General features: G+C 48.4%; 6 protein-coding genes across 22 annotated transcripts; 4 read left to right on the forward strand and 2 right to left on the reverse strand.

Moving 5' to 3' along the window:
• Positions 1-30567: 30567 nt before the first annotated feature.
• Positions 30568-66989, forward strand: ADGRG1 (adhesion G protein-coupled receptor G1). 3 transcript variants are annotated; one of them, XM_039503010.1, is made up of 15 exons: positions 30778-30995; positions 31774-31887; positions 53088-53177; positions 54014-54442; positions 56530-56638; positions 56906-57053; positions 59324-59452; positions 60531-60647; positions 61252-61297; positions 62138-62238; positions 62369-62487; positions 63225-63499; positions 64163-64271; positions 64656-64924; positions 65403-66989. In XM_039503010.1, the coding sequence occupies exons 3-15, from the start codon at positions 53135-53137 to the stop codon at positions 65534-65536; spliced, it is 2028 nt and encodes a 675-aa protein (XP_039358944.1). In that variant the 5' UTR covers positions 30778-30995; positions 31774-31887; positions 53088-53134; the 3' UTR covers positions 65537-66989. The 3 variants fall into 3 exon arrangements, with proteins under 3 accessions (XP_039358945.1, XP_039358943.1, XP_039358944.1); XM_039503011.1 differs by lacking the exons at positions 30778-30995; positions 31774-31887 and adding an exon at positions 30568-30724; XM_039503009.1 differs by lacking the exon at positions 31774-31887 and having other exon boundaries at positions 30731-30995.
• Positions 66990-72988: 5999 nt separating this feature from the next.
• Positions 72989-98042, forward strand: ADGRG3 (adhesion G protein-coupled receptor G3). Of its 2 annotated transcripts, none has more exons than XM_039503030.1 (14): positions 72989-73145; positions 82256-82285; positions 83456-83636; positions 84149-84290; positions 86299-86445; positions 87841-87963; positions 88041-88080; positions 89526-89626; positions 90319-90431; positions 91184-91464; positions 91918-92011; positions 93286-93575; positions 94538-94652; positions 97984-98042. In XM_039503030.1, exons 1-14 carry the CDS (start codon positions 73076-73078, stop codon positions 98006-98008), a joined length of 1752 nt encoding a protein of 583 aa, XP_039358964.1. In that variant the 5' UTR covers positions 72989-73075; the 3' UTR covers positions 98009-98042. The 2 variants fall into 2 exon arrangements, with proteins under 2 accessions (XP_039358964.1, XP_039358965.1); XM_039503031.1 differs by lacking the exon at positions 97984-98042 and adding an exon at positions 95584-95713.
• Positions 98043-99145: 1103 nt separating this feature from the next.
• On the reverse strand, positions 99146-114693 carry LOC120384366 (uromodulin-like). Of its 4 annotated transcripts, none has more exons than XM_039503032.1 (9): positions 114382-114693; positions 109448-109514; positions 108634-108801; positions 107077-107282; positions 105039-105196; positions 103861-104106; positions 101602-101761; positions 100638-100782; positions 99146-99289 (listed from the first exon to the last, which is right to left on the reverse strand). In XM_039503032.1, the coding sequence occupies exons 1-9, from the start codon at positions 114544-114546 to the stop codon at positions 99198-99200; spliced, it is 1407 nt and encodes a 468-aa protein (XP_039358966.1). In that variant the 5' UTR covers positions 114547-114693; the 3' UTR covers positions 99146-99197. The 4 variants fall into 4 exon arrangements, with proteins under 4 accessions (XP_039358966.1, XP_039358969.1, XP_039358967.1 ...); XM_039503035.1 differs by having other exon boundaries at positions 107077-107298; positions 114382-114663; XM_039503033.1 differs by lacking the exon at positions 114382-114693 and adding an exon at positions 111442-111557.
• Positions 113175-143873, forward strand: DRC7 (dynein regulatory complex subunit 7). 3 transcript variants are annotated; one of them, XM_039503002.1, is made up of 18 exons: positions 113175-113258; positions 115440-115586; positions 116179-116353; positions 117567-117692; positions 118991-119185; positions 119580-119738; positions 121088-121306; positions 122586-122711; positions 124198-124270; positions 125537-125665; positions 126646-126774; positions 135952-136178; positions 137540-137755; positions 139141-139251; positions 141075-141185; positions 142488-142682; positions 143175-143314; positions 143501-143873. In XM_039503002.1, the coding sequence occupies exons 2-18, from the start codon at positions 115459-115461 to the stop codon at positions 143592-143594; spliced, it is 2553 nt and encodes an 850-aa protein (XP_039358936.1). In that variant the 5' UTR covers positions 113175-113258; positions 115440-115458; the 3' UTR covers positions 143595-143873. The 3 variants fall into 3 exon arrangements, with proteins under 3 accessions (XP_039358936.1, XP_039358935.1, XP_039358934.1); XM_039503001.1 differs by having other exon boundaries at positions 113241-113366; XM_039503000.1 differs by having other exon boundaries at positions 113249-113366; positions 115443-115586.
• A 4091-nt stretch (positions 143874-147964) lies between these two features.
• KATNB1 (katanin regulatory subunit B1) lies at positions 147965-175526 on the forward strand. 4 transcript variants are annotated; one of them, XM_039503020.1, is made up of 20 exons: positions 147965-148081; positions 150202-150504; positions 153442-153572; positions 157676-157793; positions 160177-160277; positions 160898-160939; positions 163773-163856; positions 165100-165215; positions 165789-165860; positions 166113-166263; positions 167202-167389; positions 167516-167646; positions 168495-168545; positions 168754-168830; positions 169397-169516; positions 171149-171298; positions 171766-171842; positions 172338-172412; positions 173437-173553; positions 174243-175526. In XM_039503020.1, exons 2-20 carry the CDS (start codon positions 150465-150467, stop codon positions 174373-174375), a joined length of 1974 nt encoding a protein of 657 aa, XP_039358954.1. In that variant the 5' UTR covers positions 147965-148081; positions 150202-150464; the 3' UTR covers positions 174376-175526. The 4 variants fall into 4 exon arrangements, with proteins under 4 accessions (XP_039358954.1, XP_039358955.1, XP_039358952.1 ...); XM_039503021.1 differs by having other exon boundaries at positions 148073-148094; XM_039503018.1 differs by lacking the exon at positions 147965-148081 and adding an exon at positions 148106-148194.
• A 7963-nt stretch (positions 175527-183489) lies between these two features.
• KIFC3 (kinesin family member C3) lies at positions 183490-224392 on the reverse strand. Of its 6 annotated transcripts, none has more exons than XM_039502993.1 (22): positions 224247-224392; positions 220776-220893; positions 217572-217717; positions 213153-213333; positions 206238-206434; positions 199150-199215; positions 198384-198524; positions 198017-198256; positions 197280-197453; positions 196768-196915; positions 196303-196433; positions 195910-196021; positions 195158-195339; positions 194652-194756; positions 193964-194094; positions 191867-191987; positions 191189-191318; positions 190233-190462; positions 186875-187009; positions 186365-186464; positions 184493-184522; positions 183490-184150 (listed from the first exon to the last, which is right to left on the reverse strand). In XM_039502993.1, exons 2-21 carry the CDS (start codon positions 220855-220857, stop codon positions 184518-184520), a joined length of 2757 nt encoding a protein of 918 aa, XP_039358927.1. In that variant the 5' UTR covers positions 220858-220893; positions 224247-224392; the 3' UTR covers positions 183490-184150; positions 184493-184517. The 6 variants fall into 6 exon arrangements, with proteins under 6 accessions (XP_039358927.1, XP_039358928.1, XP_039358926.1 ...); XM_039502994.1 differs by having other exon boundaries at positions 184479-184522; XM_039502992.1 differs by lacking the exon at positions 184493-184522.
• Between the last annotated feature and the right edge of the window lie 60536 nt (positions 224393-284928).

Below are 284928 nucleotides of genomic sequence, written 5' to 3' on the forward strand. Positions count from 1 at the left end.
CAGCAAGCAGGAGGCTCCCGGAGGCAGCTCCAAGGCAGAGGGCTGGAGCAGCACATGGCAGTGGGGGGAGGGACAGCTGAACTGCCGGCAATTGATAGCCTGCTGGGCGGCTGCTGCACAGAGAACTTAGGGGAGTGGGGAGCTGATAGGAGGGCTGCCGGTCCACCCTAGTCCCAAGCCCCCACCAGCTCGCTCCAACAGGCTGCTCTTTCTGCAAGCAGTGGACAAAGCAGGCGGTTGCCAAACATTATAAGGGAGCATTGTGCAACTTTAAACAAGCATGTTTAACTGATCAGCAATGTAACAACGTTAACCGGGACGACTTTAAGGGAGGAGTTACTGTACCTTAAACACACCTCAGCCATACCAGGCATAGCATTAAAGGATCTTAGGATGAATAAATCTGTCGTGTATAAGCAAGCTCTGTGGCCAGTCTTGATTTGCTACAAGAATACATGACGCACTCTGCTATCCTGTTTCTGAGTCACTCTTAGCCAAATGCAGAGGGGAAGTTAACAATAGAAGGGGCTCCCCAGCTCTGATCTCTATCCCATTGTTATCTTTCAGGCTGCCACGTGCCTCCATCATTGCATTGGCTCATGCTCCCAGAGGTAGGATCTGATCACTACGATAAAGGCCAGTGAGTCACTGCACAAAAATGCCCAAAAGGTTCTATGAAGGGCAACAGGAAGCTAAAGGCCTGACTCCATCAAAACAAACAACCCTGCTGTGCAAATAAATCGCCCGATTCTCGTGTCGCTGGAGGCTGGGGCTTCACAAGTCTCTGTCTAAAGAGTTTCCCATGAATGTTCTGAGCAGGACTGTGAGACACCCGCAAAACCATGAGTGGCCATCCGCACCGTATCTATACCAGCGTTCCCACTGCTGTGGCTGCAAGTGTTGATACATCGCTCTGAGCAGCCCGGTTGGCAAGAAGCTTTTCAGCAGAAAGGCTCACAAACAATGTTACAATGTGTGAATGTGGTAGCTACATGTTGTGTGGTTACAGCTTCTAGGAAAGCAGCTACTCAGCTGTTGTCTCTCTAGACGCAGTCCACTTTGTGCTTGCTAGTGTGAACTCTCATGTCCCCAGAGTGTGCTCAAAGAGCAGGTGCTGTAAATGCGAGGAGGATACGCTCTATTCCTCGCATGTAACAAAGAGGCTGAATCTCTGCTTTGAGCGCACAACTTAAGCATAGGCGTAGCTAAGCCTAGGTCAACCTAGCTACATGACTCAGGGCTGTGGAAAATTTGTCCCCAGTGCAACGTAATTTGGTTGGCCTAGCCAACAGTATAGACACAGCTAGGTCTGTGGAAGAATTCTGACCTAGATTAACTACATCGATGAAAACCCCTTCTCCGTCAATGTAGGAAGCATCTACACGATGGCACTCCAGCACACAGCTCTGCCGCTGCCATGTAGACACGGTTACAGCTCTAGCGCACAGGCGAGCACCATGAGGAGGGTGTGGAAGACGAACATTTTTTAACATTCATAGTGCAGTTGCCTCTAGAAGCCTGCCAGGTTAGGCCCTTCTGTACAGCACCTAGCACAAAACACATAGCCCCCCCCTCCCCCGAGAGCTTTACCATTACTTAGATGGGGACATTCTATAGCATCTGTCATCTAAGGCTCTCAAAACTCTTTACAGAGATTAATTAAGCCTCTTGGAGTTGGTAAAAAGGGGGTTATTCTTTCCTAATAGGGAAACTGAGGCACAGAGCGGTTCAGACCAACATTTTAACTGGTTTGTCTAAAGCTAGATACCGAAACCCACTCCTAAATAGCTTGATTTGCAAAGGTGCTGAGCAGCTGCAGCTCCACTGTCTCGCTAGCATATTAGACCTGGGTATAGCACGGGGGCTCTTATGGTTCAGTGACCCTTCCTGGCCAGTTCCTCAAGGAGCAACACCTAGCCCTTCACAGCTGGATAGAGGGCAGCTTCTGGAGCCTACCAGGAGCGATACCTGGTTCTCCAGCCTCTGCTTAAGCTTTTCAGTGCCGCCAGTCAGAGTGAGTGATGGAGCCTCCGAGCCAGATCCTGCCCTCAGATACCTGCCGGGGGCTCACTATGGCCAAGCATTCTCCATGTCTTTAATAAGAAGATATACGATGCCCTCAGAGCACAGCATTTCCCAGGAAACCTCCCCTTTCAGTGCAGCCCAGTTATCTTCCAACAGGAGGAAGGCCCCTCAGCAGAGAAAAGCAACGCCCAACACAGACACTGTTATTCACTACTTGTACTGCAGAGCCTCTAGAGGCGCCGATCCGGACCCCATTGTGCTAGGTGCTGTACACACACAACAAAAGGATGGTCCCTGCCCCAAGAACTTACCATTCAGGTGACGGTTGCACACATTGATACACATCAGCCCTGGGTTAGTGTCCAGGCTCTACAAGGGAAATTTCACAAGCCAGATTTTGAGATTTAAGGAGAAATCCTCTCCCCTGACTTCCCCTGGACCTGGGAGACTGAGAATTGGGTCCTCCCCAACCCATATACCCGTTCGCTGGTCCCAGAGTGCTCCCCAAAATACAGTTCCTGTGATCGAAGTGCTTTCTCCTTCCAGCCCGCTCTGCTCCTTTTGTGCCCTCCTACATCCCCAAGAGAACGATTCCAGAGCGATTTGCTTCCCAGGGATCCAGGCAGGGATGAGCAGCTGTTGTCCAGGGCTGTGATGACCACTTAAGCACACCCTCTGGCATGGCTGGAGAAGAAGGTTAGCACCTCTGAGTGGTCCTGCGGAGAAGAGACACAGGCACTTCCCGTGTAGCAGGTGGCTCAAGGCAGACAGGTTAGATCCCCTGGCAGAGGCTGGTACTTCTGGACCAGATCCTCAACTGGTGAGAGTCAGGGTAGCACCACTGACTTTAATAGAGGTTATGCAAATTTATACCAGCTGAGCATCCGACCCTCTGAGAAGGCCAGCTGGTGCCTGTGGGCAGACAGGCTGACACCTTGCAGCTGCTTTCCTCCCTGCCAACCACAAGCTGCTTTCAAATGCATGCTGATTAGTCAGATAGGGATTGAACCAAGTATACCTTGTATCCTTGCACTTCACTGGGAGCATGGGGGGGCTCAGCCTCTCTCAGAGGTAGGCCCTTATTGCCCCCCATCCTCAGTACTGACCATCATGGGGTTGCTTTCTGGCTCTCCCCAAGCAGCGCAGTCTCAGGAGGCCTCTGTCTTGACTGGCTACCCATCAAAAAAGGTAACCACACGATTTTGCAGCGGCAGGTTGTGAGCAGTTGGGAGAGTTCCTCGGCCCTGCAAAAGCAGCCCAACAACCACCAAGCTTAGCTCTTATAGGCAATAAGTAACTGACCCTCCCACCACCCCCATGGGGCAACGTAGACAGGTCTCCAACCTGATTCTTTTAAAGCATTACAGCTTCTGTAGATTCTCCCTCCCCCCGAGTTCTGCTTCCATCTCATGCAGCAAAGAGACCAAAGCAATTTCAGGTTGCACACAGTAGTGCCCCATCTTCCGAGACAGCATAGAGCCATTCCCACACGGAGCCCCTCCTGGAGCACCCAAAGCACAGTAGTGTCCACTCGCTCTTCCCTCCGATGTGACTCCGTGTCCCACCTCAGGACTTGGGCTTTGTGCTCAGCAGGATGATATCCGGTCTCAGCTTGCTGCTGCCACATTAGTTTGTGTGCAGTGTCTGTCGTGCTGTCTGGAGTGGCTCACCACCCTGGGTGCCAACCTCAGGGCAGTCTGTCAAGAAATACAGTGCAAACTCCAAACTGGGTGTGTGTTCTGTACTTAGATTTCACCAACCAAGTAACATGCTTGTGTTGTCAGATGCTACCGGAGTGGTGCTCTGCTCTGTTCAATGTTGATATCACTCAGCTGCGTGCGTGTGTTCCCTCTGTGTGCTGCCCCAGCTCTTCGAAGATAGCTGACACAGCAGACCCCGAGAGAACCCCCCAATGACCACAGAGTCTAGTAAGGTACTAAGGCACTTCAGCCAGGTTTATTGTCAAACGAAGCACAATGATAGTTCCCTCTAGATTTTACTGTACAGGACATACTACGAGTATGTGCCCCCTGGCAATGGACTCAGCTCAGTCAGTGGTGGGACTTTCCACTGCCCCCTAGGCTGGACAAAGACACCGCCCCAGGGATGCATTCTTATACACAGGTACAAACAAGTTACACATCACTCCTGACGTATTGAGGTGCAACCCTTCTACGTAGTAAGGTGCCGCCTCTCACCTTGTACATGTTGGTTCGAACAAAACAACTCCATCCATCATATTACCCTTTTGGCCCTGTCATTGGGATGGGCCAGCCTGTTCCTTGTTATCTGTGTGGAGTGTCCAAGTAAGCGAATGTTCTGATATCTGGTGTCCAGTACCTTTTAGGTATGTCTCTTTTTGCAGCATCAGCCCTTTCCTTGCCAGCTTCTGTGAGCAGGGCCTGCCTCTGGCTCACAGCTTAACTTTGCTTTACGTTAGCAAAGTCTTGACCGTTACTTTAGTTCAGGTCTTAGGCCTCATACCAGGCCTCTGATACCAAGGTTTATATCTCAGGGCCTCCTCTTACTACAGCATGAACTTCTCAGGCACTATAACAATCTTAATAGGGGACCACAGACAGTCCCTTTGGGTACTCTGATCTATCTTGCCACCCAGGCAAGCCTGCCTCTGTGATAGATGGTCCCTTACAACAGCAACAACAAAATCACAACAATATTCAGGTTACTCCCAGTCCCAAAGGACCAATCACTCACCCCGGGTCAATTGCACCTTAGCTGTCTCAAAGACAATGCTAGTAGCCAATACTATAATGAACTAACTAAAGGGTTATTAACTAAGAAAAGAAACTTATCTACAAGGCTAAATCAGGTACATACTGTGATAGACCCAGGCCAGCTGGGTACAGCAGAATAGCAGAAGGCAGATATACTGGCCACTGGATTAACAGTTTTCTGTTCCCTGACTGACCAGAGCAGGGGCTGCTCCAGGCTAATGAGAACACCTGACTCTAATTAAGCTGTAAAGAGTCAGGTGAGGCCATCCAGATAATGTGACCACCTGACTAATTAAGGCCCTGCTGATACTATAAAAAGGGCTCACTCCAGTCAGGCAGAGGAGAGCCAGGGGAGAGGAAGTGTGGCTGAAGGCCTGGTTACTGAAGACACCCTCAAACCATTGTTAAAGGAGCCCTAAGGTAAGGGTGAAGAAGGGAGAAGCAGGAGAGCTGTGGGGAAGTGGCCCAGGGAAATGTAGCAACTCTGGCAGTGAAAGGTTGGCTGCCAACAGCTGCTACCATTAGGGTCCCTGGGCTGGAACCTGGCGTAGAGGGTGGGCCTGGGTTCCCCCACCCCAACCCACCACTACAGGAACATCTCCTGGAAGGGGAAGTCAGGTCCCTGTCAGGACAGGAGGCTGAACAGAGACTGTGGGAGTTCTCTCACCAACCTCCTTGCAGCCTATGATGAAAAGGGCTCAGTAGACTGTAACCCTGGCCCTAGAGAGAGAAGGGCTACGTGGAGGGTCACAGTGAGCCACTGAGGCTGGCATAAACCGCCTAGAAGCGCAGGACCCACGGGAGCAAGGTCAGAGCTCTGCCACAGTACGTGTACACACACACACACACACACACACACACGACACAGTCTTGGGTTTCAAAAGATGATAGTAGCTGCTATAATATTCAAGCTGTGTGTGTCCTTTGGGGTTAACCCATGCAGAGCAGCTGGGGATCCCTTGCTTATGCTCAGAAATCTTTGCCCTGCAGAGTGCAAGCAGCATAGGGATAAAAATTTCTCCTTAACAGGCATTTTTATTCCCTTCCCTTAGCATTTAAGCTGTGATGGGATGAGGGCAAGTGCACCTATCCTCTTCAGGGGTGTGGGAGAAGCAATCAACAAGTCTTTGATGTCTCTAGACGAGGGCCGGCTCTAGGTTTTTTGCCACCCCAAGCAAAAAAATTTTTTGGCTGCTCTCCACCCCAGCCCTGGGCTCCCGCTTCCCTCACCACTGCCCCCTCTCTCCCCGCTGCCCCAGCACTGGGCTCTCTCTTCACCCCCCCCCACCTGCACCCCCTGCTGACCCAGCACTGGGCTCCCCTGCCCAAGTGACCTTGTTCACCACAGCAATCCCCATTTACACTTGCAGTGGGGATCAAACCATTTCTCCTATTTTTATTTCACTTTCCTATAAATCTCGCCCACCTCCACCCCATCTTTAGTGCTCCAAATGCACATGGAAAGCGTAGGGACTAACCCTCAAACCTTGTACCCAGAAAGGGATGGGGATCTAGTAAAGAGGATTCAGGCAGAGGAGCAGGTGCGGGGGGGGGGCTCTACACTGGCAGAGAAGTGGGGTGTGATGTACTCGCGGAGGAAGGTGGAGGAGGAGAGGGGGTATCAGGAGGCTTGCGAGAGAAGAGGTGCAGGGGAAGGGGGAGGTGCGGGAGGAGACGGCTAGGGGAGGATACAAGGGGAGAGGTGCAGGGGAAGGGAGGCTACAAGGGGAAGGAGCGATGTGGGGAGGTAGAAGTGAAGAGGCTGCGAGAGGGATGTGGGGCTGCAAGGGCTGAGAGGGGCAGGCGCTGACAGCTGCTTCCCCAGCCCCGTGCAGGCAGAGCCGAGAGGAGGGACACTGACCCCCAGGTGCCCGAGCCGTGGGGGCCCCAGGCAGTGCAGTATCCCCGGCTGCCCCGCTCGGAGCCGGGCTCTGCCTCTCCCCACCCAGGGCAGGCAGCGTGGGGCTGAGGCGGGAGAGGTGTGCAGCAGGGGGCTGGAGGGGGCACACTGGACCCAGGGGCAGGAGGGGGCAGCTCCCTGGCAGCTCGGGCTACCCAGCCACTCGCCCTGTCAGCGGGCAATCCGGGATCTGTGCCCCCTGCCCAGCCCGGTGGGGAGGAGACCGATTGAGATCTGTGGGTGGAGCGGGGCATCCAGGGAGATACTCTGACTTGCTGCTACTCCAGCGGCAGCTCTGGCTCCATCCGATCCGCCGCCATCAGGGCTACTTTGGGAACAGCTCTCCGCTTGCTTTGGCGTGCCTGGCTCGGTCCTTCCTGGATTTATTCCCAAGTGCGGAGGAGGGGAGGGGAGGAGGAGGAGGCAGCAGGCGTGGGACTGTTGGAGGGGGGTGAGTTGTGGGAAGCAGCAGAGGCTGGGAGATTTCTCCTTTGCTTCTCTGCTAGGAGCAAGAAGAAAAGGGAGCTGGGGAAAGTCACAGCTGGGGAGGGTGTTGGACGAGTCTCGGTGAGCCCTATGGGGAGCCAATTCCATACATGGAATACCCAAAGTCAGCATCTGGTCTCCTGAGTTTGGGGTGGGGGGGCAGATGGTGCCTAGCTCCAGCCCGCAGCCAGCCACATGCTAGAAAGCCCTGCACAAGGCAGCCTCATAGGCCAGGCTCCAAACCGGTCCGGGTTTGCTCCGCAACACACTTTGTGTTTTGTTTTATTGACTGGTCCTGTGCTGGAGCCGAGGCAGCCTGGGAACTGGAGCGAGACTCCGGCTCGCCGCCTGGTTCAAAAGCCTCTCCGGGCTTGTTGCTAGCGGCCCCCTGGGCATGAGCGGCTGGATCTCTGCACCTCCCAGGCGGCCCCCTGGGTCTGATTCTCCCAGGCAGCCCCTGGAGCCGAGCCTGGGCTGCGGTAGCGAGAGGGGCTCCCTGAGTGTGTGAGGAGCCAGGGAGGGAGGGAAGCGGGGCCCGGGATGCAGGGAGGGAGGAGGGGTCCTGCTGCTGCTGCTGCTCCGAATCTGCCCAGGGCGGTGCCGCGTTTCCCCGCCGGAGTGGGCTGGGCAGGGGGCGCAGATCCGGGCTTGCGTGCTGACAGGGTGAGTGGCTCTGGCCAGGGCTGGCTCCAGCTTTTTGCCGACACAACCAAAGAAAAAGGGGGGGGGGAAGGGGATGCGGAGAGCCGCCCCTTTGAAAGTGCCGCCCCGAGCACCTGCTTGGAGGGCTGGTGCCTAGAGCCGGCCCTGCTCTAGACTCTCTTTTGTTGGAGAGGAAATAACATCTCTTCTGGTGAACTAGCATTTCACACTTGGCAATGCTTCTCCCCAGCTGTGGGGGCTTTATAGTCTTAGCAAACATTTTTAGAGTTACAGAGCTCCCTCGCTTTCCCCGCTGCAGCCCTGAGGCCAAAGGAGCTCTGTGACCCCGCCACAGCCAAGTACCTCGAGATACATTTATTCAGATGGTTCCAAGAGCATGGATTTTCCTTGAAATGGTGAGTGTACGGCAATTTTTTTTATGCATATGATGTATGTGCTTTTGTTGATATGGTTTAATGTGTAGAACGTGTTTAATGTACCCCTCCAAAATCAGTCAAATTTAATCTCCCGTGCACACCCCTGAAGTGAGGTTAGTACATACAGCATCCTACAAGCGTTCCATCAACTCTAAACACATTCTTATAACCAACATCTATTGTAACAATACTAATACACAGGTAAGCCAGACTCCTTTCCAGTCATGCATTTGTCAGTGAAGCCTGGGGCCTTGGCCAGGTGAATAAATATACAGCTGCTATTACCTCTGGGACATTACAAGTTAAAACCAATCAAGGACTAATCACGTTTTTAAAAAAAATGTATCCAACACTTTAAACAGGGGAAAGACAGAGTTACCTGTAACGGGGTTATAACGGGTAAAGGGCAAAGGCAGGGGAATCAAGAGGAACAGGGTAATCACCCCAACAATAGTCAGGGGCCACCAATGCCAGCAGTGACCAGGAGGCAGATGGCAAACCCATAGATAGCCAGCACAGAGCTACCAAGACCCACAACAGCCAGGATGAGGGTCATGACCAGCAGGAAGCCACTGAGCTGAGAAACAACTAGGAAAGGGCCAGCAATTCTAGCAACAACCAAAAGGGCACCATTGATCCCAGCAGTGGGCATCAGGGAACCAGTGAGATCAGGATTGGGCCATCCAGACCAATGATAAGAACATAAAAATGGCCCTACTGGGTCAGCCCAATGGTCCAATCAAGCCCAGCATCCTGTCTTTCGACAGTGGCCAGTGCCAGGTGCTTCAGAGAGAACAGGTAATCATCAAGTGGCCCATCCTGTGTCACCCATTCCCAGCTTCTGGCAATCACAGGCTAGGGACACCCAGAGCATGGAGTTGCATCCCTGACCATCTTAGCTAACAGCCTCCATGAACTTATCTAATTCTTTTTAGCAGATCCTCGGTGAGACATCCGACCTCCCCATTGGCCATAGCTCTCTGCTCATGAGTCCAGCTCATTCTGTCATCCTCATGGTCCTCCATCTCTAAGTTTTCTGTGGCCCCCATTGGTGCCCACCCTACCAAGTCAGGGTGCTAGCATGGGAGCCAAAGGTCCTTTCCTCAAATGTCCAAGGCCTCCCCTTACCACATTCCACACTTACCAGCTCTGCCAGGCTCTCCTGCCTCAATTCCCCATTCTCCCTTGGCCTGACCTGTCTCAGTTTCCAAATCTGAAACTAGTAATTAAATAGACCATGGTCTGCTGCAGGAAACATCTTGCCCCATGGCCCTTGTGGGATTTGGAGTCTTTTGCTTCCAGATAGAAGGGAAGCTGTTCAAAGAGTGCCTGGAACCACATGCCAGTCATGTCACTTATCACTGTGGTATTGAAGCGTATTAACGCAATACAAGAACTTAAGACACAGTCCAGTCCAACCCCACAGTTATCCAAGCAGCACTTGGGAGAAAAGCTTTCTGTTAAACTTTCAGTATCTCCACCACTTCAGTTAGAGAACAGAAGGCTCCCACTTGTGTTGGATCTTTAACAATCGAGAGAACCCCCCTAATCAAGTTAACGTAACCCACATTAAATCAGTGTTGGTCATCATCCCCCTCTGTAGGGGAGAGCAGATACAGTGTTTTTTGAGTCAGCTGCTGCCTCCAGTCTTGCAGACACCCAGGAGTGAGGTCAATACTTCACAAAGATTTTTCTTCCGACTGTTTGTCAGGTGTTAACACATAGCAAGGCAATGTTTAAACAGGCTGAAAAATAATCTGTTCCCTTCCCAACAAATCTGGTTCCTCTGACAACACAGATGCTACCAGCTTCCTACTAGCCCATAGAGTCTTCCCAGATAGACAAGATAAACTAAATAGAAGCATTTCAGGCTCTCTTTAGCCATGATAAAGAAGCAATAAAGGTACAAACGTAGTTAGTGTCTCCTGCAGGTCATCTTACAAGGATCTTTTTGCGAACAGGGGCTGCTAACAGGGAGTTTCGCAAGGGAGTTTAGAAGGGGAGTGGGAAGGGAGTGGGAGCCCCTCGCCAGCCATAACCCCTTCCCCGTGGCCCCCCCTAAAACCTATAAACCGAACCACATTCCAAAACCCCTTCCTGTAAACCACCCTTCCACTAACTAGGAGACAATGCAGGCAGAAACCCAGCAGCAGAGTGGGGGCTATCCAGTTTATTGCACTGACTGTTGCATGTATGATTACCTGCCCTGTGGGCGGGTGGTGTATGTGTGCAGTCGGTGCAAGGAGCTCCTGGCCCTCAGAGACCATGTACGGGCTTTGGAGGCCAGGGTGGCGGAACTGGAGGAGCTGAGAGAGGCAGAGAGGTATGTTGATGAGGCTTTCTGGGACACTGTAGAATTGTCCCACCTCCGCTTAGACAGCTCCTGTGCTGTTGAGGAAGAATGGCCCAGGGAAGTAGAGCAGTCAATGGGAGCAGAGGGAAACCTTCCGGTAGTTGGGACCCTCCTTCCAGATGGTGCTGGGGTTGCCTCTCGCACTGAGGTTGCCTCTCCGGGGGAGGGAACTCCAGTTTCTAGGAAAAGGCAAGTGTTAGTAATGGGAGATTCGATTATTAGAAATGTAGATAGCTGGGTCTGTGATGACCGGGAGAACCGTATGGTGACTTGCCTGCCTGGTGCAAAGGTTGCGGATCTCTCGAGGCATCTAGATAGACTTATGTGTAGTGCTGGGGAGGAGCCGGTGGTCGTGGTACATGTAGGTACCAATGACATAGGGAAGGGTAGGAGAGATGTCCTGGAAGCCAAATTTAGGCTGCTAGGGAAGAGACTGAAATACAGGACCTCTATGGTGGCATTTTCAGAAATGCTCCCAGTTCCACGCGCAGGGCCAGGTAGGCAGGCAGAGCTTCAGAGTCTCAATGCATGGATGAGACGATGGTGTAGAGAGGAGGGGTTCACATTCATTAGGAACTGGGGAAACTTCTGGGATGGGAGGAGCCTATACAGGAGAGATGGGCTCCACCTAAACCAAAGTGGAACCAGACTGCTGGCACTAAACATTAAAAAGGTTGTAGAGCAGTTATTAAACTAGGAGATAGGGGAAAGCTGACTGCTGCAGAGGAGCGTGTGGATCGGACACAGGACTTCTCTTAGGGGAGAGTCTGATGATAGAGAATCTCCAGGTTATAGTCAGGAGCAGAGGACTGAAAAGTATAATGTAAGGGCCGGATCAGATGATAAACAGTCACATAAAGAATCTGGCACATCAGAAAAAGGCAGGCTAATAAACAGGGACAAGTTTTTAAAGTGCTTGTACACAAATGCCAGAAGTCTAAATAATAAGATGGGTGAACTAGAGTGCCTTGTGCTAAAGGAGGATATAGATATAATAGGCATCACAGAAACCTGGTGGACTGAGACCAATCAATGGGACACAATCATTCCGGGGTACAAAATATATCGGAAGGACAGAACAGGCTGTGCAGGGGGAGGAGTGGCACTATATGTGAAAGAAAGTGTAGATTCAAATGAAGTAAAAATCTTAAGCGAATCCACATGTTCCATAGAGGCTCTATGGATAGAAATTTCATGCTCTAGTAAAAATATAACATTAGGGATCTATTATCCACCACCTGACCAGGACAGTAATAGTGATGATGAAATGCTAAGGGAAATTAGAGAGGCTATCAAAATTAAGAACCCAATAATAATGGGGGATTTCAATTATCCCCATATTGACTGGGAACATTTCACTTCAGGACGAAATGCAGAGATAAAATTTCTCGATACTTTAAATGACTGCTTCATGGAGCAGCTGGTACGGGAACCCACAAGGGGAGAGGCAACTCTAGATTTAATCCTGAGTGGAGCGCAGGAGCTGGTCCAAGAGGTAACTATAGCAGGACCGCTTGGAAATAGTGACCATAATACAATAGCATTCAACATCCCTGTGGTGGGAAGAACACCTCAACTGCCCAACACTGTGGCATTTAATTTCAAAAGGGGGAACTATACAAAAATGAGGGGGTTAGTTAGACAAAAGTTAAAAGGTACAGTGACTAAAGTGAAATCCCTGCAAGTTGCGTGGGCCCTTTTTAAAGACACCATAATAGAGGCCCAACTTCAATGTATACCCCAAATTAAGAAAAACAGTAAAAGAACTAAAAAAGAGCCACCGTGGCTCAACCATGTAAAAGAAGCAGTGAGAGATAAAAAGACTTCCTTTAAAAAGTGGAAGTCATATCCTAGTGAGGCAAATAGAAAGGAGCACAAACACTGCCAACTTAATTGCAAGAGTGTAATAAGAAAAGCCAAAGAGGAGTTTGAAGAACGGCTAGCCAAAAACTCCAAAGGTAATAACAAAATGTTTTTTAAGTACATCAGAAGCAGGAAGCCTGCTAAACAACCAGTGGGGCCCCTTGATGATCAAAATACAAAAGGAGCGCTTAAAGATGATAAAGTCATTGCAGAGAAACTAAATGGATTCTTTGCTTCAGTCTTCACGGCTGAGGATGTTAGGGAGATTCCCAAACCTGAGCTGGCTTTTGTAGGTGACAAATCTGAGGAACTGTCAGATTGAAGTGTCACTAGAGGAGGTTTTGGAATTAATTGATAAACTCAACATTAACAAGTCACCGGGACCAGATGGCATTCACCCAAGAGTTCTGAAAGAACTCAAATGTGAAGTTGCGGAACTATTAACTAAGGTTTGTAACCTGTCCTTTAAATCGGCTTCGGTACCCGATGACTGGAAGTTAGCTAATGTAACGCCAATATTTAAAAAGGGCTCTAGGGGTGATCCCGGCAATTACAGACCGGTAAGTCTAACGTCGATACCGGGCAAATTAGTTGAAACAATAGTAAAGAATAAAATTGTCAGACACATAGAAAAACAAACTCTTGAGCAATAGTCAACATGGTTTCTGTAAAGGGAAATCATGTCTTACTAATCTATTAGAGTTCTTTGAAGGGGTCAACAAACATGTGGACAAGGGGGATCCGGTGGACATAGTGTACTTAGATTTCCAGAAAGCCTTTGACAAGGTCCCTCACCAAAGGCTCTTATGTAAATTAAGCTGTCATGGGATAAAAGGGAAGGTCCTTTCATGGATTGAGAACTGGTTGAAGGACAGGGAACAAAGGGTAGGAATTAATGGTAAATTCTCAGAATGGAGAGGGGTAACTAGTGGTGTTCCCCAAGGGTCAGTCCTAGGACCAATCCTATTCAATTTATTCATAAATGATCTGGAGAAAGGGGTAAACAGTGAGGTGGCAAAATTAGCAGATGATACTAAACTACTCAAGATAGTTAAGACCAAAGCAGATTGTGAAGAACTTCAAAAAGATCTCAAAACTAAGTGATTGGGCAACAAAATGGCAAATGAAATTTAATGTGGATAAATGTAAAGTAATGCACACTGGAAAAAATAACCCCAACTGTACATACAACATAATGGGGGCTAATTTAGCTACAATGAGTCAGGAAAAAGATCTTGGCGTCATCATGGATAGTTCTCTAAAGATGTCCACGCAGTGTGCAGAGGCGGTCAAAAAAGCAAACAGGATGTTAGGAATCATTAAAAAGGGGATAGAGAATAAGACTGAGAATATATTATTGCCCTTATATAAATCCATGGTACGCCCACATCTCGAATACTGTGTACAGATGTGGTCTCCTCACCTCAAAAAAGATATTCTAGCACTAGAAAAGGTTCAGAAAAGAGCAACTAAAATGATTAGGGGTTTAGAGAGGGTCCCATACGAGGAAAGATTAAAGAGGCTAGGACTCTTCAGCTTGGAAAAGAGAAGACTAAGGGGGGACATGATCGAGGTATATAAAATCATGAGTGATGTTGAGAAAGTGGATAAGGAAAAGTTAATTACTTATTCCCATAATACAAGAACTAGGGGTCACCAAATGAAATTAATAGGCAGCAGGTTTAAAACAAATAAAAGGAAGTTCTTCTTCACGCAGCGCACAGTCAACTTGTGGAACTCCTTACCTGAGGAGGTTGTGAAGGCTAGGACTATAACAATGTTTAAAAGGGGACTGGATAAATTCATGGTGGCTAAGTCCATAAATGGCTATTAGCCAGGATGGGTAAGAATGGTGTCCCTAGCCTCTGTTTGTCAGAGGATGGAGATGGATGGCAGGAGAGAGATCACTTGATCATTGCCTGTTAGGTTCACTCCCTCTGGGGCACCTGGCATTGGCCACTGTTGGTAGACAGATACTGGGCTAGATGGACCTTTGGTCTGACCCGGTACGGCCTTTCTTATGTTCTTATGATAAAGGGAAAAATACCCTAAATTGCAATGATATCACCCAAGAGCCACTGGGCTTCAAAAATCTTACTGTCCTAAGTCACCAGAGCCCCAGTCCTCTGCTGGTCAGACTTATGGCTTCCAAGCTTAGCTGAGGCCATTAGTTTCCCTCTAAAAGTTCATGACTGGAAGAAAAAGAACCCTCAGGGAAGTCACCTTCAGGGCCCAGAGAAGAGGCAGGGTCCTCAGCTCCATCATATCACCCACTGGCAAAAGAATGCTTTCATCTGGGAGGGGCCAGTTCTAAGAAACATTTTTAACAGGTAACAACACAAAGTGAACAGATTTGAGGGATGGCTCTAGGTCCCTTAAACTTAACACACTCTGAGGTGCAGCCACTCTCATACGGTCCAGTCACTGTGGACTCACAACCAGATCCACCAAGTTATTTAGGGGCATAACACTCATTGATTTCAATGGGAGTTAGTTGTCTCGGTCAGGGTCGGCCCACAACATTTTGGCACCTGAGGCGAGGAGCTCAAATGATGCCCCCATGCCCCCTCGCTTGGGCCAAAACTTTGAAAGGTCTCAATTCTGCCTTCTTCCTGTTCTACTCCTCTCATGGTACTGCTCTGCTACCTACCCCAATAAAGGAGAACTAACAACTTAAAATGCCTTGTTCACAAATTTTAAGTAACATTTAACTTTCAAATGCCTGAACAGCAAATGTAAGTTTTCTTGTCTGCATAGTAAACACTGGCATTTTTATCTGTTTGATTATTCAAAGTGGTGCTTTCCGTGCCTTCTTGGTTGCAAAGATTTGAACTGCTTCCTGAAGGTCCACAGTCTGGGCCAGCTCATGTTCTATTGAGAAGGTTGCAAGGCCGACCAGCCTCTCCTGTGTCATTGTGGAGCGTAGATTTTTTTTATTAACTTCAGCTTGGAGAAGCTGCGTTCTCCACTGGCAACTGTTACAGGAAGTGCTAGAAGTATGCCCAGAGCAACAAAAGCATTTGGAAAGAGGGTGGTCATCTTATTTGTGCACATATATTCCAGAACAGCCTTTGGAGTTGATCCTGCTGAAATGTATCTTGAAAGGGCTTTTAGTTCATCACCTAAATCACTCACATCAATATCGCGTATGTCATCATGTGTCAACACTGTCTCTAGTGCCCTGCATTGCTGGTGTAGGTCTTCTTCAGGTATAGTGAGGAGTTTTGGAATATCATACAACATCCCAAATATACTGCTGCGTTCCTTGAGCTGCATAAAACGTTCTTCAACTGACTGTATTGCACAATCTAGCACCTGGATAAAGAATTCAACTTTGAATTGTTGTTTGGGGTGTCTTATGGGATTATCCCGTGCCTCGTAATCAAAATGTCTTCTTCTTCGGTGACTCTTGTATCCTTGAATGGATGGAAAAATAGCTTCAGTGTGAAGTTCCTCAGCCAACTTCTGTGCACTCTTCAGAATGTTTTTGAAATCCCTTATCCCTTGGATAAGACTATAGGTATGACTTTGCTTTGTGCAGTTGTTCCATTGCTCCAGATATATCAAGGTCAACACCTTGGAGTCTCTTGCTTACAACATTTATTTCAGTATGTCATGCCACAACACTAAGCCACACAGAAATTTGAATTTATGTATGTTTCCTGGTGATTCCATTTCCCACTGCCACTGTTCTCCCACGAACAGTTCCTGTCATAGCATTAGCCTCCAGAATGGCAACTATGGCATCATCTATCTTCCCAACTTGGTGTTTGATTGGCTTTATTGCCTCCACTCAACTTCCCCATCATGTAGCACTCAGTGGTTTCAGTGTCAGTCAGAGAGGATGTTCCCAGATGTTGCTTCAAAATTTTCCATTGAGTTGATAGAGAAAAATACATAGATGCTTTGAATTACATTAAAAAATTCAGCAGCCTCACTAGAAGCTGATGCTGCATCACTGACCACCAAGTTCAATGAATGAGAACTATATGGGACAAAAAAAGCTTGAGGGTTTAACTCTCGGATCAGTGTCTGCACTCCTCTGTTCTTTCCTCTCATGTTGGCACTAGTATCGTAGCCCTGACCTCTCATGTCAGCTATTGCAATTCCCATATCTTCCAGCTTTTTAGGAAGCACATTTGTCATACCAGCTCCTGTAATATCATCAATGTCAATAAATTCTAGAAAATGCTCTCTGACAGTTACCATTGCAGGGACATTTTCACTAGGTTCTGTTACAAAATGCACCATTAAAGTCAATCATTCTGTATGGCTGATGTCAGGCATGCAGTCCAGAATAACAGTCATATCTTGCTGACTTCAGATCTGCCACAATCTTCTGTTTGACTTTTGTTGCCAGTAACTGTATGATCTCATTTTGAATTGTTTTTCCAAGGTAGTGGTGTTTGTACATTTCTTGGGTGGTAACTCTTCTTAGATGCTCCTGGAGTACAGCATCAAACTCAGCCATCAGCTCCACAATTTTAAGGAAGTTTCCATTATTTGGCACATACAGCTGATCTGAAGTGCCACACAGTGCTAGGTTTTGAGAAGCAAGCATTCTCACAATGGCAATGAGCCTTTTCAGAACATTTTGCCAGTAAAGAGACTCTGATGCAATCTTCTCTTGATGCTGATCATCTATGGTGGCCTTTAACCTTAGTCTCATCTCAAGCTCTTTCCATCTATGGAATGCTCTCTGGTGACTTGCTTCCTTCTCATGGCATGCCAGATTTCTAGCCAGATTTTTCCAGTCCTTTGTTCCTGTAGAACCCAATATGGCTGTAACATTAGACTGGAAGAGTTTGCAACAAAAACAGTATGCAGCATTCTGAGTTTTTGAGTACATAAGCCATGGCCTCTCCACTTTGTCACCATTGGGAATTTCCAACAGTAATGTGTTGGATGGAAACTTCTATTTTCATTGTCTGTGGGGAACATGAAGTTTTTCACTTGCTGTGGCCCATGCAGTACAAGGAAGTCCCTCAGGCTACTGCTCAAGTGGGTCCACAGTCCTGGATCATCTAGACTTAAGGAACTAAACTCAGCAGCAGCTGTTTCTTGTGCCTCCACCACACTCTTCTCTGATCTACACTTTTCTTCAGGAATGTGTATGGTTACATCCATTTGAGATGGAGATATGGATGCTGCAGTAGCTGCCTGGTCACCTGCACTCTGACTAACTGGAAGATCAGGCATCTCCTCACCACTCACATCCTCACTGGGGCCAGAAGGCTCACCATGAACATTTGTGTCTATATCTCAGGAGAGCTCCTTTCTGCTTAGATAGAAAAACTTCCTTTGCTTTCTTTCTTTTTCTGAATGCTGCCCCAGAGGGGCGTTTTCTTCTTTCACTTATGACTGCTGTTCTGTGCCAGCTATAGTGGCTCTCAACATTCAGTTGAAGAGAACAAATAATCAGGCTGGTAGCAGGGCCTGAGTGAGGGAAGATATCAGCATCTTAAGGGCCTAACTGGCTCCTGCTACTTCAGTTGATTGCCTGTTCTCCTCAAGTGGGTTCAAGGAAGCAGCAGGAAACAGGAAGTTCCCTGAGAAGCTGGTGTGAATCAGTCCAGGCTCCTATGGGTGCTAGAGAAGTACATAAGAGGCTCCTCCTTCTCTCTCTCCCTGCAGCTCCAGCTGCATTCTGTTATTCCCTTTCACCTTTTTTCCTGCCTGCCTGTTATGCCTCTTGGGCACTCCTTCCTCCAGCACAGCACTCCACCATCTCTGTGCATCCAGGGCAGAGAAAATTCATATGCACCAGCAGCAGACACAATTTTCCTAGTGGTGCCCTCCCGCCCCTGTCTGGCACCTGAGACGGCCGCCTCAGTTCGCTTCATGGTAAGGCCAGCCCTGGTCTCGGTGCTCTTGAGCATCTGTAATCAGTGGCAGATATACCTTGACTTCAGATGAAGCAGGGTCATCCTCAGTCTATGGTTTCCTTTTGAGACAGCAGCCAACCCTACATGAGTGTTGCAAGACCTGATCATATCTATTACAAATAACTCACTCAACCTCAAGACGGTAAAATCAGATAGGGATCTGAAAGTCATTCTGTTCTTGACAGTGCCACAGGGCACACTTCATACCCATTCTTTCATATCCCTGAAACCACTCAGACTCTGTCCATTAAGTGGCAACTCCAGAAATTCATTTATATTCCGCACACCAATACGGTCTCATGCAGCAAGGTATTTACTGTGTCTCTTGCCCTTTCCCACGAGGCCAGAGAAGAACAATGCTCACCTTTCCCACACATACTAGACTCGGTTAGACCAGATCCTTCCTCCTCATTACCTTCCGGTGTCTTCTTTTATACCCCTCAGCTATGGCTAATTAGTTCATTAGCCCTCCTAGCCTGATCAGCTAATCAGTTGCACAGTCCCAATCAGCCTTCTCTAGGGAAACTGATTGGCGCCTAAGCGATCAGAGCCGGTTCCCCTGCTAGTTTCCAGCCTTCTGTCACAAACAGCAACAAAACAAGTGATTTGAAATGTTCTTTTCTCCTAGGCTGATTCTTACTCATACACACAATGGACGGAGCTGATTGCCTAATACATAGAATACAAGCCTTATCTTTGATCGGAGGACTGTATCCTGTACTAGCAAGGATGGAATCAGTGATTTCATAGGTCCTTTCCAACTCTGAGGACTAGGGAGCTATTTGAAGGCAGACAAGGGGAGCGGGGGTGTTATGATTTGTTTGGCTGGACTTTTTCATTGCTGTTGTTCTTTTAATGCACTGCAGATTTACAAAAACAACAAGGAGTCCGGTGGCACCATAAAGACTAACATTTATTTGGGCATAAGCTTTCGTGGGTAAAAAACCTCACTTCAGATGTATGGAGTGAAAATTACAGATAAAATGCCTGCATCTGTAATTCTCACTCCATAATTCTGAAGAAGTGAGGTTTTTTACCCACGAAAGCTTATGACCAAATAAATGTTAGTCTTTATGGTGCCACCGGACTCCTTGTTGTTTTTGTGGCTACAGACTAATATGGCTACCCCTTGATACTTGACACCATGCAGATTTACAGTGTTCCCTAACTAAGGGCAGCAAGTCAGTCATGGTGACCTGAAGATAAAGACTCAGCTGGAGGCTGTGACATTAAAAGGTAAATGCTGCATGGTGGAGCCCACACTGCGAGTCTCAGAGTCTTGTATCCATTCACTTTTAAGCATGACCTCTGGCCCCAGGACTCCTGCTGCTGCCTGGTGAGTCCCCGGCTGCGTCCTGCTGCTCCCAGCCCCCCCCCCCGTGAGTGTCTGCGCCCCTCCCCCTCCTTCCCTGCCCCCAGCCAGCCAGCCCCCCGCAGCCAGCCCCCTGCCCGCAGCCACCCACAGCCTGCCCGTCTGCATCACCTGCCCACAGCCAGCCCGTGTCACTCCCTGCCTCCAGCTAGCCCTGCCCCACGCCCCTATCTGCAGCCAGCCCCACATCCACTGGTGCCCTGCAGTTCCCAGGGCAGTAACCCTGCACACCTGCTTTAATGAGGGGGGGGGGGGCAGGGAGCAGCTGGGACCCACACATGTGCACACCCTAGAGTGACCAGACAGCAAGTGTGAAAAATCAGGACGGGGGTGAGGGGTAATAGGAGCCTATATAAGAAAGACCCAGAAATTGAGACTGTCCCTGATCACCACCCACACATGTGAAACGGAGCTCATTTCTAGTTCAGCCCCATCTTTTTAAAAAATAACTTTAGGTAGGGTTAAAATACATCTGTATTTTCCTGGACATGTCAGGCTTTTCGGTTCTTAATCACCTCCTGGGAAAATATGGACGTATGGTAACCCTATTGGTACAAAAAATACATGCTGTCGCACATCCCTTAAATCAGAACTTTTTATAGGGAACCCGTTAAGATTTTGGCAGCTCATCACTGCATGTAGGGATATTTAAAAAGGTTTATATTAAACATCATTTATATGAGAAATGATTTATTGATTTATTGTTAATTGATACTTTATAACTTAAGGTTTATGTTAGAAGTAAATTTGTGATTCCCAACATTTAGCCTCTAACCTGCAAGCCACCAGCTGTGTCTGTGTGAAGCCTGCTCAAAGAGATACTTGGTATAAAACTTGTTAAGCTCAAAGAAATACTTTGTATAAAACTTGCTAAACATTAATTAACTCTAAGTAAGCCAAAACAGTAGCTGTTATAGTGTATAGATAGAGACCCCCACCCTCTAAGTTTTCATCTCACTTTATCTTTGCTTGTTAAGACAGGGAGTCTCACATAAATTGGTAACACCCCAAAAGGTAAAGAGACAGTGAACTAAATGTGATTAAGATAGAGAATGTATGTGAATAAATGGTTAGGGAGTTACCAGCCTGAAGAATTCAGTGTCAGCTGAAGAAGGTGTCAAGTGGGATCAACCAGATGACCCCCACCCGCTCAAAGGAAGGAAAAACAAGCATCTGACAACATGGAGCCAGCCACCTGCTGATTGGTTTAGCAACAGCAAAATGAAGCAACTCTCATGAACTGACATAGGAATAAATTCCTATAAAACTGGATTCTAAAGACTGAGGACTTTGAGTCTATGGTTCTGCTGCCAGCCTCCAGGAGCATCAGATGCATCTGACACAGACTCAGCTCCATCCTCATGACCAAGATACCTGGCCAGTAACTTGGCATGAGCAACGTCTAGGCTGTTTAACTATAACATCTATACAGAACCTGAATGAATGATTGTGTGAATGAGTGTGTGTGTAAAAGGAATAAGTAGTGATAGAAATAAGTGGTAAAACAACGTTGTTTACTGTTGTCTTTTGTTTTGTTATGGTATTTACAATAAATGTGGCATCTTTGCCTTATCCCTCTAAATAAGGTCCTGCTAGTTTTTATTGGTATAACAAGCACACACCAGTACCTGCTTATATTTGGAATGAAGCTTACAGGAAACAAGCACTTGGAGCAGGAAGAACCCCCCTGGGGCACCTGCAGAAGGCGAAGTAGAGATATGATAGTATAAAATCCCTATGGAGAGAATGCCCAGGACCTTTGCTAGCAGCCTCTAGCCACCAGAAAGAAAAAAGTGATTACATTTATGACAATGTATGTCAAGACTAACTAATCAGAAGGGAGAGGAGGGGCTTATTGCTTAATAACATTCTTACCAAGAGCCAAGCAGGGGACATTTTAATAAGGGGGAGCAAGTCAGGATGGCTGAATCACTGGGATGCATTTAGGGAGGCAAGGGTATTTTCTTGCCCTTTGGGCGATCACTCTCTCTTGCATACACACCAAGCTTTACTGTAGCTGTGATGGAGGCACTTGACCATCTCCATGTCAACAGATAACAAGAAAAGCTTTTCTGTGATAACTAAAGAACAGGTGATGCTGGTGACTAAGCAGGAGCAGGTGCACCAGAGATTATCAATAACTGCAAAGATTACAAACATCTGTTGCTATATACATTTCTCCTCTGAGTTGGTGCTTGGTACCTTGGGGACAGGCTCCCTACAGATAAAGCCAAGCAGGACTCATCCTGACAGCATAACCAGCTTTTGGATTTTACCCCTGCCCTACAGTCTCCGACTCCCAAATTCATCCCCTTAGTCCTTCCCCCTCACCACCCCAATCCCTTTCCCAGGTCTCTGCAGTCTCTCTTTGGCCTCCTGCTCTCCTCAGGACTCTCAGACAGCAGTAGACTCCATAGCCCCACATGGGATTGAGAGTCATCCCACAAATTCAGGAGGTGTTAGGTCTACCCCTCTAGGTTTGTAGTTTTTGCAGTGCAGAACAGGAGCAAACAAGTCCCCAAACCTTCTCTCTGAGTCAATATATGCTTCCCCTCAACCACATTCTCCTTCCTGTTATCTCCAAGGCTGGCTTCTTGATTTCCTGCACTTTGATTGCATTGGCTTGTCTTGTGCCAATGGATCAGGTTTATTTAAATGTTGAGGATGTAGAGCTGGATGGGCCTGAATCAAGTCCTTGGATCTGAATGCTCCTCAGCTTGGGGCAATCTGGATCCGGAGCCACTCTCTGTGGCTCAGGCTCAAGTCGAGCTAAATGCAGGGCTGGGGCAAGGATATTTTGTGCACTAGGCAAAACTTCCACCTTACGCCCCACCTCCTGCTCCCCTCCCCCCAGAATATTACTTATTATAAACTTTCAGAAATGAATACTGCATAATGTGGCATTGTTCATTAAAATTAATACAAGGGGGTCAGAGGAGATGATCACAACGGTTCCTTCTGGCCTGGGGGAACCTATGAGCAAGGAGGAGGCTGAGAATGCCCCCAGCTCACAGTATCTCTAAACGTTCCCAGGCTCTGAGTACTTCACCCTCCAGGGGCAAGGAGGGCAGAGCCAGGCTCTCCCAGGGAGCAGGTGAGGATCTCCCTGGGGATCAGGGCCAGCTCCCTGCATTGGCACAGTGCCACTGGGGCAGGGGCGGTGTTTGGAAGCGGCACCTGCCCCAGCCCTTTCCCCTCCGTCGTGCTGCGAGGTTTAGTTTCACTTTCCCTCCCCAAGGAGGCAGCTACGACCGGCCCCAGGCGCGGTGCGTTGGAGGGCGAAGCTCACCTGAGCTCAGGACGGCGTCCTGCCTCTCCCAACGGCTCTGTCCCTCGGCCGCGCTGGTCGCTGTGCCCGGCCGGCTGTCTCCTCCTTGCTCCGCCGCAGGCTCCTGCTGACCATCCTGCGCGGCACCCCACACTGTTATGGAGGCCTCACTCCCTGCCCTGCCCCACTCAGCTGACTCCCGTGACGACGGACATTGCTTTTTGGTGCCCCCAAATCTTGGCGCCCTAGGCGGCTGCCTAGTTCACCTAGTGGTTACACCGGCCCTGGCTAAATGCCTGGTCCAGCTGAGTCTTCCTATTTCCATCCGCCATCTCCTCATTCCCTACCATCCTCCTGTCCACCTCCCCCGTCACAGCTGGCTTTGATCTCTGCCCACATGAATCTGCTCCAGGGCCACGTGCTGAGGCACAGAGAGACAACTGTGTGACTGACCATGATGAAAAACCATCTTGTTGCATCTGCTGCTCCCTCTCTGTGCAAGAATGGCTGTTCTTCAAAGGAGGATGTGTTAGCCATGGTCATGCATGGGCTGTGCGTTACCAGTCACACTGCAGGGACACTGGCAGCCAGTGTGTTTAGAATCCCCTTGGGAGATCTTGGTGTGCACAGTCTGAGGCAAGAAGTTCCTCTTTCCCGTGGGAATGAAAATGTATGTTTGTGTAATGAGAACAACACAAGCAGCTCCACCATAGATCAGCTCAGCCGTCTCTTTTCACACAACGATGTAACAACACCACCAGGGTAATGCACAGCAACACAGGAAAGACCAATTAGAAGAAGATGTGGTTACTTTTACCTGTATGACAACTGTTGTTCTTCAAGATGTGTTGTGCACATCTATGTTCCACTGTTGGTGTGTGCATGCCCAGTGCACTTGATCAGAAGACCTTTGGGCCAGCAGTACTTGTTGGGATGGTGCATGCATCCTTCCTGAGTGCTCTCGTGCTTCCAACTGAGGGCATGAGGTTCCTTTGCCACTGAAACTGTGATATTAATAGACTGGATGGTGAGTGAGTCATGGAGTATAGATGTGCACAACACATTTCGAACCACAGTCACTGTACAAGTAAGGAACTATTTCTTCTTTTTCAAGTAATCATGCACATATGTATTCCACTATTAGTGATTTCCAAGCAGTGCTCCTTTGATGGAGTCTACTTAAAGAATGAGTGTAGAACTACTTTTCCAAAGTTTGCATCAGCTCTGGATGCTTCAATGAGAACATAATGAGTGAACATTTGTACCAAAGACCAGACTTCTGCTTGCCAAATGTTTAGGACTGGAACATTGCTGAGAAAAGCCACTGAGGTACTTGAGCCCTGGAAGAATGATGCTGTCTCCTTTGCCAAGTCATTACATGTCCTGATGCAGGCAGATATCCAGTTGGAAATTCTCTCTCTCTGAGTAAGCTACAAAGAGACTTGCTGCTGATCTCAATTGTGTCATCCTGTCTATGTAAAATGAGATTGCCCTGGGGACACCAAGAAAACATAACCTCTCCTCATCCCCAGGAGCATGCAGTTTCAGCATCATAGAATATTAGGGTTGGAAGAGACCTCAGGAGGTCATCTATTCCAATCCCCTGCTCAAAGCAGGACCAACCCCAACTAAATCATCCCAGCCAGAGCTTTGTCAAGCCTGGCCTTAAAAACCTCTAAGGATGGAGATTCCACCACCTCCCTAGGTAACCCATTCCAGTGCTTCACCACCCTCCTAATGAAAGGATACTGGTAAATGTGAAATTCTGAGACCACTTTCAATAAAAACAATGGATGAGGCCTTAATGAGACCTGGCCCTTACAAAATACAGCATATAAGGGCCTTGCCATTAAAACTTGAAGCTCTCCTAGATGATGTTATTGCCATTAGAAAGACTGTCCTAGCTGACAAATGGAAGAAAGAACATGAAAGCCAGTGGCTCAAATGGTAGTCACATAAGTCTTGCCAATATTAAATTAAGGTCAGGGGAAGGCACTAGTTCCCTTACTGGAGGTTAATCCCTTTAGGCATTTTAGAAGCCTTCCCACCATAGAATGGGAAAAAACAGAACGCCTATAGAACAGAAGGTGACTGGAGAACTGGCTGCAAAGTGGACTTTTATTTAACTCGTAGAGAGATATGTTTGTTTTAAGTCTAGCAGGTATTCCACAATATCTTCCTTGGATGACGGCTAGCCCAAATCAAAAATCCCCCCCACGCCCTTTTAGCTAGGTGAGTTGCTCTGGTTGAGCTTTTCCTGCTGTTAAACAAGATGTTCTGGACACCATGTAGGCAGAACCTCTGATGATGTTAGCCAGTCAAAATCCGCGAGGAGCTGGGTGAGGACTTTGCCGAGATCTTAGGTGACTCAGTCTGGGAGAAGTGGCAGGCTTATGGGAGGCTGTACTAGTGGACTCTGAAGATCTGAAAAACAAAATTTCTTCAGCCATGCCAGAGCTATTGGAATCATTCTGACCATTCTGATGACTTTGGGAATCCTGGGGATGGAGGGGATGAATGCATAAGATCTGAGCCCCAAGGAAGCACGAACACATCTGTTATCAATCCTGGGCTGTGACTGCACCGGCATAGAAGTGGTGACACTTTCTATTCTCCTTGGTAGGGTATAGTTCAAAAGCAGGGATATCCCCTTTATTGAAAATCATCTTAACTATTTTGTACATCAGAGTCTGTTCATGGGCATGGATGGACTTCTGCACAGGTGACCTGCTAGAACACTCTGCACTCTGAGAAGACGAGATGCCCTGAGGGTGATGTCGTTCCAGATGCAGAAGTGCCAGAGGATAATGGGCTGGAACTCAGCCCACCTTGTTTCTTGAGGTAAAACATAGCAGTCATATGGTCTGTCATTACTTGAACTGGGAAGGCCTTTGATAGATGGTAGGAAAACTTCACAGGCATAAATAACGTCCTTCAGCTCAAAAATGTTTTTTTGAAGAGCTGATTCTTGGCTGGATCAGAGCCCCTGAGTCTGTATGCTATCTAGATGAGTTCCCAAGCCCAGAGTGGATGTGTCCATCACTCACATCTTTGATGGAAGAGAAGGGGAACCGCATACCCCGCTGTGCAGATGTTTTCCAGACTCCTCCACCAATGTAACAATGATACCATTTGTGCAGGTAAGGAGATCAGCATGTCCAGAAATGCTTGTTTGGCTGATATGCAGACATCACCCAGCTTTGCATGCACCTCAGGTGACATGTGACACACTGAGTCACATACATGCCAGATGCCATAGGCAGCAGCAACCTCAGACAAGAGCTCCCTGTGGTTCTCGGTTGAACTTATAGATTGGTGAAATCTTTCCAGTAGCTGCAGTTGTAGAATCGAGAATGGCCCCAATGAACTCAATTCTTCGCACAGGGAATAGTATCAGTTTGTCCTTGTTTATTTTCAGACCCACCTGTGCAAACAGGGACTGGCTCTGGTGGATGCTGTTCATCACTTGATGCAACCACAAATCAATCAATCGTCCAGAGGTGGGAATACCCGAGTCATCTGAGATGTGCTGCTACCTCTACCATGCACTTTGTAAGACTTCGTGGGACTGATGAGAGGTAGTGGTGGTCCCATACTAAAAACCTTAAGTACTTTTCTGTGGCTTGGGTGGATAACCGCATCAAAATAGGAATCCTGTTGGTCAATGTACCAATCGTTGGGATCTAAGGATGGGAAAATGGAGGCAGGGGACACCATCCTAAATTTTTGCTTATTGGTGAAGATGTTCAATTTCCTTAAGTCTAGGATAGCCACAACCCCCTTTCATTTGGGGTGAAAATATCAGGAGTAGAACTCACTTCCCTATGGTATAAACGGACTCCCCTCCTGTTACTCCAAGAGCTAGAAGAAACTGCAGCTCCTGAAGCAGTACAATTTTGTGAATCGGGACAGGAGAGGATGCTGTGGGTAGGGCAAGAATTGGATGGTGTATCCCTGTTCCATAGTCTCTAGAACCCACTGATCAGTGGTTATGGAGTTCCAGCAGCAGGGAAGTGGTACAACAAGTTCCCAAAGGGAGGGGATGGGTTGGGAAAATCCAGAATAACTGGTGTGCAGCTGTCAAATTGGCCGCCTTGAGACTGATGGGTCGAACATGTTCATGCCAAAGTGAAAGGCTTTCTTCATGGAAATCTGTGCCACTTTCTGGAGGAGTCTGGTTGAATGGAGGACTAACTACGGTGCTGTTGAGGCTTACCTTACCTCCTCTTGGGGGCTAGCTACTCACGTACGTAGCCAGGGTCCCAGGCAGGGTTATACAGCCCATGCTGCTGCCCAACTTGCTGGGGCTTTACTCGTGCTATTCGTCAACTAATTAGACCAATGCTCCATCTGCTGCACTCCCACCTCTGATTGCAGTGGAGCCATACCCTTGAGAAGGACTCGCAAACACTGCATTTGTCCCTACCATGCCCTTCACTTAAACAGATGAGTAAGGCTACATTTTTTATTCACAGAAAATTGTAATACATTTAATGCAGAGGTGTGGGAAAAGAAGGAAGGGTTGGATAGTGAGCACACGCCGCAGCAGCTGCCCCGTCCCACGGGGCTGGGCCTGGGTCCCCACTCCACGTGTTGCAAGCTGGCCCACATGGTTGCAGTGCCACTCCGCATTGGCAAATCCACCCCTCTGTGGACAGAGATGGGGGTGGATGACCAGATTTGTTTGGCATTGAGACCTAGCATGCTGTGTCTGACACATCCACCCCTCCATCTACAGCAGGGCAGATGCACAAAACCTGAGTGGTGCTGTGACCATGTGGGCCAGATCGCAATGCCCGGAGGGAGAGGCGTCGCCACTCTAGGGGTCATGGGTTCTATTCAAAGTCACGATTACCATGAGCACCACACCAAACTCACAGCTTGACAGAGGAGGCATCTTGTATGCCTGTCATTAACAGGCATGAATGCCTGGCAAGAGGGGCAGTTTTTAAAACCTGGGGACTTATGCATGACTAAGCTGGTACCAGAGTATCCACAAGGATTTCCTATAGAGGAGAACAAAGGAAACATTATACAACACAGACTAACGACTATGCTAACTACTATTTACACAAGGAGAAACTGCTGATAAGCAAGGAAAAGCAAGCGTTGCTGCCAGCTCCAACAGAGGGGGTGGGCACAAAGACATTCAGTGTGCATGCGCCAGCCAGACAGGTACTGCTGGTGAAGAGTCTCTGGCCAAGTGCACTAGGCATGCACACACCAACGGTGGAATGTGTATGTGCACAAGCACTTGCGGAAGAAAGAGCTGCTCAGCCAGCAGCCCCATACAGCTATTATAGTAAAACCACCACATTAGCTAAGGGTTGGCTGGGGCCATGGTTAACTCAGACAGTTAAATAGCTAATCATACCTCTCTCTCTGCCTCCCAGGACCAATAAAAGATATGATCTCACCCACCCTCTCTTCCCACACACCTGACTTTTTTCTCTTCTCTTTCTTTCCAAGAGAGTGGGTGAACGTACAGTAACCACTAAAGTCGGTGGCTACTGCCCTCTGCCCTGTGACAGGAAATGAAGTTAAGTCTCTTCCCACAGCTCCTGTGCATCACACCTGTATTATGTGGTGCTAGAAGAAAACAGAATCGTGGACAAAAATGGGGCAGATGAAGCCTGAAAGCTCAGTCTGGACAGGAACCCAGCAGAGAACTGGAGCTGGCAGCTGACATACTCTGACATGGAGTCAAGTGGCCTGGCACTAGTAGAGAAAGGGGGAAATCCTCCATGCTGCTCCATGTGGCAGGCCCAAAGGTGCTGGAGAGCTACAATACAGTCCCTTCTCCAGGATGTACAAGCCCAGGCTACAGCTGGGGGGTGCGGGGGGGAAGGGGGAGTGTCTTTTAACTTGGTTATAACACAGTTTACACAGGACCAAACTCACGGTTTGAACTCAGGCTCAAGCCTCACCCCCCTTCACTCTACACACAAATCATGCTACCCCAGTGCTTGGACCCAGGACCCGCAGGCCCCATGCAGGTGGAGGGTCTGAGCCTGAGTGAAGCTGGGACCAAGGGCTCAAGCCCTATTGCTTTGCAATGTAGACGCAGCCCCACTGGACTGGGAGTCTGCCAAAAGTATCCCATGATCCCACAGGCCAACTTTCTTTGCCCTCTGGAAAGTTGAGTTTTCCCTCACTGCACCACAAAGGGCCACATCTGGGGAGGGCATGAGGAAGCCTGGCATATGGGTGACTGGACTTGGGCCTGCATATATAGACATTGGAGCCCCAGGATTCAACCGTTCCTAACCTGTGGTTACAAATGAGCATAGACACTCAAGCCCTAGGTTAACAAACCCAGGGTCTATTAATTCAAGTTCTACTAATCCTGGGCTGACATTGCAGTGCAGACATACAGCAAATAGCCTTAAAAGTGGATGATTTCCAGCCAGAGCAGCTATGTTTTAACACCAGCAGGACCTTGGTGTGGACAAGGCCAATAAGGACACTGTGGGTTTTCTATTTTGTTCTAGCTGTTGCTTATCTGAGGCAGGTGGGAAGCTAGGCAAGAGCCAATCAATCTGTAATAATATCAGTAATTTGCATATTAATTCCCATCCTTTCTATACTTCTCACTGACTTGTTAACAGCAGTGGCAGGCGCAGGGCGGCGCGCCCGCGCAGGCGGCGCGGGCGGCGCTGGCGGGCGGCCGTGGAGCTCCCGCCGCATGCGGCTGCCGATGGGAGGAAGCGGAACGCCGGCGCGAAGCGGCGCGCGGGCAGGCATGGCTGCGCGCTCCCGGTCCCTTCCCGCGCCCGCTGAGCCGCTGACTGCGGCAGGCGTGCCCGTCCCCGGGGACCTCTCCCGGCACAGGCATGCCGGCGGGCTCAACCAACCAGGAGAAGACGAGAGACGACCGCCGCGGGAAGGCGGGGCGCGGCGGCGCGCCGCGCGCTGGGGGGGGCAGGATTTCTAGAGCCGCCCCTGGTTAACAGAGCCATCCTCTCCTTCCCCTCCTGCCTGGGCCTCACACCAGGGTGCAGTTATCAAGCCATCCATTTCAGTAATGATAAGCAGTGCATTAAACACTAGTGCATTAAACCTCAGGGGAGGTGAATACTGGGGAGGAAGAGAAATGAGATACCATCAGTCTCTCTCTGGCATGTGTGTAGGGGTCTGAGGGTGCCTGTGTGTGTAGGGGAGGTGTAAGGTGTGTGCATGTGTAGGGGTGCCTGTGTGTGTAGGGGTCTGAGGATGCCTCTATGTGTGCGTGTAGGGGTGTAAGGGTGCCAGTTGTGTGTCTGTGTGTAGGGTCAGCGGAGGGTGCCTGTGTGTGTGTAGGCAGCAAAGAGTCCTGTGGCACCTTATAGCCTAACAGACATACTGGAGCATGAGCTTTCGTGGGTGAATCCCTACTTCGTGTGTGTAGGACGTTGTGGTATGAGGGTGCCTGTGTGTGACAGTGCCTTTGTGTGTGACAGTCTCTCCGGGCGGTGGGAGCTGCTGAGGGCTCAGGGTGGAGGCAACCAGCCAGCTCCTTCAGACGTGCCAACCCTGTGAAATAAAACGCAGAAACTGGGCTTGTTTTTGGCGTATTCGGCTGGTGAGTTGCTCGTTGGCTGGGGGTTGGCTTGTGGCTTGTTGGGGTTCTCAGGGGCTGGCTTGTTTTGAAAGGGGAGTTTTGGCCCCTTGGGGCAGTCGGGCGCGTATTTCCCCGGCGCGTTCGGCCTGTCCAAGCCCCGCCCGGCCGCGAGGGGCGGGGGAGACTCGCACTCCCGGGCGGCTCCCAGGACAGCGCAGGTGAAGCCCGGACGCTCCGAGCTGCCGCAGGGCGGGACGCGGGAGCGCGCGGGGCTGGAGCGGCGCGGAGCCGGGCGGGAAACTCCCCTCAGGCGCGCGGCGCCCCCAGCCCGCCGCGGAGGCGTCGGTGCAGCCCCAGCGCCCGGCTCCCCGCGGGGGCTGCAGGCGGCTTCCTCCCCCGGCCGGGCGCCTAACGCGGTACCTCAGAGCCCGGCCTCGCTCGCCTCACCGGAGAGCTCTCCGCGCCGCAGCGCCCTTCGCCGGAGCACAGGTACCGGCTCGTCCGGCGGGGCCCGGGGGCGGGGGCCCCAGCGATCGGGGGGGGGGCGGAGCCCCTGTGTTACACCCGGGGGGGGGGGTAGCGATCAAAGCGCCAATCCCCGGGACTCTCCGTGTGAACGTGCTGGGCTCCGCTTGGGCAGCGCCGGGCTCCTGCAGCCCCCCCCCCGAGCTGTGTGGGGCTGCCCCGCTCACCTGGGACGAGGCGGGGCTGGTTCCTCCCTGAGGCAGAGGCAGGTGTGGCCGCAGGAGCGGGTTTGCCCGGCAGAGGGGGGCAGCGCGGGGCGAGGGAATTGCCCTTTAAATGCCCAGGTGCCCGCCTGGGGCCCCGCTGGCCCGCCCTGGATTTCAGCCGCCAGCTGAAGATCTGAGGCCAGTGGCCTCAGCCGCCTGCGCGGCTCTCTCATGAGGGGGCTGGCAGGGAAGGGGGCTAAAGGGTCCCACTTCTTTAAGCCGCGCTGCTGCGAAACTACAGAAGGGATTTTCATTCCCTTGTAGGGCTGAGTGCAGGGTCCTTGGGTTTCAACTCTGAACAGAGCCCACTAGACTCAGCTGGTATCTGTTCTCCCCAGAGCAGCTCCTGTCACCCCCAGTAACAAATGAACAGCATCAGCTGACGTTGGGCTAAATCTTGGTGCCTTACGCATGGGGACCAAATGGGGCTTCTCATGTAAAACGAACAGGCTGTGGCCAGGTGTGTCTTTGATCCCTCAGGAAGGATGTGAGTTTTAAGGCGCACCTGGCTATGTGGTTGTACAGGTATTTTTCAGTCTCTTGCTAATGAGGAAGTCTGGAGTGGGGTTTTGGACAGAATGTTTTGACGGCTCTGGGACTGGCAGGCTGCTGGTGAGCAACTCCAGAGATCACAGAGGAGTCTTCCCTGGGTATGTCTACACTGTCCTTGGGAGTGTGCCTGGCTCAGGCTAGCTGCCGGCGTCCAAGCTCCCCCTACCCCCCTTGTCCGAGCTCCCAGGGCTAGTTCCTGGAGCTTATCTTTAGCACACTAGCTAGAGTAAAGACTGTGTGCTCTGCTTTTCCAGTCAGCAGGAGCTAGAGGATAAGGGGTTCAAGCTGGGGGGTAACTTCCTTTGGGGGTTTGTATGAAAAAATCCAGAACTTTGCCAGCCCCAGGGTATATTACAATGTGCTATAAGTGGCTCAGGTTAGGATGCAAGGACAGTTTGGTGTGAGAGTGATTGTGTGTGTGTGTGTTTCCCATTTAAATCTGTTTGTTCCCCATGCCTGCTGGATTTGTCTAGCCAGCCCCAGGGACTAGGGAGTCCCCCAACTAAGGGTGGGATGAATTCCATTGCCATTAAACAGCAAATCCTCCAACTGCCCCCACACCTACAGCTGCTCAACACAGCTGAGCTAAAGGAGCCTCGAAAAACTTCTCACAGCAGCAGGGTAGGGCTCAGCTGTGTGAGCAACTGTTGGAGAGCACTAATGGTCTGACCACAAAGGCAGGCAGGTATGGATAAGCCTGGCCTGGGGGCTGTGAAGGAGCATTAGGCAGTAGCTTCATTCCAGCTAGGGCTTGGCAATCACTTTATCAACTGATCCAGCTGTACAAGTTCTGACTGCAGAGCCTAGTTCAGTGTTTTTCAACCTTTTTTCATTTGCAGCCCTCTAAAAAGTTTTGAGTGCAGGTGTGGATTCTTTGGAAATCTTAAACCACTGGCCTAGTCCCAGCAACTCAGTCTTTTCCCTTGCCAGGGGCCCTTCCATCACTTGTCCCTATGACCCTATAGCCAGTTAACCTCAGCAGACATAATCTTGTGGTGTTGGACCATATTGAACTGCCTGCAGTGCCAGCCCTGAAGAGATCTGAACACTGAGGAGTCTCTGAACTTTTTGTCTCACCCACCCCTGCATTTTAACAAGGAGGAGTGCATCGGCCCCTCCTAGTACCACCTCAAGTGAGGTCTACTCAGCCTTCCCTTGCAGAACTGTGGATAACTCTAGAGAACCCTTGTTCTCCCAAGGAATGCCTAGTGTGGATTTCAGATCATGCCAGCTGGCTCCTGCTGGTTCCAGCTAGCAGTTAGGATTTGTCCAGAGCAACAAGTGCATTGATCTGCTGCTGGTTGCTGATCTTCCAGCAGAAGCCACAAGAGACCAGTTAGAATCCTCTGAGAGGTTCCTGCAATGACCGCTAGGGATAGGTCTCTGCTCCAAATCTCTGCCTTTAAGGGACATAGCTGGAGTTTGCACTGTTGTAGCTGTGTTGATCCCAGGATATTAGAGACACAAGGTGGATGAGGTAATATCTTTTATTGGACCAACTTCTGTTGGTGAAAGAGAGCTGAAGAAGAGCTCTGTGTAAGCTCGAAAGCCTGTCTCTTTCGCCACTAGAAGATGGTCCAGTAAAAGATATCACCTTACTCACCTTGTCTCTCTAATAGCTGGAATATGTGTATTTCCTGTCCTGTACACACAGTGCCGTGCTAGAAACATCTTTAATGCAGTGAGAGCCACCTGCGTTTCTGTAGCCCCACAGACCGAGGAGAAGACAGAACACTCTGAGATGGGAGCTGGAACGCCTGCCTGGCTGATTTAGATTGCTTGGGGAAGCGTGCTGGGTGGGAATTTTGTGCTGACACTTTCTGCCCTGCACTGTCTATGCGGCTCTGATCTGTAGCACTCACACAGATCAGGCCATGATAAATGTTACATATTTGATTGCCATCCAAATCTTAATCCAGCGATTTGGAGAGAGCGGAGTGGGCAAAGGATGGGGAGGGAGGAAATCGGAAAGCGACAGGTTTGTAAACAGCAGCAGTAATGGTGGGAAAGGGGATATCTGCTGGTGCTTTAAAGCCATAGTGGTGTACGGGTGAGTGCAGTTCCCAAACCTTGCAGCAGCACAGCTGTGTTTTTGATGGAGGCAGTTTTCCTAGCTGTGTGGTAGCAGCCGTCCCTCTCAGTGAAACAGTCCAGGGAGCTGCTACAGGACTACTGAGTCCAACCTATGGGTAGGATGGGAGCTCGGACTCTGTGGCCCATTTAGTCCTTGGCTGTTCTGTTGAGACCACCAAGGGAACTAATTGGTGCCGGTATGGGTGGTGGTTTCATCATATGGACACCTGCTCACGCGTAACCAGACCGAGACCCACCAACTCATTTCCCAGCAGCTCCAAAGCAGCTGTTAAACGGCACCAACGTAGATGAAAGGCTCTGCAATCCCCTTTTTGAGGCTGGCATCTTAAAACCATGGTTTGGTGGAGGGAAAGAGTGCAAAAGGCATGCCAGTGAGAACAGGAAAGTCATGACACACAGTGCTGGAATGAATGCTGGGTTGTGTGTCATGGGACATGATGGGGAAAGCCAAATACAAACCCTTTATTTTAGAAAGGCTTACGGCTGTTTATTAACAGTTAATGAATAAGTCATGACCATCCCCCCCCCCCCCCGCTGTACTGCCCAGGACCTGTGCTGAGCCAGAGTACAAGACATTTTTGGAGGAGGCTGGTGAAGTGTGCAGGTGACAAAGCACTAACACAGCCCAACGAGTCATTCCCCTGGCACAAGGCAGCCGGAAAGCCGGTCAGAGGAAGATCACCCCATTGGAGGGGGAGCCCACAGAGCCAGCATAGCAACTCCTCTGCCACACCCATTCCTGGCTGTTGGCATAGGGAGTGTGGATGGGGCGTGGACCCCACCTATCCCCAGCTTCCATAACAGGCCCTTGGAGTCATTGGCACTGCAGCCAGTGTAAGCAACAGCAGGCATGAGACTGCTCTGATTGATGCTGGGGACTGGAGCGGCACACAGGCAAGGCAGCCCAGGATCAGGGGCTATCTCAAAGCCATCTTTGCCCTCACCCCAATGTGCACTGTGCACACCAGGGTTGAGATTGCGTGCACAGAAGGTGAAGCCCTGTGGAGCTTGGGGATGAAGCTGGCTTTAAGACACTTCAGTGACCTCAGGATTTGGGGCTACTTCAGGGACTTAAATGGCCTTCCAGGATAAACTAGAATATCAGTGGGGGTGCTCCAATCCACAGCAGCCTCCCGTGGGCGGTTCTGTAGTCCTGAATAGCCCAGAGCCTTCACAGGGGATGTGCTAAGGACGTGTTCCCTCCTGCTGCCCCAGGTCAGGGTGGGGGTGCACTGTGAGTGGGGCACTCTGGGGTGGACTGGCAGGGGGTGTAGATCAGGGTGAATTTTCTCCCTGCCCCTTGTAGCATAGTTTCTACCTCTATATATTGCTGGGAATCTGTCCCTGGGTCCCAGGCTGAGGATCAGGGCCCATGACTCATTGGAAAAAATCCCTAAGTGGCCTAGGTTTTGTCACTGAAGCCATAGTGTGACAGACACTCAGCCTCACCTGTTATGGATCCCAAGGGACAACCAATCCCCCACCCCTCAATGAAATCCCAAGAATGTATGCCCAGCGCTGCCTTTCCTTTTCCAGGGGAGAGCGCAAAGGCTTTTGTGAGGTCTGATGCATAGCCCCAGGTTGTGTGACTCACTCCAAGCTCCGCTCTGTGGGATTTGGCAGATTGCCGATTGCACTTGGGTGTCACATGAGTTTATGCCATCCCCAAGGAATTCTGCATTCATTGAAATGCCACAAACATTCAGGCAGCCGTGATCAGACTACAAAGGAGTCTATAAAGCACAGTGAGGCTGCTTTACCCAGCCCAGGAACATTTCCAAGGTCTGTCTTTGCACACAATGCTGCCAGCTTTCTCAGGACTTCCAAAGTCACAGACAAATCTTTGGGTCTGATTCTGCATTCCCATACCCTGCTTTTACCCCTGTATTGCGCCATGGACCTCCATGGCATTTTCCTTGATTGACATGCATTCAACTGAAAGCAGGATCAGGCCCTTTTTATGAGGCTGAGGCAGAGACTCAGATAACATTGCCCTGTGTTTGCCACACCTATGACACCCAGGATCAGAATAATGTGTCTTATGCCTAGCAGGAGGGGAGTGGGGAAGAGAGGCCCAGCCAGGAGTCAGCCCAGACAAAGAAGAGAGTAGGGTTTGTTCCATAATGAGTTTCACGCTTCTAAATTGTTAACCTATTCAGGCACTTGCAGAGGGATTGTCTGCAGGGATCTGGAGGCATGATGCTAATACTTAGCATCTCTCCTCCCAAGATCTCAAAGCCCTTTACATTATCCCTGTCTTATACATAACAAAAAAAAAACAGGAGTACTTGTGGCACCTTAAAGACTAACAAATTTATTTTAGCATGAGCTTTCGTGAGCTGCAGCTCACTTCTCACTTCTTCTTTGCATCCGAAGAAGTGAGCTGCAGCTCACGAAAGCTCATGCTAAAATAAATTTGTTAGTCTTTAAGGTGCCACAAGTACTCTTGTTTTTTTTTTGCAGATACAGACTAACACGGCTGCTACTCTGAAACCTGTCATTATACATAACAGTATCTGAGGCACAGAGAGATTAATGTGTTTTGCTGAACAGCACCCAACAAGTCAATGACCAAGCTGGGAATAGATCCCAGATCTCCGGACTCCCAGCACTAGCCACTGTACCATCCAGAACCTCTGTCTTTTTTGCTCTTTCCCGCATGTTCACTGGCACCCATAGGTGAATGTCACTCCACAGCTGTTGTAACACTCAGCAACTGGCATTTATCTTGCACCTTGTATCTGGAGATTCCAAAGCAGCCAACAAAGTGATTACAGTCCGTGTGTGTGTAGGAAAACATCGAGTGCACATGTGTGCATGTCTGGATCATTTTACCCCATCCTGCCCTCCCACCGCATCCCCCTACGGAAATGCGCCACTAGAGAGGAGGGCAGCAGCAGCAGTTTAAAAGCATGTTGTCACGCTGTCTGGCGTGGTTAATGCCGTGAGTGCCAACCTCAGGGCTGACACCACAAACTGGTGATATGTTCTATAATTAGATATCACCACCCCAGTAACCAATATGACCACCTAGATCACTGTAACAGTCTGGCTATGGAATCAGACAGTCCCCTTGGGCACTGCAGTCTGTCTTTGCCACCCAGGCAAGTTGGACTGTGTGATAAACGGTCACTTACTCAAAAGTCATAAAATATTCACATTGCTCCCAGTCCCGAGAGACCCCAGATCAGTTTGTACCTTACATTTCACACTGAAGACAATGCCGGTAGCCAAGTCTATAGTAAACTAACTAGGACAAAGAAATTAGTTATTTACAGGTTAGAGCAGGCAGCATATAAGCAGAGGTGAGCTACAGTCTGTGGTTCCAAAAGATGACAGATTTAGTCATCTGTCCACTGAATGTCTTTTAGGGCTAACCCAGGTCGACCCTGGGGAATCTCTGCTTTTGTGTCCTAGCTTCAGCCCTATGAGAGTTACAGACCTCAAAGAGAGACGTTTCTTCTTGTGAGCTTCGCTATATTCTCTTCCCCCAAAGCTCAAATCAATGGGATGAGAGCTCCAGCACGTAACTTCTTCATGGGTGGATGAGGCAATCAACAAAGTGTTTGTCCTACAATGGAACCTTTTAGTCTTGATGGTCCTTCTTGAGGGGCAGGGGGACCCACTCTTCCTGCCTAGGTTCATGAGTTCAGACCAGGCACTTTTACAATTATAAAGCAAAAACTACATATTACCTTATAGCACGGGACACAGACATTACAGGTAAGATTAATACATGCTACAATTTATTGTGTTTAATGTTTAGATTCATCTTTACAAATCTAATGCCTACCTTGAACAATACTAACATACAGGTGAGCTGGTCTGGTTTCCAGCTATGAATTTGTAAGTGCTCAGATGAAACTAGGCTGACCAGATAGCAAGTGTCAAAAATTGTAGGTCAGGGGTAATAAGTGCCTATGTGAGAAAAGACCCGAAAATCAGGACTGTCCCTATAAAATCAGGACATCTGGTCACCCTAGCTGAAACCTACAGCCTTGTCAAGAGCTGGCACCTGGTTTACCAGCATCATGCATGCATCAGCACTTCATGTCTGTCTAGGATAGGTGGAAGAGTATTGTAACTCGTTGACACCACAGGAGAATTTTAGGTCGAGAGAAGACACGAGCTGGAATGTGGACAATCCACCAAGGCAAAGCATCATGGTATCTTTCACAACCATGAGTGACCCAGATGAAGACAGCATCTGCCCCCAATGCTATATTATGGTCTCGTTTCAACACTGACTGTGAGAGTAGGGTGCCCTCTCAGCACTGCTGCCTACAGCACCTGGGTTTTCCACGGAAGTCTCCTATTTGGGTGGGTAGCTGGACCCTCTTGTCTTTTAGATCTCTTGACAGCAGCACCCAAGTTTCAAAGCAAAGTGAGGACTGGTCACCTTCTAGTCCCTTTAATGCTACAGTATTTTATGTCATAGACATGCCTCTTGGTTCTTTCTCTGCCCTGCTGGTTAGACCATGGACAGTCTAATCCTGTTGTTCAATTCTGAAAAGATAGCAGGAGAGTAGATGTCAGGCTGAGTGCTATGGAATGTCGAAGCAAGCTGAACTCAGCGGGACAGCTCTGTGTTTGGTGTGTAGGAGGCCAAAGGCGAGGGACATTGAGGCACTGACGATGCTTGTGCAGCCCCTAACCTCAGTGGATGGTTCTCAGAAATAGGATTGCAAAAGGCAACCAGGACAGTGTGGCGATCATTGCAAGCCACTGACTGGTCGGCCTTGTGACATTATTTCCAGCTACCCAAAATGAGTAAGGCAGTGTCCAGTGGGGAGATGTACCACTGAGTCAGCTCCCCAGGCCCAGTAGAAATATCACCAATGTGATTGATACTTCTTCTTTAATATCTTAGGAACATCTTGGCCATGGTCACTGCTGAATCCAACATTCAGCTCCAGATCCTGCAGTGCTGAAAATGTTTCTGTTGCTGTCTGTTAAACTCTTATCTGTTCATGTGGCCACAGCATCACAGGCACATAGCTTGCGTGTGTACTAAGCATATGGGGTGAGGCGCTATTATTATTTGTTTTGCAACTCTGAGAAGAAGATACAAATGGGCTTGCTGTGTGGTTTGGAAGCACTGCGTATCTGCAGGGAGCAATGTCCTGCTCTGGCTCAGAGAAAAACACACTTCATGAATGAGAAGATGGAAGAGTCAAAGACAGAATAAGTAGATTGTCCAGGCTTTCCCAACTACTATGTACTGCCTATTGAGTATCTAGTGAGGCAACATCACCACAGGATGATGTTAAACCCTGACAATTAATTAGCAATACTATATTATTGTGGGAGAGCTTAGAGCCCAGCACCCCATGGTGCCAGGCCCTGTACATATGCACAGTAGGAGGCAGCTCCAGGCCAAAGAGCATACAATCTGAGACTGACAGAGGGCGGCTGTACAATCATCCCCATTTTACAGATGGGGAATCTTGAAGCTCAGAGAAATCAAGGGACTTGCCTGTGGTTACACAGGGAGCTTGTGACAGAGCCAGGAACTAGACCCTAGTCTATTGCCTTAACCTAACCTCCTGCAAGCCACAGGATCACTCATCTGAAACAGCAATCGGTCCAGAAAGCTTGAGGATGGGTGGCCACGAACCCATCTCCTTTACAGTCCATTTACAGCTCTTGCAGAAGCTACAGCCTTTCCAGTTCATTGAGCAAAATGCTGCAAAGTCCCACATGCAAAGCTGATGCAACCAGTATCACATTTTTAGCCAACCCAGCTAGAACATTTTAGGAAATGAGCAGTGTAAATCTTCAGCACGCAGACAATAGCTCTTACCAAGTAATCTTCCTGAAAGCCACAAATGCTGATAACTGTCTGCACCTATAGTTCCCTCTTCCACTGTCCACAGCTCACAAGGTGAGGTTAGCAGTCAGTTATTTCCTCACCCTGCTTTCTCATTCCGAATCAGCTAATTTAATGGCCTGAGCCAGCTCCCAGCAAAGTCAGAGGGGGTCTTTGCATTGACTATAATGAGAGTTCAGCCTCCTGTGCAGTCATGTCTATTCTTTTCTTTTTTCCTTTTTCAGTAAAAATCAGACTGTAGGACTGATAGGTTCAGTTTGTATACCATTACCCATAATGCATCACGCTTGATGTTTATTTGAAGCCATTATTAGTGATATTGGGTATTTAATAAAAGATAGAGCTGGCTGAAGACTGGAAAAATGTTTGGCAAATCTTAGAGTTTCCATTCAGCTCGGCTGTATTCAAATCCTTTAGTGATGGCAAATACACAATGCTTCGAAACCGTTCTGCATGATTCAGATGAATGATTGTGCATTCAGCCCACTTGCAACTCAGACGGCCCATTCTGCAACTCAAATGCCAACATTATGAATAATGTGCGAGCTGCTATTCATCAGGGATGTTTCTGAGTTGTTTGCACATCCCAACTAGCTCTTAAAATGAGAGGCAAAAACACTTCGCAAAGGCAAAAATTCAGTAAGCGAAATCAGTAAAGAAACTCTGATCATAGACTCATAGACTTTAAGGTCAGAAGGGACCATTATGATCTTCTAGTCTGACCTCCTGCACAATGCAGGCCACAGAATCTCACCCACGCACCTCCTGTAACCAGGGCCGGCTTTAGGCCAATTCGCCTGATTTCCCGGAATCGGGCCCTGCGCCTTAGGCGCCTTTTTAATTTTTTTTCCTCACCCAGGTGGCAGTCTGCTCCGCCGGGGTCTTCGACGGCCCCGCTTTCCTGGCCAGAGCGCCGGCTGCAGTGTGGCAAGCCCCACAGCCCCGCTCTCCCAGCCAGAGTTCCAGCTGGAGCGTGGCAGCCCCACGACCCCGCGACCCCGGCCGGAGCACAGCAAGCCCCACAGCCCCGCTCTCCCGGCTGGAGCTTCGGCCGGAACGTGGCGGCCCCGAGGTCCCGCTCTCCCGATCAGCTCTACTAGCTTGTAGTATCTCAGACAAGAGGAAGCAATAGCAGGACTTGCCTCTCCCTCTTTTACAGGGTAAGCCAGGCTCTCAAAGGGCTTCAAACTCAAGTGAATATAGCTCCCCAGCCCCGTTATGGGGCAGGTCAGCAGATATTATCTCCATTTTACAGATAGGGAAATTGAGGCAAAGAACATTGGCATATTTTTCAAAAGGTTACGGAGCAGGCTAAGCAGGGAACAGAACCTAGGTCTTCTCACTACCAGTCATGCACTTAAGATATAAGACCATCCTTCTCCTTCATAAGGGAAAAAAAAATCAAATAGCAAGTGAAACACACCTTCCAACAGCATCGCTAACCCCAAGCATTTAAACAGCATGAGATTTTTTTTAAAAAGCTGCATTCTTTTTATATGTCTCCTGGTTTTTGAGCCTTTTGCATTCATGTTTCTGAGCTTTTCTTCATCACCACCAGGGTGCAACACTTCTATGTAGTTCACATTCTATGTAGTCAGCCTTACTCCAGGAGCTGGGGCTTTAAGAAAATTACTTAGTATCACAAGACTTGCGATAAAAATCACGAGAGTTGGTAACATGGTGCCAACATCCTGCTAACCATTGTGTGCCCAGCTCTTGGGTGTAAGTCCAATTTCACTGACACCAGTTTTATACCCGTGAGACTGACTCCTATTCTTACTCCTGATTTATACTGGTGTTAGTGAGGTCAGAATCAGGCCCACTTTGTTTCTGGTAGCTGGCACCCTGCATTTGCTGCAGCCATCTAGGACCGTTCCTCATGCTGAGTAGTCCCATACTCCATACCAATTTCAGGTACCCCTATGCAAAAGGCTGTATATTGAGGGCCAAAGTGGGCTCAGGGTGGGGCACAGACCCTGGGCTGGATGTCTCTCGGTGTGAGTTAGGGGACAGACTCATGAGCCTTGCACAAGTGACATCTGCCTCCGCCTGACCCCAGGATCCCAGCCTGTTACATGGCTGCTTTTGCAGTGCAGGGTTTCTGCCATTGGGGGCAGGAAGGCAGGGAGGGAGGTGCTCCATCCGACCCTGCATCCCCTTTGGTTACTTAATGCCCCTGAGACCCATCTGTACTCTGACTAAGCAGGAACTTCTATGTGCTATTGTTCTCAGTCCAGCCCATTGAAGTAACGGAATAGCAGGCCTTGAGGTGGGTTCTAAATATACCACAAGGCCCATTCCTAGCTGCAGCCTGGGGGAGATAAGGCTGTTTGTGCTGCCAGGGAGGAGGAAGAGGCTGCGGGTTGGCGTCTCAGGATACAAGGATACAGAAAACGGCCCAGTTTGGCCTTGCGGAGCCTGTGGGGAGGAAGGATCTGCCTGGCCCCGGGAGATAGTGGCAGGCTCGGGCGGGTTGTCAGATCTCAGGCTGATTAGACGCTGGGCGTCTGCGATGAATTTCTAAGAACAGGAAAGCTCCGAGGAGAGGGGAGTGCCAACAATCTGGTGTTCCCATGCAAGACCACACAGCCCACCCTCTGACTAATGTCTGTCTAGCTAATGCCAGCCTGTGCAGATGGTGCATCGGGGCCTTGTGAGTACACTGACCCAAAGGGAGAGCCTGGCACAGGAGCAGCCAGACAACCTTAAGCCTTGTCTCCACTAGCAAAACTCAGGCCTGCGGTAAATCTCCCTCATGCCCCACCAGGCTTAGACGCTGGCAAGACACCCGAGCTCTGTCTCTAGCAGTGCTTTGCGCCACTGCCACCTTCAGCGGAGCTGTGTGGGGCGCACTGCTGGGCCAGATTTTTTCTAGCACGGATGCATCATCTGAGAGCAGCAACCACCACACAACTCTAAGGCACACTGAGGTGCGAGCCAGCCCTGGGGAGCAGCGAGCTGGGGGACAGCCCAGTCCTAGGACAGCAGCCAGGCCTATTATTTTGTATTCCCATAGCGCCTAGGGGTCATGGACCAGGACCTGCAGAGCAGCGAGGGGAGAGCCCAGCCCTAGAGAGCTGGGGGAAAGGTGATAGCCCAGCGCCAGCCAGCTGTGGACAGCAGCAGCAATATGAGAAGAGCACAGCACCGAGGCAGCAGCTGCCTGCCAGCCCTAGAGAGCTGCTGCGGGATGACTCACAAAACTCCACGTGGGTTAGTTTTCAGCTTTAGTTGGTGTCCCCTGGGTTCTGGGCTGAGGGCTGTCACCACCCTGTGATGCTCTGCACCTCTCCTGTTCCACATGCCTGCCCTAGTCCCCTATTGCCCTGCACACCATGTCCTCATTTACACCTTTGCAAAGGAGGTGTGAATCGCCTCCATTCTGACCTGGGAGCCTTTGCAGCCCTGTTGTGTTGCTGTGAGCGATTACATGAGGTGCAGGGTGATGCCGAAGAGCCTGCTGAGCTGTGCGGCTGCACGGTCTGGTCAGAGGGATCCCAGCTGTGTTTCAGAGGCCAACGCTCCAGCCAAGCAAGCAAAATCTTGGTGCCTCTGTCCCCTCTGGGCTCTCCCTGGTGCGGAAGCCCAGAGCCACCCCACAAAAGCCCAGCGCTATCTGTTCTTGGGGAGCCCTGCAGGTCAGCATCCAGGTGGCCTGAGAGGTGCTGTTGGGTGAGCAGCACTCTATGGACCTGATTCATCATTGTCCCGGGGACCCTTTGTGCCAAGCAGCTGCCGGGCAGGCACAAGAACCCCCCCTTGCACAGAGCCCCTCAAGGTTCACAGAGTTGTGGGCAGGGAGAGGGATGGTCAGACCATTGCCATGCCTAGCATGTCTGCACCCCGCCGAAGCCCCATGGAGCAGGGCCAAACCCGCCCCTGGACAGAGGAGGTGCAAGCGCAGCACTGGCTCTGCCCCAGGTGAGGAACTGAGCTAGGAGAGAACATATGACACAGAGGGCAAGAGCGTGGAAGCAGAGGAGAGCAGACAGTCCATTTCTTTGGAAAGCGGAGCTGGGGTTTGCAAGCCCAGCAGCCATGAGCCAGGCATTCAGGGGGCTGCCAATCCAGAGCTGTTCCCACAAGGCCCGAGCCTTTGCTTTGATGTCACAGGGCAGCCTTGGCACCCCTACACGCTGGTGTCAGCAACCGTTCAATTTCAGGGATGCCCAGCAGGGTGAATTTAGTCCTCAGAGCCCCAGCACGGCATGCACGGTAGAGAGTGCACCGCCCCCCCTGTGCAGAGATGTCACTCTGCATCTCCAGTAGGTACGAGGGGAAGAAAGGGGTAACAACGTGCAGTCCCCTGCATTGGCTCAATGGGCCAAGACCCCTGCTGGGAGCTGGCACCAAGCAGCTGCTCCGGTGACGAATGGCCCTGTGCAGAAGCAGGGAGTCTCGTTATTCCCTTGAGAGTGCGTTACAGGGGCCTGTATCTGCCTCCCCCGGGGGCTTTACATCTCAGCCATTGTTCAGAGCAAGAAACTCCATTCTAAGTGTTGCGCTGCTTCTGGGCAGTGGGTGCAGCCCTCACGGAGGGAAATACCAGCTGCCCCGTGAGAAATTTTGCTTTCAGTCAGATTTTCTGTAATTAACATTTGTAGATAAGAGTCGATAAAACCTAAACCAACCAATGACATGTTTCCTGGAGGGTGGCAGCAGAGCCAGGTGAACATAGCATTGGATGAAGCCAACCCCCCCCCCCCCCCCCCACGACAGCCCCATCCAGGGTTGGGATCCTGCTGCATGGTGTCCTGCTACGACATAACTACATCAATACAGGCTAGCCCTGGACACACACACTGGCAATGCACCATTGGCCAGTCCCAGCGCAACTGTCTCCTGGTCTCCAATCCAAAATGCAGAGTTGGGCTTGACTGACCCACACACTAGAGCTTGGATTATCGTGCTGGTAGTCACCTGGCTTTAGTGTGAAGCAGGGGGAAGTCAGGCTCTGCCTGCATGGGGACTGGAGGTCTCCTTGTGAAGAAAGGCCCTGGGGAACCAGAGAGAAGTGCCAACCTAGGCTGTGGAACACAGCATGAGCGCCTCCTATGAGAGCAGCAGAGGTCTGGCTGCCCCTCCCTGCAGCTCCTCTATTTCAAGATGACCAGTGCTGGCAGGATGTAGGCTGCCTCCAAAAACACCATGGCGTATTCTTCCCCATCTGTCTTGTGACTCTATGGGCCTGCATGGGAAAAGCTCCCCAGGGGAAGCAAAGCTGCCCAGATCCACCACTGTCTTGCCAGTGCCCAGGAACAAGATCCATTTCCCACCCATTCCCATGTGGTGCTTTTTCAGTCGTCCGGCAGAGGTGAGCAGAGCGCAGGTGGCAGGAGAGAAGGGTTTGGAGATGGCATGAAGGAGTCAGTCTGTGCGCACAGGGCAGAGTGTGAACCTGGAGCACCCCTGCAAGTAGTTGCTTAAATAAGGAGTGAACTTAGTTTAAAAAGAAAGGAGCTCTCTCCTGATATGACCTAGCATGCAGTACATGAAACAAGGCAAAGCTAAAAGTAAACTCCTGTGTCCCCGGTAAATCAGATTTGATTGGTGCCTCAAAAAAGGAGTGGCGAAGGCACACACTCAAGGGAAATACACCCCTTCCCAGGGACTAAACACTACCTGTGCTTCCCACTGAGAATCCCCACTTGGGGCAGCAGCAGCAGAGCTCAGCGTGCAAATTCTCAAGGTTTTATTTATTATACAGAGCTGAGGGCAGCCCTTCGCCCTTCAGCCTGTAGGGGTGGCACCACCTGGCAGGGGAGCCCAGCACCGCCCTTTGCTCATCATTCTGGCAGGGAGTGAGGGCAAGGAGCTGCCATGCAGGGGCTAATGTCAAGCCCTGCCTTCAAGTGGCTTTGTCCTGGAGCACAGCCTGGCAGTGCCTTGTGTGTGTACACACCCACCCACACCCCCCATTCTGGAATCATCCCAGTGGTCTTTGGAGGGGATCACCCATATCTCTGCTGAAATACAGGGCCTCGGAGGGAGGGGAAGAGAAGCTCTGAAATGGACGGGTCTCTGAGGCACAGCTCATTTTCTGGGCGTTGACTTGCAGAACATCTCACCCACCACAGGGCGTGCTTCAACACCAGCCTCCCCACACTTCACACCCAGGCCACAATGCCAGCAGGGACCAGAAATCACCAGCTCACTGAGGCCAGGGATGTGGCTACAAACTACAACACTCCGAGCCCTGCTGCAGAGCTCGAGCCGCTTGAGTCCAAACCACATGTAAATACCAAGTACCAGCCATACACCAAGGGCCTCTTGGTGGTTACCTCCCCTCAGCTGGGGCCCTGCCCATTCTTATTTACACCTCACAGCCTCACTAATTAGCATCTGTAGCAAACTGTGTAATCTGCACCCTCAGGAGGAGGAAAGAGAGGACAATGAGTCCTAAAACCATAACTGCTCTGTGTAGTCACCAACCACCCCCTTCACAAAGCCAAGCGCTGGAGCCTGGAAGTCCTGGATCACCCAGGAAACCAAGTCTCCTGGATATCACTGCCAGGAGGTCAGGGCTGAGTATATCACGACAGAGCTCCTGTAACATGGCGTGCCCTCACCGCCGTGGCACCTCCTGTTGGTTACCTTGGGAATTAGCTCATCCCAGCCTTGTAGCGCCTCCTGCTGGCCGCTGCCTCCCTACCAGTACCTGCTTCCTTTCCTCCTTCTCCACTGTAGTTCAGGCCCCGCATCCCTCCCAGCCTGTGGTACCCCCTCTCTCGGGTACTCCCCCGCAGCAGTGTCCCCACTTGGGGTCTTCCCCTACATGGGGAACCCCAGTCCCCTAAGACCACCTCACCTCAGTGAGCCACTGCCAGTCTTCATCTAGTCCCTTCGCTCAGGGGCAAACTGCAGTCTGAAGTGGCCACTCATCATCGGCCAGGGGATTGGACCTGCTGCCTCTTCCTCCCCTGGCTGCTTCCTCACAGCCCTAGGACCTCCTCCGGCCCTGACAGCAAGGCCTCTGCCTGGGGGCTGGAGCTTCCCCAGTGCCTCCCGCCCTTCCCCAGCACTGTGCTGTCTAAAGTACCTTTTTTCTCTGTCTGGCAGCTACAGCCATTTCTCTCCACAATTGGAAAGAGACTGCCTGCTTTCTGGCCCTGCAGCCCTTTTATAGGGTCCAGCCTGGCCCTGATTGGCTGCCTCCCAGCCTTTTCTGATTGGCTTTCTGCCCCAGCCCATTCCAAGGGCTGGCTTTTAACCCTTTCAGGGCCGGAGCTGGGTGACCACCCCGCTACAGCTCCCTACTCCTGGATAACATCATGCATCTCTGGCTATAGCTGATTCCCTTGCAAAGAATCATAGATATGAAGGGCAGGCAGGGACCTTAAGTGGTTCTCAAGTGCAGCTCCCTGCACTGAGGCAGAACCAAGTCATGAGGTCTTGCAACAAACAGCTTTATGGGAAAGCAGTGTCAGCACAGCCTGAGTTGGAGAGAGGGTGGGCAGCCACCACCCTGGCTCCCTTTCCCAACATGGTTTCACTCAGTGAGGAGCACAAGTGCCTCAGAAACAGGCCAGGATGAAGCTGACTCAGGGCGCACCAGTGTGTGGAGAATGGGGAAATGGTGACCGTGCACTCTAGCCATCTCCCTCCCCAGCTTCAGGGTGTGACGCCTGATACATGGACGCTGCAGTGACCTGTGAGAGGGCAGCGTGTGAGGGCTCCTGGCTCGATGCATTTCCTGAGAGCAGAAACAGCAGTGAGGAAAGTATCTGGGGCAGGGAATGGCACGCTGGGGAAACCTGCGGTCAGTTGTAGAACTGACCAGGCTCCTAGCAAGAAAGCAGCTGTGGGGCTGGAGAACAGAGAAGAGCAACAAAACAGACGAAGAGGCTGGGGCCCTGAGAGCAAGCTGTGCCAAGTGAGGGGCCATGTAAGGGGCGGTTTTCAAAAGCCCGCCGAACTGGGCTAACTCTGCTCCCGCTGAAGCCAGTTGCAAGACTCCGATTGACGCCCTAAACAACTCTAAGGGAAAGGAGGAGGGTGGTGTTGAATCTTTAGCAAAATCTTCCTTTCTCCCAAACATTAATTAGGCGTTAGAATTAAATAGGCCTCAACAAATACAAAGCCTTTTAAACGGCCTAACTAAAACTTCTGGCCCCTTAACTTTCAGCCTCTTGTGTCATCATTTTACCAGTTTTCCAGCCACCATAGGCCACGTCTGAACTGGGGAAAATTATGCACATTTCCCACATTGCTTGAACCAGTCTGTCTGCACTAGATGTTAGCAATGTAGGGAGCCCTAGTGAAAATGACCACCCACGGAGACAGGATGAAAGACTGTGGGTATATCTACACAGCAAAGAAAAACCCACAGGTCTCGGCTGCAGGGCTGCTTCATTACTGTGTAGAATTCTAGGCTCGGGCTGGAGCCTGAGCTCTGGGATCCTCCCACCCTGCTGGGTCCTGGAGCCGGGGCTCCAGCAATGAAACAGCCCCACAGTCTGAGCCCCATGAGCCTGCGTCTGCTGGCCCAGCCCAGCTGTGGGGTTTTCTGTGCGTGTACGCATACCTGGACAGGCAAACGTATATCACCCAGGGAGGGAAAGGGAAATGGAGAGAGAGGAGACAGAGGGATGGGCTGATTATTAGGTGAGAGAGCAAGGATGAAAGAGGAGAGAGGGCTGAATCGGGTTTGGAGATGTAGAGTCGATGGAAAGGAGTGAAGATTGGGAACAGGCTGGAAGGGAAGATGTGAGAGGAGAGGAGGACAGAGAAGATTGACAAAGGGGGACACAGAAAGAAGGAGGGAATGTGAGAGGAATGGAGAGAAGGAAATGGGATTAATTCAGAGTGGAGCAGATCAGCTATTGCCTCCCCCATGACCCCTTCTACTTCCCCAGGAGACATGCAGGCCAGCATTCCCTCATCAGACGCTACTTCAGAGCAGCTGTTGGGCAGCCCTGTTGTCTCATTCCCTGGTGTGTCTGCCAGCTCCTTGGCCCACACGATGCCAGACAGCATTGGGCAAAGCGAAACTTGCGCTGCGAGCCAGAGTTTCTGAGCAGCAGCTGCACAGGGGCTCCAGTCACTTTGCTCTGCCGTGCTGATCAATACCCTACTTTCTGGTGTGGTTAGACAATGAAACTGCTCTAAAAATGAACACGCAGGGCCGTGCAGCCTGGAGGTGGAGGTAGCGTACAGGCAGTAAGCACCCACTCTGGCTTTCGAGCTGAGTGCTGGCCCATTGATGTAGCTGGGCTGGTGAAAAGGAGGCATGTGGCACTGTTAGCATCTTCTGTTTGCATCTGAAGCTGTGAAGACCACTCCTAGCACTGCATAATACCAGCCCCTGGCACATTGTTTGCACAGCAGCTGTGACAGATAGGGCTCCTAAACTAAGCTTGATCTGTGTTTGCGTTGGAAACCTCCAGCTTCAGTTCCCGCAGCAGCTGGGTGCGTCAGATCTTATTCAAATTGGGAATAGAACCACAAGAGCTGTGCAGTTGACCACACAAGCAAGAACAGGAGCTGCTGAGCTGTCTGTTGCTGAAGTCACTAAGGGATGGCCAAGAGCATGTCATGACTTCCCTACTCTGAGTTTTCTCTCTGGCCTAACCAAACTCTGTTACTCTTCCCTTTATTCCCCCTTATCTTTATGCTGGATCCCTGTTAACACACTGCAGCCACAGCACAATTGGCTCAGACAGAAACCAGCACCTGACTGCTGGGGTTAAAAACCCAAAGACTTGGTTCCCATGAGCGCAGGCAGCTCTCATGCTTGGAGGAGTAACAGCAGGTCTGTGCTGCCTGCCAGAGGGCTGACGGGCTCTGTGCAGGGTGGAGCACGTAGGTGCTGGCGATCAGGCTTTGGAAAGCTAGCGGCTGCATCCCAACAGCAGGGAATTCTCAGAGGTTTAAAATTCTGACTCAAGGGAGGTTTTTTCATTAATTTCACTGATGCCAAGATTTCATCCGGAGAGTCTGATTCTAATTTCACTTTCAGTGGCTTTCCCCCAGTTTAATTCAGCTGATTCCAAGGGAGTTTTGACTGATTTACACCTGCATATGCTAGATCAGAATCACCCCCAGACGTTCATAACGACAGTAAAGAAAAATACAAATAGGGCCTTGCCACAGAGTTTTATACTAGCTCGGCAGCAGCACCTGGAAAGGAGTAACCATGGAAGCATGACCTGGTGTCCTGGGAAAGGAGCAGGTAACAAGGACACCCCAGCTTTCCCATGCAGGCAGGAGTGGGGGAAGGAATGAGTTGACATCTGAGGGGTGGGGAGAGTTTTGACTAGACTGTTCAATTCTGGAGGCAGACAATGGAACGTGGCAAGAGAGATTGTGCAGACAAGCTAGTATTGTGGGCAGGGCCTGTCTCTGTACCTGGCACAGTGGGGCCCGGATTCCTGATTGGGGCTGTTAGGGCGACTGCAATATAAATAATGAACAAGAGCGTCACTTCCTTTGCGGGGGCCACGACCCCCAGCCCACACACTCAGCTGAGTTGTATGTTTCTCCTCTGGTGTCCTGCTTCTCACTGTTCTTTCTCTCCTCCCCACCCCTGCACTCACCCCCTTGTGAGCGACACACACAGAGCGTTGCATATTTCAGTGTGTTCGAATGTAAATGAGCCTGTGTTGGCTGGTTTTATTATCTGAGAGCAGTAGCGTGGGAAAGGCTGATATACAAGTGCAAAGAACGTGCTGCGAAATCCTCCAGCCTCGGAGAAGCAGTAGAGTAGAGGAAGAAATCATAACCTCCAAAGAGCAAACAGACTCCCCCTGTGCTCACAAGTGATTGACCAGCTAGTCCTGCTGGGAACTTTGGTTAGTTGCTTTAGTGCTGTGAAGGTGCTGGGTTGACAACCCTTGAGACTGGAATCGTCCCTTGTAGCCACAGAACAGGTACAACAGGGGCAGTAGCAAGCTTCCCTAACACTCTCCCACCAGTCTCCATGGCTTCGCTGCTGAGAGACCCTCCAAGGAAACACCACTTATGGGAAAACAGGAATCACCATCCTGGGTCAGATCAGTGATTCAACAAGGAACCTAAGAGCAGACCAGTGGAGAAGCCAGTCCAATATCCTATCTCTGGATATCTCTGCCCTGCAATAAGCTGAATGCAGCTCCTATAGCAGAGGTGGGCAAACTACGGCCCGCGAGCCACATCCGGCCTGCGGGACCCTCCTGCCCGGCCCTTGAGCTCCTGGCCCGGGAGGCTACCCCCGGCCCCTCTCCTGCTGCTCCCCCTCAGCCTCAGCTCACTCCACCACCCACGCAATGCTCTGGGTGGCAGGTCTGCGAGCTTCTGGGGCAGTGCAGCTGCAAAGCCCAGCCTGACCCCGTGCTCTGCTGCATGGTGGCGACGGCGTGGCTGGCTCCAGCCGGGCAGCGCGGCTATAGTGCCGCCAGCCACCAGTGCTCCAGGCAGCGCGGTAAGGGGGCAGGGAGAAGGGGGGGATAGATAGAGGACAGGGGAGTTTGGGGTGGTGGTCAGGGGGCAGGGATGTGGATAGGGCTTCGGGGCGGTCAGAGGGTGGGGAACGGGGGTTGGATGGGGCAGAGGTCCCGGGCCGGGACAGTCAGGAATGGGGGGGGTTGGATGGGGTGGCAGGGGGCAGTAAGGGCAAGGGTTCTGGGGTGGTCAGGAGAAGGGGTGGTTGGATGGGGCAGGGGTCCCAGGGGGCCGTCGGGAATGATAGGGGACGTTGGGGGACTGGCAGGGAGCAGTCAGGGGACTGGGAGAAGGGGTGGTTGGATGGGGCAGGGGTCCCGGGGTGTGTGTGTCAGGAATGAGAGGAGGGGTGGGAGGGGGCAGCAGGGGGCAGTCGGGGGAGGGGTTCGGGGTGGTCAGGGGACAGGGAGGGGTGGATGAGGATGAGGCAGGGGTCCCGGGGGAGAAGCAGGTGGATTGGGGTGGGGTGGGGTGGGGACCACGACCCCTTCCCCTAACCGGCCCTCCATACAATTTCTGAAACCCGATGTGGCCCTCCGGCCAAAAAGTTTGCCCGCCCCTGTCCTATAGGCGAACTCTCATATGCACACTTGCATGGCTAAAAATAGCAATGTAGATGCAGCAGCGTGGGCTGTACAAGCACAGCGGGGACCCTGGTTTCCTACTGACATTGCTGAAACCCTCTCTTCTATTTTTAGCCACGATAGCGTGGGTATATCTGCTGGAGCAGCCTCGCTGCTTTGATTTCATGATAGACTTACCCTCTGGCAATGGCCAGTCCCACTTGCTTCAGAGGAAGGAGCCTAAACCCGGTATTGGAATATTGTGGACTAGCCTGCGCAGAGGGGCAGCTACTCTCAGTTGTAGCAGTGGGTTTTGCGATGTGGACACCTGTCCTTTAGGAGCTGGATCCAGACCAGTAGCTCTTTTCACACATGCTACCGAACAGCTGTCAGAACATTCTGTTCTTTCCTCGTGCTTGATTTCACTTTGTTATAATTTCAGAAGCGCCACGAATCAAAATGGGAGGAAGGAAAAATAGGAGTGAGCCAGGAATCAGATGTAATGCAGTGAAATGGTTATAGAAAAACAGCTGGGGCAGCTATGCTGCCTGTAGAAGTAGGGGTTGAAGTAGAGCAGGGTTTCTCACCCTGTGAGGCGCGACCCAAAATGGGGTCGCTAGAATGTATCAAAACTTTGTGGGGCAGGCTGGGCTCAGTTCCCCACTCTGGACATTGTGACCTGGTGCATGGGGTCTCGGTGCCACTCCGGTTTGCCCCAGCTACCCGTCCATCATGATGACATGGGGACAGCTGGGCCAAATTGGAGTGAGTGGTGCTGCAACCCCAAGCACCAGGTCAAACCTGAGCAGCGCTGCGACCCCAGAGGTCACAACTCCCAGAGCAGGGAGCTGATCCCAGCCAGCCCTGGGGGCTAAGAGCTGGGAGGGAGCAGCTGGGGTCACATTCTCTGATAAATGCTTGCACTCCAGTGTACCCCCTGCCTGCAGGACCTCCCAATGTACCTGTCCCTGTGTCCTGCACTGCTTCCCACAGCTCCCATTGACTGGGAATGGTGAACCGCAGCCGCTGGGAGCTGTGGGCAGCCGTGTCTATGGGCGGTCAATGTAAACAAACCGTCTTGTGGCCCACCAGCAGATTACTCTGACGGGCCACAGGTTGCCCACCACTGCCCTAGTGGCAGATGACAATAGAACAGTTGTGACCAGCCTTCTTGCATGGATAGAGCTACCATTCTTTCTTCTCTCTGGTACTCACAGGAACACAATTCCTGGCATTTGCAGGTGTCCCACACCTAGTGTGGTAGCTCAGCTCAGCCCATGCCGATGCAAAAAGAACTACGGGCTTTTCTGTCTGTTCCAGGCCCTGAGATGTGCAAAATTCCTGCAGTTCTCTAGACAAACTCACTCTGCTGTTGTGTGCTTCTATCCCTCAGGGTCAAAGTGTCTCACTGAGGAACATCAAGAGCTGGGAAAGCCGCCCATGATGGATCGCCTCCTTCTGGCTCTGCTTTTCCTGTTGCAAGGTAATATTCTCCCTGTTTATTGTCTCACCTCTACGCTGGTCTATATGGCTTACAACAGCCGAGGTGGCAAAGATGTAGCATTATTAACCTTCTGCTCCACCACCAGTGCCAGGATAGTACCTGTTAGGAGGAAGCAGTGGTCCCAGTATGGGTGGAGTGAGGAGGGGGGCAGGAGGCATAGAGGGAAAGTCCCTCTAAGTTTCCTGAAAGACAGAGAGACCGTCATTGTGTTCCGAGGTGGAATTCCCCTCTCCTTCCAGGACAGACGGGAGGCATGTAGATGAATCAGGGCAGGAACAAGACTGGATGGATATGGAGAATGCATTATTGTTATCTGTGTTCCTCTTGCCCTACAGCACACCTGGGAGTGAACAGCCACCCGGGTGAGGTTAGAGTCCATTCAGAGGAAGGATGGGCCTGGCCTGAGCCTCAGGAGAGTTGGGTTCACATGCTTGCTCTGCAAACACCTCCCTGGGTGACCATGGGCAGTCACTTAGTCTCTCTGGGCCTCACTTCCCCATCCATACCATGGGGATAACAGGCCTGCCCTGCCTCACTGGGGAGTGTGTGGCTGAAGACATGAACGACTGGGAGGCACTCAGACACTATGGTAGTGGGTTCTTACATGGCTCCCAAGATTTTCAGAGCAGGGGCTCTCTCTCTCTCTTCTATATGTGCAGCACCTAGCACAGTGGAGCCCCTGAGCCTGTGATCCATGTAATAATTAGTAGACAGGTGTCATGTAGGGTCATTGAGGTGAATAACCTGGGGAACTCCTGGCATATGGAGCCCCTCTGGCTGAGCTACACCTTACAGTGCGGTTTTGTGTAACGCAGGGGTCAACGGAAGCAGCCGCCACACAGAAGACTTCAGATTTTGTGGCGAAAGAAAGCAAACGAAGAAAAGCCATATCACTTATCAGATGCGGCCAGAGAACATCATCATCATCGAGAACAGTGCTGAGGTGCTGAAGATAAGTGCGCCATTCGAACCAAACCTTGTAAGCTGCCCTTTACCGGACAAATTGGGGAACTACCGCTTCTGCCTCTACTGGTACCAAAGCGATGGGATTTTCAACCTCACGTATGGCAAAAGCAACCACACGCTGAGTACCAAGGCGCACCCTTCCTTCAACTCTTCAAACCCCAGCGCACCGCAGAACAAAAGTGGGGTTCCTGTGCTTTCCAACGTGTCCTATGCCTATGGCAGAGGCCTGCGGAACACCTCCCTCAGCAGCGCTGCTGTTTACTCCTTCTCCATCCATGGTACAGTTGAATCAACATGTTAAATGGGTTAGAGAACTTGCAGTGGTATCATTGCAGCCTCTGAGCATGTTCCATCTTGGAAGCTAAGCAGGGCTGGCTCTGTCTGCCCATGGATGGGAACGTTCTGGGAAAACCCCAGAGGTAGCTGAGGTACCATTAGAAGGTAGAGAAGGGCAGTTGGCTTCTCCACTGGTCACTAATTCCATCATTTTTCAAAAATGGCCACGAGTTTTGGGTTCCTCATTTTTTAGGCACCCACATGCAGCGCTCTGTGGCCGATTTCCCCATGGTGTCGAAATCCCACCTCTCCCACTGATGAGAACTGGAGTTGTGGGTTCTCAGCACCTCTGGAAATCCAGCCCAAAGTTTCTCTGTGTAAGCACACAAAATAAGTGACCACTTTTGAAGATGTGGCTGCAAAGGTCCTGCATTTCACCAGATAATCCCTCATCTAGTCACAAGGTCCCACCTTTAATGGCCAGTTGTGCTGCCTTCAGCAGTGCCGGGGTCCTCAGGTCACAGCTGTATGGGGGCCTTATAGGGATCCATCATGACACCAGCAACACTCCATCCTTTAGAACAGAGGTGGGCAAACTACAGCCCGTGAGCCACATCTGGCCCACGGGACCATCCGGCCCGGCCCCCGAGCTCCTGGCTAGCCCCCGGCCCCTCCCCTGCTGTTCCCCTCCCCCGCAGCCTCAGCTCACTCGCTCCACCTCCGGCGCAATGCTCTGGGTGGCGGGGCTGTGAGCTCCTGGGGCAGCACAGCTGTAGAGCCTGGCCTGACCTGCTCTGGTCTCTGAGCTGCGTGGTGGAGGTGGTGGCTGCGGCATGGCCTGGCTCCAGCCAGGCAGTGCAAATGTAGCACTGCCAGCCACCGGTGCTCCAGGCAGCGCGGTAAGGGGGCAGGGAGCAGGTGGGGTTGGATAGAGGGATGGGGAGTTTGGGGTGATGAGCAGGGGGCAGGGGTATGGATAGCAGTTGGGGTGGGAACAGGGGGTTGAATGGGGGCAGGGGTCCCGGGGGCAGCCGTCACGAATGAGAGGAGGGGTTGGATGGGGCGGCGGGGGTCCCAGAGGCGCTGTCAGGGAACAGGGGGTTGGATGGGGCAGGAGTCCCGGGGGAGCAGATAGGAGGTGGGGGCTGGGCCACGACCCCATCCCCTAACCGGCCCTCCATACAGTTTACGAAACCCGATGTGGCCCTCAGGCCAAAAAGTTTGCTCACCCCTGCTTTAGAACATCTGCACAGTTGGAAACTGCTGAGATCAGATGGAGCTCTGGCTGCTAGGACCTGCAGTCTCCATGGTTAGAGATGTGCAGAGCAAGAGACGGGAGAGCAGGAGCATGCATGCTGGAGATTGCACCTTGAGATTCTCAGCCTGTGCAGATAGGAATGACACAAGTTTACACCTATGCTAGAGCTGCTGTAACCTAATGGCCTGCCAGACAGTGTGGCAAAGCGATTGTCAAAGTATCCATTACCAGCCATTACCCTCCGCTAGCCCATTCCTTACAGTTTGGTGCAGCCAGCTGGCTGTTCAGGAGCCCTCTGCAAACTTCAGCAAGCCCATCTCCTGTGCAACTGAAGCCCAGGGGAATGAGACATGTGTCCTGATGGATGCAAGAGGCTCAGGGATCACCTCATGCGAATTCTTCCTTTTGCATGGCCAGCCCCAGCAGCTCAGCTCAAAAGGCCAGGTTTGTAAAGGTACTTAGGCACCAGAAGATGCCGAGAAGGGCTTTTGAGGATCCCATTAGGTGCCGAATAACTTTTAAAGTCTGGCCCCAAATGCCTTAAGCTCGACCCGTGCTCTGCTTGGCCATTCAGACCTACCCAGGCATAACCATTGCAAACAGCCTGCGTCTGGCTCCCTACCATGCTGATGTAAATCAGGAGTGGCTCCATTGAATTCAGACCAGTCCTCATCAGACCCATGATTGCCAATCAATTAAAAATGCAGTTGCCTGAGAACACAGTATAAAGCACTTGCTGCCGGTGGGAGGGATGCTACAGAAACCAGCATTGTCTCCTCTTCACAGAACTAATCACAGCATTCTCTTTTCTTTCCACATCGACTGCTGAAGACATCAGCAAGGTGCATGAGATTAAAGAAGAATTAAGGAATTTAGAAAACTACATGAAGAATCCCAATAAACCCACTGGAAGAATGACCAGTGCCAACGCACCATATAAGTGAGTAGTTACACAAACCATGTCCATCTCCTCCTCTCCCAGATCAGGTGCTTGCCATCACTGTCTATACAGCCGCACATGCCCGAGGAGTGTCTGTGGGGAGCTCTGGTTTTCGGGAGAGGTCGGTCAGATGTAGAGCCTCCCAGCCCCAGCAGCAGGTCCTCAAAACTCTCCTCCTGTCACTTGCTGGTGGTACAGCCCCTGCCTTGAGGCTCTCTTCCCTCCTACCCGCTCTAGACCCACGCTCTGTTCCTTCTTCCCCAAAAGGAAACTTCTGCGCTTAGAATCGAACCTGGGACAGGTGGTGTTTGAAGGGGAGAGCGAGACTTTTGGGACGAGTACAGTGCGTGCGACTGTTTTGAAGATAGGACCCAGCAACGCCTTTCAGGATCTTCCCTTCATGTCTGAATTGGAGGTGAGTGCAGGTGTGCCAGAGGTCCGGGCTCTTTTTCCCATAGTCACAGAGCCATGACCATAGAGTTTGAGGCCAGAAGGGACCACCAGATCATCTAGTCTGACCTCCTGTACAGTACAGGCCACCAACACCCGCACACTAAACCCAACAACTGAAACGAGACCCAAGTATTACAGCCTAAAGGAGACTGGCCTATTGTGTGCCACAGGCAGAGAACAGCAGGGACCGAGGTGCAGTAATACCTGGGGAGAGCAGGGAAATGATGAAGTGAGATACACTCAAATGATCCTGGCAAGCGACCCATGCCCTATACTGCAGAGACGGGCAAAAAGCTCTCCAGGTCACTGCCCATCTGAGCTGGGGGACAGCTCCTTCTCAACCCCCAATACGGCAGTGATCAGTTAGACCCTGAGTATGTGAGCAAGAACCAGCCAGCCAAGCACCTGAGAGAGAGAGAGAACACTCTGTGCCACCTCAGCACCCCCATTCAATGTCCCACTTCTATCTCTGAGGCTTCAGAGGAAGGAGACAAAAAAATTACCTGGGGGCAAGGGGAAACCCTCCCTTCCTGATGCCTGCCAGTGACCAGCTGAAGCCCTGAAGCATGAGGGCTTCAACTTTATTTTACATAAGAACAGACGGCACAGATTCCATCCCAGCCATCTCTTCTCCCAAATCCAGGGGGTATCTGTTCCCTACAGGTCTCTTACCTGAGAGTCATGCCCTGCTCCAGGGCTTCCCACAGGAGTTGATCTGCTTCTTGTAGCTCTTCCCGATGGTTCCACACCCAGCTGGCCTGCCTGCTGGCTTCTATAATTGCCTCATCCCTAGCTGATCAGTCACAGGCTGGGTCCTGCTCCCCTTAATGGCCCAGCCATCCAGGGACAGATCGAAATTACCTGCAGGGCCTAAAGCAGAGTCTGTGCTAGGAGCCTCGAGCAGGGACCCTAGACCAACCAGAGCATTTGATGCACTTGGCATGTTTCCAGGTTGTGCCTTGTTCCTTGTGGAATCTTTCCAGGTCATGGCGGTTACAGCGTGTAGGTAAAGGGATGCCCTCACCCCGAAAAATCAAACTTCTGCTCTTTATACCGATTGCAAAGGAAATCTCCTCTTCACTCTGGTTTCACTTTCTTCCCTTGCCTTCGGCAGGGCCGCCCAGAGGATTCCAGGGGCCCTGGGTCTTCGGCAGTGGGAGGCCCTTCCGTTCCGGGACCCGCCGCCGAAGTGCCCCGAAGACCCGTGGCAGGCCCCCCCCCCACCACCGAATTACCGCCGAAGACGGAGTGGGACCCGCCGCCGAAGTGCAGCCCAGTCTTCGGCGGTAATTTGGCGGAGGGGGGCCCCCGCCGCAGGTCTTCGGGGCACTTCGCCGGCGGGTCCCGGAAGGGAAGGGCCCCCCGCCGCTGAATTACCGCCGAAGACTGAGCTGAACTTCGGCGGCGGGTCCCGCTCCGTCTTCGGCGGTAATTCGCCAGTGGGGGTCCTTCCACCCGGCAAGAAGACCCCCGCCCCCGGGCGAGTGAGAGACCCTGCTCCTGGGCCCCGAAAAACTCTGGTGGGGGCCCCTGTGGGGCCCGGGGCAAATTGCCCCTCTTGCCCCCCCCTCTGGGCAGCCCTGGTCTTTGGCAGCACTAGGTGGAGGCCAATGCTCCAGCTAGTCGCACTTCCTGGCTCACGAGGGTGATCAGAGGAGCCCCCTGCCCTCACTCCCTAGGAGAGCTCGCTGGCAGGCTGTGCCGTGGGCTCTGCCAGAGGGCTGCGCACCCCTGCGAGGGCAGCCAGGAGGGAACCTCCTTTCCTTGAGACTCCTGCGTGGGGAGCCCGGCCCCGCCCTTCTGGCATGAGGCTGGGGAACAGCGAGAGGCAGGGTGGGCAGAGGACCCGCCTTTAGAGCCCAGGGAGGAGCGTCGAAGTTGTGAGACTTCATCTCAGTGCTGCTGCTGAAGGGAGGGAGCAGCAGGGAACAGCCAACCCGGCTAAACGACTGGAATAGAAACGTGCCGGCATCCCTTTAACACCCAGTCCGGTGCCGTCCACACTAGAAACCAGAGCAGTGATGCCTGTGGGTCCCTGGCCTGGGCTAGACAGCAGTCAGATCCTCAGCTGGGGTAAATCAGCGTAGCTCTGTTGATGCCGATTTACCCCAGCGGATGTTCTGGTGCGTGTGTAGCCAGAGCCTGAGGCTTTCCCTAGTGTCCTGAGCCTGCGCAGCCTCGCCGCGAGCTCCAGCCACTCTTCTGAGGGCTCTGCTGGGCTTTGTTTTGCAGGTGGGCAGAGAGGTCCATGGGTTTGCGGTGAATCTGCCGAGGATCCTCTTTGCACAGGCGAAGGGCAGGCGGGGGAACGCTGAGAGGAGAGTGCTCCTGATGGATATCAACAGCCAGGCCCTTTTCCAGGTAACGACCGGGCCCAGGGATGGGAGTGAATTTGGTGCATGTGTGTAGTAAGCGAGGGGCTGATAGTGCAGGGCAGCGCCGGGCCAAGTTTGGTTGGGAGCAGCTGCTGCGAATGCCGATGATACCGGCTGTGCACAGCTCTGCCAGGGCAGCTCGAGAGCATCCCCGCTGCCGGTCAGTGTGAAATCTAACCTGCCACGCAACTTCCTGCTCAGCTAGGTTTGGGCTGGCACCCAGCTCTGACCCCCGACTCACAGCACCCCCTGCTATGCCAGCCCTGGCCCCTGCCCAGCCCAGCCCTGCCAGTGCCCCTCCCCTGACTCTCCATACCTCCTGCTCTCCCAGCCCAGAGACTCCCTGAGCTGATGCTGCCTATCTGAACTGTACCCAGTGGCACAGTGTCCTGTGTGAACAGATTGAGTAGGATGAGACCCAACAGCTTCTTTTTGCTATGTGCCAGGCTCCCAGCTCCCATTTCTAGAGGAGCCAGGCCAGCGTACTCACGGTGCCTCCCTTCTGGAAAACACTTCAGACCCATCATAGACACACACCCGGACAGTGCTAGGAGAGTCCCCAAATTCAGGTTCTGGCCAAAGCTCTGCTGGTTGTGATCTCCCTTTGTGCCTAGCGACTGGAGCTCAAACCAGTCCCTGGCTGGGCTCCAGAAGAAATGCCTCCACCCCAGTCTCCTGGCAGGGTATTGTACAGCTAGGGGGGCAGTATGAAAGGTGGCACCTTATCCTGAAGTATCGGACTGCAGCTCCTCTCAGTGTCAGGACCCCAGAGCAGCTGGACCATTGGTGGTTGAGATCTGGCCTTTGCCACAGTAAATTTGAGGTCACCTGGTGTGGATATCTGTGCTACATCATCTGTGACAGCGGCGAGTCACAACCTGAGGAGAGACTGTGCTGGCTCCCGTAGCCTGTGTGCACAGACCCTTCTTGGGTCCGTATTGTCTGCTGAGGAAGGTGACAAGGAAGCTCTCTGGGTCTGAGATCTCTGAGGGTTATATAGCAACTTGGTGTCCAGCAGCTGTAACTCTCCCACGCTGGCATCACGGTCTTTCCATCTCTTTCAGGACCAGAACGGCAGCAGGGTGCTCGGTGAAAAGGTGATTGGCATCACCGTGGGGAACACCTCTGTATCAGGCCTCCCACAGGACGTGGTCCTCAAATTCTTTCATGACCAGCTACCGGTAGGAGTGAGAAACAGCCCCATTCAAATCAGTCTGCCCAGGGTGGGAGAGAGGGGGCGGAGGCTGGGACTCTACCAACACAGATTCTGCCCCAGCTCTGTCGCCCCATCCTCTCTAGGGGATGCTCTTCCAAAAAACGTAACTCAGGACAACTAGCCACTTCCAGGTGATCACCTCCAGAGATAGTATCGGGGGTAGCCGTGTTAGTCTGTATCCACAAAAACGACAAGGAGTCTGGTGGCACCTTAAAGACTAACAGATTTCTTTGAGCATAAGCTTTCATGGGTAAAAAACCCACTTCAGATGCATGGAGTGAAAATTACAGGTGCAGGCAGAGAGACAGCACAACCGGTGTCTTTGATCTTTCCCTGCCCCAATAGGCTGTTGCTGGGAGCAGCCTTCCTGTTGAAAAAGGAGGGGACAGGCTGCAGTGCTGGGGAGAGAATGATCTTTGTTTCCTAGCCCCTGTCACTTGACAAGAGCCAGAGTTTCTTTTCTCCTCCTGCCCCATCTTTCCCTTGATCTGCCCCTCAGCCAAACTCGCCTGCCCCCTGAATAACCCAGAGAGGCTCATGCATCACCAGCCATGTTCTTGTCCTTTCAGAGGAACGTGACTCCACGGTGCGTGTTCTGGGATGTGAACTCCAGCCGTGAGTATCTCAGAGAACAGGCTGTTTTGCAGTCCCCTGGGGCCTGGGTCTCCCCAGGACACTGACAGCTATGCAGTGGGGGAGTGCAGTGCTGCCCTCCCGATTTGACAGCGCCTTATGCTGGCTTTGCACAGATGTGAGGACTCAAGGTGCAGGGCAGGTGGGAACCAGACCCCTAGTCTAGCTGCCCAAGGAAGGGACTGTGTGTCAATCACTCTACAGCCTGAAGCATGACACTGGACTGTCCTTGGTATTTTAACTCTTGTAAAGACAAACTCTGGGCCACGTCCAGCTCCCATTGGAGTGGCTGGAAAGACTCCCGTTTACTAGTGGGATTGGCCCAGCGCATGGTCAGTGGCTGGATACATCCATCCATTTTCTGAGAGGAGACGCTGATCGGTTTTCACTCTGTCCTCCTCCAATCTGTGTCACGCACTCCAGCTCCCTGTGACTTCTCCTTTGCAGCCTCAATGGGGGATTGATTTGACGGACTCCCCTCATCTGTAAATCCTGCTATTCCTCTAATGCCAGGGATACAGTCCCTAGATCTCTGTGGATGGCTCGATCTCAGGCGGTTTCCCCATGGATATCCCAAAAAATCTGTCCCAGGCCCTGCTCCCTATGCAGATATGGGTGAGGGTGATTTTGGGTGCAAAGAGTTCCCAGTATAGCAGTGCTGCCATGTGATCTGTACAGGAGTCACTGGGCCCCATTGCAAAGCACTCTCTCATTCTCACCTGCTTGCAGACACCGTGAGTCAAACACTTTCTGTGAACATTGACTTGGGCTGAGTGTGTGAAACCTCCCACCTGCAACAGGAAACTGCTTTTCTCTTTGCAGATGCCCACGGCAGCTGGAAAAGTGATGGCTGTGAAACAGAGATGGGTAATAACCAGACAGTTTGCCATTGCAACCACCTCACCTATTTTGCTGTGCTGATGGTGGGTACCGGGTACCAGCTCCCACTCGAGCTCTCTGCATCCTCACTGCATGGTCTCCGCAGTGATGGGTAAAGCTCTCAGCTCTTGCCCAGCATGGCTCTAACAACTCCCCTGTCCTCTCCATTCTCAGATGTCGTCTCCAGAGATAGATTACATCCACAGGGAGTACCTGACGATTATCACCTACATTGGCTGCATTATCTCAGCTGTGGCTTCCCTCTTCACCATCATCTTCTTCTGCTGCTCCAGGTACAGTACTATGGTTCGGGGCAGGGGATTAGCGAGCAGCCTGTAACTCATGCTCATGCTGACCAGTTCGCTACCCCATGCAGGGAGCATCCCCCTCGGCTGCCATTACACACAGATTGGCCAAGATTTTCTAAAGGGACTAGTGATTCTGGGAGCCCAACGTGAGACACCTGAAAGGGGCCTGATATTCAGGAAGTGCTGAGCACCCACCCCTAGAATCCAGACCCCATTAGAGGGCCTCCAGATGGGCCCCCAGAACCACCTATCATTTTTAATCATCTTGACCACCATTTTGGTCTTTAGCACTAATGCAGTGAGCGTGGGCACGCACAGATCTTTAGCAGTGTGTTAACAAGCGGCTGACACAGACTAAAAGAGGCTTCCTTTGAGAAATTAGGCTGTGCACAATGGCCAAACCTGTCGCCTACACACACGGTTCAAAGGCCAGAAGAGATGTAGCTTCCCAGTGAAACAAGGAGACCAGGAATGCTCACCTGTTGCGGTTACCGGTGGCTCAACATGTTCACCCATCACAGCCATCAACTGGCCATGCACGTGTGGAATAGGCGCTGGGCTCACCATCTCCTGTTGTTAAGACACAGATCTCTTGTGTGTCTCTGGTTAGTGTGAGCTGCTTGAATCAAAGCACTGGAACCCTATTGTGGGGTTTTGTGGGTGCTGGGTCTGGGACTCCCAGACAGGAGCAGGAGTGAAATCTCTTCCTCTCCCTTTCCCAGGAGGAAGCACAGAGACGGCACCGTAAACATCTACATTCACATGAACCTGCTGGGGGCCATCTTCCTGCTGGACGTGAGCTTCCTCCTTACTGAGCACTTGGCCTCCATCGGCAGCGAGGCAGCCTGCAAAGCCAGCGGCATGTTCCTGCACCTCTCTCTGCTGGGCTGCCTGACCTGGATGGGCATTGAGGGCTACAATCTGTACAGGCTGGTGGTGGAGGTCTTCAACACCTACGTGGAGCACTTCATGCTCAAGCTGTGCCTGGTGGGCTGGGGTGAGTACAAAAGGAGGCCGAGATGGCCCTGAGAACTCCAGGCCTCAGGACTGTTCGCCCCTAGAAGACTTTCCTCTTGCAAGGATAAGAGGATGATTTGCTCACCGTCCATAAGTACCTACATGTGGAAGAGATTTCTGAGGGCAGAGGCTGTTTCATCTTGCAGGCAAAGGCATAAGATGAACCAATGTCTGGAAACTAAAGCTAGAGAAATTCAGGCTAGAGATCAGTCCCCTCACTGTTCAAAATTGTGCCTAAAGCATTGGCAGCTATGGTGTCTCCATCACTAAGGCTTTAAGTCAACATTGGCTGTCTCTGTAAAAAAAAAATACACTGTCGCTCAAACACCAGCTACGGGCAGGAGGCACTGGGTGAACTTCTCTGGCCTGTGCTGTGCAGCAGGTCACGCTAGATGATCACAGTGGTCCCTTCTGGCCTTAACACCCATGAACCTATGAGCAGTGTGGACATGAGGACCCAAATCTGTGCCGAACCATCCCTGTTCAATGCACTGTCCTCAGTCCACCGCTAGGGTGGCAAAGGGTGTGAGAGAACAACACGGTCAATTCCTTAGGAGTTGGAAGGATGGGCTCCTTTTTCAGGGACCTGCAAAGACAGGAACTGGGGCTAGGGAAACTATCTAATGCTGTTCTCTGCATCCAGGGCTTCCCATTTTTATCGTGAGTGTGATCTTCCTGGCGAATCAGACAAATTATGGACTATTCCACATTGAAGTATTTGAATCCCTTGAGAAATCCACCAATGCAACCATGTGAGTAATTGGAATGGCATCACCATGGTCCTGGTTATACCGTCGCTAGCAGTGCCCCCTCCCGTGAGTCAGTTGCACAGGGTTTGCACCCTGGATCATACCAACAGATTACATCCCCTCTGCTGGGGGTTTCCCTGACACCTTTTCTTCCTCCTGCCTCTCAATCCATCCAGCTCCCCAGCTGGAGTAAATCAGCAAAGCTCTTGTGACTTCAGTGGAGCTGCACTGCCTTACATCAGCTGGGAGACCGGCCTCCATGTTCAGCTCTGGGCTGGAGGCTGAATGTGCCAGGGGGTTCCCTCAAGCTCTATCAGATCAGACCTTCAGCCCCTCTTAACCCAGACGATTCCGGCCCTGAACTATCTGCCTTTCTCTTCCCTCCAGATGCTGGATCACAGTCCCCCTGATCCATAACATTGTGAACCTGGGCTTCTTCAGCCTGGTGTTCCTCTTCAACGCGGCCATGCTGGGAGCCATGGTGCGGGAGATCCTCAGGCAGAGAAACAGAGGCCACGAGCTTAAGCACGCCCTGGTGCTCCTGGGGCTGAGCCTCGTGCTGGGCATCCCCTGGGCACTGGCGTTCTTCTCCTTTTCCTCCGGATCGTTCAGGCTCGTCATCATCTACCTCTTCACCATCATCAACACTTTGCAAGGTGAGTGCGCAGTGCCGGGCGCACTCTCCTGGCAACATGGGACCTGGCGTATGTGCCGTCACCCCGGGGTGAATTTCGGGGGTAAATGGCAAAGGAGTCTGGAGTCTCTCCAAGGAGCAGCTGATGAGGCTCTGACACAACCCTGTGCCCTATTCCTCACCGTGGGGGGAGAGGCTCCCCTCCGTACTAGAGCGTGCCTCGCTGTAGGTAGGGATCTCTCCTGCAGGGCCCTGGGATTTTCTGTGCAATAGCACCCAATGGCCACACGAGGGTGCCACCAGCTAAGGCTCGAGACCGTGCTCTGCTCCGTTAGTACAGGGATAGATCCGAGACCCTGTTAGCTCAGTTCGTCTGACGTATAGTTTGTTCCTTTAAAGTGGCAGTAGTGATGGGATGAGCAGGCAGGGTGCCAGCCTCCCCCTGCATTCAGCTGACCCATTGTCCTGCTCTCTGCATTACCCCTGCCCTTTTCTCACAGGCTTCCTCATCTTCCTCTGGTACTGGACAATGGTGCTGCAGGTCAGAAAGTCAAAGTCAAAGTCCTACCCCTCACTGAACAACTCCGACAGCACCAGGTTGCAAGTCAGCACCAGCCGCACGAATGCAGACTGAATCACCCCCTTTCTCTGGTCACAGCTGGGACTGTCTCTGCCCCGTGAGTCAAGAACCAGGGATCGTGCTCCCGGAGGGGAGGTGGGGGCATCATATTTGTCTGATGCTCCTGCCTTGCTACACGCAGCCATGTATAATCGCAAGGAATGTCGAGAAATTCACACACACCCCCAGACACTCTGAATTGGGATCAAGTCGGGGGGAGGGATAGCTGAGTGGTTTGAGCATTGGCCTGCTAAACCCAGGGTTGTCAGTTTAATCCTTGAGGGGGCCATTTAGGGAACTGGGGAAAAATCTGTCTGGGGATTGGCCCTGAGTTGAGCAGGGGGTTGGACTAGATACCTCCTGAGGTCCCTTCCAACCCTGATATTCTATGATCAGCTAAGAGCACAGCAGTAGCTTGGTTTCTCTCTGCACATTCCCTCCTGGATCTCTCCAGTCCAGCCCTGCCTGGTTCCCAGCTGCATTAAACTCCATTCTTGTAGCACAGGTACACAGCTGGGCTCCCAGGTAGATCACCCCTTCAGTATAAACGTCACTGGAAAAGACAGAGGGTGTTATAAGCCAAGAGGGGCTGCAGCCTTCTCTGACAGGGGATCAGGGACCTAGTCTGTTTCATGCTCCTTTTAAAGCTCTTTCCACAGATCACAGCTTAGAGGAAGGGCAGGGGAGAGCCTGGTATCCACCTCTCCCAGGGCTCCAGTCACATCAGGCAGCTGCCAAGTGAAACCACAAGTGCAGAGGAGAGATTGGGCAACTGTAAACGTTTCATTTTCTTCAGAATGCAGCACAGGCCCATGAGCGGCTGTGTCAGGTCCAGACTGGACCAGGCAAAGAGATCCAGGCAAACACTATGGAGTAGGCAGGTGTGGGTTATGTGCACCTTAAATAACAAGGCCTGGGGGGTGCTGTCACCCCTCCTGCCCAAGGTGTGTGGGGTGCCATGGGGCTGTAGCAGACACCCTCAGGGTAGAGGTGCAACTCAGCGCTCTATCTCCCATTCATCAGACCTGCATGCTGCTCTGCCGGTGCTTCCCCGCCAGCTACCCAGCACTGGGCCTGGAAGATCAAGCCAGCCAGGACAGAGTTGATGCTAGAGAGTTGAGGGATGCTCCAGAGGCCATGGCAGAGCTGGAGATTGCTGATCCCATTCCTGAAGGGGGGTTGTCCTCCTGTTGCCCTGTAATTTGGTGATGTCCTTGGGTTCTTCACATGGGCCTAGAATCCCAGCTTGCTTCAATGATTGTGAAAGCCTCTTTTTATCAGCAGCTGGCCAGGAACTTTCACCCTTCTCTTGCACATCTGGCTTGCACTTACCCAGACTTGGGTTACTTCTGGTTTGGTCTAATCTAATGTGATCTTTTCGGGCCTATACTTGTAGTCCACTCAGAAGCTACAGCCGGTGGAAGATGTTTTGATAGATCAGTAAATATTAAACCAGTACTTACATAGATTCAGTGGCTGCTTCTTTGCTTCTGGGTGCAATTCAAGGTGTTGACTTTAAATCCCATAAGGTCGGGGTCCCAGCTACCTGAGTGGGACCCACATGATCCAGTGTGTGGCTGTTGAGATCATCTGGGGCACTGGATCTAGCCGTCCTAAAGAAAGATAATCCCAGAACTGGTTACTGTCCATCACTGACTTAGGAGCTTCTACTCTGGAGTTAACTCCCCACACGGAGTCCCAGAGAGGCCAAGTTTGCTAGGGCTCACTTCTCCTCTCACACTGATGTAATTCATGGGCTTTCAGTGGCATTAAAACAAGTGTAAGGCACCCGATTCTGATTGCAAATCAATGAGGGCTGGACAGCTCAGCCCATCTGTGTTGTAGGAAATCTCCCTCGTGTGTAGGTCGCAACGCAGGGTCACTTCCCCGAGGGGTGGGGGGTCACATCTGATTTCTGCTTATTAAAGTGTTACCACTCAACTGCAGTCTGTCAGTGGGACTTCATTCTCTACTTGATCCATTGTTGGGATTTTATTCTCTACTTGATCCCTGTTGTATTTTTAGAGAGAGATTTTCAAAGGTACACATGGCAGGTAGGCACTGAAAGTCGATGGGAATCAGGACCCAAGTTGTCAAAGAGATTTAGGCACCTAACACCCAAAGATTTCTATGGGGCACCCCTGTACCTTTGAGGATCAAGACCTAGGTGCCCAGCAGCTGTATGTGCTTTTAGAGATTTCCCCTGTATGTGCTGTGTAATCCCATCACACACAAGAGAACTGCCACGAACTCTTCCAGTTCCCACAGCGTGGCATGGTACCAGTGGGCTCCTTCTTCCTGGCTTTCCAGCCCTTGAACTAAGCTTCACAACACTCCGGGGAGACACGCTTGCACAAGAAGCTGGGGAAACTCAGGGGTTAAGCAACTTGTCTGTGTGGTAACAGAGCTTCTACCTTCCCAGCCCACGTCTTGGCCACAAAGTCGGTCTTCCTCTGAAGTGTCAGAGCCGCCTCTCAATCAGCTTTACGCAGCACTGCGAGAGACATTACTTGCCCAACTGCAAATGCCTGGTATAAAATACTGAGATCATCACAACGAACATGCTTCAGCATGGAACAGGCCAAGGGGTTCTCACTGAAAAAGAGGAACATACCACAGTGGAATAAAATGCACTCCGGGTGATGGGATGCGTTATAAACTTTCATATTGCCACTTCTTTGGAGAGAGTTGCTCAAGAGGCATCCCCATGAGTGGTCCTAGCTACGTAGCAATAAAGACATCTGCCCTTTCTGCCAGTACCGACGTGTGTAGGAGGAAGGATGCATAATGGGTGTATCTGGCCTATGCTTGGGCTCTTTTCATTCAATTCAATAAATTATGCAGGTGACCCCAGACTAGTGCCACAGTCTGCAGCATCACAAACGGCAGCAAAAAGTCACGTCCAAAAAAGTTTTTACATGATTTTGCATCTGCCTCCCACTGGAGAGACTCATTGTGCACAGTCCCATGCACAGGCCTCAGTGCAGATGAAAGACACACATGCATATGTGTGTGTTAATAGCCAGGGCCTAGTGGGGACATGCAGAAGGCTGCCATCCCATAAGAAATGATACATTGCAGAGAGGTAGTGTGGCCAAGCATCTAGTGTGCTGGGACTCAGAGGAGCTAGATTTGAGTCCCAGCTCTGCTGCTAAATGACCTTAGGCAAGTCACCCCTGTGCCTCAGTTTCCCCAGCTGTAACATGGGGACAATGATGCCGACCTCCTTTGTCATCCATGGATGAAAAGTGCGAGGTAAAATTATTGTTAGTGTGTGAGAAATTGAGAGTGATCATGTCCTTATGCACATACACACAGGGGTAGAGTTAAGGTGGTCCCATTACCATTTCCCAGCATCCGCGTGCTGAGCCCTGAAACTGTCGTGCTCTCTGGTGAGCATTTAGCAAAGGCTCCATTGCGAACACTAGCCCAGAAACACGGGGGGGAGGGGTCCTTTGCTGTTACAATCGTTGCCTTCTTGTGCCAGTCTCCCAGGTACCACCTCAGCTCATGCCCGAGGCTCATAAGTAGGATTCCCACCGGATCTCATGCCAGTCCCAGTACCAAGTGATTGTTAATTAATTTATTAGCTTCACACACAACCTACTTCGGAGGCTGAATTACAGCCCTGTGATTCAATGTGGACAAACTGAACTCAGTAAAAGGGCACGGATCATGCACAAGCCAATTACTAGTCTATATTGGTAGTGCCGAGGAGCCCTCGTTATGGGCCCGGACCACGCTGTACAGCAAACACTGAACAGGAGATCCTGCCCCACAGAGCTCACACGCTACGCTGAAGGTTGCACGCCCAGCTGCCTTTACTCACTTCTTTCACACGGGATCGTGTTGCTTTGGCTGGTGGGGAATGAGCCCCAGTAGGTTCCAGCACATTGTTCCATAGCTGCCCGGGCTCTGCCAGGGCTCACGAGCTTCTCCAGTCCAGCGAGGCACCATCACTGAGATGACACCCAGGGAGCAGAGCTGTTGTGCAGGGGTCATTTTTTCCCATTGCTACGTTTGTTTAGGGTTCTGGGTGCCAAAAACTTTGCGCTTACTCACACAAGGGGATATTTGTATGCATGCACTCATGGGGTCCTGGCATGGGCAAAAGGATGGTAAGAGGAGCAGCTCCTCCAGCTGATTTACACTGGCAGGCGTTCAGCCCTATGGTGACTTACACAGTACATAGCCCTGGAGAGCCGTGATACAAAAGGAGGAAGATGCGCATTGGTGTGGGTGTCTGCACTGGAGGAAGACGCGCATTTGTGTGGGTGTCTGCACTGCACGTTCAGAACGTGCCGCTACCAACCCACCAGCACTGGGGGGAAAGAGTTCCCAACCCTCGGTGTGGGGAGAGCTGCAGTGCAAAGTGTGCACATGCACACACACGCATACTAGCTTTCAACTTCATTAAGAGCAAACAGGAAGAACGGTCTATGCAAATCTGGCTCTGGGTGCTAGCGAGAGCTCTGTTGCTCAACCATTCTTGAGCAGTGAGGCAGAACTACGACTGCTGACAGTGTTGTTATGAAGGCGTGGAGCCATTGGCTGTCAAAGACATATGGAGGGGCTTTCCCCAGAGGGAGACGTATGTATCCAAGCAACACAGAGAAGCGACAATGCAGCAAGTTTCAAACTAGGTGGGAAAAAGTCTTTTAGCCTAAAAAGGGTTGTCTCATTCATGAGGGTGGGTCAAATTATTTGCATGCCAGTGTGTGTGGAATCTCTGATTGATCAATATGCCCCCCCTCCTGTAGAGAGCTGCACCCCCTTACCAGACCACCCCCTTCCAGCACGGTGCAGGGCAGCAGCCTCAGTTTCCTTATCTGCTGCTCCCTCCATTCTCCAACTTTTTTCTGGGGTGCTGCGACTTAGGCTCCCAGCAAAGTCACCTACAGATCCACCCCGTCCAGGCTCCTGGTTCAAAACAAGTCTTGAGCAACATACCCATAAACTCTTCCCTTTCCTCCAGGGAGCTCTGCTAGGGACCCACCCCTGGACTTAACCATCTTGATCGTTCACAGGGAGCCCTCTACACACCTGCTCTCTTTGCCTGTCCCCTTGCAACGGAGAAGGGCTCTTCCTTTTAAGCCTCTCCCTGAAAGCCTGTTTCCAGCTCCAGGTGCCTGCCTTTGGGCTAATTGGGCCCTCAATGTAGCCTATTAACCCCCTCCTGGTTTACACAGAAGCTTGTAGGTCCCATTATGCTAGGTCTCATAGACTCACAGACTTTAAGGTCAGAAGGGACGATTATGATCATCTAGTCTGACCTCCTGCACAACGCAGGCCACAGAATCTCATCCACCCACTCCTGGAACAAACCCCTAACCTATTTCTGAGCTATTGAAGTCCTCAAATTGTGGTTTGAAGACCTCAAGCTGCAGAGAATCCTCCAGCAAGTGACCCGTGCCCCATGCTGCAGAGGAAGGCGAAAAACCTCCAGGGCCTCTGCCGATCTGCCCCAGAGGAAAATTCCTTCCCGACCCCAAATATGGCAATCAGCTAAACCCTGAGCATGTGGGCAAGACTCACCAGCCAGCACCCAGGAAAGAATTCTCTGTAGTAACTCAGATCCCAACCCATCTAACATCCCATCACAGACCACTGGGCATACTTACCTGCTGATAATCAAAGATCAACTGACAAATTAATTCCAAAATTAGGCTATCCCATCATACCATCCCCTCCATAAACTTATCAAGCTTAGTCTTAAAGCCAGATATGTCTTTTGCCCCCACTACTCCCCTTGGAAGGCTGTTCCAGAACTTCACTCCTCTAATGGTTAGAAACCTTCATCTAATTTCAGGTCTAAACTTCCTAGTGTCCAGTTTATACCCATTTGTTCTTGTGTCCACATTGGTACTAAGCTTAAATAATTCCTCTCCCTCCCCAATATTTATCCCTCTGATATATTTATAAAGAGCCATCATATCCCCCCTCAGCCTTCTTTTGGTTAGGCTAAACAAGCCAAGCTCTTTGAGTCTCCGTTCATAAGACAGGTTTTCCATTCCTCGGATCATCCTAGTAGCCCGTCTCTGAACCTGTTCCAGTTTGAATTCATCCTTCTTAAACATGGGAGACCAGAACTGCACACAGTATTCCAGATGAGGGCTCACCAGTGCCTTGAATCTTGTTAGCAGCCTAAGCACTGAACCATATTTCCTCTCTAAAATTTGGCCTCATGTTTATTCCTAACCCCTCCCTGATGCCAGGGCCGCCCAGAAGGCGGGGGGCAAGTGGGGCAATTTGCCCCAGGCCCTGGGCCCCGCAGGGGCCCCCACGAGAATATAGTATTTTGTAGTATTGCAACTTTTTTCTATGGAAGGGGCCCCTGAAATTGCTTTGCCCCAGGCCCCCTGAATCCTCTGGGCAGCCCTGCCTGATGCTCCAGGGATGGGAAAGGGAGAATAGACTCCAGTCCCCAGAGTTCATTTGCCCATGCTGCTCAAGGAATGGAAACCCACTGAGTGCTTCCCCTGCTTTTAATTCTGAATCCCCCTCCAGTGGCCCATGAGCGGTCAGCTAGGCCAGTGGCTTCGCTCAGCTGACAAGGGGTTTGGGGCCTGACATCATTACACTGTGTTGTGGAGGAGCTGGGAACTTGGGACTGACAGCACATGCAGTGTTGCCAACTCTCATGGTGTTACAGCAAGTCTCAAGCTATCTGAGGTTTTTCTTAAAGCCCCAGCTCCTGGGGTCATGTGATTAGGTGAGACTCTCAGCTTTCAATTTTTATTTTTGTAAAAGTTCCTTTCTCATGCTTGGGGCTGGGGGAAAGAGCTTGTAAATGTGCCCCCTGATGACTGGGACACCCAAACACATAGGAAAGGACCCTGAATTTATTATTTTTCTTCGATTCTCATATGTTTTAAGCCAACCTTATGATTTGGGGGAACTGACTCTTGATTTCTGATGGACTGGAGATGATAATACTGCTTTCACGAAGGGCTGTTGGAAAGGTACCTACATTCAGGGCTCACATATGGTCTTTCCTGCAAGAAGCCAGGTGTGCTGGCAAGGAAATGTCGAACCTATCACTTTCCCGGGCCAGGGGACATAGGGGCATCATAGAGGTGACAGCATCTGGGTGCTTGCTGGGCTGGAATGCAAGGGGCACATCTTCCCTAGGCGCTTCTAGCCCTCTGACCCACTGAGCAGCATCAACCTTAGACCCAAAGCAGAGGGCACATTTATTGCCAGACACTTAGAAGAGAGGAGATCTAGGGGCTCAGATGGGATTGTGGCCCCACAACAACAGGAGAGGAACCCTCAGAACCACCCCGAGACGGGTCAGGACTCAAGGAAGGAGAACGCCAGCTCTGAGTTTTGAGGCGAGCTGTCTGTCACTCATCAGCCAGGAACCTTGTATCAGCAAGTTTGCTCTGCAAAGGTGCAGGAAGGATTGTGAAGTTTTCAGATAGGAAATGACACTTCCATTGCCTAATTTAAACCTCAGAGCACAGGGCTGGAAGCAGAGCCAGAGAGAGAGACGAAGCAGGAGGGTGCAGAGAACAGTGTGGATAGAAAGAGAAACTTACAAGAGAAAGGAGAATGGTGAATCTGCTGCACAGCATGAAATACTCCTTCATAGTGACAACCCTGAGCCTCCTGCCACTGCTGGGTGAGTAGAAGAGAAGGTGCTGGTGGCGGAAAGTCACCTGCTGTGTGTGTGTGTGTCGCCTGCAGATGCTTTGGGTGCTTTCTTGTGCTTTGGCCTAGTGGATCTGGGTCTTTGAGAAAGAAAAGGGAAAAGTGCCCCCCCTCTTAACGAACTGTTTAACCACTCAACTGCAGTGATGGTTTAACCAGTGGGACAGACACTTCCATTTGAAAGGCCAAAGTGATCAGCTGAGAGCTAGGAAGGGCAAGAGAGATTGTTGCCAGCACAGAGTGCCCGAGGACAGCAACAGCGGGGTTCGTTGCCCGGTGTGCTTTGCGCCAATGAACACACCAAGGTGGAGAAGCAGACAAAGTTTATTTGAGATCTCAAAGCGATGCCAGGAGACAGGCACGTCTCAGATCAAGCACACTGATACAAGCAGTTTCCCTTTTTTTTATACCCAAGCTGATTCCCCCCCCTTCTTCTCCCCCACCCTCCTTCCCCCTGTAGCAGTTACATCAATCTTGGCAGCTGCAGCTCGTTAGTGATCTTTCCTTCTGCAGTTATCTTGAGACCGCTTTGAGCTGTGTTGCAACTGATAACTGGCTGTTACACCTTCCATTCTCTGTTGCTGGCTTGTTAGGTCGATTAAAGTTCAAACATGGAAGGGCTTTGGTTCATTCAGGCCCAGTGCAAGAAGGCTTCATTGACACTCGTGGTCTTCCACCCTCCCAAGTTACCTAGGGTTATGCCTAGTGACACCAACAATTCCCTCCTTTGAGAATACTCAACAAACTTATGGCTGAGTTTTCTCATAATCTAGGGACAAAATGTGATTAAGCGACAAGGAGCTGGGGTCCTCAAGGAGTGGGTATGATCAAAAGATACAGTGTGGAAAACAACAGCTGCATTTTGTTTATACATAAGTCATCCTGATATCTTGCTTTTCTCACTTCTGAGAGACGCCAGTCTGGCTACACATTATGTACACAAGGTCAAAACAACTTCTTACACAGTTTTTTTTCTGCTTGCCTCACACCATCCTCACTTCTACAAATCTTGCGTTATTAGGGTTACAATTAGCCTAAGTTTGGCTAACAGAGACTGTCATGCATGAAGATCCCCTACAAATCCCTGTCAGTTCTTTCTGTATTTGTACACCCCCTCCTTTTGTACTTCTAGTACAACAAATGTTTTCAAACCTCTATTTGCATTAAGCCATGGATCTCAGATTTTACATCAGATGTTTCAATCTTAGAGGTTTTGATTGAATGTAATGACCATGCATGATTAGCATGGACACGAAAGGTATTACTTTTAGTACATCCTTTACAACAACAACAACATAATCCTAAGCTAACTAATAGCAATACAAGCAATAACATTCCCATAGCAATAATATGATGGGGTTGTTGTACAGTTTTGATCACAAAGCACAATACATCACACTTAGTACATAAAGTGGTGGTTTTAACATACACACAGCTATCATTAACTTGAAAAACGTAGGTGTTCTGTCAGGATAGTTCCTTGTCCTCTACCCTTCCAGCAAACGTTATTATGAACAGTGACAACTTCCCCTGGCTTCAGTTTATAGATACACTGAGGCTGTAGGGGTTCTAACAGCCAAAATGTCCATTGACTCCCTATTCCTATCCAAAATGTCAGGTGTTATTCTAGGGGCACTGACTATAAATAGGCTAGGCATACCAGGTGGTCTAATTTCCCAGATGTCTCAGTCAATAATTCAGTCCCACATTCATCCTCCCCATGGACCCGGCAGGATTCGGTATGTGGGAGCCCACACACCCCTAACCGGTCCAAATGCTTGGAAGGAGCACTGTGAATGTTCACACTTCCACCCAGAAAGTGTCCAAGTATGTCTCCATGACCACAGATCAGATGGTTCCTGATGTGTCTGTAAGGGCAGTGGGCCAAGTCTGGTGCTCAAGATCATTCCGAATGGCCATCAGCTGGTCATTCAGGAAATCCTGAATTTCTGAACATGCTAGATCCCACTGCAATGCCTTCCCAGCCTCAGTGATATTCAACACCATCTCTGTCAGTAACTTCTGGGTCATAGAACTAAGGGTGGAAATGACATGTAACTCACCAACTCCAGCCTGTACTTAGGATAGCTGAGCTCCAGAAATAAGGCTAGTGGCCTTTTCTAGTTGGCCCAATTTCTCATCATGTTCTTGGCTTTTAAGAATATTCCAAATGGCTGCTGCACTATTGGCCCCAACCCACATTGATCTGGTCAATTCCCTCTTCTTCCAGAGGAAATAACCCAGGCCCTCTGTTGTGCTAATCTAATGGCAGCCCCTTGTGAGCAATTTGGGTATGTAGAAGTGATCTGGAAACTGGATAAGGGCAATGTCATTTAAAATCCAATTAGGGAGCACAATACATGCTGAAGGATTTATCCAGAACACAGGGCGCAGCCTGTAGAATAAACCCCAAAATCCAATTAATATCACATTCCCAAGCAGGGGTCTCACAAATTTCTTCCTGCCAGTGTATAATTCTTTGTTTCTTCACCAGGATCAGTTCTTAATGTCCTTTCTGGTCAGGAATTCCTGGACTTTGGCAATGTCAGTGGAGTGAGTGTTTCTTTTTCTTTCCCGAAACAGTCGTGGTTCAGCATCCTACAGGGGAGAGGTTACCAGCACATCACCCTGTAATGGTTTTGCTTCTTCTAGAAAAATTCAAAGGCCCAGTAGATCTGTCAGTGGACAAGGGAGAGGTTACTAGCACTTCACCTTGTCCTTTTTCCCTGCTGTCCAGAAGGCACAGTAGAGCTAGAAGAAGGAATAGGCTAATCATCAGTAGGAGAATTCTCCTAATGTGGAGGGGTCTTTTTACAGTGAGAATCATGGGTCCAAGCAGTCAGTCTTTGGCACTTCACAGCGGTGTTGGTAGCCAGCAGGACTTAATAAGGGCCTTTCCAGCATGGAGCCAAAGCAGTCTTTCATTGGTGGACCTTTACATAGATCCAGGCTCCTGGTTCCAGGGAGTGGCAGGGCTGCTAGGGTCTTTGGGTAGCACTTCTTTACCTGTGAGAAAAGAAACCTAACACATTTCATTAGTCCTGGCAGTGTTTTGCAGATCTCATAGCTGCTTGGACACTTTCAAGCCCCTCCCCCCTTTTCTTGGTTGTCAGCCAAGTCTTAGCTGTGAGCGGTGTCCTTGACTGGAGCCAGTGTCTTATCTTTAGCCTGAACTTTCTAGCTATTTCTTTCCAGTTAATTCATTTTGTTCTTTTTTTTTCTTTCCTGCTTGGCTTCTTTTAATGTACAAAGGAAACTTCCACTTTTCACTCATACACTTTTTTTTTCCACTAATGAACACATAAACATTGCCATTATACAAGACATTAGTCTTATTATTTAATGTATGCCATATATGCCCTTTTACTAAAATAACCTTATTACAGAGCTTTGGAGCAACAAGCCAGGACAAGCACACCCACTTTGAGGAGTTCACTCAATATAACCTCTAGTCCACTAGCTTCCCACCATCCCCAGCCCTCTGGCTAGAAATCTGAGGTAGCCAGAAGGACCCCATGTACAATATGGGGAGTGGGTTAACTTTTCATGTCCTTGCTTCCAAAGACTGTTGGTATGCAAATTTTAACAACAATTTTCAATTAACAATCTGGCCACGAGACAAACACCACAAGACAAGACATAGAACACAAAACATAATTCATATTGTGCCAGTAAATGCATGGTACGTTAAATGCTGTTCAGCTAGCATCAGTTTCCTCTGATTATCTGAAAGACCAAAAAACAGAGGTCTACCCTCCTGGGCAATCAATCATTGCTTAAAATATACAAATACCCTTATTGACTTCAGGCAAAACAGAGGAATTACCCCATATTTTCTTGTATGTGTTTCATAGGCAGCCCAGGTTTCAGTGGCTTTTACCTTATCAGTTAGATAATTTGCATTAATACAGATGCTTTCTGGCTTGCTTTTTACTTTTAACTCCTGCTTTTAAATGCTGGAAGAAAACATCACCACTTACAGTGCTCTTAGAGCCTAATAAGATTTCAATTACATAGCACTCTATACATTCTTTAGCTAATTCAACTAAATTGTTCATAGCCAAATGATTGCAATCTAATAATTTCTTTGCCTGAATTTATTTACAAACATTTCAAAGACATCAAGAACTTTCCTCTTTAGCATGTTTACAAGGTTCAACTGCTGTTCCCTCCAGCAACTACAGAGTTAACTTCTCACTTTTCCTTAAATCACTTGCTTGTCTTCCAACAGCCACTTTTATTAACTCAAATCACCATTCCAAGTATCCTCCTGGGTATTTGAAATCCCCATGCTTACACTTACTTACTCCTTCCTTCCACTACACCCTTAAAATTTTCCAACCTGTTTTCCAATCTCTGTCTGTTGCCTGCCTGCTGAACCGTCGCTTCCATGGGCACCAACTTGTTCCACTACCAGTTTAGCTAGGAGGGTGGGCTTCTTAACTAGCCCCCACCCCTTCTGGTCTTTTCCCTTAAACATTTTTACTCACAAGACTACCCGAGTCTTCCCTTGTGAGGCTTGCCACCTGGGCAAAAATGCATGGCCCACTGGTGTTTAACTATTCAATTTCCTCTTGTAGCAAACACACTGCTGTTACGGCATATGCTGAGCACAAATGGTTAAATTTTAACAAGTCCCTGAAGGACCGGTACTTGCTTAGCCAGGGCTTCCTTTTCTAACTGGAAGTCCTGTCTTAAGGCCTGCAACTTGCCCTGGGCACAGGTTTGAGTTGCTGCCTGATTCATGATCTATGTTCTTAATTGCTCAATTCTAGTTATCAAGTACACATCTCTTCCCTTTTCTCCAACTACTTTATTGCCCAGTCCTGCTACAACTGGGGGTAGATCCACCTGCCACCCTTCCCTGTCAACCAGGGTGGAGAGAGGAATGCTAAACCCCTCTCCAGTTCTCAGACTTACTGCGGCTGAGAGTGAGCATACCTTTAATCATGCAATACTCAACATATAACACCAACAGTACCAAACAAAGCAAACATAAAATAACAAGGGTAAAACAAATAGATGGTGTAAATTCTGCAGGGCTCCCCCATTCTCAATTGCTCACCAAACAGTGACAAATTTCTGTTACCAATCTATCCCTCATGTCAGGTGATCAGGCTGACACTGCAGGACGTTGGGGGAAGATAAAGAAAACACACCATATAACCGAATTTTAAAGCTTCATTAAAAATAATAAAACAACAATGGAGAGTGTTGGGAACGCTCCCACATCACTCAGGAAAAACATGAATGCCCCAAGCCACTTTAATACTCACACATGTCCAGACTGGCCACATCTGTGTATAACGTTCAGAGAAGGGGAATAGGTGGACGGGGGATTATCCTGTATACTGCTTGTCCAGAATTTCCAACATGCTTCCGCTCTTGGGAGGGTTGTTCTTTTATACCCTGGAATCTCCTGCGGTGTCTCTTTCAGAGATTCCAGTCCAGGTCAGCTGCCTGTGGCTTCTCCAGTGTCACCAAGCCACACCGGCTCCGGGGTCGCAAAGGCACACTGTTGGATCTCACTGGACAGTTAAGCTTTGCAAATGTAATCTTAGTTCTGTAACTTGTATTGCCTTTGGTTTGCCTCTGTCTATATTTTTTTTCCACAGCCAGCTGGGGCCGAAAGCAGTTTTTCTTTGTACTTAGCATAGTCTGCGTTGATTCTTGACCTTGAACGCAGAGCAACTTTCTCTTTATCTCTGGGCCAAGCTGAATTTCAAATTAACCCATTCCTTTCCTCAATAGACAAATTGCTCACACTGTGTCAGAGGCTTTTTTGGTGATTAAAAGCTCCTCTGAGATGTATGATCTTATCTAGATTGAAGGTACCTTCTAATGGGCATTGTTTAGATGGATTTTCACACGTGCGAAGATTCCAATTCTCTAAATACCTGCAGGTTTTAGGACCATAATGTACGTACATGTAATATGCTGGGGTACCCTTAGGGGGTGAGGTGGAATGTTTAGACTGTCCCTCCCCCATTTTCCACTTACACACACAGGGAGGGTGCCCTGTCCACGCTAGCGACTCATAAACTAAGGATCTCTCCCTACAGGGTACTCACACAGGAGAGAGACTAACGAGGATGACCACGACTCTCCTACACCTCCCTTCAGCAAAGAGCGTTGGCTAGTCTCTGGGAGACGGCGCCACTTGCTCTGATTGCGTCCAGTTAGATGATCAGACTGTCAGTAGCTCACACGGAAAGGAGAGGGGAGGGAAGATGGGTTCACATGCTCCTAGACCCAGGTAGCTTCCTCGCTGGACGATGCCAGGCCGAGTCAGCCCACCGTGGGTCGGATCTCCTAAAGATCCACTAGTTACCGGGCTTGCGTTAGAGTAGTCCTGGTCACGAGCTTTCGCTTCACAGGGTACTCTGGGCGTCTTCCAGTAACAGTCACTCACACTGGTGTACACACACACACACACCAAGGCCTTTATTTCGTATTACCACGATGCATCTGATCTTGCTGCACAGTCAATAAGTTCAGATGACGTGAGCCCAACAGAGACACACGTCCCCATGGACAGTCCTCCTCCCAGTGCGGCTCTGGGGCATATGATGGGGGATTTTTACAAGAGCTCTCCATACAAACAGCTTCAGAAGCTACCCATTCACTGACAAAACAGGAGTAATTGAAGGATCGTGTTGTAATTAAGTGATCCTTCCGGTGGCCACCTTTCCTGGCTCGCTAGCTGATACTGAGGCCAGTCAACTGTACAGAACCTCTTTAGTTTACTCTTAGTCATTGGATCCGAACCAAACACCTTCCAATTTGCTAGAATGCATTCTAAGGGCGTACACCTTGCCCTGCCGGCCGTACTCTGTCCCTGCCCCATACTCTAGGGATACAGAGACACTGGGCGTCCCCACGTCCTAACAGGCAAAAGTCCACACGACTGGACTGTTCCTACCTTATCCACGGGACCGGTCCTCACCATCGCCCGCAACAGCTTCTACACTACTCGAGCGCGTTGCACCGTTGTGTCCTCCGAGGTCGGCCTGACGTGTCTCTGACGAGGCCCCCGGTAAAGGCGCCGGTGCGCGCTGGGCGTTGGCTGTGACCGTCGTCCGCCGGCCATTGGAGGAGTCCGGGCAAGGCACAATTTTGCCTCGAGCCCCACGTTGGGTGCCAAGATCTGTTGCCAGCACAGAGTGCCCGAGGACAGCAACAGCGGGGTTCGTTGCCCGGTGTGCTTCGCGCCAATGAGCACACCAGGGTGGAGAAGCAGACAAAGTTTATTTGAGATCTCAAAGCGATGCCAGGAGACAGGCACGTCTCAGATCAAGCACACTGATACAAGCAATTTCCCTTTTTTTATACCCAAGCTGATTCCCCTCCTTCTTCTCCCCCCGCCCTCCTTCCCCCTGTAGCAGTTACATCAACCTTGGCAGCTGCAGCTCGTTAGTGATCTTTCCTTCTGCAGTTATCTTGAGACCGCTTTGAGCTGTGTTGCAACTGATAACTGGCTGTTACACCTTCCATTCTCTGTTGCTGGCTTGTTAGGTCGATTACAGTTCAAACATGGAAGGTTCATTCAGGCCTAGTGCAAGAAGGCTTCATTGACACTCGTGGTCTTCCACCCTCCCGAGTTACCTAGGGTTATGCCTAGTGACACCAACAAGATGATTTTCCCTAAGCCTTTTGCTCTCTTTGGGCTAGACTGACTTGGGCATATGTTGCATTGCAGCCCGTCGGGGGCCTGCCCTCTGATTACGTGACCAAGTTTGGCGTGTTGTCTGGCTCTAGCACCAGTCCCCTGGTGTCTGACGGGGAGCAGCTGGTGGGGTGATTTTTGTGCTTCCTGCATCGTTGTGGGTAGGGCAGGTTGGGAACCAACATCATGAGCATTCATGCAAGCCCATGGAAAGGGGTCGCCTGCTGCAGCCTGCTGTATGCTGAGTGTACTGGCTACATCCCGGGAGGCCAGCTCTGCTTTTTGCCAAATGATGGCAGGTGTCTACAACATCTCTGCTGGGCTGGCAGATGTCCCTGGAACACCACACATTAACCAGAGCTGGGGAATCCTGCCAGAAGTATCTATGCAAATATGTTCCAAAGATAATCTGAGCATTCACTGTGGGTTGAGCCAGCACCCCCTGCAGTCACTGGGCATCTTTTCCAGGACTCCAAGTGGGGCAGGATGGAGCAAACACTTGCGCAACATACAAGCAACTGACATGAACATGAAAATCTGTTAACCCTTGGCACCCGGATTACCAGCCCAACTAGTGCAATGTACTAATGTAATGTATCATGATCTCTCGACATAGCTAGACTCACAGAAATGTGGGGCTGGAAGGGCCCTGGAGAGCTCCAGCCCCCTGCTAATCTTCTGAGGTTTCTTAGCTAGAAAACCCCCGGTTTGATGCAGTTGTATTGAAACTGAGCCCTGGTTTGAAAGGCACTAGAAATAACCGGCTACGCCAGGAGCTGCTACATCGCTTCCTACCAGTGGAGGATCTGGCCCTGTGTCAGTGGCATGACCATGTTAGCAGCCCCCTGCGGTATTAGTGACCGTGGTCTGCAATATGGATTATTACCTGTTCTGTGTAATAGTGTCCTGTGTATTGTTAGGGTGCTGGCGCACTGGGAGCTGTAGGTCTGGCTATTGGCATCTCTGCCATGCCGAAGATGTGCGTGAACTGGATGTGGACGAGGAAATTCAGTCACAATCTGCATGTGATGGGCTAGGGGCCGCACATGTGGCTGAGGCAAAGGAGTGATATTAAGGGGGCCCTCCACTGATGGTCTCGCCTCTCCTAGTCCTTCCTGTTTCCTTCCCTACAGATTCCTGATGTTCTTGCCCTAACCCCATTGCTCCAGTGGCTCTAAGCCAACGGGAGGGAACCGGTCGAGGGAGGGAGGGAGGTGGGGAAAGAAATGAAGGTGAGGAGGAGGAGAGAGAGGACAAGACAGACTGAGGCTGACTCCAGTGTCACAGGAGCGAGGAAGTGCTGAGTGATGCAACGGCTCTTCTGCTGGGTCACATGTGATGTGGTGATGATCTTTTCCCTCCTCTGACACCACTCACTGACCCTGGTGGTTTTGTCCATTTCCCTTTTGTTCCAGACTGCGTCAGAGGACAAGACAGCTGCCAGGGTGAGTCCCTTCCTCTGCTGAACTGGGCCGCGTGCTCTGGGGCTGCGCTGCAGGTGCAGATCCATGTGAGGCTTGCTAAGGATGAATCCCAGGGGACATCCTTCTGCCTCTGCTTTCCATTTTCCTTCCTCCAGCCACCCAACCCAGACATTCTCCTCAACCCTGCACCCTCAGCTCCCATGACCCAACCACCTCCTGTCTCTGCGCTGCCACTAGGCACTGCCAGGTCTGGGCTGATGCAGGAGGGTTACCACAGCCCGAAGGCAGAGTGGAGCTACCCCTGTTCATACAGACGCCGCTGCATCCTGTGGGAGACAGGGCCACAGCCTCATAGAGTGGGCTGAGGAAGAAGTCTCCTTAGGAGGCCCTCAGTCAATCTGGGCTGTGCTACTGATCTGCTGTGTGATGTGGGCAAGTCACTTCATCTCCGTTTCTCCATTTCCCCATCTGCCAATGGTGACGAGACTAGTGACCCACCTTCCTCTCCCGGGTGCTGTAGGATTAATCATCCAATGTCTGTACAGGGCTAGGCACAGGCACCAACTTTTCAAACTGCCGGTGGGTGCTCGACCCCCAGCTCTGCCCCAGGCCTGGCACCCACTCCACCCCCTCTCCCAGACCGAGCCGGATCCAGCCCTCCTTGAGAGCTGGCATGGGTGCCAAGGGGTAGAATAAAGAGGAAACTGGATGGCAGGATTCCAGAGGGAGGGAGAGAGACCAAAAGGAAGTAGGTGCCACTCCTTTGACATCAGGGGTGTTGCAGGTGTTTGCACCGGGGTGAATCCAGCTCAGAGCATCTGGGTAGGACAATCCAACACAGAGGACAGGCTCTGATCCACTGTCAGATTCCTCTGGCCATGCAATGGAAGCCAGGCAAAGGGCTGCCAAAGCTCACAGATCACATCCCGGCGCAACTAACCAACCTCCCGCTGCTCCCCTGTGAGGTGCCCAGCTGCAGCCCCACTGAGCCCCTGAAATAGCATTGGGGGGGGGGGGCTTGGGTCTTCTCTAGCCCATTCATTTCAGGCAGTCACAGCCCCCTGGACACTGTTCCTTGCTCAGTTTCCTTTGTTCCCGGTAACCTTGGGTTTCCAAATTGCTCCCCGCACGCTCCCTGATGGCCAGAGGGTGACCTGGGAACACCCCTGCCGCTGTGTTTGCCTCCCTCAGCTTTGCAGACAGAATCCAGGGGGGACACTGGCACCAGCTGCTGTGACATCGGCCTGACCGATGGAAGTTTACCAATACAACAGGAGTCAGCCAACAAAATCACAAGCATCCCTGCCCCATGTGATGAGCTGCAGCGGGAGGACAATGCCTTCTGCAAATGTGTGATGGACAAGATCTACAGGTACGAGGGCGCACACCCGGGGAATGAGAGTGTCACCCGGGCAGGGCTCTGTTGGAGAAGGTCCCTCATGGCTAAGGGCGAGGGGCAGGCCAGTGCCACAGCAGCTAACCCAGGATTCCCCCACATCCTGGCCCAGGAGGGAGGAACCTGGCCCAGCAGGAAAGGGCTCATCCTCTGGCCAGAGGAGATCTAGGCCAGAGTTTCCCCCAGCCCACACCAGGACAGAGGCGGCTGTCAGTCCCAGAGTTTGCCTTGTGCTGAGGTGAAGAGTTTGTGACCTCCCACACTGGGAAAGGTTATTCCCATAGTCCACACCAGCCAGGCTCTTTTCTGGCTCTCTTCCCTGCTCCCCATTAGCTTAAACATGCCTAGGAAGCACTTCCCTTGCCTCAGCTTCCTGGGGCATAGGACACTTAGTCCATGATGGCCATTTCCTGCCTGGCAGGAACAGCTGTGGGCCTCCGGCAGCTGCACCTCCACCAGTTCTCAGCATGTCCCTCCTCCCATTGCAGCTTTTGGCCTGCCTTCGAGGAGTACCTCACCAGGGAAGATGTGCATGAGAGCGTCATAGACATAAGCAGGGTGAAGGCGCAGGTCCAGAATGTGAGCACCTCCATCGCCCACAATCTCACCTTCACGCTCACGCTGAATGAGGTAGCAAACGCCTTCCTTCCAAAATGGCAGCATCTTCTCCTTCTGAGCAGGAGTGGAATAAATCATGGGGCCTCTAGCCTCAGTCAGACACCCCAGGGCCTGGCTGATAGCATGGGATGGCCGCACTGCCAGAGTGCTGCAGGCAACCCCCATGTTGAGTTAACCCCTGCTGGTGCACTGCAAGCCATGACGCAGCCAGGTGCTTCTTCAGAGCCCATGTTTCCAGCTGCAATAGAGCTGTAACCCTTCTGCCCCTCTGAGTTGGCAGCAACAAGGGCCGGGTTCAGTATCCAGGGGTTCTGTTTCAATAACACAATGCAAAACCAGTTCAAGCCCCCACCCAGTGACCTGGGACAATTACCTACCACCCCGGGCACCTCTAACAGGCAATAAATACTTCCCCTCTCGCAAGCACGGAGTCTGAGTGTAGCAAAATCCTTTTAATAAAGTAGGGAAACAATGTGGTGTTATGTTGGGGAAACACCACAGACAGGATTCATAGCACAAACCATGAGCAGAGTCTTAAGTCCAGCAAGCCAAAAAATCCCAACAACCCGAAGTCCCAACAGTCCAACACCCCAAAAGTCTCTTGAGTCCAGCAACCTGAAAATCACACAAAAGTCCAACAACCCAAAAGTCTCTGTCCCTGGTCAACGCAGCCCCAGAGTTCAAAAGTGTATCCGTAGAGTTTTACCCATGCCCAGCCTCTGTGGAAATGGGAGGGGGGCGTTAAGGGGCACCTTATGTGGTCCGAGGCTGACTGCCCTGCCTCTCCATGGGGTTCTGCTGCAGCCTTCACCGCGAGCCGCTCCCCTCCACTAGCCGTCCCACGAACTGCTCCACTCTGCCAGCCGCCCCACCCCGCCCCGCCCCACTCCACCAGCCGTCCTGTGAGCCGCTCCAGCTGTCCCGCAAACTGCTCAGCTCCGCTCCGCTCCACCAGCCATCCTGTGAGCCACTCCAACCGTCCCACAAACTGCTCCACTCTGCCAGCCACTTAGCAATAGATCTTCAGCCCCCCAGTTAACACAGCACTCCGTGATTTTAGCTCTTTAGGGATTTCGGCTTGTAGTAGGGGAGCCCCAGTGCAGGTGCACCACTGGCCCAAAATGAATTCAGCTCAGCAGCCTGTAACTAGACTCCTAATGGAATCAAAATTAGCTGTGATATTCAACAGTGGAGAAAGGAGGAGGTATAATTGGTGTTTTAGGCCCTCAAAAGGGGCCCATACCATCAAGTACATATACCTGTCCCCAACTTCTCTCCCTTCACTGGGTTTTGGAACCCATGTCCCTTGTCTAGTGAGTGCTACTTAGTTGATGGTGAGTCCCGCTGTCATAAAACAGTTTATTCTTCCTGCCTTAATAACAGAGACACTGGGGATCCCACAGCAGCCGAAGTGACCATTTGGGTGGCTGTGAGCTCAGGCCAGGCGGGGTGGGTTTGCCTATGCAAACAAGACCAGCCCCTGAAGTTCTTTTCCACAACTCGCCACAATTCACCACCAGATGTCAGGGTAGAGCTCATCCTGACTGCTTACAGAGCTGTGAAGAAAAGATCCTCTTGAAAACCCCACTAGAGAAGGTGGGGGATGCTGGCAGCTGTATCTCACTATCTGTAGCTCTCACATTCACCACCATGGCTGGTGTGTGCCAAGTTAGTTGAGCAAACGTAGAGCACTGGGGTCCTCCTTGTCTGGAAGAACTTCCTTCTTCTCACAGAGGTTACACCCAGCCTGTGTGGCAACAGCTAGGCTGCAATGTTCTCTAGTGGTTAGAGTGGAGAACTGAGCGTCAGGACTCCTGGGTTCTCGGTGCAGCTCTGCCACAGATGGTCTGAGTGACTTTGGATGAGTTGCTTCCTGTTTCTGTTTTCAGTTTCCCCATCTCTGTAGTGGGTAGAATAATATCCACCTCACGGGGGCTTCACTAGTGTTTGTGGATCCTGAGATGGAAGGTGCTCTAGAAGAACAAGGCATTTTGTTAGCAAATAATTATTGTTCCCCTAGGTCCCCAAGGAGCTAGACACAAGTGTGAAGGGGAACGTGAGCAACATAAAACTCCCCAGGGGACTATTTCAGTCCATTCACAATGAGACAGACTACGTCAAAGTGGCAGTGCTGGTGCTTGACGCTGGAAAAGTGGGCCTGTTTAAGGTAAGCATTGCCATAACGGTCAGAGCAAATACCTGAAGCAAATACTCACCAGCAACCACACACCACACAACAAAAACACTAACTCAGGAACCTATCCTTGCAACAAAGTCCGTTGCCAACTCTGTCCACATATCTATTCAGGGGACACCATCATAGGACCTAATCACATCAGCCACACTATGAGAGGCTCGTTCAGCTGCACATCTACCAATGTGATATATGCCATCATGTGCCAGCAATGCCCCTCTGCCATGTACATTGGCCAAACCAGACAGTCTCTACGTAAAAGAATAAATGGACACAAATCAGATGTCAAGAATTATAACATTCAAAAACCAGACGGAGAACACTTCAATCTCCCTGGTCACTCGACCTAAAAGTCGCACTATTACAACAAAAAAACTTCAAAAACAGACTCCAATGAGAGACTGCTGAATTGGAATTAATTTGCAAATTGTACACCATTAAATTAGGCTTGAATAAAGACTGGGAGTGGATGGGTCATTACACAAGGTAAAACTATTTCCCCATGTTTTTTCTCCCCCCCCCCCCCCCACTGTTCCTCACACCTTCTTGTCAACTGCTGGAAATGGGCCATTTTGATTACCACTACAAAAAGTTTTTTTTCTCTCCTGCTGGTAATAGCTCACCTTAACTGATTACTTTAATGTGTATGGTAACACCCATTGTTTCATGTTCTCTGTGTATATATATATATATCTTCCTACTGTATTTTCCACTGCATGCATCCGATGAAGTAGGTTTTAGCCCACGAAAGCTTATGCTCAAATAAATTTGTTAGTCTCTAAGGTGCCACAAGTGCTCCTGTTCTTTGAGTCAGAGAAGAGGTTCAGCTGATCTCTTAGCCATCCTGCCTCTGGCCCGAGCAATCCCGGATTCTCCAGAGGAAGGCGAATGCCCCCATCATGCACCTCACTGATCAGGCGGTGTTGAAAGGGAGGGGGAAATGGCAGGGAATCAGATTATGCCAGGCAGCATGAGGGTACATTCTCCTTATGAAATAGGCACTGATCCATGAGAGCCACAACTTGATTCCACAGCCGATGCTGAGAGGCATAAAGGCCAGGTGACTGAATTAACTCCTTTGTGGCCATGCAGAGTCTTATAGGACCCAAGGCAGAACAAGGGCTGCAATGTGTTGCTGCACCCCTCGGTGGGGCAGCAGCAGCCGCAGGGAAACAAGCCTAGGACTGCTGGATCTAAAGGCATGAACCTCGACTACCTGATCTCCAGCCCTGTTAGACAAGTGGGCTCATCAGCTGGGAGAGACAGAGCACTGTGCTAAGTGGGTACGGGTTCTACTGGCCTTGGGAGCTTGGGGTCCTCACGCGTTCAGACTAACTGTGGCCATGGAACTGTGCCAATGTCCCACAGGACCCGGACCAGACAGGCACCATGCTAGACAATGTCGTGGTCAGTGTGAAAGTGGGAGGCAGGCAAATCGCTGGACTCAGCGACTGTGTAGAACTCACCTTCTCCCACGGACAACTGCCCCAGGTAAGCCAGCATTCCCCTCCCCTCTCCGCCTCACCGAGGGGGGCCACCCTGCTCACTAACCCACTCTGTCTTTGCAGAACGTGTCCGGTCAGTGCGTCTTCTGGGACACCAAGAAAGGTATGTGAGGCAGAGGGCCTCGGAAGGACTGAGAATAGACACTAGCTCAGGGGTCGGTAACCTTTCAGAAGTGCTGTGCCGAGTCTTCATTTCTTCACTCTCATTTAAGGTTTCGCGTGCCAGGTCACACATTTTAACGTTTTTAGAAGGTCTCTTTCTCTAAGTCTATAATATAGAACTAAACTATTGTTGTATGTAAAGTAAATAAGGTTTTTAAAATGTTTAGAAACTTCATTTAAAATTAAATTAAAATGCAGAGCCCCCCCGGACCGGTGGCCAGGACCTGGGCAGTGCGAGTGCCACTGAAAATCAGCTTGCGTGCTGCCTTAGGCATGCGTGCCATAGGTTGCCTACCCCTGCACTAGCTTCATCCAGGGAGAGCAGGCAGCCCCAGGAGAGGCTCAATTTGAGAGCAGGAAAAGCCTTGCAGAGACAAGCCACGTGTCCAGACAGGACTGCGCCTCGGGCCTACCAGGGTGGGACTAGATCCGCGGGACCCTGCTGACCTGCCAACCCCTCTGTGCTGAGAGATAGCAGCAATGGGGCAGCGCCCGTCTGCCTCTTCACCTCTGTGGAACACTTGTGCCCTCCAGCGCCGAGGCCTTGGCTGGAAGGCGACATGGACACCCTTGTGTCCGGGAATGCTGTGGGCACCGGCGCTCACTCAGAATTGGTTGGGCTGCGGTTGCTTGGCTTATTTGGCTTTTTGTGTGTTTTAACTGCAATTGCTCACAAATTCAGAGTGTCCGGTCCTGTGTCCCTGCCTGTTCAACGGCTTGGGGGCAGGCCCGAGGGCAGGCAGGAACCACTAGAGCCAATCTATTGTTAGAATAATCTAGAGAGGCCTGTGGTGAGGCGACGTCAGAATTTACCTGTAGCCAGGTGAGTGATACAGGAACCCCCACAGAAATACCAGCCCGGGCACATAATATAATAATTGGAGATATACCAATCTCCTAGAACTGGAAGGGACCTCGAAAGGTCATCGAGTCCAGCCCCCTGCCTTCACTAGCAGGATGTATCTAATGAGGGGAGGAGCCCCTCATCTGTGCCTGAAGATGTATTTCACATTTAATAACAATGTCCAGGCTCTGGTTGTGCCAGAGGCTGTCACATGGTATAGGTCTTTTGTTCTCATAGGCTAGACAGACACCAACCTATATACGTATATGTCCCCCATCAGTGTCGCATCTGAGCCTATACCATGGTCTTTGCAAGCCATGGCAAACGAGACCTTCATCCCACCCCGTGTCCTTTCCTTCACCATCCCCTCCCCAAACCAGAGGCTTTACAATGTCTCCTCAAGCTGTGCTTTGACATCTCCAGGGCACTCACAGGGCCATTCAGCTGCTGTTTCGCATTGGTGGCTGTTACAATCAGTGTGCAGCGAGGATTGAGGATGTGCTTGGTTTCCACTCCGTAGCTTCTCCGTGTGAATTTTGCAGGCAAGCGTGGAGGATGGAACACATCTGGCTGCCTCACCACTACCACAGACACGGAGACCGTGTGCTGCTGTGATCACTTGACTTTCTTCACCCTTTTAATGGTATCACGTATACTCTGTACCTACTGCTTTTAGTTTGGCTTCTGCTGCCTGCTCCATCCTGAGCCCAGAGGCCAGGTTCAATCTGTGCTGGAGCTGTTCCATAAATGAACGGTGCGCTTACACCTCATCTGAGGCCTGTAGAAAGTCAGCCCAGCTTCTGTGACAAAGCTGGGCTCCACCTCTCCAAGCCCCTGGTCTCTAATCAGCAACAAACCCAATCCAGCACCTTCAGGGGCTGGACGGCACAGGGGGACGTTCTCCAGCTCAGCATCTGGCCTGCAATACCAAAGCAGAGAGACTCACATTCTCTTCTCCCAGCCTGAGGTGTTGCCCAGTCATTACTGTCCATGGCAACCTTAGCTAATCCCCGCTCCTCCTTCTCCCATCTTTACAGAACATGGCAGGAGTGACTGGTCTGCTCAGAACCATGGCTCTCCTTTTGTGCTGCGCTTAGCCGGGTAGCCTGACTAGCTTTCTCACACTTCCACTCCCCTTCTCCTCACCCAGGGGCTTTGCAAGATGGGCCTGCAGCAGCCGCCCCCCGTTTAGTCCCCACCCAGCCCTGCCCAGAAGCTCAGCATTGCTGTCCCAGCAGCTCCAGCAGGTTGTTTAGCTGCCTGTGTTCTCATGTTCTCTGCTGTCGCACCAGCCCGCACCTGTGGTAACCCAGTGCCTGTGTGTGTGTTTGACAGAGGCCATCCCTAGACAACGTCACAGCCCAGATGTTATTAACTATCGCAAATGTCAGCTGCGGGATTTCCATGGTCTTCTCAGCCCTCACCATCGTCCTGTACTTTGCTCTAAGGTAGAACACTTCCAGCTTCTCCCTCAGCCCTCTCTGGATGTTCCTGGCATCCCCACCCTTCCGGTGGAGCCTGGAACTGGGTGAACACAGAATCTATGGGCCAAGCTCAGCCCTAGTGCAAACTGGTGCAGTTCCAGCGACTTGACTGGTTGTAACATCTGCTTACACCAGGGCAGAGAATGGCCCCAAATCCCCCAGAGTCAAGGGGAAGGGAAACAAGAACTGTCCATGGTCCTGCGTTCCTGAGGCATCCCTCATGCCGTGGTCACCACATTGTGAGGGGAAGCCTCTGAGTAGCTCATTTGTCCCCTTCTCTGCCAGTCACTTGGATTGCAGTAGGGCCCAGAGGTCACAACCAGGGACTAGGGGGCCGTTGCTGGTATTTGTGTGCATGACCAACACAACAACAGAGTCCCTGCCCCAAAGAGCTTCCAGTCGCCTCCCCTCTCATCCCCCTGCCTCCAAGTGGGTCCTTTGCTTTCCCCTGGGTTGTGCCACGTCTCTCTCTGCTCTGTGTTTCATTAGGAAGTTCCGGAGTTAATGTGTCTCTCACTCTACACGGTGGGAGAGATTAAATCAACAACCCCCATTCATGGGCCTATCTCACCCGCAGTGAAGGATGAGAGGACCCGCCGCTTATTTCCTAAGAGGCAGTGGGGAATTGGTGCTCTGAGAGCAGCGATGCTCTTTGATGGGTGTCACTCTTTTCCTGAGCTGACTTGGGTCTTCACTGAGCCTCATTTCGCTCTCAGGTTCACTTACAAAAATTTCAAGTCCAATGACACGGCCAAGATCCACGTGAACCTCACCAGCAGCCTGCTCCTCCTGAACCTGGCCTATCTGCTGAACAGATGGATCTTCAGCCTGGGCCATCCGGGGCTATGCAAGGGCATTGGAGGCTTCACCCACTACTGCCTGCTCTGTTGTTTCACCTGGATGGCCATTGAGGCCTTTCAACTCTACCTGTTGGTCATCAAAATCACCAACATCTACATGCGGCACTACATGGTGAAGCTGTGCCTCGTCGGCTGGGGTAGGCTGCATCTCCCTCAGGTTGCTAGGGGCTGGATTGTCAGGCTCAACGGTGGGCTCCCTAGGCCAGCTCTTAAAGGGACACAGCCAACTTGTTTGGGATCAAAGGCTGACCTGCCATAATAAGAAGGTTAGATCCTCTGGATTTTAAATATTGACCTTTATCAGAGATCAATCCCACAGCAGCAGTTAACAAGGCACAGCAACACTGCTGGGAGAGTAGGAGAAGGAGACCAGAGCCCACCCAATCTAAGTCTCCACACAATATCACGTCTCCACAAAATGGCTTCTTAAAACAGTTTGTGCCCGCTGAGATTTGCCTGTTGTCTCAGACCCCGTCTGGACCTGGGCTTAGATGGACAAGAGGTCAGAGCATTTAGAAACAGAAAGAAAAAATAGCCCCTGATATCCCCCTTCCTCAGGCATTCATGGACTCCTCCCTTTGCTTTTTCAGGCTTCCCTGCTCTCGTGGTCACGATCACTGGCAGCATGAACAGCTATGGAAATTACACCATTATGGATATGGCCAACCGGCCCACCGCCACCCTGTAAGCTGCACCCTCTCTCCTGGCCCTCTGCGGTGTGGATTAGCTCAGTGGCTTGGCTCGGGCAAAGCAAGCCTGCTCCTGTTCCTTGGCTGCCTTAGAAAGGAAACTGGACCAATCTTTTCTTTGCTTCTCAGCTTTGCAGGAAGCTTCTGCCCTCTGTTCAAGGTCAAGCACTAAAAGCTCACTGCAGCGGTGTTAACAAGCCCACCATTCGCTGCAGGGCTTCCCTTGCAGAGCCCCAGAGGCGGCAGGTATAAGAGGCAGGGGAAGCTACGCCTCCCCAAACAGCCAGCCCGCTGCCTTTGGAGCGCACCGCCGCTGAAAGGGTGGGTGCCCTGGCTCTGGCCTGGCCTGGGCTCCATCTCCCGCTCGTCCTCTTTGCCCCACGGCTCTGCCTCTTCCCGTCCCAGCTCCACCTGCATGGGGGCCTCACCGGGGGGTGGGGGGAAGAGGCACGCGCAAGTGGTGAGTGGGCAGCCAGTGAGCAGGGGGGCTTCAGGGAGGGGGCTTAGTGAGGCCGGGGGTGGAGCATGGGTGGGGCTTCAGGAGGAGGCGGCTGAGCAGGGGTGGGCCTCAGGGGGGGCTATGGTCCAGGCACACGCAGCCTCCCCCCAAGGAGGAATCACGCACTGTCCAGACTGTGCCCCAGCTGTGACACGGGGACACCACCTGCTGTAGAAGTGAAAGGGGAAGACCCAGGAGTGCCTTCTGTGGGCACCTGAGGCTCCCACGGACCTCAGCAGGGAATTGGGGAAAACAAGGGAAGCAGGATCTGGCCTTCAGCCTCCGTGCTCCAGCCTGCTCCTGGCAGGACCCCCTGGCCTAGGGATGGGAGTGGCCACTCCTAGGGCTCCACCCCCCAGGAAGCCTTTGTTTAAAAGGGCTGTTTGCTCTGTCCCAGCACACACTCATTGCCATGTCTTCGTGCTGGATGGAATTCCTGAGGTGACAGAGTGGGCAGAACGTCACTGCCCAACATCACAGACCGGGGTGCGCTAGCACTGGGGCATTCCCGACCGCAGGAGATATGCTCTGCCACCCTGTCCACCCGCACCATCCTTCCCCCTTTCTGAAACCACCTGGCCCTGCCTTCTAGGAGTGACTCTGTGAGGGGGGGGGGGTCCCCAAGCGAGGAGAGCCACATGCGCTGATCCGTAGGAGCCATTTCTTGGTGTGCTGCCCCATTCCATTGCCTGCCCCCCACCCTGCCCACCCCAGCTCTGCCAGCATCCCCAGCTGCCCCCCGCCCAGGCTCACTGTGTTGTCCCTTGCAGGTGCTGGATAGACTCCGCTCACTTGGTCGTCCATTACGTCACCAACTGCAGCTATTTCGGCCTGATACTCCTCTTCAACACCCTGATCCTCGTGGTTGTAGCCTGGAAGCTGTTCTGCCTGCAGCACGCCACAGCGGGGAAGGAGGAGAAAATAGAGGCCTGGAAGGGGGGCCTCACCGTGCTAGGCCTCTCCTGCCTCCTAGGAGCCACGTGGGGGCTGGCCTTCTTCACCTACGGCACCACGTCCGTGCCTGCGATCTACCTCTTCACCGTCCTGAACTCTCTCCAAGGTCAGGGCACAGCTCCCAGCTAAAGCACCGAGCCAGGGGCCACTGCATACCCGTGGTGCCCAGGCATTGCCCAGGCTGGAGGGCCACAGCTGTGGCTCAGATCCCAGCTGGCCTCCCCTTTAATAGAGAGATGTGACCCCCTCGTGTAACGCCAACAGACCCCGGTCGTCGGCATGCAGGATCGAACCGGGGAATCTCTGGAGCTTAGTGCATGAGCCTCCATCACATGAGCTAAAAGCCAGCTCATTTAACTCTCTCTCTAAGTGGGCTCAGTGCCACTAGATGGGACAGAATGCCACACCCAGGAGGTGTGTGGGTTACACTAGCACTATAAGTAGGGTGACCAGACAGCAAGCATGAAAAATCCGGACAGGGGGTGGCAGGCAATAGGATCTTATATTAGAAAAGACCCAAAAATCAGGACTGTCCCTATAAAATCAGGACATCTGGTCACCCTAGCTATAGGCCCCAAAGAACAGTGCTACATCTTGAACTGAATGGAAAGCTATTAGGATCTCTCGTAGCTAGAGCAGTGCATGCTGGAACCTCTCTGCAGGCCCCACTTCCCTATTGAAGAGGTAGGCAGTTCTGGGGGGGGGGGGCATGCCCAACTGCAGCCTTGTGAGGACCACTACAGCTGGAGAGCTGCCTGCCCCAGGAGCCAGGGATGTAGCACGGAGGGGGTGGGAGGGATGGCACACCGGTGGTTACCACCCCACCTGCACTCTCCCTCCCTTAGCGAGAGATGGAACATTAACAGCAGCTCGGCTGGGGCAAGTGAGTTTAGGAGCTTCCTTCAACGTCACCTTGGAAGTCCTTGGGCTCGTTTAGGCAGCAGGAGACGGGTGAAATTCCCCCTGGAACGGTGTATGAGCCAATCTCTGCTGTCACCTGGGCACACTAAGAGCTAATGAGGCTAGGTTCAGTTTCCACCCCTGACCGAGGCCTTTCTGTCTCCACAGGTCTCTTCATATTCATCTGGTTCACTGTCCTCTACTATCCAAAGAAAGATACAGCCACATCTTCCTCCGGCAGTGGCAAGAATGTGGAAGTCACCACCGCTTCCCACAGCGAGCGGTAACACCAACTTCTCTTCTGGGCAGAGGGGGCTGGGTCAGAGGAATTTGCTCAGTCCACGTAGCTTTGTTAATGAGTGGAGAGGGATGGGCAGGGGCCTGGCAAGGTGGAGAGCTCCACTCAGGCTTGCTTGGCAAGCACAATCATGCAGCATGGGAGCTGCTTTCTGTGCGCCTTCCCATGGGGGTGGGGGGAGTTTTGTCTAGCAGTCAGAGGAGGGAACTGGAAGCAAGTGGCCTGCGTTCTGTGCCTCATTCTGAAACTGAGGCACTGCGTGAGGATCAGAATAATACCTACTTTACAGATGGGTGAACCGTGACACAGAGAAGTCAAGTTATTAGACCAAAGCTACCTAGCTACGGCTCAGTTTACCCCACTGTGAAATTGGTCTGCCATAAGAGAACCTCTTCGCTGGGGCCTTGATTACCTGAAGACAGAGCCTAGAGCACTGGCATCTCCCATATTGCAGCTAGAGCCCTTCAGCCAATGTCCCTGCAGATCATCACAGCTTTCTTGTGGTCTCAAGACATGCTCCTTAGTCACTTAGGCCAAGATCTGCAAAGGTATTTAAGCACCTTACTCCCATTGGACTTTACTTCTAAGAAGCTCCCGAGAGAGAGAGAGAGAAGAGGAATGAGATCTGAGCAGAGACTTCTGGGCTGGGATGGATTCAAGCTCTGTAGCAGCCCCAGTTTTGCCCCTTTAGTTAAGGCAGAAGAGGACCAGGGGTTAGGAATCGAGCCAGCAGGAAAATCTTTCACGTTTCCCCCGTCCTGCTGAGTTTGGAGTCACTATAGGTCCATGGATGGAGTTTAACTGAGCTACAGCACAATCAGATGAGAGGATTCCATTCCCCCTCTCACTATGTATTAATGGGGAAGAAGTTGGCTCCTGGGAACAATTCCTGTTTAACAGTTTCCAATAAATACAGACAGGTAGAATGATGCCCACATCTCAGAGCTGCAGAGGCCTGATGAGCTGACTTATTTCTCTCTCCCACCTCATCCCCCCAGAGTTGAAAAAGCAGCTCTTCCATTTATCAGTGGGAACTACATTATGCACCAACGCTCCTGTACACATTTCTAAGCCATGGCGCTGTACATGTACAACTGCGGACTTTTGAATAAATAAGTGAATTACTACACTGTGCATAATGAGATTATTTCCTCCTGACGCCACTGAGAACCTCCAGGATGTGTCACTGAGCACCATCAGAAGTCTGGGGACAGCAGATCTTTCTCATTGGGGTATTGAGTTGCCAGATCTGCACTGCTCCTGAAAAAGGACATGGTTTGAAGCAGGAACAGATTTCACTGCAGTGGCTGCTTTTACAAGCAGGCTCTTTGTGCAAGATAGCTCATTCACCACTTCTGTCCAGAATATCCTCCTAAAGGGCATTAACATTCCCTGAAGTACTTAGGGGTAGTGAGGACTGTTACTGAAGTATCAGGGGGTAGCCGTGTTAGTCTGTATCCACAAAAACAACAAGGAGTCCGGTGGCATCTTAAAGACTAACAGATTTATTTGGGCATAAGCTTTTGTGGGTAAAAAACCCACTTCTTCCTCACATTGGGAATGCATCTGAAGAAGTGAGGTTTTTTTACCCACGAAAGCTTATGCCCAAATAAATCTGTTACTCTTTAAGGTGCCACCAGACTCCCTGTTTTTGACTGTTACTGAGTAATTCTAGATAAAGAGGTTTTTATACCTAGTGCAGGCCTGCACAACTCAAAGTGGGGAGGGCCATATTACTCCAAAGAAAACAGCTGAGGGCCAAATCCCCCCAACTCCCCTGCAGCACCACCAAGACCCCCCGAAACACAACCCCCCCCGTACCACACCCCCCAGCACTGCCCACCCCATGGAAACAAATTCTCCTTCCCCAGCGCTGCCCCACCGAAACAGCGGTATTGAACCTTGGTAATATGTTATAGCGGGCCCCTAAGGTAGTAATTAAGGTAAAAGAAAAATGTCTTTTTGCTAGTAGAATAAGATCTTCCCCCAACTTTGTAATCAGTTGCCCTGTTGAATGAATGAGGTGTGAATGAGGAAGGTGTGGAAGGCAGCACCTCCAGACAGCTGCAACTCTTGGAGAGGGGATGGGAGCCAGACCAGATCAGTAGAACAGGTCAGCCACTGACTTCTCCCTCGCCTCCTCAGCCTCCCACCCCCCCAGCTCGCCTACTCACTACCTGCCACTGCCGCCCCCCTCCCTCACCCCCCACAGGCCGCACAGTGAGCCCACGCGGGCCACATGTTGTGCAGGCCTGACCTAGTGTATAGTCACACACAGGCCAGAGCTCACAATTCCTGTATGGGAAGCTCTGCATGTGTGCTAATTTGCCTATGCAAATGAGCAGTAATTACAGTTTCCATGCAGAATTAGGGAACTGCACCCAGTTACAAAAAGTCTGTTCTCTCTTAAGCAGACATGAGTCGTTACATTGCTCCAAACAGCCACATACTCTGGGAGCCCTGAGAAAGTGGCACCGCTTACAGGCGTATAGTTCAGCAGATTCGTGCACGGTGCCCAAGCTGGCAGCAGATGTCACTAAACTCACCCAAACCTCAGTTCACTGTGAATCATGAAACCTGCTAGAAAGCCTGCTCCAGGGAAAGATTTGGCTTGTATAGCAACACCCCCAACTCTGTGAGGATTATGGCCTGCATCACTGCTGGCGTTTAAGAGAGACCAAGTCTCTCAGGTATGGTATGCATCAGTGAGCCCCACTGCACTGAAAATCCCCTGCAGTGCAGTGATGGATCACCAGCTAGATACTGGAGTCAAGAGATTATGTGCAAGAATAGACTATGTCAACATAGAGCGGTTGGGAGAGGAAGCTGATGTGAAAGCACTGACCCGCTGGAGGATTTAGACACAGGTCAGCCTGTTCTAAGTTTTGGTTCCCACAACAGCAGCCAGATGATTCTTCCCGTAAGTGTTTCCATTCTGCAAGTGCCTTGGGGAACCAACACTTGCACCTGACTGACAGTGGTTAACCGGCATACTGCCTCACCGTCCACTTTAAGACAAATACTCCCAAGGAAGACCAGGGGGAAGGATTGTCAGAGGCACAGAGGGGAGTTAAGCACCCAGTTCAGCGGCTGTTGTGACATTATTGACAAACTGGGACTGTATAAATCATTGTAGCAACCAAAAGTCCTGTAGTAGCACCACATCTTGTATAAAGGGGGTCAAATAAGGTGTCTATGAAGAGGTTATGATTATGCCATCTGTGTGCATGTATCATTTTTGTAGTTAAAGTTATAAATATTGGCTCTATACTATCTGTATTTCAAACTTATGCTCTGCTTCTGGGTGACACCCTAGACAAGTTGGTGTCAGATCTGCCTAGCCTGCTTGAGGGCCGATTAAGGACCATCAGCTACACAATTGACCCATTGAAAGAAGGTAGATATGCCTTGTGACTCAGCAAAGTATGCAGGGACTTGCCTATGTGACTCCAGACTCCATTTTGCTGTAATTTTCCACAGTAAGAACAAAGAGGTTGTTACACCTGAAGAGACTAGAAAAGGCTGATGCCTCATCTCCATCTTGTCTTCAATCCTGCTTCTTACCTCTGGAGGGCCTTTGCTACAAATGGAAGCTCTACACCAAGGACTGATGATCCATCCCAGCTGTGGATGTACTCCAGAGACGTGATTTGAATTTCGTTTATTTCATCACTGCTACACACCTGAACCAAGAACTTTGCCATTACTGTATGTAATTAATTCCATTTAACCAATTCTAATTCTCATCTATATCTTTCCTTTTATGAGCAAACCTTTAGATTCTAAAGGATTAGCAACAGCATGATTTGTGGGAAAGATCTGATTTGTATATTGACCTGGGTCTGGGACTTGGTCCTCTGCAATCGAGAGAACCTTTTTCCTTTTACTGGGGTGTTGGTTGTCATAACCATTTGTCCCCATAATGAGTGGCACTGGTGGTGATGCTGGAGTGTCTAAGGGAATTGCTTGCGTGACTTATGGTTAGCCAGTGGGGTAAATTAAAGTCTTCTCTGTTTGGCTGGTTTGGTTTGCCTTTATAGGTGTAGAAACCCCAGCCTTGGGCTGTAACTGCCCTGCTTTAAGCAATTTGTCCTGAATTGGCACTCAGTTGGGTCCTGCCAGAACCACCATCATTACAGCTGTAATGGGCTCAGAGCACCTCACTGCCCTTTGCAAGTATCCCCTAATATCCTGTTTCCTAGTTGACGGCTCCAGCACCTGTCACCACCCTTGTTTCCATAGATGAGTGGCTCAGCTTTGTAAATCCAGCACAGCGCTTGTGCATGGGGGCTTGAATGTTGTGGGATATGCCAGGAAAGTCAGCTCCATGTCAGCAGCTATAGGCACAAGAGAACATAGCAGCCGAGAGACTCAAGTGGTTGAACCACTTGAGCTTTAGAGCATTATACCAGCTTCCTTCCTCCAAAGAAGCAGCCTGTTCTTCCAGAGAAGTCTGTTTAAAGAAGCAGACAGACGCCTTCTCTTTGCAAGTGGCAGGTTTATTTAGGAATTGTGCTCTCTTGGCATCACTCATTTCTTCATGGCTTTAGCTATAGCAACCAGAACAAAGAGGCCAGCTATGATCAGCGTTACCAGGGCACCAGGAATCCACAGCTGTGGGCCTAAAAAAGAAAGCAGTTACATTACTGGTTCTTCCTTGTGTTCCTTAGTAGGGAGCCTGCCACTGCAGGTGGCCTGGGAAGGTGGGGTCACTTCTCGTGGCATGCAAGAGCTATCATGGCTGCTGCTCTCTGCACCTGTAAGTATGACACTGCATTGCAGGGAAGACACACGCGACCCATAAGACCTGTGTACTTCAGGGCTGTCTCTGAAGTGGGGCTTATTTTTAGCCATTTGAGCTTTAGGTAGATGGCTCCCAAAATTGGGAGTTTTCAAGGCATTTTGTTTACACACACAATACTTAGATGACTAGGAGTGTAATCTTTGTAATGTTCGCCAGAGCACATTAATTTAGGACAGCTTCAAATGTTACAGAACACTCAGCAGGGTCTACACAGACCAATCCATGCACAACACTGTGCTTTAGAAGTCACATCCCTGTAGTCTGCGTTACTGCTCCATGTAGACAAGCTCTTTAGGTACAAATCACCACTTCCAGCATTTTATTGGATAAACACCGATTTTGTTTTTTGGATCTGGATGTTGTATCGGCATTGGTCAGTTAACACTGAAAATATGAAGCCCTGATCTTAATCAGTCCCTCACTCATGACATTTAGGGGCAGATTCTCTGGAGAGCCCAACACCCACCAATTTTCAAAAGCACTCAGCATGCGGAGCACCAAGCTCTTGAAAAACCTGGCCCTTAATCACTCCCCCTCTCTGGATTCTATAGGCTTCCTGCCATCAGCTCCCCTCCTCCAAGTCATTCTCTGGTCTTCCAAGTGACTCTCTGCCATGGCAGACATCTGGCCTAAGAGGAGGCAGATTTGGTGGGGCAGACTAGGCTCTATACACATTCTACAGCCTGATCAACGCTGGTGGGGGTGTCGATTTAAGATACGCAACTTCAGCTACGGGAATACCGTAGCTGAAGTCAACGTACCTTATTCCGACTTACTTCCCGTCCTCACGGCGCAGGATCGACGGCCACAGCTCCCCCGTCGACTCCGCTACCGCCACTCGCTCCGATGGAGTTCCGGAGTTGACGGGGAGTGCGTTTGGGGATTGATATATTGCATCTTGTCGAAACGCGATATATCAATCCCCGATAAATCGATCGCTATCCGCCGATACGGCAGGTAGTCTGGACATACCCTACTGAGACTTCTAGTCCTGCAGAACACAACATAGGAGAATTGATGCGAGTCTGAAAGACCACAAACTGCCACATTGCAGGGGAGAGATCTTAGCAGCCTCCATTAATGGCTATATGTAACAGGGTCAAGTGTGACTGGACTGTTCCTACTCAACTGGCTTTGTACAGTTATCCAGGACGGGACATACGTACCCCAGAGGTCCTGCAGTTTTGTCCCCGACTCAGCATTCCGTGCGCCAGAAAGGGGAGAGGCGAGGAGATGGATGGGTCCATAAGAGACAATCTTCTTGTAGTCCTCCTCCAGTGCCCTCTTGCTCTTCGACTTCCTGGGACATTGCTGTGAGCGGAACAGAGGGAGGAAAGCTAGGGCCTGGGGCAGGATGGGACTCTTGCTTTTTCTTCTCCTGTGCCGTGTAGGAAGAGCCCTTCCTCTGAATATCAATCCCAACTTACTGGCAGTGAAAAGCCTCCACTTGCATGGGCCCAGGAACCTTCTACAAGCTACAGGAGAGGTTTTCAGTTCATTTATCCAGCAGCCAGGCAGACCAATGAACTGGATGGACCCAGCTATCATTAAAGGGGAGGGTAAAGTAACCGCCCTCCATGATGCAATCCTGGAGCTCTGAGGGAAGGGAGAAGAGGCCCTCCATCACTGGGCAGCTGCCCCTTAAGAGCAAGCAACGTTGTGCTCTGTTCTTTCCGGAGGCAAGGAGAGCCAGAGAGCTGCTGAAAGAACTGGGGCAAATCTGAAGCCCAGCGCAGACTGTCAGCTCTTTGGGGGCAGGGCCAGTCTCTTTGGTCTGTGTTTGTACCTTGCCTAGCACGGCCTGTGACTAGAGCTGCTAGGCACTGTAGTATAATGCAGATAAACAACAGACCAACAGTGATAAGGGCCCTTAATGGGGCCTCACATTGTCATGCTGCAGAAGTGACCATCTCATTTACAGGCCCCACAAGGGAGGCAAGTCTTAAAGAGAGCGGGTCCAATGGATCCTTATTGTTAAGTGACAATTCCACAGGGAGAGGCCTCTAGCCAGCGGTTAGCTGAATCCAGTGCAGGGTCAGAGCACAGCCCTCGGCCGCAGCAAAGGCAGCTCAGAGGAGAAGGGTCTCCAACAAGTCCCGCTCGCAGTGCGGGGGGCAGAGGGAACCTCACCTTTGCACAGGGTTCGGGGCCATCGGGGAGGCACAGGCGGACTCGGCAGTGCAGGAACACCTCCGAGTAGTTGATGAATTGGAACATCTGGAAGCTGAACTTTGCCACGGTGCTGTTTCCGATGGCATTGATGTACGTCACGGTCTCATCACGGGGACACCTGCAGTGCGGGAGGGGAGGGGAGTCCAAGAACCAAGTCAGCCTGGGGAGTTTTACACCCTGAGATGCCAGCAGTCCCAGTGCAGTGCCTGGTCTATCAGTGGAGAAGGCTTTGCGCTCGAGATGTCTGGCTTTACACAGTGAGGGTCAATGTAACTGCCAGATGCAGTCTTGGGTAAAGGCCAGGGATTTTTAGGGGGAGGAAGGATGCTAGCATTGATGGAAAATGGCTTTGGACAAAAATGCAGATTTGTTTTCAAATAAAAAAAATGTTAGCCCTGGTTTCTCTTCCCTCCCACCCCTGCCCATTTTCCTCCCCTTCCCCACCCCCTGGAAGGATCAGGGGAAAAGAGAAACAGTAAGACTTGCACGTCTTCCCCCAGAAGAATCTCTTTTTAAATTTGTAACCAAGAACAGTTTCAGGTTTTTCACAATGCCGAATTCTGACCAGCTGTGATGTCTGGGTTAATTCCTTATCTGAACTCTGCAGGGAAACCGCTTTCCCTTTACAGAGCATCCATGAAGCAACCAAAGTGATGTTTCTTTCAGAGCAGCAGTTGCCTGTGTCTCTGTGCATCTCTCGGGGGCAGGGTGCTCCTTGTTCTACCTGGGAGTTTCATTGCCAAGTCACTTCCTGCCCATAGTTCGGGGAGGAAAGGAACAGTCTATGCCCAGTCCCACCTCAGAGCAGCAAGGAAAGATTCTCTTCCTCCCAACAGCCAAGGAGGTGAAAACCCCTATGTAGATCAGTAGATCTCAAAGCACTTTACAAAGCAGGTCAGAGAAAAGGATACTATTTTACAGTGGGGGAAACTGAGGCACAGAGCGGGGTAGTGACTTGCCAAGGTCACCCAGCAGGTCATTGGCAGAGCTGGGAATTGAATCCAGGTCTCCTAAGTCGCAGTCCAGTGCTCTGGCCATGCTGCCTCGGATGAAAGGCTGGTGTATCCGGATGCTGCATCGGTGCCTGGGGGTTATGCATCATCATGGCATTGTGGGGCTCTCCGCAGTTCTATTAGTGGTTTGCGTGGCCACAGCTCAAATTGCTTTAATTGGGTCACTTTTCCCTGTACCCAACTTCTGTTCATGTCCCCTGCAGGCCTGTGCCCCATAGTTTTAACTACAGTGTTGCTAGAGCATGTGCTGGCTCACAAGCTGCATGGGACAGTAACATGCACCTCAGTCATTGACTCCCTCATAAAAACATAGGGCTGGAAGGGACCTCGGACGATTATCCAGTCCAGCCCCCTGTACTGAGACAGGACCAAGTAAACCTAGACCACCCCAACAGGTGTCTGTCCAACCTGTTCATCACTGGAGGTTTTTTTAGGAGATTCTACGACCTCCCTGGGTAACCCGTTCCACTGCTTCACTCTCCTTATCCATGCAAGAGAACTCAGCAATGGGCTTATTTATATTCCGGATGCTCTGTGGAGAGGTAGCTCCATTCCAGAAGCTGGTCAGGTTGTGAATGTGACCAGAAACTCATCCTTTTTTGGGAGTCTTAATTTCCCGCATCCTCCTCTGGGACATTAAGCTACATCTCAGAGTAACAGGCTAGAAGCTCTGCCGGGTTCAGGCTGCCTTTTACGACCAAGAAAGCAGCCATCGCTGCCAGACTTTGCAGTGGTGTTTGTACCGCACCTGCCACAACAGAGTCCTGGTCCATGACTGGGGGGGGGCACGATTACTGCCAGTCAGTGGACCTACCACCCATCGGTGCTGGGATGGGGGAAGAGATTGCAGGAGCGAGCACTTTCTCCCACAGATATGAAAGATGGGACATGCTCAGGAGAGAAGCCGGCTGATTTAAAGATGAGGTGTGGGAGGAAAAGGGGAGTTTTTGCACTAAGCTCCACATGCCACATGGTTAGTGGCCATGTTCATTTTCTCTGCCAGGCAATTAAAGTCTTCACTGGCTGGCTATGACCACAGGAGCCATGTCAAGACTTGACAGCTTGTCGCTCCCGTGGAGTGGTCATGGCAACCTGGACCTGGACTCCTCCCCTCCCAGAGTTACCTAGCATCAGGGCCAGTAAAGCACATGGCTTTTCCCCCTGGCGAGGAACCTGGGGAGAGCGCGAAACCTGCCGCTCTTACCCCTTCACAATGAGCTGGTGCTGCACGTCATGGCTGGGATCTGCTGACGGGGTGGCCCAACAGTCCTCGACGCTCAGCAGGAAGTACCGCACCTGGCTCTGGCCTTCCAGCTGCAGCAGGATGTAGAGGAACTCCGACAGCGGGAGGGCCGGGGGCTGCTGCCGGTAGGGCTGCAGGTAAGCCGAGGTCTCGTACAAGGCCATAGTCACATTGAACTCCCCCTCTTTGACCACGAACTTCACCAGCCTAGGAGGAGATCAGGGAGACCAGGCCCAGAGTCAGAAAAAGGCAGGATGGAGGAGGCCACCAAGCATCCAATTGCTGGCACTTGCAGACAGGTCCCCATGGGCCACCAGCTCCTGCCCACAGGGAAGCCCATCTGTTGTCCTCCTTACAGCCAGGGCACCATCGCCAACCTTTAGCAAGTCATGCACAGTTTGCTACCTGCCCTGTGAGAACAGAAAGAGCTGCCTCAGTGGCTCTTCTGCACAAGGGACCCCTGGAGAGAGCAGCTCCCATCCAGGCTGCCCCACTGGGGTATCGAACAGCGACGTCTGAGAAGAATGCACCCAAGACGTCTCCCAGGAGGCTCTCTCCCTGACACACACCAAGCAGCAGGGAGTCTGATGGGATAACCGTCCTCCCCCTTACACAGTTTATTTGCAGTGGTCGGGCAGGAATCGGATGACACACACCTCCGGGAACATCTCATTTCCCTGCAACATGTGCTACTGAAAGCACCGGACCCTTAAGGCAAGCTGTCCAGTGCAGCATGGGGCAGGAAGGCTGCTCCCAGCCAGTCCAAGCCAGGCATTTAGGGCCACTTCCGTGCAAAGTGAGGGCAAAGGATCGTAATGTGACATAGCTCTCAAAGCTCACCAGCACCTCCTGGTGGCCTGCAAATCATCTCATCGACAGGAGCTATTTTTCCAGCTGCTTTACATCCTTTAATGGCTTGTAAACATGAGAGACCTATTTCTAGAGGTGCCACACGCCCACTGCTCCTCTCGGCTTCAGCTGGAATTGTGAGGGGTTCAGCACCACTGGGGATCAGGCCTTAACCAGCCAGCTTCACCAGCAAAACTCAGCCCCCTGAGGGCTGCAGGGTGGCAGCCAACGAGCATTTAGGCTAGGAGGGAAATGCCCGTCCAGAGGAGAGAGGAAGAGCAGCAACTCACGTGTCGATGGCAGTAAGGGAGAAGGGCAGCTGGACCACCCGCTCATAGGAGTAGATGCAGGAGAAATGCACTTGCACAAGGCTGCTTCTGGAGATCACGCCCGTGGCCTCCATGTCGGACTCTATCACGTTGGCGTAAGACACGTGTGACCTGTTTTGCTGACACGGGCCAGAAAGCGTATTTAAGTCCTGTCTTCATGCCAGGAACATGTCTCCGCACTCAGCCTGGTTCACCCCATCCTGCCTGCAGCAAGGTGGTCAGGGACCCAGTCAGAGCTGGCTGTAGGTCAGGTAGCATAGGAGGGCAGCAGCCAGAAGGCCCTTCCTGTTCCTTGAGGCTCCCACCCAAAGCCCACAGCCATCAGCTTGTGCGCACAAACAGGCCTCTTGTTCTGGAGTCCAGCTGGAAGCACCCAAGCACCCACTGATTTCACCTGGAATTTTTGGGTGCTCATCTGAAGAGGCAGGTCTCTAATTCAGCCTTTATTTTTTTTGTGCCTCTTGAGATCTGAGCCATGAAATGGCCCAGGACAAGTCATCTGTTTCCCATGAAGGGTGATCTCTGTATTAAGACAGCACAGTATGTAGCAAATTGGTAGTGGTACGTCTGTACGGTACTAGATATGGCTTGGCATGTTGCACCAAAACAGATCTAGATGTTGCCCACAGACCTTCAGCTAATCCACACCCCATGTGTGGCAGGGTACAGAACCCAGGCCCTTGGACTCCAGAAAGAGCCTCCTAGATCTTGAGATTGAGGAAGATCTCCATTAGCTGGCAAAAGGAAGGCTCTTGTTCTACAGTCCAGCCACCAGAACAGGACACAGTCCTGCTAGGACACGGAAAGTTGGCAGTGATCACAATAATCGGGGCCTAGCAGGCCTACTTTAATCCTTAACCTAACTGACGACTAGTGGGGAAAGGTTGATGAATAGTCAATGGATTTGTTACATGAAACTGTTTAAGAGAAGATGTGAGAAGGAGACAGTCGGATTTAATTTAAACAGAAAGCATCTGCCGATACCATTCAAGGACCATTCAGATTAATACCTAGTAAAGAGTAGAGGATTAGAAATTAACCAAAATTGGTGTGTTGGAAATTAGGCCTAATTGGTGGACAAAATAATGAAGGGGGGGGTCTGGTCTGGTCTAAAGCAGGAAAGGGACTATCATTCCCGATTCAGAACTGAATAGAATTAAACTTTCTTCCCCACCAAGGGCTGGTCGACTCCATAAGAGGCTTTAACCTATATTCTGCCTCCGAAAAGGGACTTTGTGCAAAACAATTTCCATTTTAATGCTCTTTAACTTGTTTTGAGTCTTTTCTTTTGTATATTTCAATCAATAAAAAGTTCTAATCTTTGGCATTTGCAGTGCTGCTGTAGCCATGCTGGTCCCAGGACATTAGAGACACTACGCCAGTGCGGTAATACCTTCTGTTGGAAGAAATTCTATTGGTGAGAGAAGCTTTTGACCTACACAGGTCTGAAGAAACTCTCTCTCTAACTTGAAAGCTTGTCACTCTCGCCAACAGAATTCGGTCCAATAAAAGTCTCTTTAATAACCTGTGACATGAATTGTCTAGCGTGTTTGCCATGATGCTAAGCAGGCGGAGGACTCTGCCTACCAATTCCCAGACCTTGGTTAATACTATTGACGGTTGGATTGTGACTGGGTTATGTTAACACCTTTAGCCCATTTATTCCATCTTAATACATACAATAGCTGCTGGAAAAACAGGTATTCTCCGTTGGGAAATAGAAACTCAAGACTCCCATACTCGGCTGAAGTAGCCAAGCACTGCCCCCTCAAGCCCCTACTAACAACTCAGTGGAGGTCCAGAAAGAATCATTGACTATGACTAGCCACCGTACCAGCTTTCTTGAGAAGACATCCATTTAGAGCTAGGAGTTAGGTACTAATGCTACAAGGCAGAGATAAAACAGGAAAAGCAGAAACACCCAGAACCCCTTCACCACTGTGTCTTGTCTCAGAATGGCTTCCCCCTCCTAATCAGATACACCCCATGGAGCCCTTACCTGAATCACTGACCCACACAGGGTATGGTTCTCGCCCGTGAGAATGGCTGCAAAGAAGATTGCTCCATCTTCCGTCTTTTCAGAGACCTTGCAAGCACCGTTCTTCAAGTGGACCCGCGCCAAGGGGATTTTTAATACTTCAAACACTTCCTTTCTCACCATCATCTTCATGTGATCTTCCTCACACTGCAGCTTGAGCACCACATCTGGGGAAAAAGCGATCTGCAATAGCCATAAGGAAGAGGCCTGAAGGAGCCCTATGTCAGCTATGGTGTGACCCAGCACTGGTATAATGAGAGTGTCCTTCACTTCACTGCTGGCCAAGAATGATTTTTCAGAGGCCTGCAAAGGATGCTGGGTGGAAGAGATTGAGAACCCACATGAATCCAGTGGGAGCTTGTCTCTCTCTAGTGGTTAGACACCAAGATGTTTCCAAGTCTACTGCTCTGCCTCCAAACTAAGGGGTGTGGCCTTTGACTCAGGACAGCAGAGGGCTCACACTTTTAGACCCAGAGGTGCTACATTTAATCCCTGTGACGGATGTCAGTGCAGTCATTACACTACAGCACGATCACCCTGGCAAGCCCGATGAGGCTGAAGTGCTTCTGCTTCAGACCTTAGTCTAAAGCAACATTTTTTTGGTCACTTTTCTCAAGGGACACTTGACTTTGCTATGCCAGAGTCCATTAGTGACCAAGGGAAGCTGTGGGATGCTACTAGACAGTGGTTCTGGTGCTTCCTCCTATTGCAAGGCCCCTGGAATTACAGAGAGTCTCAGAGGCATCGCAGTCTCCCCATCCCACAGCAGAAGTGTCCCTTGCATGAAACATGAGGACAGGTTTAAGATGAAAGGAAAGTTAACTAATGCAGTGCCTCAGGCTGGAGCTGCTTAGTTACAAGAAGGGAGGGGAGGAGGGCCAGTGGTTTCCTTTCCCCAAGTGCAGGGCTTCACATTTCTCAAGGCCAGATCTCCACTGTGACGGTCGCCATCCACAAGTCTGATCACAACCAAAATGACTCCAGAGAGCAGGCAAGCAAAGAGCTAGCAAATCCTCTCTGTTTGCTCAGTTTTGTTCGCCAAGAAAGCCTTGGACTGGGCCATGGCCAGCAGGAGCTGTCCTAGCTTGACTGACAGATGTTTCATCTCTGCAACCAGAGCAGTTCCATGCACCCCTGGCAAGTGCTGGGTCGTCTGATCCACAGACCAGGGTAGCATGGAAAGGGTTAGAGAGCTACACTTCCTCCCTATGTCCAGACCCCCACTGCTCCCCCGAAAAGGAAGGAGTCCACCCACCCCACTCATTGTGCAAGCGTACACACAAGTCACATCACAGGCCCACTCCTTTTTTGCACGAGCGATCAGCTGACTCCTACGCCATCCCATGAAGTTGTTCCTAGTTCAGCAAATCCTTTCCTCATATCAGCTTATAAAGGCACTCACCGGAGTGCAAAAGCAAAAGTCCCTCTCTCATGCTTTCTGAGTGGCTTGAGTAGCGCTCACTACTGCTAGAATTGACACGTGCACCCCAGCCATGCCCAGCGTAGCCCCCGTCCTACCTTGACAGAATGTCCCAGTGAAGCCAGCCTTGCAGGTGCAGTTTGGTTTCTCCTCAACTACCCGGCAGACTCCCTGGTGCTTACACGGGTTCGGAAAGCAGAATCTCGGGCTTCTCTTGGGACGGAGGGCAGCCTCTTCCATTTGGCCCCGGGGCTCCTTCAGATCAGCTACAGCAGAGGGATGTGGGTATGTTTAAGTGCATCGTGAATAACCGGCTACAGTGGAGCAAGCTACAGTTAGCCTGTCTAGGTCTGAGTCAGTGCTCTGCTCAGCCATGAGGGGAACCCTTGTTTAACACGGGATGAGTTGCGCTTATTTAAAGTCACTGCTTAGATCCCAAGAGAACCTTTATACTAATGGCTGAACTGCCTTGGGACACTACATCTGAAAGACAATGCTTCTTCAGTGCCTGCCAAGAGGAAACATTCAAGAGTCTGCACTTCCCCTTGTTCGAGCTGAGGTCATTAGCATCCAAATCTCAGTGTGATGAGTGGCTGCCCTCAACTGGTACAGGAGATGCAGAACCTTCATCTCTGGCTTGGCAGGTAAAAAGCTTCCTGCTGACAAGAAGGTGGAAAGATCCCACTTCTGGCCCCAAAGCTTTAGCGTCCTTAGCTGTTGTGTGTGGGGTGTGTGTGTGTGTTCTTACACACACGCCCCAGCCACCCAAATTCCTTCTGCTCTTGGGAGAAGTGACCAGTGCTAATCCTACTCTGGATAAGTAGCTTGAACACGTCCTCAGGTACAGGATTTTACCCTTCTTGTCCTCACTATTCATCCTCATCCCACAGCCCAGTAAATAAAGAGACTCACTATTGTAGCTCTCACCGCCAGGCAGCCAGAGAGCAGAGATCAGCAGCAGGCATGTCACAGTCACTTCCTGAAAAGCAAACAGACTCTAGCTCAGGGGTAGGCAACCTATGGCACGCGTGCCGAAGGCAGCACACGAGCTGATTTTCAGTGGCACTCACTCTGCCCAGGTCCTGGCCACCGGTCCAGGGGGCTCTGCATTTTAATTTAATTTTAAATGAAGCTTCTTAAATATTTTAAAAACCTTATTTACTTTATATACAACAATAGTTTAATTATATATTATAGACTTCTAGAAAGAGACCTTCTAAAAACGTTAAAATGTATTACCGGCACGCGAAACTTTAAATTAGAGTGAATAAATGAAGACTCGGCACAGCACTTCTGAAAGGTTGCTGACCCCTGCTCTAGCTTATTTTGATTTCTAACATGCTCATCTGTAGCCTCTAGAAACATACACAGCCATGTAAGAGTCTTCCTGTAGCAGTAGGACGTGCTGAGATGTTTAACCAGTCTAGACGGCAGAGACAATATTGACTTTGAAGTTCACGCACTCAGAATACTCCGCTTTCCACAGCAAGCAAAAATTGCTTTCCTGGGTTTTTGAAGGAGTCTGTTACCCTGACTATCAGGGCTACTAACTCTAATTTGGGATCTCCTGGTCTCCTCTGTACCCAGATGTGTTTGCTGTCATTATTTTGCCTGTCACCAAAGACCTGAAGAGTCTGAGCAGCAAAACCTTCCGCATCAGCCAGCCTACAACGTGCAGGGCCAGATTTTGTCCTGCATTAAAGCAGCTTAGCCAATAGGACCACTTCACTGGGGTGAGGTATCAGGGTCCCCAACTTAGAGGATACGCAGACAAAAATAAACCCAGGCAAGTGACTACAGGCCAGTAGTAACAGCTGAGCACTGGCCATGAAATCACACAGTAGAGGCCCCCGTGCAAACAGAAGAGGAAGGAAAGAGTTGTTCCTCCTCAGGAAGTTCACTTTCCACTTTAGAGAGGAGCTATAAATAAAATGGTAAGTTACAAGCAGAAGAGCATCTTCCCCTGGATCCTTTTACACAGCTAAAGAAAGAATGTGGCTTTGAAGGGAACGTACATTTACATCACAAACAAACAGATAAAGGACAAGGAGGTCAAGGCCGCCTTCTGCTCCCCAGATCTTACACTCCCAGCCATCTACTGTAACAGTCAGACACAGAAGGAGCCATCTCATTGGCCAGTGTGCTAGGAGGCAGTGCAGGCTAGTGGATAGAGCTCCAGTCTGACTCCATTGCCCCCCAGTCATTAACATCGGGGCAATGCAGGTATACGAAGTCCCCATCCTGACTCAGCAGCATTTTACACCTGTTTTGCCCTCGTGTTGTTAATGTCTGCACAAGGCTAAAAATCTGGAGAAGTCGTTTCTACTGGCATCTCTGCCACTGACTTAGGAGGAGACTTTGGACAAGTCACTTGACTTCTGTGCCTCACTTTCCCCATCTGGGAAATGGGGAATCATTACTAGAGCTCTAGGAGATCTATGGGTGACATACTGTCTAGAAGAGCTGTTAGCACATGACTCCTACAGCACTGAGGTAGGCCAACCTCTAGAGAGGCTAAAAGAGCAAGCAGTAAACAGCTGCACTTCTTGGATCTGATTCCCCCACTGCCTTGCACCTCATGTAGCCATTTATACCTCAGCAAAGTAGGTATCAAATGCTACAGTTCTGGTGTGATTGCATTTTGCACTCACTTTGCCTAAAGGTTAATGGACTTGACAAGGAGCAGGAGACTGAGGAATCAGGACCCTTTATCTGAAGGGAGAACATGGCTACACAAGAAGACATTTCAGAAGCCCTACCAATTGCTTCCAGGAGACAAGAGAAAGACAGTGCTGCCTGCTTGTAAGTTACAATCTAGGAAGAGAAATCCACAACTCCAGCCATCACAAACAGAGCCCTGCAGCCCCTGTTTAAAGTTGAGATTTCATGAGCTTTTCTCTACTCACCATCACCAGAGCTGCATACCCTTACACCCCCACAGCTGTCTACACTTCCCTGTGCCTTGGCCGTGCTGTACTCTTTATATCATCTTTCAACAGCTGATTCTCCTCCACCCCTCACACTTCCCCAGTGATTGCATCAGTGCCAATTTAGCCTCCTGTAATTGCTGCAGTGGTGGAAAGGACTCACAAAACACCAGCTTTCCTATTAGGCCACTCGTCATAAGCACTGACACAACTCACAGCTCTGATAGCTCACTAATTAAGAGAAGTTTTTGCATTCCTCCCTCCCCCCCTGCACCCCCAAATCCTTTTTAATACAACTAGTTACTTTTGGAGGGGGCTGCTCTTTACATAACAATAAGAATATGAAGACCCCACACAGACAGACACAGTTGGATTGCAAACCATATTTACTAACTGTGCACATATATGGCAGCTACACCCAGCTTTCATTATCGTTCTAGTCCTCAGGGTTGTGATGAAAAGCTTGAACACATGACATGAGTGAACCTTAAAGGTTCAGAAAATAGAAAGCAAAGAAAAAAAGCCCAACATGTATTACTATTAAAAATATGATTTATTTTTTTTAGCCAGTCTCATGATTTTTACATTCAGGGATCCTATGTGTAACTGGCATCATCTTGAGTACTGTTAGGAACTGAACACTGAGCTCCAATAGCTAAAAGCATGAACCTCTACAGCTGGAGTTAAAGGACCAAGACCCTTGTCCTGCCGTGCAAACACCCTTACCTTTAACTGACTTCAGCGAGACTACTCATGTGAGTAAAGTTACAGATCTGAATAAGCATTTGCTAGAGTTGGGGCCTTACATTTTGCAAAAAAGAATCCAAGTTTTTGCCAAATTAATATTAACAGAAATATTTTTCATAGATCCAGAGATTCCAAGGCCAGAAGGGACCACGTGACCATCTAGTCTGACCTCCTGTATAACACAGGCCAGAGAACTTCCCCCAGATAATCCCTAGAGCAGAGCTTTTAGAAAAACATCCAATCCTGATTTAAAAATTGCCAAACCTTGGTAAATTGCTCCAATGGTTAATTACTCTCACTGTTAAAAAATGTACTCCTTATTTCTAGCCTGAATTTGTCTAGCTACAAATTGCAGGCATTGGATCATGTTAGACCTTTCTCTGCTAGACTGAAGAGCCCATTATTAAATATTTGTTCCCCATGTAGGCACTTACAGACTGAAAAAGAAGTCACCTCTTAACCTTCACTTTTTTAAATCAGATTGAGCTCCTTGGTCTATCACTGTAAGGCAAGTTTTCTATTCCTTTAATCATTCTCATGGCTCGTCTCTGAACCCTCTCCAGTAAATTTGATTTATTCATATTAAAATATCAGTGCTAACAGATGTTAGTTTGGCTGGAAACCCAAATCCAAATACTGTAGGATGTTGCCAGTGCAGGAAGGAATCCTGACAGTAAAACTGACTAGAGGCAAAGGGTGACATTGACTGGACTAATTGCTCAATCCAAGTGAAATGCAAAAGGCGAACAAATGCATCAATGATAGAAAACAAACATTAGGGCCAAAATTGCCAAAGGCTGGGTTTAGCACAGGCTCAGTCAGTGCAAATTGGCCCGACCTTTGATAATGTGCGCCTGGATTTTAAAAGAGCTTTCCATTTTCAAAACCTCCACAAGTTACACAGCAAGGAAACTGGCCTGGCTTAAACTGCCAGTCCCGGCCTCATTCTCTGCACAAGGAACGATTCCTGCCCAAGAAACTACAGCTCCCAGAAGCCTCGGCCCATGGAAGGCGGTTGCCATGGCGAGGGAGCCCAACAGGAGAAGCTGGTGAGGCTGTTTGCAGAGGGGTGGGTGGTGAGAGGCACTGGGCTGCCTGTCTCCGAGGCGATTGCTCCGCAGATACACCTGAGAGATGGAGAACAGCCGTGCGCCTGTGTGAGCGAGGATGTGTATGGCTGAGTGCAGGCCGGGGCAAACCCAGGGGGGCACTATGGGGCAGCGCAGGGGGACCCCCAGGGAAGGGGCGTCCCAGCGACGGGAGCAGCGGCATGCCCGGGAGGGCAGGGGCCAGGCAGGGCATGGAAAGGTAGGGCCCAGGCCCCGCCGGGAATCAGCCGAAGGCAGGGAGCATTCAGCAAAGGCAGGAGAGGACCCGGGAGCTTTGGGGAAGCGAAAGGAGGATGTTGCTGACACACTGGGACAAACTCCTGCCTGGCATGAGGCTCCAGTGGAGTTGTTATACTTGGGAGGGCTGAATTGGGGGGGGAGGCCATCTGTCCGTCAGAGGAAAGCAAAACCAGAAAAGCCCAGCGCTCGTGCTGCATCGCCCTCAGCAGAGCAGGGGTCTGAGTGGGGCCCGATGAGGTGACCGGGGGCTGCTCCCACCCAGATCACATGAAGCGTGTTTTGAGGACAGAAAATCAGGCCATTTTTCGGACTGTGCCCCCAGGGGAGGGAGGGTGGGCTGGAGGGGGGACGTGAAGAAGGGAGGGGCTGGAGGCTGGGCACCGTGGGAGCGTTTGGGAGATGGAAAGGGGTCAGACTGGGGTTGCTCCTGATGAGCAGGAGGTTGGGCTTCTTCTGTCCCTCTGTGGTCGCTGCAGCAGACCAGGCTTTAAATGCAGAAGGAACCGTGTTAAACATTTGTCCAGGGCAGTGATTAAAGGAGCTGGAAAGAGGAGGGGGAGCTGTGGGGAGCCCCCCTTTGCCACACCAGGGAGAAGAGGGGAGCCCCGTGCTCTCCACTAAGTCCCATCTTTAACCCCTGGTGCAGCGCCTAGCACAGTCGGGTCCTAATCCCTGACGGAGGCCCCTAGGTGCTGCATCAGTGCAACTAATCAATACAAACACTAAGAGGAAAGCGGAGGAGGGTGGGGAACGGGGGAAGGGGAGAGTTTCACACACACAGCGGGAGAGTTTGACAAATCTTAGTAAGTAACCAGAGACATACAGCCATGCGGTTGTCAACAGGATGCAATGGGACGAGCTGGGTTGCTCCGGCTGGATGCTCCCCTCTGGCTGGCTGGCTGAATGCAGTCCAAAGCCCCCGGCAGGGAGAGCTCCAGTGAATGGTCCAACGTGAAATCACTCCTTCCTCTCCACCCTTCGTGGGCATTTCTGTCTTATTTCAGTAAATCTCCTCCTCCTGCTGTCTTCGTCCTACATGCCATTCCCGCTGCCAACCAAAACAACGCCAGCTAGAGAGAGTGCTTGCGTCTCCATTTCACACGTTATCTCTCCAAGCCCCAAAACACAGTGTGAGCTTAAAAAACAAAACAAAGACAAAAAAAAGGCCTTGGAGATACTTCTGCTGCTCTGCTATTTATTTAGATTTAAAAAGTCCCCACAGTGTACACCCTGCCCCCGCCCTCAACACAGACTTATCCAACTGAAGGACAGCACATCAGAAATGGCTCAGAGGAAATACTTTTTCACCAAGGCACAGCTGGTTTGTGGAACCCCATGTCACAAGACATCACCACGGCCAATTGTTTATCAGGGTTAAAACAAAAGGAGTGGACATTTATATGGATAATGAGAACCTCCAGAGTTGTCATAGTAAGGATTAAAATGACTAGGTGTTTTGGAAGGAATCTAAACCTTCATGCTTCATGGCACCAACCAAGTTCTAACTCAAGGGGGTCAGGAAGAAATTCCCCTAAGGGCAGGTTATTCCATAACTGCTTACTGCTGGCCACTGCTGGAGACGGGATACCAGACTAGATGGATCATGGGTCAGTTCTGCAGTTCCTGTGTTTCTAATCCATCAAAGAAGCATCAGCCCTTCTGCTTCCCCACTCCGCCAGCCACATCTCACACTAATCAGTAGTCAGCAGACCAATAGGGATTAAAATCACGCCCTATATCACATTTTTCCCTAAGAGGGAACCCACTCCCAACCAACTCCGCTTTCCTCATTCCAAACAAATCCGTAGGCAGAGAATAAAAATGTGTCTCTGTTGCCCTTTCTTACCCTTTTAAAATAACCCGTGAGTGCTTCTCTCCCAGCAGCCCATGAGGGAGCAGGATGGAGGTCCTGAGAGAGCATGGGGAAGAGGAGGAGGAAGAAAATAAAGTCTTTGTGATTAGTAATGAACTCCAAGACCTGGAAGAGAAGCTGTCAAAGATCCAAGTCCATATCCCAAATGTTGTACCGTAAGTAGGAATCTGTGTGTGTGTGTGAGAGACAGACAGACAGATAGACAAGAATACATGACAGACTGCATTTCTGAAACAGCTAAGATGAAATCCATTCTCACCAATGCACAGCTAGTTTATGGAACTCCATGCCTCAAGATAGCACCAAGGCCAATTGCTTAGCATGATAAAAAAAAATCCATTTATATGGATAATGGAATTCTCCAGAGTTACCAGAGTAAGGACTAAAAAGACCAGGTGTTTTGGAAGGGAGGTAAACCCTCATGCTTCATGGCACAAGCCGTGCTCTAACTGGCTCTCTAAATTGCATTTTTTGTGTGTTCCCCATTGGATCAGGTATACAGAGATCATAGGAAGATACTTACAGGCCCACTGGGCTGTGCAGGTCACTTGCCATCACTGGGAGCAGTTTAGTTGGGTTTCATGTCCTCCTATTTTGAATTGTGCACTTTTCAGTATGACCCCAAAGTTATTTAATTTGCACCAACTGCTGGGAAATAATAGAAGAGAGACCCTAGTGTTTCTTCAGACATCTGAATCTCACTATGTTCATTATCCATCTCTGTTTGCCCCCTCCCACCGCATGAAGTGAATTTGACTGGAATTCCATTGACACCTCCCAGTTACCAGCCTCCTACAAGACGAATTCTGCCAAGGAGCAGATGCTGCTGCAACTAGCTGACAATTTCCATCGACAGTATGCGCATCTCTGCCCGGATCGCCAGCCACTCTTCCTCCACCCATTAAATGAGTGTGGAGTGGAGGTAAAGGAACATCTGGAGATAGGGGTGTTGGGGACAATCTGGGTTTGTTTTCCTTTGATAGCGTATGATATGGACTATGTACAATTCTGCACAGTCACTTCTTTCTTTCTTTCTATGCTGATTATCTTTTTATTCATTTGCATGTATTTTTTACTGCAAACATATTTTAGCAGTAGTATTGTCCAAGGGCCAGTCCCGTGTGCTCCCTTGCAATAGACACAACCAGTGCTGAAAACCCACCAATTGTACAGTCAGTGCCCAGGTATGCGCTGAGCACCCCAGTTATACACCCATCCTACCAGTTGTAGTTCCACCATACCAACTTCACACTTCACACAGCAGTTATACACACCGACTGTATACCCATCGCACTGACTGTACACTCAGCATACAGTACATTTGGGGAACAGAAAAAAGAAGTGAATCAAACTAAAAAAAATACCTGAGTCTAAGAGATCAACTCCGAAGTCCCACAATATGCTCAGCCCTCGAGCTCGGTCTGAGGCACAAATTTTAGATCCAGATTTGGATCTTAGTCTGAACCTCTCCAGATGTTGGGTGTTAAAATATGGGTCCTGTTTGGGCCCATTACAGGGACAGGCCTGAGCTGCAGAGCTAGCATCCAGTTCTGGGCCTGTCTCCCCCAAGTTCAGGATGAGTGGATTCAGCATTCAAAATTTTTACTGACAACATGCCAGGCACAACATGTGGAAGCTGGAAACCTACAAGCCTTCTATGAACCGCATCTGCCGGATGTGTAATGATAGGTGTGAGGCTTCCCTGAGATTAGAAGATAGCGGGGAAGGGCCCAATCCTGCAATGGGCATCTTGAACTCAACTCCCATTGACGTCACTGCCCTGGTTGCTGGTGGTCGGGCGCTGCAGCACTCGGTCCTAGTTGCAGTTACCCAGGTGCTGAAGCCTTCATGTCCAGGAATATTCCATTGCTGTAGTCCAGCCAGGATGTGACAAAGGCAGAGGACAGACAGAGGTGTATTTCAGAAGCTGTGCTGAGACGGCCTCTCTGCCCACTATATTTCCCATCTCAGAAGGAGTCCATAATAGAGCAAGAAGGTTGACCAAACGTGTGCTGTATTTTAGAGAGGAGTTGGACATTAGCTCTGGCCAGCTGGCCCCGGAGTCCCTCCCTGTCACGCCGCTTTCTGATGGATTCCCCACCGCGTAGCCGCTAACCAACATCCTCTTGCTGCAGAAATTTGTGAGCACCACAGTGCGCCCGACCCTGCAGCCATACCCGGAGCTGTACAATTGGGACGGCTGTGCCCAGTTCGTCTCTGACTATCTCACCATGGAGCCCCTCTTGTCCCCCATCACACCGGTAAGAAATGGCACTTCCTTGAGTCTTCCAGTTGCCTCCCTTGGCGCATTGGGATCCCACATCATTAACAGTAATGGGTTTCTCATCACGGTATCACACTGGCACAACCTGGGTTATGGGGCTATGACGAGTCTTGCCCTTTGACCCCTCCAGGAGCCCCCTCCCCAAGAGGGCCTGTTAAGAACCCTTTCTCCCTCCTTACTCAGGCAAAACTCCCATTGACTTCCATGAGCCCTGTGCATTATTTGGGCACATGACCATGTTACAGGCATGATCATTTCCCAAGTGCTGAGTGGAGACTCTGGGCCTCCCAAACCAATGTGCACAGTGCCCACAAGCCTCCATCTAGCCTACTGGGCCTGATCCTGGTCTTACCCACACCCACAGCCATGTAAAAGCAGAGTAGTTCCACTGAAGTGGGCATGTGCAACGGAGATCAGCTGGTGGCTCATTGCATGCTAAAGCATCAGGCTTCCCTTCCAAGGACCGGGAGGCCGCCTGCCTTGGAGAGGAGTAGCATGTGCAGGGACAGAAGCTGGTAGGTCTCGGTGACCTGTTATGAGGCACCTTGGTGGGATGTTGTCTGAGCGCCACAGGAGACTTTGGGGTGCCCTGACAGAGGCTTCCAGACCGAAGAGGGGTCTGGTAACACGGTTAGAGATGAAGGATCAGATCCTTAGCTGGTGAGGATCAGCGCAGCCCCACTGATTGCAGTGGAGCCACGCTGATTTATACTTGCTGAAGAGCGGCCCTAAGTTCAAATTGGTGTGGGATTCAGCAATCAAATCCTGACACTTCTCTAGCTCGTTGCACTGACAGATCTCATAGAACGTATCATTATCTCCATTTAATGTATGGGGAAACTGAGGCACATAGGGGTGAAGCAACCTGCCCACGGTTGCACAGCAAGTGTCAAAGCTGGGATTAGACTCCAGGTCTCCTGGCTGCTAGCCTTCTGTGCCATCCATTAGCCCACATGGCTTCCTAGCAAAGGACTCCACAAAGGAGAGAACTCTGGGGAAACAGTGAACTCAGGCAGAGTTATTTCACATGCAGGGACCATAGATACAGGGAATAAGCTAACAGGGGAAGTGTGAACCAGAGGGCCCCATTCTCTCCTCAGCTGTCTACATGCGAATCCCATTGTAGTTTTGCAGCGCTTGGCCCAGAGAACCTCAGTGCGTCTGAGAGCCTGTGCTTTGTTTCTGGAGAAGGAGGGGATTCGAGGGTGGAGGTAAAGAGAGACCAAGAAGACGGGAATAAGACTTTAAACAAGGAAACGTGTTTGCTCTTTAAAGCCCAGTTACCTCCCCTCCCCGACCACCATCCTGAAGTACCAAAGGGGCAATTGCTTTGGCTTCAGCGTGCTCCTGTGCTCCCTGCTGATCGGTGCGGGCTATGATGCCTACTGTGTGAACGGTTACGCCACCCGGGAGATCTGCATGATGGATGAGACCAGGGAGGTGTGCCCACTGCTGGAGAAGTCAGAGAAGGTGAGGAGCCCAGCTCACTGGTTCTGGCGAGTCAGCCACAATGCGGTGAGAAGGGCCAGGCATACTGAATGTGACTGGCGCCCCACAGGTCTGTGCCTCTGGTTCCGACTGGGGGCTCCAGTGTAAATGTTCTGAACCAAGGGCAAGATCTGTGTATCTGATCTTCTCTACGCCTGGGTGATCTGCTGAGCTCTTTTCTAGGTCACTCTTTCACTGAAGAGGCCTGTTTGGGCTCTCAGAGTTTACTGAACCCCAGATCCATGAAGTACTAACTCACAGAATGTTAAGGGAGCTGAGCACCAAGGGGTGCCTGTGACCTGCCTGTCCTGTGGGCTCCCTTACATCCCTATTGGGTTAAATAAGGCTCTGTAGCCCTCTGCTCTTGTGGTTGCAGGTCCTGAAAGAGCCCGTGAAGGAGAAGATCAAGAAGTACGCAGTCAAGCCCCCACGGGACCTGCGCAGCAAGTTTGAGCTCCAGCAGGTGGCCAAGAAGGAAGCCGATACTGAAGCCGCACAGAAGAAGAAGCAGAAGGAGGAAGAGGAGAGGGTCATGGTGAGTAAATGTTCATGTGTTTCCATCTTACTCCGAAGTCTCAGCAGCAAGATCCCTGACACAGCTAGTGACCGACTCATCAAGTTGCTAGCCACCTCCCATCATAGACTCATAGAAGATCCGGGTTGGAAGGGACCTCAGGAGGTATCTAGTCCAACCCCCTGCTCAAAGCAGGACCAACCCAACTAAATCATCCTTCATTGAGCTGTGAGAAACCCTCAGCCCTCACTGACTTCAGTGGGCCGATAAGTCACTGTGTTTATCAGCGAGCATTTAGCCTGGGAAAAGGCAGCATGAGGTAGCCCTGAAATAGGTGTCAATATACAATCCCTTACACCTCCCAGATTTTCAGATGTTAAGTTAATCTTCATGACCCCCTCCAAGGCAGATAAGTAATATTAGCCCAGTTGTGTGAATGGGGAAACTGAGGCACGGTGCCATTGGGCCCTAGATTTTCAAAAAGTATCCACTGATTTTTTGATATGATGAACACCTGCAGTTTCCATTGGCATCTACTGGAAGTAATAGTGGAGGCTCAGAGACACTGAAAATCAGGCCCTAAACATCTCAAGTTGGACAACCCAAAACTGAGGCAGGCAAAAATGGCGGCTGCTTTTGAAAATTTAATCCTAAGGAGCTTGCAAAGGGGCACACGCAGAGTGGCGGGACGGGGAACAAAAGTCAGGGGCTAGATCCTCAGCCGGTGTAAATTAGCATAGTACCATTGACTTCCATAGAGCTTTGCTGATTTTCATGCCTTGAGGAGCTGGGTTCAAGGAGTCCCTGATTCCCAGCCTCATGCTCTGTCCCTGGCTCAGAGCTACCTCACTGACACTAGCGCCACGACTGACCTAGTACATTCTGACTGCTGTAGAGACAAGGCCGGGGGGCGGGGGCACAGCTCAGCAGAGAGCAGATTGTCCACACAGACGTACACTGTATAAACAGACAAGCTGCTTAAACGAAGGAACTGGTTACTGGCCAGCTTTGGTTTTCTTTTTTTCATTTTACCCATAACAGTAAATAGCGGTCTGGCATTTAGCAAGCTGATTAACTGGAAAGAATTCCAGCTGTTATAAAGAGGGGATGTGGCCAGAACTGGTTCCATTGCTGGTTGTTTCCGTGACCCACTGAGTGACCTTGGGGACACACCATTTCCCCGCTTGGTGCCTCAATTTCCCTACTATAGAACGGGGCTAATGATACTTACCTACTTCACAGCGGGGGCCGTGAGGTTTCATTAATCAGTGTGGCGCCTGGAGAGCCTTGGCAGAACGGTACCAGAGAAGGACCAAACACAGTTGTTGTTGTGTTGGATTATAACTGCTGATCATTACTCCGTTCTGCAGGAAGCGGAAAAGCCGAAGCCGGACCCTTTGTACGGGTTACGTGTCCACGCCTGGGTTCTGGTGTTGTCGGGGAAGCGGGAGGTGCCGGAGAGCTTCTTCATTAATCCCTTCACAGCACACAGCTACAGCACCACCGACGACCATTTCCTCGGCATCGAAAGCATCTGGAACCACAAGAACTACTGGGTCAACATGCAGGATTGCTGGAATGGCTGCAAGGTAACTCCCCCTTTGGAATGGTGCCTGCCCTGCGGGAGAGCGAGCAGTTGGATTCTGTGGCCTGGGGAAAATGGAGACCCACGTGGCTGCTCACCTTTCACTTGCCGTCCCTCCCCCTTAGCTCTGCTTACACTGGCGTTAGGTCCAGAAGTCAGAGCAGCTGCCCCCGACACCAGCATCTGAGCCAGGGTGTAGGCAGGGGCCCAATTCACCGCTGATCTTTGACCAGGCCGGTGGGATGTGCCTGCAAAGCTACCAGTGCAGCCCATCCCTGGGGAATATCCCCAGCCAGCAGAGCTGGCTGCATGTCCCCTCCCTCAACAAGGGCCCCATACAGAGAGAGTTCCAGAGGCACGTCCGGATAGACCAGGATGGGAGGAGACGTGGCGAAGGTGTTTCTACACCCTCGCTATTCCCCAGCTGCAGCAAAGCCGTGGGGCCACGACAGCCAGTGCAGAAGTTAGAGCAGCCCTTGGGAATACTCCAACTGACACCAGGAACCCCCAGCTGCTTCCGCTCAGTCCCTGCACTGGTGCAGCGTTGAACTGCGTCCAGGGCCTTTAGTGGACAGGTGCAGCCCTTGGGCTTCTGACAAGCTGCCAAAGTGGCCATGTACAATACCAAGAGGAGGATGTTGGACCGGGAGGTGCCCTGCAACTGTGGGGCCTTTTTTTGTTCCTCCCTGATCGCGCGCATCCGGGCAGAGTTCCACTGGACGGCGTCTGCTGGCTCCCTAGGCAGCTTTGAGGAGCACTGGGCACCATCTAGGGTTCTCTGCTCGGTGTCCCCCTTTGGAGCCCTAGTTTTGAACCTATGACCCCCACTTCCGACCCTGTTAATCCTTAATTCTCCCCCATCTTCACTTTAGTCCCGGGTCCAGTGGCTCCTCCCCAAAGGTTGGGGGAGGGGTCTTTACACATGGGCGGGCTTGTCCCTGCCCACCTCCCGGAATTCAGCAAGTCCCTCACTAAGAATAGATGTAACCTCCCACTGAAATCCTTAGAACTCCACATGATTCCGAACGTCTGCTACTGAGTGAGACTCACATGCAGTTGAGTGCTCTGTGGCAGGTCATATGTTTCTTGGTATTAGCACCGTAAGCTGAAGACACCTTTATGGCCAACCCTGGTTGTTCTTAGGGTGACCAGACAGCAAGTGTGAAAAATCGGGACAGAGGGTGGGGGGTACTAGGAGCCTATATAAGAAAAAGCCCCAAATATCAGGACTGCCCTTATAAAATTGGGACATCTGGTCACCCGAGTTGTTCTGTCCTGCTTAGGATCTCACCTTTGACCTCGGGGACCCAGTGCGGTGGGAGTTCATGCTGCTGGGGATCGACAAGCCCCTTCTGTTGCTTCCGGAGGAGGAAGAAGAGGAGTTAGCTGATGAGGACTTGGATGATTTTGTAAGTTTCCTATGTTTCTACTAGGACTTCTTGATAGAGGGGAGTGATGTTGTAATGAACGGGGCCTATGTGTATGTGTGCCTCTGCCCCCTGCTGGATAGAATCAGAGGTGCTTCACTGCCTCAGTCCTATAGGGCTGGTAGACATTCTCCTTCAGCTAAAGTGATGGGGAGGCGACCTGTGCTTTTTGGAGCAGGAGGCTCTGAACTCAAGCACTGCTGTTACTGTGTAATTCCCTCTGACCATGATTAGCTGCGTAGCGGCACCACTGACATCCCAAGTGGTCACCGATGTGTTACTGCGCCTGCTGAGCTTTGATTGCTGGGAGAACCGATAGATGGGACCCATATTCACGGCCTGCCCAGGATGAAACTACTTTTTAAAAATCAAATTCAAGTATACAACTTTTCAGGACACCTTCTACCTGCGTCTCGTCTCCCTGGGGCTGCAGGAACGTGGCAATGGGATTTGGAAATAATACATGTATTTTTATAATATTCACAAAAGAAAATACTGTGTGTTGAGAGGAACAACTCTTAGTATGAAGGACACAGTGTGATAGCGTAGGGATGACATCAACACATTCTCTCCCTTTATCTAATCTGTTCATACCATGCCCATCACCATGGTATGTGAGTGCCTTTCTCAGATTCTAGGAAATAAACAAGCAAGTCATTGGTTCTAATGAGCACTGCCATATTCAATCAGTCCTGAGCTTCTCCACAGTCAGCATGATCTTAAACGAAAAGAAAGTGGAGTCCTTTAGGCCATGGCTGGGTTCTGTTAGTGGCAATGTGTGAGGGGCTTCTGGACGGAGTGAACATAGCAGTGTTCCTTTCAATGGAACAGCCACGCAGTTACAGTGGAAAAATCCAAGAGCAATTAGTTGTGAAGCATAAAATAGCACCCACTCTGCAAAATTATATGGTCAGAAATGTCCCACTGACTCTGAGACTTTATTGACTAAACAACCCGTATGATTTTTAGGGTGAGCTTTTGGATGCAAATACTCACATGCATAAAGTGACAAAGAGTCCTGTGGCACCTGATAGACGTATTGGAGCATAAGCTTTCATGGGTGCGTCTGACGAAGTGGGGATTCACCCATGAAAGCTCATGCTTCAATACATCTGTTAGTCTATAAGGTGCCACAGGACTCTTTGCTGCTTTTTATAGATCCAGACTAACATGGCTACCTCTCTGATACTGGTCACATGCATAAATATCTCATGGGTCTCGTGGAACTGTGACTTTATAAACCATGCTTTGCTGCATGACTGTATCCTCAGCAGTGTGTATAACTCAAAGAAACCATCCCTTACCGTACCACTGTGTGGCCTGGGAATGTGTATAACCTGCATGAACCACAGTCTAATATGACAAGTATTTCCAGAGACAAATGTGCTTCCTGTCATGGCAGGAGAGCACTGCCAGCTTTGCTCAGGGCATTGCTCACCTAATGGAAACCCTTGCTCTGTCTTGATAGGATAAGGAGGAAGAGGAGAAGGGTTTTGACATGCCAGCATCCTGGGTGGACCCGATTCAAATATCTCGGAAAGGTATTTGTTCTTCCTTTACCATGTTGCATATTCTTCTGATGGCAACAGATACAACTTTGTGTATTGCAATGATTATTTGTAACATACTGGACAAAGTCAAGCAATGAAATAGCAATAAATCAGGATACACAATAATTAGGATACCCATTATTATTTAATTACACAGCTGTGTTTTGTGCCCATGGGTTCTCCCAGAACCTATTATCTCATCCTAAATTGGGAACCTCTGTCCCCACTGTGGACACAGGACCTGTTTTCTTCCTTTGCCTGTTACCTGGGTGAATTCTGCCTGCCAGGATATCTTTCCTGGCATTATCCACGTTACATGGCAGTCGATGCATTAACGCATATGTGCTATAGCAGAACAAAGTGTCATTAATCATTATACGTGTCTAGTGGTTAAAGCCCAGGTTTGGGAGCAAGGGGATCTAGGTTCTATTCCTACTTTTACCATTGACTCACTGTGTGACTTCAGGCAAGTCCCTTAACTTTTCTGAGCCTCAGTTTCCCTATCTGTAAAACAGAATTAATAGCCTACTTCACAGTGTATTGTGAAGCTTAATTCTTTAATGTACTTTGCAATCCTTGGACAGAAGATGCTATAAGAGGAAAATCTTTTATATTTGGTAAGAACTTTATTCAAGAGCGGCCTCTAGTTAAATTATTTGTAAATGGGAAATTCAGGCGGTAATTCAGAAGGTACTGCCCATAGTCTGACCAGTCAGAGAGAAGTGAAAGGTTCCTCACCCCATTGCTAATCCCCTCTGGCAGCCACACCCCCAAGGCTGTGTCTTTCTTTTCTACTTTGATTTAATCATCACTAGCAGAAGATACACAGATGTTAAAGGACAATACCCATCCATACAATCCATTGCAGTATGTCGTGACGATGAAAATTCAAGACCCGATCCAGCTCCCAGAGACAGCTGGATCAGGCCCAGTCCTGTGAGCTCCTATGTGCTCTCAACATTCACTGAAGTCAGCAGAGGGGGCTAATCACCCCACCAGATTGACCCCCCCCACCCCAAAAGAGCATCACCTTCCTACAGCCACGGAGAGTATCAGGAACAACGTTCCTTCTCCACAGTAAGGATGTTAATACATTCTCAGGCAGCTGAATGTGACAAAGGAACAAATCGTTTCTCCTGAGTCCTTTATTTCTCCATGTGAATTCCTTTTAGTGTTGGCAGCAGCTGCTAAACACAAGCAACTCTGTTCCTGTGTTCTCAGCTCTTGCAGCTAAATCCTTCTCCTTGCCCTCTGCAGAATTTGAGACCCGCTGTCCCCAAGGGAAGAAGGTGATCCAGTACAAGAACGCAAAGCTGGAGAAATGGGCACCGTACCTGAATAGCAACGGGCTGGTCAAACGCCTCACCATCTATGAGGACCCGGAATGTAAGGGGAGATGAATGATCAGCACGAGTCCATTGAGACAATACACAAATGGGTGGGGTGCAGTGGGGGGAAGAATAGGATAGAGAGGTGCCAATGTATCTCCTATCCCTTCTCCCCCTCCTTTCACACTTCTTGCTTCTCCTCTTCTGCTCCCTCAACCCCTTCTTCCCGTTGCCCTGTTCGCTCCCCTACAAATCCTAAGGCTTCCAGCACCGCTGGGGACTCTTACTGGAGTCTATAAATCTGTCCTAAGACGTAACTGCGATGCTGGTCGGTATCACTGATCACTTTCGTTCCTCTGGGTCTGATTCAGGGCTACTCTCAAGGGCTTTGTCGGGTTTGGGAGGTACCATGGGTCACAAGCCGGATGACAGGCCACTGAGCTGTACGGTTCCCAGAAAGCAGTGCAGTCACCATGCTGTTTGATGGCTTGATCCATCCAGGCACTGAGCAGTTTGGCCTGATCCAACAAAGCACTTACGCATGTGCTTTGTTTAAAGCACGTTAGTAATGCTTTCCACTCCCCTGCTTGACATTAAGCACTTGCTTAAATGCTTTGCAGAATCGGGCTAGAGCACTCAGCACCTCTCAGGATCAAGTCCTGAATTGTGAGCAGGAGTTGCCTATAGTTTTCTCCTATAGAGAAACGGCAGGATAGTGCTAACTGATCGCCCTGTCTTCCACTGATGCGAAGGGGAGTCACGCAGCTAAATCTCTATGAAAATGAAGGGGACAGTGTGTGTTATGCTTAAATAAAGACCTTTCTTTATTTCTAAGTCATGCCCATAAGCAGATGGTCCAGGAAACAGAGTGTAAGCCCCTAACTGGACAAACAACCTCCTTTCCCCAGCATCCTCCTTTAGCACAAGTCACCTGATTTTCTCTCCCCTACCTCCTGTGTTGCCATCACCATGGAATGTCTGATGTCTAGGATTTTCAAGGGGCCACATGGTTGTGCCATGGGGTTTTTCTCCTGCTAGGTATCAGAGTGCTGGAGGTGAAGGAGTGGTTCGAAAACAGAGAGGACATGATGAACATGAGAGAACTGAATAAAAAAACAGAGGTGACGACAGAGTACTTCAGCCCAGGACACATCCAAGGTCTCAAAGGTACACAAACTCAGCCCCATCAGGGGCTGTGCACTCTCTGCGACCCAGTGACCGTTCCTCCTAGGTTTGGCAAAAAGGCCAATCATGGGACTGTAAACTACTGGACACAGTCACCTCTTTCAGCAACAACAACAAAAACCCTCCACCAAGCAAGGTTCAAGATTTCATTCTAGAGCCTTTGTAAGCACTGGTTACAACACAAGAAACTGAAGAGGTGAAATTCACAACTTGCAGCCCAGGGGAGGGGGTGCTAAGGTGTGTGCACCTTCCTGATCCTGAGGTATCCTGGGTCTGGAGAGGTCCCCAATGAAACTTAGACAGACCTGGGTCCTATCTAAGATATAGCAGCTTCCTCCGGCTCTCCTATGGGCCACAGGGCTGCCTGAAATCGCTACAGCACTGCATGCTGCAATCTCACCTCTGACACGCCCCTCCCACCCCCAGCACATCCTTACATGGAGGAGTGTGAAGGGTGCTCAGAAGGCAGCCTGGGTTGTCTTCTGCAGCTCCAACCTGGGGAGAATCCTTCCCCAGGCAGAACCAAGCTCCTTTATGCTGCTCCAGCCCTTTTACCTGGCATAAGGGGATCGGAGCAGGGACAAAGATCTCACCCAAGAAGGTTTTAACAGAAATAACTCTCCCCTTGCAGTCAGTGCTGACCCCAGAAGCCCCCAGCACAGCGTTACATAGGGATGTAAAATATTAACTGGTGAACCGATAAGGATTAGTCTTACAACTAACCCCCAGGCCTGCCCCGGGCCAGTCAGGCTGCCGACCCCAGTGGCTCTGCACCAGCGGGAGCAGCCCGAATCACACTGCTCGACCAGGGTGGTGCCACCCGGCCAGAGCGACCCCAGCCGCGCCACCCAGCTGGATCAGCCCCATCCACGCCGGCTGGATTGGTCCCAGACGGTTAACCATTGAAATGAAATATTTTTAATCGTTTAAGCTAGGGCTGTCAAGCGATTAAAAAAATTAATCGCAATTAATCAGACTGTTAAACAATCACAGAATACCATTTATTTAAATATTTTGGATGTTTTCTACATTTGTCAAATATATTGATTTCAATTATAACACAGACTACAAAATGCACAGTGCTCACTTTATATTAATTTTTTATTACAAGTATTTGCACTGTAAAAAAAAATTTTTTTTCAATTCACCTAACACAAGTCTGTAGTGCAAACCCTTTATCATGAAAGTTGAACTTACAAATGTAGAATTATGTAAAAAAAAAAACTGCATTCAAAAATAAAACAATGTAAAATTTTAGAGCCTGCAAGTCCACTCAGCCTTACTTCTTGATCAAGCCAATCGCTCAAACAAGTTTGTTTACATTTGCAGGAGATAATGCTGCCGGCTTCTGTTTGCAATGTCACCTGAAAGTGAGACCAGGCGTTCTCATGGCACTGTTGTAGCTGGCGTTGCAAGATATTTACATGCCAGATGTGCTAAAGATTCATTTGTCCCTTAATGCTTCAACCACCATTCCAGGGGACATGCGTCCATGCTGATGATGGGTTCTGCTTGATAACAATCCAAAGCAGTGCAGATCGACGCATGCTCATTTTCATTATCTGAGTCAGATGCCACCAGCAGAAGGCTGATTTTCTTTTTTGGTGGTTCAGGTTCTGTAGTTTGCTCATCAGAGTATTGCTCTTTTAAGACTTCTGAAAGCAAGCGCTGCACCTTGTCCCTCTCAGATTTTGAAAGGCCCTTCAGATTCTTAAACCTTGGGTCGAGTGCTGTAGCTATCTTTAGAAATCTCACATTGGGACCTTCTTTACGTTTTGTCAGATCTGTAGGGAAAGTGTTCTTAAAATGAACAACATGTGCTGGGTCATCATCCAAGACTGCTATAACATGAAATATATGGCAAAATGCGGGTAAAACACAGAGCAGGAGACATATAAGTCTCCTCTAAGGAGTTTAGTCACAAATTTAATTAACGCATTATCTTTTAAATGAGTATGGAGTCATGTCCTCTGGAACGGCGGCCATAGCATGAAGGGGCATACGAATGTTTAGCATATCTGGCACATAAATACCTTGCAATGCCGGCTACAAATGTTCCATGCGAACGCCTGTGTGACGGTGCTGCCCGTGGGAGCCAGCTGAGGTCACTCAATCAGGGTGAACTGCAAACCAAACGGGGCAGATAAACCCCAAACACTGGTGGTTATTCCAATACTCAGATTTACCAACCAGCACAAAACAGCTTCTACAGTACCTCACTGGTCACTTAGAAGTCCAAACCAAAAGTGCCCAGCCTCAGGCCTCCGTCCAGACACACCTGTCAGATATGATGATGATTCCTAAGAATCTTACTTCATCATATAAAAGAAAAGGTTCTTCCAATCCCAAAGGATCAGCCACATACCCAGGTCCAATTATAACTTAGATCTTACCCAAAATACACACTATAGCCAATTCTTATTAACTAAGCTAAAATTTATTAAAAAAGAAAAGATAGAGAGTGTTGGTTAAAAGGTTAATCTACAGACAGACTTGAATTCAATTCTTGAGGTTCGGATATACAGCAGAGATGTCCTTTTAGAAATAGTCCATAGGTTATAGTCCAATTTCCATATTCAGGGTGGCTCCAGTCAATGACTGGGGATCTCAATAAAGCAGATCTGAGATGAAGAAGGATCGTGTCCCAGGCTTCTTATACATTTCCAGCAGCCTTTCGGCCTGAGAAAACAATAGGCTCAACTCCTTCTCCCAAACATCCTGGCCATTAGCACAGAGTAATTTATCCATTAAACAGTTCAGATACAGGTTAGCACAACCTTCAAAGAGACACATAGACAATAATACTATTTTACTCAAGTATCATTATAAATGATAATATTCCTTTTTTGATCTTTGAATTAAAACTATAGCAATAGACAAGACTTGTTTGCTGCCATCACAAGACCTGAGCAAACATCTCCTTCTACCTCTAACAATGCAGACTTGCATTTCAAAGCTCTAGTCATTTACAGATCTTGTTCACCCATGGGTCAGGTCAGTTTATGAGTTAATTAACTCTTTCTGGCCCTTTCCTTTCAATGAGATATTATATCATAGTCAAAAATTGATGCAGGAAGGGATGGCACAAACATCACTGACTGCATCCATCCTGGGTTTTGTCTTATTACAGCTTGTATTGGGTTAGAAGCCATGTCACTGTATAACAGAAATGGTTTACCCAACTCATGTTCAATAACATGATTGAATCTTTTTATGAACTCAAGGTAAAACTCACTTAGAACAATAGTGGATTGTATCTGCTCTTGCAGCAGGGTTCCTGTATGTTTCATGTGATCTTGCCAAGAGCTAAAGAAACTAGCTAATTTATCTATACACTTTGGCAAATGCCTGGAACCCAATTAACATTAAACCAATGTAGATATTAATGTTGTTTATTGTACAGGAATCTTGGCATTTAGCCATGCAAGCAATATGGTAGTGTGCCTCAGTTTCCCTTTTAACACAGCACATTAGGTCAATGTCTTTTCTCCTATGAAAAGTTCCAAGACTGTTTACAGGCACTAACAGTGAAACATTAGTATAACAAGGCCTTTTAACATAAAGTGGGTTTTATGCATTACTTTTAACATGTTCAAGGGATTTTCCATAAGATTAGGCACATTGTACATTCTTACATTTCTTGGTAATAGCAACACATTAGTTACAAACATTATCATCAGCAACAACAACAAATCCATTGCAGGTGTCCATCTACCATCATGTTTGCTATGCCACACCTTTGGCTCAATACCATTGGGGTTTGTTACCCTGTGGCTTTCCTTTGCAAAATTAAGTTTTTACTTTTCTCCTTGTCATGAAGGATTAAACCCTGATTTCTTATGTTTAACAGAATTCACTGGCTGGTGGGGTGGGCTCTGTTTGCTCACAGCTATTAGCAAGTTTTCTTCTCCCTGCCAGCCAAGTAATTTGCATTAACACAGACACTAGCGTTTAGATTTTCAGCTGCTACCCATTCCAAGGCTGGACTTTGTCTTACAGAGATACCACACAAATCCAAAGAGTCTGAGGGTGAGAGTCTGCTTGCTCTCCCCTGCATCCTCAAGCATCCAGCCATAAAACTGTTCTGCTTTGAAACACCAGTAACCAAATCTCTCCTCAGACCCTGAAGCACAGACTGCTCACTTACAAAATTAGTATGGAGACAGTCCTGTTCCAACACCATTGTCTTCCCAACAAGCTGGCCACACACAGCCACTTGATTATAGGGCTGCTCAACTTTTTTAACAGCTCTTACTCCATCTGAGACCTTTTCAAAGCTGCCCACACTGGATCTTTCACAAGGAAAGTCAGTGGATCCATTCACAACAGAAAATTTCTGGCTGTTAGGAACTGAAACTTTCTTGATTAAATCACTTTCACATCCTTTAGTTACAGTAAATTGCTTGCACAGGCTACCATGAGGATTTCTCTCCTCAGCAGCTTCTCTAAGCAACAATTTACCTCTCTCAGAAATTCTGCCCTTCCCTGAGCAACCACAGACTCTTTCTGGGTCTTATTTACACTTAGAATCACCTCAGGCCCAACAGGCGGATTTCTATACAATTCCCTTTCAGGCAAACCTACAGACTTTCTAGATAACAGGTTAGAAGCAGTCTCCTTCCCTTGGCCATGAACTAGTTCAGGAATCTTTTCCTTCTTGCTACAAGTTGTTAAACTGTCAGTAGGTAACACAATTAAATCACCTTTATGCTCTCCTTGTGCCCTGGCTGGGGTATCACCCTGATCAGACAGAGTTGCTACATCCTTTTCCAACAACACACTGTCTGGTCTCTGGGATTTTGCTATGACACTAACTGGATGCAACCTAGTCACAGTGCCATTCCCCCCAGCAGACACAAACTCAGGACCATTCCCTTCCTGGGCTTTAGCTGTATTTACAACCAACTTCGAGACAACTGAATCACCCTCAACCATTACAGGCTGACAGGCACCTTCTGTCTGCTCCACAGACACAGAAGAGCCGGAGACACATTCTCCTTTACCAGACACACAGCTTGGGATTTTACTTCCCTTGTCCCAGCACACAGGGCTGTTCACAGACAACTGCTTGGAGACTGGAGTAGCTTCCTTTATAGGCAAGTCAATACCCCTGACCGACACAGGCACATTCCCTTCACTGTCACATTTCTCCACACAGGAAACAGGTAAGGGACAGGGACACTCATCTTCCACTATCCCTCCCTTCCCAAACTGCTGATTAGACAAAGCCATCAGCTCACAAGGCTGCCTAGGCTCCTGCAAACTTTCCCTACCAGGCACATTGCCTCTCCCAACAGATAAGCTGCTGCTCTTTTCACTACACTGAGCTACTTTTAGCAAATCACAGTTACCCATTTCAGGTTTACTTCTACAAGCTGCACTAGCCACCAATCCATTACCCATTACAAATTTACCCTCTCCTTCCTCAGTTAGGGATTTAACCTGACCATGTACTTTAATCTGCTCCTGAGAAACATTTTCCTCCCCAATGAGATCTTTCTGCTCTTGATCTAACTGCAGATTTCCTTCTGAGACATCAGACAGACATTGAGAAACTTCATTCCCAGACACACTGCTTATTTGCACAGACAAACAGCTATTTCCCACCAGGTTAGAATCCCCCTCTGCATAGCCATAGCAAAACTGGTTAAACACAGAAAACTGCCCAGAATAATACCACATATCAACACAGTTATAAACTGGATTTTTAAGAGGATACAGTTTCTGCTGTTCTTCCATTGCTTTTTTGACTTGGAGCCGAAGCCTGGCAGTTTCTTGTTGCATCTTCTGGGTCTCCTGTTCCAGCTCCTGTTGCCTCTGGCGAGCTTTCTCTTCAGCAGCCAGTAATTCCAGACGCCCCTTACGAGCTTTTTCTTCTCTCTCATCAGCCTCCTTCTTTCTTTTAGCAGCTTCTTTCTCTCTTTCAGCAGCTTCTTTCTTTCTCTCCGCTGCCTCTTTCTCCAGCTGGGCCAAGACTTGCTTCTCTTCCATTCGAATTTCTGCCAGTTTTTGCTCATATTCAAACCGCAGGCTGTCTCTCAAGGCTTGCAGTTTCATTGCTTCTGCTGTTCCTCTCTGGCTCATGGTCACTGATCTTTAACCAACCAAACTCTCAATCCCAAATTTAAAATTTGGATAGCGTGGGGTTCTGACCCAAAGCCTAATTGACCTGGTTCTGTGGATCCAAGCACGACTACGCCACTGTGACGGTGCTGCCCGTGGGAGCCAGCTGAGGTCACTCAATCAGGGTGAACTGCAAACCAAACGGGGCAGACAAACCCCAAACACTGGTGGTTATTCCAATACTCAGATTTACCAACCAGCACAAAACAGCTTCTACAGTACCTCACTGGTCACTTAGAAGTCCAAACCACGCAGTTCCCTTAAAGTGCCCAGCCTCAGGCCTCCGTCCAGACACACCTGTCAGATATGATGATGATTCCTAAGAATCTTACTTCATCATATAAAAGAAAAGGTTCTTCCAATCCCAAAGGATCAGCCACATACCCAGGTCCAATTATAACTTAGATCTTACCCAAAATACACACTATAGCCAATTCTTATTAACTAAGCTAAAATTTATTAAAAAAGAAAAGATAGAGAGTGTTGGTTAAAAGGTTAATCTACAGACAGACTTGAATTCAATTCTTGAGGTTCGGATATACAGCAGAGATGTCCTTTTAGAAATAGTCCATAGGTTATAGTCCAATTTCCATATTCAGGGTGGCTCCAGTCAATGACTGGGGATCTCAATCCTTATGGCTTAAGGTTTCCCCCTCTTGAAACCCAAAGCAGATCTGAGATGAAGAAGGATCGTGTCCCAGGCTTCTTATACATTTCCAGCAGCCTTTCGGCCTGAGAAAACAATAGGCTCAACTCCTTCTCCCAAACATCCTGGCCATTAGCACAGAGTAATTTATCCATTAAACAGTTCAGATACAGGTTAGCACAACCTTCAAAGAGACACATAGACAATAACACTATTTCACTCAAGTATCATCATAAATGTTAATATTCCTTTTTTGATCTTTGAATTAAAACTATAGCAATAGACAAGACTTGTTTGCTGCCATCACAAGACCTGAGCAAACATCTCCCCTTCTACCTCTAACAATGCAGACTTGCATTTCAAAGCTCTAGTCATTTACAGATCTTCCTAACCCGTCCTCAAGGTTCACCCATGGGTCAGGTCAGTTTATGAGTTAATTAACTCTTTCTGGCCCTTTCCCCTTTCAATGAGATATTATATCATAGTCATAACGTCACAGCCTGGTCTCACTTTTTGGTGACATTGCAAATAAGAAGCAGGCAGCATTGTCTCCTGTAAATGTAAACAAACTTGTTTCTCTTAGCAATTGGCTGAACAAGAAGTAGGGCTGATTGATCTTGTAGGCTCTAAAGTTTTACGTTGGGGTGGGGTTTTTTTCTTGAGTGCAGTTATTTAACAACAAAAAAATCTACATTTGTAAATTGCACTTTCATGACAAGGAGATTGCACTACAGTACTTGTATGAGGTGAATGGAAAAATACTATTTCTTTTGTTTATCATTTTTACAGTGCAAATATTTCTAATAAAAATAATATACAGTTTGATTTCAATTACAACACAGAATACAATGTATGAAAATGTAGAAAAACATCCAAAATATTTAATAAATTTAAATTGATATTTTATTGTTTAACAGTGCGATTAAAACTGCGATTAATTGCGATTAATTTTTTTTTAATCGCATGAGTTAACTGTGATTAATCGACAGCCCTCGGTTAAACAGTTAACTTTTTTAACGGTATTTACATCTCTAGTGTTACGTGGGGTCAGCATGGGCTACACCCCAGCCCTCTCAGAACTAGGGTTCATAATAGAGTTTCCTACGTTTCCTCTGAATGCTTGGCTGGATGTTTGTTTAATGTTTGCAAAGAGCTCTAAAGTCTTTTGGGATAAAAGGTCCTGTAAACACGCCAAGTGTCATTACAGCTTTACAAAACGAGGAAAATTTATCAGCTTATGCACAGGCTTTACTCCTCCACCCCTCACTACCGGATCAATTGTTGCTTTGCTACAAGCCCCATGTGGGACACTTTTGCATTGTTGCCCTGCCCCGGGGGCAGATCAGGAACCAGATTGTTACTCAGGACTTGTTTAAATGTGAAAGTTAAATCAATATAAACCAAGGGGTGAATTTAAACCAAGATAGTTATTCCAATGGAACTCCCTATGTGGACACACATTCCAGAATAAGAATAGTTGTTTTTTTCCCCCTGTTTACTTTATATTGCTTTGGAAGGGGTTTTAGCTAACCTGAAAATAGCCACATGGGAGTTATGCCCATCTAACTACTGGTTTAACTCACGGTTTCTCAAACAGGGGTCGCCACTTCTGTAGGGAAGGCCCCTAGCAGGCCAGGCCGATGTGTTTACCTGATCGTGGCTCCCACTGGCCATGGATTGCTGCTCCAGGCCAATGGGAGCTGCTGGAAGTGGCATGGGCCGAGGGACTTACTGACCGTTGCTTCAAGCAGCTCCCATTGGCCCAGAGCAGCGATCCGTGGCCAGTGGGAGCCGCGATCGGCCGGACCTGCGGACGGGGCAGGTAAACACACCGGCCCGGCCCACCAGGAGCTTTCCCTACAGAAGCGGCGACCCCTGTTTGAGAAACCCTGGTTTAACTAAAGCAGTATAATTATACTGGTTTAACTGGTAGAACTATCCTGTCAGGCCAGTCTCAAAGTCACAATTTGCCTCCTAGGTTTCCCCTGCTCTGGGGCAGACATACCCTGTAACAGCCATAAACCCAGTGCAGCATGTACCTCCCAGGCAGCTGCACACATGGAGGCCTCCAGGGGTGCAATCAAGGCTCCACCTACGCCCAGCCCAGATGCGTGGGAGGATGCAGTGGACCTGTGCATGCTGCTGTCCTTCAGGGCTGCTATCCACAGGGTGCTGGTGCAGAAGAGTACAGGGCTTTTCACATTCTCTCACTCTCCTGCACAGGTGCGTGGGACATTCAGGCTCTGTGATGGCTGGTGGGGCAATCACAAAGCAAATCTTGTCACGAGAGATGCTACTTGCTCACGCCTAGTAATATTTTGCAAGTCTGTATTCATCGTCGCTGTCATTCTTACATTTTAAGATTTACGCAGCATCTCTGGCTTTCCTAGCACACACCTACAAGACGATGGAGCCGGAGACTGAGCGCACCATGGAGTTTTACAGCGAGACGCGAGTAGATGGCCTTCAGAAACGGGTTGAAAATGCCAAAGAGATGACGGAATACTTTGAAGGGCGGTCAGATTTCCTGCACTACCGGCACACGATGTTTGGCAAAAGAACAAAAAGAGCACAGAAGCTCCTCGTTAATACTGAATTGAACGCCCGGCCCATAGTGGTACAAGAAGAGGGAAATATTGGGCATTACCGATATTAGAGCTGTGCAGAACATACCAATTTCAGTTTTGTGTGAAGATTCAGATACATTTTCACTTGGCATAGCCAAGCAAAACTCCAAACGAGAGAGGGGAGCCCTGCATATGGGCTAGTCTGACCCAGAAACCCCACCATGTGACCTATTGTCATGAGCAACTCCAATTGGCCAATTCCACTGAGCAACCAAAATGAAACTAAGTCTTCGAAAATTTGTGCCAGACAAAAGATTTAGCTATGAACTTGGACAAAAAATGTTCACAAGGACCCCAAAAATACTCCACTGGTCTTGTTTCCATGTTCAAGCCCCACACTAGCCAGGTTTGGGGTTTCATTGTGAAATGTGCCCATAGCTCTGCATAATGACACCAGCACTCTGATTTGCACCATGTCATTAGCAGGGAGTCATATAAGCCCTAATTCAGGAAAGCATCCCAATCCATTGAAGGATATTATGCATGTACTTAAAGTTAAGCATGCGCTTCAGTGCTTTCTTGAATTAGAGCCATAATAATGACCCTCTCCAAAATAGTTGGTACTGCTTATTACAAGAAGACCTCAAAACCAGCCCTTGCTGCTAGGACCATGATCCTACCTTGTTTCCCTGGGGCAGAGAGCTTGTAAGATGGAGATGCATGAGATCTGTACCTGGGGTGTCCCCTCCAGTGCACCCTCTCTCCCACTTGGCATTCCATGAAGTCAGCACTTTCAATTGGGGTGAACCCTGTGCTACCTATACTGAGCCGCCATCTCCCTGCCAGTCCTCAAAACCAAATCTGATAATGGGGGAGGGGGCACACCCACATCTGACCCCTTGAAGCCTGGGTCACACATCCCACCTGTTAATATAGGGCCAGAGCATGGCTGGTTCTTGGACAGGTGCTCAAAGGTGCATCCTTTCCCCCCCTGCACGTGGGGAGCTCTGGGAAGCACTAGGTCTCTCCAAGGCATAATGCCTCATGGAGTGGATGGTGCAACTCTAGTCTTGTGCTTGAGGGGTATAACCTGCTCCCATAAGCAGCAACTCTGCTTGTTGCACTGAGCAGCTCTGACTCTGCTCCTTCTCCGTCACACTGCAGTCACAGGCGAGAACAGTAGAACCCTGGTCCTAGCATTGAGTGATGGCATCACAGTCCTAGTCTGGACAAAATTACTTCTTCCAAAATCTTTATCATGTTTAGACCTTGGATTTGGAATGCGGCCCAATTTTCACCTAGGATCTCTGTCTCCCATCTGTTTCATCCAAATCCCCCCAAACTTTGTCATTTTTCTAGGCCATATGGTTGATTCTGACCAGGTAATATCTCTTTTCCCGATCCTCCCTAGCAAATCAAGGAGCAGTTCCATAGGAACCCAGAAAAGCCAGCTGATGAAGATGTAGCAGAGCGCATCTTTATGATCGTGGAGGAGCGGATTATGCTGACGTATCATTGCAAGGACGATTACATCACTGCCTCAAAGAAGGAGTTCATCAAACGGAAGGATGTGGATAATAAAGGAAACAAGATCATCATGACATCAGACATGTGCGTCAGCTATCAGGTACGGCGCGAGTATGACCAGGGCTGGCTCCAGGCACCAGCCAAGCCAGCTCGTGCTTGGGACGGCAGATTCCAAGGGGTGGCATTCCGCCCAATCCTTTTTTTTTTTTTGGCGCTTCGCCGCTTCCGCCGCCCCTGCTGGTTTTTTTCTTTTTGGTTTGCTGCTCCTGCCACCCTGTAGGGGGCGGCAGTGTGGAGGAGGGGAGCTGCTGGGAGCGGTGCCAGGTCTGTAGCAAGTCCCACACGGCAGCCCACGTCCTTCCCTGCCCACCCACTGGAGCGGCGCGGAGCCCTCCCAGCAGGAGGCGCGGCGGGAGGGGCTGCATGGCAAGCACCCCGCTTAAGGAAGCCCTGGCCACCCCCCTTCTCTCTCCCCCCACCCCGCTAGCTGGGGTGTGCACTCCGCTGCCTGGGGGCTGCAGGACTGGGAGTCCCCCTGCACCTGCCGCCCTGCAGGTACTGCTTTTAAATTTTGTTTTTTTTTGTTCCCTTCGCTGCTCCGGCTGGCCGGGCCGTTTGTTTTGGGCCCCCCGTCCCCCTTTGCCACTCCAGCCGGCCAGGCGGTTTGTTTTGCTCCCCCCCCCCCCCTTTGCCGCTCTGGCTGGCAGGTTTGTTTCACGCCTCTCCCCCCCCCCCCATTGCTCCGGCCGGCAGGTTTCCTGCCCCCCCACTTCGCTGCTTCGGATGGCTGGCAGGTTTGTTTCCCCTCCCCCTTTGCTGCTTGGGCCCCCGCGCAGGTTTTTTGGTTTTTTTTGTTTGGGGTGGCAAAAAAGCCAGAGCCGGCCCTAGCTGGAGGACTAACTGAGATTTGGGGAGACCCAATTTCTGTAGTTCTGAGGCTCAAAGCTGGCAGTTCATGAAGGGAAAGCTGAAATCTCTCTGCATTTCTCTCTCAGGGGAGCGATTAAAGCAGGGGACGAGACGTCAGGAATACCCACCTGGGTTCTAGCTCCATTTCTGCCATGGACTTACTGTGCGATGTTGCCATCTGTCCTAAACTCTCCATCCATTAGTTTGCCCAAGTTTAGGGTTTTTTCTGCCACCTGAATGCTTTTTAAAATAGTTATAATTTTTTGTCACGTTGAAAAGAGCATGCAGACTGTAACTGAGGCTGCTGCCCTGTGACCTCAAGTGTGCAGAAAGCTGGTTCTAGCCACACAGCAGCAGCAAAGAGGTGAACAATACACTTTCTGGCTCAGTGAAGTGTTAGATTCAAAACCTAGATGGAGCTAAATTAACTGTTAACCATGGGCCAGATTCTCAGATGGTGTAAATCAATACAGCTCTATTGAAGTCAGTGGCACTATGCCAATTTATACCAGCTGAGGATTTGGTCCCACATGTCTGGAAGACTCTGACATCCAACACTGGTGTTTCTGTCTTTAGGTGGGGTCTTTTGTGAAAAACAAGAAGCTGCTGCATCTGTACGAAATGATGCTGAAGCTAACGGAAGCAGAAAAGCAGTTGAGGCATCAAGTCTGGGAGTCTGAAACAGAGGTGATGGGGGAAATCTCCTTGCTAATGTCAAAGTATGATAGGAGTCTGGAGCCAGGTTCAAGTAACCATCTCTTCATGTCATGCCATATGTTCAAATATTATCCAGTATCTAAACAGTGATCGAAGTTCTAATGACACAGTGCTGGTCCCCACCCAGAATATACAAATCATGACTTGCCTTTGTTCTGTGGAGATCATTCTTTGGAATGTTTATGAAGAGTCATGCTCAGTTCTTGTTCCACATGCTATGGAAGGGAATAATTTAAGAGCAAAGATCTGCAACAGAAAGGGTATGTATTGGGCTATCTAGCAGCGCATCTGCCATTTGCCTGCTGACCAGAGCAGGGAAGAAGAGGAAGCCCAAGAAGCTTGAGGTCTTCAAACCACAATTTGAGGACTTCAATAACTCAGACATAGGTTAGGGGTTTGTTACAGGAGTGGGTGGGTGAGATTCTGTGGCCTGCATCGTGCAGGAGGTCAGATTAGATGATCATAATGGTCCCTTCTGACCTTAAAGTCTATGAGTCTGAATCTATACGTTGTATTGATTAAAATCTAGTTGCTAGCTAAGCACTTCTAAGGTACCAATGGCCATAGTATCTAGGTGCCTACCACTGTGTTATCTGTAGGGAAGAATTACTTTAAAATAGATGGATTGCAATGAATAACACATTGCAACCGCATATAGCAAAACCCATTCCCGTGGCACTGATTGGAGAGGATTGACTGAGCACAGCCATTCCAGCGTGTGAAGAGAAGGCCACTGCATCTGAAGGTGAGAAAGCTGCTTTGATGAAAGCCCTATAGCAGTTGGTTAGGGAATGGAGAGGATTGTGGAGCTAGTTGGGTGGCAAAGTAGAGGGCCACCAAAATACTAGGTTAAGGTCCTTGGATTATGGGTCTATAATTCCATCAATGGGTTTTGGACACCCATCTTTCACTTCCACAGTTCATAATGTCACCAGAATGCCTCAATGAAACTATAACCCCATTGTTCACATTTTACGCGTTGTTTATTCTATATATAACAAACAGATTTGTTCTTAGGATTGCAGTGGTATTACCATATTTTGTAGAACAAGAGGAAATGGGAGAGGAGGAAACAGTGAGGGAGAACAGGAGAGGCAGTAAGTTCTAGTGGTTAGACTGGGAATCAAGATATCTGGGTTCTAATACCAGCTCTTCCAATGACGTGCTGTGTATCCTTGAACAAGTCATTTAAGACCCTAGTGCCTCAGTTTCCCTATCTTTAAAATATGAGACTTCTTTAATTAAATATTTGTAAAGGGGTTAAGACCCTGGGATAATAGGTGCTGTGAAAATGCAAGGTATTAAGAGTAATTATTAAGATGAAATGGATTGTAGAAGTACATATTGCAGAACAGTGAAGGGCATAAAGTGGTTTCCAGCAAATGACTTTTTAGACTCTTTCAGTCTTGACACATCAGCAGGCTAGCGTATGGTTATATTAGTGAGTCCTGTTATACAGTGGGATAGAATATGCCAAAGCTAGCATTGCAATTTTTAGAGCCAGTGGGGAGTTTAGACTCCAAAAGAGTGAATAGATTTGGTAATTCTATCAGAGTCTGTAGAAAATCGTAGACAACATAGTTCTTGTTATTAGATGTTCTTTTGGTCACACTGATATAGCCTCAGCATATGAATACATACATGCTGCTCCCTAGGTAATATGTCTATAAGCTCATACTACAGTCCTTGCACACAGAGCCTTGCATATGTTCTTTTAAGCAGACCAGCCAAGTGGAGGGCTTCATACTTTGAGGAAATGTCAGGGGGTCTTTCATTTTCTGATTTCACTGAAGGTGCTAGAAATTCTCAAGATCCGGGAGGAAGAAGCAGCAGCCAGCAAACTGACAGTTTCCATGTACGATACAGAGAGGAATGAAAAGAGCAAACAACAGCGAGAGACAATGGTAGGCAGTGGTGTCTAATAACAAATGAACACAATTTTTCATCCCACCTTCTATCTCTTGTACTAAAGGCAGGTTTTAGTAAGAACCATGGGATAAGCCTACTCTGTTTGAGTGGATCAGCAAGATCCAGTTCAAGTTTTTTTAGCAGGGTTAGATTCAGAGTTCATTAGCAGTGGACAAAGAAATCCAGCTCAAATTCTTCCCTTCTCAGGGACTATCTCCAGAGCCCATTCTAGTACCATTAAAACTCCCTGGGTGAGAGCCTTGGCTGGTGTAAATCGTCATACCTCCATTGATTTCCATGGAGCTACAACAATTTATTTTAGTTGAAGGTCTGGCTCCTTGTGCCTATGACTTTCTGGAAGAACCATGTCCAAAAAAATTACAACTTTATTTTGTTTAATAAAATAAATAAAATAATTAATGATGATGAAACTAATTGTAGTTGGAGCTGTGTGAGGAGTTTGATAATTGTATCCCAGTCTGCTCCATAGCCAGGGTTCATTTTGTTGGGAAAATATCAACTTCTTCCCTGAGTACCAGGTTTGGAATAGATGGTTCCACCGTTCTTAGTCTTTTTTATAACAACAATATTGATTTTGGCCCAGAATATCTCTTGAGGAATTAATACCCATATGAGTTTTCTGGACACTTGTAAGGATATTCCATCTAGCTATCTGAAGTTATGTGGCTTGTTTACAAATTCCAGTTCTCTACAAGATGTTTCTTTGGTATAGATTTTGTACTGGGCACAACTGTAACAATAAATTCCAGGAACAATACTGTAGGTGCTCTCCTGATGAGAAAGGTAATAAAAAGAGGTACTAGATTCTAAGTGTCAAGCACCTATGGACTGAACAGAAAATTGAGACGAGCAGTCCAGAAGCAAACATTTGTCAGCCGGTTCAACCAGGTGAACATCGCTCAGAAAGGTTTCAAATGCAACACATCCCTCCACTCTGAACCACTTCAAACCCAGAACGACAGTGTACCTTGTGGGGCTCTTCCCACGCCAGAGGAGATAACATTTCATGTATGGGACAAGCTCTGTATTCTAGGGGAATGGGGGGAGTTGTTGAAAAGCACAGCCAAAAACTAGGTAACAGAATAATAATCAGACTGGGGCTTTATGTGGGAAATGGTTGGTACAAGAAACAGCCAGTGAAAAGCAAGCAGCTCTGGTCAGATCTTGGTGAGCTGTTATGTCCCTGGCAGGGGGGAACAGCTAGTCTGCCCTTGGCTATGGTAGTGCCCTATACAGGGATGTTTGGGGCACTAGTTCTTCTCACCCTTACCCTCCAGGAGCGTCTGATGCAAGAAGAGAGACAGCGACAAGTGGAGCAGGACCTAGATTACCTGGCACCCTTCCTGATTCAAATGGGCAGCACAGAGAAGATGTCCAAGTGGCAAGCCCTACGCCTCAAGGAAGATTGCCTGAGTGATTTCAAGCACCGTCTCATTGACAAGGCCAACCTCATCCAAGCTCGCTTTGAGAAGGTACCCACCCACTTTCTCTTTGTTCGCTCCTTTGGTTTGGTCTCCTTTGCTTTGGGAGTGGGCAACATGTGGGGTTCTCTCTTCATTTTACATCAGGTGAAAAAGCAACACTCCTCCAACATCCCTGTCTAGGAGGAGGCAGTATATATGCCCTCATGTTTCTCTGTCTTACCCAAGGAGAACAAAGGGCAGAATAGCCCGAGGACCAAATTCAGTAGATTTGTTCCAGCTTTTATCAGAGCAAAATTTGACCCCCAATGTCTCTTATCTCCAAGGAGGCAGCACTTCTACGTTTCTCTCTCCTTCCCTTGCTTTCCATATTTTGCTTACTTGTTCTATGTGTCCTCATCTCATTCATTGCTTCTCACTTATTACATTTCTTCTTCTATGTTCTCTTTTCCTTCCTTTGGTTCCTTTAATCTTGATACGCTACTTCTGTGTGTCTCTCTCTCACTCCCCCTAATACCCTGATTTATTCCTTCTTCCCCTCAGGAAACACAGGAGTTGCAGAAGAAACAACAGTGGTACCAGCAAAACCAGCTCTCTATGACCTTGGAGGATGAGGATGCCTACTTAACTTACTGCTCTGATGCCATGTTCTGTATCCGCATTCTGGAAATACGGCTTAACAGGTAATAACAAGTATTTAATGAATGTGTGGCAGTCTGACAGGAGTGATTTAAGGGAGATCTACAGATTCACTGGGGCTTTGCATTTCAATTGTTTGATAATTTCATCATCTGAAAATATTCCACTTAATCTCATCATCATCATCTAATACAATCCAGTTTCTTCCTCTGATTTCCTCCTTATTTTAGGCACAAAGAGATGGCGCCACAGAAGTACATAGAACTGGAAGAGAAATTGTGCAAGGATCCTCGCCTGGCTGAGTATCTCAAATTTAATGTCTGATATAGACCCTGTTCCCTCACAACAGTCACTGGGAATCAGTGCAGGAACTGCACAGAGTTGGCTGAGCTAACCGTATGAGTTGCTGGAGAGAAATGTGGCGTCTTTTTCCTACTTGTGTTCAATGAACCATTTGTGGTCTGACTGATCAAATTTCCCTCAGTGCCTCTCTCCAGCTTTCCCAGGAGCTGCTGGGACCTCCACTGTAGAGGGTATAATAGCAGACGTACCTTCTTTTTAATATTTCATTTCCACACTTTCATTTATCCCTTTTTTTTCATTAAATGTTTTCCTAGTGAGGCTTTTGTCCTGTGTTAATTATTTCATACTTGTATATCTACCGCCTTCTTGTTACCTTGCTGTTTTAAGGCCCACCTACACTACAATTACAATTGAGTCAAAGAGCTTGGTTAGAATGTCTTCTAGCCAGTTACATCATGGTTCAGTTCTGGAGTCTAAATGAGCCCTCAGCTTTAGCCTCTTATGTTACAAGTTGCTATGGTCTAAGTTACATGTTGGACACTAGAATTTTCTCCTATATCATGTCACTTGCTTCACACGATTGCTGATATCTAGAGATACATTAAGCTTGTCTCTCTCACCAACAGAAGTTGGTCCTACAAAAGATATTACCTCAGCCACCTGGTCTCTCTGATTTTGAGAGGCTGCATTATTTAAAGAGGTGATTCTTCTGAAATCCAGTAATTTCTGGATGTGCAGGAACTACTGTTCTGGCTATATAACAGACGACCAGTGAAATCTTTTAACTATATACTTGCTGGTTTTCCATAAATATAAGAATTCAGTGATTATCATTAGAATTACTCATTAATTCCAAAAGGCAGTAAGGAGTAGACCAGCTGTTATCTGATAGAATTTGCCAGAAATCCAGTAGTCCCAAAAAATTTTAAAGAAAAATATCAACCATTTTCTTTACTGTCACTACAAAACATCTTTTTTAGAAAAATATAATTAGAGAGTTAAAGGCGTCTTTATTTTTCTCTCCCCAAGTTACAGCTCACATATGTTGGTAGATACGAGGAGTAAACCAAAGAGTGCATTTCTAAATCTAGGGAACTTTAGGTAATAAAGTGCTTTGGGAAACACAGCGCTTTGAAATCCATAGATGGAAGATACTACATAAATGCTAAGTATTATTCTTGTATGCAGTGTTGTTGTAGCCGTGTTGGTCCCAGGATACTAGAGAGGCAAGGTGGGTGAGGTAGTATCTTTTACTGGATCAACTTTTTGTGGTGAGGGAGACAAGCTTTTGAACTTACACAGATCTCTTCTTCAGCTCTCTTTCACCAACAGAAGTTGTCCAATAAAAGATATTACCTCATCCACCTTGTCTCTCAAGTATTATTATTTTGCAACATACTGAAAAGAAGAGAAAGTCACTTAATATTTATATTAGAGAGGCAAGGTGGGTGAGCTAACATCTTTTATCAGACCAACTTCTGGTGGTGGGAAAGACAAGCTTTTGAGAGCTCTTCTTCATCCAAAGTGTGTTAGGCATTTTACAGACAAGTATGAAGACAATCCTAACTCACAATCCTCAAAAGATTACTTGTAATTATCACCTCTAACGAGGCTGTCACAAGTCCAATCAAGCACTCCCTCTTGGCCACTCTTCAGAGGGCTGTGAGGGGATCCAGCTGCTGGAGCCCATGTGTTTTAAGCCTCCATAGTCTGAACTGTGTTCAGACACTGGCCGTATTGTATGGCCTCTGAGCACTGTTGAGATGTACATCTTCTGTCTGGTACCCCGTCCAGAGATCTGTGACCATGTGGCTCACTGTCCTGTCCCTGGAACCAGTGCTAACACCTCACTTTCCCTTGTAGCTTAAACACACCCTCTCCAAGAACTCTATGTAAGGTGCAAGCCTTCTGGGTTACCTCTTCAAGGGATGTAATGCATGAAACGCAGACACTTTGCACAGGATCTAACACTCTATTGCTTTTTCTTTAATAAAATGAGAAACACATAGGTCCATACAAAAATAATAACCCCTACACACATTTCCCTGTCCCTGTTTCATCACCATACTTGAACATTCTTTGGGCTGAGGTGAGGGTTGTCTGGGGCCATCCAAGGCCTTTCTGTTTCAACATATGACTTGGGTTCTGAAATAAGGAGCCTCCTCCTGCCCCAGCTTATTTACTCTGATCTTGACTGGTCCATCCATTTCCTTCCTCTAGCCCAGAACTTCCTGTTTGCCTCTCTGAGCCTCACCGTGAATCCTTTTATAACCTCCTGCTTTGTCACCTCTGTCTTTTTGTTCTGTTTGGAGAATTTCCAGTCTCTTCACTCCCCACTGCATTCAGACAAGAAGAGTGCGTATCTTCTCCCAGCACCAGCAAACCCACTGTCCCAAGGAACTAAATCAACCTTAATAGGTGGTCACAGAAATCTAATGACCCACTATTGAACCTGGTTTGGGAGGTACATGCTGAAAGGCTTGTAAGCAATACGGGATATACACAGACAAAGTGGCATTCATGATACAGCAATTTTGAAAGTAACAACTTTATAAGAACTTCGTGGGAATTCGTGTTGCACATAGTTCATCAAATCACACAGGTATACACCGATTACAATCTGGGGAAGTCGGAAACACATTTTGCTGTGAAATATTAGAATACCCCAATGTGGGGCATTGGAAGGGGAGAGGGGATTTATTCCTTGCTCTGAAGCACACAGCTTTGGCCAGAGAACAGATGGCCCATCTGTTACAGGGCTGCTGCCTATCACAAATATTGTAGCATTACTAGTGGGTTGTTAGCAGATCCACTGGGACAGGACATGCCATTGAAATGTGGCCATTTTCTCTTGCTATGGAATATTTCCTCAAGATGTAACCATAGTTTTATTCTTGATATCATGGATTCATATATTTTAAGGCCAGATCATCTAGTCTGACCGCCTGAATATAACAAGCCATTAAATTTCACCCAGTTGCCCCTGTACTGAGCCCAATAACTTGTGTCTGGCTAACACGTATCTTCCAGAAAGGCACCTAGTCTGGCTGTGAAGACACGAAGAGATAGAGAATCTGCGACCTCCACTGGTTTGTTCCAGAGGTTATATCACCCTCACCGTAACACTTTGTGCCTAATTTCTTATTTCCATGTGTCTGGCTTCAGCTTCCAGCCCCTGGTTCTTGCCACGTTCTCCCGTGTGACACCACTCTGCCCTTCGCGCCGCCACCCCAGTTCTGGCACCACTCTGCCCTTCGCGCCACCACCCCAGTTCTGGCACCACTGCGCGCCGCCACCCCAGTTCCAGCCCCACTTCGCCCTTCGCGCCGCCACCCCAGTTCTGGCACCACTGCGGCCTTCGCGCCACCACCCCAGTTCCGGCACCACTGCGGCCTTCGCGCCACCACCCCAGTTCTGGCACCAGTGCGGCCTTCGCGCCGCCACCCCAGTTCCGGCCCCACTTCGCCCTTCGCGCCGCCACCCCAGTTCCGGCACCACTTCGCCCTTCGCGCCGCCACCCCAGTTCCGGCACCACTTCGCCCTTCGCGCCGCCACCCCAGTTCTGGCACCACTGCGGCCTTCGCGCCGCCACCCCAGTTCTGGCACCACTGCGGCCTTCGCGCCGCCACCCCAGTTCCGGCCCCACTTCGCCCTTCGCGCCACCACCCCAGTTCTGGCACCACTGCGGCCTTCGCGCCACCACCCCAGTTCTGGCACCACTTCGCCCTTCGCGCCGCCACCCCAGTTCCGGCACCACTGCGGCCTTCGCGCCGCCACCCCAGTTCCGGCACCACTGCGGCCTTCGCGCCGCCACCCCAGTTCTGGCACCACTGCGGCCTTCGCGCCGCCACCCCAGTTCTGGCCTGGCCACATTCTCTTGTGACCTCGCTGTGTCTCTCCTCTTGATGTGATTGTGTCCCGCGCCGAGGACGCTGTCCCATGGGCTCCCATGACCCCACCTCCTCCCCAAGAGCCCCATGCCCAGGGCAGACTCCACATCACTGCAGGGGTCCCTTACCCCAGCCTCACCCGGGGGGGGCGGTAATGACCGGGCACGGGGGTCACTGGGGCTCAGGGCCCTCCCCTCAGAACAGTCAGGATAAGCCAAGCCCAACCTGCCTGCCCTCAACCAATATGGCGGCGACATGGCTACACCACCCCGCTGGGTCGGTCTCTCTCTCCCTCTCTATTGGTTACCTAGTAGGGGCTCAGCCAGCAAGACGCGCTGTGAGTGGTCAGAAATTCCGCGGTTGCTAAGGCGACCAACCGACCTGTCATTGGTAGAGCTCTTCCTTATGGGCGGGCTTTGACCCACTTCGTGTTTGGTGATTGGTCAGTGTGACCGGAGAGGGGGGGACGAGAAACCTCCGCGGCGGCGGCGGCGGCTAAAGAACGGCGGGGATAATGGGCTGCTCTGATTGGCGAGACTGCCGCGGAGCGGGTGGGCCCGGATGCAGGCGGCGCGTGCGATTCGGCGAAGGCCGCGTGGGGGCGGGGCCAGGCCCGAGGTTTGTTGTGAGGGTGAGGGCCCGGTTGTCAGGCAGGGGCCAATCAGGGTGGGGGATGGGAGCAGCTGGGGGGTCGGGGCTGGAAGGCGGAGCGGGTCTAGGAGCCGCTGCAGGTAGGAGGGGGCGGGAGTGGAGTCGGGTCCATCCCCCGCACTCCGGCTGCCGGGGGTGTGAACGGGGAGCCCCAGACCGCGGGGCGGGGGCGGCTGAGGGGGTCCCGTTCCCCTCACGGGCCCCACGTCTCGAGCGGTTCTGAGCCGGGCCCCGGTGCCACGGGCCCAGAGCGGGGGGGGGGAGGGGACCCTCGTTCTCCCCTCCCCCGGCCGGGGGCCTAGAGCGTGGGGGGGACCCTCGTTCTCCCCTCCCCCGGCCGGGGCCCAGTGTGGGGGGAACCCGCCTTCCCCCGACAGCCGGGCGGGGGGGAGGGGTGGCGTTCGTTCGTTCACCCCTCCCCTGGGTGGGTGGGTGGCGGGGGATGTATCCAGGGGCTGGTTCCCGCAGCCAGAAGAACGAGGGGGAGGGAGCTGGACTATGGTACCGCCAGGTGCCCAGGCCCCGCTAGGCGATCCGTGCGGAGCTACTGGGGGAAGCGGTAGATGTGGCTCCTCCCCCAGTGAGGGGTTTGGGGGCTGCTGGCGTGGACGGGCTGTCGCAGGGAGTCACCAGGAGGAGGGCGATTCTTAGCACGCTGCCCTCCCTGGCACCCTTGGCCGAGGGGAGGCTTGTAAACATGCTCTCCTGAGCCCCACCAGAGAGGAGCGGGCAGATGCTAGGGTGAGGATGCTGCTCTGCCGCAAGGATCCTATGTTAGCAATGACCAGGAAAAGCTGCCACCTTCATTCTGTTTCCGCACGGGGCTAGAGTGACAACTCAGGGGTTTGAAACTCACTTGCTTAACAGCAGTGGCTTCCTAGTAAAGGTGGAGTAGAACTTGACTCAGTGTGTTTGGGGAAACTTTTGGGTGACCTATTAAGATAAGTGGTTTCCTAGTAAGCTTCTTCCCTTGTGCTAGTTACATTGATTTGTAAACATCTGCAGGACCTAGCCATTGAACTATTCTAATTATTTTAATAGTAATCATTAGTGTATGAATAACCCTGATTAGGCCTGAGATAATCTTATTGAATTGAGCCTTGTTTTGCTTTTGTTGTTGAAAGCTCAGAGATGGGAAGCGGTCATATAGGCAGCCATTCCATACTCTTTAGCCTACACTAGAACAGGCTTTGATGACCTTCCTCACTAATAATAATTAAATAATTACATATTTATTATTTGTATTGCCATAGCAGTGCCAGGACTCCATTGTGCTAGGTGCTGTGACAAGCAGAACAAATAGATGAATTTAAATTTTTTATTAAGATGATGTTTAAAACAAGTGAATGGTACAGAGTTTAAGCGTAGAAGTTTCTGGTTATCAGGGAACAACATACAGGTTTTCAAAGGGTGCAAAGTTCGGTTTAAGATTGGATGGCCTTAAGGAATGCATAATCTGCAATATCCCTGATTGGGGGTAAAAGGTTAACAGGTCAAAGTACAGACATCGAGGTATGAGGGTATGTTGTTCATATAATGGCTATGTTCAGGTGTGGAGTATAATGAGTGGATACAATGATGAGGATGGATTGACCCTCATGTGGTGAGATTAAACGTTTAGTGACTTTACAGTTCCAGTTCATATGGTCCAGTGGAAAAAGTCTCTCGGTCCCTTTCTCGTAGTCGATGCACGATGTCACTCTGGCTCACAGCTCCTGGTACTGTCGGTGGCTGGCGATGTGTTTGGTGTAGATGTCCCTGGACCGTCGGATGGTGTCTGAGACCACGAGGCGCCGCATGAGCCGTGCTTAGCGTCGACCGATCCCGCAGGTCCACAGCACACGCTCGTTGCAGGGGCCCCAGGCGCGCAGGGGTCCGATGATCAGGGCGTCCATCTGCACCTCATAGCCCTTCGCTCTGAGGGTGTCAGCCAGGGGAGCGTACTTTTCCAGCTTATGAGCTTGGGCTTTGCGAAAGGCCAGGGTCTAGTTCTATGCACTGAACTATGCACCTGCTGTCCTGACTTAGCGGTATCACAAGACAATGCCATAAACATTAAGATTCTTTTTTTTTTTTTCTCCCTCCAGGCAAATATCGCAGTGATCTGGATCAAGACTAAATCAGAACTCAAGATCTGGCCTGTTGATTGGAGGAAACTGACCACTGTTCTGGATACAATTGAATAAGCATTTTGAAAGGAATTTCATTAGCCTGAATGTGTCTGAACAGATCAAACAGCAGAAACTGAGGCCTGGGGGGTTGAGCCCCACACAATTCAGCAAAGTGAACCTTTGTTGGAAGGAAAGGGGGCACTTTTTCAGTGGCCATCAGAAAAGAACTGAATAAGGAAATGGCAGCTTCTGTTGCCACCAAGACATCTTGGAAGCTGCGTGAGTGTCTTTCATAGTGTTCTCTTGTCCTTCATTAGATTTCTCTGTTTGAAAATGGGGGAAGGGGAGGCCTCTTGTTCTAGCTTGTGGTATGAATGAAATTTCCCCACGGAACAGCCACCTCCCTTTCTAATGTGACAAAGAGCACTTTCTTAAAATTCAGTGGTCTGTTTGTGGATGGAGGGGGAGAGAGAGAGAGAGAACTATGGAAAAGCATAGGGCATTCTCTGAACATCCAGCCGGAGTGACGTAAGGACATAGCTAGAGATCGATCTAGGGGGTATGTTCCTTTGGGATTTGCGACGATGATGATAGGGCGTCGTCCTTTCTGTCTTCAATTCCTATTGTCTGAGGGTTTTTTGGTCATTAAATCTCTCTCTTTCTCTAAATTTCAGGGCTGTAACAACCTGCTAATTCTCTAATATAATATAAGAACAGCTAGTGAACAGGTTGGAACTCTTATAAAGCCAAACCTGCCTTGGAGTGTTCCACTTGTTTAATGTCAGTATTCTTTTTGGATTGCTCTGTATTGCTGCCTCTACCATTGCTATAGGTACAGTAGGTTCTTGGATCACTGCAGGAAGGGTGGTGAGATCATTACAAGACCTGTATGTCCTTTTCTCTTGGTTATGTCTCTGGCTTCAGCATAAAAGATTCATGAGAGGTAGTAAACTTCTATTTTTAATTGATCTTTTCTCCAAAGAAAGAGAGTGGCAAAACAGCTCCTAAATGTCAAAAAGAGAAACACAGAAAAATGCTTCTTCTGCAGATGTTGCAATTTTTTGTGAGGTGTCAGAGGATCAATAGAACAAGTAGAAGTAGCTGATTGTCCACAAATGTGCATTCTAGGCTGACTATTTGAGGCCCAGAACTGGATTAGTGAGAATGTTGCCTGTCTGGGTTGCTGTATGTTTAATAGAACTATATTAATAGAGTTAACTGCTATATACAATCAAAGGCTATATAGCACCTTCCCTTACTGTATGCCTGGCATCAGTTGGTGCTTCTGTTCATATTTTCACAAGCAGAAAAATATTTTTCTTACTTCCCATCTGTTTCCCCTCCACCCCCCCAAAAAAGCTGAAGTTCACAGATTCCTGGAAAAGACAGCACTTGGTCAGTTTCAACTCACAATCCCATTTCATTCGGCAACTGTGCCTGTGCTGTTGATCTTTAATATCACTATGTCCTACTTCATTTTAGCTCCATCTTCAGAGTAGTAATCATTCAAGTGCTAGGAAAAAGATGTAGCCAGGATAATTAGGGGCTTAAAGGTTGCTGAGCCGATGTGTAGTAGCTAATGAGAGAGCATTTTGTGAAAGGGTTTGTGGACTTTGGGAAATCAGTACTTCAAAGAGTGAGGGTTCTGCTACCAGTTTTTTAATGTTGGCATAAAATTACAATCTGGCATTTATAGTCAGAGGGTTGAATGCTTCAGCAATAACTCTTTAAACACTGTAATAAATTATTAATAAAAGATAAAGGGAGGTGTTGCGAATATTCACATTTCACAACAACATTCAGCACTTGCACCATCCAATCTTAAATAGTCACTTTTGGTCCCTTAATACCAAAGGAGGATTTATATAACTAATATTGTATGTGACTTTGAATTTAATGTGTTGACACATGCTCTGGTTTAGTATTGTCATGTAGAATATTGGTCTTTCATTAAACTGCAAGTACATCCTCAGCAAATGTCCCTTTCTCATTTAATTAATAACCTAATTACAATTGTAACATGAAAGATGTTTCTCTAGCTAATGTGAAAGTTATGTGGTTTTGCTTTCTGTAAAGTGCTTTGAGAGCCTCAGATCAAAGAGTATGTAATTATTCCTGCCTTCTAAAGTCTTGGAATATTATTGTCACTTATTATAAATGAGCCGCTTCACGCCCAGTTATCAGAACGAAGGCTGGATTGGTTATTAGCTAGCATTTTTACAAATGTTTTGTAACCATTTCATATACAAATCTAGTGGTCTTTAAAAGATAAGAACTTTTTTGCTGTGATATCAAGGAATTGGTAAATGCATTTGACAAAAACTTAACAATTTGGGTGCATTTTAAAGTGCCCCTTAATGTAAAACAAATGCCAATCTGGCTGTTTATAGTGGGACTTCTCCAGAGTCCACTGGGGTATTGGGGCTATCTTCTCCCCCAGCCTTTATGAAAAGCTACTTTTAAAAAAAAAAAAACCCAACTTTTTAATTCTACTTTCTTATTCAACCCTCTAAAGCATATTTGTGTCCATCCCTCCAATAGGGACATCTTTTGTCACTGCCCCCAAACTAACGTATTATTCTGCTTCTCCTACATTACATGCTGAGAATATAGGCAAAGTCTCTGACAAAACTCAAGTAGAAGGGAGCTCCACCCTTTCCAGGTGCTGAGTCTTATTTTCTCTGCAAGGTAGCACACTGTGCTACTGCAAACCTGCCAGTTTGACTCAGATAGGACAGTCTTAACTTTTGCTACTGTCCAGAACAATATAAGGGAGCCTTTCTCTAAATGATCGGCAGCTGCTTCGTACCATGCCAACTTCGGAGACCATTCATCTTTCCAGGAGAGTTCACACAGGTACAGATGATAAATTAGCTTCTGTAAGAGTGTGCTGGATGCAAGCAAATTCTCCTTTTAAAAGCTACTGAGTGACTATTAGTAAGATAAGATAGTCACTGTGAACCACATTGAGACTAGAGTGGGATGATGAAGGCTCATTGGCACATGTCACCAAGTGTAGCAGATAGGGCCAAGAGGGCTGCTGCAAACAAGATAAGTAAGTAGTGTGGCTTCTTATCTGAACTCTAAGTTACTGCAATTTGCCCAGTGAAAACTGGGAAGTCTTTCTGTAGAGTGAGGATTACTAGTCTTTCAGGAGAGGAATTGTGTATAGTAAAAATACTTGTTGTGACTGTTTGTTTGCTTTATCTTGTGCAGAAGAGATCACAGCTCACAGCAGCAATGTGTCCTCGCTGGTTCTGGGCAAAAGTTCAGGTCGGCTGCTGGCAACTGGTGGAGAGGACTGTCGGGTCAATATATGGTCGGTTAACAAGCCCAACTGCATCATAGTAAGATTTGTTTGTTTTTTTTATTTGCTTGTGGGTAGGTTGCGGGAGGAGGCAGTTGGCATAGTGAGAGCGAGAGAGAGTCTGGCAGTGTCATAAATCCCCCAACTAGGTTTTACCAACCCCTCTCGTCTGCTTTGGAGTGCTACAAAGCTATATTGGGACACACGCAGTAAGCTAGCTTTGGTGGGGGGAGGGATAGCTCAGTGGTTTGAGCATTGGCCTGCTAAACCCAGGGTTGTGAGTTCAGTCCTTGAGGGGGCCATTTAGGGAACTGGGGTATAAATCTGTCTGGGGATTAGTCCTTCTCTGAGCAGGGGGTTGGACTAGATGACCTCCTGAGGTCCCTTCCAACCCTGATATTCTATGATTTTATGATGGGCCGCACACAGTTCGAAAATGGCTTTGTCCCTTCAACTCACATGACTCTGAACCAGCTATAGCTCTCTTCCCGTGCCCTGCTAAGGCCTGACTGTGTGACAGAGACCTCCAAAGATGACAAGGGTGTAAAACGGGTTGGCACCCTCTTTCACGCGGCTCACCATGGTAAGCACCCTGGCGGGCTGGGCCAGTTTGTTTACCTGCGGCGTCGGCAGGTTCGGTGCACTGTGGCTCCTACTGGCCATGGTTCATCATCCCAGGCCAATGGGGGCGGCGGTAAACGGTGCGGGCGAGGGATGTGCTGGCCGCGGCTTCCCACCCCCCCCATTGGCCTGGGATGGCAAACTGTGGCCAGTGGGAGTCGCGGTCCGCTGAACCTGCCGATGTGGCAGGTAAACAAAGTGGCCCAGCCTGCCAGGGTGCTTACCCTGACGAGCCGCGTGCCAGAGGTTGCCGACCCCTGGTCTAAAACGAGTGACATTTAAAAAAGAAATGGAAATAATTAATTTCTTCAACATGTAAATTTTTCTATTATCCTATTATCTTGATTTATTAATTCATATTGGGGAGATCAGCAGCTGTGTGGGGAGCAGAGGTAAATCTGGGTCCCTAGTAAGTGATATCCATTCAGTGAGGTGGTAGGAGCAGGAGGAGTTCACAGTTGGCTGAATATATGGGGTGGGCAATAAGATGCCCTCTTTCTGTGTCCCTATAGTTTTTCTCATTTGCCCCCAAATTAAACTTGTAATTCTTAATTCTTTCGAGAAGTCCAGTGCCACCTTAAAGACTAACATTTATTTGGGCATAAGCTTTTGTGGGTAAAAAACCCACTTCTTCAGATTTATGCCTGCATCTGTAATTTTCACTCCATGCATCTGAAGAAGTGGGTTTTTTACCCAGGAAAGCTTATGCCCAAATAAATCTGTTAGGCTTTAAGGTGCCACCAGACTTCTCATTGTTTTTGTGGATACAGACTAACATGGCTACTCCTCTGATACCTAATTCTTTCATCCCTCTCCATTGTAGCCATTTCTTCTTTGTCCTCTACTCATTTTTTCTTCTTTATGCTTGTCCCCTCCTCCTCCAGTCTTCTCTCCAAAATATTACCTATTTTATCGCTCCTCTTCATCCGTCACTCTTCTGTTCTCCTTCCTCTTGATTTTCCACTTCAGCTCCTTTACCCTCCATCTTCTCTCTTTCCCACCAGTCTAGCACTGGCTTGACTCAAAAAGGTTTTAAAAGGTATCTTAGCACTGGTTCCTTCCTTGTCCTCCCATTGGAGACAGGCCTGGGCAGGTCCAAGGAGTTTCCCACTGAATGCTTGAAGATCTTTATGACCGGGGGGGAGCGTTTGGAGAGAGCAGCACTCCTGCCCCTGCACAGTTCTTGGTTTTGTGTCTCGTGTTCAGTGAGCGGACAGACAACACTTCTCTCTGTGGAGCAGCTGAGTAGTGGCTATGGGATTGGGTTGGGGGAAAAGATATCCCTAGCTCATAGCACATCAGTGCTACTGAGTGCAGGATGACCAGAGTCTTGTTTCCAGTGAAGTAGGAACAAAATCCTACTAAGTGACTGATGGGAACTGTCTCTCAAAACAAGGGCAATCCAGCATGTCTGACTACCTTTAACATCAGCCCTAGCATTTGCTCAGACAATACATATTGGGCTTGCTGGTATTTGCAGCATGCACCTATTACAGGGTTGCAAACTATTAAAGGCTTAGTTTTATGATAGGTTTGTTTTACAGATTAATATTCAGGGTGGTGAGGTTTGCACCCTGGAATTGGGGCACATCCTAGGCCAGGCTGCGCTCCCAGTTGCATCATACCTACGGCTGACCAACATTTGACTCTGCATAAAACTGTGTCGGGATATTGTGCTGATTTGGCCATACGCTGGGCAGGGAGAAGCTGTGTGCAGCACGTTCAAATGCGCTATAATAAGAGTAAAGCTACCACAATAATATGAAATGATGTTAAGTACATGCCAATTATAAAGGCGGCTAGCATTCATCTGTGCTGCATCCTGCTTTGATGTTTGATTTGGATGTAGGGGGGTGGACTAGATACTTGGTGTGATAGGAGAGTTGAGTTGAGAAAGATGGAAAAAGAAAGTTTTCACTTCATTTCAGACACACACACACCCCGATCACTTGAACTGGCATCTCTCAGGAAATGTGAAGAGGACTAAGTAGATACAAGAAATCTCTACCCCTTATTGGCAGTGCTGTTTCCTTCCCATAGGCTTTTGCAATGTCTCTGGAGGATCTGCATGGTGATGGCAGATCAGTGTGAAACCAGAGCACTGGTTTCAGTGTAGTCAGCAGGGACATAAGATTCAGCATCTCTTCACCCCTCAATCGAGGACAGAGAGAACTGCAGCGCTAGTTTTGGACTGCTGTGATGTTACCACCCAGGCTTCTAGACATTTGCCTGGGTTTTCCAGGGAAGAGAGAGAAGTCAGGACCTAGTATTTCTAGTGTTTTAAAAAACAAAACAAAACAAAACACGGGTTTTATTTGATGGGGGCAGGGGAATCGCTGTGATTTTACTGCTTTATGGTGTATAAAGATGTCTTCAACGGGATTTTTGTTTGCTTTGAAGTTCACCTTTAGTACTTGATTTGCTAGGACCCCCAGTACCCTCCTGTCTGGGGAGAGGGGAGGCAAGTGATTTACAGCTTTGATTTGACCTGATTTGAGTCCGAGTTCTCTGTTGTACACAAAACATTAACAGTTACAATATTACAGAAAAACAGTCCCAAGCAAAAACTGCAGAAAGATCCAGGTGGGTTTTAACTTGTCACTCCCTGGTGTTACCTTAATAAATGTGAAGGATGCAGAAAGCTGGATTGAATTATTCAAGGGAGCCGTTCTAAGGATAAATAAAGGAGAGTTTGGAATAATAAACATCGCTTAATGGTACTAAAATACCTATAACAGCACATTATTGATTGATTTATTATGCACATATTAATTTGATTATTGGAACAACTCCGTATTTTTGTATTACGTATTTTAGTTAAAATGCCTGTGTCATAAATGGTTACCTATTGCACAATATCTATACAGTCAAGTTTTAGTGAGCACTTTCAGATCTTTGAGGATGAAAGGCACTGTATAATTGTTGCATGGTGCATCAAGCTAATGCTGCAGTACTATTGTAGCCCTGTTGGTGTGGCAGCCGACGCTGGCTAGTAACGTGTACTTCTTTGCTTGTGAGAAGGCTTTCAAATAGTCCTGCTTATGCTATAAGGACAGCTGTGGTTTTGTAACCAGTTCATGACACTCATCTGACTCATTTACAACAAACCTGGTCTAGTTGTGTCTATACAGCATATTTTTCACTGCATATGCATGTGCTGACCTAATTTGTACATCCACACCTACCGCTTGACTACCCGTGTTTGTATCGGCGCGTTCTGAGAACAATCTGGGCAACTATCTCATAATGCCTCAGCAAGAGAGAGAGTGCTTGGAGGATATGCACGCAGCGTGACACCGGCAGTACTCGGCAGGGGCTGGGGGAGACAATGCATCTTAGAATGGGATACCACACTGAGAGCCGACGGGGGAGGACCAGCCAAATTGGCTGTGCAGTTAGGAGGTCCTGTCTGTTGCAAAATAGTGTGCCAGACCAGTTGCAGGATAATACCATGTGCCAGCATAGGACTTTTCAGAGTTGCACCTCCAATCTGCCGACTGCTACTGTTGACTTTCCTTGCAGAGTTTGACAGGCCATACAACACCAGTGGAGAGTGTGAGGATCAATACAAATGAAGAGCTCATTGTTGCAGGATCCCAATCAGGGTCCATTCGAGTTTGGGACCTGGAAGCTGCCAAAAGTAGGTTTCCATTCTCCTTTGCATCTTCCATTTAAGTCAGCAGTGGTGCTTCATGTGTGAGCACAGCAGAGTGGTATAAACTTGTGGGAAATCCCTGTGCCACATATCCCCACTGACCTGGAGAGGTCCTGACTAGGAAGGTCAAAAACCTGGATGGGCCCTTATCAACAGATAGTGTTTTCTTCAGCTCAAAACCAATGGTGGTGTTAGAATGCTTTGGAGTGATGTTCTACTGAAGCTGCATAATGCACGTATGAATTTGACCAGTTATAAGTGTACACACAGTGTTTGTGTGAATGTACATAGTCTCAGATTGAAGAGGCTGGAGGTTTGGGCCTGTGCATTTCTGTCAAGTTCATGTACAAGTCATCGTTGTCGAACACGTGCCAGGAATCTGCAATAGATGAAACATGGTGCATTATTAGAGCACTGATGGTGGAAGTCATGCTCTTGAGTCTAGTTAATTGAGGGCCCGTTTTCTAAATAAAAAGTTAAGATTATAGCCAATGAAGTGTCACTTGAACTTCTCAGCCAAGAAATGTATTTTTCCTGTTTCCCCTCTATGTATCTTCTTGTGGCTTGCATTAACGTTTGCGAACTGCGTTGCAGTGTCAAGCAGGCTCCCTGGAACAGTCCATGTAGTGTAGTTTCTTTGTTTAGCTGAAGTAGCCTCAAAAGCATTTCTGTGAAGTGATGTACATGTCAGAATCCAGAGGAACTGCACCTGCATTCATCCACCCCGGTGCACCATGGAGTCCACTCTAGGCTCCCAGCTCCTCAGCTGTCGCTTCTCTTGGGCAAAGACCCATGTGTTTCTCCCCTCCTGACTGGGGGTTTTCCGGGTTGTACAGTTCCCTGCCTATTCTGTGATATGCCCAGCAAACTAGACTGCCCAAGCAGGCCAATGTTACCGCTTTGCTATTTTGCCGAAGGCTATGAGCAGCTCTCATTGCTAGCAATTATAAGTTACCAGCCCTTTCTAGACCAGCACATTTATTCTTAAGATGAAAGCATTAGAGAAAACATATTAAAAACAACAAAAGAACCTACATGCTAATAGGTGCCAAACATCACCCCCAGCTCCAGCAAGGGCTCTGGGAGGAGTCAGTCCTTCAAACCCCACCAAGGAGTGGTTCTGTGTGGACAAACTTAAATAGCCTTAGCTCGAAACTAGCTCACCTGTGAGTAGATCAGTCTTCCCTTTATACAGCTTGGGCCTTTGATCTTGAGACTCCTGGAACAGATAATCAGCAGACAATGGTCCCCTCCTCAGGGCACCACTTCAAAAGGCTGGGTGTTTGCATAAACAGAGATGGGGAATTTGTATTCGACACCACAGGCAAACTGTCTGTCCCAAAAGTCCGTTCTTGTCTGGCACATTGTTTAGTATAATCCAAGGGTGGCCAAACTGCAGCTCGTGAACCACATGTGGCTCTTCTGCAGTTGAAGTGTGTCTCGTTGAGTCTCCCACGCCCCCCATTCTCCCAAGCTCGGGGCTTCTGCCTTGCCATGAGGTGGTGGGGCTACGGGCTTCTGCTAGAGACGGCTGGTGCCTGCTGAGAGCAGGGGTGGGGGGGCCAGAATTTAAAGGTTCCCCCCCCCCAACAGCTTGAGTCACACCCCCCTCTTACCCTCAGCGTCCCCTTCCTGCAGCTTCCAGATGTAAGCTCCTTGGGGCGAGGCAGCGGCAAACAGCTGGGAGCTGCCAGGAGGTGCCGCTGCTTTAGTTCCACAGGAAGAGGCAGTGGCTCTCCCTGCTGCTGCCTCTCCCCACAGCCACAGCTCCCAGCTTGACAGCTCCAGCAGCTGCTGTGCAGCGAGGGGGCCCGGCAGCACCATGTGACTGAGCGCGATCATCAAACCCTGGCAAAAATGGGGGAGAGGCACATGACTCCACGTGCCCCCCTCCAAACATCACTTGCCGGGGCTCAGGGCTTCAGCTGCCATGGGGCTGAAGCCCTGAGCCCTGGCAGGTGCACCCTGGCTCTCGAACTTCTGAAGATTGTCATATGTGACTTGGAGGGCCAGTAAGTGTGGCCACCCCAGTATAGTTCTCTGAAGTTCATAACCATTCCATGTCCCCCGTAGATAGAGATTACGTGCAGTCCCAGCCCACAATAATACACAAACCATTTATTTAATACGATGCCCCCAAACATGCTTAAACTTGATTCAGTAAGGTCTCCAAAAGATATCGCAGGAAATTGCCGTATCTGTCACGGTACATAGATGAATAAGCCGTGTACAGAATGGCCAGTATACAATAGCAGTGTGTGTTTAATGTTAGGAAGCAGCATGGCTGGACTTGTGGATTGTCTGTGGGAAAATTTAGTGCTGACTAATGGGTTTTTCCTCCCTCTCTATGCTACTTATCTCTTTCCAGTTCTTCGTACGTTAATGGGCCACAAAGCAAATATCTGCAGCCTTGATTTCCATCCGTTTGGAAGCTTTGTAGCTTCGGGGTCCCTGGACACTAACATCAAGGTAAGGCCGGTCTTTTCTGGAAGTACTCTCTGTAGCCGCTGTGCATTGTCCGAGTGCCGGGATTGTTTTGGCAGCAAAAAAAGATTGTCATGTTGGAGGTTTGTAAAGTATCAGTTGCATGTGTATAAGGAGGTGTGAAATTTCCGCTTGTATTCTTATAGCTGAAATTTATCCTAATAATGAGAGTCTGGTTCATCTCTTATGGTTTATGGTTTATTTCTCAAGCCTCTTGGTATTAGATGCCAAATTAAATCTGATGTAAGCAAGTGTGATTACATTGAATCAGTGGAGCTACACCTGCTTATAGCAGGTCTGCATTTGGCCGTAAGTATTTAGCTTTCATGGTATGAAATGTCTTGCCAGCAGTCTGTCTCACCAAACACTTAAAGTTGCATCTTGACTTATGCCATTCCTACCTGGGCAGGCGGAGGGAAGGGTAAAGAAATATACCTTGCATGGGCTTGTGTTTTAGCAGCCCCTTTAGCTGCTGGGTACCTGTCCCGTCACCATTCTACAGTGTTTATGGGCTCTGTAGTAGGGAGACCTGTCATTCTGTTACGACTTTCAGGGTCCTTCATAGCTGTGGTTCTAAGCACATTTTTTGTTTCTCTTTCCTGTAGCTCTGGGATGTAAGAAGAAAAGGCTGTGTCTTCAGGTACAAGGTAAGGGCTGCTTCACTATCATTTGGGGGAGGGGGAGAGGAGATTCTTCTGATTTATGCAGGAATCGAGACAGGATCACCTAGAATTAATTTAGTAACCCCTTGGTATTGGAAATTGGACTGATGTGACTTGTGAAGTCCATGCAATGATGATAAATGGCCTGACCACGTGTACAGAGCCTGATTGAATAGAGAAGCTGCAAGAAATGGTTAGCATAAAAGTAAATGTACTATGTGCTGTCGATGTCTGTGGTGCTTCCAGAGCATCCCATGAGTGTGTGCGCAGTGGAGTGATGCATTCTTATTCATAGTAAACTGATGCATTGCCCTTCTGCTGGAGACTGTTGAATTCTTCGTGTTCTGCAGGGTATGACCGGGGTCCCAGGGAGCCACACTGGAGTTACTCAATTAGGGTGAACTGCAAAGAATGGGGCAAACAAATCCCCAAAGCTGGTGGATATTCCAATACTTAGATTTATCAAACCAGCACGGAACAGCTTCTATAATACCTCACTGGTTACCCAGAATCCAAAAACAGTTCCCTTAAAGCCTCCCAGCCTTAGGCCTCTACCCAGACGCCCAAGTCAAATATGCTAAGTATTACTGAAAATCTTATTTATCATATAAGAAAGTTCTACCAATCCCAAAGGATTGGACACATTATCTGTCAAGTTATTGAATATTCCAGATCTTACCCAAATATGCGCATACAGCCAATTCTTATTAACTAAACTAAAATGTATTAAAAAAGAGAAGAGAGAGTATTAGTTAAAAGATCAGTATACATACAGACATGAGTACAGTTCTGCAATCAGATTCATAGTAGAGATGGTGAGCTTTGTAGTTGCAAAGAGTTCTTTCAGAATTGGTTCATGGGTTGTAATCCAATGTTCATATTCAGGGTGAATCCAGGTTAGGACTGGAGATATCAGCCTTTTGGCTTAAGCTTCCTCTGCATGAAGCATCAAGCAGGTCTGAGATAAAAAGGATCAGGACCCCAAACATTGTTATACGGTTCCAGGTCTTCCTTGACAGTTTGGAGTTCTTAGGCAAACAGTAGGCAATTGTGGATACTTTGAAATAGATCTATTTCCTAAGCATCACCGATAATTAGCTATACGGATTAACATAAGGCAGTTGCCTGTTTTTCCACCATTTGCAGATGATTTGCTATACAGATGCTCCCCAGGTTACGCAAACCCGACTTACGCAAATCCGCAAGCGCTTTTTTTTGTAAATGGGTATATGTTCCCGATTTACGCAAAATTTGACTTACGCAAGGTGTTCCGGAACGGAACGCTTGCATAAGTTGGTGGGCGTCTGTACATTTGAAAGAGAGATGAATACAGTGATATTACTATGTGTCAGGGCTGATTCCCCACTCTGGCACTTCGAGTGCAGAAGGTGGGGCCCACAAGGATTCTAAAAATTAATACTGGCCACTCCAGGCTTGTATTAAACTCCCAAGGTTACAGCTTTTTTCTGACCTTGACTTGGTAAACGCTGCCACCACACAAATGCAAAAAAACTCTTTGAACCCAGGAAGGCGCACTTGGGAATTCCTCCCTGTGGGGTACCCTCAAGCCCTTTCACTCCCCCTCCAGGGAAGAGCTGAGAAAGAAAACAAAGAAAATCAGCTGTTGCCACCAGCTGATGAAACAACATGCACAAACCTCTTAGGACACAAAAAAACAATCCTTTCTTAAAAAAGGTAAATTTTATTAAAAACAAAAAGAAAGAAAATACATCTAGAACTTAGGCTGTTGCTAGATTTAAAAAGAGCAAATATAATTAAGCACCAAGAATGGTTTTCTTGAGGTCCAGCTTAATGGTTACCAGCAAAACAAAAGCATTTGGGGGTTAGCACAGAGGAGTCCACAGGCCTTACAGAAATAAAAGAAATAACCTCATAGTGACTTTCTAGACATTTCCTGATCTACTTACATAGCTGCGGTTTCATACAGAGTCGTTCTAGGTATGATCTGGTGATTTTTCATACCTGGTTCACAGCTTCTTACAGCACAGCTTTAGCCCCATCTCTGTTCTCTCTGGAGAACGACAGACAGACAAAGGAAAGGTTTTGTGTTTTTTCCCCCAATTTTAAAAAGTTCTAGCCCTCCCATTAACTCTTTTGGTCAGGTGCCCACTCCCTTCCTTTTACCTATGCATGCAGTCAGACTTTTTAACTCTTTACAGGTAAAGCAAGTAGAGAACAGTCACCAAGAGGGATTTTATAGCTAACTAGCTGGCTGGGTGTTCATAAACGGAAGCTACCTCCTCCCCCCCACTTCATTTATCACACTATGTTTATAGTTCGTTTAAATGTTAACATGTCCTTTTGATCTCTGAATCAATAGCTATAGTGACAGACAGGAACTGTCTGTTTATCTGGCTAACATCTGACAAGATACAAGTACGAACATACAATTAGTATCACCTCCAGGTTTGCATTTCAAAGTTCTAGCCTATCTAACATGGAATGGCCCTAATTACCATTCACATACTTTTCTGACATGTCTCTAAAGGTTGAATCTGGGTCATTTATCCGTCAGGATGCTTAGCCCTTTCTGGCCATGTGTCACACTTTGTATAAGATTTGTTGCAATTATATAACAGTGGTAGCAACAATGAGTTGCACGATCGTATTCTAATTAGATAAAGTCACACAGGGACCTTCCATGTTAGCTGTGGAGTTTTTCAAACGTTAATAACCGTTACTTGATTTCATTTTGTTACAAGCACAGTATAAAATGGAAGAGGAAACTAGGATTTCCTCCTAAGGGCTCAATGAAGGTGCAAAGCCATTGCAAGCTGTATGTGGTTGTTTTTTTTAGGGTCACACGCAAGCAGTTAGGTGTCTCCGATTTAGTCCTGATGGGAAGTGGTTAGCGTCCGCTTCAGATGATCACACTGTAAAGGTATGGTATTCATTATCAAGAGCATGGCAAGAGCCATTACTCCTTGTGGCATGTGGAAGGGCAGGGGTACTGTTAATAGAATCATAGAATATTTGGGTTGGAAAGAGACCTCAGGAGGTCATCTAGTTCAACCCCCTGCTCAAAGCAGGACCAGCACCAACTAAATCATCTCAGCCAGGGCTTTGTCAAGCCTGACCTTAAAAACCTCTAAGGAAGGAGATTCCACCACCTCCCTAGGTAACCCATTCCAGTGCTTCACCACCCTCCTAGTGAAATAGTGTTTCCTAATATCCAACCTAAACCTCCCCCACTGCAAATGGAGACCATTTTTCCTTGTTCTGTCATCTGCCACCACTGACAACAGCCGAGCTCCATCCTTTTTGGAACGCCCCCTTTCAGATAGTTGAAGGCTGCTATCAAATCCCTTCTCACTCTTCTCTTCTGCAGACTGCTGTTCTTTAATTTGCATTGCCAGTTCTCTTCCCCCACCCACACCAGCTCACTTTGCAGTGATGCGAGCCCCTTAGCTTCATAGGGTAAGTCTTTATGCAGGGACAATTGTCCAACAGTTCAAAACAGCCAGAAACAGCCAGAAAAGAGATGTGGCTACGTGAAATATAATTCCTTACTGTCCACCAGGCAAAGCGGTGTCCTGCATCGAAAGGTTGAGGGTACATTGACTGCCAGGTGAGTTGAACCTGAGGCTGAAAATGAAAGCTCAGCCAGTTGGATGGTTAAGCACGTGCACTCTCCAAAGAGCTGTCAGGGACACAACTCCAACTTGCCGAATGCAGAGAGAGAGAATTCAGCAAAGTATCTGTTCTCACAGCAACTCTTCCATTTCTTCTGCTGTGGTATGGAGGGCTCTGGGCAAGAAGCTGGCTTCATTTTCAACCTCTGTTCAAATGAGCTGGTCAGTCATTGCACCCAGGATTTATAAGCAAAGACCAGATGATGTGAAAAGTTTATCCCTGCAGGTAGAATAACATAACACATCATACCTTAAAAAATCGTATTTTAGCTACTGGAACCTCCTCTAGCACCACTGTACTTTCTTGCCAGTCTCCAACAGTGATAGAGGTTCTTTGACAAATCTCCAAATAAAAACAAAACTGGAAATAACCCTCATGGCCCTGGTCACTACCTGCCAGAGGCAGGCTTGTGGGTTAGCAGATTTCCAGTGGAGAACAATCCAGGGTAGACAAATCCTCTCTAGAGCCTGACTGTTCTTTCCTTCTTCCAGCTGTGGGATCTGGCGGCTGGGAAGATAATGTTCGAGTTTACAGGACATACAGGCCCAGTAAACGTTGTTGAGTTCCATCCCAATGAATACCTTTTGGCCTCCGGCAGCGCTGACAGGTACATGCAGGGAAAGAAAAAGCAGGAAGTTTATGCATCAGCTCCTGTATTGGTCTCCATCCTCCTGGGATCATTGCTGTTAATGTAGGGGGTGTGACATTTCCACCACTGGAGGAGCTGGACAGTTGCACTGCAGATTGCAGCTGTGGTATGATGACGTGCAGATCCTACCATGTTCTCCCACAATCTAGTAGCAACTTCTGTCATACTAGGAATCAACAAGCCAGACTTCTGAGTCGCACGCTAATGCAGCCACAGCAGGCAGCCTTTCCCCACTGAGTCATCCATGGCTTTGGGTCAGTGCTAGATACCTATGGAGCCAATAAGCATATCCCTTTGCATCGGTGGCTGGATCCAAATTCTGCTCTAGCAGAATACTGTAAGGTTCATCATAGAGCAAATTCTGCTCTAGCAGAATACTGTAAGGTTCATCATTAGCACATAGCAATAAATTGCGGTAGAAAATACTGTCTCATACTATTACAATGATCTGAGTCAGTCTGCTTGCTAGAATACAGCAGACTTCCAAGGAGATGTACAGTTATTCTTTCCTTTCATTCTTTGTGCTTACAGGACAGTCAGATTCTGGGATTTGGAGAAGTTTCAAGTGGTGAGCTGCATTGAAGAAGAGGCCACTCCTGTCAGGTGCGTTATACTCGCACCATAGTGCGTTAGGTAGCGAGCTAGCATGAGGGTTCGGTCTAGTTAAAGGGCCGAGTTCTCACTAACTGGACACTTTGCTAAGGAAAGCTCATGCTGCTGAGGTTGAAGCTACAGGGCAGTTAAGACACTTGTCCACGGTGTTCTGGTGAAGTCAGGTGTTCAGCCCCGGTGTCCTTCAAAGACTAGATGAGTTAGTAAAGTCTTTGATGAATCTTGGTCTCTTTCCTTTTCCAGGTGTGTTCTTTTCAACCCAGATGGCTGCTGCTTGTATAGCGGCTACCAGGATTCGCTGCGTGTGTATGGCTGGGAGCCTGAGCGCTGCTTTGATGTGGTCTTGGTGACCTGGGGAAAAGTGGCTGACTTATCTATCTGCAACAACCAGCTGGTGAGTTCCCCTTCGTGAAATGGAGAGAAGAGTCTCAGAAATACTAAATAAAAATTCCCTGGGTTGCTTTCTGGGCCTCTGACTTCTACAGATTGGCCATGTTCGACTGCCACAGCTCACAGCTGGCCATGGTCAGTCTTAACGCTTGCACAGTGCTCCTCAGCAGATCCCAGAATGACGGATAAATGTGGGGCAGTATTAATTTCTCCTCGGATTGTTGCTTGTGTAGTTCCACATGCTGCTCCCTCTTACCCCACTCCAAGTCTCTCTGGCTTCCTGAGGAACAAATGGGTGGTGGTTGGGGCTCCAGTCCCTTTTGCACCCTGGAGCTCGGATATGTGATACCATGAGCATGTGGCCCAATGGAGGGTGCTAGCTAGCAAGGTTTGAGCTCCAGTGCCAAGAGCATGACTGGATGCAGACAACCATCATGAAGGAACACGTCGGAGTAGTGGCCTTTCTATCCCATCTAACAGGTAGAGTGAGAATAAGAAGGTGAGGTAACATGACCAGCTCTAAGTCTCACAGTGATGTACTGGCAGAGCCATGAATTGGACCTAGGTTTCCTGAGTTCCACTCCCATTCACTAGCCCCGCTGCCAAGCTGCTTCTCTCTTTCATTAGTGCAGCCATTTGGCATATACACAGTGTCCTTTTTCCATTTGCTTTATCCAGTATCTGATCTGTTAATTGATGCCCTGTGACACATTCTCAGTAACTTCCCCTGGAAGATTCTTCCATACCTTGCTTACACTCCCAGTTGCTGAAGGCCCTTCTGGTCACTATTTTGGGATAACACCACAGAGAAGCCATTCAAAACAAGTTATGTAACTGATTTAAAGGAGAAGAAACCCTAAGTCCAGTCCATGGGACCTCGGCTTAGAGGGGCTAACACTATGCTGGACTCCTAAGAAGTTGCCTTACTCTTGTTCTCGGCAGATAGGGGTTTCCGTCTCTCAGAGTACAGTCTCTTCGTTCGTTGTGGACCTCAGCAGAGTCACAAAGTCTGGCTCTGGTCTTCATGGACCGATCAAAGATGATAGGCCTCTGGCTCAGCCCACCCCCACAGGCTCCTCCCTTCGACGCATCTATGACAGGCCATCAACTACCTGTAGCAAGCCCCAAAGGTAAGGAAGAATCTGATGGGGCTTCACAGTTCTAAATGCTTTGTTGGAAGGAGCAGAGAACTTAGTGCTCTTTCTCTCAAACATACCCTGCCAGTCTGCTTCTGACTGGGTCTCTCTTATTGGCAGAGTGAAGCACAATTCGGAGAGCGAGAGGCGCAGTCCCAGCAGTGAAGATGACCGGGATGAGAAGGAATCAAAGGCTGAGATCCAGAATCCAGAGGATTACAAGGAGATCTTCCAGCCCAAGAATTCCATCAGTTAGTACAAGATTCTGTTCTGTTTTTCGGGTGGTAGCAAGGTCAGGGTTTGGGGGCTTGAGAATTAATCAGCTCTAGGGGGAAGGAGTGATCTTTGGCTAATTGGCACAGCCTGTGACTATTTGGAGTTCAGAAAACCTCTATTTAAAATTCTTTAACACGGGACTCTGAACCACGGCAACTTACTAGAAGGCTGTATCTAACTAGCATATGGGGAAGCAAATTGCAGCCTCTCGTTTGCAATACAGAGGTATGGCCCAGAAGCCGACCGCTCCATCTTGAGCGGGATGCCTTTCTGGTCAGATCAAGACAGAGCACTGGAATGTAAGATATCTCTTTTCACTTAGAATTATGGCATTAGGCACAGTACCACACAAACCCCATAGTTTCCAAGGCCTCCCATTTAAGGTGGGTAGGTTAAGTGTCTACTCCAAAGCCCGGCTTTGACCATTTAGAAGGCCAGTAACAGGTTAAAATTATATATGATGACTAAGATATAGTAAAAGTAGTTATATTAACTTCCTTACTGGTGTAATTAATAATCCCTTATCTTTTTATACGTCTTTCTGCTTCACTAATCTAATTGATTTGCCAGCATGTTGCCTGACTCTGCACTTCACTCCTTCTGAATTACGGGAACATATTGGTCTGTTTTGCTCCTCACAGCCACAGTGGCTGCAAACCTTCAGTTGAAACCCACCAATAACAACATTTAAGCTCTAGCGGAGATAAGCCAGTCTGCAGTGTCAGTAACTGTCCTATCTGCTTAGTTGTTGTGAGTTACACCAGTCCCAAGGCTGCTCTTTGCTAATCTGTGGCCTTGGCTTTCTTTTTTCCCCTTTTTGTAGCTCGAACTCCACCACGAAAGAGTGAGCCCTTCCCAGCCCCTCCCGAGGATGGTGAGTTGGGACTGTCCATCTGAATGCTGGGTGAGGGTGGGATTGGAATCGGGGGGCAGGTGGCTGTTTCAACAGGATGCTCCTTGACCAGAGAGACACATGACCTGTACTCAGACACTTGAATCATGTTGAGCCTCTGCTGAAAGCTTCTCCTGAAAGGGACAGAGTGTGACTTTTTTCCCTCTTCCCCTTCCTTCCCTTACTCCAGAGCCTGTCATCGTAAAGGAAGCAGCAAAGCCCAACCAAGTTGTGGACATTCAGACCCCACTGCCAAACCAAGAAAACGTATGTACTGTGTGAGCCATTAGTATCTTTCAACACCCCCATTCCCAGTGAATTCCAAGCACTGGAGATTCTGGCGTGTTGCTAATCACACCAGTTCCTCCAGTGCACGTCAGTGGAGACCAGTAAGGGGGAAAACTCTCATCTGGGCAGGGCCAGGTGTAGAGCTGGAGGCCAGATCAGATCCCTTTACAAGCAGATTTTGACTCTGCTACTTTAATTCTGTTTCCACAGTTCTAGTCGTGTCTGACGCCTCAAAACCCCAGTGTGCACTGAAGAGAAACAGCTGTCAAATTTCACGGGCTTCTTAGACCGTGGCTTCTTTGTATCTGAAGATTAATTGAGCCCCACGGGATGGGGTCTCTTCACTCACATTCTGGCAGCCCTAATGCCTTTCAGTGGAGTATCTCCATGCTCTTCACAATCGTTAATTAAGCCTCACAACACGCCTCAGAGTTTCTCTGTCTCTCTCTGCCATGCCAGCAAACTTTAGATTGTTCCAGAAGAAAGTGGGTGAGGGAAGAGGCAGAACATTGCTGCTGTAACTTCTGTTTCACTTTCTCCTGCAGCCTGACCTGGTTCAGAGGCCACCAATAGCCTCCTCGACGCCTGTGACCAGAGCAGAGCCATCAGTGATTCCTGCAGCCAGGAATGCGCCCATTGGGCTGAAGGCCTCTGACTTTCTGCCAGTAAGTAACTAGCTTGTTCTGAAGCAGGAGAGTTAAGCAGGTGGTTTGGGAGCAAGGGATAGCAGTGCTGTTGGCCTGGATTGGTTGTGCTCGGTTAGGAGGTAGTATTGGTGCCATCTCTGACGACACATACTACAGGGTTTGCTTATGTTCAGCCTTGGCTTAGACCACTAAAAAAGAACACAGAGGGGACAAACCCTGTGAGACTGAGTTGGGATGTGGGGCACCTCTTCAGTTGGGCTCTTCATACTGAAAAATAATCACTGCTCCAGGGAAGATTCCATGAGCCTGTGTTTCAGATCATTGAAGGAGGCCTCAGAGGGACACCACAGGTCTCGCCCTCCCTCTGCTCACACATTATCACTCAAGGGACCCTCCCACCCCTCACTACTGACAAGCGATTGGTTGGTTGTGATTGCCCAGGACCCCATGGTGCTAGCTCCTGTACAAATAAAGAACAAAAAGTCCCTGCCCCAAGGAGCTTACAGTCCAAATAGAAGACAAGTGACAATGGATGGATCCTGAGACACAGGAGTGCAAGGAAACAGTGAGATAATACGGGTCAGCATGGTAGGCAGTGAGCCAGCACGAAAGGTGCCTAACATCTGTCAACCTTTTTTATAGGCATTACCGCAAGTGTCTCTAAATTATCTAAATCAGTTTTTCTCTAAATTATTTCACTTTCACCTTTGGCTCCCAAATCTGGGATTGCTCCTAGAATTTCCCAAGGGAAAAGTCCTTCCCTCCCCACTTCAGAGCAAGCCAAGGCACTCTTCTGATACCAAACCAGGAACATGATCAGATGAAAGGGTGCTTCCAGCTTGGCTTGGACAGAAATCTAGTTAAGCCTCTAATGAAATCCACAGAGTGGTTCGGTGTGCGTTGGGGTTTTTTGGTTTTTTAATTCAGGTTGGTTGAATATTTTGTGATTGAAATTTTTTTTTATTGGAAATGGGGTTTGTTTGAAAACAAACTGACAGCAAAAATTTGTGGGGATTTTTTTTTTCCTTTCCAGCATTTTGTAACTGTTTTCTAAGGCTTGTGAGCTGGGAAACCCACCCACTGTTAATTTGTAAAAAGGCGTGAAAGATAGTTACCACGCTCTCTTCCTTTTTTTCCAATGTGGGGAGAGGGTGGGGCAAACACATTGAAAATTAAAACAAACATTTTTCTGTTTGAAAGAAACAAACTGAAATATTTGAATATGAAACAGAATAAAAAAAATTATTTTAAAATGTTCACTTTGGACTTTCCTGTGGGGAAATCAATGTTTTCCAGCTGAAAATTTTCAATCAAGACTTTTTTCTTGTGAAAAATTCCACCAGAAAGACTCCCATTTCTCTCCCAGGTCTAGTTTTTACTAGCTGTGTTCAGTTTGTGCGTAAAACTCGCTGAGGAAAAAAAATCCAGACTTGAAGAATATGAATTCTTTACCATGTCCTTATGCTGCCAGAAAGGTCAGACTCGGTTACACTGAGATTCATTCTCGTATAGCCCATATTCCTACTGCCAAGGGAAGCAGGATTAGACCTAAGAAGGCTCCTCTGTACCCACTTCCCACAGTCTCAGACCAGAGCATCTTGTTATGCTATCACTAGTCAGTTGGTGTTTTCTCTCTCTCCGTACCTACAGGCTGTGAAAAACCAAAGCCAATGTGAGATAGTGGATGAGGAAGCCATGTCCCAGATCCGTAAGGGCCATGAGACTATGTGTGTGGTGCTCACCAGCCGCCACAAGAACCTGGACACAGTGCGAGCGATATGGACCACTGGTGACATCAAGGCAAGGAAGTGGGACTTACTGGAGTTTAGGGACAGGTCAGACTTTACTCTGTTGGGTGGAGGTAGGAGAGCAATTGGACAGGCCATCTCAGTTTGTGCAGAAATGGCTCTGAACCCCCAATTACAGGAAGATATGGTATCCAAGCATCGGTTCCTACCGTTGCACCTTGGTGTGCTGTTTCATTCTTTTTATATGATTCAAAAGAAATGCGGAATGAACTGTAGTGTGGCTGAGACTGGAACTAGAGTAGCTGTGAGCTTTTCTGTTTCCTGCATAGGGACTCTTGTGTGAATCAGTGGGTGTGTTGCTGAAAGGGTTAGGATGGCTAGTGGCAGGATGCACTTCTCTACTCTATTACCATGTCCCTGTGGCTGGTATTTAGAAAGTGATTCTCATAACGATTACATGGGGTCTGTTAGTGTAATTCTCACAGTAACTTTTCTCTACCTCCTCTCCCCTTGTCTCAGACATCTGTGGATTCTGCTGTGGCCATCAATGATCTCTCTGTTATAGTGGACCTACTGAACATTGTCAACCAGAAAGCGTGAGTACTTTGCAGCTATTGCATCTGTGTAAGGATGTGTCCAGTAGGTACCTTCTATGTAATATGGTTGCTTTATCTGATATTGACAAGACATATCCTAACATCCACTCATCTCCTATGTTGGGCATATGGCACGTCTGTACCCCACCAGTGTAAGAGCAAATGCATTTTAGCCACCTCTTTGAGCCTGCAACGCTAGTGATCAGGTCTTTGGCACTGATTCTTGCAGTGCCTTCATTGTTCACAGTTAAGGTTTCCTCAGGAAAATGAATGTCTTGTAGAAAAACTTCAGCCAGTTCTTCAGGAATCCAGCCAGAAATGACCAGAGCTGCTATTATGCCACTTTCTATCACAAGGTGGAGTGAGTGAACTCAGTCAGCAAAGCGCAGGCTGAAGTGGCTGAGTTTTTCGGTCTGAATGCATTGTTTGTGTTGAATCAGACAGTCCCCTGAGGCTTGTCTCCAGTTCTCGTGGAGTGTGTTCTTTTCTTTCCAGGTCTCTCTGGAAACTGGATCTGTGTACTATAATCCTGCCTCAGATAGAGAAGCTCCTTCAAAGCAAATATGAAAGGTGAGGTGTCCAGGAAGCTACCTCCTTGGAGGACAAGCAGGTGGATAGTAGCATTCTTAGATGAGTTTCACTGGGTATTACATAGCTGATCAGTAAAGAAAATACCAGAAAACCATGTAGGATACAGTTCTGCATAGATACAGCATATGGAAGAGGGTTGCAGTGGCTAAAGGTCAGGAGGAGCACAGGGAAACCAAGAAATTTGGGGGATAGGGTTTGCTTGGGGTGGGAGTTGTTACCCACTACAAAAAGGACATTGAGAGCAGCAGATTGTTCTAGATATTTTGAATTGAAGGTAGCTATGCAGAGACAGGGATGAGGTTGAGGAAGAATAGTTGGGCTTCAAAAACTGAAGGGACCAAAGATTTGTATTTTTGTTTGGAATACTCCACCTGGAATTTATAACCATGGTTGGGAGAGGAGATGGTCGAAGGAATGAATTGGAGTTGAGCATGTAGGACACTGGTTGAAATGTTTAGTCACAGAACAGGAGCACTTGGATAAGTAGGAAGGGAACCAAGACAGCAAGGTGCTCCAGATACTATGGACCTGGACCAGGGAACCGGTCATGAGGTAGCCTCTGAGTCATCTTGAAGATCCTGTGTACTTCGTAGATGCACAGTAAAGAAATGCAAGATGTCCCTCAAGGAATGACTTCTGGCTTTTACTAGTCAGCCATGAGTATTAGTGGGTTTCATGGAGATGGAGTCCTGAGGCAGAACGTTTCTGTGCTTGAACAGAAGGTTGCCGAGCAGGGGTCAAATGTCAGAGTCTCTGAGGGTGTGAGCATAGTTTGCCTCCTCATTTGTCTGCTATTAGGCCCAGCTGTTGCTTTCCTGTCTCCTTCCTTCTTATTAGCCTTTCTTCCCCGGGGGGTCTTTCATACAGGCTGGGGAGGTTTGTTTGAGGACACCAACCTCAGGTCGCTAAGTTGGTGAGTGAGCTGTAAGACACGTTCAGCCAGGTGGTGTAAATATGGGAGTGAAAGTCAAGTAACATCTGACCCTCTGTGTCTTTGTGTCAGTTACGTACAGACTGGCTGCACCTCCTTAAAGCTGATTCTCCAGAGATTCCTGCCACTGATCACTGACATCCTTGCTGCACCGCCGTCTGTTGGGGTGGACATCACAAGAGAAGAGAGGTAAGGCACCTTAGCCGCTGCCACATCTCCTCCTGCCATACGAGCCCTTTCCTGATGTCATGGCATCCTGCTGATTTTTTTCTTGGGCTGGTTAGGGGCTGGATGGACTCTCTCCCAGCCCCATCAGTCTTGCTTATGGAGTTAGAGGGATTGCTGCAGAGCTATGCAGGGTATTCCTCCCCCTTCGCCTGCAGCACTGGATGTGTAGCACCTGGTGTGAGGGGAAGGACCAGGCCTGAGAAGCAAATTCAGGCACTTGGACTACTACTTTCTTCTCCCAACATGTGCCGTGTCCTGCTACTCCGGGAGCATCTGTAGAATACCAAACAGCCACTGTCCTTTAAGGCTGTATTCCTTACGTGACAGCACACAACTGGCTTCCACCTGAAATTGGGTTTGTAGCATTCCTCATTTAAAGTGCAGTTTTTCTTTGAAAAGTGGCTCTGTAGAAATGGCACCTCCTTACATCGCAGACCGGCTCCCTTGGCAGGAGGAAACCAGCAGAAAAAAAGCTCTTGGCTCATAGCATCGATAGAATTCCGACATCTACCCGCACAGACCCATTGATATTTCTCTCTCTTCTAGCCTCAGAGCGGCAGGCGTTCCTCCTCCTCCCCATCACATATCCACAGGAACCCCAATGAGTGCTTGCCATGGGTTCATGCCCTGTCCATCTTCTTCCTTTACAGGCTCCATAAGTGCAAACTGTGTTACAAGCAGCTGAAGAATATCAGCAATATCATCAAGAACAAGTCTGGACTGAGCGGCCGCCATGGCAGTGCCTTCCGTGAGCTTCACCTCCTCATGGCTGTCTTTGAGTAACAGCTGCCTCCTCCTCCACACATGCAAACACACAGGTTCACTTAGTTCCATCTGTCTCACTCCGTGTCCATCCCTGTTCCCCAGATCACAGCAGGGAACTGAGGTCCCCACTGGCTAGCCGGCTGCCTGCCCCACCTCTGGTGCCTTAGGAGCTGAATTGAAAACCTGATTGGAGGTGTCTGTCCTACATGTGGGAGGGGCCTGGCTGGACGAGGACGCTGCAGCAGAGCTCACACCTTTCTACGGTTCTTATGTGGAGCAAACTGAAGTTCAGCTCTCCATAGAACTTTTACCCAGCTCTTTCTCTGCTAGACTGTCTCCCCGGGGTGGGGCTCAGAATCTGCCTTCTCCCACTCCCATACTCATCATCAGCACACTTGTTACGTGACCACTCCAGCCACGGAGAGACTGTGGATCAGACCAGCTGGAACACTTGAGTCTGGACCTGAAGGCCTGCTCTGTTTTTCCCTTCACAGTGAGATGAGCGATGGAATCCCTTTTCCAGGAGTTTCCATCTGCTTGGGTATTGCCAGTGCAGCACTGCAGAAGAGCTGGCTCTGGGCAGAGTGCCCTTTTCCTAGGGCATGGACATGGCTAGTGCTTTTTTACTGGCATTTGGGACCGGCCCCTTCCTTGGTGAATTGTTACAGAGGGTTTGAGCCAGGACATCTCTCGGCACTAGTCCTGCTGGTGTCGCCCCTGACGTCTCAAGACCCCGTTTCCAGGGGAGGCTGTCTTGCAGCCTGCCTGATAAGGGGGGTTCTTAAGATCCCTGTTGGTGGCTCTGGGCTGTGTAGCTTTAGTTATGTTAAAATCGAACTAGGAGTAGGTGGGGATGGGGCCGACATGATCTGTTTGTAAATGGGACTTAGCCAGGACTTGCCCTGTGTTTTTGCCTTTGGGGAGGGTTTTGAGCTGGGAGGGTGCGGGCGGGTGAGAGGCAAATGGACACAGACCAACCTCTTGCTGCACCCATTGGACTCTTAGAGATTTTTCAATAAATGACTGTCAGAACCGTTGTCCATTCTTGCTTCTTTCCTGAAGGGAAGGAGGCTCCTGTGCTGAGGGCTCCCTCCCCACCATTCATACACTGGAGCCTGCTGTTCAGGAAATTAACTTATAATGAATTTTATTAAAAGATTTGTAACTTATTTGGAAAATCGTGTTAAACGTTTGAGTCTCTAAACACCCAAAGCCCTGCCCTGCCCTCCGTCCTGCTGGGAACGTTGTGGTGAAAGCAGGACTCGGCTGACTAATGTTTACAATGGGAACCACACTGCATCTTGTCTCCCCTTTCTGGTGCTGCTGAACCGTGTCAGTTTGCATGTCACGGCCCAGGCACAGCCCCTGAAGTTGGAGAGGGCATCAGCAAGCGCCTAGTTCACATTTTACGGGACATCTTCACTGTCTTAGTCTATCCTAGAAGCTTTAAAAGAAAACTCCATTCACAGCTTGTCCTTGAATGGACCAGTTCCCATGTCTGATGTGGATCTCCGCCTTTTCCTGTGGCACAATTAAAGTCCCAACTTTGGGGTTTTGATGAGGAACTTTGTCTGAATGATTCCCGTGGGTTGCAGGCAGGAGACACAGCAGGTGTATGATGTACAAGAACCAAAACCCAAACCTGGCTAGCGCGCTCACTGCCCAAGCTCAATGCAATGGAACCAGCATCACGTAACCCAAGCGTTTCCAGCACTGCATCGTGACAATGTAAGGGCTGGGAACAAAGGGGAAACCAATCTGTGTGTTATCCTGTCTTCCCCGATTGCTGCTCAGCCTGAAGAGGGCCATAACTCTACCTTTTGCTGGAGGTAACTTGTTCAGTGTTTTGTGCTGAGGTGTATACAGCAGTGCACAGCAGGTGAGCTGTGCTTGGACACTTAACAGATACCTGCCCTGAAGAATTTAGTCTAATGACCCAGTGCTGCAGACAGTACAGTCAGTGGGACTCCATGGGTGAGTAAAGCATGGCAGCGGCAGGCCCTAGTGGTGCGCTCTAGGGCAAAACGAAGGGCTTGGTTGACAGGCGGATCCAAGTGTATGAGCAGTCTAGAAGAAAGCACAGAAGGAGGGTGTGAAGAGGGCTCAGGCCAGGAGCAAAGGCTGCATGTAACAAGCAGAGGACATGACTTGAGGACTCGGTGCTCTAATCCTGTAGGATGGTTCTGAAGGATCAGCGAGGGTTTGTCATTCAGGATGGCTGTGCAGTGCAGAGTGCTGTGTGGGAAGCTTTGCATAGCCACTACCTGGAGCCAGTGGTTCAATTCCTTGCTTCCTTAAGCATGGCCTCCACACACACTCTTTTAAAGTTACCTATCAACCGGCATCCTGCTTGCTTGCCCGGTGATGAAACCTGCTCCGTCATGGTCCCAGGTAGAGAGGTTCTCTAGCCATAAAAGCACTCTAAGGGTGTATGACCATTAAAGTGCTTTGATCCACACCTGTCAACAATGCGATCTTAAATTCACCCCCCTCTGGTCTGTCTTGTGCATTTACTGGGCCACACAAGAGTGGTCTGAGCAGTTCTCCAATGCCTCGGTATGAATAGCAATGTGGAGAGAGGTGTCTACGATGGCTCAACCTCTGTAGCCATAGAGCAAGACCCTTCCTGCTATGGTGGTGGGTGTGGAAATCAGATCAAGACACCTGAGGAGAAGCAGAGCAGGGCTGAGGGTGAAATCTGTCCTAACTTTTCTGAGAGTAGTCTGGAGAGAGACCCAAGAGCTGTGAAGGGACTTGTGAAACACCGGCTGTCAGCCTCCCTTTGTGCGTGCTGTTCACTGCTGCTTTGTGTGCTAATCCAGGCTGTTTTATGGAGCCACACCCATGTCTGGGTTTTGTTAAAATGAAAAATGCTCAGACAGCTGCATCACTCAAGTTAGAAACGGGTGTAATTGAGAAATGAGGACAGAAGGGAGAAGAATTGGGTAATACTGCACACACTTCAGCGCGCGCCCAAGGCAGAGTGGCATGCAGGTAAGGATTGCCCAATGCTCACTAGGCAGAGAGCTTCTTGTCATGTGCCAGCTTTGTAAATAAGCAAAGATCCATGCTTGGGTGAGGATTACCCTGGCACTCTGTGTAGATCGGGTGCAACTGTGCCAGAAGGCCACAAGCTCCAAGTTTATCATCAAAACACCTGAAAAAGGCCAGAGTACTTGGTGAAGGATGGAGGAAATGTTATGAAAATAACTTGAGCTGGAGAAAAACTGCCTTTCTCAGAATCAGCTGTTTTTGCATCAGAAATGGCGCAATTGGTTGTTTTTCTCTCTACCTGACTATTTGTCTTTCACAAAACACCCAGTAATGCAAATAGTCATTCTGCAGCTGTGCCTGTGTCCGCATGGAGCAGCTGAACTGAGATGGAAAGGGGCGGTTTCTCTCCTAGTGCATGGTGGGGTGAACAGTTGAGTTAGAGCATCTCTTTTTTTGGTAAATACAGTGAAACTCGGTAAACACAATTATATGTTAAACTTCCAACACTGCCCTCTTCAGCTATGCAGAGACAGACAGTGTGGTTCTGTGGGTTAGGTGCAGCCTCCTCAGGCAAAGTGACTTGCACCCTGAGACCACTCATCAGTTGCTTTCCATAATTCTTTGGAGAGCTGTGCCAGCCTGGAAGAACTAACCTCTGCTGGGATTGCTTCAGACCAGCATGGAGCAAATGCCCAGTTACTTGCTTGAGTTTGTGACTCTTGCTGAGATGCAGTAAGTAGGTGCTTGGTGGGTTCAGTGGAAAAGTCCTGGCTCCACTTCTGAGCATGGTGGCTCATGCCTCAGACTGTGGTAGCAGATGTTCTTCATGGTTAAGTGCATAGAGGTTTAGTCTTCTGCTTAAAATAAGTATCCTGGCCAAATACTAGCTTTCTGACATGCGGGAACACCCCTTGGTTTAGCCGTTCATTGGTTCCTTGGGGTGCCTCCCTTGTTTTTTGCCCCATGCTGTATCCTTTCAGCTTCTGTGATCATTTAGTAGTCTAGGAACGGATCCATCGTGGTTGGTCTTGGAGCTCATTCTCTCTCACTGTCAGGCTGTCTCTTGGAGCTGTTAGTTTGTAGGCTGCTGATTAACCATTTGTCTACCAGCTCTAGGTGTTTTGCAAGTGTTTCCCTATAAACAGGTGAAATAAAAAATAGCAGGTCTAGTAAATGAAATTCATTTCAGGGTAAATCTGAATCTGCTGCTGTCTCCAGCACCCCACTGCCTACTTCCAGTTCAGCAGTCGTGTGAACTCCAGAAGTGAGGGAGAGAGAAAAGAATAAATGTAGGGAATCTACTCTCTACTACTTTCTCCCTTACCATTCCTGGCCACCTGCTTCTGGACCATGCGGCCTATGGGATGTTTACAGCAGACCCTGTAGGCTCTGTAAAGTTTCTGTTCCTTTATAAAAACTGTTTGTCACACACAAGACAATTCCCCACCCAACTCAACCAAGCACTGCTCCTCAACAGGACCAACAGAACAATAGAAGCGCATCATCTGCTGGCTTGGTGCTAGGATGGGCCAAACTACACTGTAAATTGATCTGTCTCCTCTCCCTTAAATGCCTTGTCTGACTGAGCCCGAACTGTCCATACAAATGTTGCTGACTGCATTAAGATCTGTTGTGAAATTTCAGGTAGATGGATTTGATTTTGGTGAAGTTCAAAGGTGTGTTGGAGTCAAATGTAGGTATGTAATAGGCAAGCTAGCGTCACCTTAACTAGGCCACTCTTCATCCCGCCACTGTAGAGGTGCGGTTTAATTAGTGTGGTACTGCTCGGCGGTGGCAGAATGTGAAGTTGGGGCCGGCTGTGCTCACTGGTTTCTGGTGCAGTCAGAGTGCTGTGCTGTTTTATTACAAGAGGGTAAGAATGAAACTGGTGTTGGTAGCAGAGTCCCTTTTACGTGATTTCTGTGCACCTAGAGTTCCTCTCTTGCCCGCAGTTCTGGTCTGGTAGGAGATCAGCTAACTCCAGGGCTGCTTTCTAGCAAAACTGCAGCTGGTTATTTGGTGGATGAGGGGCAGCCAGGGGGTGCTCTTGCCCTGTGTTGATTGGTCCTTTTACTCTTCCGGGCAGGCGAGTTCTTAGTTGGGTACGGCCCGGCTGCTTGATGGGGAGGGAGACTGCTGTAGAGCATAGGTACGAGGCTGAGCAGACTCAGGTCAGGAACTTCTGAGGCACAAGAGAGCAGAGTAAGATGTGTAGCCAGAGTTATTGTGTTTGCTCTGTACTGGAAGTGGTACACAACTGTTCTTACCTGACTCACCTGTGTTCCCGATTTGTATGTAGCTGGAATGGGTGTTAGCTGAGAAAAGGGACTAATTATTGCCAAACACTGTATCTCTCACGAATTAAACAACCTTAGTTAAGGAGCTGGAGATGCTGTGGCTGAGCCCAACTCCTCCTTCCCCACATAGCAGCTGACCTAGGCAACTGCAATGCTATTCTCTCCCTCCCCCTCCTGCAAGTCTTTCCTGTCCGTGCATCCAACGTGACTCTGTACCTGCAGCGAGAAGGGCGGCCCTTCGGTTTCCTCCCCACTTACATGCTTGTGCACAGAAGCCAGTGTGAATCTGCAACCCTCTCCTTGTCCTAATTTACTCCTGAGGGCATGTGGTGCCAAAAAAATAAAAATTCTGCACACACTGTTTTAAAATTCTGCATATTTTTTTTTGGGTCAAATAAATGTGGAGACTCCAGCATGGCAGTGGGGAGCACAGGCCCCTGGCTGCATGGAGGTGGGAGGTCACTGTCAAGCTTTTCCCCCTCCCCCTGGACCCTAACTCAGTGGTGAGGCTGCACCCAACCCTGACATGTGGGCAAGGCAGGATCCAAGTGTGGGAGGATCCAGGTGTGGGTTGAGAGGGTTCTGTGGGGGGCAGTCTGGGTGTGGGCAGTTCAGTGGTGGATCTGAGGACAGGGGAGATCTGTAGCCACAGGGGCTTGGGGGGTTGGGGAGGTGTTTCCTGGGTGCAGTGGTAATGGGTCTCTGCAAGGAAGTCCAGATGATGGTGGTTGGGGGTCTGTGGGGTGGGGGTCTGAGTATGGGGGATAGAGCTTGGCAGAAAAGACTAGGTGGGTGGGGGGGTTCGGGGGGGGTCCAGATGCTGGGGAAGTGGGGTTCAGTGGGGTGTGGATCCAGGTGGCTCATTGGGGGGGTTCAGGTGTGTATGGGGGGGTTCTGAGTGCAGAGGGATGAGGCTCAGCAGGAGGGTCTGGGTATGAGGGGGTCTGAATGCATGAGTGTTGGGCAGATGAGGGACAGCTCCCTGTATAAGGATCCCTCCCCATGCAGCTGAAGAGCAATGGGTGTAGGAAGCAGGGGGAGTTTGCAGAGCTTCCTGCAGTTGGGGGAGAAAGCGGGGGTGAGTCTGACCTGGCCCTGGATGCTGTGCAGGGGAAGAGGAAGTCCCATCCTCCCCAGCCCAGCCAGGACTAGCAGCTGAGCCCAGCACAGGGTAGGAACCACCAGCCGGGTCCTTGCCAGTCCTGCCTCCTGCCCCACGGTGATTTTACCTCTCTGCTGGCTGCCCTGGACACCCAAAACATGACTGCTCTTGTAGCTTCCCTTTGCTTCCCCATCAGAAAGTCATTTTTCTGCAGGGAAGCAAAGAAATCTGGGGGGGACAGAAATTCTGCGCATGTGCAGTGGTGCAGAATCCCCCCAGGAGCACTAATTGGCGGGAGGATGACACATGGTGATTAAGGTTCTATTAGAAGTGAGCAATCCACATTCTCCCTTCATTTTCTGACTCACTGCAGCGAGCAGCTATGTAATCCTTTTCAGGCCAACTGCACTAGCACTGAGGCGGCAAGACGCTAGGATCGTGTCCCTACCAGGAACCATTCCTACAGTACACTGTCAGCTGTGGCCTCTCTCCCTCCCACCCACCGCTAAATAGAAAAGAGAATAATTCCACCCTGCCCCAAAAATGACACGTTCAAGGTCTGTGATGGAAAAAGCTCCTAAGTTTTTGTATGTTTCTCAGGCAGCGGTTGGCAGAAGACAAGCTGCACCTCAGATTGTAATAAACAGCAGCAACAAGAGAGATTAAATAGGCGCTTTAGGATAAAGCAGCGAAAGACTGATCAAAGCAACGCATTTTGCAAATGGCAGTAAAAGGGGAGTGGAAAGAATTCTAAGCTGTTGCAGCAGCCAGCAGGCGAGCGATCATAAACTAGCAGCAGGCAAACAAATCGCGTGAAAGCAGTTGCTTCATACAATTTATTTAAAATAAGTTTTATTACAAAACAGGATCTTTTTATTAAAATATGTGAAAACATCTAATCTTACAAAAGGCTAGAGTTTTTAACTAGACTCCACAGCGCAAGAACACGCTTCGAAAGAGCCAAGGTGGAATCAAGTCTTTATAATACAGGGAAGATTGACAAATGCAGCCTGTCCTCGGTAACGCAGGCCAGCACACCCTGTTGGGTGTATTTGGACAGCTGCTCTAAACAACGGCTTGAACTCCAGCCACTGCACCCCACCCCACCCCCAAACGTTAGACAACAGCCACACTTCACTATATAAACCAAAGTTTTTTGCTCGTTTCTTTTCAGTCAGATACTGTAAGAGAGGCTATAAATATTTCAGACACTTCCATGAACAAACACACTGAGCTGTTTAGAGAGAAGGAAGTTTTTCAATAGCTTTACAATTAGCTTTATTTGAAGCTTTTTTAAACATCCGATCGCTGCTCAGCAGCAGCAGCCTTACTCCACTGGCACATTAACGGGTGCTTTTTGCACAGCGCTGTATGGCAAGTACTGCATGCAAGGTGGGGGCGGGGGCAGGGGTGAGAAGCAGCGGGACGGTAAGAAAGGGCTCTGGCACCAATGTTCTGCATCACACACAGTGGGGCCTGATCTTGCTTTCAATGGGAGCAGGATTCCAGTCTTTCCTGGCCTATGCAAGCATCAAAATAAATAGATGCCCTGGTCACACATGAGAGAATTTGGCACACAAGTTTCTGCAGGAGTAAGCTCAAGGAGACAGCCTGATCTGGGAAAGGACTGATTCAGTTTTTAAACCCAGTGTTAAGAACCCCTTGGTCTTTGGCAAGCAAGATAGCACCCACCTCACTGCTCCAGCAGAGCAGTACCAAGTTATAGCTGCTAGAAAGCTGGGTCATCGCTATAAGAAAAACACCAGTTAAAAGGCAGTCGTTGCTTTTCTCAGCTCTAACCATAACCTCTGTACCCCTCTCCTGCCAGATGGATAAAGGTATGAAAGTCATTTAAGAGCTTCAGTTGCCTCTCGAGTTGGAAGAGTTGGATCCAAGGAACTCTGGCTGGCTTTGAGGAATCCTTGGTTTAAGGCCACAGTTCTGCTGGTTTTAGTGGTGGCTGGTTGCTGCTTTTACAAGCCGAGGGTGCAGGACTCGTCATGGCAGAGTGCCTGGTCCTTGGGAAAGTTCTGCTAAGGGACAAACAACAGGGAAGGACTAATACATTTCTGCCTCAACGTTTACCCTAGTGAGCAGCAAACTTGCTTTCCTGTGCGGCCATCCCCAGCCTCCCAGCTATAGTCAGCTAAGGAGATGGTTGGTGGAGTGGGAGGACTGCCTGAGAAACAGCAACGTGGGTTCAGAAGAACATACTGTGTGTATTTTTAGGGAAAGTGGGTGACGAGGACAGTCCCCTCTGCCATTTGCAGATGTGGAAATCATTGGCAGACCCCTTCCAAGTGAAGGGATTGTGAGCTTTAGCACAGCAAATTATGACCCCTCTGGATCCCTAAATGCTGTTTAAATCCAAGAGAAAGAGGCCCACACCCTCACCTCTGAAATTCACCCTCCCCCTCCCTTTGGGTGGTGTGTCAGGCAGCAGCATCCAATGAAATCGCATGTGAGCAAGTACCGCGGCATGACGTTTGAACCAGGGCCAGTGAGGACGTCCCTGCAGTAAATTACCTCCTATCTAGGTTGTCCCCGACCAGCCGACACCTACACAAGCTTTACCCCAGCTGTGTATGAGGCGATGAAGTCGGTGGCATAAAAGTTTGTGATCTTCTCTTCCACAGCCCTCACTCTGGCAGCAGCCGGCCAGCCATGAATAGATCCGAACAGACGCAGGCCTGGTCATTGCACCCAGGAAAGCACAGACACCTTTGGTTGGTTGGTAGGTTTTAAACCAACAGTTGGGTGATACTCTTTATTCATTTAAAAACAAAGCCGGGGCAGTGAGATGGGAGAGACCCCTGGCAGCTCTACTCTCCCTTCAAATCCACTAAAAACCTCCATATGGCAAATAGAAGTGTACATGCATAAGTGCCACAGGTAGGCAGGTAAAATCCCCTGGGCTCAGCTCCACCAGAATCCAGCTCCAGGGACATCCATTGCCAGCAATGGAGTCCGTACTGTGCACAGCCAAGCTTGGTGCCCCTATGTGGTGGCACGAGTCTCTGGGTGGGGCTTTATTTCTACAGGAGTCTTGGTTCAGAGATGGGGGAAGGAGAACCGGCACCTGCCAACCTGGTTTCACAGCTGCAGTGGAGCAGCCTGTGTCCATGCTTCCAAGAGCTTCTGCCTCTGCCCGGGAGCCTGGAGAGAACTGTCTTCACCTTTGGCTCTTGGATCCCACAGAGTCCTGCTCTCTCCTGAATGTGTCACTGTGCCCTGTCAATCCGATGGTGGGGTGTGGGGGAGGAGGAGAGAGAGTCTCTTTCTGTTTTCACATCTCTTGAAACGCAGGAGTTCTCCTTCACACCATGAGCTCATTGGGTCTGGAGCAGATCCTGTTTCCCAGCTGAGTGTGTCCATCACACGGGGACTGGCCTCAGCTTTCCTACAAGGAAAGAAAAGAGCATCAATACTATGGCAAAGGGGAGAATGCGTAATTCCTGCCCCAAACACCAATGTGCAGACAGAGCTCCTAGGGTCTGAGGGCTTCTCCCGGCTACCACCAAAGGAAGGCCCCAGCTGTAATCCTGGCACATGGATTGCCAAAGAAAAAGCACCCTGCATTAGAGACTGCAAACCACCTCACCCCGTTTCTGAGACACAAGCCCCACTTTGCCAGTTACTGAGCAGACCTGACTGTCCCCCTTAAGCATTTGCTGAAGTAGAGACCTTCACCGCTTACAGAAAGGCCTAAGCCCGACTGCCCTCCATACCTGCACATGCTCACCTGGAGGCCAGGACTTCCCCTAATTTCAGGCTGAAATCAAAGTGAACAACACAGTTTCATTGGAGACGAGGTTACACATGTTCCACCCCCGCAACGAAGCCTCCCCCTTCCCCCACCTTTTCTCTCAGTGCTACAAGGAGGAGGGGAGGTTGGCAGTGGGATTCAGAGCGGTGCGCAAAGGGGATCGATTGAGGCTGGTTATGTAGCACCACCTTCAGGAAGGGCTGCCAAGGGTGGTTTTTGCTGAGCTGCCTTGTCAAACTATGTGGCCATTACTGGTCCTTAAATGAGAGGCGGTGGCAGCTTGCAGTCTGCAATGAAACCCTTTTCCCTTGGTCAGCACCAGCTCCCTACCACATGGATGCTGGCGCAGAGGCAGAGCAGGTGGGATTAAGATCTCAGACCAGGCAGTGTCACCCCAGAGTTAGGATTAGGGTCCTCTTCAGAGAAGGGAGGTGGCAGAGGTTTAACTGGGACTGTGCCAGGTAATTTGCGTTTAGCTAATGAGCTTATTCCAGGCGAATGAGCAGTTAGTTCTCTGCTGCAGTGGCCCCAGCTGTTACCAACCCTCTTTTCCCTAGTCGTGTCTATTCTGGAATTTATCTGGAGAACTGTCCTGTGAAGGCCCTCAAAAGGCAACATGAATAGAGCACAACACATCAGAGCAGGTGGACACCTCAGCTCCTAGGATCGCTCTTTGCACACTGGGACTGGAAAAGAGCCGTTGGTCACAGTTCAGGGCAACTGCCCTGTATTTTCCCTCAGTGACCCAGCAGGGGCACCAGGATTCCAGCTCCCTTTCTTGGGTGGAGACCCCCGTCTCTCTCCCTTCTGTCTGGGGTATTTCCAGGCCGCACAGTTCCCTGCCTTCGCTGTGGTTTTCCCAGCAGCAGAGACAGACTGCCCAAGCACAGCTGCTTGCTTTCTCTGCAGAGATGGTGAACAGTGTTCACCACATAGCACTTTCTAAGCAAGCCTATTTTATTCTTAAGGTAAAAGCACCACACAGAAAAGATAGTAAAAAACAAGGAAAGAACCTACACACATGCTAAAAAGCTTACCAGAGATCACCCCAACCCGAATATGGGCTCTGGCAGGAGTAGTCCTTCAGCCCCCCACCTCCCCACACCACCCAACGGTTTTCCTTGTGGTTTCAAGTTCATCACAGCTTCAGCTCAGAACAAGCACAGAGTCTTACAGGGCCTCAGTAGGCCCTGCCCTTCCAACCCTTCCCTAAGGGCTGGGGCCCTCTGTGGACCAGGGGTCCTGCCCATTGCCTGGAGGAAGGCCTTAGCCAGTTTAAAACCAGGCTATCTATCCAAAAATCCCTTCTTTGTCTGTGGGTCCCTAGAGAATCCAATTTGAACTAGTCTATGGCTCCTCTCTGAGAGGGGTGGCTTCAAAGAATGGATAACCAGAGCAATTACTTTAGTTTGTCTTAATTCCCTAAGGTTTGTCCAGGATATTACAGGATATAATCAGTCTCTCATACCATCATCCACTCATACGAGCCTCCTAACTTCTCCCTGTTAGGGGCTTGTGAATTTACTCTACAGCCTGTGTGCCTGAGCGGCTTTCCTCTGAGATCTAAGGGCTCGGTCTGCTGCTGCAGAGCCAATGCCCACACATTTCTGGTAAGACAAGCCCTCTGGGTCAGCCTTTTGTGCAGACAATGCCTTCAAAAGAAGTTATCTTCTTGCTGGGAGGGACTCAGAAACCATAGCTGGACGTGGCGGTGGGGGTGGGGATTAGGACTAATACCGGTTGGACAGAGGGTGAAGTGTGTGTTGTTCACATCCAGCTATATCAGGAAGCATTATTGCAAATAGGGGAGCACAGAGAGGCCAAAGGAGACCTCTCCACTACACCTACCTGAAGTCTGGAGCTTCCTCCGGAATGAGCCTGCTCGTCTTGTAGGTCTAGGAGAAGAATGTGATCGAATGGAGGGCTGGGCTGCCACTGGCGAATCATTCTAGAGAGAGAGAGAGCAGGAGACTGGGCTCAGACTGCAAAGAAACGCCACAATGACTGCACCATTAAGGGCTTTTTAAGACAAATCACCCTACTGGGCCAGTCTAGTCAATCTGCCACTTTCCAGGCAGTCGTGAAGAATGCAGGACGAGCATAATGGGCTCACTATTGCTCCAGGCAGTCAGAAAATGGGCTGTTGTATTCTGAGCAGGCTGGTGTATTCTGGAAGGCCACTCAGAGGGAGTTCCAAAAGTCAGGCCCTGGGGCTGGTGAGAGAGGGAGAAAGACTGTTCCAGGGTGGAGGCGGTTGTGTGTGTCGCAGAGAAACAGAACGTGAACAGCGCACCATAGAAATGAACAGAACACCCTAATGAAAGGCAATGGAAGCGTGCAGTGGGGTTGGTTACTTACCTCTAAGTGCTCCTGACTAGACCAGGACACTAGTTCTGCTCTCCGGGATACAGGGCCCAGTTCCACGGAGCGAACCCGCTCAGCGAACTTTAGGGAACAGAGAGTCTCACTTGTGTTCTTCTCCACTGGAGAGACCTGGAGCCAGACAGAAATACACAGCATTCATTGCCCTGAACATTGCTGCCTCCCTCCCAACATTCCCATGCTGCTCGCAGCGGGGAGACGCCGATCCCTGGCAACAGGAGGAGGGCAGGACTGGAAGCGCCACGTTCACTATCAGCCAGCAGTTACTGTGTGAGGCTGGAGAGAATCTAAGTTCCAGCTCTCAATCACAGCAGAGTATTTCAGTGCTGCTAGGACACTATGATTAACAACAATCATTTCCCATTATAGCACTGCACGTGTATGTGGTGCTTTACAATCAGAGTCAAATATGTTCCCTGTAACTAACACACTCTTTGTTTGTAGGAGAGCTGCAATAAGCTACAGCAGCTGGCAACCGCTCCGGGCTCTTCGGTAAGGGAATAGTGGAGACACAGACATTCTAGTGATTTAGTGGTGAAATTCCTGGTGGGGAGGAGGCACACAAGCTGCAGGGAGGTTTAAAAAGAAAACAACCCCAAGTCACTGTGAACAAATAGAGGTGAGTAGAGAGAGACTCTTAAGAATCTGATAATGCCAGCCACAGAAGACTACACAGAGGAGAGGGGGAAACCCACCCCAAAGAGCCACGTGTTCCCTGGCCTGGCCTGGCTATGTTTAGAGTCATAGTTTAGTACGAGATTTCTCAGACTTCCATGTACAAGTAGATCTCTGTGACCTGCCCAGTATAGAATCTGTGAATGGATTTACCAGCTTTCCTCCCTCCCGCTCACGCACAAGAGAGCTCTCCTTGAGCAGAGCTATCAGAGAGACGATTGAAAAGGATGAATTTTGCTGGTTCTATTTCAAGATCAAGTCTTTTCCTCACACCAGTGCCCCAAGAACAGTGTAAACAGACAAGCAGGCAGGGCTGACTGAATCTCATTGGATGCTCCTACTTCTTGGCTCTAATGCTGGCGGAGGGCCCTGACGGACAACGCTGTGCTCCTCCTCTGTCACTGAGGACGTGTCTACTTTGAGCGGGAGGTGTCATTTCCAGCTTGAATAGATGTGTGCGAACAAGCTTGAGCCCACTTCCACGCTAAAAATAGACGGGTAGCTGCAGCGGTGCAGGTAGCAGGCTGGGCTGACTGCCTAAGTCCATCCTACAGTCCTCAGTCGGATTGTACTTAGGGTGGCCAGCCCTCTCACTGGTTGCACTGTCGCAGCTACACTCTATTTTTAGCGCACTAGAGGAAGAGGCTCTCAGCTAGACCTGAGTATCTCCTAGAAGAAGGCCCCTTCCATTGCATTGGAACCTTTCCCTTTCAGTCCGTGGCACATCCCAAATAGCAAGCTACTCTGCAGTGCCTAGGGGAGTAAGAAATGGAGATGATCAGGGAAAGGGGAGAGGAATGCCATACATTTACACAAAACGTAACTTATTCTTCATTCTTCATCACCAGCACAGACCCAACCAAGTGCAGCTAGTCCACAGTGGCACTGAGAGAACTCAAGAAGAGAGGCTATTCGGCACTGGTGAGGCCATACCTGGAGTATTGTGTCCAGTTTTGGTCCCCCCACTACAGAAGGGATGTGGACAAATTGGAGAGTCCAGCAGAGGGCAAAAAAAATGATTAGGGGGCTGAAGCACATGAATTCACGAGGAGAGGCTGAGGGAACTGGGGTTGTTTAGTTTGCAGAAGAGAAGAGGGAGGGGGGATTTGATAGCTGCTTTCAACTACCTGAAGGGGGGTTCCAAAGAGGATGGAGCTCAGCTGTTCTCAGTGATGGTAGAAGACAGAACAAGGAGCAATGGTTTCAAGTTGCAGTGGGGGAGGTCTAGGTTGGATATTAGGAAACACTATTTCACTAGGAGGGTGGTGAAGCACTGGAATGGGTTATCTAGGGAGGTGGTGGAATCTCCATCCTTAGAGGTTTTTAAGGCCCAGCTTGACAAAGCCCTGGCTGGGATGATTTAGTTGGTGTTGGTCCTGCCATGAGCAGGGAGTTGGACAAGAAGACCTCCTGAGGTCTCTTCCAACCCTAATCTGCTATGATGCTAATGTTGGAGAGGGAGACTGTAGTATGTTCTGGCCTGCAGCACTTTCATGTTGAGACAGGAGCATGGTTTGAAGTTGGAAGTAAAGGCTTGTAGGGAAGCCCAGATGTCTGTAGCAAACGCCAACAAAGAAGGGCATACAGATAGACACACACACAGAGTCTGAAGACTACAGTGGATCTATGCCAGTTTACACCAGTGGAAGAGCTAATCCTAGTGGCGTGTAGGAGGATTTTCCATGGAGCACCTGCCTCCAGAAGAGGGTGCCACTCCTCAGGGTGGTAACATTGAGGGTGTTCCCAAAAAACTGAAGGGCAGTGATTGATTCCTGAGCCTGGTCAAAGGCAGCTATATAAATACATATTGTGTATTGCCCCAATCAAACCAAACAGAATGAAGCTGCTTAAATAAATGCCCAGTGAAGATATAAGCCAGTTAGCGGATCACATTAAAACTGTATAGTATCATTTGCTGCACTACAAACTTATTCTTAGAAGTGTGGTTTCTACTCTAAAAAGTGACTGTGTAAAAATGGCACCTCCTTATTCATCATCTCCCCACGGGACATTCAGGGTCAGCCTTGCTCACTTTAGTAACTAAAACAAGTTTTTACTGTTCTTTACTCCCATTATCCCTGCAGAAGCCAACACAGCTACCAGAGAGGAAGCCACATTCAATTCCTACTTATGCATCAGGGACGGACCTGCTAACTAGGTTCCAGGCAGTTACATCTGTGCAAACTCACAGACAGTAACAGGACTGCACAGGTCTCACTGAAGGCAAAATATGAAGCCAAGGGGGTTTCTCAGGTGTCGCTTAGTCATAATTTCGCCAGCGGGACCTTTATTGCTGGTGATGAGATGGAATAAATCCAGCTTGACTCTCAAGTTAGGAAAAACCCATCTTTTCAATTGTAAACAGCACCATTGATTAAAATTAGAGACACTGCACATAGAATCCCACAGTGCCACTTCCAGAGGAGAACCACACCTCAAGTGAAGCCTTATTGTATCTACCAATCCAAACTAACGCACCTATATTATGAGACCACAAGCTTTCCTATGTCTGTTCCTCAGACCTGTTAAGAACCCAATGAGGTTCTGGACTATGAGGTTCTGGATTTCTCTTGTAATTGGCTTTTGGTCAGTTTAAAGTTTCCTGATTCAGTCAACCATCTCTCCTTACCTCGTCTGCCTAGCTGGCCCCAGAACCCACCTGCACCATCATGAGGGTTTTGCTATCTCCGCTGAGGGAGTCTTGAAGTAGGTAGGTCAGTTTGGAGTTGCGGAATGGCACGTGACCCTGGCGGGCGCGCAGAGCATAAATCACATCTCCTAGCGCTGACAGCGACTTGTTGATGTACTGGGCCTCCCGGAGCCTGCTTCCCTCTGCACCAGACCTGCCTACCCGTTCAGATCCAGCCAAGTCCACCAAGTTCAGCTTCCCTATGACCAGCCAAAACACAAATACATACACAGACTTAATAATCCCGTGCAGCTACCTGCTCAACCCACGTGGAAGTGCCAGCCACCGTGGGGTCTGTCTAGCAATTAAGGAACAGCCCCATCCCCTCCAGTTAGGAACTAAACACGCCTGGAGCTTTATATGGGTGTGGAGCATTGGGAGTCCCACAGATCAACCTGCAGCTTGGATTTTCATTACATTTCGAGTTGATGAAAGGGGGCCAATCGATGGGACTGTACAAGCTGAGCTATCTGTCAGATTTCCATTAGCCTGCCTTGGCGGGTTGCCTACACTTGATACAGAATCACTGCACAACTGTGCAATGCACGGGGGCAAAAATTCCTTCTTGACCCTTGTAGCAATCAGCTGATGCCCCGAAGCATGAAATCTGAGCACCTTATCTTAGCGTGTATAACCACAGATGTTCTAGAGTAGCTAGTCTCTTCAATCCAGCTATACAACCCAGTCCTGACCAGCAACACCCTGAGCATTCTGCTCCCAAACACCGACTCCCAGTAATGCTAAATTGTGTGGCTTTCTGTGTCAGAGACAAGCATCCACTAGGGACCAGGCCAGTGGCACCCAGTTCTTTTTTCACTTGTTACCCACTTCAGCAGTTGAACTCAAATCTCCAGGCCTGTGTCATCCAAGGACAGGTGTGATCACCAGCCTCCCCCTCCACCCTCCGCCTCCTAGGAGACACTAACCTGTGGTTCTGAGGCCTGTGCTGTAGTCGAGCCCTCTTACTGTGACGATGAGGAGGGCGTGAGACCGTGAGCTGTGCTCGTTCAGGCTGGTGTACTCAGTCACTCTGTTGGAGTGCCCAAATTCAAACACCTGGGAGAGAGGCAGAAAGACGTGAGCCTTTGGATTTCACTGTGTTGTCTGGCCAGCAGCTTGCCCTGTCCCATCTACATTCACCGCTTTCTTAAATGGCAACGGGGGGGCAGGTCTTTGGCAGATCTTCCTTGCTGACACTTGGCACCACTACCTCCCCCATTTTCTGAGCAGAACGTGGGTGAGCGGCCGTCCCTTTCTTTCTTGCAGATGCTCATAACCCCTGGCAAGTATTAACTCTATTCCTTCCGCAATGAAATCATCAACCACTGACCTTAATTGCTCACGAAAGATATTGGATTGACAGTAGCACTAAATTCAAATTAACCCATAGAATAGGTATGGTATTTGCATCCTCTTGTCCCTATGCTGCCACCACTGCTCCAGCAGCTGGTCTGTTCATAACAGAAGGACTTGAGTAAGTCTCTCTAATGCACAGGGAAGTTCACTCCGTCCCAGCAGGTGATCCCCAGCTGGTTCACCCCATCTACTAGGTACCATCTCTGCCCTTCCCCTCCTGGGTTCTCCATCTCTCAGGATGTTTTTACCTTGTTAATATCGTCCACACTTTGCACCTGGAACTCAGTCAGTCCTGGTACATACAGCTGCCCGCTGCCATCCGGGCACAGTTTGATGTCCAGCTTCTCCTGAGGCTCCCCAAGCAAGTCCCTGTTGAGACAGGCAAGGTGACCCTCCCCTCAGACTCAGGTGTCATTTTCTATTCCCGACACTAGCGACTTACAAAGGTGAAAGGTTTGAGGCCTTTCAGCCTGACCACCCCTGAACTAACCTCCCCAGCTAGGAAACTACAGACTGTGTCAGGCCAGGCTCCCTTGCTTTGCTCTGCTCTGCAGCTCTGCCAGTGGTCAGGTTTATGACCTAGAGAGGACAAGCTTTTTCCAGCCGTTGGAAGCCAGGGTCCAGGGCTGGCTCCAGGCACCAGCTGACCAAGCACGTGCTTGGGGCAGCACCTGGGGGCAGGGCGGCGCGCAGGGGGGTTTTTTTTGGTTCCTCAGGGCAGCGCTGGAGGGTTTTGGTTTTTTTTCTCCGGCCCAGCGCTCAGGGGGGTGGGGCTTGGGCAGGGCGGTGCTTGGGCGGCGCAGGGCACTCGGGGGGGGCAGGGGCTTGGCGCAGCGCTCGGAGGGGGGGCGGGGGTTTAGAGCAGCGCGTCGCTCGGAGCGGGGCAGGGGCTTGGCACGGTGCCCGGGGGGCGGGGCTTAGAGCAGCATGGTGCTCGGAGGAGGGGCGGGGGCTAGGCGCAGCGCAGTGCTCTGAGGGGGTGGGGCTTTGAGCATCATGACGCTCGGGGGGCAGGGCTTTGGGTGGCATGACGCTCGGGGGGCAGGGCTTCGGCGAGTCAGCACTCGCGGGGGGGGGTGCGGCGGAGTGGCGCTCTTCTTTTTTGCTTGGGGCGGCAAAAAAGTTAGAGCCAGCCCTGCCAGGGTCCCTCCTCCAGCACGTTTACCCCAACTGTTGTCCACTAAAAACTCTGAATTGGCTTTGGGTGAACAAGCACAGACTAAATACTAGCGACACTAGCTATACGATTTTCAGAGGAATCATTGCCCACTGGATGCTTCCTCATCTATTTATAGTCTCAGCTCTTCTATTTTCTGTGTGTGTTATTTGTCTGTCAGGCACGTAACACAGCCCATCCGTATAGTGCCCCAAACAGATCCACATTCAGAAGTTCCACTCCCCTGTTTCCACCTGATCCGACTCATGCCTGGTTTGCAGCTTTTATTATCTCAACAACTGACAGCCTCCTTCTCAGGTTCAGCCTACCCAGTTGTTGTATAATTAAGTCATTCTTGCAACGTCTTTGCTGCCACCCTTCTGTGCTCCGTTCCACCCCCCACCCCTACTCCTGAAGGAGACAAGAAGAATTCACTGGAGGAAAATGCTTCTCATTCTCTGAGACCGTAGCTCACAATTTCCAAACGTGCCAAAGGCACAAGACACAGGCAGAGAATGTTAATGTAAAAAAGCTTCCAATTAATGCCTGTTGGGGTTTCCACATCTATTAGCGGAAAATGGGGAGGCAGAGAGCACAAGCACGAAAGGGGAAAATACAATCTGATTGCTGGCTGATGTTTGAACAGGTGTTGGCATGAGCGAGAGACCAGAGAAACAGAAGGCATTCTAGGAACCCGAGGCTTGGGAGGAATTCCAGGCAGGAGTTCTGAAAGCCCCGAGTCAGCTAAAGCTCGGGGACTGGAGCACACATCAAAAACAGCACGTACAGCCCAGAATCAGTTTGGTAGTTTAAGATTTTGGAGACACCATATGCTTCTCAATTACCTGGACATGGAAGAGAAGAGATTGTACACTAGACACGTTGGAGGAGGAGAGATATATGAAGTGAACCTGCTTTTTCAGCCATTAAGCATTTCCCTAAGCACTACAAGTAAATTCCCTGGTAAAATAGCTAGCCTGATTCAGAGTTCGGGTGTGTCATTTATGCCCAGCCCTGCCCAGGCACAGTGCGGAGCCACCGTGCCCTGGAGGAGCACCAGGAGAGATTGCCCTTGTCTTTGCAGGGCTACTCAGCGCACACACTTCATATCACCCATTAAGGGACACAGAAATCCCACAGTCAAGCTTTCCTACAGACTCGTACCCCTCCCAGGCTCCCTTCCTGTTACCTGAGCGCCTCGTTGTAAATCTCTGCCACACTGACAGTGATTGTGTAGCCCCAGTCAGACGCTTTCCTCTGCACCTCGGAGAAGAGCAGCTGGAGCGCTCGCTGGTTGATTCCTGGGTTTTCAGGAGTTCCCTGATGATCACGAAAAAATCTCACATGTGACATCAATGAAGAGAAACATGTGACAGAGTGACTGACACAAGACTCACCACTGAGCCCATAAGGTGTGCAGTTGTGAGGACACCGGTAGGATATTACACCATGATAAAGCTTGGAACAGGCGTCCATGATTCACTGTGGAATCACCAACATCCACCTCCCACGCTCATGGTAGAGAAGGGGAACAGCCAGAAGGTTGCAAAACAACCAGGTTCCAACCTTCTTCTTCAGACTGTTCTGCTGTCGGCATTGTGCGGTTTGTTACAAACTTGGGAGATGCATAGTCAGGGCTGCTGTGCATGGTTACCTGGGAACAACATCATTCTTGGTCACTGTGACAAAGGGGAAATTTACCCATATTTACCCATGAGCATATTCATTACATACAGTCATCTAGGGACCAATCTATCCTCACCCTTCCTCAAGAAATGATGACGCTGAACTGTAGAATACAGGAAGTAAAGCAAGAAGACACACTGAAAGGGAAGATGGAGGGAAACAGAGAGAAAAGGTGAGAAGGGAAAATTTACCTCCATAGTATATGTCTTGCCTGCACCTGTCTGTCCATAGGCAAAAATACAGACATTGTAGCCATCAATACAGGATGTGATCAGGGCCTGAACTTCCTGGAACACCTGTCAATGGGAAAGAAATAAAAATGAACAATAGCTGACCCTCCAGCGTAACCACTCCCCCTGCCGCGCCTCTCCCACAGATTACACTGGGCATTGACTGGCTGTGCTGAAATCTCATTTCTACATTCATTTTTTGCATATCATGGGGTGATGGAAGAGTAGATACATTTATACCAGCAGGAGCAGAGATACAGCTCTCAAGTCTGCTCGAGTTCTACTCTGCCTGCTTATTGCTCCTTTGGAGGAAAGAGTTGATTTACCTTCTCTTCTCCATCCTTCCCCTACAAAATCACGGACCAGTGAGTGAGCTGCGACCTTATGAAATAATTATGTCTCTACCTTTCTCTTGTGGTGGAAGTCCATGCTAATGTACCAGTACAGAAACATGTGGATGTACTTACATCTTGCTGTGTTGCCTGTGGGGAGAAAACCTTGTCCAATTCAAATGAGACCTGCTTCCCCTTGTGCATCAGGTGCAAGATAGCATCATCGTCAGGGTCAAAGGTCACTGAGTTGGCTGCTTCAGGCCCTTCCCCATCCTCTTTAGTTATTGGCCGGACTCGGCCAAACACACGGATATTTCCTTTACAAAGACAAAAATACAGAGACAAGCTCTCAATCCGCCTTCCCATCAATTATCTCTTATCAAAGGGCATCAGACAGCGAAGATGCTTGACACGATCCACTTCACCTCTCTCATTCTCTTCCAGATCCCAAAGGTGGAGATTTAGAGTAACACACTTCAAGACCACAAGCCAGATTGTGCAGACTTCCCATAAGACAGACGTGTTGCTCGTGCCCTGCACAGAATATGTGCAGCGCGTGTGGGAGGTGGAGTCACAAGACGTTGTCTGCAGCAGGCCATGAATCATGTCCCTAGTAGAGCACAGTGAAACCACGGTGATCTGGAGACAGCCCACAATAGGTTACTGTGCGAAAGAAATGATTCCGCTCCAGTGCTGAAGCTTTCCTTATTGCCCTTCTGGGTAGGTCCCCCAGGACTAACGATCCCAGTCCCACGCCTGAACAAGTGTCTAACTTCAGGCCAATCACAAAGCTTGAAGTGAGACGCCTCTGCCCTCCTGCTGCATTAATGTCACCCACCAAAAAGATCAGCCCTCATTGCTGCCTAAATAATCTCTCACGCACACACCTTTCAGCCGCACCAGTTCATTGTGGCACTTTTTGCGGAGCTGCAGCTCTCTGCGGTATTTCTTGAGTAGCTCCCGATTTGTGCTGTTCACCTCCTCAATGGCTTGTCCAATCTGAAGAGGAGGAGACACCAATTATGAGAAGGGGAAAAAATCAAAGAAGTATGGAGAACCCCCCACAACAGCACGCTACACACACACACACACCCCTCTTTCACAGTGCGGGAACTTGCAAAGGAATCTAAGAAGGGAAACATGGGGGATGGTCCCATGGCAGAGAATCAAAGAGCACCTGTCTCCTCATGCTCACGGTGCAAATCTAATTATGGCAGAATCAAAGCAATAGTGTTAGGTCCTGCTCTACCGCAGAGCAAGGAACCTCCGGCCCTGCTCACCTCTGCCCTGGCATCCTGCAGAGCTTCCTGGAGTAGCAGGGGGAAGTCTCGGACCTGCCGTTTCAGGCTGTTGTAATCATTGGTGAGGGTTCGGAGTGCTGGCTGGAGTGTGAGGAGGTTTGTCCGGACCCCTGCAAACAAACATAAGATCCTTGATAATCTTCACGTTAAGGTCCCTCTTGGAAGGTGATAAAGCCCTTCCCCTGTTCGGATGCCTTCACTTGGAAGTGTAGGTCTGAACTGAAACTACCATCAGAGCGGACGGCAGGGATGTGGGGAGGATTCGCTAATGCTGCTGGGCATTTCTAAATCCAAGTGTGGCTTTCCTCTAGTAACTCCTAAGGAAGTCCTGCTGCATATGAGAACGTGTAGCATCACCTGGAAAGCTACATTCCCCAGTACCTGTACCACCCACCCTCCCATCCGTGTCAGGTTGTTGTAGAACTTGCTTCCCCTGTTCCTCACCTGCCAGGTTCTCATGCACAGCTTTCATTTCTACTTGAGCACGTGCAAATGCCTCTTCAATGGCCCGGTTCTTGTCATCTTCCATGTTCTGCATCTCCTCCAGCATCTGTCCATGCGCCTGCTCCAGCTCAGACTCATACAGCATAATCTAGGAAGGGACCCAAACTGCAGTTATTACTCTGTGACAGAGGCCAAGCCAGCAGGACTGAATCACTCACCCACCCACCCAACATTTTATGCAAACTCTTACCGGAGTTTGTTCAAACTCTTTTACTTGTACCACGGGACTCGGTGACTAAGTCAGAAACAGTCAATCAAAAAGGGCCATTGAACAGGGAGTAATGCGACCAATGGAACTTCTCCAGGTTGTTCCCATATACGTTCCCGGTGTGACCCAGAGACCTGAGCTCTGAGGTTGGATGCAGTTTGCTATGTTCCTCTGTAGCTGTTTTTCTCTCCTTTTCCACCCACACGTTATATATTTTCCCCATTCTCTATGCAGTACTGAATACCTGGGCTCTGAGCTGGGCTGCAATTTTCTGAGACTTCTGCAGCTGCTGTTCCATCTCCTTTAGCACCTGCCTCTGCATCTCCACTTGCTCCTGCAAGTGCTGATTCCGTGACTGGGTCTCACACAGAGCCTGCTTGGTCTTGGATGACTCCACTTCCACCGTTTTGATGATATACTACAAAAAAATTCCCAACACAAGCACTTAAGAAACTCCCCACCATCAGGCCTGGGACAGATACGGCATTCCCCGAATCCAAGACATTCCCCGAATTCAAGGCATTCCCCACTGAATTTTCAAGGAAGTTAATCCACAAGGACCAGATGAAACTGGCATGTTCCTTGGAGTTCAGTGCCGATCTGCACAACCACCATTACAGATCTACCGTAACTTTAAACAGGTAGTGGCATCTTTAGCGCATAATGCTAGGACTCTTATTTAGGTGACAGATTTCACCTACCCTAAGCACCTTGTGCATTGCCAGGATTCTGTATAAACTACAGACAAACAACAAACAGTTTTCAAACCGCTAGCAAGTGCCTAGATTCTCGGAGTCAAGTGCTAGCCCATTTTATACCCCCTTTGATATCAAGGGGTTGATAGGGGAGAAAGCCTGCCAGGGTTTGGCCCTCTCGCTCTAAAAGGAATTTAAAGACACGCATTCTGCTTGGATGTTGAACAGCAAATGGGCAGAATGATCGACAGGAGTCGCCCTGCAAAAATGATTTGTTGCATCTCACCTTTATCTGCTGGGGTTGGGCTTTCAGGCTAGCTATAGTCTCCTGACTGTCCCGCAGCCGCCTGCTGAGTCGCTCCTCCTCCTCAGCCTTCTCGGCAAGGGAGTCCTTTAAGCGCAGCTCTACCTCTGCCAGGCGATTGGTCTTCTGCTGCACTTCCAGGTCCAGCTCCGACAGCCTCCCCTTAGCCTCCTCCACCTCCAGCTGCAGCTGGGCCAACCTTTCTTGCAGCCTTGCATTCTCCTGCAAACCAAGTTGGGAGGGGGTGAGAGGAAGCCAATTTTCATGTGATCAGCAGGCAGAGGCGCAGGCACATGATCCATAACGAACAGGTCTGTATGCATACACCCCCGCCTCGTGACCTCTTTACCTGGATGTGTTCGCAGTCAATGCATTTCACATGCTGCTTCTTCAGCTTCTGAAGCTGTGCCTCACATGACTTCATGTCTTGCTTTAGGTGCTCGTTCTCTGCAACGAGCAGATTGCGATGCTTTTCCAAGTCAGTGCCACCCTGAAAAGGGCAGAAAAGGGGGACCAAGTGTTTGTTAACTCAATATTTTACTTTTAGTCAGTGGGTCAAATTCTGCTCTCTCCCTACACCCCTGCAATGCATTTGACTTGAGTGGAGTTGCACCATAAAAGAAAGAACAGGATTTGGCACAGTATCGTTAATAATTAAGGATTCTGCCCTTTTCACAAACCATACACATACGGTGCTACTGAAATGCAGCCAGCTCTGGGGTGAAGGGCAGAATGCAGCCAGTGAATACCACAGTAATAGTGGCATGGGAAATGTTGTCAGGGACACAAGCAGCAAACTCCTGCTATGGAGAAGAGTGCCAGGGCCTCTGTTTTAAGGCTGCATTTAACTTAATGGACTTCAATTTATCTACCTCGGGTCGGTCAAAATCTATCCAAATCAAACCTATGGTTCTGGGAGTATTTCATTCATCGTCCTTCGGCTTCTAAACAATCCCCATTTGCACTAAGATTTCCTTCTTTTCTCTCCCTGTTTTACTGTCTCATATGTAAAATACTAAGGAACCAATAACTTCAACCACGAATGTAACAATCTCCTCAGGGGAAAAAGACACGTCATGCAGATATAAAAACCGTATTCATTTCCAAGGGCTCACCAACTCAGAACGGAGTCTGTTCACTTCCTGAGCTTGATCCAGAAGTTTCTCTTTCAGATTTTCAACCTGTCAACACAGGCACAAGTTGACTAGGCTGGTCCCTTTTGTATGTTGACCACAAACACCTCCTCCCAACACACACCAGCTCAAATTACACATCGCTTCACTTGAAGCTGCAATGCGCCGGCAAAACCAGAAAGTGCTTCAAGTCATGAACTGCCTACAAGCCACACAGAGCCAGACTGATAGACCGGGTAGTTATGAGTTGTGGACCCCCCCACCCCAGAGAAAGCAGTGCCCAAGACTATATTGGAAGGATGCTGGCCCTGAGAAGACAACTTACCATACCAGCAATCCCCAAATTACACGGGGTGCTATCCATCATCAAACAAGCAACACACTCTCTTTATTTCTGCTAATACGACTGTAGAATACCATAGAGGCAGCTTTTTGGAGAGAACTGTATACATAACAGCCCCGGCTAACTGAGCTCCCACTGAAAAGATCAACAGAAAGTGGGAACATTCAAGCTGGAAAGGGAATAGACTTATCTGGTCCCTTACTCCACCACCTGCTATCAGCGCAGATACCTGGCAGTATCTGCTCCAATCCAGGTTTAGTTCCAAGTAGTGGGACCCCTACCACCTCCTAGGAGCAGATTATTCCTCAGAGTGAGACCACATAGTTAGGACTATTTTCTGATATTCGGCCAAAGTTTTCTTTGCTCAATTTCATCCCATTTCCTCTGATAATTGCTTGCACATTTGAGTGCTACTCACACCACATACTCATTTTCTGCCTCAGTGCACGTTTGAGGATTTAAAAAATCTCTACCACATGAGCATTTTGACAGCTTGTCCTCCATTCTTTCACCAAATCTTGGGAGAAACTTTAATGGATAAAAATGCTGTTTCTTATTGGAGAAATCTTCCACCCCAACTGTGCTCAGAGATCAAATCGTCCCCTCCTCACCAGGGGTCTTTGCTTTCCTGTATCATAAAAATGACCATACTGGGTCAGACCAAGGTTCCAGCTAGCCCAGTATCCTGTCTTCCAACAGTGACCAATGCCAGGTGCTTCAGAGGGAATGAACAGAACAGGGAATCATCAAGTGGTCCATCCCCTGTTGCCCATTCCCAGCTTCTGGCACTTTTTGCTTTTTCTTCTAGGAAGAGGTCTATTACTTTCTTTTTCTAGCAGTGGCTTTTAAATTCCTTTTATAAGGTGAGGTTCTTGAAGGAGAATCTTCCTAAACAGACATCACAGAATATTTTTTTCTGCGTAGAGCACACCATTTTCATTCCATGTGTGTACGAGATATTTACTCCAGGGATAAAGTAGATAGCAGTCTGCAGGCAGGGCTTAATTTGTCCAGGGCTTGCTAGGGCTGAGCCTGGCACCTCGCAGCTTGGCAGTTCAGAGCCCCGGCACCTCTGGGCCTGCTGCATCAGTTATGTAAAAGAATCGCTTGAGCCACATCACCTCTTTCATTACAAATTAAGCACTGTCTGTATGTTACTAGTGTGCCCATCTTCATTGGAACAAGAGAAGCGGGGAATTATGGGATTTCTGCAGCGCTCTCATTTAGTTTTCAGCTCTACCTGGTCCTATTCTTCTATCAGTGTCAGACAAGGAAATCCAGTGAAAAAAATGACTACGGTACAGTTTCTGAGACGTCACACCAGCTACACCACAGGAGCCCGTTATTTTTACATTATAGCGCCCCATTGTGTGCTGCGGCTTCACTAAAGACAAAATACAGTGTCCCTGCCCCCAAAGCACTTACAAGGTAAGGTCTCTATCCTGCAATGAGAACCACACAGGCAGACCCCTGCACCTGTGCTGAGCCCCACTGACTCCAGTGGGGCTTCTCACAGGTACAGTTGTCCATCTGCCTGAAGCAACCTGCAGGATAATAGGCTAAATTTGAACAGAACCGGTGATATACGGTAAGGAGGACTTTTGCCGACGATTACACCATGCACATCGTGTTTACCCTCAGGACAGCTGCAAGTGTCCACATTTCAGTATTTAAGAGACTGTCCGACTGGCAGCCTTTTTGTTCAACATTTAATGCTGCCTGTTGCCAGCCAAGTTCCGTCTCATGGTCAGAGCTCTCAATCTCACAGGACGGCAGGAGCGTGAAGGGTTATGGCAGCAGTGCGCAGAATTGCATCAGAACAGACACACGGATGGAACCTGAGTTACTCTACGGTAGCACGGGGGAGCCTGATAGACTCCCAGAGGATTATGATAAAGCCAGGATGAAATGTGTGTTTCAACAGCACCTGCCAGAGTGCTGGAGCAGCCACAAAAACTGAGCTAAACCCTGTGATGCTGGCAAAGCAGGTGCCAGCTCATGCCAGGCGCCCGTGTCTCAACTGAGCACTGACAGATACTCAGCTGGAATGAGGGTGTGTCCACACTACAAGATTATAGCGACCTAAGTTACATTGCCACAGCGCCATCACAGTGATGACATCGTGTTTGCATGTCCACACTATGCTCCTTGTGGGGGCGACATGCGTCCTCCCCAGGAGCGCTTGCACTGATTGAACTGTCAGTGTGGGGCATTGTGGGGCAGCTTCTGAAAGCCAGCAACAGCCGATGTAAGCAACGCAGTGTCTACATTGATAGTGCGTTGACCTAAGTGCTATGCCTCTTGCGGAGGCGGAGTTATTAAATTGGTGTAATGGGTGAACTGCATCTGTGGGAGCAAAATGTTAGTGTAGACACTTACAGAGTTAGGTCGACATAAGCTGCCTTGCTTCGCCCTAACTCTGTAACGGAGACCACGGCTCAGTCTGGCTCACCTGTGGGTTAAAACAAGTATTCGAGTTCTAAAAATGGCCTTAGCGTCTAGACTTTATTGAATGCTTGTCAATGGTTGTGAGCATTAATCTCCCTTATATCATCTGCATAGCATATTGTAAGGTAATATCTGAGCACCTGCAATGTAAGCCTCTGTAGACTGGTGAGAATGTGCAATGCTGGCCTACAACACAAGGTGTCATGTCCTGTCCCACAGTGAGGGCCCATCAACACTAGAAGAACTATTGTGGAACATCAAAGAAGATAAAAGACTTGGTTGATTGCTTCCCCCACCCGGACCACGAAGAGGAAACATGCAAGTGAATTCCTCCCATCAGGTGAGCTGGCAGCTCAAACATCCCTACAAAGGAGAAACTGTATCTCTATGCTGCTTAGACTCCAGAGGGCAAGATTTCTAGGCATAAGCATGGGGTCCCCCAGCTGCTTAGCGTGGGTTATCCCTAAGGGACATATAGAGATTGCTTATTATACAAACCTCTATTACCTTTAGAGTGTGTGTATGTTTACCTGCTCTAACCTCGTAAATAATTCTTTTGTTTCCTTTTCCTAGTTAATAAATCTTTAGATAGTTTGACAGGATTGGCTACAAGCTTTGCCTTTAGTGCGAGATCTAAGGTGCAACTGGCCTGGTATACGGGACTGGTCCTTTGGGTCTGGCTACTGACTACTGTTGTGACTTTTGGTGCAGGGCACAATCTATCACAAGAGCTAGCTTGCCTAGGTTGAAAGATAGCTCAGAGTAGCCAAGGGAACCATCTATGACTCCACAGTTAGGCTGTTATGTTGCCTGAGAAGTTTAAACTTGATAGGTGAAATCTAAGTATAAAACTCACAGCCAATTTGGGGTTTGTGACTAGCTTCTCACCAGTCTGCCCTGGGATTGGTACCCACACTCTTGAGCCACTCCAGGACAGCCTGACAACCTTCCCCTCTCAACCCTGCACCACACACACTTTAGACTTCTCCAAAGTGTACCTTCTGGCTCTCAGTCTCCCCTCTTTGATTAGTGTAGGAGCAGGGTCTTCAGACACAAAGATCTGGTGGTGTGCACTTCTCCAGATAAAGACCCCAACTCTGTTTTTCCCCATCTTAGTGCTCAATGCAGAATGAAGGCCGGGGGGGGGCGGCAGAAGTGGTCCCATAGTAGCTGAAGAGCACTCTGCCCCCGGCTTTAGTCAGAGCAACCTCAAGGGGTCTCTAACAAATCTTTTGCTTCCTGTGCCTCCCTATGAGAGCAGACAGAGCACAGCGCACTCAGACCACATCCCTTCCCTCTCCCAAGGATAACTGGTACTGACCTTGGACACCCCCCCTAAAACAGGAGCTAAGAGGAGGGTCGATGGAGTTTTTATATCAGCTTGGAAGGTCCCCTGTGCTGGGAGTGGATCCCACCAGAGAACTGAACAAAAACAGTCTCTCCAGGATGGAGTTACTGTTGACAATTGGCTCCCCTTGACAACGAATACCCGTTTTGATTTTTTAGCTTATAACAAAGGATCTTAATGTTTTCCTACAGAGTGAACCATTTCTTAACAGAAAGAGACTCATTAGTGCTCCCCCTCCGCCTGGGAGCATGGAACATCCCTGTGGCAGCCACAGCAGGCAAGTACAAGGGAAAGAAATGTTAGCAGACTATTCGCATACTTCAGCTTCTTTTAATAGCATTTAACAGCTGGAAACAAAGAGAAGGAGCTGTTACCCTGTGACCACCCAGCAATCTGCAGCCCCTCACTGATCTGGGGAGCACAGTTTGGAACTGCTGACTTAAAACAAATACATGTTTACAGTGTGCTACAATTAATTAAGCTCAATTAAGTTACACCCATCTAATGAGGTGAGGTTAGAACTAGTACTTAAATACATGGTATTACCATATTCTGAGATGCCACTCCACACTAGCTGTTCCATTTAAAAAAAGTACACTGAGAAGTCATATATTGCCTACAAATTAGGCTTTTATAAAGACAAGCTTCTACAAAACCGAAGACCAGTAGAATTAGTAGTCTGTTTTTAAACAAGATAGTCCCCAAATATTGCAGCACTGTGCAAGTGCATGAGGACCAGAAAGTGAAGAAAAAAAATAAACAAAAGTTGCCACTGATTAATCTATTTTCATTGTCCAACCTGAGAGAAATGCAAAGAACATATGAGGGATTAAAAATCACTTTTAATAATTACTTTAATATCCATAACTTAGATTTTAATATATTTTACTTCCCTTTAATATTGAAAGTTTATACTATTTCAGTGCAACAATGTCAGCATCTCTCTAAAAAGAGTAAAAATCTATGGACACTCACAATAGTTGGTCCTTATAGTGGGGACACAAAAGCAGGAAAAAATCTATCACAAGCAAGTCTGCATTACACATAGCCATCTATCTGTGACTGGATTTATATACTTCATATTCCAACTTCAGTCAGTCACCTAGGGCGAGCTTGAAAAGTCTTTAGAATCAATAGTATTTACAGAATTCACAGACAAGCATTCACCTGTGACACAAAAGCCACTCAGAATAAGTGATTATCAGTACATTTAACATCAGAGTTTGTTTAACCCTAAATTCATTAGCAGAAAACTCACAGTGTTAAATTAGAAAATACCAGCTCATCTCTCTTCCAGGTGAAGATGAAGACAACAACAGGAGACACTGATTCACTTCACCTGTAGTGGAGACCCATCCCTTCCTGGAAAAATAGGTGGAGCCTGGTTGCATGCCTGGCTAGACCTCACTGGTTGTATCTCTAGCCTGGCCACAATTGCTAGAGATGACACCCACTGGTTTTCTTAGCTATGTCTGGCACGTAGGTGTGGCCTTTGTATCTATTAGCCTTTAGAATCTCTTTAAAGAAATGGGACATTTAATTTATCCTTCTCCTTTGTCCACATGCTAGCTAGTTGTTTTTCCCTAGCAGAGAGTTGCCTCCTGTATACGTCACTCTCTCTCTGTTAGTTGGTATAGGGCCAGATTCTGCTTTGACTTATGCACACCGGTGTCATTCAGAGTAACCCAACTGAACTCAATGCAATTATTCGGTGTTTAGATCAGTGTAATTAAGAGCAGAATCAAACCATAGTCACATCTAGAGTTATAAACTAATCCCCCTTCCCACACAGAGTCTTTTTATTATGAGCCTGTAGTCCCACTTTCTCACACAAAAAAAAAAAAGTTTTTTTTTGTGGGGGGAGGTTACCAATGTCACACAATCTTGCTACACTTTGACAAACAGCCAGGTAATGACTTTCAAAAATGTGTTGTTTCTTAATGTCTTTGTAGCTCATGCACCACCCTTTCCCGCATCCACCCACCCACATACCTATTCTCTTATCAGTTTTCTCCTTCTCAGCTGGGAAACTGATTTTTAAATGTGTTTTTTACTTCCTGCCTTTTGAAAGACGCTAGAATTAACTTGCTTATTTCATACAACAAATCTATCGTGCTGTGCCCTTTGTGCACTAGTATAATGGACAATCGCAGCATAGCTCTGAGAGTAGGTTTTGCTAGACTGCAAGACTTGGTGCCTAACGAGCTCTTTTCATCAAAGGATTTATAAGCACTTCATGAGATTATTGAAATGCCACAAAAGTGATTCAGTAGAAGATTAGACAGGGAACCTGAAGCATGCAGCTGATTAGCAACTTGTTCAACATCAGAAAAAGTCAAAGACAGACCTGTGACTAGAACTCAAAGTCCTCAGTCCTAGAGTCCTGCCCTAATCACTAGACCAGCAGTTTTCAAACTGTCTGAGCTGAGGCCCCCTTTGAATTACAATTTTTGATTGTGCCTCCCCCACCCAGACCAAAAAAAAAGAGGTGAGTTGGGGGAGGTGGCACCTGCCACGCCAGGCTGAAGACCAAGCTGCCTGGCATCACTGTTCCCCCCTCCACAACATTCCTCCACACCTCCTGTACTAGACCTGTGAGCTGACTGCTGCTGCAGAGCCCACAGAGGGAGCACAACACATTGTGTATCCAAGTCCTGCAAAATATCTGCTTTAAAAAATGTGTTTCTTAGCAACAGAATAACTATAAGAGGAATTAGATCAGATATTTAGTGTGAGGGCACTTGGAACATAGCAATTTGCACGTAAGTTACAATGTTGGCTTAAACACCTTGGCTGAGATCCTCAAAGGTATTTAGGCACTTAACTCCCTCCGCAATCAATGGAAGCTAGGAACCTAATACCTTTTGGGATCTGGACCCTGAAAAATGTCACGGTTCACTCACAGAGTTCCTCCCACATCTTGTGCAGTACCTGATCCTGCAGCTGGACAGACACAGCAAGTTCTTCATTCTCCCGTGCAGAAAGTTTCTCCTGCAGTGCCAGCAGCTCTTCCTGCAGCTGCAGCTTCTCCTCCTGCAGCTGGGCCATAGACTCCACCATCTTCTGGATCATAGGAAACTGACGTGCTCCTGACAAGCTGGAGCATTTCCCACCAAAGAATCTTCCACCTGCAACAAGAAGAGTGTTAGCATGGCATTTACAAAGCAGCAGGTATGTGTAACTGTACAGGGGTTGGCAGTGCGTGATGAAGTGACAGATGCACGCCAGGAAAGGCCAGTAAGTGTGGACTAAACATAGGGCCAACTAAATGACTAAAGTGGAGCAGGAGATGTAAAGACAAAAAGAAAAGGACCATAATGCAGTGAAAACCCTAGATTCCTTCCTGAGCTGCATGGGCTTAACCTGTGTAGAGGACCATTTCACGGCTCCAATCACCACCCACTGCTCCAATCAATGCTCTGAGGGAAGGAACCAGCAGTGAATCCCAGTGCAGTTCTGCCAGCCCCCAGAAGGAGCTGCAGGGATGCTCCAGATACAGAAGATGAATCGTTTGATTGGAAGTTTTTCCTGAAATAAGTGTGCACACCTTTCAACAGTTCTGTGCACACTGACAGAACCAAAAGGAGGCTGTGATTCTGTAAGCACATACGCGTGTGCCTAACTACTCGTGTGAGCAGTCTCACTGACTGTAGCAGGACTCCAGAGCTCCACCATAGTAAAGTCACACGCGTGCTTAAGTTCATGTAGGACCAGGGCTGAAGAAACTGTCACAGAGGGCATTTGAGACAAATCCTGACAATTCAATACCTTAAAATATTTTTTAAATTTTCTTTCAAAGCTGTTCAGCTCGTCATAGATGGAAAATGGTGACCACTCAACCAATGGAAGCATGTGGGGAACAGTGTTCCAAGCACAGAGATGCAAGTGAGAAACAGAGTGAGACAGCGATGGCACAAACGTCACATCTCCACAGTCACAACCCCCCAGGAAACTCCCTGTTGGCCGTTTGGCTGGTGAAAAGTACACAGTGAACACACAAGCATGTGACGTTCATAAATACCCCATTGCTTCTGAGCCCCAGGCTGAGGAGTTCATCACCCGCTGACTTCCACATTCCTGGTTCCACGAGCAAGAAAGAAAACACAGACAGAGCCCGTGATTTCATTTAAGACGTTAAAAAAAATGCTTTGGGGCAAACTGAGGAAAATAACCCAAAACACCCTTTGCAATGGGCAATAGTTCTACCAAGAAGGGGGGCTGAGCCAAGGGGACTACGAGGCATTTCCCTCTTGGCTGTGGCCAGCAAGTGAAGGAGCGCACCAGCCACTATCCAAAGCATGGCAACAAAGGCTATCTAGTGAAGAGGATACTGCAGCAATCTCCTTCCTCCATGCCACACGCTGTTATCTCCTAACGGTGCTCCATGGTCACATCTCACTCATTTTTCCCACTCGGCTCCTATCGGTAATAATCTGGCCCTACAAAACAGTAAGGGCAGCTTTGGTCTGCAGCTCCTATCTACATGTCTAAGCATTTACATGGCCCTCATAATGGTAGTGTCTGAGCACCTCACAGTCATCGGTGGATCTTATCCTCACAACACCCCTATGAGGTAGAGAAGTACTAGCCCCCTTTTTAATTTTACAGCTAGACTAAATGACATAGGAAGTCTGTGGCTGAGCCAGGGCTCAAATGCATCTCTCATAAAGGCCTAGTCCAGTGACGTATCCACTAGTCCATCCCTCCTTTGCAAGGCCCTTATTTCTCCTCTCGTCTGAAGTCCTTCGGGTAATGTCAGGCGTTACTATTCATATTTTTTAATTCAGACGAACAAAAAAAAAAATCACACAAACTCCTAAATTTCGATGGCTTGATCTGACACCAGCGGCAGGTGAGGGAGGGGCTGACAGTGGCTGCAATGCACAGTGGACAAACAAGCTGGAAAAGTGAGGCGCTGTGGAAGGAAATTGCCCTGCTATTTTCTCACTGCTCTGCCCTCAGCAGTGAGGAAACAAACGGCACCTCACAGCTCCTCTTATTGTTTTAACTGAAATGAATTATGAAGGGAGCATTATTTTTTGGAAGCAGGTTGTGGATGGCTTTATGTGGTTTAGATTATATTTGGGCTTATGTTTTTGATTGGAGAAAGGGGATAACTGCAGTCTATCCTATAGACATACATGTTCATAGAGGCCTAACATTGTAGCTCATGTAACTAAACCTTAAAGTACTTGTTACTTCCCAGGTGGAAGTAAAGGGACGGGCTAGTTCCCAGGATTTGGGGTGACACTACAAGGAGGCACTATGGTGGTGAGGAGAGAGAATCTGTGGCCATAAGAAAGAGAGATTAGGTCAGGATTCCAGCCTGCCATGAGCCTAATACCACCCTGCCCTGCCTCCCGCCTGTTTAAATAACTGCTAGAAATGACACAGTTCTGTGGCTTCAAGGGCAAATAACAGGGCTGGTAATTGTCTGGCTAAGTGCAAGCAGTCAAAGTGCTTGCTTTATGCAAAGTGTATTTATCAGAAGAAGCTGCTTTTGCTGCAAGACTAATTTTTTTTCTATGTAAACATTTGGTAGCTCTGTCTCTTTGTAAGACGTGTTTAATATACCAGCTGCGGGCCTTTGACGTGTTCCTCTCTGTAGAGAGAAGTTATGGGATAATGGTGTGAGCAAAGGGCTGAAAAGCAGCTATTGAGTTCTAATCCTCGCTCTGTCACTGATTTGGTGTGTGACCATGGGCCAGTTCAAAGGTATAACAAGATCCAAGGGCTGAATTCAAACTAGAAATAAGATGCATGCCAAGGGCTGTGGTGGAAATTGTTTAATCCAGATCGGATGTTTTTCTAAAAGGTATATTCTAGTTCAAACGGGAACTAATTTGGGGAAGTGCTATGGATACAGGCGGTCAGAGCGGATGATCGCCTGGTCCCTTTTGGCCTCGTAGTCTATGAATAGGGCCAATATTTTCACAAGTGACCACTGATTCTGGGTGGCATTTTGCCTCAATTTTTGGGTGCTTGAGACACCTTTAAAGTGACTCGAGTTGGGCGTCCAGAAGCAGTGTGCACCTTTGTTGGCTTTTAACCTACTGAGTTTCTCCATATGTAAAAGAGGGATACTATACATCAGAGGGGATAACATCCACCAGATGTTAAGAAAAGTCATATATAAATGCAAAGTGTTATTCCTTTGGGAGTGTTCTCTCACCTCCAAAGTGCTATCCTAGGATACAAGGAGATGTCAGGGCATGTCTGAAACCACTGTGTATCTGTGTGTATTATCTAATTTAATCCTGTGCTGGGACACTGAATCCTTCAGCTAGGGAATTTAAACCAGTCAATTTAAAACCATGGCAATTGAACCCAACTTAATTCAAACAAAGCATGGAGATTATTCTATGCTTTGAACATGTTCCCCTTTGGTCCAGGTGTATCATCTGTTCCAACATGTTATTCTCCAGAAATCATTCTTGGGAGACCAGAGGCTTGGAAAGGCAGGTCTGCCAATGGTGCAGGCAGCTGACATTATATAACTTACCACACAGACTTACTGGTTGGGAAGCTAATTACACAGCAGTATTCTATGTATGCTAGAGCTCAAAGCCAGGCAGACACTTTATACTGTGAGTTACACACTCACAGCTTTTCAGACACAGCCACACAGACTTTCATGCTTGTTCTGAAAAACTTTTAAAGTGGACATCAGTGACTTCCAGAAAGGCTGCAGCCAGATGTGTACAAACAACAAAACATATTGATTATATACGGGGCAGCTCAGACCATAGGATTTATATGGGGCATTTAACACTGAAATTGTATAGTAGGTGCTGAGGTAGCCAGCAGTTGATGTGCAAAGTGTACAAATGAAATGTCCTGTTATTTCAACACTATCTGGCTTTTCAGCTGTTTATAGGTAGGGCTCTACCAAATTCACAGCCATGAAAAACGCCTCACGGACCGTGAAATCTGGTCTCTCCCCACAAAATCTGGTCTTTTGTGTGCTTTTACCCTATAGCACACAGATTTTCTGGGGGAGACCAGCTTTTCTCAAATTGGAGGTCCTGACTCCAAAGGGAGTTGCAGGGGGGGGCACAAGGTTATTTTAGGAGGGTCGCAATATTGCCACCCTTACTTCTGCGCTGCCTTCAGAGCTGGGCTGCTGGAGAGCGGCAGCTGTTGGCCGGGCACCCAGCTCCGAAGGCAGCATCCCACCAGCAACAGCACAGAAGTAAGGGTGGCAATACCATGCCATGCCATTCTTACTTCTGCACTGGTGCCTTCTGAGCTGGGCGGCCGGAGAGTGCAGCTGCTGACCGAGAGCCCAGCTCTGCAGGCAGCAGCACAGAAGTAAGGGTGGCAGTACCATGCCATGCCATCCTTACTTCTGCACTGCTGCTAGGGGTAGCCCTGCCTTCACAGCTGAGCTCCCGGCCTGCAGCCACTGCTCTCCAGCTGCCCAGCTCTGAAGGCAGCGCCGTCGCCAGCAGCAGCACAGAAGAAAGGGTAGCAGTACCGCAATCCCCCTCTCCCACTACAACTCCTTTTTGGATCAGGACCCCTACAATTACAACACTGTGACAGTTCAGATTTAAATAGCTGAAGTTATGACATTTACAATTTTTAAAATTCTATGACCGTGAAATTGACCAAAATGGACCCTGAATTTGGTAGGGCTCCATTTATAGCTGACTGTATAGTGTCTTGAGCCTCTCTAGTCTGCAGCTTGCCAACCATTTGCCAGAGAATAATAATAATAAAAATAATACATGAGACATACCTATCTCATAGAGCTGGAAGGGCCCTCCAAAGGTCATTGAGTCCAGCCCCTGCCTTCACTAGCAGGACCAAGTACTGATTTTGCCCCAGATCCCTAAGTGGCCCCTGCAACGACTGGCTTTAGCAGGCCAATGCTCAAACCACTGAGCTATCCCTCCCCCAATGGGGAGCCTATAGAGCAGGGAAGCCTGCTACACCTATGAGCAAAGCCGGTAAAACGCTCAAGGAGCATTAGCAGATGGAGGGATCATCAAAGTTCAGATGAGCCTTTTGCCTCGGGTGGGCACAGCTAGAAAAGCAGGGAAAGGCTTAGCGAAGCGGCAGTGGGAGCAGGGGCAGCAGAGGAGGAAATGGCAGCAGCAGAAGGGGGGTTCAGAGAAGGGGGCACCGCAGACTTGTGAAGATAAATTCTAGGTCTAACTCACTGTATACTTACTCTGGTTACGTCATTTTCACACGCTAGTTCCCCTGCCTGAGAAGAAAGCTGCAGTTCATGTGTCTGCCTACTCCTTGCATGACTTTTCTCTCTTGGCACCCTACATTTCCAGCTGGCACGCCTGCCCCCTTTCTTACGTGCCTTCCTGCTTCTGTCACTGGGCCGCTCTTCCTCTCTCTGTGTAACACGCTTGGTGCTCTCCCGCACACACTGTCCTGAGGCCTGCTCAGGGCGGAGAGAGAGGTCTCCCACAGATAACCCAGCAAGTTCTAAACCACAGCACAGCAGGGAGTGGCTCACTCTGATGTGTCTGGGCAAGCCCAGGTAATTAGTTTCTGATGGAGAAAATAAATAATAGGAATCAAAATCCAACTTCCAGCACAGTTTCTGAGTAGCTTCTTCCTCACCAAAGACACGAGGCCTGAATCTGTACAACAGGACTAACCCCCAGAAGTCAATGGCGTTAAACTGGCATTAATGGATGAGAATCAGACCTGCCATTTCTCTCACAAAGGTGAATATGCTTCAATGCACCTTTAGTGAAAAGCTCTTGCTTCACCTCCTTTTCCCGGCCAAGAGACTGCAACCCTGAAGAGACACTTAGCCTCTTGTGCTAGAGATGTTGCCTATAGAAGGATGGGAAGCAGGACAAAAGGAGCAATGAGGACTCCATTTCTGCCAAATCCACATTGTCCACTTTGGAAGTTAATAAGGGAGAGGGAGAAAAGAGCTTTGAGTGACTACCAGCCTCTTGAACACATTGCAGGGGACACTGTCCTCAGCAGTTGTATGACAGCAAAGATGAGGCCCCACGCTTGAGCTGTCGATTTAAGCGCTTAAGATTCAGAAGAGTATCTGAGCAAGAAGCAGCTTTCAAAGCAAGACGTATAATCTTCTGAAATGTCACTTATCTCCTCTAGTGGGAGGGGGACTGAAGACAAAACCAGAATATTTAAGCAAGACCCAACAGCACAGAGACAGGCGGCGAAACAGACATAGAACAGGATAAAAACTCAGGTTGAGGAGATGCAAGAGAGCAGGGATGAAGAGGAAAGGAGGCGGCAATGCACTAGGAGGGAACAGTATCAGAGGGGTAGCCGTGTTAGTCTGGTTCTGTAGAAGCAGCAAAGAATCCTGTGGCACCTTATAGACTAACAGACGTTTTGCAGCATGAGCTTTCCTGGATGAATACCCACTTCTTCGGATGCAAGAAGAAGTGGGTATTCACCCACGAAAGCTCATGCTGCAAAACGTCTGTTAGTCTATAAGGTGCCACAGGATTCTTTGCTGCTTCTAGGAGGGAATAGGTGGTTATAACTGCACTGTGATAAAGTTTCCTTAAAAGAGAAGAAATAAACAAGATCATTCTGCTTCAGATCAAAGGTTAGATTAATCTGTCAGTGACCTGACGTGACCCAGCACAGTTTATTTTTGTTACCTGCGTGCAAACACCTGGTTTGCATTTGATCCCTCCTGAGCCCAAGTCATTCCTTAATGAGTAATCAGTTTCTATTTATATAAAAGAATCATTGCATTAGCTGTGAGCTGAGGAAATTCACTTACCCCCAATCTCATTTCACTATGAAGCAGTTTCTTTCGGATTTTGTTGCCTTAAGACAGAGATAGGCGTGAGAATTAATGGCCATCAATTCTCATGTCTCCCCCTTTACCTGTTTTCTCAACGTTCATGCTGCAGGCTTCCTGGCCCTGCGCTCCAGCGTCCCAGTTGTGAGCAGACCCCGACCTCTTCTCTATGCCCAGCTTCTGGGTCCTACACTGAGTCTGTGGCTGGTGATGATTCTCCTTGTTCTTCACCTGACTCTTGTCCTTGCACAACTTGTCCTGCAAGGCCTGCGTTCAAAACACAACCATTTTCCCTTTAAAGGGCATTGTAACTCAAGAGGGCATAAACCTCCCTAGACTTCTTATCATAGACTGAGTGAGATTTTGAAAGGTGATCCTGTGCCCCAGGGTATTGAAATCATTACAGGTACCTCAGTATTTCAAGGTGTATTTCTGCTGTCTTCACATCTTCATCGCTTCCCCGCACCACTCTGATCTGGTCAACTCCCCACCTGCTGAAACCAAACTCCTTCCTACTGCTGTTCCAACCTAATCAAACTCCAGCCTGTGCCATCCCACTAAAGCCATCGGTGCCCTCTTCCCCAATGACTTCCTATGTTCTCCCACACTTTCCCTCCAGCTTTCAGCTCTCATCAACCTCAGGTTTCCAAAAGGTCAGTCACAAGGCAAAAAACAAGAAGCAGCATACACATGGTCTCAGATACAAACTACAGACTGGAAATCAGCATCTCAAATAGCGGTCATTTTTCAAAGTTCTGAAACCTCTGTTTTGGAGAGAAAGGAACAAGGAGAAGACAGGCAGAGGACAGAAAATTAGATGGCAATGTACGAAAAAAACGATACTCAATTACAGTGACTGAGGCTGATCCATTCATCGCATAGCAGGTGATTTCCTGATTGCAATCAGGCGAGCCACGCCAAGATTGATGGGGAAAAGGAGGAGGAAAAAAAAATCAGTTTCATCAGGAATGAAACCAGAGTGAATCAGAAACCAGAGACAGAAAAGATGCATTAAGTCATTTAGTCCATGCAGCTCCAAACATGGTTCAGTGCAGGGATTATTCCTCTCACTACATTTGCTGGTGTTCTGCCCAGTTTAGTTTCAGATCACCTAAGCAATGAGGCTTCCACCATGTTCCCTAGGAGACGTCCCCAGAGTTTTCCAGTTTTCAGTGACAGGAAGTTTTCATTTATATTCAACTTTGATTTTCCTTTCCTTAATTTCATCCCATTCCTCCTAGTTACACCCCCATCCTTGAACCACCTTGAACAAGTTCTCACTCTCTTTAATATTTGACATCCTTTTGGTAAATAGTCGTGTCCAGGGGCTCATGCGCTGCTCCAAGCCAGCGAGCGCGCGCGCGCCGCCGCTTTCCTCCGCCGCGTCCCGCGCTCTCCCGGTCCCTCCGCGGAGCTCCGCCCCGGCCCAGTCCCCGCCATCCCGGGACCAGCCCCGACCCCGCAGCCGCGCCGCCTGAGCGGCCGCGGAGCTCCGGCGAGGCCGAGGACCGACCGCCGATGCCTGCGCGCCGTCCGCGTCGGTCCGTCTCCCGGCTCCGTGCGCCGCCGCAGGCATGACGGGCGAGGAGCAAGCAAATGCCGCATGCCGCCCGGAGCCCGCGCAGCGCCGCTGCTTGCGCGGGGTCTAGAGCCGCCCCTGGTCGTGTCCCTCCCTACCTTTGTTGAGGTTCAGCCAAGATGCACGTTTAGCTTAGTCTATCCTTTAATATATAGGAATGTATCCTTTAATCTAGACTCATAAATCAATGGCTTCAGCTTCTAAATCACGGTTATTGTTCTCTGTATTCTTTCCAATTTGTCAGCACCTCCCTGGTCGAGAGAGACCCAGTCCGGTACACAGTATTCTAGTTGGTGTAGTCATTCCACAGACTGTCAGTTCTGCGTTCCATGACATGTTGTTTCTGAATTCACACTGGCTTTTTCTGCTGCTATATCACACTGTAAACTCACTTCCACGGACCATTTAACGACAATAAGCCACTGTTCAGAGGCACGGATTTGGAGCAAGCCTAACTTCTAACTGTTTTACAGATCTGGAAGATTTACAGATCTGGAAGGATGGAGAGGAATAAGGGGATTATCATAATTTATGTAACAATTATTCAGTAGCTTGAAAAAAAATCTACATTTTTCTCCATTCCAGGAGCAAGCCTTCTCCTTTCTGCCACCCCAGGAAAGATTATGCTGCTTCCGGTGCTGTGCCAGGACTACTTTAAAGGCCTGCAGACAGGACTTTGAAGCTGTCTCTATAGTGTCAAGTATCAGAGGGGTTGCCATGTTAGTCTGGATCTGTAAAAGCAGCAAAGAGTCCTGTGGCACCTTATAGACTAACAGACGTATTGGAGCATGAGCTTTCGTGGGTGAATACCCACTTCGTTGGATGCATGTGCATGTCTCTATAGTGACAATTATAGGGATTTCTCCGCTGCAGATCTAATGCCAGGACACTAGCAGTGATCGGTACACTAGTGTAGACCAGGCACTAGCATTTTCACCCTCATGTCATCTGAAACAAGTGTAGATGACATAGTGGTATTAGCACCAGCAGCCAGGCTCCACTAGCATTCTCACCTTTGCTCTCACCAGTGGAATTGTACTGGTGCTGGAGCAATGATGGAAGGTTTTCGGAAAACTGTCAGTGTGGACATGGGTTTTGGTGTAATCTGTTCACTGACTGAGACTTGAGAATTTCCCCCCACCCCATTCAGAAGCTACTTTTATTAGTTACACTGTATCTATAATGTTCTGAAATAAGGCAAGTTTTACTGGTAAAACTTTGTAGTGTAGACCAGGCTTAAGATCACAAAAGCACTGTACGATAGGTGAGCAGTGCCACACGAGTAAGTCCCTGCCCTGAAGAGCAGAAACCTGAAAGGCATGAGTGAGTACAACACACAGCACAAAATGGTGAATGGTTATTAGAGCTGGAATGTTTCTGAATTGAACTTCAAAATGAGGGAGACCAGTTCTCAGACTGCAGCCAGAAAACAATATGTTGCACTTCAATAGTGCCTGTCATGCCACGTTCTAGAAGCACTTTACAAAAGGTAATTCCTGAAGCTATATGGGGCGCTGGGACTGGACGGAAAGTGGAGCAGAGCGGCCTCTACACTCCTGTGAAACACACAGGTATTGTCTCCATTGTACAGAGACATGGATTAAGTGACTTGCCCAAAGTCCAACAATGAATGAGTGACAGAAATGGAAATAGAACCCAGGAGTCCTGACTCTCAATCCTTTGTTCTAACCCCTCCATATGAAATTCCTACCATCTTCTCCCCCACCCATGATCCATCTAATCAGTAGTTAGTAAACACTATTGCACAACCCTAGATATGAGATAAGGTGTATGCAAAGCATGGGGTGTTTTTTTGTTTGCTTGTTTGTTTGTTTTGTCTTCTTCCTCCCTTGGATGCTTATTATATAGCTCAAAAGTGACACCAAAAATGTTATTCTTAACAGTTCCACTAAACCTTTACCACTTCCTCACTGGATTTGGTTTCCTAACACTTTCCAGACAACCGAGACGTATTTTTCCAACACCCTTTCCATCTCCACTCAAGGAATAAAGTATTACAACAAAGTGCCTTTATGCAACAGAATAAATTGTATTTTGAAAAGAGACATGCTAGTTTTAAAAATCTGGCACCTAAATCTAAGAGTTTTTTGTGTTTTTTTTAAATTAGCTAGTAGTTGCTCTATAGTCTGAGTTCCTACCTTATTCCTTAGAGGATTTTCTGCTGTGAGAGTGGTGGTACTACTAAGTTCAATCAGTTGTGAGTTTCACAATGAGGACACTTATATTCCCCCCAAATGCATCCTGCTGGGAAACGCTGAGATCCCTACTACTGATTTTTGGTTTGGGATCCTCTACTGACAATGGCTCTGATCCTGGGCTGTGGCTAACATGAATTCAATGCAGCCCTATATCTAGAGAGTGCAAAGGTGACTGCAAGCAACCTTTATTCCTTCCAGATTTTGGAACTGCTGGGGATTGAGTCAGCCCTTGACACAAGTTAGAGCAGCCCAGGGGCTGCTTTGACTTACACCCTGCCAGCAACAGTCCCCAAGGGACCATCCAACAGATCATAATAGCCCGAATGCAGAGCATTCCTGCCTTCCCCAACACATCCCTTCTCTTCCTGAGACATGTCCCTGATATGTCAAGGCACCAGAAGTTGTGATGGGGCCTGGTGTAGTGTCATTACACGAGCCTAGTGTCACCAGGAAATCCTTCATACACCTCAGGTATTCCCCAGTGGAGAAGTCCAGTTATTTTTTGGCTCCTTTACACTGCAGGCGGATGACTTCTAGATGCCAATATAACACTTAGTTGATAACCCGCTCCCTTTCCCATAAAGACACCGCTGAAAAGATACACAGTTCAGCGGGAAACCACCGAGTGCCAGAAGATAAAGAACGTGTTCTTCAGTAGGTGCCCTGGCTTTCATTCCTCTCTCCGAAGGGGATCAGGGGTTCCTTACCTGCACAGTCACGTAGGGGCCTTGTGGACTCGCAGCGCCGCACCAGTTCACACTGAGGGTTTTCTGTTGGACCAATGCAGGCAGCACAGGCGTCTGGACAGAGGAGTCCTCTTCACTGTCACTGAGGAGTGAATCCTGTCCACTCCCTTAAACAAAACAAAAAAGAATGTTAAATAAATCAGCCCAGGAGAAACTGACTACAAACAGCTTGTCTAGTAGAGAGTGAGGAGGGATCCCTTCAGATTGATTCAGTCTTGGCTATGCCTCCTGTTCTCATTCAGCAAGCCTGTCTCCTCCTCCCCTCCCCCCCAAGTTCTGTTCCAGGCCATCCATCATCATGCTAGTAACTAAAGCTGGTATCCAAGCCCCCTCCCTTCTCTGGCTCACAGCCAAGGTCATTCACAACTACCGTCAAGCTTTCGATTCCTGCTGCCCAAAATACTTCAGGTCAATGCAGAAAGCATGAGCTTTGTATGAAATCTCAGCCACAGGGCCATATAGTAAAGAGGGTAGGAGAGAAAGGGGGCCAGGGGGGAGAAGGAAAAGGTGTAAGCAAAGCTACAGTCTGCCCACCTGGGTGATTTGAGACCTGTCAAACTCATTTCACATATGACTACAACTTCCTCTTCGTACGTCATTTGGAAAATGTAAAGCACCAAACAAGAACAAAGTATTATTACAACTTTGGCAATGTTGATGAGCAAAATGAGCCCTTTAGGGCAAATATGATCTGTTGGCAAATGAACATAAGTTACAGGAATCCAAACTGTAGGAATCTATTCATGTATCTTTATGAAGAACCCTGTAAACAATCCAAACAGACTCTGAAGAATTATGCAAACTTCACCTCTCAATCTACAAGGTTGTCAGACGCCTGAACTTTTTCTGTACTGTCAAAACTCCCACACAAGGGGACTGGGAATCAGGATTCCTGGATTCTCCTCCCACCTTTGCTACTCGCTTATTTTGTGACTTCAGTATCCATGACCTTATCCCCTATCTAGTTACCCGACCAGGTCTGCATCACAAAACCTGTCTAACTGACACTGCAGGACTAGTGAGCTAACACCTCCTCCCCCAGAATGTGTTTCACTACAGAACCAGAACCAAGAAGGACAAATCTAGAGGCAGCGTAGCCACTCTGTTCTTTTTTGGGTCCGAATGCAGAAAAAGCTCACTTGAGAAAATGGATCATCTCCCAGCTCTCTCACAGCTCAGCCAGAAATCAACCCCTGGATGGAGAGCAGCTGGCTAAAGCTGAACCCTGGCAGGACCGCTGAAGTGATACTGGCAGGAAGGGGAAAGCACTTTAAAGAACTTGCCTCCTTTCTCACATCCCCCACTCTCAAGAGTGTCTGTTACCACAAGGCTATGGGTTGATATGGTTGTGGAGTCCTCAATGCTACTGGATGCTCAAATAGCCCTGGTGGCAAAAAACACTCACTTTTTTCTGTGATGAGCAGGAAATTGTGTTCCTTCCTCCCAGACACAGCCCTGACTACAGTGACCCACACTCTGGTGATCTCCAGGCTTAGTCATTGCAACTCATTACATATAGGAATGACCCTCCAGCAGTTGCAAAACACAGCAACCCCTCAGGCTAGCAGTGCATGTCATCATGACCATAGAAACTCAATCAACCCTCTGAAGTGGCTACTCAAGGTCTCTTTCCTGATATTCAAAGCCCTGTATAAGAGTGGCCCAATCTATCTGAGACCTCACTTCTCCTTCAGTGACCATAACTTCCTATGATGTCTACGTCATTCATTAGTACAATGAATATACAGACCACAGAGGGAGGCTTGCAGGGTGGAAAAGAGAACTTTCACGGGAGCTGGGGCTAAACAAGGGAACCCAGCCCTGAATGAAATAAGAATGACTACAGGTCTCTCCATGTCCAGAACGAAATGCAAAAATGAACTCTTCACTTTAGCTTTCCCGTGATCAGTTCATCTCACACACAAAATCACCAAAAAACTACTATAAATAAATCAGGCTCTTTTTCCTACAGGCTGGAAAGGGACAGAGAGAGGTTGTTATTGCTATTTCTGTTCTGAAATAGTTGGGAAGTACTCAGATACTATAGTGAAGAGGGCTGTATATGTACAAGATAGATATATAATCTTGCTGTGCATGTCACTTTGCCTCCCTATGCCCCTGTTTCCCCATCTTTAAAATAGGAATAACAACCTTTCAAAATCATGTGTAGTTCCTTAATAAAAAGTATTACATACATGCAATTAATATACATTATTATCCCCCACCAGGAGGACACCGTCTGATGCTAATCATACAGTACACTGGTTTTTAGTGTCTCGCTCCCCACCAGTCTCTCCGCCCCGTAACAAAGGAATGCTACGAGCTCAGTGGGGAAAGGGTATGAGGGGGAATGAAAACATAACTTCAGACCCCTGCACCTGCATACCAGGCCAGCATCTCAGATACACGTGTCTAGGGTCAGTAGTTAGAAATCAGAGAAGAGGAAACAATACATAGACAAACTGCTGCCAAAGTTTAAGCACTTAAATGTGTCAGAGAGTGAACAATAAAAGAGTGCAGACAATCCATTTGTTTTTGATTTTCCACTCCAAATATCGAGTACTTTTGCTAAAACCTGGCTTTAACACTCAGAGTGACCCCGAAGCCTGCAAACAGACAGTGTGTGTTGTGTATAACTGCACAGAAGCAGCAGCATGTTTCAACAAGTAGGTTTTGGTTCTTTTAGCTACTTTTTGAAAAGGCGTCAGCCCCTGAAGAAGAAAAAACGTTGAACTAAACTCACCTATTTGGTTTCAGTGCTTTAGAGAGATAACAAACTCTCCCAAGGACCCGAGATGAAGGACGAACAGAATCCACGTGTTTTTCTTCCATGCAGATCACAGATTTTTTTTTTCTTTTACACGTTAAAATTTAACTTTTGTCCCAAGGCTTCTGACTAGGAAGGGGGAGAGGAGCCTTTCACCTTCCACCACAGCAGCAGCACTGAAACACCTGTCTGATGAACCCTGGAGTTACCTAACAGCTTTTGTCTGTTTCGGAATTGCTTCCCCCGAAACCATTTTAGTCTCATCTCTGGCATCTAAAAATAAATGTCAAAAATGCGGGCTCGCTGGTTTTCTAGCCTATCCTGGCTGTAGTGTGAGAAAGGGCGTGACCATGAGTGGGCTGGGCATGGAATGGGATGAGCCATCACTTAATACTCACTGTCAAGAGGGAGGTCCTTTTTCCACAGGTCTTTCAATGAGGGAGTAGGTCCCAGATCCCAGGTCTTGCGAGCTGTAATCATGGCATAGGGTCCCAAAGCAGATCGACACCTCAGGGCCTGGGAATAAACACAAGCAAAGATATTATTGGATTCCAGCTGCAGGACGTTAGTGGTCCAAGATGAGACACTCTAGCAAGCTATGCAAGTAGCAATGTCCCCATCTTGATTCCTACTCCCACACACATCTGGAACGATTCAGATTTGAATACTGGGAATTTGTCCACATGAGAAATGCTGACCTATAAAAAGCAGGCGTTTACACACACTGTATCTGTAATTAACTTAATAATTCCTGTTTGCAATGTTATTGTAGCTGTGTTGCTTCCTTCTTCATGTTGTGATGTTTCCATTTTAATTGCCAACATTCCATAGCTTCCATAGTTGTTTGGAGTGCTCTTTACCCAGGTTGTTTTGGTTAATAATTCCTGTATCATTTCCAGCTTCTTCCACTACTACATTTGATTTTATAACTTTTACATTTACAGGGCAGGAATCATGTCGTCCTATGAGACTGCAGACCACCTTGTACAATAGCCAGGAAATAAGCATCCGTCTCTTACCTGTTCTCCTATGCATCACGCTCTTATTGCATCACACTCTTATTGCAGTGCTGTGATCTTGACTGGGGCCTTCAAAAGCGTTACCACAGTACAAAGAATAGCAAAGATATTTGGGGTCTTTGTTCAGTTGTTGAGCCGGATTCTCATCTTGCACCAGTTTTTCCACCAGTGGACTTCAGTGGAATTATTTGATTTAAGCCTTCATAACTTAAATCATAACCTAGTTCATCCCACAATCAGGCCTCCACAGGATGAGAACCATAGCCCAGAGAGGCTGGAAGCAGACTGGGGAAGAGAGAGACTCCTATCCAAGCTGCTTTACAAAGTGGCATGTGCCATCTGGATGCCCACGCCTTCCAACTCCACTGTGTCTCACGCATCTGGAAAGAGACGCCTTCATTTGAGATTAAACTGTACGGAAGTCTTCAAATCCTCTGTCTCACAAGGAAGGATTTGGCAGTGTTTGTTTCAATTAGACATCTAAAATATCATTCATAACTTTACAAAACTGCTCTCATTCATATTGTGGTGGCTCAATGACCCTGTGTCTCAATGCTCCCATTGGGTCATCTGGAGAGGAAGTATGAGCTTAGCACGGGTTCAAGCACATGCAGTTGAATCAGTAAAGTAGTCAGAAAGCGTGATATTCCCTGCCTCGGGGACTGACTCTAAACTCAAAGCCATAATGAAGGGGAGAAAAGGAATCAGCCCTAAAGATGAACCAAAACTGAAAACAACCAAAAAAGACCTGTGGCTTGGCAGCCAGGCAGTGGCATGAAGAAAGGCGTCATTAGGAGACAGCTCTGTGATCTAGGATTGTCTAGATCAGTTTAGTCAAACTCAGGAGAACTGGATACAATAGGGTGACCAGATGTCCCGATTTTATAGGGACAGTCCCGATATTTGGGGCTGTGTCTTATATAGGCGCCTATTACCCCCAACCCCCGTCCCGATTTTTCACACTTCCTGTCTGGTCACCCTAGGATACATGATCCTTCCCATCTCACATACGCACACAGAGCTTCTGGTCAGAAATCTCTGAACCAGGGTAGACCGCATTAAAAGAAGTGTAGTTATGCAGGGAAAGCCAGTGCCATGGAGGAACAGAGAAACAGAGAATAGCACATGATCAGAAACTAGAGGTGAAGAGGAGAAATAAACATTTATTTTTAATCTGCATTTTTATTTAAAATCCCTGTCATCAGTTTATGCTTAGACTGGAAGCAATTCAGAGCAGGGACTGTCTTTTCTATGCCCTGTGAAGCACCTAACGCGCACTAGGTGCTGATTAAATAATACACCTCTACCCCGATATAACGTGACCCGATATAACACGAATTTGGATATAACGTGGTAAAGCAGCGCTCGGGGGGGGGGGGGGAGGCTGCGCACTCCGGCAGATCAAAGCAAGTTCGATATAACATGGTTTCACCTACAACGCGGTAAGATTTTTTTGGCTCCCTAGGACAGCGTTATATCGGGGTAGAGGTGTAATTAAAACTATCTTTTCTATTTTGCTCTTGTCAAGCTCCTTTCATCCAAATATTTCAAAATGTTGCATGAACATTAATGGAACCTTAAAACACCCTTTTTCACCGCTCCACTCTGCCTCATTAACCATTACATCACTTATTAGAGTGACCTAACCCACACTAACAGGGGCCCCAGTGCTTAACTGCCACTAAATGGGCACAGGGGTCCATTGAGACGGTGGCAGCTGCAGGATCAGAACCCTGGCATTATCCCACTGTTTATTACGGCACATTTATTCCGACCACCGGAAATGCTGAATCTTGAAACGAATTATGCTGTGCATATTAATGGAACGAATCCCATGTATTTCCAAGTCTCTGCTCTGCTATTTCTGATGCATCTCACACGCATGCATGGTTCTTGTCACACATTTGGGCCTTGGCAGGTGAAGCGTAACAGCAACGCAGTAGCAGGCTCACACGCCGGGGGAGAAACCAGAATTCCAACAGCCAGCGCACACCCTGCCAGGTGCCATCGACAGCCAAACAAGTCACTGGAAATACAGACTGACCGATGGAAATCGAGGTGATTTGGGGGACCGGGAGGGGGCGACCGAAGCAAAGCCCTGGTTAAAAGGCACAAAGCTGTGCCAGGCGCACTCCACCTACTGCTGCGTTTGCTCCCACTCCACCCCCACCGCCAATGACAATGAGTCCTTTGAGAGAGACAAGGCAGGTGAGGGAATGTCTTGTATGGGACCAACTTCTGCGGATGGAGGGGACCAGCTTGCCAGCTACACGGAGCTCTTCTTCGGGCTCCTTTCGGTAGGGCCAGGAGAGAGACATACACAGAGAGACAAAAAGAGAGAAGACACACAGGCACCAACACACACACACCCAGGATCAAAGCAGAGGCATCCAGACACACACACACACACACACACACACACCGCTCCGAGAGAAGACACAGGCACCAACACACACACCCAGGATCAAAGCAGGGGCATCCAGACACACACACACACACACACACACACGATTAAAGCAGAGGAATCCACACACACAGGATCAAAGCAGAGGAATCCACATACACACACACACACACACAGGATCAAAGCAGAGGAATCCACATACACACACACACACACACACACACACACGATCAAAGCAGAGGAATCCACACACACACACACACACACAGGATCAAAGCAGAGGAATCCAGACACACACACACACAGGATCAAAGCAGAGGAATCCAGACACACACACACACAGGATCAAAGCAGAGGAATCCAGACACACACACACACACACACACACACGCACCCCGCTCCCGGCCCGCGGACGCAGGAACACGAGGGGCCGAGGCCAGACTCACCCGGTCGGAGCTGCCCGGGCCCGGGGTGGGCGCCCGGCACTGCCCGGCCTGGCCACCCCCGGGGGCAGGAGGGCCATGGCAGGGGGCTGCGCTGTCACCCCTCACGCAGCGAGCCCGGATTCCGCAGGCAAGTCGCGGAGCCTCCCCGTTCCCCGCCCCGCACACACCCCCGCGCACCCCCCCCCCACCCGCTTTTCCACAGGAAATGACTGGCTCCGACTCGCTGCCGGTTGCCATGGTAACCGGCGGGCCGCGCTCCGGGGCTCCTTCTCCGCAGCGGGCCGCGCCGGGGGGGGCCCGAGCGCGCGAGCGAGGGGAGCTCCGGGCGAGCCCCTGGCGGGTCCCAGCCGCAGCCTGCCCGGCTCCAGCCCTCTGCTCCGGGCGGCGCAGGGAGCCCGCCGGGGGCTAGACGTGCAGCCGAGGCGGAGGAAGGCAGCAGAACCCACCCGAGCAGTGTCCCCGACGGGCTGGGCGGGCAGCCGCTGCCCTGAGCCAGGAGCGAGCCCCGGGGCTGTGGTGCTTCTCCAGCACAGTGGCTGCGGTGCCCCCACCCCGGGAGCCAGCCGTGCCCCCGGCTAGGGGCGCACAGACCGAGACTGCAAAGCAGCGGCCAGCCTCGCGCTAGCCTGGCGTGGGAAGAGCCAGAGCACCCCCGTGGGGGCACAACAAGCCCCTTCTTCGGGAGAAGAAAACCCGCTTCCTGCCCAGTGCTGTAAACAAGCTGCCCTGCTCCACCGCAGAGGTGGATGCATTTCTGTGGTGGCTGAAATGATTAACCTGCCTGGTTTGTAAAGCATGCAAGGATCTTTCTGGATGAAAAGAGTTACAGGCAAACTCATTGTGGCCATCAAGTAATTTCCAAATGCAGGGTTTGTTTTTAAAGGCATGAGAATTGATGGCCATTAATTCTCACGCCTATCTCTGTCTTAAGGCAACAAAATCCGAAAGAAACTGCTTCATAGTGAAATGAGAGTGGGGCTGAGGAATTTTAAATAATAAACTATAATATAAATACTAGGGCTGTCAAGAGATTTAAAAAAATTGATCCCAATTAATCACGCCATTAAAAATTAATCGTGATTAATCGCACTGTTAAACATTAATAGAATACCATTTATTTAAATATTTTTGGATGTTTTCTACATTTTCAAATATATCGTATTCTGTGTTGAAATTGAAATCAAAGTGTACAGTGCTCACTTTATATTTAGTTTTGATTGCAAGTATTTGCACTGTAAAAAGAACAAAAGAAAATGTATTTTTCAGTTCACCTAATATAAGTCCTATAGTGCAATCGCTTTATCATGAAAGTTGAACTTACAAATGTAGAATTATGTACCAAAAAACTGCATTAAAAATAAGCAATGTAAAATTTTAGAGGCTGCAAGTCCACTCAGTCCTACTTCTTGTTCAGCCAATCTCTCAGAAAAACAAGTTTGTTTACCTTTGCAGGAGATAATGCTGCCCGCTTCTTGTTTACAATGGCACCTGAAAGTGAGAACAGGCGTTCACATGGCACTGTTGTAGCTGGCATCGCAAGAATATTTACGTGCCAGATGCACTAAAGATTCATATGCCCCTTCATGCTTCAACCACTATTCCAGGGGACATGGGTCCATGCTGATGATGGGTTCTGCTCGATAACAATATAAAGCAGTACAACCAATGCATGTTCATTTTCATCATCTGAGTCAGATGCCACCAGCAGAAGGTTGTTTTTCTTTTTTGGTGGTTCAGGTTCTGTAGTTTCCGCATCAGCGTGTTGCTCTTTTAAAACTTCTGTTTAGCATATCTGGCACATAAATATCTTGCAATGCCGGCTACAAAAGTGCCAAGCAAATGCCTGTTCTCACTTTCTGGTGATATTGTAAATAAGAAGAGGGCAGCATTATCTTCTGTAAAAGTAAACAAACTTGTTTGTCTCTTAGTGATTGGCTGAACAAGAAGTAGGACTGAGTGGACTTGTAGGCTCTGAAGTTTTACACTGTTTTGTTTTTAAGTGCAGTTATGTAACAAAAACAGTCTACATTTATAAGTCAAATTTTCATGACAGAGATTGCACTACAGTACTTGTATGAGGTGAATTGAAAAATACTATTTCTTTTGTTTATCATTTTTACAGTGCAGATATTTATAATCAAAACTATACACTTTGAGTTCAGTTACAACATAGAATACAATATATATGAAAATGTAGAAAAACATCCAATATATTTTATAAATTTCAATTTGTAGGCTATTGTTTAACAGTGCGATTAATTGCAATTAATTTTTTTTAATGGTGATTAATTTTTTTGAGTTAATCATGTGAGTTAACTGTGATTAATTGACAGCCCTAATCAATACATATCAGGCTATCCGGATAGTTGTGTGGCCTGCATCTGAGCACCTGCATGGAAAGATCTTCATGCTTATTATTTTTTAAAATTAAAAAAAAAAGTGTATCTGTGTTTTTTAATTCAAACATTTCCCTGTGTTGTTGGAAACCCAAACACAAGAACCTTGTACTTGTGTAGCAGCTAGAAAGCTGGATTATTCTTCAATTTATAATTGTGCTTTATAAAATAATAGGCATCTACCTACCACTCCAAGTGCCTTTGACATAAATTCCAAAATCAAACCAGTTGGAACTAAAAGCTAAACCCACCATCAGCTCCCCCCAAAACTAGACCCATGACAGAGCTCTCACAAAACTCTGTGCCTCCGTACAAACCTCAGTCCCTTTCACACCCCTTCCTCCCCAAAAGTCCAAAAAACAGTTATGCTTTACAGCCCTGTCTACTCCGTTTTAATTGTCTAAGACAGGGGTTCTCAAACTGGGGGTTGCAAGGTCATTACAGGGGGGGTCACAAGCTGTCAACCTCCACCCCAAACCCCGCTTGCCTCCAGCATTTATAATGGTGTTATATATATTAAAAAGTGTGGTTAATTTATTGGGGGGTGGGGGTCACACTCAGGGGCTTGCTATGTGAAATGGATCGCCAGCAAAAAAGTTTGAGACCCACTGGTCTTAAAATGAGTGAAATGCTAAAAGTAAACGGTACAAATTAGATATTTCCTCTCCCCCACCCACGTTTCATGATCTTAAATTAGTTAGGCCATGTCTATTGTGGCATTTATGTCAACAAAACTTTTGGCACTCGGGTGTGAAAAAAACACACCTCTGAGCGACATAAATTTTGCCAGCATAAGCACTCGTGTGCGCAGCGCTATGTCGGCAAGAGACGCTCTCACTGCTCCTTGCACTGGTTTTGTTATATCAACAGGAGAGCTCTCACCCGTCACCATAACGCAGCTACACGAGCCATCTTACAGGAGCACATCTGTATGAGTACAGCTGTGCTGCTGCAAGCTTGTAAGTGTAGACGTGGCCTACACGGGAAAGGAAAACGGGAAGGGATTTATTTAATAACATGTTTGTTTTACTTGACAAATGACCCGATAAGCAACACAACTTTGTGCACCTCTAGCACCTTCAATGTGAGATTCTCAAAGCACTTTGCAAACTTGAACGAAGCAAGAGGAATGCCCAATTTGTAGCTATAGAGAGGGAAACTAAGGCATAGAAAGGGGAAGTGATTCACTCAAGGTCACACAAAGTTTACAGGAGGGCCGAGAATAGAACCCAAATAGCCTGACTCCCAAGCCTGTGCTTTAGCCACATGCTCGTCCTTCCCGTTTCCACAAATTACAGGAATGACAAATTACTAGTTCTACATTTAGTTGTGAGAGATGCATAAAAAATGTGACTTAGACTTTAAAAATAGTTTCTTTCTTATAGCGCTAGCAGGAGACTAGATTGGTCCCTTCCAGTCCTATGTCCTACATCCCAATTAGAACTCAGGTACTGATCACTGGTGGCTCAGTAAGAAAACTGAACTATTTACGTGAGGTCCATACTCAGAAGGCTTTGCTGTACCAGTATATTATACTGGAAATGCTCCTAGTGTGCATGCAGCTTACACCTTCAAAACTGCACTTTTGCCAGTGTACCTTATTCCAGCCCCACCCCCAAGTTTTGCTGGTATAACTGTGTCTACACTAGGCACTTTTGCCAGCACCATTATTATGTCAGCTGCTCAACACAGCTATACCAACACAAATTTGTAGTATACACCTGGCCTTAGAGGAGTGTTTTTACTTCAGCAGTTAGGAGATGCTGTAGACATAAGTGGGAAAAGACACCAAGGAGGAGAGAGGAGAAGACACACAGCCCTTCCACTGAACACCAGGGGACAGATTTCTCTCCAGTGCAGGGACAGAGGCAAAGCAGCTTGTACAATGGCTTCTGGGGGCAGCGCAGCTCCTGGAGGAGGGTTGTCACTGCCGCAATGGCCCCAGTGGGGCTATACAAAGGCACAGAATTGCTGGATGGGCAGTTCATTCTCACCCCCAACATGCCGCTTATGTCCTCCATCTCTCCTCCACTGCTCTGGAATGCAGCCCGTGCTTTGGGGTAGACTGTGCAGAGCTGGCTCTGTGCCTGGAGTGGGGGCTGCTATGCTGGGGATACTCCCCATGAGCCCGTGCACTTGCCCTCCAGTCAGGGCCGGCTCCAGGCCCCAGCACGCCAAGTGCGTGCTTGGGGTGGCATGCCGCGGGGGGCGCTCTGCCGGTCGCCGGGAGGGTGGCAGGCGGCTCCGGTGGACCTCCTGCAGGCATGCCTGCTGATGCTCCACCGGAGCCGCGGGACCAGCGGACCCTCCGCAGGCACATCTGCGGGAGGTCCACCGGAGGCGCGGGACCGGCGACTGCCAGAGCGCCCCCTGCGGTGTGCCGCCGTGCTTGGGGCGGCGAAATTGCTAGAGCCGCCCCTGCCTGCAGTTGCTTTAAGACAGCTTAGTTACACAAAGGAGCCACAAGGCAATGATGAACTGGGCCCCAGAACCCTACCCATCAGCACAAAGGTGACCTGGCTCTCATCAGAATTGGCCTTAAGCAGAGGCAGCACCAAGTGACTGATGGAGGTCCTATGCTTCTGGGGGCTCAGTGTTGCCTCAGCATTGCTAGCCTCAATCCTAGTTCCTACTCAAACCAATCCCCTTGGCAGCAGAAACAAAGACTTGCTCGCCAAGTTCTTGCTTGAGGCCGGAAAATGGTTAGGCTGTACCTATGTTTCATTTTCCACCAAGAAATGGTCCTGGCAATACTGAAATTCTTCCGTCAGCACCACACAAACTGTGTTGCCTGCTGTGGGCAGAGATACTCACGTCTGTTTGCTGGAGATCAGGTATCCACCCTGCCCAATTCACTTTCCCAGCCTTGCCTCAGACAAATCTAAAAAAAATGGCAAGGTTCAAGTGAATGTGAAAGGGTTTGGCTATCAAAGGTGCTGAAGTCCTGGCACTTCCTGTTACTCACTGGGAAAGAAGGTGTGTGGGGGAAGGCATGGGGAAGGGCAGGACACAGAAGCTCCCACGTCCATTGGACAACAATATGTTTGTCTTCTGTGAAGCTAAAAATGAACGGAATGCAGACACAGCACCCACGTGGCTGCGTGCAACCAAGTACTTGGTAATTAAAAGATTTGGTAGGGGATTAGCTTGTGAGAAGCATGCAGGGTATAAAAATAAACTTCATCTGCCCCTTTGTCCTTCTCCAGTCTCTTCCCTCCTCCACGACCTGAGCAGATACCTGTGTTGCCGATTCTTATGATATTAGATGTTTTACTTAGAGCCTCGGCTTTGGAGACTCATAGACTTACAGACTTTAAGGTCAGAAGGGACCATTATGATCATCTAGTCTGACCTCCTGCACAACGCAGGCCCCAGAATTTCACCCACCCACTCCTGTAACAAACCCCTAACCTATGTCTGAGTTAATGAAGTCCTCAAATCGTGGTTTAAAGATCTCAAAGTGCAGAGAATCCTCCAGCAAGTGACCTGTGCCCCATGCTGCAGAGGAAGGCGAAAAACCTCCAGGGCCTCTGCCAATCTTCCCTGGAGGGAAATTCCTTCCCAACCCCAAATATGGCGATCAGTTTAACCCTGAGCATGTGGGCAAGACTCACCCGCCAGCACCCAGAAAAGAATTCTCTGTAGTAACTCAGATCCCACCCCATCTAACATCCCATCACAGACCACTGGGCATATTTACCTGCTAATAATCAAAGATCAATTAATTTCCAAAATTAGGCTATCCCATTATACTATCCCCTCCATAAACTTATCAAGTGATTACATGACGATCTCAGCTTTCATCCAAAAAAATATACTTCTGGTCCTCAGGGTTGTGAAGAAAAGCATGAAGATATGACGAAACTGCACTCAGAAGACTCAAATATCAGAAAGGAAATAAGAGAACTTCATTTAAAAAGAAAAAAGAAAAACAAAAAACCCTCAATTTTTAAGACACTCATTATTTTGGGAGGGGCTGACTCATGATATTTGAATGTTTGAGGTTGGTTAGCAACACTGGATACTGCCCACAGCAAAGCATAAATACACAGCCGTCACTGCACTACTCACCCAAATGCGGCCACAATTTTGACCGTTCGCTGCTGCAAGCCTAAGACTTGCAATATGTAGACTCACTGGCAAGAACAGAAGGGCACAACCACACTCATCCTCACCAAAGTCCTAGGTGTCCAGGCTGCAGCATGCATACAAAAAACTGATGCTGAAACATGATCACATCACGTCCATCTTTTCACAATTACACTGGGTTCCATTATCTGGTACAAGAGCCTTCCTTCACACCAAGGAGGGTCTTGCCATTAGAGCAAAGAGTTAAGAGCCAGGATATTTCAGTTCTGCCACTGACTTTCTATGCAACTGTGAACAAGTCACTTGACTGCTTTGTTGGTCAATTTCCCCTTCTGTAAAATGGGAATATAATACTGGCCAACCGCACAAGAGTATTGACTGGTTTAATTAATTAACGAGGTGACATTCATGCTTGTGCAAAGGGCCAGCAGAAGACGCTATTGCACCACTTTAGCCCTATTTTGAGGACCTAGGGTTTTGTGCTGGCCCCCTCACTGCAATGAATTTCACCCCAATATTTGTAGAGTATAGTGATTTGCAGCTAGAAGACCCTATGAGTGCAAAGCGTTATAATTATTAAAGTCTTCTCGTATTGTTTGAGAGAGGAAGCACTGTCAGTCCAGTAGAAATTGATGCCCTTGCTTCATGTATCAGAGAATTTTCTGAGTTTCTTCCTTCCCTCCCACCTTGCAATAATAAATTACAATGTATCTCAGATTTTGCTTGGGGATAGTATGGGGAATTCAATCTCTGTGTCCATTCAGCTCTGCTTCCATGATCATACTCTCCCTAATAGATACTCCCACCCTCATCTCGAAGGTGTGTGTATTAATGGTATTAAGTACAAAAACCAAGATATTCAGACTCCAGAATGAGGTGTTTGTTCCATCTCATTTTGTACCACTCGCATGCTTCATGGAGAGTGGGGAAGAGAAATAAAGAATCTGTAAGACAAGCTAAGAGAAAATAACTGTGAGCTTCTGCGTTGTTTAATGGGTCTTGTGAACCTCGTCACCTTTTCACACCTGCTGCTTCAGCCCTGTTCACACCAGCTGTCCGCTCTAACAGTACAAGTGGGAGATTGTACTGCTAATTACTCTGTCTCCCTGCTGTGAAGAAAAAAACACCTCTGAACGCAGCTTGTTCTTCTGCAATCGCCCTCTTGAAATATTTCTAGCTTGCAAACAGCAAATGACGTTTTGGCAGAGAACATTAAACCATATCAACCACAAACGCCCACAGCTGCTGCTGCCGCCTCTAAACTGCAGATGTCACCTGCTTTAGTGGACCAGAAAATGCAACAGAAGACACCCGAGACGATATATCTTGAACTTCTAGGAACAGGTACCTCCCATTTTTCTTCTTCTGAATTTCACTTCCATTTCAAAATCACGGTCCTCACCCCATGTGAGTATGTTGGCCCTGATTCAGCATAACACTTAAGCATATGTATAATGTTAAGCACATGACCAATCCCATTGACTTTAAAGGGACTACTCATGTGCTTAAAATTACATACATGCTTAAGTGCTTTGTTGGACTGGGGTCATACTTGGGGGACAGCAGGGCTTATTTAGGGTTTAACTTCAATGGGCTTTGGCTCAGGCCCTTAATAGAGAAAGATTTTAAAATAATAATTCTTTGGACTACAGCAAAGAATAATGAACCCACATAAAAATTTTGCTCAGCAAATTAAAGTTGCTGAAGTAATTAATATATAACTCTTATGCGGCATACATAGATACAGCATTAACATTAGATTTTAAAAGACAGGAAATAATTAGTAATGGGTAATTTACATAAATATTCTATTACCTGTGCAGTCCATTCATTGGTTTAATGCTAATAATAATGATGTGAAAATTTACCTTACACATTCCAACAACAACTGTAATGCTACAGTGTCATTAATTTAATTTATAAATGGTAAGGGTAGTAGACTATTTATGTAAATTACTTTAACTACTCATTTCCTGTCTTTTGAACACTTCAGTTTTTTAATGGTATGCTCTAGGTATGCATTGTAATATAAGGGTTATATCACTGACATCAGTCATAACTTTAAAGTAACAAAGGTTTGGGTGGGAATGTCCTAATTTAAAAAAAAATAATGTGAGAAACCCTGAAGTTAACATTAGGTTGGCATAAATGGGGGTGTATTCAGTATTGTCACCCACAAGTATTCAATCCTGAGTCGGGTCCCCGAAAATCATGACATCGACTTAACAAATGAAGGTTACTCATCAGTAACGGAGATGAACCCTGCACATTCAGACTCCTGGGAAGTGCCAGAAGTGCAGCTCTGACAGGAGAACATTTCGTGGCAGTGCCCACCAGAGTCCTCTTGCACCCCACCCCCCGTCCCTCCCTTCACGGGTCCTCAACTCAACATTCCGAGGGTGAGGCTATAAAAGAGGTTTCCATCTGCCTCACGTCCTTCCACCGCCTCCTCAGGTATAAGGTTGTAATTAGCATTCCAAGGATTCCAAGGGAAGGTGGGTGGGATGTGTGAATGTTCAGAGACCATAGTTACAGGTGAATAACCTTTTCTTCATCCAGAAGCCTCTGCGCATTCCTGCTCATGAGATGTTGACATATGTCACAATACTGCTTATCAAACTAAGGCCTCGTCTACACTAGCAAGTTTCTGTGCATTAAAGCAGCTTTGAGCGCTGTAACTCCCGAGGTGCACACGCTGCCAAGCCACTGAGTGTGCAGAAACTGCACAGTTGCAGCGCTGTAAAAAAAACCACCCTGAAGAGAGGCGTAGAGCTTTCTGTGCTGGGGCTACAGCACCGTGGTGCCAGTGTAGACACCCTGGTCGATTACAGCGCTGTGATTGGCCTCCAGGAGGTGTCCCACAATGCCTGTTCTCGCCTCTCTGGTCATCAGTTTGAACTCTACTTTGCCTTGCCCTCAGGTGACCAACCGTGAGCCCCACCCCTTCAATTCCTTGGGAAAGTCCCCTTCCTGTTTGCTTGGTGATGGTGCAGTGGTCTCAGTGCATCTTTCCAGGTGACCATTCCTGCTCCATGCACCAGGCGATCCCCCGCTTGGAGCAATGCTGAGCTGCTGGACCTCATCAGCATTGGGGAGAGGAGGCTGTCCAGTCCCAGCTGTGCTCCAGCCGTAGGAATTACAATACCTGTGGACAGATTTCATGATGCATGACAGAAAGGGGCCATGACCGGGACACACTGCAGTGCAGGGTCAAAGTGAAGGAGCTGCAGAACACCTACCACAAGACGCAGGAGGCAAACCGCTGCTATGGTGCTGCATAGGGACCAGGGCAGAAGCTGCAGGCTTGGAGAAGACCCTCCTTTGATTCCCTGCTCACCCTCAGCAGCCAGAGATCTTCCATAATGAACACAGCCTGTGGAAAGTGTGGGGACAGGAATGATTATCAGGCCCCCCCTACAGTGCTGGCTCTCCCCAAGAGCCACGTGCCCAGTGTACAGCAGGGTCCGGGAAGAGAGATTTCCCCTGCCCCTGCAGCTACTCACCATGTTGGGGGTCTTGTGGCTCCTGTGTCCTTGCCTGGGGTCAGCCAGTCAGTACAGGTGTGTGAGTACTGGCTGTGTTTTAAATCAGTGGTCTGTGTGTTGCAAACAATACTGCTTCTGTAAAATGTTGCATTTTGGCTTCACAGATATGACCTTCTCGCCGGCTGAACGGCTGCGCAGAATTAGAAAGTGGCCACGAAGAACTAAAGAGGACTTTCTGCGTGAGGTTATGATGCACTCCGCAGCCGAGAAACAAGAATTGAAGGAGTGGCGGGACAGCAAGAAGAGGGACTGAAAGGAGAACGCAGCGTGCCAGAATGAAGCCACGGAGCGGCTCTTAAACGTTATGGAGCGTCAAGTGGACACGCTCCAGGCACTACTAGCACTGCAAACCGGGCAGCTCCACACTCGTTCTCCCCTGCAGCCACTGTTGCAAAACACTTTCCCATGTGCCCCCCAGACACTGCCAACCCACTCTTATCAACCTCGTGGCTCCAGTCTGTACCCGCTGCATTCCACTCCTGCCCCGTCACAGTCCAGCCCTGCGGACTCCCACTACCCACTGCACTCAACACCCGTCCCTCTGAAGTTTACCCCTGCTGAAGTACAGTACCCGCTGCACTGTCATAGAATCAAAAGATCAGATGATCATATGATCATCTGACCTCCTGCTCTGCTCCTGCTACATGCAGGATCCACATCCACCCACTCCTTTAGCAAGCGCCCCCACCCCCCATGGAGCGAGGAAGGAAGAAACCTCCAGGCCACTGCCTCCCTTCCTTCCCTTCCTTTCTTCAAACCCCGAAATCAATGGCGGTCAGCTGAATCTCAGAGCATGCGCAGAAGACCCTCAGCCAGACTCTGGAAAAAAAACTATCATATCATTGACTCATCTCAGTGTACCCATTACCAGACCTACTATTTAAGATTGTTATCCTATCATACCATCTCCTCCATAAACTTTCTAAGCTTTTCTTATCTAGTTAATCTTAGGGAGGTGGCCTTCCTTTCCCCCCACTGTTTTGTTCAGTAGCTGTTCCAGTACTGCACTTAGAAGATGGTTAACTAATTCATTCTCTGAATTTCCTCCTGACAACTGATTATTATTTGTCCTCGTTGTCCGTCCACCACAGCACTGAGCTAAATAATTCCTCCTCTCTCTCCTTTATTATCCCTCTGATATATTTAAAGAGTGCAATCATATCTCCTCTTATCCTTCTTTTGGTTAAGGAAAACAAACCAAGCTCCTCAAGTCTCCTTTCATACGACAGGCCTTCCACTGTACTCCAAAGGACAAGGTTGGATATGCTACCTGGACGTACACAAATCTTTAACTGTCCCAGGACCCACCTCCTCTTGGGACCCTCCCTTCCCCCATCCCCCCTCAGTGCTGATGTGGTTTTTTGTTTGTCTCTCTCCTTGGGTTGTTGTTTTTTAATCAAAGAATTGGTTTGGTTTGAAAGCAATGTTTATTCCATTAATGGAAAGCAAACAGAGCCCTGCAAAGCAACAGACAATTTTCTTAAACTTTCATAGTGCAACGTCTGCACCAATCACAATCACCCCCTAGCATTACAAGCACTGCACTCCCGAGCGTAGCAACATATATTAGTGGCTTTCAGCTTCAAATTGCTGCCTCAAGGCATCCCTGATCCTTATGACCCCGCGCTGCACCCCTCTAATAGCCCTGGTCTCTGGCTGTTCAAATTTGGCCTCCAGGCACTGAGCCTCAGTGGTCTGGCCCTGAGTGAAGCTTTCACCCTTCCCTTCACAAATATTATGGAGCGTACAGCATGCGGCTATAAGCATAGGAATATTGTCATCGACCAGGTCCAGCTTCCCATATAGGCAGTGTCAGTGGGCCTTTAAACGGCCAAAAGCACACTCAACAGTCATTCTGCACTTGCTCAGCCTATTGTTGAACCACTCCTTGGTCCTGTCAAGGTGCCCCGTGTATGCCACAGCATTAAACGGTAGGCAGGGTCTCCCAGGATCACAATGGGCATTTTGACTTCCCCTACGGTGATCTTCTGGTCTGGGAAGAAAGTTCCGGCTTGCAGCTTCCTGAACAGGCCAGTGTTCTGAAAGATGCATGTGTCATGCACCTTTCCAGACCAACCTGCATTAATGTCCGTGAAACGCAGATCTACAAGTGCCTGGAGAACCGTTGAGAAATACCCCTTCCAATTAATGTACTTGGTAGCTAGCTGGTCTGGTGCCAGACTTGGAATATGTGTGCCATCTATCGCCCCTCCACAGTTAGGAAAGCCTATTTGTGCCAAGACATCCACAATGTCATACACGTTGTTCAGAGTCACGGTCTTTCGGCGCAGGATACGATTAATGGCTCTGCACACTTCCATCAACAGGAGTCCAACGGTCGACTTTCCCATTCTGAACTGGTCAGCGACCGATTGGTAGCAGTCTGGAGTAGCCAGCTTCCACAGTGCAATCGCCGCGCGCTTCTCCAATGACAGGGCATCTCTCATTCTCGTGTCCTTGCGCTGCAGGGCTGGGGTGAGCTTGTCACACAGTCCCATGAATGTGGCTTTCCTCGTCCAAAAGTTCTGCAGCCACTGCTCGTCATCCCAGACGTGCATGACGATGTGATCCCACCACTCAGTACTTGTTTCCTGAGCCCAAAAGCGGCGTTCCACTGTGGTCAGCACCTCCATGAGTGCCACAAGCAATCTCGTGTCATAGCTGCTACACATGGCGAGATCAATGTCGAACTGCTCTTGCCTTTGTAGTTTAAGGAATAACTCCACTGCCACTCGTGATGTGTTAGTGAGACCAAGCAGCATATTGGTCAACTGTGTAGGATCTGTTCCTGCAGAATGAAGAGGCAGGACGCACAATACACAAACCATTGAAAGATGGCACCAGATGCGGATGGAAGCACAGTGTAAGTGTGTGGACTCACCCCTGCGCCACCTCCTGCTGGTCTCTCAGGGAATTAGCTCGATTGCCAGCCTGGAGCACCCTCTGCAGGCCAGTGATCCGCCACCACTGGGCCCTGTGTCCCTGCCGGACCTCGGTGCCCATTTTCTCTGAGGTGCTGCCCCCTGGCAATACCCCAACAATCTCTGTGGGTCTCCCTTCCCCGGGGAACCCCCACCCACTACCCCCACCTCACCTCAGTCTGGGCTACTGCCAGTTCTCACCTAGCCCATTCACTGGGGCAGACTGCAGTATAAAAGCCACTCATCACGGGCAAGGCAGTTTGACCTGCTGCCTTCTTCTACCACCCAGCACCTCTATGGGCCTGGGACCAGGCCCTGCAGCCTGGAGAGTTGCCAGCCTGGAGCTCCCCTGCTCCTCTGGCTCTTCCCCAGCCCTGCTTCACTCCCAGGTACCCTCTTATTCCCCTGCAGCCAGGCCAGGCTCCCTCCACAGCTAGAGGAGAGACTCTGCTCAGCTTCCGGCTGCCCTGGCCTTCTTATAAGGCCCAGCTGCCCTGACTGGGGCGTGGCCAAGGTGTAGCTCCTTCCCCAATCAGCTTGGGCGTTTTCTCCTAGCCTCTAACCCTCTCCCAGTGCTGGCTTCTACCCTGTCAGGGCTGGAGCAGGTAACCACCCCACTACACACAGGGATTGCTAGGATGTGAAGCAATGCATCCCGGGGCATTAGGACAGGACCCAGGATGCCCTGCAGCCCCCTCCACCTTCCCACAACTCTTAGCTGCAGAAGAGGAAGAGATGCTCTGTGGGATAGCTGCCCAGAGCGCACCGCTCCGAATACCACCGCAAGTGTCGCAAGTGCGAACACGCTATTGCACAGGCAGCTGACAGTGTGAACGCACAACTGCGGTTTCCCTTCAGCACTCTCTGAGCGGCGCTGTAACTCTGCCAGTGTAGACATAGCCTTAGGAAGGTGAGATGTGGAGTCCTAATTAAACAAGGAGTGAAGTACTGCTCTGCCACACTAAGCATCCACTTGGGATGCTAGACGTGGTGTATAGTGTTTTGTAAATGTATGACTGGAGCGCCATGTTGCAGCTCTGCAAATTTCTACAGTGGGAATATGGCAAATGCATGCCACAGAGTCCACCTCCGCCCTCATGGAATGTGATCTTATCCCTGTCTGGAGAGGGACAGAGGCTCATTTGTGACTGTCTTCAAGGCCTAGCCATACTTCACAAAGGCTATCTCCATGGGTAATCGCCTGCCTTTTACTATTTTGTGTGTAAGAAATACAAAGATTTGGTGACTTTCTAAACTCTTGGATCCCAGAAACTCATTTTAGCATCTAGTGTGTGGAGTTACTTTGTCCAAATGAGCGTGAGGTCTGGGGAAGAATTCCAGCAGATTGCTTGTTTGCTTGAGTTGGAAATCAATTACCACCTTGGGTAAGAATTTTGGGTGGTTACAGAGAACCCCTTTGTGAAGGGTGGATTAGCCATGGGAGTTTGAAGTTCACTTGCTCTTCTGACAGATGTTACGTCTATAATGAAGGCTGTTTTGATTGATAGGTGAAACAGCAAACACTCATTCAACAGCTCAGAGGGTGGTGTAGTGAGGTGGCCTGGCTCCCAGCGGCCCCAGAAAGGGACAAGCCCCTCCGGGTGCCAAAGTGGGCGGAGCCACTGGAGCCTGCGCCCGCCCCCCAGAGATCAAAGCGCAGGACAGGAAGTATAAAAGCCCAACCCCAGGGCTCAGAAGCTGGCTGGTCGCCGGAGAGGCCAGACGCTGGTGCCCTACCTCCCGCTGGGGAGACTCCTGCCGCCTGTGACCGCCCTGAGGACTGGCCATACCCGTTGAGGCCGGATGCCGACCAGACGCCGGAGAAGCCAGTAAGCCTGCCGGTGAGAAGTGACCCAGAGGAGCTGCCCAGCTTACCGCACGCTGAGTACCCCGAGGAGCCCATGGTGCTAGATCCCACGGAGGATACTGACCAGACGCAGGTACTGCTAGAGGGGGAGGTCGGAAGTAGCCTGGGGGCAGCCGACTCTAGTCTGGCTGTGGCACCCTCAGAGCCGATGTCAGTGTGTTGCGGCCAGGATCCCCACTGACACAGCAGCAGGTCGCCAGCCGCTGTCAGGGCCCCGGGCTGGGACGCAGAGGAGTGGGCGGGCCTGCATCCCCCCTGCCACCCCACTCACGGGTGGCATCTCCCCCTCGCCCCGACACTCAGGACCAGGAGCCTGGGTTTTGCTATTGGACTGTTTGCTCAGCCCCTTCCTGAGGGCCTGAGCCCTGAATCGTTTGTTTGCTGCCCCGCCCTGACCCAGGGCCTGGGCTTGGTATTGGACTCGTCGCGCAGCCTCTGACGGAGGGCCTGAGCGCTTAACTGTTTACTGTCCCACCAGGCTAATGCCCCAGCTCCTCGGAGTGAGGCGGCCTGGCTCCCAGCCGCCCCAGAGAGGGACGATCCCCAACCGAACCCCTCTACAGGTGGCTTCATAAGTGTTGACTAGGTTAAGGTCCCATGATGGAGTTGGACTTTGACTCATAGATAGTAGTTCACTAAACCTTCCATAAATCTCTTTATTCTGTCACGAGTAAGTACAGTAGCATGTTGTCAGTAGATATGGCTGCTAAATGAACTTTCAGAGCTGATTAGAAGTGACCGGAAAGTTTCAAGTGAAGCAAGTATTCAGGTATAGGCTGGATTGAAGCTGACATTGGGATGATGTTGTTAACGGACGCCCAAACTCAAAATCTTTTCCACTTGAGGTCACAGCACTTGCACGTCGATTGTGTCCTAGAATTTATCAGGACATATTGTACTTCCAGAGAACAGGACCTGAGAGCTCAGCAAACTGCCCTCAGTTCTAGTCTGTTGATTGTAGCTTCTTCTCCAAATAGTTCCAATTATGGCGAATAGTTAAATTGTTGAAATGGGCTCCCCATTCCAAGTTGGAAGAATCAGAGGCGATAGTTGCTGGGCGTGGGGCTGAGGAATTGAAAGCTAACCCTTTCAGAGTGTTATATGCTGTGTTTGCCCTGAGAGGTATAGGAGCACATCTCTTGGAAGAGTCAATTTTGAGAAGATGTTGTCTGAACTTGGGAGATAATGTTTTGCTAACTAGTGCTGCAGAGCTTAAACTAAACATGCCATACCATTTTGAACACCTTTCCCAGGAAACTGGAGAAGGATAAAAGTGGCCTCTGACACACTAGATTTTTCACAGGCTAGGAGGAGAAGTCCCTTTGCTGCTACTGTTTTCAGAGAAGGAAGAGGGGGGAGGCAGGGGATCAGAGTGACCACTGAGCTGAGCTTTCTGAATACAGGCTGGCAAGCAAGGAGCAGGGCTCTCAGAAGCAAGAGGAGTTGGGAGCACACAGGTCTCTGGTGCTCCTTAGAGAGTGATAGAGACACAGCAGAAAAGCCCTAGAAAAAAGCCGGGGGAGGAAGGGCAGAATTAATTAACTGATTAGGAGCAGTGTTAATTGATTTGGGGGGAACAGAAGGATTCGTTGACTGGGTTGGGGAAAGTACTGATTAGTAGGAAAACTAGGTGAAGAGTAGAAAAATTTATTCATGAGCACATTGGCTGAATTAGATTCAGAGCTGGATCAGATCCAGCCATGTTTATTTCCTTTTTTGTTTTTGTTTTTTGTTCTCTTTCCTATGAACTTTTAGGTGACTGAGTTTTGTTCACATAAGTGTTTGGGGAGCAGCTTTTATGAGTGCGATGATGGCAAACAGAGCAAGGTGTCTGCGGTGCGGCCAAATGCCGAGGCAAGGAGTATCAGCAATTGCCCTATGGGATAAAAGTTCTACATATAGTACCTGGCCACTTACATGATTGGTGGTCAAATGCACACGACAACACATCCAGCAAGACAAAGTAGTCAGAAAAGGGCCTCCAAAGAGATTAGTTTAGGCTTTAGTGCTAAGATAATTTTCCTTACAAACAAGAGAAAAGGCAAGAGCTTGTAATGCATCTATGATTCTAAATGAGAAAGGAAAACAGACCTACTCATGTTACTAACCACAACTCTTCCAAAAACAATATGGCACCTGCCTGGTACCTGGCCTCTCTCTCCAGCTGGCTACATGGTTAAAAAGTGCTTGTCGAGATATCAGTTTGCATGATATCACAGAGAAACACAAGCAAAATAACACCTTATCACAGGACTGAGTGGAATCAGTGCTTTCCAAACATGGCCACAAGGTACCAAGTGCACTATCATCAGCTGGAAGTTAATAATTAAAAACACGTGGACGACTATCAAGCAATTTCTATGCTAAATTACATTAGCCTATTCACAGAATGCACTGTACACTACGTCATACACACTCCACCGATAACACGACAAAGAGTCCGCCAGTACCATAATGATAATCACATGGAGCCATATACTGAAATCTTTACTCCGTTTTTACTCAGACAAACTTTCACTGTACTGCATGAGAGCTTGCCTGAGTAAGGCCTGAGTAAAACATGGGAAATGATTTCACAATCTGTCCCCCAGTGAGCAGGGCTAAGGTAAGTACTGGTGGAGTTTAAGGGACAAACTGAACTCCCTAGGACCAGTTCCATCAAATATGAATTCCCGACTGCAATATACACTGCAGTGAATTGAAGGTTGCACAGTGACCCCAGCTAATGCCATGTCAAGAAATCCTCAAATTCATATTTTCCCACACGGAAGTAAAGCAGTCACACACGAAAGTTTGGAGTGGAAGAGGAAAAAGGAGTACTTGACAGGTATGCTATGGTTAATAAATGTTCGTTTACCTCTGGATTCAAATGTAATTTAATGAATACACTAGTCTGGTAAGTTTCAATGTTCTCTTTAGTAGGTCATTTTTCATATCACAAAATCATCCCAGTTGTGGCTGTCTGCTCAGGAAAATCCCTTAACTTCATTAGCTGGAATGTTGGGGGTCAGAATTGATATGCATTGGCAAAACTGCATGAGAGAAGCTTGCTCACTGTTGTGAGACTCGCTTTCATTAAGCAGAAATGCTCAGCGACCTCTCAAATGTGGAGAAATAAATTAGCTGTTAAGTCAGACAAGTTCATTCATATTTTACTTGCCCAATAGAGTGCAATGGACTAAGTGAAGCTACAACAATCGAAACATATCTGTGATTGGTGCCTTTTGGATTAGCTGTGCATTCTGCCCCAAGCAAATATTTAACCTACATCTGTAAAACCTCTGGGCAGAGAACAACAAAATCTTGGCTAAAATTTAACTCCCTCCCTTCCCCTCCACTCAATCAACCTGATGCAAAAAAAATGAAATAAAAAAATTAAAAAATCACTAATCCAGAAATCAGACAGGAGCAGAACTAAAGTCTCCTATGTAGCTAGACTCTCCTTGTTGAAAACCCTCCACTAGAAAGATCAATTGTATGAGAATGTGTCTCTAGAGACCATTTCATTATAGCCTAGCTCACTATTACAGTCTTACTGCAGCACAGGAACCTTGAACTGTGAGGAGGTTTCTGGGAGCAGCCGAGATATGATTTGCCAAATCCTATATACATTGATTAATACAATAATAATAAATACTCTGCATTTCCACAGTATCTTTTATCCAACGATACCAAAGCTTGTTACAAAGATTAAGCTTCTTGTGAGGCATTTGTACTCATTTTAAAATGCACAAATCCAGAGGCCCAGATCCTGAGATATGGCCAACTTGCATTCAACACAGCTCAGGACATTGAGGGGAGCGTTATAAAAGTAACCTAACTACTTTTGCATACCCGTATCCAGACGGCCAATGGATCAAAGTCCAGTTCAGTCCACAGCATTAATCAGCATAGCTTTAGGACTCTGGTAGTTTACGATGGCTGATCATGGCCCCAAGGGAGCATTCCAGCAGATGGAGATCACTGGAATGTAGAGATGCTTGGATCACACCCCTTTTCCATGATCATGTCCCTGCACCAAAAAACAGTATCCAGGGTAGCATGGAGCTGCTATTACTACAGCTCTACGCCACTCGAGGATTCTCCTAGACGTGAGGACTCTTCAACGGGCCAGTTAAGTGAGTTGGCTTTCGGGCCGCTTTGTACCACCAGAGTGACAATGCAGCCATAACATAACAGAGGATCTGGCCCAGAGACTGTCCATTTGTAATGTACCATGTATCATAGAATCATAGAATTTAAGATCAGAAGGGACCATTATGATCATCTAGTCTGACCTCCCGCAAGATGCAGGCCACAAAAGCTGACCCACCCACTCCTGAAATAATTCTCTCCCTTGACTCAGATGTTGAAGTCCCCAAATCCTGATTTAAAGACTTCAAGTAGCAGATAATCCTCCAGCAAGCGACCCCTGCCCCATGCTGTGGAGGAAGGCGAAAAACCTCCAGGGCCACTGCCAATCTACCCTGGAGGAAAATTCCTTCCCGACCCCAAATATGGCGATCAACCCCAAATATGTAGGAGACTAAACCATCACAACCACAATGCAATCAGTGGTGAACGCCTCAGTTTCCTACCACGAATCTGTCACTGTTATGCACAAAAAACACTAAGCTCCCAAAACAGTCTTAGAAAAAGCAAGTCTCTGTACTTTAATTTCTGTAAGCGAGGCATTAGCCCAAACTGGGCCAGTGGAGTTGCCTAGGTCTCCCATACTGAATTCCCCCTCTATCCAATTGAGGCAATTGACACACAAAAAAGCCCCAAACAAAACAAAATAACTACACACCATGGATAGTATTTAATAAACTTTTTCATTTTTGCAAACTGGGAGTGGATGGGTCACTACACAAACTAAATCAATTTGTTAGTCTCTAAGGTGCCACAAGTACTTCTCTGTTGTTTTTACAAAACTAATTTCCCCTTGCTAAATACTCACACCTTCTTGTCAACTGTTTGAAGTGGGCCACCTTGTTTACACTGGCCTCATTAACACTACAAAAGCGATTTCCACTCCTTCTTGTCACCTGTGGAGAATAGCCCACTTCTAACTTAAACTGAATTGGCTCGTTAGCACTGACCCCCCAGTTGGTAAGGCAACTCCCGTCTTTTCATATGCTGTGTAGTTATACTTCCCTACTGTATCTTCCACTCCATGCATCCGATGAAGCGGGTTTTAGCCCACGAAAGCTTATACCCAAATAAATTTGTTAGTCTCTAAAATGCCACAAGGACTCGTTGTTTTTGCTGATACAGACTACCACTCTGAAACCTTTTTCATTTTTGTTTAGTATGAAACAGACTTAAGGCCAAGGAGAGAGGAAAGAATCATAGCCATTCTCCGTCTATACTCTGTCATTTTTACAACATTTGTCATACAGAATATAACCCCACAGATAGACAAGAACCGTAGCACAAAGCTGTTTTCGTGCCAAAGCTGTTACCACTCAACTCATTGTCTCTGCTTCTGTTAAGTGACCTACCTTTTACTCTTGTCATATTTTTCAAACTCCCCTTTCAAACAGGATCTCTTGAATATTTCCAGTGATTAGTCTTAATGCTGCATATTTGTGCACTACACAATGTCCATTTCCTCTCACCCCTGCTAAACAAAGTCTCAGACACGCCTGTACAGCATAGTCCCAGCTTCCTGCTGTTTCTGATGGCTGCCTAGGAACCACGAAACCAGATATCGCCCCGAGGAAGAATACACAGTTCATCCAATAGGTCATTAATGTTTCATGGAATTAACCAGAGGAATTCTGCTTATAAAGCCCTCCTAGAAAAAAGGTTAACAACGAGAGCAAGATAACTCTTGCAAGTGTAAGCCTGTCCTGTAATACCATGGTGACATATTCTAATTCTGACTTGAAAGAACCCTGCCCTCTGAGGGGGCAGATTGATCACCAGGTTAATTCAATTCAAGACATTTTCACCAATAGACACCAGCCTGAAAAGACCACTCTTTCCTGAACAGCAATTCATGCAGTCTTCTCTCTACTAGTCACGGACAATTACCCTTAAGTCTTTCAGTGATGTGCTAGAAAGAACCTTCAGGGATGGAGGGGTGCAGTTTTCTGTGTCTGATAATGCTTCCCCAGCACCAACAGTGAATCAGGTCTCTCAAGTGCCTTAGCTCCAGATGTGTGCTGTGCTGTACTGTATATCTAGAAGTACTAAAAGAGTTAATGGATGGATTTTTTGTTTCGTTTTGGAAGTGATATAAAATGATATGAATGGGAAGTAATCAGCGACTCCTCAAAGCACACTTCATAAGTACATTAAAAAGGTACTGCTAATGTATAGGAAAGTTCAAAAGATTATGCTCTGTCACACATCTGTTTAAATACAATATTGTTTTTTTCCTGTACCTTTCCACTCTTCATCTGCTGTAACAGACTTGCATGAAGACAGTCGTGTTCATTTTGTTTTCAAGGACTCCTCTGCTCCTGCTGCATATTCCCCACCTGAAGTCAGAATCCCATTTGTGACACTGCAATTAGTTGATCCCCTCGTCAGCTAAGGTAAACAATGATCATGATGTACCAAGAGAGGATTATGACTTCAATAGAGGAATATGCAGAAGCAACAAATTACCCTTAAAAATAAATCCTGCTTTCAGGAATATTATTACTGATTATTTTTACAACACTCAAAAGTGTGCTTGTCTTTACTGAACAAATACAAAGAGATGGTCCTTGCCCTGCAATGTTTATTATCAGATTTTAGATGTGATACAATGAGTTGGAGTGACAAACGGCGGGCAGGGGGGAGGAGGAAGGACACAGGTTACAGCAATCAGATCATGTGGTTACTCAGTTTTAGACGCTTGCACATCTTGATAGCTCCGTTAAATGTACTGGGCCAGATCTTCAGCTTGCAGAAGCTGGTGCCGCTTCATTAGCTTCAGGGAAGCCATGCTGACTTTGCACTAGCTCTGGATCATCCATAAAGTTGTAGGGGGTTGGGGTTTTTGGTTTTACTTTGGTGAATTAATTCCTAAATCTCAATAGCACTAAAAATGCAAGGAAAGAAAAAGGTAATAATTGGAGATATGCCAATCTCCTAGAACTGGAAAGGACCTTGAAAGGTCATTGAGTCCAGCCCCCTGCCTTCACTAGCAGGACCAATTTTTGCCCCAGATCCCTAAGTGGCCCCCTCAAGGATTGAACTCACACCCCTGGGTTTAGCAGGCCAATGCTCAAACCACTGAGCTATCCCTCCCCCCCTGATCTCATAGGGCAGGGGTCGGCAACCTTTCAGCAGCGGTGTGCCGAGTCTTCATTTATTCCCCCTAATTTAAGGTTTTGTGTGCCGGTAATACATTTTAATGTTTTTAGGTCTCTTTCTAAAAGTCTATAATATATAACTAAACTATTGTTGTACATAAAGTAAATAAGGTTTTTAAAATGTTTAAGAAGTTTCATTTACAATTAAATTAAAATGCAGAGCCCCCCCGGATCGGTGCAGTGTGAGTGCCACTGAAAATCAGCTCACATGCCGCCTTCGGCACACGTGCCATAGGTTGCCTACCCCTACTATAGGGAGTATAAATACAATTTTCTCTCAATAAAATATCGTTTAACATTTTTACGAAGATGTCAGTTGGTTGTAAGTACATTCCAAAAGTTATTTCACTCCATGAAGTGATTCAGTCCTTTTAGTATCCAGAATATTATATCCAGAAGACAAAAAGCTACTATCCCAGTCATCTTAGTTACCTATGTCGGAATACATCCCATTAACGTAGTTTTGTTGAGTATGTCGAATGAGAGGGCAGCCCAACACCCGATGCTGAGCATTAGGAGTGTGAATCACTAGACTGCATGCAGTGGACGATGGAGTCAGTAAACTACATTGCAGATGTTGAGTCATTGTTGGTAAAACATGGGAGGGGTGAGAGATAACTAAAATGGGGAGAAAATTAACTCAATCTCATAATCCTGTGGCACCTTATAGACTAACAGATGTTTTGCAGCATGAGCTTTCGTGGGTGAATACCCACTTCTTCGGATGCAAGCAGTGGACAGTGGACAGTCTCTAAGGAAAAGGATAAATGGACACAAATCAGACATTAGGAATGGAAATATACAAAAACCTGTAGGAGAACACTTCAACCTCCCTGGCCACACAATAGCAGATTTTAAGGTGGCCATCCTACAGCAAAAAAACTTTAGGACCAGACTTCAAAGAGAAACTGCTGAGCTCCAGTTCATCTGCAAATTTAACACCATCAGCTCAGGACTAAACAAAGACTGTGAATGGCTTGCCAATTACAGAACCAGTTTCTCCTCCCTTGGTTTTCACACCTCAGCTTCTGGAACAGGGCCTCATCCTCCCTGATTGATCTAACCTCGTTATCTCTAGCTTGCTTCTTGCTTGCTTATATATACACCTGCCCCTGGAAATTTCCACTGCTTGCATCCGAAGAAGTGGGTATTCACCCACGAAAGCTCATGCTGCAAAATGTCTGTTAGTCTATAAGGTGCCACAGGATTCTTTGCTGCTTCTACAGAACCAGACTAACACAGCTACCCCTCTGATACTCAATCTCATAAAACACCCATGGCTCAATTTGGGAAATGTTACAGCCAGCCATTTGTTGCGTTGCAGGCGGGCCGGATAAAGCACAACAACCAATATGATTGCAAGCTGAATCATTTATTATTTACAATGCCTCATATTATATAGGCTTCTCCATATTAGCAAACGTCAGACACACCAACATTACATTGCTGCTGATTGGTTCTTTGTCTGATACACACACTTTTCACATGCATGGCCCTTTGCTTACTGGTTTCCCATTTCCCATGCAACTTATCTGATCCCAATTAGGCCACCTGGCATTTGCCTCGCTCTGGCAGTTCCCTACTTTCTCATAACAACTTTATCTAACTCCTCTATTCTTGTTGTCCTGCTGCTGTAACTTTCCACCAAGGCAGCATAGGGATGATGTAACCCGACATCTCCCCCTCTATTCTTAAAAAAAAAGAAAAACATCCAATAAACCTCTTCAAACTTCATTGCAAAGGGCGTACAAAACAGGAAAATCACTTCATCAATTAAATCATTTACAATAATACAATTGCATCCTGGCTTACTTCTAAATTCAAAGCTATACACAGCTTAAGGGTTCTTACTATTAACTTCTGCTTTTAAACACTAAAAAAAAATCACCACTTATATGCCCGTAGCCTAATACAATTACAATTACATAGCACAATATACAATCTTCAATTAATGCAACAAAATTATTTATGGCCAAACAATTACAAACTAATTTCTTTGCCTACATGTATTTACAAAAATTTCAAAACACCAAAAACTTTTCTCTCTCAGCATTTTTACAAAATTCAGCTATTATTCCCTTTAGCAACCACAGAGTTAACTTTTTACTCTGCCTAACATTACTCGCTTATAGTTAATTACCTTTTCTATCAACTACACCCTCAAGGTTATCAACCAGTTTTCCAAGCTTGTTGTCTGTTGCCCGCCGCCTGGGCCCGATCCTTTTTTCCTCTTCAAGTTCTCTATCTATCGCGTGCCTGCCTGGGCCCAATCCAAAGCACTTTACATAAAGGTATTTTGGGTCACATAAATTCAAAGCCATTCTCCCAAATTACCTAAATTTATGCCTAAATAACACCATAAACTCCCCCCCCCTTTGAGAATACTCAACAAACCTTTTGGCTGAGTTTTCTCAAACTTTAAAAACAAAAAACAATTAGGCTCTAAAAAACAGGGGTAGTAATGGGGGAGGGGGGGAAATACCATTTACAATCCAATTAGGGAGGGCAATACATGCTAAAAAAAAATTCCACAACACAGGGCGCAGCCTGTAAAATAAACCCCAAAATCCAATCAATACCACATTTTTTAGCAGGAGTCCCACATTTTTTCCTGCCAGTGTGCAATTCTTTGCTTCTTTACTAGGGTCAGTTCTCAATGCCCTTTTAGTCAGGAATTTCTAGACATTGGCAATATCAATGATGTGAGTGTTTTTTCTTCTGTTCCACCACCATCGTGGTTCAAGTTCTACGGGGGAAATTATCAGGATATCATCCTATACATTCAGGCAAAGCAAAAATTATTTCAATCAATTAAATCAATCAGGGAGGATCAAACAAACGGGATCCTGGCACAGCTAACAAGCAGTTGTTCTCCAGGGCTCAGGGTGTGTACATCTTGTTGCTTTCTCAGTCATTCCATCCACCATTGCAGCAGTCATCTCTAATACTGACACTGTTGCAGTTTCTTCAGTCCTACTGTTTGCAGCCTCAAATCCTGAATGAGCAGTGGTAATATCTTGGACTAGTTCAGGAAATAGTTTTCCAGGCACTGCTTCTAAAGGCTTTAAAGTTTCAGCTGAGGTTTCCATAGATGTTACAGTTTCTGCAATGATTTGTTCTTCAATTGCTGCAGCTGTAACAGGCACAAATGTTTTTTGAGCCCCAGAGCTTTCAGTACTAAAAATGGGTGAGCCAGTATCTGCCAGCTGCACAGCTAAATTCTCTTGCTCCTCTTCTCCTTTCCACACACAGGCAGTTCTTGAGGACACATGTTGCTCTGTAGAGGGGCCCCATTTACAACTGCCCCTGGGCATTCTGATATTAGGTTAGATGGCGCATCTCCTACATCATTCTGCATGGGGGCCTCAGCTGCAACCGCTTCAGTGGGCTCTGATTCCAAGGTAAACACAGGATCTTCTACCTCTGTCGTCCCAGGTGCCTCAGTTACCCCACTCTGCATTGCATCCCCAATAAAAGCTTCCTGAGTGATCTGCCGCCCATCGGATCCCTGAAGCCGAGCGGTTCGGGTGGGCTTGCGCAAAGTGATGTCCATAGCAAAGGCAGTTTGGGGAGGGCCAGTGGAGCCAAACCCTCGAGACCCGCGGTCAATCGGGGTCGATCGGGGCACACATCCTTTGAAAGGTATTAATTGAGCAAGACGTGTACCAGCAGTTATAGTCACAGGGGGACAAAGGGCACGTACCATTATCCCAATATTCCCCGTATAATCGGCATCAATAAGGCCAGGCAAAACAAAAATACCTTGTTTTGATGTTGCCAATCAAAAGGGCACTCAGGCCAAATCCTAATGGACTATCGGTGTTGGAAGGAAGAACTTGAACCTCGTCAGTCTCTAAAACTACATCTGTCGCTGTGGCCAAATCCACTCCGGCACTGCCACGGGTTGCTCCGGTGAGGTGTTCCAGGCAGCCAGGTTGGCGGGTGGAGGCACTTGTGTCGTCGCGCTCCTCCGAGGGGCGCTCCGTGATCCGTTTCCCGGCAGCGGTGTTCCATCCTTCTTGTAACGCGCCCAACAGTCGGCGCGCGATGTCCAAACTTATCACATCGTGCAAGCGCCAGTTGCAGCTTCAGGTAACACATCAGAGGCCCGCTGCTCATTTTGCATAGGGCAGTCCCGCCGGAAATGCCCGGGTTTTCCGCAGCAAAACAGGCCGGCTGGCCGGGTAGGTTTTCTAGCCCCCCGCTGTCGCCCGAGCAGGGGTTGTAACGCCACGGCCAGTGCAGAGGCCTGTGCCTTAGCATGAATTGCTGCCTTATCCGTCTCCTCAAGCATAGCGGCCCTACCACATGCCTCAATCATTTCCATCAGGGTCGCAGTCTTGGGCAAGGTGGCTAATATACGGCGGCAAGTGGGATTTGCATTCTGGGTTGCAAGATCAAGTCCAACTGCAGTTCTGGTCTCTGGCGTCAGATTAGGAGATCTATCAATAGCCTCTGGCGATCCAAAAGGTGGAATACGGTTCCGATGGGCCTTGTGTAATTTTAGCATAGGGAGGGGTCGGCTTCCCCATCTGGGGCACCGCTTTAAAGGCAGCCAAAGCCAGTTCCTGTGATTGCTGCAGGATCCGGGGATCGAGGCGGGCTTGCAAATGCGGGTCAACAAAGCGACCGGCTCCCAAAAACATATCAGCAGTGGCCACGCGCCGAGGATCACCATCCGGTAAATCCAAATTGCGGACAAGAGCCAAGTCAACTCTCTTAGCCCAATCATCTTTCCACAACAATTTCTGTGTAGGTGTAAGAAGCATGTCAGCTAGCTTAATCGCATCATAGGGACACATTGCCTGTCCAGTAAACACCTGTTCAAGTATAGACTGTACATACGGATTATCTAGTCCATAAGCCATGATCGATTTCTGTGCCTCACGGATCAACTTCCAGTCCAAAGGGGCCCACCGTCTATGATTAGGGTGTTGAGGGTCTGGCGTAATCACCGGAAAGGCCTCAGGGGTTAGACCTTCAAGGATGGCTTCTCTTAAAACTCCATGCCAGCGCTGTACCGGATCCGGAGGGTCCCCAGTTGGAGGGTCCCCGGGGCCAGGCGGGGCGGAAGGGCAAGTCGGATGAAAGCGCTCGTGAAGATGCGGCCGCGATGATCCAGGTGGAGAACCGTGCAACTGGTCCAACTTGTCACACATATGCTGCAGCTGTCGACCCTGGCGCTCCATCTCCTTATAGAAGGCATCAGACTGAGTAAACTGAGTAAACGTAGTCAAATCGGGATATGGCTTTGATGGCACATGTTCCACCGAGCCCAATCGTGGCACCCCAGGTCCCGTGGACACGGCATGGCTTTGGAGGGGGCGGCAAGGCTGTCTCCATAGGCTCGGGCGATCGGGGTTACGGGACCGTAGCAGGATCAATCATGTCGGGGCCAATAGCCACATTGGAGGGTAGTGGAGCCGTAGCAGGGGCAACATCATCCATAGGGTAGGGGTTGGAAGCCAAAGGTATCACCGTGTCCTCACCACCGAAAAACTCTCTGGCTCCAACCGGCAACACAGAAGGCATTCTGGGCGCAAAGCTCAGAAAGGGCCGCCTGCACTCCTGCCTCGGCCGTGAGAGTTTCTACTATCTCCTTCGCCTTATTCCATACTGGACTCAGGGAGAAGGCCTCCTCATCGCGCTGAGCCACCGACTTCCAAAGCTCGGAGCCTAGCCGATCCCAAACAGTTTTTTCAAAACTTGTACTTTGTTGAACAGAAAGTCCCCTTCTCCGTCCCCACCGCAGCAGACGGGATAACGTATTAGAGGGGAGCTTCTCTCCCTGCCGCTCCGCGATGCGCATCAGATATTCATGCACCGTCCTTTCTTCCGCTGATGCAGCGGTTCCCATGTTAGCTGCTCACCTCTGGGCTGGGGTGTGCCTCCCTTTTCAGACGCCCTGCGGCTTGCCACTCGACACTGAGCTCAGGTGCGCCCCTCTTTTCGGACGCCCTACGGCTCCTAGCTGCTCAACACTGAACTCAGGTGCGCCAACACTGAGCTCAGGTGCGCCGACGCCCGACACTGAGACTCAGGTGCGCCTCCTTTTCTTCTTTTCAGTTCAGGCCACCAACACTGTCCTCATTCAATCACGTCGGGGTCACCATTTGTTGCGTTGCAGGCGGGCCGGATAAAGCACAACAACCAATATGATTGCAAGCTGAATCATTTATTATTTACAATGCCTCATATTATATAGGCTTCTCCATATTAGCAAACGTCAGACACACCAACATTACATTGCTGCTGATTGGTTCTTTGTCTGATACACACACTTTTCACATGCATGGCCCTTTGCTTACTGGTTTCCCATTTCCCATGCAACTTATCTGATCCCAATTAGGCCACCTGGCATTTGCCTCGCTCTGGCAGTTCCCTACTTTCTCATAACAACTTTATCTAACTCCTCTATTCTTGTTGTCCTGCTGCTGTAACTTTCCACCAAGGCAGCATAGGGATGATGTAACCCGACAGCCATTAAGTGATAATCTTGAGAAAGATACAGACACATCAGTGGAAAGTACTGTAGCTAGGTGGCACACGGCTCTTTCTGCTATGAGGGTATAGATTCTGATTTATGTTGGTATACAAAAAACGAGAGTCTCTTGGGGTAAAAAAAATCCCACCCTGTATAATGAAACACATTCAGCTCTGTCTTGTAGGGACCAGATCCTCTTCAGATGTGGGAAATGGAATTCGGTTACTATTATGAATTGTACGCAGGAAAATATCTGAGGTTTATTTTCTATGTACCCAAGAACAGAACTAACGCAGCATCATTTTAGGGTTTACACGTAATTCCTCCAGTGCATTTAAGGGAGAGACCGATATTTCCCATGTTAATGAAACAGGCTCATAGCCAGACAAAGAAATGTGACAGAAGGTAATGGATAAAACTGGTTCACTTACATCACACTTTACAAGTACAAATTCCAAGTCACACAGTCAAAACACAGTAGGTGAATAATTGTAGTATGCACGTGGGTAATAAGAACTAGGATATTTCCCAACAAAATTAAATAGCATTCCTGTTGATCTGCTTTGGTTGCTAGATATTGGTCTGCTGGCAGTACCCTGAAGTGAGTAACATTGCTATTTGCTGCAGTGGCATTAGTACCTGCTGCCACCATTAGGGGTCATGGTAGTCAACAACAAGGAAGTTTTGCTCAGAACATTTTCTACCAGCTATAATAATTTAGTGTCTCCTGATGAGAGTTTACACGTATCAAGTAATTACTACCTGTTGCCTGTCACTGCTAATCAGCAGTGTAAACAAGCTATTATAGTACAGCAGCATTCTTCAGCTTTTGTGTCTTAAGTTCTCAAGTCTAACCAGTTAATGAGACAGAAACACCATATTAACACATATCGTGTATTACTGCCACATAAAGTGTATGTCGCTACAGCTGGCCAAGCATTTTAATGCCAGACAATTGAAATGCCTCAAAAGTATAAAAGTAGAAACCTTTAGGATTATTTTTAAAAGGGCTGTTCTCTAGAAACTGCAAACAGACTTGTTTTGATTTACACATTTTTGGTGCAGTTTGTTAAAAAATAACTGCAGTTATACCAAGGATATTACTCCCTATGGTAAGGCTCAGAGGATGACCCAACCTACATGGCTGCGCAGGAGCATAAGAGAGAATAAACCCCACCTTAGTGCAGCCTCCTCAGGATCTAGACACATAGGGATAAGCACTTTATAACAGCTATTTCCACCATGAGCAAAGGGATGGGGAGTGGGCCGAGCACTGACTTCACTTCTCCAGCTGAGCCATTGCAGGGATGGTGTTGTGTCTGTTACTGGGACATGAGTCCTTTCCTGTGCCTCCTCTTGGAACGGTGCAAGGTACATGCAGCCTCCTTTCATAGGGCTTACATTACATTACTCCTTAAAAGCAGCAAAGAATCCTGTGGCACCTTATAGACTAACAGACGTTTTGGAGCATGAGCTTTCGTGGGTGAATCCCCACTTCATCGGATGCAAGTAGTGGAAATTTCCAGGGGCAGGTATATTTATGCAAGCAAGAAGCAAGCTAGAGATAACGAGGTTAGTTCAGTCAGGGAGGATGAGGCCCTGTTCTAGCAGTTGAGGTGTGAAAACCAAGGGAGGAGAAACTGGTTTTGTAGTTGGCAAGCCATTCACAGTCTGTTCATTCATCAGTCATTCATTGAGTGTGAATGGCTTGCTCCTTGCCCTTTAAATCACCACCGGAGCCCTGCTGCCCCAGGGTGGCAGGCAGGGCTCCTGTGGTGATTTAAAGGGCCTGGAGCGCCACGGCAGCCGAAGCCCCAGGCCCTTTAATTCACCCCTGAGCCCCGGGGCTCCCAGCTGCCTCTGCAGCTGGTAGCTCTGGGGTGATTCTTTCCCCCCTCCGGCCACCAACTCTTGCTGCTGGCCACTCTCACACTTTTTCCCAAAATACATAATTAACTCTAAGAAAAACAAATAAATATGCACTTCCACACGTCCAAATCATTGTAATTTATTTATTGCTAGCTACTAAGTCCGTTGTGAAAAGAGATGTTAACATACAAATAGCACTTTTCACAGCAGACGTGCTCAGCCCTGCCAAGCCTGGGGACAAATTAAGCCCTGGATGAGGGGCTAGAGCCTGAAGCCCCACCACCGGAGCCTGGGGCCTGCCACCGTGCAGCCGGAGCCTGGGCTTGGCCCCGCTGCCGGAGCCGGCCAGCCACCACCCCAGGACTGACGCTCAAAGCCTGAGCTCCACCCTGGGCAGGTGGGGAACTCACCGGCGCTGCTCCTCCAGCTTCGTGCCCCAGGTGTCTCCAGAGGGGGGCAGCCCCAGCAACCAACAGCAAGGTGGAGCACCAGGGAGCGGGAGGGGCTGTTACGCCCCCCCCACACACAGCCCAGGGGGCCGTGGCCGCACGGAAAGCTGCTGGTGGCCGCATGCAGCCATGGTGGCCGTGTTTGAGAAACGCTGATTTAGATAATGGCATAGAGCAGAGGTTCTCAAACTGTGGTCCGCAGACCACCAGTGGTCCGTGAGCTGCATTCAGGTGGTCCGGGGATAGTTCCCTCTAAGGCAGTGTTTTTCAATCCGTGCGTCGTGACCCGGTACTGGGTCACGGCATGTCAGGCACTGGGTCGCCTTGCTCTGGTCAGCACCGCTGGCCGGGACGTTACAAGTCCCGTCGGTGGTGCTGCCCAGCTAAGGCAGGCTAGTCCCTACCTGTTCTGACACCGCGCTGTGCCCCAGAAGCGGCCAGCAGTGGTCCGGCTCCTAGGCTGGGGGGGCCACAGGGCTCTGCAGGCTGCCCCCACCCCAAGCCCCGGCTCCGCACTTCCATTGGCCGGCCAATGGGAACAGTGGTGCCTGTGGGCAAGGTGCCAGAGCCATCAGAGGTAAGTCTGTGCCTGCACACCAATCGCCTGCCTCAGCCCTGAGCCCCCCCAAAACCCAGAGCCCCTCCTGCACCCCAACCCCCCAGCCCCAGCCCAGAGCCTGCACCCCCAGCCCAGAGCCCTGACCCTCTCCTGCACCCCAAGCCCTTCAGCCCCTGCCCCAACCCAGAGCCCTGTCCATCCTCCTGCACCCCAATCCCCTGCCCCATCCCTGAGCCCCCCCAAACCAGAAGCCCCCTCCTACACTCCAAACCCCTCATTCCCAGCCTAGCCCAGAGCCCTGACCCCCGTCCTGCTCCCCAATCCCCTGCCCCAGCCAAGAGCCCCCTCCCACAGCCTGAAACCCTCATTCCCGGCCCCACCCCACAGCCCTAACCCCCGCACTCCACCCCTCTGCCCCAGACCTGAGCCCCTCCCACACCCCAAACCTCTCATCCCCAGCTCTGCTGGGTCATGGGCATCAACAATTTTCTTCAACTGGGTCCCCAGAAAAAAAGGTTGAAAACCATTGCTCTAAGGTGCGCACCTGGGCGGCAGCACACAAAAGAATGAAGGGCCACCCACCTAATTAGTGGAGCCACACAGACATGGCTTCACTAATTAGATGCCTGTACCCTGGAGAAGACGCAAATGCAAGGTGAGGTGGTGCCCTTGGGGGGAATAGGGGGTAGGTGGGAGGGGGCAGTGGGGTGAGAAGAGGGGGTGGGGGGAATTTGGGATGTGCAGGGCTGTGGCAGCCAGAGAAAGAGGCGACTTTCTTCCACTCCAGGGCTGTGGCTGCCGGGGAGAGACGGCCCTTCTTCCCAGCCTCAGCTCTGTGGGTGCTGTGGTGGGGGAGAGACCCCCCCTCCTTCCCATCCCCAGCTCAGGGACTGCCACAGTGGGGGAGAGAGGGCACATTCATTGTATTAGAAAGGTAAGACCACAGATATTAAAATATGAGTTGTGTGCTTTTATCTGTAGAACAAAAAAAAGTGAATTACCATTATGGTTTTTATATAGCGATTTTCTCCAAAAGCACTTTACAATAGTTAGCTAACAGTACAAATAATATTTGGAAAGATCATTAAGTGGTCCGCCGAGACCCTCAGCAATTTTCAAGTGGTCAGCGAAAAAAAAAGTTTGAGAACCACTGGCATAGAGTACACTTATAAAGTTTGCGGAGGATACCAAGATGGGAGTTTGCAAGTGCTTTGAAGGATAGGATTAAAATTCAAACTGATCTGGATAAACTGGAGAAAGGGTCTGAAGTAAATAGGATGAAATTCAATAAGGACAAATGCAAAGTACTCCACTTAGGAAGGAACAATCCGTTGCACACATACAAAATGGGAAATGACTGCCTAGGAAGGAGCACTGCGGAAAAGGATCTGTGGGTCATAGTGGATCACAAGCTAAATATGAACCAACAGTGTAACACTTGCAAAAAAGCAAACATCATTCTGGGATGCATAATCAGGAGTGTCATAAGCAAGACACGAGAAGTAATTCTTCCTTTCTGCTCCACGCTGATAAGGTCTCAGTTAGAGCATTGTGTCCAGTTCTGGGTGCCACATTTCAGGAAAAATGTGGACAAATTGGAGAAGGTCCAGAAAAGATCAACAAAAATGATTAAATGTCTAAAACACATGACTATGAGGAAAGATTGAAAAAACTTGGGTTTTTTAGTCTAGAGAAGAGAAGACTGAGGGGGGACATAACAGTTTTCAAGTACATAAACGGTTGTTACAAGGGGGATGGAGAAAAAATGTTCTCCTTAACCTCTGAGGATAGGACAAGCAATGGGCTTAAATTGCAGCAAGGGAGGTTTAGGTTGGACATTAGGAAAAACTTCTTAATTGTTCCAGTGCTTAATTACCCTGACAAATTGCCTAGGGAGGTTGTGGGATCTCCATTGCTGGAGATTTTTAAGAACAGGTTAGACAAACACCTGGCAGGGCTGGTCTGGTTATTACTTAGTCCTGCCTTGAGGGCAGAGCACTGGAGTAGGTGACCTATTCTACTGAAGTCCCTTCCAGTACTGTGCTTTGATAATTCTATACCATTCAATACATATGGAATTTTTATTGTTTTTTCAAATACAATCTATGAAAAAGTAATTTACTGTAAACATCAGTTTTCATATATGAATTTCACAGTCGACAGGTCACTTTGTCTCCTCAAAGTATAATCATATTGCCAATCCAAAACTAGTTAGCTTCAATGACTCCATATTTGGGGAGCTAGGTTATGTCCTCCCTCATTAAAAGCCACAGATGGAGACTTCAGGGGGAACATCTCTGCAAGGATTCCCTCACAGAGATTCCCCCCAAACTGTCCCATCACAGGTTATGGTTTGACCCTGCAAGGAAAAAGGGTGCAGACCTGCCAATAAGGACCCTTGGGAGATCAGCACCATTTTCACAAGGGCCTTGTGTCTCACACTTTGTTCTGGGCTCCAGCAGTTCTGGCACTGATTGCCTTTTCCCATAATGTCCACAAGGCTGGATAGGGGTGGCAGATGATCTGCATCCTCTCTAAACCCTGGCCCTTTGTGCGGGAGAATGAAAAAAGAGATAAATGGAAGCTCCACTACAGAAAGTCACACAACCTGAAAATAAAAAGACTTGCAGGCAGGCCTAGCACTGCAAAGGTCATATCTTGTAGTGGTCTATCAATTTTTTAAGATATAAAAAGAGACCCTGGTTCTCTCCTCAGACCAGTTTTACACCTGTGTAACCTCTTTGGCTTTAATAGTGTTAGTCCTGATTTATATTGGTGTAAGGGAAACACAAATCAGGCCCCATATTTAACCATTGGATTTACCATTTTCAGCCTTCATGTCAGGCTTTAAAGAGAATGTAGTGATGTGACAGTGGGCAGTGAGATTTTACAGAAGGGCACTTTTACAGAGTATGCACAATGAATATTAAACAAACCCCTTAGTTCATGGGCGGCTGCTGCCTGATACCAGCACTGCATTTCCCATTACGTGCAAGATCTTAATTTTTGTTTTAAAACAGGCACTGCCCCACTCGTACATCCTTCACTTGTTGTTTCAGAGATTTTGTAGAAAAGAGAAGCATAAGAAAGGTGCATTATGTATGTGTCCTTTAAGCAATCAGTCAAAATTTAACTGACGGAACAGGGTGCTATTAATGAAAAATGTCGCATTTGGCTAATGCAATACTGCAGTCCCCTCCCTACAATCAGTTACTTTAGCAGAAGAATGTAGTGAACAGGTTTTGCTACAAATTCCTCTATAATGTAACTTGCATTCTTACCATATGTAAACCCATTTGCAAGACAGAAATCTAAACAGACAATGAAGCAGAATAATACAGTCAAGGTTTTAGTTTGCTTTTTAAATATCAGTCTTCCATTTGTGGCGGTGAAGACTTTTATAATGGGACTATATATAAAAACTTGGTTTTTGTCTATGAAAAAAGAGAACAATGGCATTACAAAATAAGTCTTTAAAATATGGATTGCCTGGCTAACTCTAGCTCAGTGGTCCCCAAACTTTTCAGGGTTGTGCCCCACCGCACCCCTGTCTGCGCCCCCCATGGAGCCAGGGCTGGGAGCAGGGTCATGGCTCCCAGTGGGGAGGGAGAATGCAGACAGGGGTAGGAGGCTGAGGCTGGGGCCAGAAGTGGGGCCATGGCCAGGAACAGAGCTGTGGCCGGGCCACGGCTGGGTGTGGGGCCAGATGTGGGGCCGGGGGTGAGGCCGGAGCAGAGCTGGGGGTGGAGTGGGGCTGGGTGGTGCCCCATCCCCACCTCTTGAGGGGACTGCCTCAGGCCCTGCTGTGCCCCCTGAACGTTCCCCCCGGGAGGGCATGCCCCACAGTTTGGGAACCTCTGCTCTAACTCCTGAAGATGGCACTGACCAGCATGGATGGTACAGGTGGCAGAACCAGGAATAAGAGGCTAGGGAACTAAACTCTCCTAGTCTAATGATTTTCTGTCTAGATGCCCCCTTACAATGCCTTGCTTTTGAGGCAATCCTCCCAAATGAAAAATGTTCTGCTGCCAACTGATTAATTATCCACCTTGGACGGAGCTCTTTTAGAATGAATTGAGGACAACCCTGGAAATTATATAGTCCTGCTCATTTCCCATCAGCGCTAATAGAAACACCATTGCTGGTATTTTGGAAACCCAGAGTAGACCCAACAGATAGTTTTGGGTTTCTATCATAGGTAACTGATACGTTCTCAAACCTTGCGTATGCTGATTCTGTGCTGCACAATGCCATTGTGCCCCATGTCCACATGTACATTTTGGCCAAGTGTAAGCAAGCTTCTCACCTGTAAGCAAGCCAAGGCCGGCTCTGATGCTGAGCTGTTCCTCCTAATAGAATTTCCGTGCCTGGTACTAGGAGGACTGCAGAAAGATCTTCCTGTGGAACTGGGATCCGTCCCATGCTTGCCATGGCCAGGAGCAATCTCTCTAGCCTGAGTCTTTTTACCTTCCTCGCTCCCTTTTATTCTTCCTTTGAGCAGACTATGCACAGAAAGCCCTACCACAGAGCATAGTGCATACATGGCAGGATAGGGCTTGCCCGGTCACTCAGAAGAGCTATGTAGAGCAGAACTTTTCAGCTGATTGCAACAGAGCAAGACTGGGAATGAGTAATGGTCCAAGCAGTGGCATTGACCATCACATGATCCCTGTTTGGTTGCATGTAATGCCCATTGGAGTGATGTAAGAAAGGCAGGACTCAAAGAGCAAGCTGGAGTCATGGGGCTGCTGCTGCTTAGTAACAACAGGGATACTTTAATTGAACTCACATCGGAATTGGCCACATCCGAGGGGCTCTTGAGAATCCAGAGATGGATACTGAGGGCTTTAGCAGAAGAGCTTTAGCATCCGACGAAGTGGGGATTCACCCACGAAAGCTCATGCTCCAATACGTCTGTTAGTCTACAAGGTGCCACAGGAATCTTTGTTGCTTTAGCAGAAGATGTTGAGCACACTCACCAGGGCACCGTGCTGTGGAGCATGGGCAGCACTTGGGCCCCAGCATGGGTGATCTTCAGAGCAAACTGGAAATCTTTCCCCCCGGAATCAGACATTTTTTTTGTCCACACAACAATCCCACCAGAGCTGATGAATTAAATCCCCCAGTGAATGCTCATTTTCTTGCTTTCCCTGATGACTGAAGCACGCAGCAGACTCGCTCTCTGAGAATTGCCCCTTGTAGGGCTCGGGCATTGGCTGCAGTGTTTGCAGGGTCTCTTCATTCAGCAGTACGTGTCTGGGTCCCTCAATTGCAACAGCTTTCTCCTTTCCCTGGATTTAGAGACACCATTCAGAGCTGAGCCAGTCTTGGAGCATTAGTTCCACATAGTGGGACGTGCACTCTGCAAACAGAAATAACTTCTTCACTCCTCCCCGGAGGATGAGTATAGTCCTCCTCGGGAATAACCTCTGCTCAGTAGTGAATTAACAGTGGAGAAAACGGCCAGGAGCTGAAGATTGCCTTGTGCCAGATTTCTCAGCTAATCTGAACAAGTAATGGCTCTGATCCATCCGTGAAAAGGGGTTGACGAAGCAACCCACCGCCTCTCATCCCCATCTGTCTGTGTATTAAGACAATGAAAGCAGATTAAAAGTCCATCCCCACGAATGCCATTGATGCAAGTTAAATTGCTGACCTGGTCTATTTATTAACATCTACAAACAGATTCAGCTTCCTCCCACCTCAGACAATCACATTTATATTGGATTATTTTTACTGGAGAGATTGTTCTTTATCTTGGTAATGACTAGACGATTACAGTTATTGGAAAATCTCCATAAATAATGATTATTTCAGTGATATGTTTTCTCACCAGCTCAAAGTTTAGTGCCAGGCAGTTCCTTTCCTTTGGTCATGCACACCCATACATCACATAAACGGAGAGTCACCTGGAGACAAGTTTACGTTTGCACAGGTGACTGTCCTAGGAGGTGCAATTGAGTGGAACAATACAGTAGGAAAAATTTTCAGTTCTAGTTACACCATTGTAAATCTCAAGTAACTCAATGGACTTCAAAGAACCCAATTGTTTAAGCAGCAACACAAAACTATCCCATCTCCTTCAAGGAAGGGAAATCATGATGCATGTTATTGTTCCCAATATGACTGATTACCTTTCAAATTCAAGCAGAAAGACACTTCATAGAAGCCAGTCTGTAAGTGTGAAAGTGCTTAGTTTTGCAAAATAAACACTGATCAAATGAAAAGACTTAGGTTATTATTCTGTTTGCCAAGATATGCAGATCATATTGCGGTAATTTACAAACAAACAAAAAAATACGCCCCTCCCCCCCCCCCCCCAAAAAAAACAAAGACAAAACCAGAAAACCACACAAAGATCATTAGTGTCCAGGAAAACACTTTAGAAATAAGTGTATGAATGCTAAACAAAAATGATATCATTACCATGTCAAAGTTACAACTTTAAATGCCAAAAAAATCAGGAAGTGCATACGTTTACTAGGTGAACCTTAACACATTCATATTACATATTAACCTATGCATGTATCACCTAATAAGTAAAATTTCGTGACTAGGTGAGATTTTAAAATCCAGACCTTAGTGTGTAGTGGTAGTGTAGTGGCAATGTGGATGATTTAATGTTACCTGAGAACCTCTTCCCTTCTGGATTGCCTAATTTTAGTGTTTAAGGCCCTGAACCTTTAAAGACTTGTGCAAATGAATAACTTTATATGTGTGAATATTCCTATTGGATTTGTAGGATCAGAGCATAAATTTGAAACCTTAGTATTGTGTTCTATTTTCTATTTTTGTCTTTTTTTAAGGGGAGACTAACACGCTGTCTGCATTACAACTGGGAATCTAGTTTGTAACCAGCTAGTAGCATGGGTAACTCTAAACATCATTCCATCCAATGGCACTATGCCAGCTTACACCAGCTGAGGATTTGGCTCATAGTTTGTGACCCACACCACCTGATTAAAACCAACTTAGTAAGCATGATAGGTAGCAGTTTTTCACTCTTGCATTATCCTGGTCTGTAACATTTGTCTTCCTGTAAACACTTGGTAGTGCAGTACAGACAGGACCCCTGTCTTTGCCTGTGTAACTAGTTTAGATTGTCTTCATTCCTCCTAGATATTTGTAAGGTAGGCATCCCAGAGTGCATTGCCCCATAAGCTACTGAAGCTGCTCTGTGTGTACATCCTCCAGGACTTCATCTCCCCGATAGCTGTACTTATAGAAACACAGTTGGTCAACGTTGTAGATTCAGATGTGCAAACATGGTTGGGATGGTAAAAATTCCATGGTGTGGAGACAAAATGAACAATTTTACTTTGTAAATGGTTAAAGTGACCATGCCACAAACCAGTTTAAAATCATGGTTGTCGCTGTAGTGTGGATGGGCTGCTAAAACGAAATTCTATGATTATTTTTCTGTGTACTTCTATAGTTGCACAAGGTCTAAAGTGTATGCAAGTATGGCACTCCTCTGAGATAGCAGCACAAAACCACATGTGCAACTAACAATGATGTTTTGTGTTTTTGCTACTCCAATAGTTCCCAAAACAAGTGTGATCTTACTTTATTTTTCAGTTGTTTATAATTGCATATTATAAACCCACACACATCAATTTCACCTGGAAACTATTCCTCAGTGAGGACTAGCCAGATGGGAAGATGCAGCTTTTAGAGTTCAGTTGTTTGAGTTTTCCACATGCAGAGAAGTTTCTTTTTAAAGCAGAACATTTTTTTTCCTGCTACATAATTCAAAAAAAGCTTAATGGCTTTTTCTCAAACTTTCCAAGAAATTCACCTTTGGACATAGACCAAGCTTTGAAAGTTTCAGCCCAAAATGATAATGAGTAAATTAAGAACATGTGAGAACAAGGGGTTATGAAGTCTTTATGCATTCTTAACTATAATGGTTGCTATTGACAAATGCTGATGTGGGTACATAAACAAACATTCTTTAATAAAAGACCCCAACCTGCATGGTGCTCTGACCTGGATTCAGCCAAGCACTTAAATATGTGCTTAAATTTAATACCAATGAGGCTATTCATGTACTTAAAATTAAGGCAGAGCTTAAATATTTTGCTAGATCAGGGACAGAGTCCAGAATAAGACCATAGAACATAATTTTTCAGGATCAAAAATAGGCCAGGGTTGAGGAGAAGACAGTTGTAATCACAGTGTTAGTCCTGCTTTCTTAAAATTACACGGCCAGATAATTGGTGCTTGGCAATTGCAGATCCTAGCTAGAACCCCAGGACCCATCCCTGTTGCGCTGCAAGCCCACACAGTACAGTGTTGCTGGTCTTGCACTTTTATTGCAAGTCTTGCAATATTTGGGTTTTTCTTACAGCCCCACTTCCTGTAGTCATGTGAATATTGGAGAGTTGCAGCTTTTATTGTTAGAAAGGTGAGTTTCTAGTCCTCATGGCTGCAGAGAAAACCTGGAAAGAGTGAACCACAAAGGCTCAGAAACCAGAAGAAAAATGAAAAGACTCAAAATTTATTGTTTTTTAAAAAAATCTTGTGATGGTTAAACCAATCTGATTTTAGGGGGCCAGACATGATTTTTGAACACTTGGGGCTGGCAGTGCTGACCGCACTACTCCAATCCCCATAGCTCAGCTCTGTGGAGGCCCAGCCCCACCATTTCATTATAAATAGATACAAATGAGAATTCAGGGCAAATTCTTCAGCTGAGGTTACAGGAAAAGTTTGCTGCTTAATTTCTCCTTCCCTTCTACTGACAAAGTTTGTATAATATTCTTAGACACTGGAGAGATTTATTCCATAACAGGACAGTTTTGTCTACATCCTTACCTAGAAGCAAAATATTTAGACCTCAAGGGACTGAATAAAGAACTGTTAATATAATAGATTCCCACTTTTAGGCTACCTGTTGAAATCCTAGCCAGGCTGGTGGTGATCAAAATTTACCATTTGAAAATTGTTCACTATAGTAAATCTATATAAAAAGTAGAGATGTAGCCAAAGCTCAGATGTAGGTGTAGGTGGAGTTCTGATATAGATTTGGCTCTGAATCTAAATTTCCCCAAAGTCCAGGGCTCGGGATGTTTGGATTCAGTGTCCTATTTCAGCACATCACAGGAATAAATGTGAGCTGCCAAGTCTGTATCTAGAACCAAACTTTTTAAAGAAAGCAGGAGGCAGCGTTCAGAGTCTGAATACTGTACAAATGCATCCCCGATACAAAATATTTTTAGCTCACCTATCAGAGGATACATTGAAAGACTAGCAAAAATAACTAGATATTTAGAATATGGGAGAATTCCCCCTGTTAAATTATTGTGAATTGAGAAAAAAGGAAGAGTGGATTTACAGAATGCTGTAATTTTCACAACCATGAAGTTCACACTTTTTTTTTAATTCTCAAATTAAATACATACAATACAAAGAATACATGGGGAAAGTGGTCTGTAGACTGTTCACAGAATTAGTCCTGAGTATTAAGTACTCCAATCTCCTGGATTAAGGTATTTAATTTCATCCCAAGGTTTATAATTAAATGCCATTTAGGGAGACTTTCTGCATATCATGCAATTTCTTTCTAGGCCTGAGACTCTAATCCATGAGCCTGCTTTTTTGCCTTTACTTTCACTATTGTCTTACATGCAATTAAACAGAAATTGTTTTAAATTTCAAAAAAATCGTACTCTAAATGTAAACAGCAAGACAATACCTGCCCACTTTTCTAACCACAGGCTGCACCTTACTGTACACCTAACACATGGTTATACTGTTCTTTTTGTAACTTGCCTTTTTTAGAATCATAGAATATCAGGGTTGGAAGGGACCTCAGGAGGTATCCAGTCCAACCCCCTGCTCAAAGCAGACCAATCCCCAACTAAATCATCCCAGCCAGGACTTTGTCAAGCCTGACCTTAAAAACCTCTAAGGAAGGAGATTCCACCACCTCCCTAGGTAACCCATTCCAGTGCTTCACCATTCTCCTAGTGAAAAAGTTTTTCCTAATATTCAACCTAAACTTCCCCCACTGCAACTTGAGACCATTACTCCTTGTTCTGTTATCTGCCACCACTGAAAACAGCCGAGCTCCATCTTCTTTGGAACCCCTTCAGGTAGTTGAAAGCAGCTATCAAATCCTTCCTTGTTCTTCTCTTCTGCAGACTAAACAAGCCCAGTTCCCTCAGCCTCTCCTCGTAAATCATGTGCTCCAGCCCCCTAATCATTTTTGTTGCCTCCTGCTGGATTCTTTCCAATTTTTCCACACCCTTCTTGTAGTGTGGGGCCCAAAACTGGACACAGTACTCCAGATGAACCCTCACCAATGCCGAATAGAGGGGAATGATCACGTCCCTCGATCTGCTGGCAATGCCCCTACTTATACAGCCCAAAATGCCATTAGCCTTCTTGGCAACAAGGGCACACTGCTGATGCATATCCAGCTTCTCGTCCACTGCAACCCCTAGGTCCACATGACTAGAAGATACCTAATGTGACAATCCTGGCAATTCCAGGCTGGTAAGTCTAACTTCACTACCAGGCAAATTGGGTGAAACTGTAGTAAAGAACGGAATTATCAGACACATAGAGGAATACAATTTGTTGGGGAAGAATCAACACGGCTTTTGTAGAGAGAAATCGTGCCTCACCAATCAATTAGAATTCTTTGAGGAGGCCCCCAAACATGTGGACAAGGGGGATCCAGTGGATATAGTATACGTGGACTTTCAGAAAGCTTTTGACAAGGTCCCTCACCAAAGGCTCTGAAGCAAAGTAAGCAGTCATGGGCTAAGAGGGAAGGTCCCTGCATGGATCAGTAACTGGTTAAAAGACAGGAAACAAAGGGTAGGAATAAATGGTCAGTTTTCCGACTGGAGAGAGGTAAATAGTGGTGTCCCCTAGGGACTTGTCCTGGGACCAGTGGTTTTTCAATATATTCATAAATGATCTGGAAAAAGGCATAAACAGTGAGGCGACAAAATTTGCAGATGATACAAAATTACTCAAGATAGTTAAATCCAAAGCAGACTGTGAAGATTTACAAAGGGATCTCACAAAACTGGGCGACTGGGCCACAAAATGGCAGATGACGTTCAATGTTGATAAATGCAAAGCAGTGCACATTGGAAAACATAATCCCAACTATACAGACAAAATGATGGGAGTTAAATTAGCTGTTACCACTCAAGAAAGAGATCTTGGAGTTATTGTGTATAGTTCTAGCTTCTCTCCTTTCATTACTAACTGTATTGTTCCACAGTTGAAGGGCTTCTTTTCCTTGTGGTATACTAACATTGCTGCCTGGAAACATTTCACATTCTGTTAACTTCTTAGCAGACTTAAAACTTTTAGTATTGGGGATTTAAAATTGTAACAAGAGGGACTGTCCACAGTAGGCGGTAATCTTAATATGATGAAGCTTAACGATCCACACAAAGGCACTGGGCATCATAAACCATAAGCAGAGACAATCATCTTTACATGTTCATTTTAACCATCCGTTTTAGCAGAAATGGAAGCAGAAACATGGAAACTGGTTTCTTAGTCTCACAGAGACATCCAGACTGTACGCTGGAGCTCTGCCAGGAGTGGCAATACAATGGCAGGAAAGAGATGAGAGAAATTTTGGCAGCTGTCAGGCGAAATAAAAAAGCTCTCATAGCTTTTAATCTTCTTGCAATTGGTATGGCTGTCCCAAACCATTCTGTCCTGGTCATTTTTGTTTATATCCTTCTGGTATGAGTTAATAATATGATTAACCTCCTCCCCTTAATGGGAGCATAGACTTCTTGTTCTGTATTTTCACCCTGCCCCTCTGTGGCAGAGAGCTAATTTTTCTTCTCAGCTCCTGTTGGTGTGATAACGTCATTTGAAAGTTCCCATTTAAAATGCATAGAAATCAGAGCCCATGAGCTGTGAGGAGCAGCCTCTCCTCCTCTCCCTTGGAAGCTTTGGGGCTGTGAGGAAACACAGGGTCAAGCTGGGGTCGGGAAAGGGGCCTGAACTGTTTGACAGGATTTCCCCTCTCCCCCCGCGGCGCCTTTCCTTCTGTGGTGGTAGGGGTTGGACATCTAATGGCCTGAGGGAGAGTTGACGTAAAAACTCCTCAGAGGCTATTACAGGTCTGTCGCATCTTATGCTGGGGTTACGTTCCGCAGTCAGCGTGTAAAGCGAAAACCGCGTATAGTCAAAATTACATTGAGTGTAATGGCGGGCGGAACCACCCGCACTACAGGTACAGTATTAAAATTGTTATTTTTCTCTTCTTTTTTTTTTGTTTTTGCCGACCAGTGCCGACCTCTCGCCAGTGCCCCATGCCGGGGATTGGAGATCAAAACAGGAGGGGGAGGGGACGCGCGCTTGCCCTGAGAAGGTGGGAAGGGGAGAGGACGTTGTTTTGCTGCCCGCCTAATAACGGTTGAGGCATGAGCTACTGGGGCACAAGCCCGCCAAAAAGAGTCTGAGCACAAGCGCCCCTCAGCTGTGGAATATCGAAGGGCTGCCCTGCCTGAGCGTAGTCTAGCTTCTGTACAATGCAGCGCTGGCCAGGCTGAAGGCACTTTAAAAAGGGGAGCAACCGCACAGCTAATAAAATGTGACATTGCCATTGAAACACGCCTTATATTCCATATTATTTTATTAATCAAATCAGTCGTCACCAAGGAAGGTGCTCGTAAAATACTGCCTCAGATTTAATTCTCAATTTGGCAGCAGGCAGCTCACTAACTCCCTCAATATCAGTGCTGGCTGTTTGACTTCTTCAAGTAATTTAGGAGCCTTTACCCCCAGATGAGACATTTTGGCACCATTACAGGTTACCTATAATGTTGCTTTCCTCCCGGTCCCTAAACAGTGTTATGGTGGGTTAGTTGCATTCTGGACTTGCACCGATGGCTTGGCTTTGCATTCCCTGCCTTTCACCAGTTGAGCTGAGGCAATGCAGCTTTCATCTCCTCTTCCTTAAAGATTAAAATAATTTAGGATTTTAAGGCTTTTATCAACTCCATTGGTCCTTTATTGAATAGTTGCTTTTTATGTGGTTAGTGAAAGTACCTCCTAATGTCATTATAACAAAGCATTACATGTCAGCGGGTCTGTCTCAAGCGTCTTGCTAGTTATAGGCAAACTAGGCAGCTGTCTAGGGTGTCAGATTCAGCCTCCGGCAGCAGGAATGTCCAGCCCAAACCTGAGCAGTGCTGCAATCCAGCACGTCAGGTCACACCACCACTCACTCTAATTTGGCCAAACCTGAGTGCAACCTGCTGCTTGTCTCCCCTCCCCCATTTCTACCATAACCACCAAACCATCAGAAGGCTCGACACGCCCCTTGCAGAAGGTCCGACATGCCCCCTCTGGTTGAGAACCTCTGTTCCAGGAAGTAAGATAGGGGTGGGGTGGCCCACTTAAGTTTTGCTTAGCACCTCAGATTGTCTTGAACAGCCTCTGGTTCAATTTATTTAGACAGTAACGTCTACATGGGAAGGATTGTCTTTTACAGTGTGTATTAACAGCACCCAGCACTGCGGGGTCATTTGCTTGGAAACACTATTAGCAAAATAAATGTGGTAAAACACTGTATGTGCGATAGATCTGCGGCCACTGGATGTGACATTTACTAAGAAACATAAGAACATAAGAACATAAGAAAGGCCGTACCGGGTCAGACCAAAGGTCCATCTAGCCCAGTATCTGTCTACCGACAGTGGCCAATGCCAGGTGCCCCAGAGGGAGTGAACCTAACAGGCAATGATCAAGTGATCTCTCTCCTGCCATCCATCTCCATCCTCTGACGAACAGAGGCTAGGGACACCATTCTTACCCATCCTGGCTAATAGCCATTTATGGACTTAGCCACCATGAATTTATCCAGTCCCCTTTTAAACATTGTTATAGTCCTAGCCTTCACAACCTCCTCAGGTAAGGAGTTCCACAAGTTGACTGTGCGCTGCGTGAAGAAGAACTTCCTTTTATTTGTTTTAAACCTGCTGCCTATTAATTTCATTTGGTGACCCCTAGTTCTTGTATTATGGGAATAAGTAAATAACTTTTCCTTATCCACTTTCTCAACATCACTCATGATTTTATATACCTCTATCATGTCCCCCCTTAGTCTCCTCTTTTCCAAACTGAAGAGTCCTAGCCTCTTTAATCTTTCCTCATATGGGACCCTCTCTAAACCCCTAATCATTTTAGTTGCTCTTTTCTGAACCTTTTCTAGTGCTAGAATATCTTTTTGAGGTGAGGAGACCACATCTGTACACAGTATTCGAGATGTGGGCGTACCATGGATTTATATAAGGGCAATAATATATTCTCAGTCTTATTCTCTATCCCCTTTTAATTATTCCTAACATCCTGTTTGCTTTTTGACCGCCTCTGCACACTGCGTGACATCTTCAGAGAACTATCCACGATAACTCCAAGATCTTTTCCTGACTCGTTGTAGCTAATTTAGCCCCATCATGTTGTATGTATAGTTGGGGTTATTTTTTCCCATGTGCATTACTTTACATTTATCCACATTAAATTTCATTTGCCATTTTGTTGCCCAATCACTTAGTTTTGTGAGATCTTTTAGAAGTTCTTCACAATCTGCTTTGGTCTTAACTATCTTGAGTAGTTTAGTGTCATCTGCAAACTTTGCCACCTCACTGTTTACCCCTTTCTCCAGATCATTTATGAATAAATTGAATAGGATTGGTCCTAGGACTGACCCTTGGGGAACACCACTAGTTACCCCTCTCCATTCTGAGAATTTACCATTAATTCCTACCCTTTGTTCCCTGTCCTTTAACCAGTTCTCAATCCATGAAAGGACCTTCCCTTTTATCCCATGACAGCTTAATTTACGTAAGAGCCTTTGGTGAGGGACCTTGTCAAAGGCTTTCTGGAAATCTAAGTACACTATGTCTACCGGATCCCCCTTGTCCACATGTTTGTTGACCTCTTCAAAGAACTCTAATAGATTAGTAAGACACGATTTCCCTTTACAGAAACCATGTTGACTATTGCTCAAGAGTTTATGTTTTTCTATGTGTCTGACAATTTTATTCTTTACTATTGTTTCAACTAATTTGCCCGGTACCGACGTTAGACTTACCGGTCTGTAATTGCCAGGATCACCCCTAGAGCCCTTTTTAAATATTGGCGTTACATTAGCTAACTTCCAGTCATTGGGTACCGAAGCCGATTTAAAGGACAGGTTACAAACCTTGGTTAATAGTTCCGCAACTTCACATTTGAGTTCTTTCAGAACTCTTGGGTGAATGCCATCTGGTCCCGGTGACTTGTTAATGTTGAGTTTATCAATTAATTCCAAAACCTCCTCTAGTGACACTTCAATCTGTGACAGTTCCTCAGATTTGTCACCTACAAAAGCCAGCTCAGGTTTGGGAATCTCCTAACATCCTCAGCCGTGAAGACTGAAGCAAAGAATCCATTTAGTTTCTCCGCAATGACTTTATCATCTTTAAGCGCTCCTTTTGTATTTTCATCGTCAAGGGGCCCCACTGGTTGTTTAGCAGGCTTCCTGCTTCTGATGTACTTAAAAAACATTTTGTTATTACCTTTGGAGTTTTTGGCTAGCCGTTCTTCAAACTCCTCTTTGGCTTTTCTTATTACACTCTTGCACTTAAGTTGGCAGTGTTTGTGCTCCTTTCTATTTGCCTCACTGGGATTTGACTTCCACTTTTTAAAGGAGGTCTTTTATCTCTCACTGCTTCTTTTACATGGTTGTTAAGCCACGGTGGCTCTTTTTAGTTCTTTTACTGTTTTTCTTAATTTGGGGTATACATTGAAGTTGGGCCTCTATTATGGTGTCTTTAAAAGGGCCCATGCAACTTGCAGGATTTCACTTTAGTCACTGTACCTTTTAACTTTTGTCTAACTAACCCCCTCATTTTTGTATAGTTCCCCCTTTTGAAATTAAAGGCCACAGTGTTGGGCAGTTGAGATGTTCTTCCCACCACAGGGATGTTGAATGCTATTGTATTATGGTCACTATTTCCAAGCGGTCCTGCTATAGTTATCTCTTGGACCAGCTCCTGCGCTCCACTCAGGATTAAATCTAGAGTCGCCTCTCCCCTTGTGGGTTCCCGTACCAGCTGCTCCATGAAGCAGTCATTTAAAGTATCAAGAAATTTTATGTCTGCATTTCGTCCTGAAGTGAAATGTTCCCAGTCAATATGGGGATAATTGAAATCCCCCACTATTATTGGGTTCTTAATTTTGATAGCCTCTCTAATTTCCCTTAGCATTTCATCATCACTATTACTGTCCTGGTCAGGTGGTCGATAATAGATCCCTACTGTTATATTTTTACTAGAGCATGAAATTTCTATCCATAGAGACTCTATGGAACCTGTGGATTCACCTAAGATTTTTACTTCATTTGAATCTACACTTTCTTTAACATATAGTGCCACTCCTCCCCCTGCACGGCCTGTTCTGTCCTTCCGATATATTTTGTACCCCGGAATGATTGTGTCCCATTGATTGGTCTCAGTCCACCAGGTTTCTGTGATGCCTATTATATCTATATCCTCCTTTATCACAAGGCACTCTAGTTCACCCATCTTATTATTTACACTTCTGGCATTTGTGTACAAGCACTTTAAAAACTTGTCCCTGTTTATTAGCCTGCCTTTTTCTGATGTGCCAGATTCTTTTTTATGTGATTGTTTATCATCTGATCCGGCCCTTACATTATACTTATCATTCCTCTGCTCCTGACTATAACCTGGAGATTCTCTATCATCAGACTCTCCCCTAAGAGAAGTCTGTGTCCGATCCACATGCTCCTCTGCAGCAGTCGGCTTTCCCCCATCCCCTAGTTTAAAAACTGCTCTACAACCTTTTTAATGTTTAGTGCCAGCAGTCTGGTTCCACTTTGGTTTAGGTGGAGCATTTAGAGGGTTTTTTTAATGGATTTAACTGACACCCACAGCTGAACCTGATGCTTGTGTAAATACAGATGTTCAGCAGTTGTCAACAGAATTACTGTTTTGTGGAGGAGGTGAAGGTTCTAGTTAGTGCTGCAATCTGGTGCCAGTTCCAAGCATTGGGAAGCAGTGCGGCATCTCAACACTGCCGTGTGCTGACTGGGGTAAATGGTGATTTTGTAATGGCGACCACTGGCAAGGAGCTTTAGGCAATTTGCACATTCAGAATCCTCCTGTTATTCTATTGTTACGTTAAGAGATACAAACCTTGTAGGGTTTCTGGTTTCCCTCCTCCCCTACTGAGCCAGTCCCTGCCCAGTTACAGATCCATCCCCCTAGGCTAGGTATGGAATCCCGTTTAGCCTGTGGATTGGCAGGTGCAGGGTTAATGAAGCCATTTCCCCTTGGGATGAGGGGAATTGGGAGAGGTTTTGTGAGTCTAGGATGGAAACCAAAGATGGGGTCAGTTAGGGGACGTTGCACTCGGTAAGGGCTCTGGCCAGGTCTCTAGTGTCTTGCTCTGCTAGGGATTCCCTACTCCTGCGGCAGAGTCAGCGGGCTGGCTGGCCTCATGGGAAGGTTCCCCTAGGCAGAGGGCTGAACCCAGCCCGATGACCCCACAGCTCCCAGCAGCTGGCATAGGAAGAGGAACCTGCTGGCAAAAAGGGAGGCCAGGGAAACTGCCTGTGACACAGAAGGGGATGGGAAATTAAGGGAGGGGGAGAGAAATAGCTTTTACATCCTTAAACTGTCTCTGCCATCCCTTTATTAATCCATCAGCCTCTGTCCTTCCTTTAGAGGCAAATCTGCCCCTCTCTCTGTCCCTGCATCCCACAATGACAGTTTTTTCTTGATTTCAGATAAAGGGAGTATGATGGGCTGGGTCACAGAAACTCCCTCAAGACTGTCACTAGATGTGCTGGGTTACCACTGAGAAGAAACGCCCCCTGCCAGAAAAGGCTTCTCTCCACTCCCCTCTTGCTGAGCTGGATGCACCAGTCGGCTCCAGCACAGACCAAGAGGTTGGGCCACGACCCCCCAGCAGTTCACAGAAACTAAGATTCACTTAGCCCAGGGGTTCTCAGTTAACAGGGACTTTCCCAGCACCCAGTATTCAGTCTTTCTGGGAGCCTAAACCCCGAGTACATCTGTCTTACTCTGTATAAAGCTTATACAGGGTAAACTCATACATTGCCTGCCCTCTATAACACTGATATAGACATAGGCACAGCTGTTTGCTCCCCCAGTATTAATTACTTACTCTGGGTTAATTAATAAACAAAAGTGATTTTATTAAGTGTAAAAAGTAGGATTTAAGTGGTTTCAAGTAATAACAGACAGAACAAAGTATGTCACCAAGTAAAATAAAGCAAAACACGCAAGTCTCAGCCTAATACAGTAGGAAACTGAATACAGGTAAATCTCACCCTCAGAGATGTCCCAACAAGCTTCTTTCACAGACTAGTATCAGAGGGGTAGCCGTGTTAGTCTGGATCTGTAAAAGCAACAAAGAATCCTGTGGCACCTTATAGACTAACAGACGTTCTGCAGCATGAGCTTTCGTGCGTGAATGCCCACTTTGTTGGATGCATCCGACGAAGTGGGTATTCACCCACGAAAGCTCATGCTGCAGAACGTCTGTTAGTCTATAAGGTGCCACAGGATTCTTTGTTGCTTTCACAGACTAGACTCCTTCCTAGTCTGGGCCCAATACTTTTCAAACCAACACCGTGGCTTATGGCCTGGGTCCAGCAGTCACTCACACCCCCGCAGTTACAGTCCTTTGTTCCAGATTCTTTCAGGCATCTCTTTGGCGCGGAGAGGCCATCTCTTGAGCCAGCTGAAGACCAAATGGAAGGGCTTCCAGGGCCTTTTATATTCTCTCTTTTGTGGGCGGAAACCCCTTTGTTCTCCTGTGCAAAATCACAGCATCAAGACCGAGTTTGTAGCCACCTGGGCAAGTCACATGTCCATGAATGATTCCGCTTTTTGCAGGCTGACACCATTGTTTACATCATACTTTGAACATTCCCAGGCAAGCTCAGATGCGGATTGGTGTCTCCCAAAGTCCATTGTCAGTTAAGTCTTTCTTGACTGGGCACTCACTCCGAATAGTTCTTTCTCAAGAAGCTGATCAAATGCTTCACTGATGCTACTTAGAAGAAAACACATGGAGATACAAGTACAAAGCCAATATTCATAACTTCAAATACAAAAATGATACACACATACAGACAGCATAATCATAACCAGTAAGTTACAGCCTTCCTATAGACACCTTACTTGACCTCCTATGTACAAGATTTGGTGCAACTAAAGGACCTTGGTTGCAACAATGATCTATACGGACACAGTTCTTGTCAATAATGTCACAGGGAGAAATGCCTCCCACGTTGTTTTCGTCATCCGGATGGTTCCCGGGGCCCTTGTTATAATCTTGGCTGTGATTATTATTACAGAGTGCGTGATTTCAGAAAAGAGGGGTGAGTGAAATGTCTGCAATGCAGTCACTGTGCAGAGTCAGCCACAGAGCGTTAGTTACACACAAGGTCCTTCTGCCTTTTCTTTCTGGGCAACTTCCCGGTCCCAGTGCATTGAAATCTAAAAGCTGTTTCAGACCTGGCTGGGACTGTTGTTCTTGGCCTGTCTGTTCTAGTTTGTGTGGAATATTAAATCACTGTATCTCAGAATTAGAAGCACAGAGTTTAGGTCTCCTTCTTGTAAATGTTCCTGAAGGCCTTTACCTCTCAGGTCTCTCTTTCACAGCACTGATGATCGTTTCCTATCGCTGCGTCTGTCCAACGTGCCCTGTTTATTGCTGGTTGGCTGCCATGCACGGAGCTAGTGCAACCACTTGGGAAAATGTGATGCGTGTCCTGCAGGTATATTCTTTAAGTTCTAACTTACCAAGTCTGATTTTTTTCCACAGCTCCTGTCAATCGGACAATATGGTGATCAGCTGTTACAGCATACACCTGGAGATGGAGCTCTCAGACACCTGTTACCCCAGCATTCCCCACAAACACCGTGCTGACCATCTTGCCTGCTAGATTCTGTACCTGCAAATAAACCTTGAACTGAATGGAAGGGAGGGGAGGGGATACTGGATAACTGGAAGGGAGTTCACGGGTGTTCAGAATAAAAAGACTCCTCTCTGACACCCTTCTTTGAGGCAGCAGAACCTGGTGATCGCTGATGGCTTAGGCAGTCTCAGTGGCATCTGAGCCATAGGAAAATATGAGATGAACATTTATGTTACCTAAAGATTCCCCATTGTGCTACCTAGCAATGACTTTAGAGCAGGGGAGTGGAAATTATGGTCCATGGGCCAGATCTGGCCCGCGGGATTGCCAGCCTGATCGCACAGCAGGGCTAAGGCAGGCTTTCTACATGCCCTGGCCCCACATCACTCCCGGAAGCAGCTGGCACCACTTTGCTGCATCCCGTGGGGTGTGGGGGGCAGAGGGCTCCATGCGCTGCCCTCTCCTGTGGACACTGCCCACCTTGCAGCTCCCATTGACTGGGACGGGGAACCATGGCCAATGGGAGCATGGGGCCAGCGCAGGCAGGGAGCCTGCTTTAGCCCCGCTGTGCACTGCTGCCACACCGGAGCCACTCGAGGTAAGTGGCACCGGACCAGAGCCCACACCCCAAACCCTCCTGCACTCTGCACCCCAGCCCCCGGCCTTGAGCCCCCTCCTGAACCCCAATCCCCTCCCATGAGCCCCCTCCTGCACCCAAGCCCCCTGCTCTGTGTCCCCCCTGCACCCTGCACCCCTCCTACACTCCAACCCCTTTCCCTGAGCCCCTTCCTGCAAACCACACCCGCACTCCCTCCCGTACCCCAACCCCATGCTCCAGCCCTACCTTCATGGCCCTGCAATTTCCCCACCTAGCTGTGGCCCTCGCCTACCCCTGCTTTAGCGGCTCATGGAACCCTTGAAGTGAAGATGCTCAGAACAGGGGCCAAAAACTCTCTTCCCTATAATTGGTTCAGCTGCTTGTCGGTCAAAGAGGAAATGGAAACATCTGCTGGGAATTGCTGTTCCGTGGGTTCAGACGGCCCCCTTGCTGAAGTCAACTAGTGTACAGTTAAGCACATGCTTAAGGGTTTGCAGGATTGAAGCCTCTATAAAGGACCATGTTTTTATAACTGGCTTTTCTTTTAATTGTTTTACACATGCTGCTCTCTAATAGTTAGATTGTCTTACACCCGAGGCTAAGGCTATGCACTTACCAAGTGTTTTAATAAAATTCTCATGACACTGGCTATTCTTGATGTCCCTATAAATACCTGCATCCGATGAAATGGGCTGTAGCCCACGAAAGCTTATGCTCAAATAAATTTGTTCATCTCTAAGGAGCCACAAGTACTCCTGTTCTTTTTGCGAATACAGACTAACACGGCTGCTACTCTGAAACCTATAAATATGCACTCCTTTTCTGACTCTTCCTATGCTCTTGCCTGCACTGATTGAGTGGAGGTAATCCTGATTGGGTGGAGGTAATCCTCACAGAGAGGAGGAGGGTATAAATAAGACAATGGCTTCCCTAGATCCTGTCCTCCCCATCTCAACACATGGTGACAAGAGTGTGTGAAAGACAAAGAACCAACATTGAAGTGTAAGTGTGTGTGTGGGTGTGTAGAGGGGTGCGGGATGGGAGATCTTGGCCGGAAAGCCTTCCAGTCAGTATGGCCTGCAGAAAGTTTTTGGGCAGAGAGATACCTTTTTGCTTTCAAATCTTATTCAGCTTGGTAAAATTTAGGAGTTAGGATACAGTCACAATCTTCTCTTCTTTTCTAACCAGTGCTGACTTTTATCTCTCTCTGGTTAATAAGCTTGTTCCATTGTTTTTCTAAACCAGGGCGCTTTTGGCTGGTGTGTTTGGGGGATCTCTACTCACGTTAAAGCTGGGGCATGTTCATCACCCATTGATGGAATGACGGACTTTTAATCAGTTGACACCATTCGGGGGTGTTGGGGCCCTGAGCAGTACACGATGCACAGCTCTGGGGTGCAAGGCTGGGACTGAGGGATATGCGGGTGCCGCCCTGTGTCTATTCATGACCAGCTGGGTGTAGCATTCGTGGATTCAGCTGGGCCTGACTTTGGATGCTGGTGGCTGAGAGTGAACCGAGCCTGGAGGGGTTCACTGTTCACTAGCAAAGCGCTGTCAAAGATCTCCAGGCTAGTGAGCGAAGGGGACACAGCGGTTCTACAGTCCAGCTTGGGCCCTAGGGCAGTGGTTCTCAAACTAGAGCTGCCACTTGTTCAGGGAAAGCCCCTGGTGGGCCGGGCTGGTTTGTTTACCTGCCGCATCCGCAGGTTCGGCCGATCGCGGTTCCCACTGGCCGCGGTTCACCCCTCCTGGCCAATGGGGGCTGCGGGAAGCAGCGTGGGCCGAGGGATGTGCTGGCCGCCCTTTCTACAGAGTTCATATTTTCCTTGAGTTTAAATTGAGTCATTTTTATTTTTTTCTCCTTTTATCCTCCCCTTCCTTTGTCCATTCTTTCCTCTTCCTTTCTGGAGTTTGTTCATGCAACAGCCATCCCCTATCTATGTAAACACCAATGCGCCCTATTATCAATTATTTCTTCATCTTCAACCTAGTTCTTCTCTCTCCCGTTTCACCTCTGTCCCTTTATGCATCCAGTCTCTCTACCCCCCTCCACACACCCACATTCTTCCATGGGGAGAACCCAGTTGAGGGTTTGGAAGGACTGGCCGCTACCAGCACCCAAGACTGAAGGTGGGATGACCTCTGGTAAACTACTTAGCATGGGGGTTGGTTCCTTTAGTGTTGTTAATGTTTTCTTTGTAATGCTCATAGGCGCTTGCTTGGAAAGAGCTGTTTGGTAACTTGTAAGTGCAGGCACTACCCTGGGCATAGCCTAGTGAGAGAAAGGAGACTGGGTTGTGGAGAATATCAAAGTGTAAATCAGGGGGCTTTGCAGTCATAACATGCCAGTCAAGGAGGAGTGTGTGTGAGGGGAAGACAGTCTCTCCCCAACAGTGGTGATGGCTGGGAGCTTGGAGCTTGGAGCCTAAAGCAGGTGAACCAGGGAAGGGGGAAACTGCCCTGGCACGTTCTCCTTGTGCTTTGCACAAGCACAGCACCAGATCCTTCATCTTCAAGGTTACTATGGTTATGACCGGGGCTCTGTTTCTTGGCCCAGAGCTAAGTGTGGGGGTTCAGGGTGCTGTTTAGTGGCCTGTGATATCCAGACGGTCAGATTAGATGATCTGTGGTCCCTTCTGGCCTTCAGTTCTAGGACTACAGCTCTAAATATGAGAATAAGTGTACACAGTGCTACCTATTTGACTCGATTGTTCTAACAGGTCCAGGGTATAGGGTGGTAACTAAGCACATGAGAGGGGTAATACACAACTTGTTTGTATGAGGGTATAAAAGAGGGGTCACAGAAGGTACATCTGGCAAATGGGGAGTCCCACTGCTGACCGAGCTGGTGTCTATGCAGAGTCTATGGGGTGCTAGTACAAGTGCTTTGTCAACAACAAACCCGGCCAAGCGCCTTTGACACTGAATGAGTCTGTTGTCTTTTGGGCAGTTTGACTGAGGTCTGCTGGGCCAGCTACCTGGCCAGAGCCAGGACAACGTATGGGCCCACACAGCCAACAACAGGTGCCCTTTTATCAGAGCCCCCAGCGATCATGGAAGGGTGGAGTGATGGTTCTGGTATCTGCCCATCTCCAGCTCACACTGAAATCCCTGCCTGGACTCCCCTGCACAGGAGGCACTGGCTGTCAGTCCCTGGGTGGGTCTGCAGCAATCAGCCTAGACCACAAGATGGAGGACAGCACGGTGCCATGAAATGCAGCCAACAGGGTTAGTCCTGAGAGGGGCTGAGCACTTGCAGCTCTCACTGGTTTCAGAGGGAGTTGCAGGAGCTCAGCACTGCTCAGAATTGGCCCATTGTGATGGAAGTGGAACATTCCACCGTAGGGATGGTAACCTAGAAAAACAGAGGTGGGGACAGGCAGGGGGAACTAGGGATGTAACTAGGGGCCGCAGCATATCACACCAGGCTGTCGCCCAGACCACATGGCTGCTGCCTGTGGGTCTGAGTACAGGCACCAGAGTGATGGAGCAGGGCCTTCTGGGACCAACCTGCTTCCATTGCTAAAGAAGGGAACGTGAGACACTGAAGGATGAAGGAAAGTATTCTTGTAAGGAGGAAGGAAACAAGGCAGGGACAAGGCTGGGCGGGGGAGGGAGGAGGTACTGATAAGGGAGGAGGGGGGGAAATGGAAGAAGTTAGTGAGAAAGAAGAACCAGGGAATTGAGGAAGGTACAGAGAAGAAAGAGGGACGGGTAATGGGTGAGGGGAGACACAAGGAAAAGGAGTTATCAGAGAGGCTAGAAGAGAAGAGAAAGGAGAAGCATGGAAGAAGTGGATGGGGATAAGAACCTGGACCGATTTCTTTAGCATCAGGTAGAATCCCAATTGCCTTTGTCAGGATGTAACTACTAGGGGTTAAAAATGCAGGTATTTCTACAATTTAAAAAAGAAAGGGTAGAAGTGACCATAGCTGAGAGCTGGCATCAGCTTGGTTCTTACATTTCAAGAGATTACATTGCAATTGGTCCTATTTCTGTTGATTTGATCACTGCAGCTTGTCTGTCAGAAGTTCATATTGTATCATTTAAGTACGAAGAATGCACCTTCTCCTAGCAATGGAGTGGAAATTAACCAATCTGAGTGTACTTTCAGGTGAAGGAAGTGAATCTATCCTTTGCTGTCAAAGGCCAGAAGTAGTTTCATAAGAATAAAGCAAGATACATAACCAAAGCTTCTGAAGTTTCAGAAGTATTCACTTGTTCCAATCAAGAATAAGGAAACCACTTATACCTACTAGATTTTTAGCAGTACAGCTGATCGTATGGAGAGAAAGAGAGAAACCAATCCAGCAATTCATCACGCAGAAAGTGTGCATTTATACTCCCTGTTACAAAATGAATCCAATGACAATTCCTTTCCATTTGTTGCCTGACAAAACTATGGTCTGTCAAACATTGATCTTTGCAGGAGGTCATATTTCGAGATGCAAGGATGACACATGGCTGTAGTTTACAGGAAGGAATTAGCGGATCCATCCTTTTAAGGAGGTAAGAAATACAATACACCATTCCCATAATAGTCAATGTTCTGGTCATCCTTTCAGGTGGAAGGAAGGTAACGGAGGAAATTTTCATCTCTCTAAAGAGCATGAGAAGTTGCTGTACTGAATAAAGCACTAAAAATGGGAGCTACCTGTTCAGATGAAAGGAAAGTAGTTGGTAATTCTAACCAAAGATGATGATCTTTGTTCCTTTTTCCTTCCCAGAGAAGGCCATTGGTTGTTCCTACAAGGATGGAACAGGGAAGTTATTTCAAAGAACAAGTGCAACTAACCAGAGTGTGAAGATGAGCATCGAGCCTGCTCTTCCATTTGCAGAGAGGAGTTGTCCAGCTGATTCTAGTTGTGCCTAATTGATCATTGTTGCTTATTTTTCAGATGTCAAGAACTAAGTGGAACTGATCATTTCTATCAAGAGGAAAGGAACGCACCTCCTCACAGCACGGGGGCAGGACATAAAGGCTCTGTTTCTATTTTCAGGTGAATTGAAGGTCTTACCATTCAAGGGAGGATGATAAGAGGCTGCTGAATTGAAGAAAAAAAGACAGGTAAGGACACCTGGCCAGAGGAAAGAAAAGCATCTTTTACTTTTACTTCTAGTTCAGAAAAAGGCAAGCAGCCATTTATATGCTTCAGGTTTTACCCAGCGTAGCTGGCTGTACCGGTAAGAATCAAAGCCTTGCGGTGGAACATGACTGACAAGTAGGTGAGCACTGAAAGTTCCCTAGAAGCCTAATGATCTGGATGCTAAGGAACCTTCTCCATTGATGACTCTTCATAGCTGCTAGTGAGTAATAATAAATAAATCTGTCAAACATTGATTGCAGGTTTTGCTGTGAGATATGAACAGACCAGGTGGCCATTCCTACCAGGGAGAAGTGAGGCTAAGTGGCGTGGCTGTCCCGGGCAAGGAGGTAAGAAATACTAGTCTCCAAACATCCATGTGTACATGAAGTGGTGTGGATTTTGCTTTCAGGGAGAAAAACTGTGGATGACCTTACTTGTCATGGGGAGAGTGTCAAAAGCAGACTCGGGACAAATCTGAATCAAGTCAGCAGACCATCAGACATGGAGGTAAGCATTTACGTTTCCCTGGTTGACAAATGTATCTGAGGCTAAAGCGACACTTGCAGACAAATTAAGAGGTCACGTTGCATCTCCAGATGGAAGGAGACCAGAGGGCTGTTGTGTTCTAGCAGAAATTAATGCAAAGCCAACTAGCTGAACCAGGCACGTCAGTTGGTAAAGAAATGCACTTTTTCCCCCTCTTAACATTCAAGTGGCAATGAATAGATTCTCACACTTTCAGATGAGAGAAATGCAGCCGATTTGAACGTTGAGGGTGTGAAAACTTCAGGAAGTTGCTAGAAGATCTGGGATATCTACAGAAAGGAAACAAGCAAAACTCATCACTGCTACCAAGAGGTAAGGAACTCACCTTAGATGGAAAAATTGATGGATCTGGTTTCCCTTCAGGTGAAACAAATGCAGCTGTCCGTCAGAAGTAGGAACAGTTTCTCTTGCTATCAAGAGGTAAGGAATGCACCTTCTCCTAGCAATGGAGTGGAAACTAACCAATCTGACGGTACTTTTAGGTGAAGGAAGTGAATCTATCCTTTGCTGTCAAAGGCTACAAGCAGTTTCATAAGAATAAAGCAAGATACATAACCAAAGCTTCTGAGGTTACAGAAGTATTGACTTGTTCCAATCAAGAATAAGGAAACCACTTATACCTACTAGATTTTTAGCAGTACAGCTGATCGTATGGAGAGAAAGAGAGAAACCAATCCAGCACTTCATCCCGCAGAAGGTGTGCATTTATACTCCCTGTTACAAAATGAATCCAATGATAATTCCTTTCCATTTGTTGCCTGACAAAACTATGGTCTGTCAAACATTGATCTTTGCAGGAGGTCATATTTCGAGATGCAAGGATGACACATGGCTGTAGTTTACAGGAAGGAATTAGCGGATCCATCCTTTTAAGGAGGTAAGAAATACAATACACCATTCCCATAATAGTCAATGTTCTGGTCATCCTTTCAGGTGGAAGGAAGGTAATGGAGGAAATTTTCATCTCTCTAAAGAGCATGAGAAGTTGCTGTACTGAATAAAGCACTAAAAATGGGAGCTACCTGTTCAGATGAAAGGAAAGTAGTTGGTAATTCTAACCAAAGATGATGATCTTTGTTCCTTTTTCCTTCCCAGAGAAGGCCATTGGTTGTTCCTACAAGGATGGAACAGGGAAGTTATTTCAAAGAACAAGTGCAACTAACCAGAGTGTGAAGATGAGCATCGAGCCTGCTCTTCCATTTGCAGAGAGGAGTTGTCCAGCTGATTCTAGTTGTGCCTAATTGATCATTGTTGCTTATTTTTCAGATGTCAAGAACTAAGTGGAACTGATCATTTCTATCAAGAGGTAAGGAACGCACCTCCTCACAGCACGGGGGCAGGACTTAAAGGCTCTGTTTCTATTTTCAGGTGAATTGAAGGTCTTACCATTCAAGGGAGGATGATAAGAGGCTGCTGAATTGAAGAAAAAAAGACAGGTAAGGACACCTGGCCAGAGGAAAGAAAAGCATCTTTTACTTTTACTTCTAGTTCAGAAAAAGGCAAGCAGCCATTTATATGCTTCAGGTTTTACCCAGCGTAGCTGGCTGTACCGCTAAGAATCAAAGCCTTGCGGCGGAACATGACTGACAAGTAGGTGAGCACTGAAAGGTCCCTAGAAGCCTAATGATCTGGATGCTAAGGAACCTTCTCCATTGATGACTCTTCATAGCTGCTAGTGAGTAATAATAAATAAATCTGTCAAACATTGATTGCAGGTTTTGCTGTGAGATATGAACAGACCAGGTGGCCATTCCTACCAGGGAGAAGTGAGGCTAAGTGGCGTGGCTGTCCCGGGCAAGGAGGTAAGAAATACTAGTCTCCAAACATCCATGTGTACATGAAGTGGTGTGGATTTTGCTTTCAGGGAGAAAAACTGTGGATGACCTTACTTGTCATGGGGAGAGTGTCAAAAGCAGACTCGGGACAAATCTGAATCAAGTCAGCAGACCATCAGACATGGAGGTAAGCATTTACGTTTCCCTGGTTGACAAATGTATCTGAGGCTAAAGCGACACTTGCAGACAAATTAAGAGGTCACGTTGCATCTCCAGATGGAAGGAGACCAGAGGGCTGTTGTGTTCTAGCAGAAATTAATGCAAAGCCAACTAGCTGAACCAGGCATGTCAGTTGGTAAAGAAATGCACTTTTTTCCCCTCTTAACATTCAAGTGGCAATGAATAGATTCTCACACTTTCAGATGAGAGAAATGCAGCCGATTTGAACGTTGAGGGTGTGAAAACTTCAGGAAGTTGCTAGAAGATCTGGGATATCTACAGAAAGGAAACAAGCAAAACTCATCCCTGCTACCAAGAGGTAAGGAACTCACCTTAGAATGGAAAAATTGATGGATCTGGTTTCCCTTCAGGTGAAAGAAATGCAGCTGTCCGTCAGAAGTAGGAACAGTTTCTCTTGCTATCAAGAGGTAAGGAATGCACCTTCTCCTAGCAATGGAGTGGAAACTAACCAATCTGAGTGTACTTTCAGGTGAAGGAAGTGAATCTATCCTTTGCTGTCAAAGGCTACAAGCAGTTTCATAAGAATAAAGCAAGATACATAACCAAAGCTTCTGAGGTTACAGAAGTATTGACTTGTTCCAATCAAGAATAAGGAAACCACTTATACCTACTAGATTTTTAGCAGTACAGCTGATCGTATGGAGAGAAAGAGAGAAACCAATCCAGCACTTCATCCCGCAGAAGGTGTGCATTTATACTCCCTGTTACAAAATGAATCCAATGACAATTCCTTTCCATTTGTTGCCTGACAAAACTATGGTCTGTCAAACATTGATCTTTGCAGGAGGTCATATTTCGAGATGCAAGGATGACACATGGCTGTACTTTACAGGAAGGAATTAGCGGATCCATCCTTTTAAGGAGGTAAGAAATACAATACACCATTCCCATAATAGTCAATGTTCTGGTCATCCTTTCAGGTGGAAGGAAGGTAACGGAGGAAATTTTCATCTCTCTAAAGAGCATGAGAAGTTGCTGTACTGAATAAAGCACTAAAAATGGGAGCTACCTGTTCAGATGAAA

Source organism: Mauremys reevesii, linkage group 16 (assembly GCF_016161935.1).
Source record: "Mauremys reevesii isolate NIE-2019 linkage group 16, ASM1616193v1, whole genome shotgun sequence".
In the NCBI taxonomy this organism is placed as follows: Eukaryota; Metazoa; Chordata; order Testudines; family Geoemydidae; genus Mauremys; species Mauremys reevesii.

What these genes read in the sequence shown, in the direction of transcription:
- LOC120384366 (XM_039503032.1), bottom strand. Translation starts at nt 114,546, where the DNA reads ATGCCCACGAAGGGTGGAGAGGAAGGAGTGATTTCACGTTGGACCATT. An exon ending in TGTGTGGGTCAGTGATTCAG is followed by an intron (nt 105,197 to 107,076) that starts GTAAGGGCTCCA and finishes GGCCCGTGTCAG; the next exon opens with CAAAACAGGTCACACGTGTC. An exon ending in CACCAGCTCATTGTGAAGGG is followed by an intron (nt 101,762 to 103,860) that starts GTAAGAGCGGCA and finishes CCCGCACTGCAG; the next exon opens with GTGTCCCCGTGATGAGACCG.
- ADGRG3 (XM_039503030.1), top strand. Translation starts at nt 73,076, where the DNA reads ATGGTGAATCTGCTGCACAGCATGAAATACTCCTTCATAGTGACAACC. An exon ending in GAAAAGTGGGCCTGTTTAAG is followed by an intron (nt 86,446 to 87,840) that starts GTAAGCATTGCC and finishes AATGTCCCACAG; the next exon opens with GACCCGGACCAGACAGGCAC. An exon ending in GCTGTGCCTCGTCGGCTGGG is followed by an intron (nt 91,465 to 91,917) that starts GTAGGCTGCATC and finishes TTGCTTTTTCAG; the next exon opens with GCTTCCCTGCTCTCGTGGTC.
- KIFC3 (XM_039502992.1), bottom strand. Translation starts at nt 220,857, where the DNA reads ATGATTACAGCTCGCAAGACCTGGGATCTGGGACCTACTCCCTCATTG. An exon ending in TTGACTGCGAACACATCCAG is followed by an intron (nt 198,257 to 198,383) that starts GTAAAGAGGTCA and finishes CTTGGTTTGCAG; the next exon opens with GAGAATGCAAGGCTGCAAGA. An exon ending in CAGCCCAGCTCAGAGCCCAG is followed by an intron (nt 196,916 to 197,279) that starts GTATTCAGTACT and finishes GTCCCTTCCTAG; the next exon opens with ATTATGCTGTATGAGTCTGA.
- KATNB1 (XM_039503020.1), top strand. Translation starts at nt 150,465, where the DNA reads ATGGCAGCTTCTGTTGCCACCAAGACATCTTGGAAGCTGC. An exon ending in ACCTGTAGCAAGCCCCAAAG is followed by an intron (nt 167,390 to 167,515) that starts GTAAGGAAGAAT and finishes TCTTATTGGCAG; the next exon opens with AGTGAAGCACAATTCGGAGA. An exon ending in CACTGCCAAACCAAGAAAAC is followed by an intron (nt 168,831 to 169,396) that starts GTATGTACTGTG and finishes TTTCTCCTGCAG; the next exon opens with CCTGACCTGGTTCAGAGGCC.
- ADGRG1 (XM_039503011.1), top strand. Translation starts at nt 53,135, where the DNA reads ATGATGGATCGCCTCCTTCTGGCTCTGCTTTTCCTGTTGCAAG. An exon ending in ACAGCCAGGCCCTTTTCCAG is followed by an intron (nt 59,453 to 60,530) that starts GTAACGACCGGG and finishes CATCTCTTTCAG; the next exon opens with GACCAGAACGGCAGCAGGGT. An exon ending in TCTTTCATGACCAGCTACCG is followed by an intron (nt 60,648 to 61,251) that starts GTAGGAGTGAGA and finishes TTGTCCTTTCAG; the next exon opens with AGGAACGTGACTCCACGGTG.
- DRC7 (XM_039503002.1), top strand. Translation starts at nt 115,459, where the DNA reads ATGGAGGTCCTGAGAGAGCATGGGGAAGAGGAGGAGGAAGAAAATAAA. An exon ending in ACACATCCAAGGTCTCAAAG is followed by an intron (nt 126,775 to 135,951) that starts GTACACAAACTC and finishes TGGCTTTCCTAG; the next exon opens with CACACACCTACAAGACGATG. An exon ending in ACATGTGCGTCAGCTATCAG is followed by an intron (nt 137,756 to 139,140) that starts GTACGGCGCGAG and finishes TTCTGTCTTTAG; the next exon opens with GTGGGGTCTTTTGTGAAAAA.